We start from the raw sequence: 288,358 nt of genomic DNA on the forward strand, positions 1-288,358 counted from the left end.
CGTCCTGGAAAAGTGTATTATGAAGTTCTGAAGTCTATTTTGAAAAATTGCGCAGCAGAAAATCTATTTTAAACAAACTATGCAGCGATAAGTCTATTTTAAAAAACTGCGTATATTTAAAGCGGTTTCTAAGGTTTTTCAACTTTGTACGAAAATTAGAGTTCCCTACTTATAAATAGGGCTTCTTAGAGCATTCCTAGGCATCATTCAAAACATCCAAAAGTAAAATTTAGGGTTTTTAAAGAGTTTTAAATTTTATTAGAGTTTTATAAGTTATTTTTTTTTAGATATTTTCTATTTGCATTTATTTATTTCTTCTTATTTTTTTTCTTTCTTATTTTAATTATATTTTTCTAAGTTCTTTCTAACCCAAGCTAGAAGGGAAGTACATGGGTTTAATAATTCTTTAAGATTATGATGATTGATTGTTTTAATGATGAAAAGAACGGTGTATGCATGTTATCTATTATTTAGGTTTTATTTTTTATCCTCTTGTGAGATCTATATGTTTCCATTATATGAGATCCACATTGATGGATAGACTTACCCTAGATCAATCAGATTTCCTAGATAAGAGAGGTTCTCAAACTGTTATATTTCTTTGATTTTCATTATCTCATTAATATTGAATTCTTAAAATCACTAATGCTTGAGAATATATATCAATGGTGCAAATTCATGATTTTCTAATATTTTATATCACTTATTAAAATATTTAAACTATTTTATTTTCCGATTAGGCTAACCATAGTGCTCAGATCCTAGTTGTGTTATCCAAGTCATCATGATTTTGGAACATTAACCTATGTGTGGAACTTTGAAGCTTAGATGTTTTTTTATTCAGTTGAATTACATCCATTCAAAATTCCAAAATCAAATCATCAGTTTAGTTTTTATTACTTAATTTGTTTTGCATTTGATTTTTTTTCTTTCTCGCAATTCATCTCCCTGTGGGATCGATCCTGTATTCACAGGATATTACTTACGAACCTCTACACTTGGAGGCAAGCAACCATACCACACGTTCCTGGAATATACATGGGTTCATTTTGGGAGCGGATTATGTGCGGCCTTGACCATGGGACCCACTTGATTTATGTATTTTATATCCACACCGTATGTCCATCTATTTTTTCAGGTCATTTTAGGGCATGCGCCCAAAAATGAAGCAGATCCAAATCCCAGGTGGACCTCACTATAGAAAATAGTGGTGATTGAACACCCACCATTAAAAACTTCCTAGGGCCCACCTTAATGCCCACCAAAATGTTTATTTTCCATCCAATACGTTGATAAGGTCACACAGACCTGGATGAAGGGAAAAACATATATCTCAGCTTGATCCAAAACTTTAGCCGTCCATGAGAAGTTTTTAACTGTCAATCGCTACTTTTTCATGTGATGTGGTCCACATGAGATTTAGATCTGCTTCACTTTCTGGCACATGCCTAGAAATGTGCTACTAAAACGGATGGGTGGCGTGGATATACAATAAATACATCAAGACGAGCCCCACTGTCGGGGTGAACAGTGTTGGGTGAGGCTGGGCCACACCTAATCGGCTCCGTTCATTTTGCCGATATCAGGATCCGGTGAATCCCTGCCGACTAGGCCCAGGTAATGAGATATTCGGATGATTTCAATCCTTCGTATTCTAGTTATTACATTAAATAATCTATTATCCATTTATTAATTTTCAGCAATCATCCCAACCGTTGACTTTTGGAGTTGAACTCGTCCACCTGAAATTTTGATTTTCATTATTTTGAACTCATCATCAGATAGTGATGATCAAAATCATCCGTTTAGATTAAATTTCTTATGATGGCCCACGGAGCATAGATATACAACATGGGGCGGCTTGGATCATCTGATCACTCAGTGTGTGGCGCCAATGGGCAGCAGCACAGTTGGATCCTACGTGGCAAAACAATCTCTACCGTACATGCAAATCCAACCAGAAGATAAATCACGGTGGACCCCACAGAGTTTACTCAGTACGCTTGAGTTACTCAATACGCAATCCGCTTCCCCGTAAGTGGAAATCGGATTGCGTCTTTGTTGGGCCCACCATGAATGTATCTGGTTTATCCACACTCGTCCATCCATTTTTCCATCTTATTTTAGGGGTTGAGACCAAAGTCTAAGCATACCCAAAGATCAAGCCGACCATACCATAGGAAACAGTTAGAATAATGACTTCCACCATTGAAACCTTTCTAGGGTCCACAATGATGTTTATTTCTCATCCAACCTGTTCATAAGATTACACAGATATGGATGAAGGGAAAACACAAATACAAGCTTGATCCTAAACTTCCGTGGCCCCCAAGAAATTTTCAATGATAGATGTTTAATTCACACTTTTTCCTATGGTGTGGTCCACTTGAGGTTTGGATATACTTCATTTTTAGAATCAAATCCTAAAATTATCTGTTAAAATGTATGGACGGAGTGGATAAAATACATAAATTACGGTGGACCCCACAGAGTTTACTCAGTACGCTTACTTCCCAGTAAGTGATGTAACCGCAGTTTGCACAAAGCTGTTTCGCTGGTGACCCAACACCAGCAAGTTGGCTGATGTCAAATCTTTGTGAGCTACGGTCTATGTGTTTTATCCAGGCCGTCCATCCATTTTGCTAGGTTACGGTAGAGCATGAGGTAAAAAAATAACCTGATTCAAAGCTCAAGTAAACCACACCACAAGAAATAGTGAGAGTTGAAGGCTTACCATTGAAATTTTCTTGGAGGCTATGGAAGTTTTGGATCAAGCCCCGTTCTTTGGTCATGCCTTAAAAAATTAGCTGGCAAAATGAATGGACGGTGCGGATAAAACACATACACTGTGGTGAGGCCCACAGAGCTTTGACACATACACCAGCCAAACTGCCTTCAAATCTGTATAGGCAGCACAAATGTCAACAAAAACGGGCCATTCAAATCGTGGCCGTAACTTGGATGGGGAATAAACATATAAAAAAACACACATTGATGGGATATATATCCCAAGTCTTTGTGAAATAGGAAGATAGTCAACGTTCCAAATTTAACAAGGAATCTTTAATTAATCATGGTTTAGGTTTAATTACAGTTTAGGTTTTTGTTTTTTTTTTAAAACCTATTTATAATGGTCTTCTATTTGGAAGGTTGAATTTGAGTTACACAGATGCTACCTAAATAAATAGGGTGTGGTAACCGCCCAGGAAAGTTAGAATTGAGGATGGGAAACCGAGTGGGTGAGGCATTGGTATAATATGATTTGATTAGACCATGTGCTGCTGTTATAGCCAGGCAAGACGGGTGGTGACATGGCGTTAGTTTATTAGCTAGTCAGATTCTTGTCATTTTATTAGCTAGCCAGAAGCTTCTTAGAGAAAGACTCTCTAGCTTTCAAAAGATCAACGGGTTGAGATACACTCAACTATAAGCCAATGAAATGGCAACATATTACAACCTAGCCCAACTTGGCGTGATCTGCAAAGATATATGGCGCCATTTCATTGACTAGTAGATGCTTATCAGAGAATGAGAGAGGCACACAAACTTCCAAAAGATTGTTTGGTCAAGTACTTATCTAACCAATCTAGCAGGCCAATGAAATGAAAACACATACAACTCTGCCGAACTCCCACTCTAACCACACAAAGCATGTCTGAAAAGGAATGTAGCAGATTAGGTAGTACCCTGCATATACCATATTAGCATAGGCATGATGTCATGGTGTAAATATTCAACTCAATAACTTTCAAATATGTTTTGAATGGCTCTATCTGGCTTATTACCCGGTCAAATCCCACCACGCCATGCATCACAGCATAAGCTGTGTGGTAGTATTCAATTTGTGTAGGCCTGAAAGTGGATCAGTTGGTACGTGGACCAGGTATGACCGGTGATCCAGTCAGGTGGGTGTGGCGTCGACCGTGAAGCTCACCTGGATGTATGTTTAGGACTCACAGGGAAGTATGTGTTCTATAACCACGCCGTCCATCAGTTTTTCGGGTTCGTTTTAAAACATAGTCCCAAAATCAAAGTAAATGCAAATCTGAAGTGGACTACATGATGGGGATTGAATTCCCACGGTTACAAACTTTTTTAGAGTTATAGTAGTTTTGGATCAAGCTGTTATTTGTAGTTTCCCTTCATCTAGATAAGTAATGGATGACAAATAACTATTACGGGGGACGTTAGGAAGTTTTTAATGGAGGAGCTCAATAACCACTTCTCCTATAGTGTGGTCCACTTAAGAATTACATTTAATTTTTGGACCCTGTCCTGAAATGAGATGGTAAAATTGATGAGCCCATATATACAACTCACATATGGAAGGCCACGCAGTGAGGGCCTGACCGACCTGACTGGATCCGGGGGTCAAACCGAATCGGACACGAATTGCCTGGGGAAGGCTTTTACAAGTTCCCGGGAAGTTAGGTGGGGCCACTGTGATGTTTGAGAAATCCACTCCGTTCATTCATTTTTCCAGCTTATTTTAGCCTATGAGACAAAAAATGGGCCATCATGATGTTTGAGAAATCCACCCCATCCAACCAATTTTTCCAGCCATGAGATAAGAAGTGAGGTTGATCCAAAACCGGAGGACGACACGCAAGAGAGAACAGTGGGGAAATGTCTACCATTGACACCTGTCTGGGTCTGGCCCACCTTGATGATGGTATGCCATCTAAACTATTTATAAGGTAACTTCTACGGAACTTAGCCTGATACAACACTTCTGCAGCCTTGCAAATGTTTCCACGGTGATCATTAAAGCCCTACTTTTTCCTCTGGTATGGCCCACTAAAGTTTGGACCTATCTCATTTCTGTCCAATTTCCTAAAATATGCATCTATCTCATTTTTGTTCAATGTACTAACATAGGCGGGCAAAACAGATGGACGAAGTTTATTTATCACAAACATCACGGAAGCAGCCCAGAAAGCTTCTTACCCTAACCGTATGGGCTTACATTGTTTATTTGATGTATATCCACGCCGTTTATCTATTTTTTCATCTTATTTTAGTACGAGGTCCCAAGCCTTAAAGAAGATTCAAATCTCAGTTGAACCGTGCCATTAGAAATAGTTACAAATGACCATTAAAAACTTTTTGTGGGCAACAAAAAGTTGATCAATCTGATATTTGTATTTTTTTTCTCTTTCATGTATGTTTTCTTTACATTATCAACAGGTTAGATGGCAAATAAACATTGCTAAAACCTTACGATAAGCTCTTTTGGAAATTTTAACGGTGATGCACTCAAATATCATTATTTTTTGTGGTGTGGTTCACATGAGATCTTTATCTACTTAAATTTTGGCATCACGCACTAAAATGGGCTGGAGAAAGGGATGGACGGCGTGGATATACAAAAAATCATAAAAGTGGGCCCCCCATTAGGGGTGTTACACGGTAACAGCTGATCCGCTCCCTTAGAACCGGAATAACCGTAATACGGTATTCATCTATCCAAAGGACACGTGGCAGGGGGACGTCTCGATCGTGTCCACCCATATATTCCCACCAGACGGATGGTTTGGATAGATCAATCATTATTTATATCCATCCCTTTCGCTACAGTTTATGTTACTGTATCTTTGACTATTGATCCTTTGTTTTCTACCGTCCATTTAATGGCCACAGATCAGATGCATAAGATTGTCTAATACGTTTGATTTTTTAGACATAAAACCATCCACCTGGGCCCTGCATATAGACAGACACGATTTACACGTTATTCTGCCACGTGGACTGTACGGAGATAGCTCTACCCTTTTCTGTTCCTATATCATTTACCGGTACGCTACCCACGATATTTTCTCCACGCGTCGTAGACGTGTCTCCATATTAACCGTCAATGTCGGCAGCAAGCAATCGCGCCCTTCTTTTCTCTTCAGTTGCTGTCAAGATTCCGAGTTGATTTTGCCTCTGTTATTCAGGATCTAGCAGTATCGCTGCTTATTGGGGCCCACATACTAAGTGGTCCAATGATCAGAACCGTTCAGAGACTTACAAAAAACAGATGGTTGTGACCATTAACATCTTTAGATGAATTCAGAACAATGAAGGGAAGATTTTCAGCGATCAATTCAACTTAAAAATCAAACGTTAGGATCATCGTTGAAGTTTTATTATCAAATTATAGCTTTCTTATGATAATAAATATGATATGGACCGTTAAAATCATAGTAACCTCTACGAATGTAGGCCCCAGTAGGCGGCGACAAATGGTGGATTCTTAATCGCGACGGAGACAAAAAAGAACACCCCAGATCCGTACTACCTCTCGAGCGAGCCGAATCTCCTTTCCAACGAAGTTAAGGATTTATACTCGGGTTTTAAGATCCATCAAGTGGACCACTTTTCCGGTGATCTAGACCATTGGTCTCTTAAATCCCATCGTAAATGGATAAATTTCTTTAGCATATTTGATACGATAGTTCTAAAGTTTTGATCAATGGTGTACATAAACGGTCTGAATTTAATAGTTTGATCTTCCAATCGCCAGTAATTTCGTTGCATGGTCAATTGATATCATGATTCAACATATCAATGGTCTAGATTAATAATCCATCGGGTCCACTTGTCAGAACTGAAAAGTAAAAAACCCGAGTATATTGCGGACGGCCTCGATCCGAGGACCCTATAATTCCTCTCTCTCCCTGGCCGGCGCTTCCAAGAAAAGAAGCAGAGGCTCTTGGAACGAGACTTTTCTGTAAATAAAACAACATTTGAGGGCTTTTCTTGCAGGCCCTTCAAAAGTCTGGTATGGGTTTCTGACTTTCTTTTTATAAAAACGGGATGGTGATGGTTTTCTATTTCGCCTTAAGAGTTTGAATTCCAAGATTTTTTCTTGTTTTTGAAGAAATCGTAATCAAAGATTCCGGATTCAGAATCTTGCTCAATTGCGTATTTTTTCGTTCGAGGAATTGGCATCCACATATTGCAATTTCAAGGAGATTGAAATTCAGAGATTTGGGCGTCGTTCTCAATCAAATCCTTTCGGTATCGATTTTGCTGTTTTATTGGAATTTCTGAGGTGGGTTTTTGGTTTGAAGATGGTGGCCGTTGAGATCGATAGTTTTTTGGATGCCGAATCTCGGATTCCGAAAGAAGCGAAGCGGATTCTGCACTCTCTGGCTTCGGAATGGAGCGATGTCGCCGATGCAAAGGCGCTTGAGGTGGTTCCGTTGAAGGGTGCGATGACGAATGAGGTGTACCAGATCAATTGGAAGACGGAGAGGGGCCTTCTCCCCCGGAAGGTGCTGGTGCGGATCTATGGTGAGGGTGTGGACGTCTTCTTCGATAGGGAGGATGAGATTGGGACGTTTGAGTGCATGTCGAAGCACGGGCAGGGCCCCCGTCTCCTGGGCCGATTCCCAAATGGGCGGGTTGAGGAGTTCATTCATGCAAGGGTATGTGTGGTTTTTCGATGAAATTCGTTAGATTCATGGCATTGGTTAGCAGTTTATTATTATTATTATTATTATTATTTGTTTAAAATTAAGGACGCTGTTCATGCGTGCTCACCGCATGGTGGGACCTTTCACTGGTCTAGAATTTTCATCTGAGGGGCCCCACTCGACAGTCCTAACCATCTGCTTGTCCAACTGCCAATGGACGGTTAAAAAGACAATATAGCCAACTATTCTTATGCAATAGGGAGAAGTCAACTGATGGGATGGCTGGGATTGTTTGATGGTGGAAATTTTCATACCATCACCGATCCATGGTGGTGGGGCCCTACCGGATGAACACTCTACAAGTGTGCATGCCAAACAGAAAACACTGGTGGAATTTGGCGAAGCATTGTATGTTACCTGCTTCAAATCTTCATGGTTAAGTAAGTTGGGTTGGGTAATGTTCTTGAAGTCGTTTGGTGGGATAATAGAAGCCATTGGATTTTTTTAGCACTGATGTTTCTTAAACTTTTGGTTGTGTTTGTTGTTTTGGATTTTCACTACATTAGATTCTTATCTGATTTTGTATGGGAAATAATTTCAATACCAAACCAAACGGCCTTTTCGAATACTGAACAAGCAAACACAAGAAGAACAAGATGTTTGAAAATGGAACAAATAAAACACATTCCAAAATATAAAAGAAGAGAAAAAGAATAAACTTGATAATGAGATTTTTGGGAAAATCTAAGAAACTACATCAATGAAGGGGTAAAAAAAAGGGGAAAACCCAGGCAATCCTCCAAACATTACAAATCCATGAACAGCACATGCCAAGATGTTTTAAGGAAGTTAAAGCGTTATGGCAATTACTGTTGGTTGCGGTTCTGTGGGTCATTTGGGGAGAAAGGAATGGGCGTTGGTTTCTCAATAGAAGCAAGTCGAAGGACGTCGTGATTAGGAGAATCTCCTTTTTAGTTATGGATTGGGCCTCCAATTTTTCGGAGGCGAGATCCACCCCCCTTTTCACTTGTTTTTGCTAATTGTGGGTGCGTTGTATTCTTTTGCTGCCTAGTTTCCTTAAAACATCTTGGCATGAACAGCACATGCCAAGATGTTTTAAGGAAGTTAAAGCATTATGGCAATTACTGTTGGTTGCAGTTCTGTGGGTCATTTGGGGGGAAAGGAATGGGCGTTGGTTTCTCAATAGAAGCAAGTCGAAGGACGTCGTGATTAGGAGAATCTCCTTTTTAGTTATGGATTGGGCCTCCAATTTTTCGGAGGCGAGATCCACCCCCCTTTTCACCTGTTTTTGCTAATTGTGGGCGTGTTGTATTCTTTTGCTACCTAGTTTTCTTGATAACGGTTTTTTAATAAAAATTGTTGTTATCTCTCTCTCTCAGAAAAAAAAAAAAAAAGAAGAGAGAAGAAGATGTTCTAAGGAAGTTGTTTTCAGAATGTTTATTAGGTTTTGGGACCTATTCCACCTTTGGCTTTATTATTCTTTTCTTGGAATTTCTACTGATTCTTGGATGTATCTTGAGGAATCTTTGGCACTTCACTGGTTGCTTCAGTCATTGACAACCATAGTTCTAGAACTCGATGAGTTGACTTGAAAGTTTTGTGCATTGACTCAACAGTTGAGTTACAAGTCAAGTCACTTTGCAGGGGCTGTTTAACATATCAAATGGGGAAATTTTTATTTTTTTACAATTGTGAAGATTGGTAGTTTCATGTTTATTAGTTTTGTAATGTAGTGTTTAGTGAATCCTTCAAAAAAGGAAAAAAAGTGTTTAGTGATGCATTTCTTTTTCCAGTTATCCTACATTCATTCCCTAATTTATGAACTAAGTGTGTATGTAATATTTTAACAAGTCGTTGTTGGATTATCAAACTGTGTTTACGGTTCTTGTCCGGCTGATTTTCGTTATCTTAGGCCCTGTTTGATTGCCACTTAAAATGAGTTTATCTCGTTTAGTTAATGGTGGATATCTAGAGATTGGTAAGGATTAAAAAATAATTTCATAATCCATAATTTATATTAACTATGATCTTTGATGTATAATTAATGTTAACTAAAATGGAATGAAATCACTTTTTCAGTGGAAACCAAACATGGTCTCAGCCATGTGCAAGATGTTAGGGGGTGCCCAGAGGTCAAGGCTCTCTCTCTCTCTCTCTCTCTCTCTCTCTCTCTCAGAAGAGGAGTGAAGAAGGGAAAAAGGGAGGAAAGGAGTTGGGGCTGCTCTGGCAATGCATGATTGAGACCATGTTCACTGGCTAGGCATTGTTGCTGTCAGATCTGGGGAGTGAAGAGGCTTATCCTCCTGATTGCACGGTTGATTTGAGGGGTTATTGGTACTCCTTGTTTAGGCTCCCCATTTCTTCCTATCATCTTTTTTTTTTTTTTGGTTAAATGACCCTTACCATGCATATCATGCACCAACATAAAAACATAGGACGACCAAAGAATGCTGAAACTAGACTGATTCATACTCCCTCATGCTTTTGCTCAGAATTTTACATACGCCATCTTAACCATTCAGGATTCACTTCACGTCAAGAAATACAAGAAAGCATACTAGTTTTGATTTTATTATGTTGTATCAAACTGATAAACATGTTCCCTATCTTGTTCTGGTGGATTGAAATTCCAGACGCTTTCAGCACCTGACCTGCGGGATTCAGATATATCTTCTCTTATTGCTGCAAAATTGAGGGAATTCCATGATTTGGACATGCCTGGTCCAGGAACGGTGCAGCTCTGGGACAGATTAAGGTACTACTTTTTTTTTTTTTAAAGCTACAGACCAGATTACCTGTTGATTGTTGTGCATACACAAAGCTGAATATTTCCTCGCCGCTTTCAGAAATTGGCTCAGTGCAGCCAAACGCTTGTGCCTTCCTGAGGAAGCTAAAGAGTTCCGCTTGGATACCATAGAGGAAGAGATAGCTATTCTGGAGAATAAGTTGTCGGGGGATAGTCAGAAGATTGGGTTCTGCCACAATGATCTTCAGTGTGGGAATATAATGATCGATGAAGAGACCAGATCAGTGACTATAATAGTGAGTCCATGTCTCCTTTGCATTTAATTATATAGGGATCATACATTTTCCACTAATCCAGACCCTACCCAATTGTTATGTTCATGTAGAAAAGATGTAGAACTGATGCTTTTCTTTCTAACTATTTGAGTGCTATCACATCCTTCTTTGTTCCTTTTACAACATGCAATAGTGTTTCTATTTTTCCTTGCCCACAAAAAAGGCAGGTCATCATTTGCAACAATGAGGACCCTTAGCCTTTTTATGGTCAAAGTAATGATAGGATTTTTTTTCTTATGAATTTTTATGCGTGTGTATAATAACCCGAGTTAATTTTGACCGTCCAATTTTAACCATTGATCAACATACCAAACTATTCCAATATGATCGTAATCGACATGATCAATCTATCCAATCTCAACCGCTGATTTGAAAATATTCAAATCCAACCGTCCACTAACTAATAAATCCAACCATACATCTAACCATCCATCCAATGATACACCCTTTTAACCATCCATATGCTTAGAACGTCCGTATATCCATACATCCTACCCCAAACTGACTGTATATCTTTTGCTTCTTGGAAGCATCGCCTTGTGCTTGAGACATATTCGATGCAACCCTAGCATTATTCTTCGCTTCTCTCTTCTGGTTGCAACTTTTTTAGAATTCTTCGTTGTCTTGCTCTATCATTAGAGCTCATTTTACTACATCGGCATACAATTTGAGCTTAAGTAGAGTCAACTTGTTACGAATTGACTCTCAGACCCCGCTCAAACTTCTTAGCTTTGTGAGCTTCATTCTGAGTCATATATGGGGCAAAACGAGATAGTTCAACAAATTTGGACTCATGCTGGCCTAAGGTCATCTCCCCTTGCTCTAAGTTCATGAATTCCTCTGCTTTGTAATCCTGTACGCACTCAGGAAAGTATTTCTCATCGAACTTCTCACAAAACATATCCCACGTCCACGTGGTCTCTTCTTCAATTGTTCTAGCAACCATCTCCCACCAGTGGTCGGCCTCTCCATCTAACATGAAAATTGCAAGTGTGATCTTCTGCTCGTCATCACATCCTAAAACAACGAATATCTTCTCTATTTGATTCTTCCATTTTTCTACCTCCATAGGGTTTGACAAACCCTTGAAAGCAGGCGATTTCAATATCTTAAATTTCTCTACTAAGCTCCCAACGCCATCCTACACAACTGGCACGGCTCCTCCATTATCGCGACTAAGTGTTGTCAAAGAATGGCAACCATGTCATCTAAAGCACGGAAGACCCCATCAAGTGACTAGCCACTTTTGGTGGACCTCGGTGTGGCTGCCACGAGACTAGCTCTACCTCTACCTCCACGCCCATGCCTAGACATGTTCTATAATTAAATCAAATGATAGACTTCAGATCTCACATAAGGGTGGATCACTTAAAGAAAATACTACAAGTTAAGTTTATATCACAATTACTCTCGCAAAGGAATATCCAACCCTGATTTCATACTCAAAGGCATGACTTATATTTTGTATGTTTACATTTCATACTCTACACATTTATTGAAAAAATGATTCTCATTCATAAGATATAACCAAAAAAAAAAAAAAAACTAAACAAATATATGTTTATTCAAAGAAAATTAAAATAAACATAATTCACATAAACATTAACACACAATTCACATTAACAGGTTTTAACCATCCAAAAATTAAATAAATAAACATTTATTTAAAGAAGAATAAAATATTCAAATCATCACCAAATTCATATCTCAATACATGACATCACCATATTATCTCATTACCACTTAATGTTCATTACAACTTATTTCGAAAGTGTTAAAAAAAAAGGAAAAGAAAATAATAATGAAAGCACTTGTCTTTAAGTGCCTCTATGAGATCATGTTCCTGAAATATTAAAATTCTAACAGGGTAAGTTGCGAAGCCCAGCGAATAATCTCAATACAGGTTTCAAAATGTAATATTACATAATCTGAGTAAAATGTACTTATTAAAAAAACACAATACATGTTTATGTAAAGTAAATAAATGAAGATGTTAATAAATAAGATTTTTCAATGTAAATTTTAAAAAATATATGAATGAATAGAATTAAAGTATGCCATAATTCACAATACTAAGTGCAATTTATTCATTTTAACACCAGAGCCAATTTATACCAATTGGCCAACACCCGTGCTAATACAATACCTAGTCTGACAATGAGAACCTTTTGCATGATAAGTTCACTCATTCGAAGGGCATTTGACCTGGCAATGAGACTATTTTTCTTGAAACACTCACCCATCCAAATGGTACTTGATGAGGGACCCGTGGTACATCAGATGGTTAGATTACTATCCTACCAAACCTGACAACAGAAACCATTTTCAATCCTAAGATGATCACCCTCCCAAAGGTTATGGTAGAGATTCTAAGATGTACCAATTGGGATTTTGGGACTTTCAACCCAAGGGTCTTGATAGCTGTACCTAAGGTATTCAAAATCATTACGCATTACGTAACAGTTATAACCGTTATGCGTTATAGGGTTAAAACGGCCGTAACGGTCTCGTAATGGGCCTATAACAATTTTTTCAAAGAATAAAAAAAGAATTTTTTCCAAAAATAAAAAAATGACCGTAACAGCCGTTACGACCCGTGTCATAACGGTAACGGTGGTGGCTGTTATGACCACTATTACTGTTTTGGAACACCTTGGCCCTACTTATTTATGCTTTAGGGATTTTCAACCCAGAAGACTTGATTGCCCCACTTCTTTTGTAGTGTTCAAAAAACTATTTCAATGATGCATGATAAAATAATTTTAAGAATCTTCAATGGTTAACATTCTTCGATCGAATTTATAATACATAATACGTTATGTAAATAAATTTTCTAATTGACGTAAATTTTTCACACATAATTAAAGTTCTATGCAGAATATGCAACATAATGTATGATTAAAAAATTTGAAAAATTATATATCAACTTAAAATTTTAGTAATAATTATTTTTTCTTTAAAAAAAATCGAAATTATAATTTTTCTTAAAATCATATTAAAAAATAAATTTTGTTTTATATTAATACTTACAATAATCCAACTTTAAAGTCAAATTAATGTATGTGAATTAAAATAAAAATAACTAAGTTAATAAAAATTTAAATGACATAGTTAAAAGCATGGTAAATAAATACAACAAATAATTTTTTTTATAAATAATTAATTAACAACTGGAAATGAGTAAAAAAAAAAAAATCAGAGATAACTCACCTTAACTCACCTTAATAATAATAATAAATGTTTTTAGCGGAAACCTAATGAAACTAATTACAAAATTAAATAAACAAAAGAAAAAAAATATTTTTTTTAAAAATCAAGTGAGAGAAAATTCATTTTTTTCCTCTCTCTTCTTTTTTCTTTCTTCATTTTCTCTAACTTTTCTTTCACTTTCTCTTTTGCTCTCTTTCTCACGCGAGCAACAGAAAAGCTATGCAGATTTTTTTCTTCTCTCTCTCTCTCTCTCTCTCCACCTTACGTCAAAGCAACCTTTGTTGGGTTTTTTTTTTTTTCCTTTTACACCTACTTACATTACATCACTATCTCCCTTCTCACGTCACCAGTGAAAAACACTCTCCCTTCACTTAATAGTTTTTTTTTTTTTTTCACACGCATTAGATGCAACGTGCAATGTCTCACTTCAATACCATCATTCAATGAGGCGTTGCATATTGCATTTAATGCATGTGTGAAAAAAAAAACTATAAGTAAGAAGTGAAGGGAGGGAGGTTCTTCACCGTTGATATGAGAATGGAGGTAGTGTTGTAATGTGAGTAGGTGTTAAAGAAAACATTATATATATATATATATATATATATATATATATATGCTGCTTTGATTTGAGGTGATGAGAGAGATTAAAAAAAAAAAAAAAAATCTTCTTATCTCTTTTATTGCTTACATGAGAAAGAGAGGAAAAGAAAAAGTGAAAGTAAAGTAAGAGAGAAAAAGAAAAAGAAAATAAAAAAACAAAGAGAAAGGAAGAAAAGAAAAAAAAGAGTTTTTCTCTTACTTGATTTTAAGGAAAATAATTCTTTTGTTGATTTATTTATTTGTCTATTTAATTTTGTAATTAGTTTCATTAGGTTTCATTTAAAAATATTTATTATTATTATTATTAAGGTGAGTTATCCCTGATTTTTTTATTTGCTTATTTTTAGTTGTTTACTAATTATTTGTTGTATTTATTTACCATGCTTTTAATTATATTATTTAAATTTTTATTGCTTTAGATTTTTTAAAGGAAAAAATATTTATACTAAAATTTCAAGTTGATATATTATTTTTCAAAATTTTGACTCTATATATTATGTTGCATATTTATTTCTGTGTATAACATTGATCATGTGCAGAGAGTTTACATTGATTAGAAAATTTATTTACATCATATATTATGGATTCGACCGAAGAATGATGACCATTGAAGATTCTTAGAATTATTTTATCATGCATCATTGAAATAGTTTTTACAACATTAGAAAATAAGTGGGGTGATCAAGTCCTTTGGGTTGAAAATCTCTAAAACATAAATAGGTAGGGCGATCAAGACCCTTGGGTTGAAAGTCCTATAATTCCAATTAGTACCTCTTGGGATCTCTAGCATACCCTTTGGGCAGGTGAGCATATCAAGATTGCAAAAGGTTCGTGCTGCCTGGTTTGATAGGGTAGTAGTCTGACCACTTAATGCACACATGGATCTCTCATCAAGTGTTCTTTGGATGGGTGAGTGTTTCAAGAAAAGGTTCCACTTGCCAAGCCAAGTGCCCTTTGGATGAGTGAGCTTGTCACGCAAAAGGTTCACATTGCCAAGCTAGATGTTGCATTGGTGTGGGTGTTGGCTAACCGGTGTCAACTGACCTTGGTGTTGAAAAGAATAAACTGCACTTATTATTGTGGATTATGACATATGTTAATTGCATTTATTCATATATATTTTTTAAAAAAATTTACATTGAAAAATCTTGTTTATTAACATATTCATCTATTTACTTTACATAAACAGGTATTGTATTTTTATTTTTTTAATAAAAAAAGACACGTTTTACTCAAATTATGTAATGTTATATTTTAAAACCTATGTTGAGATTACTCACTGATCTTCGCAGCTCACCCTATTGGGATTTTAACATTTTAAGAATAGGATCTCATGAATGTTCTTAAATACAATTGTTTTTATTTTTTCTTTAGCGCTTTTGGAATAAGTTGTAATGAACATTAAGTGGTGGTATGAGAATATGGTGATGACATGTGTTGAGATATGAATTTGGTGATGATCTGGGTATTTTATTATTCTTTAAATAAATGTTTATTTATTTAATTTTTGGATGGTTAAATCCTATGAATGTAAATCATGTATTAATGTTTATGTGGATTATGTTTATTTTAATCGTCTTTGAATAAACGTAAATTTGTTTAGTTTTTGGATTGTTATATCTTATGAATGGTAGTATGATAATATGGTGATGGCATGTGTTGAGATATGAATTTGGTGATGATTTGGATATTTTATACTTCTTTAAATAAATGTGCATTTAATTTTTGGATGGTTAAATCCTATGAATGTAAATCATGTATTGATATTTATGTGGATTATGTTTATTTTAATTTTCTTTGAATAAATGTAGATTTGTTTAGTTTTTGGATTGTTATATCTTATGAATGAGAATCATTTTGTTAATATATATGTGGATTAAAATGTAAATATACAAAATATAGGTCATACCTTCGAGTGCGGAATTGGGGTCGGACATACCCAAGTGTCGGATTTCGGGGCATGACAGTGTGTGTGGAAAATGTTCCTATAAGGTTGAGCTTGCAGGCCCCACTTTGATATGTATATGGCACCTAAACCATCCATTTGGTGACCCCTGCCTAAACATGGGATGTCCTAAAATTCAGCCATAACCGAGACTTAGGTGGCCATACCATCTTGGAAAAGTGCTAAATATGCCTAAAGCATATAAAATCACTTGGTGGGCCCACATGACTTTTGGAATGACCTGAAGTTTGGTGGAAGCCCTCATCCAGGTGGGGTAACTATCAGTGGGTGGGTTGGATGTCTGAACCACATCTTGGTGGGCGCCAAAAATAATGGGTGGGTGTCCACTCTCAATTTTTCCTTTGGTGTGGCCGAGCTAAATCTTGGATCAGGCTGGATTTCAGCCTCTAAGCGTAACAGGAGGGAACACATCCAATGGATGGGGTGGATGTACGACACACATCATGGCGGGGCCAACATAGCTCGACCTTACTGTAACTTCTGGTAAGGGCCAACCTTATAGGAACATTTTCCTGTGTGTGTGTGCGCGTGCCTAATGTTTTCTTTGCGTCTATGGTTAGAGAGGCAAATGAGATGGTGGATAGATTAGTGAAGGAGGGTGTATCGAGGTTGGACTTTTGTAATGGGGATTCCGCATAGGCAACATTCCCATTTGCACCTGATCATGTTTCTATTGCCACTCATTTGGTTGCTTATTTGGTTTGTGCATACCAATGTTGGAATTGCAATGTCATGAAGCCATTCTTGTTGGTTTGCTTATCCAAGTGATCTGTCAAAAAGTGGCACCTCCAGTAAGCAGCTAATGAGGCATAACACTAGATATACTGGCGTTGATAAAATCATGCTGTAAAAGCCCAAAACTTGCATATCTTTATGCTTTTGTGGCTCTCTTTTTTTTCCCTCTTAATTGCAGTGGTTTGTAATAGATACGGATCACTCGTAAGCATGTTTTGGCTTCCATAGGCCAAGAATGCAATCTGCTGCATTTTTATCTCTACATAGTCTCTGCTGGTAAGCAGGTAATTACGGCTTTTTCGATGCTTTCATTGTGTAAATGGAGCAACTTGAGGAGCATCTATAAGTGTAATATGCCTGCATGCAACTTCTCTGGCATTTCAAAGACTACTTTGTTCACACGGAGACAAAAGCAAATTATTATGAAGCATTCTAATGCATAGGCGGTGCTGATTTCTCATAATCTTTCCCTCTTTCACAGGACTACGAGTATGCAAGTTACAATCCTGTTGCATACGATATAGCAAATCACTTCTGTGAGATGGCTGCCGATTATCATACTGAAACACCGCATATCTTGGACTACGATAAGTACCCAGGTGGGTGATCGTGGATTTCAAATGTTCTCATGTTTTGATGATTCTTTGTTTTTACTCATCTGCGATAGAAATTACTTATGCTAAGTTCAAATCTATACTGGATGATGAGGTTTTCTTTCTTGGCCTTGCTATGGTACAGATTTTGAAGAACGCAGAAGATTTGTATATCAATATCTGAGTTCATCAGGTTAGTCATTTGTTCGCCTGGCATGACATAAGATACACCAAATATGTCTCAGATGTTGCTGCAGGACCAGCTGGATATGATTCGTGTGTGGGGCCTAAGGTGCTGGATTGTTCCGTGGTATTTCTCCCCACAAAATGCAAATAATGGAATTTCTTCGAAGCAAAGAAAGTCCATTATTTACATTAAGGGTGGCACATGGGGGGTTTGGGTCAAGTTGAGGGTCAACCTGAGCTTGACCCTACCTTAAGAGGACCCAACCCGATCTGAATTCCAACCGAGCATCCCAACTCGAACCCAACATGAATTCGTCTATGCTCAACCTGACCCAAACCAACCTGGCTTACATGATTATTCCCAACCTGACCTAACCTGACCAGGATATGCTCAATCCAAACCCAACCCAATTACAAATCAGGTTGGAGTTTTCCAACCCTAACCCAACCTCAGGACCCTGACAACCTGACACGAGCTCAGGTTGGGTCACTCAGGTTTGGGTTGACCTGAACCCAAGCTGCAGCTCTAATTTGCATTGTGTGGGATGCCAGCTGGTGCTGTGGGCCCAACAGAGCTTGCAAGAATATCTTCTTTGCAAATCCTGTCCAAACTGGCTGTCAGTGTATGTTAAACGTTTCAAAACTTATCAATGGAAAGGTGGGCTGGTAATTCATCACGCAGTTTTTAATAGAGGGTGAATTTGAATGGTATGGTCAGATGCCATGAAAGCAAAGATAGGAAGATTGGCTAACTTTAATTAGATGCGTGTGCTTCCTGTTGGAATGCATGTGTGCCTATACTTGGATGCATGCTTGACATGCGTGGGGTTTTAAATCTGTAGTGTTATCCTAGAAACCAGAAACTGTCTCAGAAATATAGAATGTTTATAAGTTTAGCAAATGTGGTTCTCATTTGAATAAACATCCTTTGAAAAAAATAAAGTGTCAGATATGAATCTAAAGCTGTGATTTTAATCTAATATTAGTTATTGCAACACGTGTGGAACACAAACAAAATTAAGTCAAAGTGAGGGAATGCAATTCCACCCATCCCTGCTGACACCTTGCTGACGAAAAGCATTGAAGTACAAGTCCATCCAAAAGTGTTGTGGCAGATCTTTTACATATGCAAATTCGACAATCATGATCTATTTCTATGGAGGACTCCTAGTTTTACAACGGGTTTTTGTACTTGCTTTTCCAGGTATGAGTTCCCATCGGGACATGTAGCAGATGTTTATAAATCTTGGATGACTCCAGCAACCCTACCATTTGTAGTCCAACTGTCCAAGGCCCAAAAACGAGACTGGCGGATAAAACCAAAGCGTTCAATTCGAGGGAAGAAATGAACACTTCTCATTTTTGGGCCCTGTTCCAGAAAGCAGTTGAGATTATTTGATCTGCGTATTTTGGGTCATTACCCATATGGCCATATATTGTATGACCCTCCAGCAGTCCAGCTGAGTGGTTCAGATCACATACATGTCTGCTACATTTCCCCATGGGAAATCATGTGCAGGGAATCCTGTGCAATAGCATTCCTTATTTGATGGTATAAGTTTGCAGAAAGGCCTTAGTACATCCGTAGGTGAAATATTGCAGATGATACGGGTTCGATATAGTCATTTTGGATTCTGGAGTTTGAGTAGTAATGGGATACTAAGAGTTGCACTAATAACATGACAAATCAAACCTGATCTAGTTGTGCCAAATGTTGATATTGCTGCTGTAATTCCAATGCTGCCATTACTGCTTTTTTCCCTCCTGGATGCTGACAAAGATTTTATTGGAATATAGATAGCTGGAATACTGAAGGCAAGCTAATATGCTAGTGATCCTCTCATCAGTACCTTGAAAAATGGGCCACAGCTAAAAACCAAAAAGAATAACCCTCCCAAAAGGACTAAATGAGACCAATAATGTATAAGATATCACTTCGCCCACTAAAAATTCCCCTCAGAATCTGGGGCTGTGAATGGGTACCTGGACCAGTCGATACCCAATGGACCTGACTGATTTTAATGGCTCCAGGTGCATTTTTTGTACCTGATAAGAAACTGGGTCGGGATCAGGTCTCACCTGTCTAATCATGTTCAGGTCAGATCCACCACTTGGATCTGGTTAAAATTGGGTCGGATCAGGTCAGGTTGGGTCCACTAAGCCTTATCCCAACTAAGTGACCCTTGTTTAACTGAGAATATGATCCTTGATAGTGGAATGGTGGAACATGATTTGTTTAACCGACGCCAATTGGTTGGGGAAGGCATAAATGATGATGAAGATATAGTTTAAATGTATATATTGATTATTCTAGCTACTAAATGAGGTTTCCTAAGCCACTTGCATGTAAGAGAGCCCTTTTACACCCCACGCATGTTTCAAAGCGGCACATGCGTGTGCACTCTAATCCATTCATTGGGTGGGCCCGACCATGCAAATGCTTTCATTTTGACTTGGAATTGACTCGACTCAACTGAAACCTAGGCACAGACCCAATGGGTACCCAAACCTGATTGGGTTCAGGTCAACCTGACCCTTTAAATGCCTCATCGGAATCCCTCCCACTCCATTCCTTCAAATTTTCCTCCTGACTGCAGCCCTGAAACTTGGTTCTAGCAAGCACTGTTCACACCCCAAGTATAGGGTTTCGATGTAGTAATAATCTCGGTAAGACCAAGGTCGAATCCACAAGGACTGAACCTTGTACATAATCTGAAAGTAATCAGAGCTAGAACTAGAAGAAGATGTAATGTAAATCAAGGAATTTTAAGAGAAATAATGGTGAAATATTAGACTAAAACTTGCAAAATTCAAGGTGGGAAAGTAGGGATTCCAAGGATTCACTTGTAGAGATCAGAGAGATCTATGCTTGATTAACAAACACAACTGGATTCAGAGTCTCATCTTCATCTAGTTGGGGGATATAACATTAAAAATCAAATCTGAACTTCCTTTGATCTAGCTTTCAAGAGATGAGAGGTATGAGAATTAGAATTGATTCCATCACAAAACCATGCCCATAAGACAAAGCAAACAATAAAATTTAACCAATCCATAACCAATCTGAAAGAGTTATGAATGTTAGGAAGGATTCGATCATCCAACCATGCCCATGAGACGATGGTGAATAACAGGGCTTCCTAACTTCATAATCACAATAATGAAAAGGACATGCTTACAGCTATCGCAGATCTATTGTAATATAAGTCACAATAAACCATTAAAAACTAAAAACATTCCTTATAATCAAACTAGAATCAAGATCAGTTCAGTTTAAACATGGATCAAAAGGCATAAAGAAAAATCTCCCATTACACTACAAGCTTCACCTCTTAGCCCTAACTAAGAGGTTTAGCCTGTCATAGACGTGATGAGGCTAGCATCAAAGAAGAAAAACAAAGAATAAAGAAGGAAGAAGGAAGAAAACTTCCCAGCCTGCGCCTGCTCTCTCTCTCTCTCTCTCTCTCTCTCTCTCTCTCTCCTTCACGTTCAAGATGAATCCATCCCCTCACGTTCTTCTCCTTTTATAGAGCTTTGAGGAGTCGGTGTGGAAGGTCGGTCGGGCGTTTACACAGCACCTTGCTTGCAAAGTCGCGAAAACGCAAATTGAGTTGCGTTTAGGCGGAATTTTCGGACAGTGGACTGTCCAAGAATTGATTTTTCCTCCATGGTAGGGGTAAAGACCCCCTTTCCGAGCTGTTGAATGGTCAGATCAAAGATCCGATCATCATCTGGGCCGTACAACACCCCGCAACGTCCAGGAAAACTGGACGTGCATATGGTGCGAAAGAACCTGCGTTGAGATGCTCGGTGGGCCCCACAGTGATGTTTTCGGATTTTATCCACCCCGTTCATTGGATTCCTGGCAAAATTTCAATCGGAAAGGAGTGGTTTTGGTCGAGTTTTGGTGCAGTCCACTGTATCAAATCAAGTCGTTGTTCATCTTGCGTTTTTCGGCGATCCACGTGTGTACGTGTGCATGGGGTCAAAAGCTCAACATAGCTGGAGTCGTGGCCACCCCCTGGAGTGAGTGGATGGTCACGATCGTCCATCGGGATGATGGGTGGGGCCCACTGAGATCATCCGTTCGGCCGGCGTCCGTCTGCTGGCCGTTTTTGAAATTTTTTTAAAAAAGAATCGGTCAGCGTGCGCTAACCAATCTTATGCTTTTTTGGTGCATGGCTGGTGCGTGTGCACTGTGCACATGCGCACCTATAAGTGGGGTCCATTGTGATGCTTATGAGAAATATGCTCTATCCATCCTCTCTCTCATCCGATTTAAGGGGTTGAGACCAAAATTGAAGCATATCCAGATATCAGGTGGGTCCCAGATCAATATTTTAGGGGCTGATCTGCCCGTTAGGCCACTTCCACAGGGATCCAAGGGCTGAAATTCGACGTGTACGGTTAATTTAGGGTCCTCAGGCCAGATATAAAGTTTCGGTGGGAACCATATGATCTTGCATTCAGGATGACTTTTAGGCCTCTTGGACTTCAATTGCTTGGTTTTCTCAGATCTTTGGCGTGTAAACTCTTCGATCTCGGTCTCCTGGGATCCGTCCCTTGTCTTGCTGATTTTTTAGCGTTAAATCCATGCTTTTAGTACCATTTTTCAGTCCAGGCTCCTAAATTCACTTTGCAACACAAAAACGATTGACATAGGACGTTAAACAGTATCATGTTCGTAAAATTAGGTAATAACTGGGGTCTAATATGCAATATTTGACCCTCAACAAGCACCCTATCTGATATCATAGGGGAGATGCGCTTCGTAATTTTACCACACACCATTAGTGTGTCTATCCTCAAGCTCTATCATTTCACTTCCCTGAATCTATCATTCTTTGTTTCCAAAACCAATTTTTTACCTTTATTATTACTTTTTTAGCCAATTATCATTTCACTTCTCCAAAGCAACAGTTCTTTATTTCTGAAACTCTGATTTTGTACCTTTATTATTACTCTTTCCTAGGCAATGAAGCGAGCGACCTCAAAGTTGAGCAGCTAGTCCATGACATCGAGAAGTATACTTCTGCAAGCCATCTGCTTTGGGGCCTATGGGGAATAATTTCGGTACCCAACTTCAGCTTTCACGACTTACTGCAATACTTTCTTTTTTGTTTTTAGCCTTCCTCTTTCTTTCTTACTTTCTTTATTTCTTTGAGAAATGCTCTTGGAGCACTTTTTAAGTTATAGTACTCCAGTTGCATTGCGACACTTAGCCAGTCCAATCAATTGATTAGACTGTTCATTAGGCCCACGTTTCATGGGCCACTGTGCAAATGTTACACCAATCTGACAAGTACTAGCCATTTGATCAATGTTCTTTAATATGGAAGTCCAGATTGTTTGCACAAATATAGGTCCAGTCAGCAATTTGATCCATCTGTTTGTTGAGGACCATCATGGATTGCTCAAAATTCTAAAGAATCACTTCTGTTATGCAATCACATCATCCCATCCATGGCTTGGAAAAAGGATGGTTATATAAAATAAGGCCAAATCAAGGATGGATTGGATCATCTGAGCAGTGTGATTTCCGCATGGTGGTCCGTGAAATATGTTATGGATTTACAGTTCAGGCCAATAGTTAGGAGTGTCCAAATTAACTGATGTAACTGGAAGAATGGTAACTTATGGTGCTCTGTGAGCACTGGAGCATCTCTCTGTTTTTGATATCTTAGTAGCAACTGTCTGATTTCATCCCTCTTATCTTCTGCAGGAGCATGTAAATGACATTGACTTTGATTATATTGAGTATGCGAGGCAAAGGTTTCAGCAGTACCAGCTGAGGAAGCATGCCGTACTGAGTTCTGGGGACCCATTATCCGGAAATGGTTCTGCAACGCCTTCCTGGTAGCATCACTTTTGTAAATTGTATTCTGTCTCCATGTATTGTAAATATATACCATAATGATTGTTGGTCAACTATATTCTTACTTACAATGGTATCTGACTGCTCTAGAATAATTGTGGCTGTAAATGGTTTTTTTTCCTAGCCAATGCCCATGTCAGTGAATCTACTCAGACTTCAAGCATTTCATTAGCAGAAATGAATGTCATTTTGAAAACGAATAGTGCTTAGAACTGAACCATGATCTTAATGACTATTGGGGCAGACGGTGATTATGCTACCGTGTTTTGGAACTCGGCCTTCCCCAATTCCATCCACCACTTCCTTTTGGAAGGAGGAAGAAATTTTAGCACCACAGATATTACATGCTCTCTGAAGGGTCATTTGGATGCCCGTATATTGGTCAAGTTGTAAATGATTCATAGGTAAATCGTTTATACTCTGTGTTTGGATAACCTTTTTTACCTTAAAGCATTTACAGGCAAAAAGTTCGGATTTTATTTACAAGCTTTCCATTTACAGCCTAATAGCTATAGATGGAAAGAGTGATTCTCCGTTCGGAGGACTTAAATAATTTACAGGCTATTCAAATGCAGACAATTATTTATTATTTTTTCTTTTTTACACACAGACTCGCTGCCCCACACATACCCACTCACTACACAATAGGTACTGGAACCCATGGCCTCGTGTTGAAACTCTTGTGAGTCTACCACCAAGGCATGAGTAAGGACCACAGTGGAATTTCAACTCTTGTGAGTCTACCACCAAGGCATGAGTAAGGACCACAGTGGAATTTCACCATAATGTGAGTCTACCATTCAGCCATGGATACTCAAATACAGACAATCATTTTTCAGTAAATTATTTATAACTTAAAGCCAAACAAGATAGGTTGTAAATAATTTATAAGCATCCAAATGACCCTCAAAAGGGGCCTGTTTTGTTAGAAATTTGTTCTCTTTTTTTTCTTTTTTCTTTTTTCTTTTTTCCTTTTTTTTTTTCATATATTTGCATCATAAAAAGTAATTGTGAAAATTAACTATGATGGTTACATTTTTTTCTTGAAAAAGTTAAGCTAGATAATACATGGGCATATTTGGACGGTTTGAATTGACATGTAACACAGACAGTGGATGCTCCATGGGCCATACACGTAATGGCATCATGTACATCTATTCAGACCGCTTGTTGGATAGAAAGTATCCCAGAACCATACTACCGAAAATTCTAGCCATGTGATTGCTAACCATCCAAGATACATTGCCAATTAACAATAGCACCGTTATGGTCCAAATTCAACGGCCAAAAATAGATGATCAAGATTGTCTGAACAGTGTCACCCAGGCGATTTCGCGTCAGGAGAATGGAACACTGCTAATTCCAATAGCGAGTGGGTTGTAGAGTACCTTTTGTAATGCACCATTCCTATGATAATTTACTACCATTTCAAAAATCTCAGTGACTCTTCAGCCATGCACATGGCATGGCAGTAAGAAAATTCAGAGCGTCCAAATTACTCAAGCTAATCATAAACGGGAAATTGCCCAAAATTTACAATGAGAAGATGATGTTAGCCATCTTATTTTGTCCTTGGACCATGAACCCATCACCATTTTTCTTCCGACCATCCATTTGATAGACAAAAATTGGATGGTTAGACTGCTAGAGCAGTGTGATTTTAGAGAGATGCAGGGACAAAAATGTGGTGAACTACCATAGATGTCCATGTTGCTATCAGAAGAGAAAAGACTAGAATACTTTGGCAGGGTTTGATGGTTGATAGCGCATATTAACTAAAGTAAAATCCATTCGAAATCCTGAGATAAGACTTTAATAGAGTAAGAACTGAAACTAATACTAATTTATTCTCTAAATTGAGAATCGGTGGACTTACCATCAATCAATGGTTGTAAAGAAAAATATTAAATGGTTGCTTTTACTTGTGGTTTTCTTCTTTGTGGACATCCAAGGATCTCTCCGTATCTTTAAATTCTAAACAAGATTATTATTATTATTATTATTATTGGCAACAGCTGAAAAACAAAGAAAGCAACCTTACACGCCGGTTCGAAAACATCAAACAATTGCTTACTAATACGAAGTATTGGACAGTTTAACCAGTAGCATTCTAGTGGGGCCCACAAATGATATATCTGTTTTATCCCAGCCATCTATCCGTTTTGAAAGATCATTTTAGGGCATGATCCCAAAAAGGAAGCAGATCAAAGGCTCGAGTGGAGCACACTATAGGAAGCAGTAGTGACAATTACCCCCACCGTTGAAACCTCCTTAGAGCCCACCATGATGTTTATTTGCCATCCAATGTATTTAGAAGGTCACATAGGTCTGGATGAAGGGAAGGTATGAATCCAAAACTTATGTGGCCCACTGTTTCCTGTGGTGTTTGATCTGCCTTAATTTGGGCTCATCACCTAAAGTGATTTATCAAAATACATAAAACTGCGTGGATAAAACACATACATCATGGGTAGGCCCTACAGTGCTCCTGATAGCACCGTAGGAGTAGGTCTCTAACTAGGTCCTGGTGGGGATCCACGCCCTTCGTTTGAACCAGTGTGTGCCACGGGCACAACTTATGCATGCCTGTGTGTCAACCGTCCAGCCCTAGAGAGTATCAAATAAGGACGTGGATTGCACACTGACTAGGGCTAAAAGTTGGGCGGGTTGAACCTGACCTATCGGACATTGGGTTGGGCTTGGGCAGGATGTATTGAGTCCGATCTCGGATTTGGGCTATACAAACACCAACCTGATAAAACTTGCGAGCTTGGTTTGAGGTCTTGGGTTGCCCGGCCCAACCTAAACCTGATCAGTATATAAGCTACTTATAAATTATAATTGAGTGTGGATCTTATGAGTTGAAGATAGGAAATTCCGGTGCTATTAAGTCTCATTGGTCCACATCATTTCCAATGACTCAAACTAACAAGATATGTTGGATTTCTCTCTCCTAAATAGATTGTGTGCTAAACAACATGACTTTTAAATGAGTAGTTGTCCTATATTTTAGCTTGTTTGTTGAGAATAAATGAAGTTTTTTTCCATAAATAACCATATATATAATTAATAAAATTATAGATATAAAAAATAAGATGTATATTGAAATATAATAAACTAATGCAATTATTAAAATATTAGCATGTATTCACCCAATCAACCCAACAGAACTTGCTTGGGTTGGGCTTGGGTTGAGAATTCCCAACCTGAGGTTGGGTTGGGTTGAATTAGGGTTGAGGTACAAGAACCTTGAGTTGGGTTAGGGTTGAGCACCAACCCGACCCAACGTGCCCGACTTTCAGCCCTAAAATTGACCATATGTAGACCGGCTACCAGCCGATGCTCTATGGATCCCACCATGATTTATGTGTTTTATCCAATGGGTTGATAAGGTCACAGATAACTGGATGAAGGAAAAAAAAATCGTCTGATCCAAAACTTTTGTGGCCCTCACGAAGTTTTTCACGGTGGGCGTTCAATCACCATTGTTTCCTGTGGTGTGGTCCACCTGAGATCTGGACCTGCCTAATTTTTGGGCTCGTTCCCTAAAATGAGCTGGAAAAATGGATGAACCGTGTGGATAAAACATATATATATATATATGATAGTGGGCCATAGAGCATCCACCAGTAGCGAGCGGTTGGTATGCAATCGGCCCATCTAGGGAAATTTGCCCGACAATATCACGAGAGAATCTTCAAATTTGAAACTCTGGCGAGAAATTGAGCTGAACGAGATGCGTCGCTGTGCCTGCAGAAAAGGGTGCACCACGTGACGGAGAATGTTAATCAGATCCACCCATTCCATCAGACGCGCCCCTATATTTTCACTGTAGATCCTAAAAACTAATCCAGTCCAAGGCTAAGGAAGGTAACGTTTCCGTTGCATTAAAATCATCCATACATGGAATCCATGTCCGGGCAAAGATTTGGATGGTTTGGATCATCCATTACAACGTTTTATAGGACCCACAAGGGTGTGCTTGCACACACAGTTGTGTGCATCTCAAAAGTACCATACTCCTACAAGGAGAAACGGCCCAGCCCGAAACAGTTCAAAAACCGGGCCTAGAGCAAGCCCAGGCCGGCCCGTTGACAGCCGCTGAGTCGCTCACTGAAGATTAACCGTAGCTGCCTGTGTATTATCCACGCCGTCCATGTGTATTATTAATAACGTCATTCGTACTCAGATGAAGTGAAAACAAAAATATTATCCTGATTTAAAACTTGCGTGGTGTGTACGTTCAATCCTCATTATTTCGGCCCACTTGAGTATTGGATCCGGATCATTTTTGTCCACATATCTTAAAATGATCTCAAAAAACGGACGGACGGGGTGGATTTCTCACAAACATCACGTTGGGCCCACCTAGGTTTCCAGCGGAGTAACTTCCTGCGAACGGCTTTCGCAGTAAATCAGCGTTCCCTGTAATCCATAGCACGGAGGAGTTGGAAGATACGACACCGGTCTGTATTGTCTTCTTCATCGAGCTTTCAAGGTTTATTAATGGCGGAGCATACAGGTATGTACGACTTTTCCTTTTTCATGGCCGATCGGTGATGGATTGTTTCCGGTTGCATTCTATCTCTTCCGTTACATTGTCTCAGCTGCACGAATGCCCTGATGAAGCATCCACAAGTAATTGAATATGCGTCAGAGCGTTTGGAATGCGTAGCTCCATGTATATACTTCTCCATGGAATCATGCTCATACTCCGTTTCCATGTTCTTGAACATTACCTACACTCCACATGCACGGTTTTTCTGAGGTATTAGCCATGCAGATTTGTAAGGAAACTCATTTGAACATTACAGCCTCTCCTGTTTGGCTTTAAGCTGTAAATGATTGTCTGTGTTTGGATAGCCTGTAAATTGTGTAAGTCTATAAATGAAGAGCCTGTAAATGAAATCCGAACTTTTTGCCTGTAAATGAGTTGGGGATAAATGATTTACAGGCAAAAAAGGCCATCCAAATGCAGAGTGTAAATTATTTACAACTTGGTCTATTTACAGGCATCCAAATGATCCCTTAGAAACCTAATGGCGTTTTCCCATGATCCTACCTGTATCTATTCCACATGGGAAGGAACACATCTCTTGGCAGTGTTTGAGTGGTCCATTACCATGGCCAACGTTAAGGTCATTTTTTTATGAAATTGGGCCAACTGAGATGTTTGAGTCGCAATCTGGCCGTAGATGCAGGACGGAAAGAAGACAATTGATGAAATAAATCACCCAACACCGCAGATTGGGCTGTTGTTGGTTGGGTGCTGAGGTTGAAAAAGTTGTTGTTGGATTCGATCGGTGATATGGCCACTGCCGACTGCTGATTGGCACTAGCCCCCGCTGCAGATGGCCCTCTTATTGATAGGTTTCAAAACCCCACTTTGCATGAACGTCCCCACCATCGCCGTAATGGGACTTTCATGGCAGTGGTGGTGTAGAATTGATAGGGAGAGAGATGTCAGTTGTTGGTTTGGAGTGGGGGAATTGCGAAGTACAAGGGTTCTTGGGGTACTAAATTGGCCCTACATTTGGCACTTTTGTACCTCTTGTCTTTTCCGGGCCAAATGGTGGCGCCCAGATTATACCATGACACCCCACACATAGGATCCCTTGGATGGTGATGATCATCAATCGCTGTTGTCTAATAGTGATGAAATCTTATGGGCATAACAAAAATAAATATAAAAACAAGATATACCCACGTGCAAATGAATCAGCCCCTTCTTTCGTAGGGCAGTTGAGTGCGGTCAATCCACATTGGACTAGCCTCAGACTCAACACTGGAACCAACCTAGCTTTGATGTGGTCAGAAATTGTACATGTGTCCTTCCATGATGCACAAGTCAAGCAGGCCCATGACTGCGTCATCTTAAGCCCAATGATATTGGGTGAGATAAATCCCTTGGCATGTGTATGAATGGGCTTCATTAGCAACGATTCTTTAGTTTGTCTTGGTGAGTCCATCCTAGGCCCATCTCAACAAGAGATCTGAATAATTATTCTGCTGCATAATCTGAAGGGTCCATGATCAAAGAATCTTATTTACACGAGTTCATGTGAAAGGATTTAGATTCATGTGTTCAGGCACAGATCTTAGTCGTGTCGCACTCAACAAAGTTCCCACATTCCATGTGGTGATATGAATTTTTCTTGTCTGGCTTTATTCTCTCCTCATTGGACACTTGCTTCCTCGTCTGGGCTTCCCACGTTCATTCTTTCTGAGTTGTATCCATGAGTATCAAACATGTGTCACTAGGGCTGTCAATGGATACCTGGCTCTGCGGGTACCAGATGGACCTTACCCAATTTTAATGGGTCCAAGTCCCTTTTTATTTGTACCAGTTAGCAGATTTGGTCAGATTCGGGTCTCACCTTCTTGGACCTGGTTAAAAACTGTGTCTAGTCGAGTTAGGGTCGGGTCGATCAGTTAAAATTACGTTGGGTGAAGTCAGGTCAGTGTAGTTTTCATAATACTGTATATTCAATATATAATGATTATCTAGCATGAATTGAGGTTTTCTAAACCACATGCATGTAAGAGAGCCTATTTATACACCATGCATGTCTCAAAGTGGCACACTTGTGTGCAATCTAATCCATCCATTGGGTGGGCCTGACCATGTAAAGGCTCCCCGACCATGTAAATACTCTTACTTGTACCAAAACCAACTCAAAGCCCAGATCCAAAGACCCAATTGGTACCTTCCCAATGGGTTTCCGAACCTGAGAAGATCTAGGTCCTGGTCTTAAAGAACAAGACAAGGACCTGAGAGGACCTGGCAAGACCCATACCGAGATGGACTTGGTACAATAGGACACAACCTCTTTACAGCCCTAGTGTCATGGCATAATTTCTAAAACTCATATAGATATTTTCCTCTTTTTGATGCCCTAACATCCTTGTTGTGAAGGTGCATGTTTCTTGTCATATGCGAGTGATCATCGTCATCATAGCCTTGTCTAAGCTATCTAGAGTCCGCTTATTTTCATGATTGTTGGCAACAGTTGCATGCTTAGCTTCCCTCTTGAGATCAAACCTCCTCCGTTATCTAGGCTTAAGAATCTGGGCAATTGTCAGTTTGGTCATACACATACATATGCATATCTACACTATTTGGATGGGTGGAAATAAAAAAGTAACGGAGGAAATGAAATTGATCTCTTAGATGTGATGGTTTCCCTCATATGTAAAAGATAGGAGGATTGAGGAAAATCAAATTCTTTTTCCTCAGATTTTGTAAATGAAGGGCCATTTCCTTTTCCAGTCTTGGACCTAGAGAAAAGAAAACCTTTCCTTTGCCACAATTTTTCTCGGATGCGACATTTTTCTTTCCTCATCTACTTTTTGGCATCCAAACAAGGATACTTCATGTAGCTTTCCTGTTTTACTATTGTTATTTCTTCCTTGAATTTGAACAGGCTAAAATTGCATACTTGTGGTAACAAGGATGATTTTCTTATCAGCTTTTGATCTCAAAGGAGAATTTATAGGTTTGAGGAAATAGAAGGAAAAGATCAGGAGTTGGAAAGGTCTTATTCTCAAGCGGCTCAGTTCTGTTGGAAATGGCAAACAGCAAATTCGAGTATGTGAAGTCTTTTGAAGTCGAAGACAAGCTTATGCCTTCCACTTGGATTGTCATTAGAATCAATGGCTGCCATTTTCATAGGTAATTATATTTAACAAAGTCATTTATGATTGCGTCAATTATATATGGTAGTATTGTACTTGACTCATATTGTCATATAACTTTGCATATAATGCCAGCGTACTTCAAAATTTGGGATCGCATCTGATATTATGAGATGCGGGAAAAGGTCCTCACGTTACCTTACCTCAATGACTATATTTGACACCATGTTATTTTTATTTCATCAGTTGAAAGGGGATTTTATTGAAGGACAAAATAAAGTAGAATTTTTTACCAGTTGGTGATGATACATTCCCAAATCACAAATTATAGTGGTTGCAACTACAAATTTTAAGAATTTATCAGCCTTTTTTTTTGTAACACAATGATGTGAATTCCAACCTAGAAAGAGGTGGGGGCACTCGGTGAACTTCTTGGAGCCTTGTGTAGAGTGATGAACAAGATATTCCGTAATGGTAATGGTGGCCATAACGGCCACCACCGTTGCCTTTACGATATGGATCACAATGGTTGTTGCGGCCCCTGAAACGGCTGTTACGGTCTCTTTTTTATTGAAAGGAAAACCCCCCAAAAACCTATACCTGTCCCGTAACGTTGAAAAATAAAAAATAAAAATCCAAGAAACTTGTATTTACACCATAACAGACCATTACGGGGGTGTTACGGCTATTATAGGGGGCATAACGGGCTGTTAATGATAGTTACTAGTCTTCTTTTTTTCTTTTTTTTTCCCATAACGGCCATTACGACTGTTACGACCCCATAACGGGTATTGGTTTCTACCGTTACCTTTACGTAACAGCCTTTACGGTCCCGTAACGGCCTTTACGGCACACCATGGTGATGAACAATGAGGAATATCCCATCCGATTGAATTTGTGGACGCCTTAATCCAACTTGTTGATCTAGGAATTTTGGCTGTGCACCTCCGTTATTATCCTTATTGGTCTTGTGAAAGTCAGAATGATGTGAGAGACGCACCAAACCAATCCGGCCCTTGAGTATCGACTATGTCAGGGGATGGTTTGCAGCTACTATTGAAATTCAACTTCAACCAACCTCTAGAATGAGCTTCGTACACTTCTGGAGGTTGCATAGTTGGTCTCTATGTTCGTCAGTAACTAGTGTCATGGACTTATCTGTCTCATGGGGCTAAGTTATGTACTTGGCTATTTTGGGCTTATCTCATACAATAGAGGCAATGTAACAAGTATGCAGAGAGTAGAGGCATATAGAATAGGCTAGAAGTTTATAGAGAATTCTAGAGTTTGTAGGGTGAGGTAGAGTTGTGTAGAAATCTTTGAAAGTTTCTACAATTTTCTAGTGCAGTCTAGGAGAGAGAGTTGTGTATGGTGTTCTCGAAAGTTTCCAAATTATTCTTAGGTTAAGGTCTGGGCCATCCAAGAGAGAAGCTGTAGCTTTGGCACTCTAGTATAATGCAAAGCATTCTTCTATACTTTTGTCTCTCTTGCCTCTTAGTGAGTTTTGGTGCATAGCACTTGGGGAAGGGTTGACTTGTACAATGGGACTCTGAGATGACTGCCGGTCGTTCTACACTTAGGGGAAGCACATGGGTCATGAAAGAGGGCAGTTAATGGGCTGTGCCTAGGTAGGTTTGAGGCTGGATTCTGAACTGGTAAAGCTGGGCCTATTTAATTTATTATTATTAATTTTTTTTGGTTTCTTGATCTGGGCCCATCCCTGTGATAACCCTAGCAGTAGCCCATCTAATTGCATCTACACTTGGTTGATAGTTACAACAATGATGTCTGAACTAATTGAGTATCATATATAAACTAATTGAGTATCATACATGAGCTAATCGAGTATAAAGTTCTAGGGTGGTGGTATCAAATATCAAGTATTCAATTAATCAATTATCAGCTTTGTCATTCAACTAAGAAAGCATCAAAGATCATTCTGTCACAACTTTAACATTTGCATACCAATATATGAGAATCCTTACAGCTTAGGAATCACTAATTATTGTTATTGTTTTTCATGATAGAATGATCATTATAATTTGGGAAACAATAATCATTACAACTTTTTTGTGTCAACCTTCAAACAAGTTCCAAAAATTACGGAACCCCTTGGTTCTCAGCCTCAAACAACAGAAAATGTATGAGAGAGTAAAATATGTAACTGATTAAAAAACACTTTCACATGTTGAAACGTTTGGAGTCAGACCTCATTTTGCCATGCATTTCGGTAAACCATCAAGAAAACTGGTATGACCTGGATCATTATGGAATGACAATCATTATTTACATGGGACATTTTTCAAATACAGAGGTATTTCAAAACAGAATATAACACTATCTTTTGTTTGAAAAAGAAAAGGCCATTGTTTAAAGACCTATTTGATTTATTGTTTTAAATAAATATTATAAGTTATTCAAATTTTACATCTCTAAGCTTCATGAGCCGCACTTTTCCCTGTTTTCTGCCTTTTTTTTTCCTTTTTTTTTTTCTCATTGACACAATGACCATCATGACTATAATATGAACACCCCTTGGCTGTTATTTGATCATAATGCCCTATTTTGAACCTGTGAGAGTAACTGATACCTTAGCAATATCTTGCATCAGTAATTTAGACTATTTGTGTCACAAAAAGACTCTTTATATGAAGCCTCTTCAGTGTAAAATCTCTTCTTCTTCTTCTTCTTTTGCCTGGATTGTGCTGTGAGATATTAATTCCATAAAAATGAATTCCCACCAGTCTTGGCTAGCATGTTACCTTGCTGCATGCCCCCTATTTTCTGCGCCCAAAGCTGGTTACATTTATTGTTATGTCAGGTTTTCTGATGTCCACGAGTTTGACAAGCCCAATGATGAGCAAGCATTGAATCTAATGAATTCGTGTGCAGTTTCTGTGCTGGAGGAGTTCCCAGACATAGTTTTCTCATATGGTGTCAGCGATGAGTACAGGTACTAATTCTGCTTCATAGATGAGTTATGATGAACTCGAGCATTTGCATGACATTGCATGTGATATCCTTGCTGCTGGTATGTCTTAGTGCATTTGTTGAAATGGTATGAGCTTAAGGGTATGTTTGGATGCATTCACGTCCCTAGGTGTGGGTGTGACTCCTGTCCAAAATCTTGGAGAAATAAGAACTAGACTTGTTCTGTTCTAACTGTTGATTGGGGAAAATAAAGGAGCTCTTGCGTTGGGAGGCATGCAAGCTAATGCCTTTATGCCGCCCCAGATATCTATAGATGGATGCTCACACATTTCATGTGGAGACAATTCACCCAATGCTTGGGGCTACATCCAATTAATTGCATTTGGACATGTTCACTCTCCAGTCATCCTTCTGGATCAGCCATTCGGTCCAGCCCACTCAATAGGGTACCTTGCAAAAAACGTGTCAAACAGATGTCCTAACCATCTGAAAACATTGGCCTTTCTATGTATAACCATCATTAAGACAAATGGACGTTCAACATCCTCTAACCAAAGTGACTCTTGGGGCCCATTTGGATACCACCAAATAAGTTACTTGTTCCACTTACAGCAGTAGATAAGTAAGTTTGGTTTATGATCAACTATAAGTAGTTTATTTTTATTATTTAAAGTTACTTAATCACTTCAGTTTAATAAGTATAAATCATGATAAGCTACTCAAGGCATAAGTAGCTTATCTTAAGTAACTTACGATTCAAACGCCCCCTTGGTGACCATCGGCAAATCGACCAAATGGATGGTTCTAACTGATGATTGGACCTATTTTGTTAGAAATGATCTTGATCCTTTGTTCATGCTAATGATCATATAGGGACATTTGATCAATTGGATAATTTCATGGTAGCATATGAAGAGCAGGCTGGAATGGTCCGATGGTCTAGGTCGAGGATTGGACTGTCCAAGTGTCCAAATACAAGTAGTTGCATTTGATATTTCTTCTATTCTACAATTTGGATTTATTGGTTCTTCACCTTTAAACAACTCTTATTTGTCCGTTTTCAAATTTTCAGTTTTGTCATGAAGAAGATGACTCAATTCTACAAAAGACGTGCCAGGTTTCTCTTGCATCCTTAATCTTTTAGCTTGTATAATTTGTACAGAGCCGGATCCAGTCAAAAAATTATATGTTGTCCAAGGTTATGACATGGATTGGGTACTACCCCCGCGTCTCTAACTAGGAACAGACGGGGGCTCTGTGGGGCCACTGTGATTTACGGGTTTTATACACACCATTGATCCATTTTTCCATATAATGTGTGCAAGCCCAAAAAATGAGGCAGTTTCAACACTCGAGTGGACCACACAGTGGGGACAAAACACCAAATGTCGAAAACTTTTTACGGGCCACAAAAGTTTTGGATCAAGCTGATATTTGTGTTTTCCCTTCATCCAGGTCTATGTGACCTTATGAACAGGTTGGATGGCAATTAACCATCACAGTGGGCCCTAGGAAGGTTTCAATGGTGGGTGTCATTACCATGCTTCTCCTGTGGTGTGGTCCGCTTGAGGCTTGGAACTGCCTCATTTTTGGGCTTGTACCCTAAAATGTTATGGCAAAATGGATGGACGGTGTGGATAAAACCAGCACATTGCGGTGGTCCCTCAGAGCCCCTGTCCATTCCTAGCTAGGGATAGGTAGGGGTTGTACCCAATCTGCATCTCATATAAAATGGTCATCAAAAGCCATACTTATTGCAGTTAGCCTTCCCAACTATCTAACCCGCTTGACTCATTGCTGAATTGCTCCTAATTTTAATCAAATTGCAGCAAAATACTGTCGCTTACTGTGTCGTTATTCTCTTCAGCATATGTCATGAAGTGGAAAGAGTTCTTCCCACAAAAAGAATTGAAATATCCACCTTATTTTGATGGTCGAGTAGTATGCTATCCATCCACTGAAATTCTCCGAGATTATCTAGCATGGAGGCAAGTAGATTGTGAGTATAGCTATCATTTAGCTAATAAAACCAGGTGTTCATAACCTTTGTCTGGCGAGCAGGTTATGGACTTAAAACATATTTGTTTCAATCCCAACGACTTCTATTGAGTGGAGAAAAGATTGACTGTCAGAACCTGAGCTTCAGTACTTGCATGTTTTGCGAAATGGTGGTAATTCCACACATGTGAGCACATGGTTAGGGGATCCAGAGTGTTGATTTGATGGCCCCCACTCTGGTGGGCTATTTGACTAAAATCATTTAGCTAATCAAACCTATACTCTTTGGTCCTTTTTCAGATGTGGGCAGTTTTTGTACGTTGTTCTTAACCATCTCTGTGTGGGCCATAAATTGAAGGGTTAAGAATTTGGTATCTTCCAGTGTAGGAGATTTTTGAGGCATCCCCATCCATGGTGGATCCCATAAGTAGGGTTGGCTATGGGCTTAAATTAAACCCTGAATTTTACGTACGGTCCACATTATTGTTGGATCTTATGAACTTTGGGGTGCTTACTTTCATTGTTTAATGATATTTCAATCCATAAATTAATTAGTGCACGTGGCATGAGCTTACTCAAATTAAACGGTGAATCGTACATGTGGCCCAAATTATGGTTGGATTTGCGAAACTTTGAGGTGCCCACTTTGAAGGTGGGTCAACCCTATTGGACGGGTTATATAGTATGCATAATGCACACACCAAGGTAGCATACTTCTTGTGGCGGATCAACCTTATTGGATGGTTTGGAAGGCATACACAATGCACACACCGAGGTGGGCCTACTTTTCATGGTGAGTTGATGTTGTAGGGTAGGTTGGGCGGAATGCACAGTTAATGCATACAACAATTGAAAACCAGCCTCTTTTTCCTTGCATAGATTTAAATAAAAAGTACTTGTTATAATTAATTACTATAAATTAATTTCAATATTAAGAATATAATATTAAAATATAATTGCATTCAGGCTAGCTGTGGCCATGGGCAGCGTTACACCCACACCCATTTACCCATACCCAGCACTTGTCGGGCTGGGCTCGGGTACCTGTCAGGAATGCCCGGCCCGTTGCCACCCCTACCCGTGAGATCAATGTTCTAGATTATGACCCACGTGTAGATGGAATTGGGCTTTTGCAAATGATATGGTTGTTGCAGGCTTGAAACTCAGAACCTAATAAATTCGCTGGTAAACAACTTGCAATGAAAATATAATTATCATCCATGGCCTGGATAACTGCAGACTATATGCCATTTATTTTCTTCATTTTGCAGGTCACATCAACAATCAATACAACACTTGTTTCTGGATGCTGGTTAAGTCTGGTAAAAGCAAAAAGGAAGCACAAGATCTTTTAAAGGTATAAATATTATCTGTTGTTGATCTATAGTTGGCTGGTTCTGGTATGCAGAGTGTTGATGTCATCTATATTGAAGCAGTGATTGCATGTCTTCCGCCTCCATTATTTGCATCGACTGGCTTTTTTATTTCCACTTTCTTTGATTTTGTTCTGTTATTTTCTTGTCATTTGATCATCATAATTTCCTTATGGGATTTTATAGAGCATTATCATAAGGTTGCAAGAAAATGTCTGACATTGTGTTCTCTTTCGAGATAGGCTAATTCTGAGGTAGATAGTTTGGCTGTGCGAGCTCTTGGTTTGTCTTTAAGTCTTCCGGGTTTTCGTGTTCGGATGTCAGTTTGTAGCAGCCTCTCTCTGCACTCCTTTTTTGGGTCTAGTTTCCTCTGTTTTTGGAGCCAGCTGCCTCTTGCTGCAACCTTTCTGCTTTTCGATAAGATTTTGTTATCCTAAAAAAAAAGTTCTCTCACATGTTGTCTTATGCTTCCTATTTTAAAAGTGTGCCACATTGGCAGGGTCCAAGCCACTCGTCAGATGGTCCAATCATTGTGTTGGCCATCCATGTATGATGAATAATGGACCATTGGACTCTTTTATTTGCATACTAAGTTTTTGTAGTTAGACTTCATGCTTAGCAGGCTTGTCTGGCACTACACGTTCTTGACCTTAACCATTCACAAATTCCCCTTTGTAGGTTTCACAATTACTTTGGCTAACAAGCATCATGGGGCATGTCTGTCTTTGCGTATGATTGGTGTTTGGTAAACATGCTATTTGTTATTTTGTGCAGCCCACCACTCAAGCATACCCTTGTCATTTTCTTTCTATCCGATGGTAGTATATTTGTACCATCATGCTCAGCAGGATTGTCTAACAGTGCATGCTCTACACCCTAATTGTTTGCAGATTTCCATTTCTAAGTCGTCTGCACATAATAGAGGGGCTAACGTGCAGTATGGGCATCTGTGTTGGCATGTAAGTGGTGTTTGGTAAACATGGATCACTGGGCTCTTCTCCAGTCTGTGCAGCCAACCATTTGAGCATGACCCTCCTTGTGTGTGGACCCATGCTCCATGGTATGCCTAGCAATTGCCCCTCCATGGCCCTACCTTGCTTGCTTGCCATTCATTATGTGTAATAGTTGCACTCAGTGTTAGCATTAAGTGGGAGATGGGACCATGTTGTCATGCAAGTGCTGTCAATTTGAGCCTTTGTCATGGGCCTAATGTCCTGTTTATCACAGCCCGGGTAAAAAGAGGAAGGTTGATGTCTGATGGGCAGCTGGTCGTTAAACTTCAATTAGCTACCTTTCAAAAGCCAACCAAAGAACCTGAAGAATCTGAAGAATCGTGTCGCAACTCCGCTTTACCTTCCGATGCCAATAAGGTACGGCATCGCTCTACGCTAGAAGGGATTTCTAACCCAGGGACGACCTATAATCACTGGATTAGAGTGGGACGAAGATCGCGGGCTAAAACTACGAGGACCAACAAATATGATTCCTATCCCACCCTCGTTGTCAAAGGGTATCTAGCCGGCTGGTATCCTTTGAACCTTGAAAAAGTGTTCGGGAGGGCAGGTGCGGTCATGGATGTGATCATGCCGAGAAACAAGAAGGCAAGTGAGTATCGGGGTTCTGCTTTAATCAGGATGAGCTCTGAACTCGAGCTGTCTCGTGCAGTTGAGATGCTACATGGGCAGAGTTTTGGAGGGGAAAAACTGCTCGTGCAACGAGCTAGATTCGGATCGGAATGCAACTCCCAGAGGCCCTCCTTCAAAACTAGTATAGATATCAGCGGCAAACCCTCCCCTACCCGTCAACCCCCTTCTTACAAGGATGCGCTTTTAAAACCTTCTTCTTCTGTTAAGCTTCCTACCCTCTCTGCTCCCTCGCAAGACCTGTTTCACTCCACGCAATCGTTGAATCTACCCTCTGAATCTAATCCTCCCAACCTAAACCCAAACCCTCCTCATGCTATTCGCATCAAACCTAATGTCATTTGGCGAGCAAAGGAAGCCTTAGGGGAGACAGTAGTCATTTTGACTAATGACAATGCCACCATTGACTATCTCATCGACTGGATTGATGGGTGCACCAACCTCCGCGCTGGCTCTTTCAGTCTTCGGCCAATTGGTTACAACGAAGTATGGGTGAAAGGCGACCCAGGAGTAAAGCTTGACCCTCTATTGATGGCAGGTGCTATTCACAGGGATGATCTGGTCAGGGGAGTCATCCCCTGGAATGAATTCTCCGCTTTCGGCTTCGACAAGATGTGGATCCTTGTTTGGGGGATCTCGCTCGAACTCTGGAACGACCATTTCTTCCTTCAAGTCGCATCTTGGTTGGGATCTCTATTAGAAACTGATCTGAAATCCTCTCGGGGTGTGGAGATGGGAGTGCTTAGAATTCGAATTAGTCGAAAGAAAGGTATGCCTCTTCCCCCGTCTATCATGATCCTCGTTGAAGACATAACCCTAGAGCTTCCCATCCAAAGAGAAGGGCCCAACTGCCCCTCCCTGCGTTGGGGGGACCTCTGGCGGAGCAGGGCATCTTCACATCCTCAGGTAATCTCCTCTGGTCGCCGCTGTGGGGAAGATGATGTTCGATTTCAGTGCTCCCGCGGACCACCGGTTCATTTCTCAGGGGTAGGTGCACGTCCTACAATGGCTCTTGCTCTTCATCCACGTGGCGGGCGATCTCCTTCCTTTCCGTCTCGAGCCGCGTCCCCGCCTAACGCTTCCTTACCTCGAGCTGCGTCCCCGCCTAACGCTCCCTTGCCTCGAGCCGCTCTCCCCACCTGCATGTCAGATCCATCGATACGTGGCGGTCATTCTGAGACTCGAACAGGACCCTCTGAAAGCCAGTCTGTCTTGTTTCTACGTGGCACGCGACCTGTAGTCCCCTTATCCGCTTTCCCTGTCTGCTCGCTTGTCTCATATCCACGTGTCGCATCAAGATCTCCCCATATTGAAGCCGATCGTTCGCACTCGCTTCCTCGTGCCTGCTCCGATCCTCCTCTTGTGAAATGGGTGTCCTCATCCACGCCTCCACGTGGCGCTTTACTCAGGTTCCTTTCCAAACCTCCCTCCCAACCGGACCCTGCCTCGGTTGGAGATAGTTTCGATCTCAACCTGACACCTGTCTCACCCTCCACCCTTCCTGCACCTCTGCCCTGCCCTACAGACCTTCCTTTTCATTCGGCTCTATTCTCTGAGGAGGAGGTATTCAGCTACTGCGACCCTGGGCTTTCCTCTACAGACGACAGAAGATCTCATCTTCAACTTATCCCGTTCGAAGCCCCTTCAGATCTGTCGATAGTGGAAGATGGTATGTCCTCGCTCTCCCCGTCTTCCTTTCGGTCTTCTAAATCAGAGTGCATCTCTCTTCCCTTCAGTAATGCCGATTTCAACCTCCTCTCTTTGTTCCAGGATCACACAGGTGCAGACATCATTCTTGCGGAACCTCTCCAAACGAGAACAGCTCCTACTGAAGAGGGATCAAAAGATGAAGAGCAGAGGGCTCTTCTGAGCAAAAAGATTCAGAGAAAGAGGTGGATTAGAGATGCCATGGGTCACATTGGAAGACTGCTGAGTCTTTCTTTTGGTGACTGCCCAGAGAATTATCTCGCACTATTCCAATGTGTGGAGAATAGGGGTCGCCCGTTAGACCCCTTCAGATCCTCTCAGAAAAGAGCTTCAAAGAGCAGAAGAAAAAAAGATCTGGGGCAGCACAGTTTCAGCTCTGAAATCGTTCCAATGAGATCGGACAAATCAAACCTTAAGGGAGCATGGGGCAGTGAAGTTGTCCCATGAAGATCATCTCATGGAACGTTCGGGGGTTGGGGTCTAAACAAAAAAGGGTCCTCATCAAGTCCATCTGCAGCAAAAGCAACCCTCAGATTATTTGTCTTCAGGAAACCAAGGTGCAAGTGATAGTTGATCGGCTAATGAAGTCTATCTGGAAGGCCACAGATGTTTCCTGGGTGCTTAAAGAAGCTTCGGGATCTTTAGGTGGTATGGTTATAGCCTGGAGAAGTTCGCTTTGGTCCCTTCAATCCAAATCTGAGGGACTTTACTCTCTCTGTTACTATCAGGAACATCGGTTCGGGTACAATCTTCCTAATCTACTCCGTCTACGGGCCCACCATCAACACCCTGAGGAGTGAGTTCTGGAAAGAACTTTCTTCAGTGTGTCACAGCTTTAATGGTCCAATATGCTTTGCCGGGGATTTCAACACAATCAGATTTTCGTCTGAGAAATCCTTGGGGAACTCTTCTTCGTCCCAGATGGCGGCTTTCTCTGATTGGATCGACAGTAATAATCTAATTGATCTTCCCCTCCTTGGTTCCCGTTTCACTTGGACTAATGGGCGGTTGGATCCAATCTTATGCAGGTTGGACCGTTTTATTATTTCTCCTGAATGGCTAAACCTCGAGCCATCGTCCTCCCAATCAATCCTCCCCAGGATTACTTCTTATCACTGGCCTCTGATCTTATCGGCTGAGGAGGTGGACTGGTGTCCAAAGCCATTTCGCTTTAATATTGCTTGCCTCCATGTGGTAGGTTTTAAATCTTTGGTCGCTGAATGGTGGAAAGAAGCTCAAACCCAGGGTTATGCTGGCCACAGATTGAGCTGCAAACTAAAGTATCTGAAAGTCAAACTCAAGCAATGGTCTAAGAATGAAAATCTGCGATCGGAACAGGAATTGGAATCGATCCTCACGGAAATTCAGAAGATCGAGTCTCAAGCTGAAAGTAGTCTTATGTCTACTTGAACTCTGGCGAGCTGAATTCAGTTAATTCAGGATCTCTCAGGAAAAATTTATCAGAAGGAAATTTCGTGGAAACAAAAAGCTCGCGCGAAATGGATTAAGGAAGGAGATATGAATACTAGCTACTTACACAATATGGCTACAATTCAAGCTAATTCCAACCGAATCAGCTGTATGTCTATAGATGGCGCCTGGACTGACGACAAAGAAACGATCAGCACTGCTGCGGTTTCTTTCTTTCAAGAGCTCCTTACAAAAGACAACTGGTCCAGACCGCGCTTGGACAATCTCCCTCTCAATCGCATCAGTGAAGAAGATGGTAACTTTCTCGAGTCTCCTTTCTCTTTGGAGGAGATCCATTCTGTTGTCATGGATCTGAGGGGGGGGGGGGGGCGGTTGTAAATCTCCAAGTCCAGACAATTTTCCCATCATCTTTTTCCAGGAGTTCTGGGAACTCCTCCAAGAAGATGTGTTAGCCTTTCTTAATGAATCCTTCCTTAGAGGAAGATTGTCTAAAATCATCGGAGCCACCTTCATCTCTCTGATTCCAAAATTTCCGGGAGCCTCTCAGTTTAAGGATTTCAGACCCATCAGCCTTATTGGTAGTCTCTACAAAATTCTGGCAAAGGTGCTCGCCAACAGATTGAAGAAAGTTATTGGGTCGATCATAAGCCCTAATCAGTGCGCGTTCATCCCTGGAAGACAAATTACTGATGCAGCTCTCATTGCCAATGAATGTCTTCACTCCAGCCATCAGTCAGAGAAGAAGTATATCCTCTGCAACTTGGATATGGAGAAGGCGTACAACCACGTCGAGTGGGAATTTCTCTTATACTTGATGAAGCGAATGGGCTTCGGTGGTCGCTGGTGTCTATGGATTGAGGAGTGCATATCTTCTGCTCATTTCTTTATTCTCTTAGACGGTTCCCCGAAAGGATTCTTCCACAGTTCTCGGGGTCTCAGACAGGGAGACCCCCTCTCCCCCTTCCTATTCCTCATTATCGCTGAAGCCTTATCTGCCATGCTTCTCCAAGCTCAATCTGTTGGCATGTTCACGGGAATCAGGATAAAAGATGTCAGCGAACCGATTACCCATGTTCAATTCGCAGATGATATTCTAATTTTTTCTGAAGCTTCTCCCGACTTCGTCACCAACCTGCGTACGGTTATCAGATGCTTTGAAGTCGTGGCAGGGTTGAAGGTGAATTTATTCAAATCCAAGTTATTTGGGGTGAACATGGATGCGCGGGAGAACGCTGAGCTAGCTGAGCTCTTAGGATGTGTTTCAGGTTCTTTACCAACCTCATTCCTTGGTCTCCCCTTATGTGTTGGGAAGCCCAATAAGAAGCAATGGGAAAAAGTCTTACATAGATTCCGTCACCTCTTAGCTGGTTGGAAACGACGTTTCCTTTCAATCGGTGGGAGAATCACGCTTATAAATGTTGCCTTATCAAATCTCCCCACCTATTACATGTCCCTTTTTCGCTGTCCCGCTACGATCCTCAAGTCCATAGATGCCCTCAGATGCAACTTCCTTTGGAGTGGCAAAGAAGATAGAAACAAATTCAGTCTGATGGACTGGAGAAAAGTCTGTAGAAACATTAAAGAGGGAGGTGCTGGCATTAAAGACCTTAATCTGATGAACCGAGCTCTATTAGGTAAGTGGATCTGGAGATTAGGCTATGAGAAGGATAGTCTTTGGAATACCATCATTAAAGGCAAGTACGGGAAATCCATAGGCGGGTGGTGGACGAACGACAGCTCCCTTTATAGGGCCTCAGTGATATGAAAAGGAATCAGTCGTATGAATGATGAGGTCATCCATATGATTGGTTTTGAGGTGGGCAAGGGAGACAGTATTCGGTTCTGGAAAGACATATGGATCGGAGACATTCCGTTGAAGGATAAATATCCTTCAATTTTCCGGATTGCGAGCAACAACAATACTTTCATTGCCGATAACTATTCTTTTGTAGCGGACAAGGTTGTTTGGAACATCCCCTGTAGGAGGAATCTTGAGGATTGGGAACTTGATCACTTTGTGGAATTGCTGCTGTTCATCCAAAACGCGTCTCCAAATCCAGCCTGCAAGGACAACATTATTTGGAAAGCTGATGAGTCTTCTGTCTTCACGGTCAGGTCTTTCTTCAAGATTCTCTCCTCCAACAATGATTCTAACCCCTGCCATCACTCCCATTTTATTTGGAAATACACAGTCCCTCCCAAGCTTCAGGTTTTTGGTTGGCTGGCCGGGAACAATAGAATTCTCACACTGGATAATCTCAGAAAAAAAGGAATGACTCTCCCTAATATCTGTTTATGTTGTATGTCTGCTGAAGAATCGGTAAACCACTTATTTATTCACTGCTCTCTCGCCTTCTCAGTCTGGTTTGCCATTCTTACCTGCTTCAACATCAGTTGGTGTTTCCCAAAGGATGTAGATTTGCTCCTGAAAGCTTGGCATGGGGTTAGCATAGGCAAGCTCAAAACTAGGATATGGTGGACGGCTATTTTGGCGGTGTGGTGGGCGATTTGGATAGAAAGAAACACCCCCCATTTAGTCTCTGCGTACGTTAAATGCTTCATAGTGGAATGGGCGTCCCTTAGGGAAGGGAACAATGTAGATCTTTCTTTTCTGTTGTCTTAGGGCCTGCCCCCAGGAGTGCCTTCTCTTGTTTTTCTTTCCTGTTTTTCTTTAATATAAGTCATCTTTCAAAAAAAAAAAAAAAAGCCAACTAAAATTGCTGGGAGAAGGCTGAAAAGTTGATAACATGTGATCCCCATAGCCCACTTTGATGAGTGGACCATCATATTTTTTCAGCCGGGGTAGCCTAATGACCTGCTTGGATCTTGCAAATGTTGGACAAGTTTGCATGTCTGCTTGGATATGCATGGAGAGGCATGCAGAATTAGTAAAACTCAGCTTCATGTATCTTCCTTTTAAGGCGAATTTTACAATTGGAACCTTAGGAGGATTATGGCTAACTACAAGTGTCAAACTTTACGAGTGCGTGGTTGATTTTATTGCCCCATTGCCATTCATTTTAGAGTGCCATTATGCAGTTCATTGCCTAAAAGTTCTATGCAGGCTGATGATCAGAACTGTTGATCTTGTGGCCCACCATGTGGATGGGCTATAGGCAAAAAACTACAATGACCGGGCAGCTCCGATCGTCCAGTTGTGGTTTTACTGGCTGAACGTGGACCACTGCTGTAACCATTCCTTTGGCAGGCAACTTATTGGATGGCTACGACAATCTAATCCCCTTCCCTTTTGGTATATGGCCTATCCATGTTTGGCCCACCAGAACAACAGTCTTGATCATCAGACACTTTTTCCATGTTTGCTGTGAGGGAGCTGCATAAATTCTACGTTGCAACTTCCATAATAGCTTATCTCTTCATTTTAACCCTCCTGCCACCAACAATACCTGGGATCCACAGAAAAGTTCTCATTGAACTTTTCTTCTTTATAGCTACTTCATTTCCTTGTCACTTATCATATCTTCAGTTTCTTTATACAACCATTCAAATAACGAGTGTTGATATTGTCAAGCCAAGGGACTGACTTATATTTCTATAACTCTGCAGGGTACTCAAACGCAAGAGAAAAATGAACTGCTGTTCCAACAGTTTGGTATCAATTACAATACACTACCAGCCATGTTCCGGAAAGGGTCTTGTGTTTTCAGGGATAAGGTTTGTTGCTATGCCATTGTGTGAAAAGTAAACTCACACTATTGGTCTAACCTTTTTTTTGTTTAACAAACAAACGCGCACACACACGCACACACACACAATGGTTGGCCCAAGAATGTCTATTTTTTGTGTGGGTTTTTAATTTGTACAATTATCCAAACTCTTCGCCCATAGTTCAGTAAAATCTCCCAGATTGAGATTTCATCACCTTCAATTGTTGTCCGGCAAATGGGCAGTTAAGAATGGCAATATAGAAACAAAAGTTCGACCAAGGTGCCAAAGATTTGATGAATTCGATCTTCCAATCTGGAGATATTCAGTGCATTGGACATCTGTGGTGGGACCCACAAATATCTTACGGTTTGGAATCTGGATAATTGAACCATGTGATACCATGAACAAACTGATAATCCAACTATCCAAGTGGTACTTCAGATATTCTTGGTCAATCACTATAAAATACCTAAGAATTCTGTAATCTGGTTTCATGCCTTCTGGATTCTGATAGACACTACTTACCAGTGTTATGAGAAAATTTAACAGCTGACATTATAGATGGCATTTGCTGATGATGCTTGATTGTTGTAGTTCTTTCTTGCTTTGAAATTTTATTGATTGTTGTAGTTCTTTCTTGCTTTGAAATTTTACCTGTCATTAATGAATTCTGGGCACTTGCCCAGACACTGCATGCATACGTTTTTACTCGAGTCCACAAAACGTCCAGCTATGTCTGGAGCCACTTTCATTAGAGAAAAGAGTAGCTATTTGGTACCTCGCAGATTATGAGTATTCGTACGCATGCATAAAGCCACCACAGCATATATGTTCCTCATCCAAGTCAACCAGATTGTGGGGCCTATTGCCAATCAGTTAGAACTCAAATATTATACCAACCAAATGATTCTAGCTGCCTGAGTGGAAGCCATCAAATGGACAGCTAAAATGAATATATATATATATATATATATATTTAGGGGTTCTAAATTCACAAATAAAGTGGCTGTAGATAGGAGGTTAAGAGTACCCATTTGATCTGGTTTTGGGTCTGTGCCCTATCTGCAGTGAGGCCATGATTTGCACGGAATGGATTTATGCACATGTGCCATTTGTACAGTGGATATCTGCAAGCGTGTGAATGGTTAACTCTGCCAAAGTATCAATATTTTTCTATTGGAGAAATTTCTCTATGCTTTAGTACTAAGAATTCAAGATAATCCTCATGGAGTTGCTGGACTTTTAAAAGTCAACTAAGTGAGACGACACAGTTAATTTTTATTTACTTTTGAAACAGAGCTAAGGTAACTTCAAACTCGAAAAAAGTATCTCTCTCTCTCTCTCTCTCTCTCTCTCTCTCTCTCTCTCTCTATATATATATATATATATATATATATATATATATATATATCAATGGAGTTCTTTTGATTCTGATTGAGTATGAAAGAAGCTTGAAAAACTCAACAGACAAAGTTTATCCACCTGCAAGAATGTCAATGTTGAGAAGATGACCACCAAATGGGGATATAGATCAGATTATTTGTACACTTGAAAAATTCGATCAAGCACTCGAAAATACTAGTGGGTTCTCTAAAATCTCAAAAAAATCATAGATCAGATTATTTTGTACACTTGAAAAATTCAATCAAGCACTTGAAAATGCTACTGAGTTCTCTAAAATCTCCAAAAATCAGATTACACAACTGGTTTAGATTTTACAAAACTCAGTTGAACCCTTCGTTGAGTTTTCAGTCTGACCTGGACTCAAGCTTCATCAACTTTAAACATCCTTTTAGTTTTTAAATTGATATTCTTCCAAATATAAATGGGGCTTATATATTCACTTGCATATGCTGTCATGTTCAAGGTTCATGCTTGCCCAACCAAAATGGGTTTCGGCACCAGGCTTTCCAGGGATGCCAGATCCCACCTTAATGTGGAAGCTTACCTGGAAACTTTTAAACGGCCAGGTAAAGGGGCCCCACTGAAAGATGGAGGGAGAAAAACTTGATGGGGCCGCTTTGCCTGTTTTACCTTCTTCCATGAAGTTTGTGTTTGTCACACAATCTCATATATTTATTTTTCAGGTAGAAGATATGGTGAAGTTGACTGACGATGATGATCCTGTCAAAAGATATCGGAAGAAGGTGATCGTGGACCATTGTGATATAATTGGGCCAAGCTTTTGGAATGAGCATCCAGACATCCTTGGTGAATAGCTTGTATCACCGAGCTGACAAAGTACTCCGATATCTAACAGCGAGCTTTGCTAAGCCCACACGCACGTAGAAGACATCATGTACACACACACACATCTGCAAGCATGTCACATTAATACAAGCTCCGATCGGTTCACTGGAGGGTTGCCAAACGTAGATGTTCTTGCCCAAGAATCAGGTTGTTCCATTCTTCTGGTAGCCCACAGTTTTATGAAACTAATTTACTGCTGAAGAAAAGAACTTGATGAGATTTTTTTTTTAAACCTTCCAACTGCTCCTAAAACCATGGCCCACCTAATAAATGGATCAGATTTATTTTTTGCAAAAGAACAACTACATGGTCGGACCCACATGGACAGTTTAGATATTAGACTATAGGCCATGCTGGCACATGGGTGGCTTGACACTTAATGTAGCTCTGTAACAGCCTACTTTGTTTAACTTAAAAAAGCAGCGTGCACTTGATGGATCTTTTCTATTTATAGAATTCTGTATGTTTAGTTAATGGGAAAGTGAGAAATTCACATCTTGAATGGATTTGTTGGATGTGACAAACAGTCGCAAGAAATTAAGCTTTGAGAGGTTTATCTGAATCAGAAGACCAGACCCCGGCTGATTGCTGCCAAGGCTGTGAAATGCCTCTTCTGAGCTGTACACGAACCGAGTTAGCTCGGTTAGCTCACTCGACTCGACTCAAAAAAGCTTGATTCGACTCAGTTCAAAACTGAGTTCAAGCCAAGTCGAGCTGATTTTTTTAGCTCGAAAAAATTTCGAGCCGAGTTTGAACCTGCCCGAGCTCGACTCGACTCGGATCGAACCCCAACTCGAATCAAACTCGGATCAAACCAGTTTGGTGACTCGGTTATTTTGATATTGATGTTGCTCAACAAGTGTTTGATGAAATGACTCAACGAAGTGTTGGCTGGTGGCGAGGAAGGTATGAATATGAAGCAAATACCCTTGCATCTTGATTTTTATGTTGCCTGCTTAGTGTTTGATGAAATACCTGTAAACTGATGCTGCTGCTTTACATTCCGTGAGAAATCGAAGGTGTACTCCATGTGTTTGAGAAAATGCCGTAGAGGTTCGATCTTGGCTTGAACTCGGCTCGAACTGGCCTAAGCTGCTGACTGAACCAAGCCGAGTTTGAGCTGGGGTCAGCTAGTAGCCGAGCTGAGTCGAGCTGTGCCATGATCAACTCGGTTTGACTCTGTACACTTTAGGATAGGTAAGATAAGGTTGGAGAATATGGAGAAGCGCCCTTTTGGACGCACCCTCTCAAGGGGTGTTTGAGGCCTAAATGCTGTTTTGATCCAAAATAGCATTTGATGCTGTGCGTGTGTACGCACTTTGCAGACCACCCTCTCATCTCCCATTCAAGGAAACAGGCTATAAAAGATGGTTCGAAATGTTTGAGCATGCTTGTATGTACTGCATCTCCCTTTCCTATATGTACTCTCTCTCTCTCTCTCTCTCTCTCTCTCTCTCTCTCTCTCTCGCTCTCTGCGTGAGCATGCCTCTTTCACTAAGAGGTGAGAGAGAACAAATGGGACATAATGTGGGGTTTCATTAAGAGGTGAGAGAGGAGATGGGACATAATGTGGGGTCTGTCCACTTGCATTTGACTTGGTCTGTGTCAGCAGCATTGCCATCTTCGTTGTCAGTTCAGGGAGGTGAATTAGCTTCCCTTCCCATAATAACCCATGACAAATTTTTATACAGATAATTAGATGCATCACCACCACCATTATCATCCTTAAGAGTTTTCTTTTAAGTGATAAATAGCCAAAAGTTTTATTAATCAGCTGATCAGATATCAACCTCCCTCTTTTACCTCATGCAGTGTAATCAAGCCCCCAATGAGCTTGGGGTCATGAAATACACTTTTGAAAGGTTAAGGTGCCGTTTGATAAGCTGAAAAAATAAAGTCTGAAACTTAATTCAAGTGTTGAAAACTTAAAATGCTGAATTTAAGTACTTGCAAGTATTGAAAATTCAGTTTGATAATTTGACTAAAAAAAAGTTATGATATCTGAAAACAAGATTTTTTTTTTCACAATAACTTGTGAGAAAAATAATTTATAAATGTTTGAAAATTGATCATTTATCATATTTGCCCTTGTTATCTCAATTTCTATCTTTTGTAGAATATGAAATAAAATATGTTATGATATTGCAACCAAATTTGGCATAACTATGCTCCATCCGCATACATCTCTCAAACATGACCCCTAGAATAATCAGAACCCCTCAATTGATGGACCACGTGCTATAACCCTTAGAATAACCAGAACCCTTCCATTGCATTTTCAGTTCATCCCAGTAGGAATGACCTTCCGAGTGATATAGATGGCATATAAACGTCATGGTGCACCCCAGGAAGGTTTCAATGGTAGGCATTTCCCTACCCACTATTTTGTGTCGTGCGGCCTACTCAAGTTTTGGATCTACCTTATTTTTTGTCCCATGATCTAACCTGATATGGAAAAATAGATGGACGAGGTGCATTTCACACAAATACTACATTCGGCCCTATCTAGATTCAGTCCAGAAAGTTCCTGGGAAAGGCTTCCCCAGGCAACCTGTACCTGTATACAACTGCTAAAACTGGATGCGACTTGGCTGCAACCCAGAACCACTGATGTGGGCCCACCTCGGTGTATGCATCTCACACCCATGTCTCTCCTTTCGTAGCGTGGATTAGGGAGAAATTTATGACTGTGGACCCCACCTTTTATCCAACGGTTTTTTGAAGCAATACAAACTTAGAATACGCAGTTGGACCTCCTCGTACGGAGTCGGAATTTCACGACGAAAATACCCCTCCTCCTGACGGAAACGGATTCGGTACTCCCCCTGCCACAAGCTAATGGCGGACGGTCGGCGTTCTGTGAGCCCCACCATGATGTATGCTTTTCATCCATGCCGTCCATACATTTTTCCACATCATTTTATGGTATGAGACCAAAAATGAGGTACATCCAAATCTCAAGTGTACCACGTTACAGGAAACAGTGTTGAATGAGCGTCAACCACTAGAAACCAGTAGAGGGCCATAAAAATTTAGGATGAACTTGATTTTTGTTTTTTCCCTTCATCTATTCTTGTATGAACTAATCAACAGATTAGATGTCAATTAAACAGTTCATTGGGCCTTAGGAGAAATTTAATTGTCAATATCCAATCAATATTATCTTCTTGTTATGTGGTCCACGTGAAATTTATATCCCTCTCATTTTTTGGACGGAGGACTAAAATGAACTGAAAAAATGGATGAACGGAATGGATGAAACACATACATCATGGTGGGGCTCACAGACCACCGACCACAGCCATTGGGTGGTGGCAGGGTGAGTAGCCAATCTGTTTCCTTTCCTTTAAACCCCTGTTGCTTTCACTCCCTTCTCAAAATAACAGTTTTTCACTCCTTTTCAACGATAAACCGACGCATAGAGGTTATTCTTCTCATTTTCCTCGTCGAATCTTAGTGAATCATGTAGATATCATCATTCTACATTTGCCATTTTCTTTCTTGGCTGGGGTTACGTGAAATCTCATGAAGTGGCTGCATTTGCAATCCTTGAGAAGGTTGAAAATATTCCCTCACTCCAAAGCACCTCTAATTGAATATAGAGGGAAAATATAGGAAAGAAAAGGTGGTCTTACTTGTAAGGGAAGGACGCAACCACATACAGTGTACCGACGGGACATTGATGCGGCAACAGCAGATTCGATTCCTTGCAACATTGTATAGTATCCCAGACTGCCCCAAGGATACATATAGAAATCATCTAGCGAGTCCACCAGGTGAATATAATCCAAGTTGCACATGGTTTTCGGTTCGGTTCCCCTAAGAAAGCACTCTACAACTAGAAGTAGGGCAACCTTCACGACGTCCTCATGTTTATTGGTGTCAACTAATCTCTCAAACACATCCATCAGGTGCTTCTTTAAGATTGGATATTCTTTGAAGTATTTATCTCTTAGTGTACTCGTAGTGCAACGATTCTTTGGTACAGTAAGATCTCCAATCTTAAGACCAGTAATGAGGGCGAAGTCCATCTCCGAAAACTGCAATCGCCTCCCCCTGATCTCAAATACTAAATCACCTTTGTATTTTAATAAAAGAACGTGAAATATAGCCCCTATAAATCTAAAGGATGTAACATGCAATAGAAACGAGAAGGGGGATTGCCTAAACAGATTTAGGCGACTATTGTGTTTTTCCACTCCACCCTTCACCTTCTCAAACCACCATGTCAGTGTACACCTAGATGTTGGGTTGGAGATTACGGCAGAATATTCGTCACCTACAGAAATGAATTGAAAAATATATCAAACATACAATTCACAAGATAAACATAGTGTACAAACTTGGAATCATTTCTGAAAACAATGTAGCATTTCATTAATTTGAACAAGTTTCATATGAAATATAAATATAAAATGAGCAAGGAAATACCAAAAATTGGACAGAGACAAACAATCAACATAAGCTATACATTGATCGGAGCTAACAAGAAATTGAAAATTGAACAGGGCAAGCTGGACATTTTACCAAGTTCAACGTTTTGGCCAGTTTAGTCACTTTTTTATAGTGGTAGTGTCAACAACAAGATGTTATTTGCAACTACCTTTATAGTTGGTTCATTGGTCATATTTTCTTCAAGAGAGTTGTTCATCTTCAAAGAAGCAAAGCCGAAATCATTATGCCCACTGCTTTTCATCGCAAAATGTATACACCAAAGCCCCATATGTGGAAGGGAACCTAGACATCGAGGGTGGACACCTAGACATTCAACGGACAAACCCGAAATTGAACGGCAAACTAGAAGATGAGCTGGGAGACTAGAAGATCATGGGAAACTAGAAGATCAATGGGCAAACCAAGATGAGCGGGGAGACTAAAGATCACGGGAAACTAGAAGATCACGGGCACACTAGAAGATCAATGGGAGACTAGAAGATCACGGGCAAACTAGAAGATCAATGAGCAAACTTAACAAATAATTTGAGCCGAAAAATCTAAACATATCCAATGTTCAAATGGACCACACCACATGATATTTTGAGTTGAACTTCTAATGTTGATCATTTCTTAGGGGCCACGAAGTTTTGGTTCAAGCTTACAGATTGTGTTTCTGTTAATCCATATATGTATGATCTTGTGGTAGAAATCATTATGCCAACTTCTTTCCCACGGTATGATCCACTTGAACTTTTGATATGCTTCAATTTGGGGGCTAGACTCAAAATAAATGAAAAATCGGATGACTGTGTGGATATATTACATACATTCATTGTGGGCCCAATCGAGTTTACATAGTACAATGGGAACGTACTACTAACTCAAGACGCAATCCGATTACGCTTGCTACGCCCCATGATGGTGTTTTATTTGTAATACATCATGTTCATCGGATTATGTAATTCCCATCCGTTTTCATCGCAATATGTATACACCAAAGCCCCATCTGTGGAAGGGAACCTAGACAGTGAGGGTGGACACCTAGACATTCAACGGGACAAACCTGAAATTGAGGCAAACTAGAAGATGAGCGGGAGAGACTAGAAGATCAGAACTAGAAGATCAGCGGGGGCAAACTAGAAGATCAATGGGGAAACTAGAAGATCAATGGGGAAACTAGAAGATCAGGGGAGATTAGAAGATCGGGCACACTAGAAGATCAATGGGGGAGACTACAGGATCACGGGCAAACTAGAAGATCACGGGGCAAACTCAACAAATAATTTCAGAGCTTGCGCCGAAAAATCTAAACATATCCAATGTTCAAATGGACCACACCACATGATATTTTGAGTTGAACTTCTAATGTTGATCATTTCTTAGGGGCCACAGAAGTTTTGGTTCAAGCTTACAATTGTGTTTTCTGTTAATCCATATATGTATGATCTTGTGGTAGAAATCATTATGCCCACTATTTCCCACGGTATGATCCACTTGATCTTTTGATATGCTTCAATTTGGGGGCTAGACATTACAAAATAAATGAAGAATCGGATGGACTGTGTGGATATATTACATACATTCATTGTGGGCCCAATTGAGTTTACAGAGTACAATGGGAACGTACTACTAACTCAGTACGCAATCCGATTACGCTTGCTACGCCCCATGATGGTGTTTTATTTGTAATACATCATGTTCATCGGATTATGTAATTCCCATCCGTTTTCATCGCAATATGTATACACCAAAGCCCCATATGTGGAAGGGAACCTAGACATTCAGCGGGACAAACCTGAAATTGAACGGGGCAAACTAGAAGATCGGCGGGGGAGACTAGAAGATCAGCGGGGCAAACTAGAAGATCAGCGGGGGAGACTAGAAGATCAGCGGGGCAAACTAGAAGATCAGCGGGGCAAACTTAACAAATAATTTCGTAGCTTGCGCCGAAAAATCTAAACATATCCAATGTTCAAATGGACCACACCACATGAAATTTTGAGTTGAACTTCTAATGTTGATCATTTCTTAGGGGCCACAGCCAGGCCGTTCAAGCTTACAGTTGTGTTTTCTGTTAATCCATATATGTATGATCTTGTGGTAGAAATCATTATGCCCACTGTTTCCCACGGTATGATCCACTTGAACTTTTGATATGCTTCAATTTGGGGGCTAGACCCCTCAAAATAAATGAAAAATCGGATGGACTGTGTGGATATATTACATACATTCATTGTGGGCCCAACTGAGTTTACATAGTACAATGGGAACGTACTACTAACTCAGTACGCAATCCGATTACGCTTGCTACGCCCCATGATGGTGTTTTATTTGTAATACATCATGTTCATCGGATTATGTAATTCCCATCCGTTTTCATCGCAATATGTATACACCAAAGCCCCATATGTGGAAGGGAACCTAGACATTGAGGGTGGACACCTAGACATTCAGCGGGACAAACCTGAAATTGGCGGGGGAGACTAGAAGATCAGGGGGGCAAAAAGATCAATGGGGCAAACTAGAAGATCAGGGGGAGACTAGAAGATCAATGGGAAACTAGAAGATCAATGGGCAAACTAGAAGATCAATGGGAGACTAGAAGATCACGGTGGAAACTAAGATCACGGGGGCACACTAGAAGATCACGGGAGACTACAGGATCACGGGCAAACTAGAAGATCACGGGCAAACTCAACAAATAATTTCGTAGCTTACGCCGAAAAATCTAAATATATCCAATGTTCAAATGGACCACACCACATGATATTTTGAGTTGAACTTCTAATGTTGATCATTTCTTAGGGGCCACGAAGTTTTGGTTCAAGCTTACAATTGTGTTTTCTGTTAATCCATATATGTATGATCTTGTGGTAGAAATCATTATGCCCACTATTTCCCATGGTATCACTTGATCTTTTGATATGCTTCAATTTGGGGGCTAGACATTACAAAATAAATGAAGAATCGGATGGACTGTGTGGATATATTACATGCATTCATTGTGGGCCCAACTGAGTTTACATAGTACAATGGGAACGTACTACTAACTCAGTACGCAATCCGATTACGCTTGCTACGCCCCATGATGGTGTTTTATTTGTAATACATCATGTTCATCGGATTATGTAATTCCCATCCGTTTTCATCGCAATATGTATACACCAAAGCCCCATATGTGGAAGGGAACCTAGACATTCAGCGGGACAAACCTGAAATTGAACGGGGCAAACTAGAAGATCGGCGGGGGAGACTAGAAGATCAGCGGGGCAAACTAGAAGATCAGCGGGGGAGACTAGAAGATCAGCGGGGCAAACTAGAAGATCAGCGGGGCAAACTTAACAAATAATTTCGTAGCTTGCGCCGAAAAATCTAAACATATCCAATGTTCAAATGGACCACACCACATGAAATTTTGAGTTGAACTTCTAATGTTGATCATTTCTTAGGGGCCACAGCCAGGCCGTTCAAGCTTACAGTTGTGTTTTCTGTTAATCCATATATGTATGATCTTGTGGTAGAAATCATTATGCCCACTGTTTCCCACGGTATGATCCACTTGAACTTTTGATATGCTTCAATTTGGGGGCTAGACCCCTCAAAATAAATGAAGAATCGGATGGACTGTGTGGATATATTACATACATTCATTGTGGGCCCAACTGAGTTTACATAGTACAATGGGAACGTACTACTAACTCAGTACGCAATCCGATTACGCTTGCTACGCCCCATGATGGTGTTTTATTTGTAATACATCATGTTCATCGGATTATGTAATTCCCATCCGTTTTCATCGCAATATGTATACACCAGGTTCCCATATGTGGAAGGGAACCTAGACATTCAGCGGGACAAACCTGAAATTGAACGGGGCAAACTAGAAGATCGGCGGGGGAGACTAGAAGATCAGCGGGGCAAACTAGAAGATCAGCGGGGGAGACTAGAAGATCAGCGGGGCAAACTTAACAAATAATTTCGTAGCTTGCGCCGAAAAATCTAAACATATCCAATGTTCAAATGGACCACACCACATGAAGTTGATCATTTCTTAGGGGCCACAGCCAGGCCGTTCAAGCTTACAGTTGTGTTTTCTGTTAATCCATATATGTATGATCTTGTGAATAGGTTTGATAACAGACAAACATCATTGTTGGGCCGGCTATGGTTTCGGTGGTAGAAATCATTATGCCCACTGTTTCCCATGGTATGATCCACTTGATTTTTTGATATGCTTCGATTTGGGGGCTAGACCCCTCAAAATAAAGGAACACACGGAGGGACGGTGTGGATATATTACATACATTCATTGTGGGCCCAACTGAGTTTACATAGTACAATGGGAACGTACTACTAACTCAGTACGCAATCCGATTACGCTTGCTACGCCCCATGATGGTATTTTATTTGTAATACATCATGTTCATCGGATTATGTAATTCCCATCCGTTTTCATCGCAATATGTATACACCAAAGCCCCATATGTGGAAGGGAACCTGAACATTGAGGATGAACACCTAGACATTCAGCGGGACAAACCTGAACTTGAACGGGGCAAACTAGAAGATCAACGGGGGAGACTAGAAGATCAGCGGGGCAAACTAGAAGATCAGCGGGCAAACTAGAAGTTCAACGGGGCAAACTCAACAAATAATTTCGTAGCTTGAGCCGAAAAATTTAAAAATTAACGGGCAAACATGAAAATCGAGTGGGGCAAACTTAACAAATAATTTCGTGGTTGAGCTGAAAATTTTAAACATATCCAATGTTGAAATTGAATGTTGAAATTGACCACACCACATGAAATTTTGAATTGAACTTCTAATGGTGATCGTTTCTTAGGGGCCACAGAAGTTTTGGATCAAGCTTATAATTGTGTTTTCTATTAATCCATATATGTATGATCTTATGAATAGTTTTGATAACAAACAAACATCACCGTTGGGCCGACTATGGTTTCGGCGGTGGAAATCATTATGCACACTGTTTCCCGTGGTATGATGCATTTGATCTTGTGATCTGCTTCAATATGGGGCTCAACCCCTGAAAATTTTCCGTTAACGGATGGATAGCATGACTAGTAAATTCAATGTGAGCCCGACTGAGTTTAAAATATAAAAGGGAAACGGATTGACTAGCCCCGGAGCTGGTGGTCGGTGCTTTGTGGGCCCCTCCATGATGTATGTGTTTCATCCATACTGTTCATCCATTTTTAAATATCATTTTAGGTTTTTGTCCCAAAATGAGAGGGATATAAATCTCAGGTGGACCACACCACAGGAAAACAATAGTAATTGGATATCCATCATTCAAATCCTTGAGGCCTAATGTACTGTTTATTTGACATCCAATCTGTTGATTAGGTCATAAAGACCAAGATTAAGAGAAAAAACAAATATAAACTTGATATAATACTTTTATGGCCCCCAAAAATTTTTAATGGTCGAAGTTCATTCAAAAGTTTTTCCCTTAATGTGGTCTACTTGAGACTGGGATATACCTAATTTTTTTGATTGCTATAAATTGATCTAGAAAAATAGATGGACGAAATGGATGAAAAATATACCTCATGATGGGGCCCACAGAGCACCGACCACCACCTTAGGGCTTGGTGTTAAGGGGAGTAGCCCATTCATTTCCATATAAAAGGTGGGGTCCTTACTCTTGCTTGGGTGGTAACCTCTCAGTAGTTTCAACTCCCGGTCAGGAGTTCGAGTGCCATAAGTGGTGAAATTCCACCGGCGTGAGTGTGCGCGGTGTGTGTGTAGCGTGAGTGTGTGCGATGTGTGTCTGGTCCGTGTGTAATAATAATAAAATAATATATATATATATATACCGTCCATTGTTCTTCACTGGACCCACCATTTCAAGAAGAAAAGATGAAATGCCGATAAGGGGCCGACAAAAGGGTGTTTTGGGGTCTTTCTACGGAAATGCGGTGGGGAAATGGGGGTGACAAGAACGGCAGGAAAGTGGCAGCAGAAAGGAGAGGAAAAGCAAAGAGAGGAAATGGAGAGGAAGAGCCGTTTCCATCGGGAGGAGGGGTATTTTCGTCCTGAAATTCCGACTCCACGAGGAGGTCCAACTGCGTATTCTAAGTTTGTATTGCTTCAAAAAACCGCTGGATAAAAGGTGGGGTCCACAGTCGTAAATTTCTCGACCCGAAATGGCAAACAGAGCAAAGCTCTTCCCGCCCACGCTGTTTGAAAACAGCTACCACTGTTAAAAACTTTTCCATGGGGCTACAAAAGTTTTGGAGCACAGTGATACAAATCTCAGGACATCCCACTGTTTTGCAAACTCATTTTAGGGTATGATGTAAAAAATGGGCGTGGATTGGGTACTACCCTGACCAGGACCTAAGTCCTGTCATGGGCTTTGTGAGGCGCACTGAGGTATATATACTTAATCCTTAATGTCCATCCATTTTTGACAAATCATTTTAAGGCGCAAGCTGAAAAATGAGGTAGATTGAAGGCTCAAATGAACCACACAACAGGAAGCAGAAGGGATTGAATTCCTATGGTTGAAAACCCTAGAGGTCAATAGGAAAAAAAAAGAAGAAGTCAACTTGGCCTGACTCAGTGCTGACTCGACCTGACTCGGTCCCTGTGACGGGCTTGGAGGAGTTTTTTTTTTTTCACACACACACTTGAGCGGTTCTCTTTATTGATTATTAGTTTTACTCATTTATTTTCTTTAATTTTATCTATTTGATAAGTTATTATAGAATCCCTAAAGAAATTAATAAAATCATGCCAAGTAAAGACCATACAGGTGTATGCAGTGGAAAATGGTGTCTAATCCCTTTCTTTTCCATCAGATACCCTTACTTAGCATCCCCGATGCTAAAACGGATTGGAGGAAATACATACATCATGGTGGGGCCCATAGCACCATCATTAGGGCTGGTGGGGAGTAGCCAATCTGCTTTCATTTCTAAATTACTCATTGGGCCCCACATTGAATTTACTATTCATTTATCCATCAGTAAACAGAAAATTTAAAGGGGTTGAGCCCCATATTGAAACAGATCAAAAGATCAAATGCATCATACCAATGGAAACTAGCTGCATAATGATTTCCAATCTTAAACCATACTCTCTAGTTGATGTTTTTTGTTATCAAACCTATTCATAAGATTATACTTATATGGATTAATAGAATATTCATTTATATGCTTGATCAAAATCTTTTGTGTCCCCTAAGAAACGATCTAAATTAGAAGTTCAATTCTAAATTTCATGTGGTGTTGTCTATTTCATCATTCCATTTCAACATTGATATGTTTAAAATTTTCAGCTCCATCCACGAAATTATTTGTTAAGTTTCCATCCAATCGAATTGAAGGTTCGCTCGATTAAACATGTGCATTTTGATTTTCATTTTATCAGCTAATTTTTCAATTTGCCCTGCTCATCTCCCCTGCTGATCTTGTAGTCTCCCCCTACCGATCTTCTAGTTTGCCCCCGATTTCATTTACATCCTTCTAGTTTCCCTTGATTCTAAGTTCTAGTATCCCCCGCCGATCTTCTAGTTTGCCCTGCTCAATTTCATGTTTGTCCCACTCAATGTCTGTCCTCCCTCAATGTCTAGGTTCCCTTCCACATATGGGGCTTTGGTGTATACATATTGCGATGAAAACGGATAGGAATTACATAATCCGATGAACATGATGTATTACAAATAAAACACCATCATGGGGCGTAGCAAGCGTAATCGGATTGCGTATTGAGTTAGTAGTACGTTCCCATTGTACTATGTAATCTCAGTTGGGCCCATAATGAATGTATGTAATATATCCACACCGTCCATCCGATTTTTCATTTATTTTGAGGGGTCTAGCTCCCAAATTGAAGCATATCAAAAGTTCAAGTGGATCTACCACCGAAACCATAGTCGGCCCAACAGTGATGTTTGTTTGTTATCAAACCTATTCACAAGATCATACATATATGGATTAATAGAAAACACAATCGTAAGCTTAAAACGTCCGTGGCCCCTAAGAAATGATTCAACTTCATGTGGTGTGGTCCATTTGAACATTGGATATGTTTAGATTTTTCGGCTAAAGTCTTAAATTATTTCTAGTTGATCTTCTAGTTGCCGATCTTCTATTTGCCCCGCCGATCTTCTAGTCTCCCCGATCTTCTAGTTTGCCCCCGCTGATTTTCTAAGTTTGCCTCGCTCATATGACAGTTTGCCCCGCTGCTTTTCAATTTACCCCGCTCATATTTCGTTTGCCTCGGGTGGTAGACTCTTAGGAGTTTCAACAGGTCCAGCGCTCGAGTATCCATAGGTGATGAAATTCATATTGTGATTCCTTTTTCAAAATTGCTTCTTAACCTAAGACATCATTTCATATTGTGATTCCTTTTTACACATCAAACACCCGTTAACCGATGGCGCTTTCGAATGATATCAATTGTAAAAGTCTTGTTCAATGTACTAGACCACAAAAAAGCCTCGCAAGAGAAATAACAAAGGATCAACCAATGCATAGTTATCCTAAAGGGCATGTTTGGATTTGTTGTAAAAGGGGCATTTGATGCATAAACACCCTTTTGAGCAACCCCCCTTCAGAGCCACCAAGGCATTGATAGCTTTATTCACTTTTCTTGCATATCTGATCTAAACAACTGATGGCATTTTTCCTTCACATACATGGACGGTGCTATGAAGGGTAACATGGATGAGTTGCCACAATGACAATTTCACATCAAAATCTAGCCCATCAAAATGTTAGGGTGCTTTGCCTAGGAAAGGTGGCTACGAATTGTGAGCAAACCTTTTGTTGGGGGGATTTTCAGATATTGCTAGCATACATATTAGCAGAGAACATTAAAAACAAACCATAGATTCAAGAATTCCCAGCAAATATCACCCGAAACATAACTACATCCATACATTCTTCCCCTATATACCTAACCAGTAGAAAAAACATAAGGTACCCAACTACAAACTATTAAACTATTAGGTGGAAATTTCCCATTTCTTACAACCCACAAAACACAAAACACATAACCACAACCATGGCTTCACCCGAGACCTAATGGTCCTGTGAAGATGTCGGATGTGGCTTTGCTCCATCCTTTTGGACGCAGCATAACACTTCCTTCAAGGTGCGTAAGATCTTCTTGTTCCATTGCTCTTGTTCGGTCACTTTGGCCTTCATTTCAGTCCTGAAATCAGTTAATTCAGACCGAACCGATGTCAACTCCTCTTCCACCCGATTGAAGCGCTCATGTATAAGCGGGGGGGCCACAAAATCTTCGTCGATGTCTTCATCATCGTCTTCCTCTTCTGCGTCTTCGTCTTCCTCCTCCTCTCCTTCTCCTTCTTCATATCGTTCTCCTCTTTCAACCTCTTGTTCCCTGTTCAATTTCATCCTTTTAATAGAATTAGCGTCAATAAAATTCTGCGGCTCAAGCCTCGCATTGCAGTTGAAACTAAACCCACAGTCCTTCGCCATCTTACAAACCAACCGTCCAAAGGGTAAGGACAGATTGGAATTTGTGGCCGCCATCAATATATGCCGCATTACAATAGATGGGTAGCAAACTTTTTTGCGGGTACCTACTAAGTACAGAACCTCCAACATATACTGTGTTAGTTGTGTATGATCTATCTAGGATACACATTGTACGTGAAAACAAGGTGGAGGAACCTGTAAACTGGAAGCATCTTTGTTACCTTCAAACAATTATCATCCTGTATCCAAGGCTTATTTTCACCACAAACATGAACAGTCCTCTCCTCCTTGTACCTGGACCTCTTCGAATCCTTATATGGAACAACCACTGTCCCACGTGGCACCCCAGAAATCCTCTCAATGTCAGTAATACTAAAAGTTCTCAAGGAATTACCGATTAACACGTCGAAGGTCATTGACTGTAGACTTGGATTTTTAATTGAAGTGTAGAAATGTCGCACAGTATCGGCATCGGCATTGTTGTAGGGTGTGAAGATGGGATTCCACCCAAGTGAGGCAAGCCACTTGCGCTCTTGGGTATCGGCGAACAAGTCCTTATGCACGTACCGCTCAAAGCATATCTTGCGTTTGGCGAATCTTTCAAAATCCACTGCTTGTTCTACCCCGCGAGACGTTGACGGACCCACCCGAGACATGGATGGACCCTTTTGAGGTCCCGAGGTAACTCTCTTCTCCCGAGTAGCTGCGACCGTGTCCTCCCTTCGCTTGGAGCGACGATTGTATTGTTCTTCTTCTGTTTCCTGTGCACCACGCTTCTTAGCCATAAGGCTCACCATTAATGGGAACAGTAGCCATGAAGAAACGAGAAGAAGGAAAGCCCCCATTGGAAATTATCAATGGGTTTTGTTTGGAATTTTGTAGATTTCGGTGGAATAAGATAGAAAAATGAAGAAAATGAAGGAAATGAAAGTGGGTTATGGGATTTGTATGGGAGTAAAGAAGGGAGCAAAGAAGGATTTGAGAAATAAGAAGGATTGTGGAAGAAGATTTCAGAGAATGGAATGAAGATGATGATGGGTTTAGGCTTGTGGAAGAAGGGAACGTGACTAGAAGATGAGAAGGTGTGTGGAAGAAGAGGAAGTGGGTTTTAGGCAATGGGTTTAGGAGATATAACTTACATTAGGCATTTTAATGGTCGAAACCGTCGACCGGGTAGAAGTACAAAATAGCGAGATGGGGTCGACCGGGTAACCATACATACAGCAAGATGGGGTCGACCGGGTCGACCCGGTCAACCGGATAAAAGTGTATTAGAGTGAAATGGGGTCGACTGGGTAACTATACATACAGCAATACCTGGTCGAGTAAAGGGCATATTCCAAAAAAAAAATGAAATAGATCCAAAACCAAGTTTCTTCTTCTTTTTTCCTTTATTTTAGGGCCTGGCTGATAATCCTTTATTCATTTTTCTTTTTTGTCAACCTCACTCAGCAAAACCAAGATTCAACTCAAATATAACATATGTATAGTATTTTTACGGATATTTGGAAAGAGAAAACCCGATTAAATGCTTCAACCCGGGGTTTGGGTCAAGGGTCGTCAGAACCTATCCAACACACGAAGTTTATAAGGATAGTTGGAAAGAGAAAATCCAATTAACCTATGATTTAGGTCAAGGGTCGGATCTCACCTCTTAGTTGATTCCCCGATTGTATTGTCTTCCGGTTCTCTGTGTTAGTTGTGTCAGGACACATGCATGCGGCCATAGCTACGAAAATTGGAAGAGAGCTCGAATTTGTTACCTTTTATCAGCCACACTTCGCATCCACTACGGTAGGACCGAGGTCTCCAGCGAATACACCCACACACACTTCGTCCATGTTGCTGGAATTGTTGTAGGAGTGAGTGAAAGAGAGGGGTTAAAGGGTTTTATACCCTGGTTTTAGGTCAGTTGGCCCCGGCTTTCGCTAATTCACCCAAATGGCCTTGTTGGACTTTATTCCGGTCACCATTTCTCAATCAAGGGTCAGATTTGACTGCCCCGCTGCAAAGACATATCTTCAATATTCAAAGCGTAAATTTTGGTGAAATCTGAAGGCCGAAATGCCCCAGTTGACTGTCCCAATTGGCAGGGCCATTTGTTTAAAAAACACAAGATTTTATTTCAGGATATAGCGATATGCACTTTACAAGTGCGCACTGGTCGATGCGATTCGTTCATTTACGGGTGCGGTCCGGATCTATCGTCCGTGATGTACCACAAGCCCAGTGAGCCCAAAGACCTCCCATTTAGTCAGATTTTTTTGCCCTTCAGGCCCGTACAGACAGTCGCCAAGTACAATTTGCACCGACACCAGGGATAGCAATCCAATGGGTCTCAAGACACTCCATGCCAACACCATCATTACCTCGAAATCCATGCCATCCACCGTAATACCATTGATCCCTTCCCACCAGCCCAGCCTAAAATCGGGAAACTATAAGGGCCCGTTTGGCTATTGGAAGGGATGGGATGGTATTGGAAGGGATTGGAAGTTAAATCCCGGATTGGCCGGGCATACAGAGACGGTGATCTAACCCCAATCCCATAGATCTTAAGACAACCACTGACAACATCATCATTACCTTTAAATCCCATCCAATCCACGCTAATCCGCTCAAATTTGCCCACGTGTTTGGTTCGAGGGATTGGAAGGGATGGGAAGGCTTAATCTTGGGATTGGCCTGGCGTGCCAAACAGACGGGATATGGCAATTTAGGGATATAGCAATCCCATGGATCTCAAGACAATCCACTGCCAACACCATCATTACCTCGAAATCCATGCCATCCACCTTAATACCATTCAATCCCTTCCAAACCACCCGGCCAAACGGCCCAAAATCGAGGGGAAACTATAAGGGCCCGTTTGGCACGTGGATTGGAAGGGACTGGATGGTATTGGAAGGGATTGGAAGTTAAATCCCGGATTGGCCGGGCGCGCACAGTGATCTGACCCCAATCCCATAGATCTTAAGACAACCCACCGACAACATCATCATTACCTTTAAATCCCATCCAATCCACGCTAATCCGCTCAAATTTGCCTGACGTGTTTGGTTCGAGGGATTGGAAGGATGGGAAGGCTTAATCTTGGGATTGGCCAGGCGTGCAAACAGACTCAATATAGCAATCCCAGGATATAGCAATCCGATGGATCTTAAGACAATCCACTGACAACACCATCATTACCTAGAAATCCATGCCATCCACCTTAATACCATTCAATCCCTTCCAATCCACTCGGCCAAACGGGCCCTAACATCTTTGCTTCTGGAGAAATTGACTATTGCATGCCACTTTTTACCCGGGATTGGCCGGGCGTGCCAAACAGACTGGATGTAGCAATCCAGTCTAATAGCAATCCCATGGATCTCAAGACAATCCACTGCCAACACCATCATTACCTCGAAATCCATGCCATCCACCGTAATACCATTCAATCCCTTCCAAACCACCCGGCCAAACGGGCCCTAAAATCAGCGGGGCAAACTAGAATATCAGCGGGGGACACTACAAAAACAGCGGGGCCAACTACAAAATCAGCGGGGAAACTGTAGAATCAGCGGGGCAAACTACAAAATCAGCGGGCCAAACAGAAAAATCAGCGGGGCAAACATGAAAATGAGCGGGGGAAACATGAAAATCAGCGGGGCAAACTACTAAATCAGCGAGGCAAGCATGAAAATGAGCGGGGCAAGCATGAAAATGAGCGGGTCAAGCATGAAGATGAGCCGGCCAATCTCAAGCACTGAGTCACAGCAACAGCATACTTGATCGATAAGCATAGCGAGGCAAACGAAAAATATAGTGGGACAAAGTATAAAGTTCATTTCATCATCCACCAAAATTACAAAGTATGCTATACATCATAACTTACAATTCCGACGAATATGCCAAATTTTTTTAAAGTATGCTATCCACCAAAATTACAAAGTATGCTATACATCAAAACTTACAAAGTATGCTATACATCATAACTTACAATGTACATTCAACGATGTATATAGTACAATGTATACAACATATTTCGAAAATTCATCCCATGCCCTAAACAAATATCATCTACAAACTAGAGACAAGCAATCATATGCTATTGACTTCCTCCAAACGGCGGTGAATTTTTGCATGTCTATTCCCGCCAAGGTGAGACCGCTACACAAAATGTCGATGTATTTCATTACGAATATACCACAGTCATAACCATTGTCCTGCTTCGGCGCATATTCATCGACTCTGACGGTCCACTTCTTCCCTTCAAGCGCAGTGCTGTCTCCAGTAGCATGGAAGAGGATGGGGAGTGCATCAGTCATCATCTTCATCTTTTGCTTGTACTTCGGCAATAAACGGGTGCACAAGCTATCCACAATAACAATTTCTCTTGCTCTAGGATAGATGACTAGCAGAAACCAATGTGAATTATCGTGATTTATGGGCGCATAGACCTGTTCGTGATTCACAGGATAATATATTAGTCAAACATGATAGAAGACATAACAGTAAGAGATGATGTTCTGCGACAAGTGCATTACCCGTTCATAACACCAAATTGCTTTGGCGTATGGTCTATCTCGCTGTTTGGCAACTGCGTAGGCCGTACCCATCTGACCTATTAGCTCGGCCCGCTCTGACGCTGATATGGAGGCCTGGTATGCAGTCAAAATAGGCAAACACCCCTCAAGGCTTTGCTGTTACAAACATGATGAACGTTCACGTCATGTAAGAAAATCAAATTTTCAAACAGATTATGGATTAGCGCAATAAACAGTTACCGTAAAATACGTAGGACAGAATTTGCAATCTTGAGGATATGCTATTGTAAGGTCGTTATGCCTTCTCTCAAGGAACTCGATGTATGTGTCGATAGCCTAATCAATAGGATAGTACGATTTAGTCATAGATAAATATAACACATAATTATATGTCAAGATTGCATAATATAGAATAAATTAGTAATACTTACCTCGCTATCAACCCACGCATCCTTCAGCCATATCGTACCGAACCATTTTCCCGCTGCCCTGGCTTTGTTTGCTTCATACCAGTCCTCTACCTCTTTAACCTCATGTGCGGATAGTATCCTGAAAGGATCCATCTGTAGAGGAAATGGTATCGGAGATGTTGCAAAAGCTGTTACTTGCTCGGGTTTGGGAACCGCCGCAGGGGTTGTTTCGAATGCAGATAGGGACAAGTATGGAGAAATCTTGTAATATGACGGCTTCGGTATCCTTTTGGTTCTCCTTTCATAAACAGGATGAGAAGTGGATGCATTCAATACATTACCTTTGACATTACTATATGACTGCACATCTAGGTCCCCATGTCCATGCTCTTTATCTTCAATATCATTTACTTCCCCTCTCTTCCTCAACTCCTCACCCTCCTCCGTCACAAAACATTCCCTCCGTGTACGACTACATTCTTTTTCCTTAATAAACTCCTCCCTCTCATTCACTAACTTTTCCTTGTCCTCAAAAAATAAATCATTCTCCCTCTTCAATTGTTCTTTCTCATTCAGCAACCTCTCCCTCTCGGCAAACATTGCTTCTTTCCTTCTCATCTCTTCCCTCTCTTTTCTCAATTCTTCCCTCTCCTTCTTCAATTCCTCTCTCTCCTTCTTCAACTCTTCCCTCTCAATTCGAAATTCCTCCATAAAAACAACATTCTTCATAATACCCCCTTTCGGTCCCTCTCCCTCCACGCCTTTCTTATCGTTATCATCTGACTCATCCTCCTCATGATCAGTCTCATTACCCTCATCATCATTATCTTCCTGGGTCTCGGTAAGCTACAAGATGTATAGATGGATATGTAAGAGTAAGGATAAATTTACAATGACAGAAATTTATAGTTCATTTTTCATGACATCTCACCTGGAAACTGTCACGCACCGAGCGTACGGCATCCGTTTCCCATTCTCGTAGAGTTGGTTCTAATTTCGTAGCTACTAATGTCTGGAAAAGAACAAAGAGTAATGGTAAATAATTAAGCGTATACGTCAACTCAAGCAAAGTAAATACTGCTGATATATAAACTTACTGCTTTACTCTCGAAAATAGCATTTATTCTGTTGTACCTCCAACATTTCCAGCCTCGGTATTGAATGAACCGTGGAATTTGATGGGGAACATATGAAATAATACACTCTTGTAGGGCCGGATATGTCTCTACTGCCCATACCTGTTAGAATGAAATCAATATATGGTTAAAAATCTATAATTGAATATAGAGGGAAAATATAGGAAAGAAAAGGTGGTCTTACTTGTAAGGGAAGGACGCAACCACATACAGTGTACCGACGGGACATTGATGCGGCAACAGCAGATTCGATTCCTTGCAACATTGTATAGTATCCCAGACTGCCCCAGGGATACATATAGAAATCATCTAGCGAGTCCACCAGGTGAATATAATCCAAGTTGCACATGGTTTTCGGTTCGGTTCCCCTAAGAAAGCACTCTACAACTAGAAGTAGGGCAACCTTCACGACGTCCTCATGTTTATTGGTGTCAACTAATCTCTCAAACACATCCATCAGGTGCTTCTTTAAGATTGGATATTCTTTGAAGTATTTATCTCTTAGTGTACTCGTAGTGCAACGATTCTTTGGTACAGTAAGATCTCCAATCTTAAGACCAGTAATGAGGGCGAAGTCCATCTCCGAAAACTGCAATCGCCTCCCCCTGATCTCAAATACTGAATCACCTTTGTATTTTAATAAAAGAACGTGAAATATAGCCCCTATAAATCTAAAGGATGTAACATGCAATAGAAACGAGAAGGGGGATTGCCTAAACAGATTTAGGCGACTATTGTGTTTTTCCACTCCACCATTCACCTTGTTAAACCACCATGTCAGTGTACACCTAGATGTTGGGTTGGAGATTACGGCAGAATATTCGTCACCTACAGAAATGAATTGAAAAATATATCAAACATACAATTCACAAGATAAACATAGTGTACAAACTTGGAATCATTTCTGAAAACAATGTAGCATTTCATTAATTTGAACAAGTTTCATATGAAATATAAATATAAAATGAGCAAGGAAATACCAAAAATTGGACAGAGACAAACAATCAACATAAGCTATACATTGATCGGAGCTAACAAGAAATTGAAAATTGAACAGGGCAAGCTGGACATTTTACCAAGTTCAACGTTTTGGCCAGTTTAGTCACTTTTTTATAGTGGTAGTGTCAACAACAAGATGTTATTTGCAACTACCTTTATAGTTGGTTCATTGGTCATATTTTCTTCAAGAGAGTTGTTCATCTTCAAAGAAGCAAAGCCGAAATCATTATGCCCACTGCTTTTCATCGCAAAATGTATACACCAAAGCCCCATATGTGGAAGGGAACCTAGACATCGAGGGTGGACACCTAGACATTCAACGGACAAACCCGAAATTGAACGGCAAACTAGAAGATGAGCTGGGAGACTAGAAGATCATGGGAAACTAGAAGATCAATGGGCAAACCAAGATGAGCGGGGAGACTAAAGATCACGGGAAACTAGAAGATCACGGGCACACTAGAAGATCAATGGGAGACTAGAAGATCACGGGCAAACTAGAAGATCAATGAGCAAACTTAACAAATAATTTGAGCCGAAAAATCTAAACATATCCAATGTTCAAATGGACCACACCACATGATATTTTGAGTTGAACTTCTAATGTTGATCATTTCTTAGGGGCCACGAAGTTTTGGTTCAAGCTTACAGATTGTGTTTCTGTTAATCCATATATGTATGATCTTGTGGTAGAAATCATTATGCCAACTTCTTTCCCACGGTATGATCCACTTGAACTTTTGATATGCTTCAATTTGGGGGCTAGACTCAAAATAAATGAAAAATCGGATGACTGTGTGGATATATTACATACATTCATTGTGGGCCCAATCGAGTTTACATAGTACAATGGGAACGTACTACTAAATCAAAACGCAATCAGATTACCCTTGCTACGCCCCATGATGGTGTTTTATTTGTAATACATCATGTTCATCGGATTATGTAATTCCCATCCGTTTTCATCGCAATATGTATACACCAGGTTTCCATATGTGGAAGGGAACCTAGACATAGTGAGGGTGGACACCTAGACATTCAACGGGACAAACCTGAAATTGAGGCAAACTAGAAGATGAGCGGGAGAGACTAGAAGATCAGAACTAGAAGATCAGCGGGGGCAAACTAGAAGATCAATGGGGAAACTAGAAGATCAATGGGGAAACTAGAAGATCAGGGGAGATTAGAAGATCGGGCACACTAGAAGATCAATGGGGGAGACTACAGGATCACGGGCAAACTAGAAGATCACGGGGCAAACTCAACAAATAATTTCGTAGCTTGCGCCGAAAAATCTAAACATATCCAATGTTCAAATGGACCACACCACATGAAATTTTGAGTTGAACTTCTAATGTTGATCATTTCTTAGGGGCCACAGAAGTTTTGGTTCAAGCTTACAATTGTGTTTCTGTTAATCCATATATGTATGATCTTGTGGTAGAAATCATTATGCCCACTATTTCCCACGGTATGATCCACTTGATCTTTTGATATGCTTCAATTTGGGGGCTAGACATTACAAAATAAATGAAGAATCGGATGGACTGTGTGGATATATTACATGCATTCATTGTGGGCCTAACTGAGTTTACATAGTACAATGGGAACGTACTACTAACTCAGTACGCAATCCGATTACGCTTGCTACGCCCCATGATGGTGTTTTATTTGTAATACATCATGTTCATCGGATTATGTAATTCCCATCCGTTTTCATCGCAATATGTATACACCAAAGCCCCATATGTGGAAGGGAACCTAGACATTCAGCGGGACAAACCTGAAATTGAACGGGGCAAACTAGAAGATCAGCGGGGGACTAGAAGATCAGCGGGGCAAACTAGAAGATTAGCGGGGGAGACTAGAAGATCAACGGGGCAAACTAGAAGATCAGCGGGGCAAACTTAACAAATAATTTCGTAGCTTGCGCCGAAAAATCTAAACATATCCAATGTTCAAATGGACCACACCACATGAAATTTTGAGTTGAACTTCTAATGTTGATCATTTCTTAGGGGCCACAGCCAGGCCGTTCAAGCTTACAGTTGTGTTTTCTGTTAATCCATATATGTATGATCTTGTGGTAGAAATCATTATGCCCACTGTTTCCCACGGTATGATCCACTTGAACTTTTGATATGCTTCAATTTGGGGGCTAGACCCCTCAAAATAAATGAAAAATCGGATGGACTGTGTGGATATATTACATACATTCATTGTGGGCCCAACTGAGTTTACATAGTACAATGGGAACGTACTACTAACTCAGTACGCAATCCGATTACGCTTGCTACGCCCCATGATGGTGTTTTATTTGTAATACATCATGTTCATCGGATTATGTAATTCCCATCCGTTTTCATCGCAATATGTATACACCAAAGCCCCATATGTGGAAGGGAACCTAGATATTGAGGGTGGACACCTAGACATTCAGCGGGACAAACCTGAAATTGGCGGGGGAGACTAGAAGATCAGGGGGGCAAAAAGATCAATGGGGCAAACTAGAAGATCAGGGGGAGACTAGAAGATCAATGGGAAACTAGAAGATCAATGGGCAAACTAGAAGATCAATGGGAGACTAGAAGATCACGGTGGAAACTAAGATCACGGGGGCACACTAGAAGATCACGGGAGACTACAGGATCACGGGCAAACTAGAAGATCACGGGCAAACTCAACAAATAATTTCGTAGCTTACGCCGAAAAATCTAAATATATCCAATGTTCAAATGGACCACACCACATGATATTTTGAGTTGAACTTCTAATGTTGATCATTTCTTAGGGGCCACGAAGTTTTGGTTCAAGCTTACAATTGTGTTTTCTGTTAATCCATATATGTATGATCTTGTGGTAGAAATCATTATGCCCACTATTTCCCATGGTATCACTTGATCTTTTGATATGCTTCAATTTGGGGGCTAGACATTACAAAATAAATGAAGAATCGGATGGACTGTGTGGATATATTACATGCATTCATTGTGGGCCCAACTGAGTTTACATAGTACAATGGGAACGTACTACTAACTCAGTACGCAATCCGATTACGCTTGCTACACCCCATGATGGTGTTTTATTTGTAATACATCATGTTCATCGGATTATGTAATTTCCATCCGTTTTCATCACAATATGTATACACCAAAGCCCCATATGTGGAAGGGAACCTAGACATTCAGCGGGACAAACCTGAAATTGAACGGGGCAAACTAGAAGATCGGCGGGGGAGACTAGAAGATCAGCGGGGCAAACTAGAAGATCAGCGGGGGTGACTAGAAGATCAGCGGGGCAAACTAGAAGATCAGCGGGGCACACTTAACAAATAATTTTGTATCTTACGCCGAAAAATCTAAACATATCCAATGTTCAAATGGACCACACCACATGAAATTTTGAGTTGAACTTCTAATGTTGATCATTTCTTAGGGGCCACAGCCAGGCCGTTCAAGCTTACAGTTGTGTTTTCTGTTAATCCATATATGTATGATCTTGTGGTAGAAATCATTATGCCCACTGTTTCCCACGGTATGATCCACTTGAACTTTTGATATGCTTCAATTTGGGGGCTAGACCCCTCAAAATAAATGAAGAATCGGATGGACTGTGTGGATATATTACATACATTCATTGTGGGCCCAACTGAGTTTACATAGTACAATGGGAACGTACTACTAACTCAGTACGCAATCCGATTACGCTTGCTACGCCCCATGATGGTGTTTTATTTGTAATACATCATGTTCATCGGATTATGTAATTCCCATCCGTTTTCATCGCAATATGTATACACCAAAGCCCCATATGTGGAAGGGAACCTAGACATTCAGCGGGACAAACTTAAGATCAGCGGGGTATACTAGAAGATCAGTGGGGCAAACTAGAAGATCAGCGGGGGAGACTAGAAGATCAGCGGGGCAAACTAGAAGATCAGCGGGGCAAACTTAACAAATAATTTCATAGCTTGCGCCAAAAAATCTAAACATATCCAATGTTCAAATGGACCACACCACATGAAGTTGATCATTTCTTAGGGGCCACAACCGGTTCAAGCTTACAATTGTGTTTTCTGTTAATCCATATATGTATGATCTTGTGAATAGGTTTGATAACAAACAAACATCACCGTTGGGCCGGCTATGGTTTTGGGGGTAGAAATCATTATGCCCACTGTTTCCCATGGTATGATCCACTTGATCTTTTGATATGCTTCGATTTGGGGGCTAGACCTCAAAATAAATGAAAAAACGGAAGGACGGTGTGGATATATTACATACATTCATTATGGGCCCAACTGAGTTTACATAGTACAATGGGAACGGACTACTAACTCAATACGCAATCCGATTACGCTGGCTACGCCCTCTGATGGTGTTTCATTTGTAATACATCATGTTCATCGGATTATGTAATTCCCATCCGTTTTCATCGCAATATGTATACACCAAAGCCCCATATGTGGAAGGGAACCTGAACATTGAGGATGAACACCTAGACATTCAGCGGGACAAACCTGAACTTGAACGGGGCAAACTAGAAGATCAACGGGGGAGACTAGAAGATCAGCGGGGCAAACTAGAAGATCAGCGGGCAAACTAGAAGTTCAACGGGGCAAACTCAACAAATAATTTCGTAGCTTGAGCCGAAAAATTTAAAAATTAACGGGCAAACATGAAAATCGAGTGGGGCAAACTTAACAAATAATTTCGTGGTTGAGCTGAAAATTTTAAACATATCCAATGTTGAAATGGAATGTTGAAATTGACCACACCACATGAAATTTTGAATTGAACTTCTAATGGTGATCGTTTCTTAGGGGCCACAGAAGTTTTGGATCAAGCTTATAATTGTGTTTTCTATTAATCCATATATGTATGATCTTATGAATAGGTTTGTTAACAAACAAACATCACTGTTGGGCCGACTATGGTTTCGGCGGTGGAAATCATTATGCCCACTGTTTCCCGTGGTATGATGCATTTGATCTTTTGATCTGCTTCAATATGGGGCTCAACCCCTTAAAATTTTCCGTTAACGGATGGATAGCATGAATAGTAAATTCAATGTGGGCCCAACTGAGTTTAAAATATAAAAGGGAAACGGATTGACTAGCCCCGGAGCTGGTGGTCGGTGCTTTGTGGGCCCCTCCATGATGTATGTGTTTCATCCATACTGTTCATCCATTTTTAAATATCATTTTAGGTTTTTGTCCCAAAATGAGAGGGATATAAATCTCAGGTGGACCACACCACAAGAAAACAATAGTGATTGGAAATCCATCATTTAAGTCCTCCCACGGCCCATTGTACTGTTAGTTTGGCATCCAATATATTGATTAGGTCATACAGACCTAGATGAAGGGAATTAAAAACAAAGATCAACTTGGTCCAATACTTTTATGGCCCCTAAAAAGTTTTTAATGGTCGAAGTTCATTCAACACTGTTTCCTGTAAATGTGGTCCACTTGAGACTGGGATGTACCTCATTTTTTGCACATTACTATAAATTGATCTATAAAAATAGATGGAAGGAGTGGATGAAACACATACATCACGATGGGGCCCACAGAGCACCAGTCACCAGCCAGGGGTAGGGGGAGTAGCCAATCCGTTTCCATATAAAAGGTGGGGTCCTTACTCTTGCTTGGGTGGTAACCTCTTAGTAGTTTCAACTCCCGGTCAGGAGTTCGAGTGCCATAAGTGGTGAAATTCCACCGGCGTGAGTGTGCGCGGTGTGTGTGTAGCGTGAGTGTGTGCGATGTGTGTCTGGTCCGTGTGTAATAATAATAAAATAATATATATATATATATACCGTCCATTGTTCTTCACTGGACCCACCATTTCAAGAAGAAAAGATGAAATGCCGATAAGGGGCCGACAAAAGGGTGTTTTGGGGTCTTTCTACGGAAATGCGGTGGGGAAATGGGGGTGACAAGAACGGCAGGAAAGTGGCAGCAGAAAGGAGAGGAAAAGCAAAGAGAGGAAATGGAGAGGAAGAGCCGTTTCCATCGGGAGGAGGGGTATTTTCGTCCTGAAATTCCGACTCCACGAGGAGGTCCAACTGCGTATTCTAAGTTTGTATTGCTTCAAAAAACCGCTGGATAAAAGGTGGGGTCCACAGTCGTAAATTTCTCGACCCGAAATGGCAAACAGAGTAAAGCTCTTCCCACCCACACTGTTTGAAAATAGCTACCACTGTTAAAAACTTTTCCATGGGGCTACAAAAGTTTTGGAGCACAGTGATACAAATCTCAGGACATCCCACTGTTTTGCAAACTCATTTTAGGGTATGATGTAAAAAAATGGGCGTGGATTGGGTACTACCCTGACCAGGACCTAAGTCCTGTCATGGGCTTTGTGAGGCGCACTGAGGTATATATACTTAATCCTTAATGTCCATCCATTTTTGACAAATCATTTTAAGGCGCAAGCTGAAAATGAGGTAGATTGAAGGCTCAAATGAACCACACAACAGGAAGCAGAAGGGATTGAATTCCTATGGTTGAAAACCCTAGAGGTCAATAGGAAAAAAAAAAAAGAAGTCAACTTGGCCTGACTCAGTGCTGACTCGACCTGACTCGGTCCCTGTGACGGGCTTGGAGGAGTTTTTTTTTTTTCACACACACAATGGTTTTGTGAAACATGGATGGATGTAGTAGTGTGAAAATTCTCCCGAATGTTCTAAAATTTCTAAAATCCTGTAAAGTGGAGACCCCACAATGTGTAGGCAAAAAATGGTGCCTAATCCCTTTCTTTTCCATCAGATACCCTTACTTAGCATCCCCGATGCTAAAAACCATTATGTGGTTTAGGCTAAAATTTATTAGGCTAGTGGCAAGTCCAAGTCAACTGCAATAGGATATGTGAGTTAATACCGCCTCGGTCCCTGTGACGGGCTTGGAGGAGTTTTTTTTTTTTCACACACACACTTGCACCACAAGGGGGTGTTTGAACCCGTGACCTCATGTTGAAACTCCAGAAAACGAGTGTCATATTACTTTATTTCTAGAGTTAATAATTTTATATGTGGAACTACTGAACTCAATCACTTGTTGCTGTTAATCTCCAGCTTTATATTGAAATCTACCCCATAAAGATATTGATGTAGAGCTGGTCGTGGGTACTTTCATGTCAAAGATGGATCAGAAAAGGCCCAATCAAAAGCAGAAGTCATCAAGACCGTCAGAACCTTAAAATAGGCATATCTTGCAAACCGGAATGTGTTACTCGACGTACCATATATGATTTTGGGGTAAGACAAGCTACGTTAGCCAACCAACCCGGCTATGCCGGGTTGCCCACACCAAATTTACGAGATTCCATCGTATCGACGATCGAATTCCATATTTATTTTTGTTTTTACTATTTTTAATAAGTTTTAGTTTGATTATAACTCTTCATCCGTTGGGCTTCAGGAGTTGTATCCAACACGAAAAGTGTTTAGAAAAATTATGAAAATAACGTGGTTAAGCCACATAGGACACTTACTATGAAAAGTAAATTTAGTATTTATAGTAAATTATAAATTTTATGGAGTTTTAGTTATAGTTTAATTCTTAAACTTCTTCCTAGTTTTGGTATCTTTATTTAAAGTGTTGTATACTCGTTTATTTCATCTATCAATAGTCAACAAATTTATTTTAACTTTGTAAATTTATTTCTAGTTTCTATTTTTACTCGCGGATTCGAGAAGTCTCTATGAGGAGTCTAGAGAAGCTTTGTGGATTCAAAGTAGTCACCCTCTGATGAAGACGGTGATAGACCTCATCACATTCATCCCTGCCTCAGGTACTCAAATTGAATCAGTGATCAATCGTAAATTCTAAACCTCTTTTGGCCCATAGCAACTTCAAATTGTATACATTATTACATTTGAGTCAGTATCCCAACCCTACTAAAGCAACTGACAGACACACAGACACACCAGAGAGAATGAGAGCCGAGGAAGTGGGTCCTCCCGCTCAAGCAAAAGTGTTCAACAGATAAGATTCGGAGTCCAACAAGTCCGGATACCAATCAATATGGTGAAAAGACAAGTCATTTGACGCCACCCAAGAGCAGCCCAGATCATTATCATCTAAGCCTTATCTCTGCTAACTGGCGTGGGCTACCTAAGAGTGGTACATATGGCCATTAGTCCCAATAACCATTGAGTTGTTGAGTCCTAACATGGATAGATGATGCCTGAAAAATCCCAGCTACCCATGTTAGACCATTTTCAGTTGAATGGATGTTGACCCTTGTTTCATCTCTCTCAGATTAACCATATATCTAGACGCCACCAATGGAAATGTTAAGAAATTTCTATTATGGATTACCGATCCATGGACCCACTTATGGGAATCGAAAACGTGTACATGATTGAAAGATGGGTTGAGAAATTTTTATTACGACCCTTTGCAACATGAAGCACCAGTGGTCTAGTGGTAGAATAGTACCCTGCCACGGTACAGACCCGGGTTCGATTCCCGGCTGGTGCATTTTTTTATTTTTTGGGCCCTATTTCGGCCGTGTCAGAGGTGGGCTCGATTGAAGATGACCTAGACCGAAAAATCAAACGGGTCCATCTATCTGGTAGATCAGACATCATCGACCGTTGGCATAAACGTCTCTCTAAAAACTGGTTACTTTTGTGATCGGACTGAGTTAGGGCTGACCTAACTCGAGTTTCTAAATAGACCTGACCCGAATTCAACCCGACTCGTTAACAAGTCCAGCATGCCTGACCCATTCCGAGTCCAGGTCTGGCCTGGACTAACTGGGACCGAGTCGACCTAATCATAGGTATCGAGTCGGGTCAAGTGCAGCGGGTATCCGCAGGCTGAAATCATAGCTAAGAACTTAGTTGCACGTGCCAGAATTGCTTTCTCTCCATCAGCTACACGGCATCTCATATTTGAAACATCAAATCTAGAATTTTTTTTTTTATATGTATGAGTCCGGTTTCAGATCAAGCCAAGTCAGTACCAAGTCAAATTTCAGGTCGATTTGAGTTGAATTACTGGATGACTCGACCTCAAACTCGACTCAATTTGAGTTTGGATTGGACAAAGTCTACTTAGTACAGATCCACTCACTCACTCGGTTCAAGTCGAGCCGGGTCTAAACGAGTCATATTAGTCTCGTATTCCAAGTCAAGTCGTCTTGCTTCCAGCTCTACTGCCAGTCATCACTCTTGCTTTGTGTTGTGGCCCAAAAATCAAGCTAAGACCAACCCACCTTGGGCCAGGCTTGGACCTACCAACTTGGCCAGTGGGCCCATATGGGCCCTACATGCATGGGCCAATCGATATCTGGGTCTGGCTTGGGCTCAAGTCATTTTAACCCAACCCAGCCCTGACACAATTTTATAAGTTATACTACAGATATGCTATTCTAATCCTGCAACCCATCTATCTTGAATGTAAACTCTAGGTTTCATCAACCTAAAATGTCTATTTCTTTGTGCATATGTGGCCCATTTGACCAACGGAAATGGATAGATTAGAACACTCAAATGGTAAATAGAAATTTTTAGGCTGTCGAAATTGGGTGGGGCCCAGGCCCAACCACTTGCTTGCGTCTGCTGTTCTAGGCCCATTTCTGGCTTGGGCGGGATCATGCTGGGTCTTAAATGTTGGGTGGGCCTGAGCCCATAGCCACCCGTAAATCAATCTGATCCACTTATTAGGTAGGCCGATCTCCTTTGTACGTGCACAGTTGGCAAAATTTTCAAATATTCCGATACTTCCATGCATGCATGGCCCACCTGGTGAGCTGTAGATACAAATCCCTGATGCTTGGGTTGGATGTCCAACACGTACTAAGATGTCCACCATGCACTAGTTAGGATGCCCCTAGCTGAAGATGACTTGGCCTGAAAATAACATAGGCTGGGCTCTTCATCAGGCAGGCCACGCTTCCTTGGAACACCGATTCTGCCCTTTAATGGGTATGGCCCATGCAATGGACGTGGAGAGAGGAACGGTCTGTAGCAAAAGGAAGGGGAGTTATATGATGTTCGGGCACGTATGACACTTGATACGCAGGCACTTTGGAATTGTACACATTGCATACATGAACTCAAATTATGATGGAAAAACGGAAATTAAAATATTGAAAATTTATTTGTGTATTTTACTTGAGTATAGTTCTGAATTTATTAGGAGGAATGGCCTTAAAAAAGAAAAATTACAGCGAAATTAAATCTATCATAAATTAATTATATCCTACTCAAATCTCAACACAAAAGGAAAATAAATATATCAAGATCATATCATTATTAATACTTCTTCTCAAGTTGGCACCTGAAGATCTATAATGTCCAACTTGACGCACAAGATGAAATTAGTCGCAACCAAGAGCTTTGATAAAGACGTCTGCAAGTTGGTGACTGGTAGACACATAAGATAAGAAGTGCAAATAACCCCAAAAGTAATCTTTTCATGTACGAGATGACAATCAATCTTGACGTGTTTAGTCCGCTCATGAAAAACTGAATTGGTGACTATATGAGGAGCAGCTTGATTGTCACAATGGAGGCACATGGGCTGGGATGTTGAACATCTAGATCTTAGAGGAGTGCTTTGAGCCAAGTGAGTTCACAAGTAGCATTGGCCATAGTGTAGTACTCAACTTCAACAAATGACCTTGAGACAGTGGTATGTTTTTTATTTTCCAAGATATTAAACTACTCCCAAGCATCTTATAGTAAGTCTTGGGGCAACTGACCCAATCGGAATCATAATAAGCTGATGGTTGGAAGGAGTTGAGGGCAAAAAGACACCCTTGCCAGGAAAAGTCTTGAGATATTAGAGCACTTGAATAGTTGCATCATAATGGGGCTGGCATGGAGTATGCATGAATTGGCTGCATAAACAATGTCAGCTCAAGTAATGGTTAAGTATATTAGGCGTCTAACACGAAGCCGATATATGGGAAAAACCGATATATGGAGGGATCTGGAAGAAGAGTGTCAAGTTCATCGGTCAAACATAAATTCTATTCCATAAGGGAAGTAGCAGGCCGAGCTCCAAGATATCCACTATCTTTAAAAATAATAAGAGCATATTTGTGTTGACTGAGAACAATTCCTTTTTAGAAACGAGCCACATCAATCCTAAGAAGTACTTTAGTGAGCTAAGTTCTTTAATATAAAACTTGGTTTGAAAAAATGTATTTAAAGCGATCATGGCAGTTGGATCATTTCCTTTTAGGATAATATTAATAAAATAAACGAAGTATGCCATAAAGATAGTGTTGTTTGAATGCGTGAAAAGAGAATCTAATAATGATTAACAGTAGCCAACTTCTTTGAGTGCATATGAGAATTTTTCAAACAAATTTCGTGATGCTCGGCAGAGACCATAATGGAATTTGTTAAGGTGACAAACATGTTGCTCCCCATGTTTCACAAAGCTGAAAGAATCGTCATGTATACTTTTTCATGAAGGTCACTATGAAGGAAAGTATTGTTGACGTGAGTGGGTAATGACGAATAACATTTACAAGCAAGAGACAATGTACCATAATCACTTTAGCAACATGTGCAAATGTTCATAAAATTCGAGACTCTCAATCTGATTGTATCTTTTTGCCACCAAATGTGCTTTGCAATGTTCAATGGTTTTGTTAGCACAATATTTGATTTTGCGCACTTAAGGTCTAGGTCTGATTTTGCTCTAATGCCTTAATTTATAATTTTATTACTTTATACCACTAAGGAACTTCAATAGCTTGAGAAAAGAATGTCAACTCATCATGAGAAGAAATAGAGGAAAGTAGGGTAAAATAGTTAACAAAGAAATGACTATATGAAAAAATAAATAAATAAATAAAATGGACATGGGATAGAGATTGAAACTGCGTGGATTATCTAACAAGATACCATGACTTGCGAAAGCTTGTGAAGCTTAGAATTATAGTTAAATCCTGGGGGGTATACAATGTGAAATAGGTTCCAGATCATAGACTACAAATATACAACTAATTATGCAAATAGTCTATAATGAGAGAAAGCAATATCAATTGTGTGTGCGCTAAATTAAACTCCTAGCATACGATCTAATCATGCATTCATATGTAATAGACAAATCTAATCACAAATATCAATAATCACAAACACAATGATATATAGTGGTTTGGCTTAATCTTACTCCACTCTCGACTGACGCACTCAAACTCGAGTGTACCGGATTTCACTATTTCAATTGATTTTTCATAGGTTCACCAAAAACCTTTACAATGATTTTCAATAGGTTTATCACAAACCTACACGTAAGCACCTGTGTCGGTGGTCATGCTAGGAACGTGTCTGTGACAGGTTCTACATCACTCCAATGGAGACTTACAAAGGTTTTCTATAGGCTAACCAATAACCTATACGGTTATGCATAAGGAATTTCGTATACTCCCACCGAAGGCAGTCCTACACAAGGACCTACACATACACACTCGTGTTGGTGACGGTATTATACAAGAACATACACGTACGCACCTGTGTTGTTGGCTCTCTTGGAGAATTCAAGGGTTTTTTATAAGCTACCAATAACCTTTGATTAACCCTACACAAGAACTAATCTATGTACACTCCCGTTAGAGATGATCTTATACAAGAACCTATTCGAGTTTGGGTTACAAACTCTATGGACTGTCAAACTAAACTCTTACTAGTTTGAATGAGCTCCATTGATATTGCACTCTTGAGATGCTCGATCAATTTTAATACGGCTTCTCTTTTGTTCCCTGGATCTTTAATGCGGATTTTCTCAGCTTATACAATCAGCTCCTTGCTTTAATCTTCTTGTTGAGAGTACCAAAAAATAGGAGAGAAGTGGTGGGAATGAATATCCTAGAACTATGGTTTACTTGGTTCCAAGAGGGAATTCTTCTAATTGGGAATTATAAGCTCTTAGACAAAGGATTTACCTATAAGATTTAGAGTCTAAGCACTAGAGAATCCAAGAGATCACGCTCATCATCAATTAGAACTTAGAATGCTCATACTATGTGATGGATCACAATAAGGATGACATGATCTCAATAGATTAAAGTTTAGGAGAAAGGATAGAGAGTGGGAAATCACTTAGGATCGAGTACCACCAAAAACCCATGAAAAACAATGAGGTCCGAATGCGCATTTTATAAAAACAAGCTTGCAACAGATTTAAAACAGGCAGAAAACTGCTAGTTCGATTCGATCGAGTGAACCTTCGATTCAATCTAACAATTCCTGATTTAACTATTTTTCTTGCTAGATAGTTTTAACTACTTTCAATCTAACTTCAATTCAATCGACGGTCCATCGATTCGAGTTAATTCGACTGTAGTATTTTTGATTTGAACTAAAGTCTTTCGATTTGACTATAGTATTTTCGATTCGATCTACTATCCTAGAGGTAGGTTGTTTTAGAACTAAAGGGGTCTAGGGCTAATATCACTAAGGCACCTCAATTTACCTGCCTTAAGGCCTTAATGCTGCAAGTCTTCAAGTCTTCGGTTTCTCAATGTCTTTCAATGCGGGCTCAATCGACTTAAGACACACTAGCATACGTTATTGACAAACTGAGGTATTAACAGAGAGTACTTACAGAGGGCTATGAGAAAGTGAAGTAGAAGAGGATGGGTGGGACAAACAGTCATTGGGGCGAGTAAGCCGAGTCATGGTACGTTGGGAGTGATGGGGAACATGTTGCAGTGATTAGTGTAAGGTTGAGGTTCAAGAGTACTACTGAGAGGAATGGGTGAATAATCATCTTGACTTCACTTAGCAATATGCATAGGAATTACGGGAGATGATGTATCTAGTGCAGGATTTGTGTTTTAAATGGGGAATATAGATTCAACAAAGGTAACATATCGAGAAGTGAAAATACATTTATGCTCTATGTTTTAAACTTAATATCTACATTGACCGAAAAGATAACTAACAAAGATGCATTTAAAAGCATGAGGGACAAATTTATGTCGATGACTATGAATGATATGAGCATAACACAAACAACAAAAAGTGTGAAGATGGTGCTAGGATCGTAGATGATTAAACAAAATTTTATATAGGGTTTTACCATTCAAAATAGATGGGGTATGCCATTGATGAGATAATTAGGAGTCAATATATATTCTCTCTAACAAAGATAATGGTAAATTGGCCTGAAAGCATAAGGAGCAAGCGAAATCGAGAAGGTGTCGATATTTGCCCTCAATTACCCCATTCTTTTGTGGTGTCTCGACACAAGTGCACTGATGAAGGATGCCATGCTCGTGAAGAAAAGTTTGAATGGATTTTGAAAGGAATTCCGCCCCATTATCAGTGCAAGTTTGGCAAACTTGGCATTTGAATTAAGTTTGAACCGTTGCACATAAATTTTTAAAAAAAGAATATGTTTCAATAAATCGCATAAGACAAACCTAAGTGCAATGCATATAGTCATCGACAATAGTGAATAAAATAATGTGCACCGGTGTTGGATGGCATGGGATAACCACCCCAAATATCAAAGGTGAACCAAATCAAAAGGACTCATGGTTCAAGTGCAACTTAATGGGAATGGACGATGAGTTTGATTTGTCCTTTGACAACATCACAAGAAAGAGTCATACTTGAAGTAGACATTTGAGATAGACATAATGCAGTTGGATGACCAAGACGCCCCTGTTTGTGTGTGTGGAAGTTGCCAACGAAAGAGGGGAAACACCCAAAACTAGTGCCTGTTCTCTTTGGCAGAACACCAATTATAATACTCCACCCTATGGATTTTACATGCCCTATATCATCAAAAGTCTATTGCCTTGCCTATTCCATAAATAGATTTATGTGTTTCCACCTCACAATGGCATTCAATCTAGACCTTTATAAAACCCAATACAAGGCTCCACATTGGATATCAAAATATTTGGCTAATAGATTTTCTTCAAGCTTTACAAAAACAAATAAATTGTGATACAATTCAACAGTCAAAATTCATTTAAAAATCTTTTCAAAATATAAGATCATACTGACTAGCTATTTAAAGCTTAATGGAACATTATTGAGGCAAGATCTAGCCACTAAACTCAATCCCAAGCAACAAGCAGATTCCATTTTTAAGTACATCAGGCTTCACCTAAATTTTAACACGAGTACCCAATATCACTTGTATGTCAGCCGATAATCTAGTATCAAAAGTATAACAAAGCACCGTATTGAAATCCCTTCACGAGTTCAGGTCTAAGGACAAGTTTAACCTGGTGCATGATCAAGTTCATTCAATACAAGCATGGATACTCTTGTTTAATAGATTTAATACCATCCATCCAATACAAATATTCAATCAAGTCTAGAGCTAGATCCTGATGAACAAATGAACATCCATACCACCATGTATGAAGGGCAACAACAACTACATGCTTGATAGTGGAGATAAATCTATCTCAGCTCGTCATCGGTGCATATCACACAGGTCTATAAACTGATCACGGCTTGCCTAACCCCGCTGAGATGGTCATTGAGAATTTCGAGTACTCAAGAATATGAAATATCAGTTCTCCACTAGCTCGTCTGGGCCATCATGTCAATTGCATTATTTTCCAGGCAAAAAAGAATTAAAAAAAAAAAAAAAAATCCTTATAACCCATTAATTTGTCCAAGTTTCCATTTACAATCAACAATAAGGCATATAATAAATTTGGTTACTAATAACCCTTTTCATTCACCAAAAGAGGTCCCTAATAACCAAGTTCTAATCATCAAAACAATCAAATAGGTCAAATTGGCTTATAAGGGCACACACAACTCCAAGATTTGGAACTCAAAAGATCATAAAAAACAAGTATACAACAAGTTTCCTTTGTATAGTGTTCTAAATAATGCATTGTCTTGTCTGCCAGAAGTGATGCAATTATATCCAATAACTTCATCTAGTTCACGAATCATACAATACATACATGAAAACAGAGTTCCCCAAACAAATTTGGGAGAAAATGGATTTTTGTCGATTTTCTGCAAAATTGTTCAAATTTCCATTAGGGGAATGTATAGCATGTATGGACAATACGGAGGAATTTAATGAAGGTTTTTTTTTTTTTTTTTTTTTTGTTGGGAGAGGGCAAAATGTCAGTGTACAAATATATCACAATATATCGGCAATGTTGCAATATTTTGTGCAAAATAGGGGAATTTAATAACTCCCCATATATATATATATATATATATATATATTCATATTAGACAAATTTCGATATTAATGACATTGGCTGGCCGATATCATCAATATTTAAATCACTGAATCTGTGTTTATGAAGGGGGGCTGCACAGAGAGCGGAGACTGTCATAAATGGAATCAATGACAGCATGGGAGCCTGATGTTCCTGCAAACGGCAAGTGTTTGGATGCTTCGGCTCGATCGAAATAAAATGCACCCGACGCCAATTCTTCCTTGGGCTGTAAAGCCAACCAAACAACTGTATCTGCTCCCTCCTCACTTGTTCTAAGCTTTCCTGATAAGCTGAGAAATGTTCACAAAGAGAAATCAAACAGTTAAGGATACTTTTTAGATGTTCGCAGTTCACAAGACAAGATGCACTAGTGCCAAATCATGGTTGAGATAAGAATAGGAAGGCATGGAGAGGAAAGCGTGAAATGCAGATTTCGTTTTCTCTGCCGCCTCGAACACCAAGCAGATTAAGTGGTACTCGGGAAGCCCTGCCAACCACAATTTGGTGCTGCACCTAAACTGCCAAATATTCCGATATTTCAGATAAACAACATTGAGGGTAAGATCATTACTTTTTGTCAAGATTGGGCAAACTTTTAGCCACTCCCGGGGTTTCAGCCCAGCCTGGATGCATTGAATAGAATCCGATCCCTTTGTCACCATACATTTCTGCCCATTTTTCAGTTAATGCCACCTGAAAAATAATAATAATAATAATAAATAAAGGTGCATTCATTAAACATTTTGATCAGTTTGCCGTACATGCAAGTAAAAAAAAAAGTGTAACTATGTCAGTCTTGGCTATATGAGACTGAAAAAAGAAAGTATCACATTTATTGAAGCCTTTAATTAAGGGAAAGTTTGAATCCACCCAGCTGGATCCCCGGACCTCACTAGGGTGCTATGGCCCGTCTGTTGTACATTCATCCAAATATGCATGCCAATCTGGGCCACAGTCACATGGCATGGTATTTTGACTCAGCAACTAGCACCGACTAGTTTGGTCCTGAGCAGATAATATCCTCAATATTATCTGTATGACCGTATCTCCAGCTCGGTGATACCGATTACACTGGTTGCACCACCGAGAACACTGGTAGTATCATAAATTCCAGGTATCAGCGATATATTGCTAAGTATCGCAGACATATCGATATCACTAATATATTCGACTGTGTAAATTCCAGGTGTCGCTTGTATCGTCAATGTGTCGATATCATCAATGTATTGCCAATATTTTTGACTCTGTAAATTCCAGGTGTGACCTCTATTGCTAGTGTATCAGTGATACTTCGATAATATCGCCAATGTATTGATATAGCCAAAAATCTGTTTATTAAAAAAGTTTTCATTTCAATTTTTTTATGGGCACATGGTTGTATAATGAAATGCATGTTTGTATGTGTGTATATGTATGCATGCATGGATGGATAGATAGATGGATATATAATCAATTCCTCCTGCATGCAGAAGAATGGAGAGATTCCAAAAAACTGTAAACTCAAGAATCTGGAGAATATTTTTTTGTATTTCTTCAACCCAAAGGTGGGTTTAAATAACCACTCTACAAGACTATACAAGAAAGCTTATTTAGAGCTTCTCTATACATAGTACATTTCAACTAATAACCCATACACAATCTCATATACACAATATTCTTACACACCCCCTCAAACTGATGTGGGATAATGAACCAACATCAGTTTGCCACGAAGAAACCTATGACGGGATGAGGTCATAGTTTTGGTGAATAAATTAGCAAGTTGTAGCTCTGATGTCACATGAGGAAGAGAAATGATTCCAACTGTATATTTTTCTCTCACAAAGTGGCAGTCAACTTCAATGTGTTTAGTGCGCTCGTGAAATACTGAATTGGAAGCCAACTGAATCACACTGAGATTGTCAACATATAATGGAGTCAGCAAAGACAAATGAATCCCAAGATCTGTCAACAATCCCCGGAACTAAGTAATTTCACTACGTGCCTCTGCCATTGCACGGTATTCGGCTTCTGTGTTGGATCTAGATACCGTGGTTTGCTTCTTACACCTCCAGCTAACCAATGATTGCCCCAAGAAAACACAATAGCCAGTGGTGGACCGTCGTGAAATGGGACAACCCGCCCAATCTGCATCAAATTAAGCAAATAATTGTAGATCATGCGATGATGGAAAGAGAAGTGCCTAATTGAGGGTACCTCGAAGGTATTAAATAATGCGATGAACTGTCGTCATATGCAATGTGCAAGATGTCTCGACAAACTAGCTAACAACATGAACTATATATGAGATATCAAGACGAGACATAGTGAGATAGACTAATCTCCCCACCAGCTGCCTATAGGATGTAACATCTGAGAGGTTTCCATCATCTTTCTAATACTTAACATTTAATTCCAGAGGAGTCTCATGGGTCTTGTTATCTGTAAGGTTTGCTACATGAACAAATCACAGGTATACTTCCGTTGACTCATGAGATAACCTTAAGTATTATGAGAGATTTCAAGACCCAAAAAATATATTAACGGCCTCATATCCTTCATATGAAATGAGTGAAGTAAGGATTTGAGATCGGCAATTCCTTGAGCATCACTTCCTGTGATGAGAATATCATCAACATGAATCAATAAAGCAACAAGACCTGAATCAGACTTGAGAATAAACAGTGATGAATCATATTGGCTTTAAGAATAGCCTGTTGTGGTTAACACACCATGGAAATTTTCAAACCATGCTCTTGGTGCTTGTTTGAGTCCATATAAAGCTTTAGATAGCTTGCAAACTAAGCGTGAATCCTTGGACTTATAATCGGGAGGTTGCTTCAAGTAAACTTCTTCTTTAAGATTCCCATGGATGAAAGCATTCTTGATATCGAGTTGACTAAGTTGCCAACCTTTAGAAGAACTTATAGCGATCAAGGAACGGACTGTTTTCATTTTTCCCACTGGAGCAAATGTCTCATCATAATCAACTCCATACTTTTGTTTATAGCCCTGGGCCACTAGTCGAGCTTTGTATCGATCTAAGCTCCCATCAGATTTTAATTTTACAATATATACTCATTTGTTGCCGATCACTTGCTTCCCCTGAAGTAACGGAACCAATGTCCAAGTAGCATTCTCCTCGAGTGCCTGAATCTCATCATCCATAGCCTTTACCCAACACGGTTGTGTATATGCCTGAGAATAAGAAGTAGGTACAACCAAAGAATCTAATCCAGACAACAAAAAGATTTAATCGACAGGGAGGAACAGACGGACGACTGGAACAACGTAATTGGATCGTAGTGGAAAGTGGGACAGTTACCTGCGCTGTAGGAGAAGAGGACACCTTATTAGAAGCAGGAGCAGCTGAGGGAGAGGACCTAAGAGTGATAGGCTTCACATGGCGTTGGTAGACCTGCAAAGGAGGAGTGGGAGAAGGAGGCAGAGAATGATTTTCTTCAAATGAAGACATGTGAGAAATGGAAGATGGAACAACGGTAATTGAAGGAGATGCATGGACAAATTTATAGTATAGTAAATTTTTAAAAAATGTGACATGTCTAGACACACGAACACGATGAGCACATGGATCATAACAACGATACCCTTTCTGATGCTCCCCATATTCAAGAAATACGCATTTAACTGCCCTGGGACTGAGTTTATCCCGTTCTTGTTCTGGAAGATGAACAAAAGCAATGCATCCAAACACTCTTAACCGACTATAATCTGGATCTTTATCATGAAGGAAGAACGTGGGAGTTTTCCGGTTGGCCAATACACTGGAAGGTATCGATTAATCAGATACATAGCTGTTAATTTTGCTTCAGCCCAAAGAAATTTTGGAACATGTGCATATTCCATCATGGTGGTTGCTACCTCAATAATGTGCCGATTCTTTCGTTCTACTACTCCATTCTACTCCGGTGTGTGAGGACACGTTCGCTGATGTATAGTACCATTTGAACTTAGAAAAGTCTCAAACTCGGAAGACATATATTCTCCCCCAGAGTCAGACTGTAGAATTTTAATTTTCTTTGCAAATTGGGTCTCCACATATGAGGAAAATTGTCTGTAACATGAGAATGCTTCAGACTTGTGCTTCATGAAATAAATCCAAGTGTGCCTTGAAAAGTCATCCACAAAGATGATGTAATACAACAAACCACCAGGAGCCATGATGGGAGATGGACCCAAACATCAATATGAACGAGATCAAACAGATTCTGAGTACGAGAGTTACTCAATAAAAATGACAATGCAGTAGATTTACACACTTTGCAACTAATACAGTTCATATCAATGGAAATAAGACTAATATTGATTTCATCATTTAAAAGACTAGATCTAAATAAGAAAAGCATATTTTTAGAATTTGGATGCCCTAAACGACTATGCCAAAGTTTCCAGCATTTTATTAGCAAAAGAAATATCATGAGAAGATGGAAGAAAGAAACAACGTGATGAGACAACTCCGGGATCGAACTCCAAGTAAATAACCTTCCTCTCTTATGGCCCTTCCCAATCAGCTTCCCTGTTTCCAGATCCTGCATGAAACAACCAGACTGAGAAAACAAAACCAAACAACTATTTTCTACTAGTTGAGCAACTGAAATCAAGTTAGCAGATAATTTAGGAACATAAAACACTTTGCGAAGGAAGAAATTGCGAGATGATGAAGGGGAGACTTTCAAGGACCCGATATGAGAGATAGGTAATTGGTTCCTATCCACAGTGTAGATAGAACCCATTCCTCTATAAGGGACACAATCAGTTAGACAAGAAGGGTCCTCAGTCATATGATTAGATGCCCCTGAGTCAATATACCAAGGATTTATAGGATCAATATTACCTATCGAACCTAAAGAACCTATCGCTTAAAGGATTTGCTGAATTTGTTCTAGGGAAAGTAGATTAAGCTGTACTAATAGGGCCATAGATGATGAGTCAGGCTTCTCAGCAGAGGGAGCCAGAAATGCACGTCCACGTCGTTGGTAGTGAGGAGATAGGGGAGGGCGAGTTGGGCAATTGGCTATATTGTCCTTCTTGTTTGCAGTAGCGACAAAACAGAGTACTTGGTTCAGAGGGTTTCAGATTTGCTTTGTTGGGACAATGAATAGCCACATGACCAAATTCATTACATTCAAAACATTTAACTTTCAACATGTTTTGTAACTTTCTTGAATAATTGTGAGTAATGAAGGCAGCATCAAGAACAACCTCTCTCATGGAAGCAAGGGTTTTCAAACGTGTCTCTTTTGCCATCAAATCAGATAAAGCTGCTTTAAGAGATGGAAGTTGAGGTCATCGTCACTTGGAGGAAGGTGAATTGGTGGAAAGACATGAAGCTGGCTGGCATGAGGTTCAGCATCAGAAGAAAACCTCTATTGCGGCCCCGGCCAGAAATTGGGTCCGTTTTCCCACCTTATTTGTGAAAGCTTTTCCGTCCGGATGGTACCCTCTTAATGTTGAAAGGGTATTTGGTAGGGCTGGCGCAGTCATGGATGTGGTCATGCCCAGAGATCGGAAGACCGGTGCTTATAGAGGATTTGCGTTAGTCCGTTTGTCTTCCGAGGCAGAACTTGCAAGAGCAGTGACAATGTTGCATGGAGTTCGATTTGCAGGGAATCCGCTGTTAGTGCAAAGAGCTAGATTTGGGCCTCCCACTGCTTGCACCAAGAAGCCTCGCCCTCCCCCTCCCCCCTTGATCTACCGGCCTAAATCTGTTTCACATCCTCTTCCTAATCTTTTACCTCCACCACCCCCCGCCCCTCAGCGCCCTTCTCCCCAATCTGGGACCGCCTCTTTCAAGGTCCTTCTTCAGTCCCCTCAGACTTGTCCTCCCCGATCCTCTTCCTCACCCGTCCACCCCACAACCTCATTACCCAACCTCGCGGTCACTTCTCCTGTCTCCTCTAAGATAGGTGTTCCCATTATTATTGATAAATCTCATTTCCAGAGGGCTAAAGATGATCTCAAAGACTCGGTGGTGATTATTTGCAAAGAAGGTGCCTCGATATCTCGGTTAAGGGACTGGTTAGCAGAGACTACGGGATTACACCCAGGGAATTACAAGCTTAAACCATTGGGATATAATGAGCTTTGGCTCAAGGTATGTCTTGGGATCAGTTTAGAAATGGGCGATTATGGCCGCTCACCTGCACTTTGGAGGTCCAGTGGCCACAATTATGAGATGGGAAGAATTCTCGATATTCGGCATGGAATGTGTTTGGTTCCAAGTATGGGGAATTCCATTAGAATTATGGTTTGACGAGTTCTTCATCGCAGTGGCCGATTATCTGGGTTCATATGTTGAACTGGATGCAAAGACGAAGCTCGGAGAGGAAGTTGGTGTGATTAGAATCAGAGTCAAAAGAAAGAAAGGTTCGGCCTTTGTCGGTGAAGGTGATAGTGGAGGATCGCTGCCTCGACTTCCTGGTGATCAAGGAAGCCTTCGATGATCCCCATCCCTTGTTGGGGCGATCTTTGGATGATAAGGGGGCCAGCTCCAGATCCGATTGCGGCTTCGGAAGCCATGGCGGGTGATGAAGGAGCACGAGTTTCGTGCGTCGCAGGAGCACCGTCACAGAGGCCTACCAATCTCCCTTCCACCAGCAAACGATATAACCATCCCTCAGCCATCAGGGTGACACGTGGAGCCGATCAGTCCTTTCAGCCGCCTTCCCCATCACCTACTCCCCCTCGTCTGTCGTGCCCTCTGACGACGGTCTCGGAGATGTCGATGCGTGGCACGCTTGTTGAGATACAGGGGTCTAAGGAAAGGATATCAACCGATTATCCAGAAGAAACTTCGGAGCAACAGCCTTTTGTCCAGTTTCGGCCATCTTTTACCCAGAAAAGTCTGACTCCCGTGTCAGGAGCAATTATGGATGCCTCTGTTTCTCCCTCGTCGACACGCGATGTGGGATGCGTGGAGCATGGGGAGAACGCTGTGGCTACTTCCTCGCCATGCAAGGTGTATCGCGGGGAACACATGGAGCGCGCAGATGGCTACTTACGCTCAAACCCTGGACAGGTGGCAGAGGCCCAGGCCATTCCTTTTCTCTCGCGTTTTACGTCCAGCGGGTCCTATTCGGGTCTGGACCCGCTCCAACATGATTCCCCGTCAGCTGTTCATCCTCCTTTTCATTCATCACCTTCTCTCCCTTTACCCTTTACCTCCTCTAGCCTCCACACCCCTTTGCCTTCTTCCAATCCGAGTCTATTTTTCGGCTCTGATATCCACTCCAATAGGCGAGCCCTGTCCAACTGCAGCCTTTTCTGAATCCCAAGCTATGTCCTCCCTCCCTGATTCTCCTGCCACTTCCTTCCCCTAATCTCGTGACTGGGCGGATCTGGGCCCCATTGCCCTATTACACGATCCTAATCCTGACGAAGTAATTGCCGCAGAACCTATTCAGATGTGTACCGAGTATCCACTTCAGCAGCAGCTTCCTGATGAATGGGATTCCAACGCCATCATTAGGAAGGACGAATTATTCGATTCGCTCCGGAGTAAGAAATGGATTAGGGACGCAGTTGGCCGCGTAGGTAGGTCCCTCGGATTATGTTTCGGAGATAGATATGAGGATTATACTACCCTGTTTCACTGTATTCAAAACAGGGGCAGACCTCTGGCAACCCCCAGAACTCCTTCCAAACAAGCTCACAGATCCAACGGCAACAGAGAGTTCAAAGCCTTCTACCTAGCCCGGGACTGCTCGCTGCCTCCTCATCCAGGCACAGCCGTATCGGAAGCCGGGGAAGCTCAGTTCCCCAATGAGAATCATCTCCTAGAATGTGAGAGGGTTGGGTTCCAGCCAAAAAGGGCACCTCATTAAGGAATCCATTAGCAGGAAAGATTCGGATGTTATATGCTTTTAGGAAACGAAAGTCCCTACGTTCAAGGATAATCTCTTGGCCACTTTGTGGCGCGCTAACGATGCTAGGTGGATCGCTTTGGACGCTTTGGGTTCTTCGGGTGGCATCCTCATCGCTTGGAAATCTTCCAAATGGGATGTCCTGTCAGTTGCCAAAGGAGTTTTCTCGGCCTCCATTGTCATTCAAGAGAAGTCCTCTAACTTCATCGGTCTCATCACCAGTTTATGGTCCTAACGATGATTCTCTCAGGCCATCCTTTTGGGACGAACTGACTTCCTTTAGTCAATTCTTTCTAGGTCCCACCTGCTATGGAGGCGACTTCAATGTCATCCGTTTCCCAGATGAACACTCTCAGCTAAGGAGAACTTTGCTTGCTATGCTCTAATTCTTCGATTGGATTCAAGCGCAAGAGCTCATCGATCTCCCTTTGTTTGGCGCCACATATATGTGGTCCAATTGTCGCAGGTCTCCTATTAAATCAAAATTAGACCGATTCCTTGTTTCCTTGGATTGGGTGAAAAGTGCCCTTTAGCGCATCAAAGAGGCTTACCAAAACCAATTTCTAATCATTGCCCAATTATTCTAGAAGTGGAAGAAGAGGATCAGGGACCTCGTCCATTTAGATTTGAGTTGGCATGGCTACAAGTGGAAGGTTTTTCGGAGAAAAGTAAAGAATTGTGGGTTGGTTCTTTGCTGGCCATAAGTTGCTTTGCAAACTCACGCTTCTCAAGGAGAAGCTAAAGGAATGGCGCAGGGAGGAAGTTCAGAAGAGAGAGGCAGATATCGAAGCTCTCCTATCCGAGCTTCAGAGAATTAATTTCGAGTCCAAAGAAGCTCCGATGTCGAAAGAGGTCTTGGTTAGGCATATCTCCATCATTCAGGACCTCTCTAATAAAGCTCTGGAAGAAGAAGCGTCTTGGAGGATTAAATCCAGAGTCAAATGGATTGCAGAAGGGGATAAAAACACTAAGTTCTTTCATCAAATGGCCAATATGCATTCTCGGGCTAAAGTGATCCTCAACATTTCTGATCAGGGCAACATTATTGAAGATCGAAAGGAGATTCAAGATCTGGCTATGTCCCATTTTCAAGAGCTCCTTTCTTCCGATAACTGGGTGCGACCAACCTTAGATAACATTTCTTTCCATAAGTTGCAAACGGACGAGGTTAATAGCTTGGAAGCTCAATTCACGGAGGAAGAGGTTAAAGCAGCGGTTAATGCCATGGGAGGGGACAAGTCTCCTGGCCCAGATGGCTTCCCGATCAGCTTCCACGCCTGACATTCTGGGATGTAGTTCGTCAGGATGTTCTTCAATTCCTTTAGGAATTCACTCAAGAGGCAGATTGTCGAAAGGGCTGGGAGCCACTTTCATTTCTCTTATCCCTAAAGTGGCGGGTGCCTCCTCATTTGCCCAATTCAGGCCGATCAATCTCATAGGGAGCCCCTATAAAATTTTGGCGAAGATTCTATCTGTTCGTTTGTCTAAAGTCATCAGAAATCTCATTTCCAGCAATCAGAATGCCTTCATCAGAGGAAGACAGATCACGGATGGTGCTCTTATTGCCAATGAAGTTCTGCACACCTGCCATAAGTCGAAGCATAAAGCGGTCTTCTGTAAACTGGATGTCGCCAAGGCCTACGATCATGTGGACTGGGACTTCCTCTCCTATATACTAGGTCGGATGGGCTTTGGGGCCAAGTGGAGACGCTGGATCGCTACCTGCATCGGATCAGCTCACTTCTCTATCATTTAAACGGATCGCCTTTTGGTTTTTTTAAAAGTTCCAGAGGTTTGCGACAGGGGGATCCTCTCTCCCCTTTCCTATTTCTTATTGTGGGGGAGGCTCTATCCCAAATGATAAAGAAAGGTCAGGATCAAGGTCTCCTACATGGCATTACAATGCCGGGAATATCAGACCCCCTAACTCATATACAGTTCGCAAATGATACTCTTATATTCTCTGAAGCCTCGGAGGAGAAAATCGAGCACCTCCTCATTGCTCTACGCTACTTTGAAGCGGTTTCGGGTCTAAGGATCAATCTGAACAAATCGAAGCTTCTGGGAGTTAATGTCCCGCAGAAGTCTCTCCAAAATTTTGCTTCCTTGCTCGGTTGCCACATCGACTCATTCCCAACTTATTTTGTTGGTCTGCCCCTATCAGTGGGAGCCCCACCAAAGAGCATGTGGGAAAGGGTCACCAGTAAATTTCAAAAGTACCTGGTTTCCTGGAAATGCCGATATTTGTCTTTGGGTGGTCGGTTGACTCTGATCAAAGCAGCTCTCTCTAGTCTTCCCCTCTATTTCATGTCGTTGTTTAGATGCTCCTCAAGACTATGGAAAAAACTCGAAGGGAGTTCATGTGGTTTGGTAAAGAAAATCAGAGTAAGTTTCATCTGCTTGAATGGTCTCAAGTGTGCAAAGTTTTCGAGGAGGTGAGAATGTGAAGATTCTGAAGCTAATGAATTCCGCTTTGTTGGGTAAATGGGCTTGGCGATTTGCGTCGAAAAAGGATGCCCTATGGACTTTGATAGTTAAAAGCAAGTACGGTGCTTCTCATGGGAATTGGTGGCCTAAAGATAGTTCGTATTACAAGGCTTCCCACATCTGGAAAGGAATCCTTAAGGCCAAAAATCCTGTCATTGCTAACAGTAGATATGTTTTGGGCAACGGTTCAGCTATTTGCATATTTAGGGATCAAATAATAGTAAGAAAAGCCTCTCAAATCCTCTTTTCCGCAAATCTACTGGCTTTCTCCTGACAGAGACATCCTCATTAACAGATGTGGCTACTTTATCTCCGCCCAATTTGTTTGGGACATAACTTGCATCAGAAACCTTTATGAAGGTGAGGTGGAGGAATGCATAGCGTTGCACGATTACATCTGCAATTATAAGATCATCTCTTCTCAGTCAGACAGTATCGCGTGGCTGCTTGAGAAGTCCGAGGCGTTCTCAATCAGATCCCTTTATGCCGCTCTTTACTCTGCGGACAGGTCTCCCTGCGACGCGACCCCTTTTGTTTGGAAATATCACAATCCTCCTAAGTTCAGATGTTTTGGGTGGTTAGCGGCTCGGAATAGAATTCTAACTATTGATAATCTGGCCAAGAGAGGCATGCAGATAGTCAACATTTGCCTGTGTTGCATGTGTAAGGCGGAATCTGTGGACCACTTGCTAGTCCACTGCTCCTTTATTTCTTCCATCTTCTCTCATTTCTGCGAGCTCTTCTCCCTCTCCTGGTGTGTTCCGGAGTCCGCCGTGAAGATGTTGATGGCGTGGAACGGGGTCAAGCTTGGAAAAAACAAATTGCAGCTCTGGCGTATGACCATTCTGGCAATTTGGTGGGCAGTTTGGAATGAAAGAAATGAAAAATGCTTTAATGGCAGATCGTCTACTGCTATAGCGGTGGGGGCTAGGGCTAAAAAGATGGTTTTAGAATGGGTTGTAAATGTTAAGGATTTGAATAGTGTGATTTTACTTTTCGAGGTTGCACGTCGCTAGTACTGAGGAGATAGGGGAGTCCGAGTTGGGCAATTGGCTATATCATGTCCGTCTTGTTTGCAGTAGCGACAAAACAGAGTACTTGGTTCAGAGGGTTTCTGATTTGCTTTCTTGTTGGGACAACAAATAGCCACATGACCAAATCTATTATACTCAAAACATTTAACTTTCGACATGTCGCGTGACTTTTCGAAAAAATTGCGAGTAATGAAGGCAGCATCAGGAACAACCTCTCTCATGGAAGTAAGGGTTTTCAAACATGTTTCTTCTGCCATTAAATTAGATAGAGCGACCTCAAGAGATGGAAGTTGAGGTCGGTTCATCAGAGCGGCTCAGGTTGGTTCAAACTATGGACGGAATTTATACAGAAATTGCATCAATTTACTAGTATCGCGAAGTATCTTTATTATCTTGAATGCTGCAGGGAGAATAACTGGATCCATAAGGTGAATCTCATGCCAAAAGGAGGAAACTTAGAATAGAAATCTTATATACTCAGAACTCCTTATTCTAATTTTGACAGCTCATACTCTACTTGATAACAACAAGTATGATTTGATTGTTGATAACACATTTTCAAGTAAGCTCATATTTCAGATGCAGTCTCGAATGACGTAAGGTTAATTGCAATGTTGCTCTCAACACTGTTAAGGATCCATGTGACCACCTTTGAATTATTTATAGTCCAAGATAGGAGTTCCTTTCCATCTTTTGGTTTGCCTGTAGAACCATCTACATAGCCATAGAAGCTCTTTCCTGCTAAAAAAATGCTTGAATTAAAACTGCTACAGGGAAAAAATTTTCTCATCCAACCTAACATGGATAGTTTCGATCTTATCGGAGGAATTCATAGATGCCATAAGAAAGAAAAACTACGAAGAAGAAATGTAGCACTGATTTCTGGGTGAGCAGGACTGGATCTGACGAGCAGAGGTAGAGCCACTGTCGTTGATGGAGAATAATCAACTTGATGGGTTGCTGGAATCTCGATGGGGGCCGCCGGAATCTCGATGGGGGCCGTCGGAATCGATGAGGGCCGATGGAATCTCAATGGAGGCTGCTAGAATCGATTGGGCCTGTGGAATTGATGAGGGCTGATGGAATCTCGATGGGGGTTGCCGAAATCGATGATGGGCTACCGGAATCAATGGAGGAGCGCCGGTCGTGTGGTAGATTCAGAAACCTCGCTTTGATACCATGTAAATTCAACCGATCGTGCGGCAGATTCGGAAACCTCGCTCTGATACCATGTAAACTCAAGAATCTGGAGTGTTTTTTTTTTTGTATTTCTTCAACCCAAAGGTGGGTTTAAATAACCACTCTACAAGACTATACAAGGAAGCTTATTTAGAGCTTCTCTATACATAGTATATTACAACTAATAACCACAATCTCATATACACAATATTCTCACAAGAGATGCCAGTGGGTCCTCGTCGAAGTCTGAGGAGAGGGGGCTAGTTGGGTCCGTACTAGAAGAATAAGTGGTTTTGTGCGTTAGGAGACACTAGGGATTTCTTGGCTGAGCTCTTAGTAAAGATCTCATTATTACCTTCTTTAATCGATACGAAATCATCACCGATGAATATGATCAAATTTGTGATGTTAATGATCGTGAATGAACTAGCATGGATTCCATCTATATCAGGTTTGTCTCTAGGAATTGTGATAGTAAGGTTGTAGACTTGAACCTCTTGATACCTGAATAAATTGATGTAAAAGGACTTATTGTTCAGCAGATAGTTCGTTCCCTAAAAATTACCCCTTTTTTTTTTTTTTTTATGAATAGGGAGGAGGATGTGAAAAGGAAAAGGGGGAAAAAAAAAAGAAAATTCAAATGAAAAATAAAAATAAAAATAATTTGCAGCGCAGTCCTAAATACACAATCTTTGCTAGTGCTTTGGTTTTCGTTGGTATCATGGCACACGTAGGAGAAGGAGATTAGATTTGAAGCATATAACACCGGACCTATTCAATAAAATCCAAGAGCCCCCACGGGAAGAACCACCCCGGCCCAAGATAATGGCCTTGGATAGGAACAATTGGTGAAGAAAGACTGGTAAAGCACGGAGAGAAAGACAAGCATGTATGCTCCTATGCTTATCTCAACAAGGCCAACGCAGATGGCTTGGACAAGGTTATGATGATGATGCAGCCTTTTCCTTAAGGGCCCGTTTGGTTTTCCAATTTCACATGAAATGCAAGGTAAATGAGCCATCATTATCATTTCCGGTGTTTGTTTAAAGAGGAATTATGGCCCATAAATCAAGAGTCAAATACACTTGTAAAAGTAGGTAAGTAAATTGTAATCATTACATTTTCCACATTATAAAACTACCATTTTTACTGTAATTTCTGTCATTTTTTAAACAATGCCATAAAATCATTGCATTCAAATGTAAGTGATGTCACCACACAATTACAAGAGTAAATAATCATTACCCATTTACATCCATTTAAAGTTGTAATTGGAAAACCAAACAGCCCTAAAACTCCCACATTATTAGATGTGGTGCTTTTTCAAAAGCTTAGAAATCCATTATAGTTGTGCCTATTTCTAGACAAGAACTTAATTTCTCTCCGCAAGACTGATAGGCTGATAGGTTGAGCTTTGCTAACACAATCATGTGCAATAAAGCTTATGTTCGTACTACACATGTTAAAGTTGGCATATAGGTGCGAGATCCAACCCATCCATCAAGTTTTTCCTTAACATTTTACATGTTTTCCCAAAAATAAATATGGTCCACTCAACACATGGGATGAGATTTTTGAAATAGGTGGATAGGTTAGAAAACTTCAGCCAAAATTTTGACGGTCATGCATTTGTTTTGCAGACTTGGCCAACCTGACCAGTGTACCAATTTGAATCTTGGGCTAGGGCATGATCAATTTAGTGATTCCCTTTAGACGGATGGTTGGATTTCATACCTACGTGCCAAGGTGGAGAGGACCCAGGAGAGATGGGCTTCACACGGCGTTGGGCTTAGCAAAGCTTCTGATAAGTTATTAGCAGTATAGGAACATGCCAGGCATTGCAAAGGAAAAGAGAAACAATGTCTTAGTCCTAAAATATACTGCGGAGATTCTCATTCTCTCTTGAAAAGGGTTGAAAAAGAAAGCCAAACTAACTAATTTTGGAGCCGAAAAAATTACCAAAGTAGACGCTGTCTTTTAGGGTAATTATTTTTCTCGCTGGCAGGAAAGTTTGTCGATGGAAGAGGATTTTTAGGGTACGGACGGATGAAAATACCCCTCGGGCCCCTTGGGTTCAGGTAAGAAGCAGGTGAAAAAGGAGGGTTAATTTCGTCCGAAATAGGTTGTCCATACAAACAGGGGTCTACTTTGGTTATCTATGTTTGTGGTCTGTCGAGGCTGGTAAGGTAGGTAAAAGGTGGTGTCTATAGTAAAAAATTACCCTTTGGAGCCAAACTCCTAAAAGTAAATTGCAGACTGGGAGTTGCTATAAACAAGAATCAAATAAGAAAATCAGATTGGCAATATTCTAGAGCCAGTCCCCTTGGAATGCATCTCATTGGGTGACTTCTTATAAAGAAGGATCTGAATTTCTATAAGCCTAAAAAGCCTTCTAATTCATGGAACAATACCTGAGAATGTTCTCACTTCTCCTATATGAGTAAGAACTTGGACACATACATGGAAGTTGGAACTCATGGGCCACATTGAGGTCCATCCACCTTGCTATTAAATATGTGAAAAGATATGTAGCTACGATCTCTCTAGAGATGATATTTCTGATCACCATATCTGAAACTACCACCAAGCAAAGGCTTGATACTCACAATCCCTGATCTTCTTAACCATTTGTAACTATAAGTTCATGATAAAAGAGACAGAGGAGGCAAGAGAAGAGAACGGTGGGGGGATCGAACTACAATGAAAAAGAGGAGAGGTGGAAGAAGATCCTAGCTTGATCGATTACGCTCCGATACCATGTTAGTTTGTGATAAAGAGAAAGAGAAGAGGGAGGAGGATTAGGTCCGCCATATGATCATACAGCCTATATTAATCAGCTTTAACAGTAACCAAATAGAATATTCAATTTTCTCATGGATGATCTTGTGAATAGTTACATGTCAGGTATCATGAGCAGTGTCCTTTTATATACAGTTCTACATTACCTGAGAATCCACATTCTGGGGTCCTTAAGCAGCTACTCGTAATTTCATCTATGACACTGGTTTTTTTCTTCTTTTTTTATATGCTGGTTAAGAAGATGATTCTACCCAGTTCCAAATTTTCTCCAAGAATGTAAAGCAATAGCCTATAATACAACGACATGCATCTCCACTAAGGCTGTCAATGGATACCCGGATCCATGGATGCACAAAGTATCTGATCTGATTAAATCAAATCCGCATCCATAGTTTGGCCTGATTAATAATTGGCATCAAATTTGGGTCCAACAATTTGTATCTGATTAGAGATCAGGTTGGGTCAGGAACCTAAGTCGTGTACTCATCGAGTATACGAAAATATGAATTCTTTTTTAGTTTTATCATTATTTAATTATACTAGTATTTAAAAACCTCCGAAGAGCATATTTCCAGTATGGACTGAACTTCAGATCCCCGTTTCCAGAGCTCCATTCTGAATGCTAATTCATGCTCAAAATGGGAAATGATGAGATTCCCAAGTCAGATCAAATACAGATCCCTTACCTGATATATGGCCTGTATCCAAAACCTACAAAACTGGGACCTGATTTCCTTAGTAAGTTGCAGACATGACTATAGTAGCATCCATGCTGAACCCAACCTATTGACAGCCCTACTCTCCACATTTTCCTCTCAATCTGATAGTGTTTGCTGCAATTTCCAAGACACATGCATGGCTTGTCATTGTATGAGCATTGACTTGTCATTGTATGAGCATGTTGTCAATATTACCTCCTTTCCCTTGATTTCTTCAAGATTTCGGAGAACCACTATATATTTTTTGGCCGTGTGCCCAACAAGTATTTTGGACTTTCTAAGAACAACTTAGGGTTCATTTAGTAATAGAATTCAAAATATATCTTGTAGAAAGACTTGTGGAGGTAGTAAGAAAAGACTTGTTGACCAATGATCTAACTGAAGGCTTGGCCCTTGACAGAGTGGAATGGCAGAACAGGATTCATGTAGCCAACCCCAATTAATTGAGATAAGGCTTAGATTATGAGGAGGAACATCTGCTGCCAAGGTGCCATTACATTTTTTTTTTCCTTTTGTTTCTGTTGTCTTTTAGTGTTTAAAAGCCAAAATTTGCAAGAAAAAATCCACAATCTGTAGAAGTTAGGTATGCTTGCTGAAAGACAAGAAATAAAGAAACTAAATGCGACAATTGCACCTTTCAGTAGATGTGCTCCCAACATGAAATCGTTTGTATCCTACTGTAAAACATATCCTTAATGTTGAAATTGTGCTGTATATCCTAACGTAAACAATTCTCAATCCTACTGAAAAGCATTTAAAACAGGCTGCATTTCCTCCCGTAAACATTTCTTCGGCTGCTTCAGTTCATGGCCAGAAATTAGAAATGCTTGAAATCATTCCTAAGGAAATATATACAAGTAGCACAGCATGAATCTCTTAATGAACCCTCTCTAAAATGTTTTGTACACACTGTCAGATTTACTAACCTGAACTCTTTTGTTACGAGCATATTGCAATGTCCCATCGAAGTTGTTTTCACTAAACTGCAACAAGATATCAATAGATAAGAAACTCTTATATTTATACTCTGACATTCACAAATGAATCCAATATCTTCCACTTAACCAAGTTAGTCATGGAAAATAAAATTTTCTTCCAAAAACAAAAAAGGCCCTGTTTGGTAGACGCCTTAAAATGAGCTCATCTCATTTTTCTAACGGTGATTATGTAATAGAGATCTTGAAATCTAATACATAATCTGTTCATGTTAAAATTAATTATGAATTTGAGATCAAGATTTCTAATACTGTAAACTAAAATGAGGTGAACTCCTTTTCAGGCATCTACCAAACAGGGCCTTAGAATGTTCTTATCTGAAACATTTGCATATCAACAGGACATGTGCAGATGACCTCCAAAGCTCTATAAACTGATGTGGATTGTGGATATATAGTCAGGTCGAAACCATTCTGCTAGACAAGCATTAATCCTCTTCATCAAAATTTAAACATAATTTAATAAAAAGCACTTAACCTGCAAATCTTTAGTCAAGGGGGTCGTATACATTCCACCTGAAGAAACTGTGATAACTCGCGCATCTGGTGCTGCTTTATCCAACAATGGCAACAACAATTCTGTCATAGCAAAGGTTCCCACAACATTGACAGCAAAGTTCAATTCCAATCTGGTAAGAGGAAAGGGAATTAGTTTTGTTGCAAATTCAAATATTCAAAATGCATAAGCATTGGTTTCAGATAGGGCTGTCAATGGGCCGGGCCAAACATTGCCTTAGGCCCGGATTTTGAATTATCTCTTCAAAATTTTGCACTTGCTAGGCCCAGATCCCGACCATTAACAGACCAAGTTTCAGAATATCATATCATGGAAGGAAAGAGAGAACAAGGCAGCGAATGCACCCCTCAGAAGTCGTCACGCGGTTGTGCTCGAGCAATCCAGCATTGTTAACCTATTCCAATCAAATATAGTGAATATTAGATTTCTAATAAGTTGTCTAAGAAGCTGTTCCATTGCCAGCACCTCACTTTCAAGAATATGTTTGCTAACTCAACAATAGCTTGGCTGGAAATAATGGAAATTTAATGCAAAAAGGAATAAGTGCTAGAGCACAGTGACATGCAATTCCCATATAGAAACCTGAAAATATCAAAATACTTTAGTAGGATTCATGTAGCCAACCCCAATAAGCTGGGATAAGGTGTAGATGATGGTGGTGGTGAGAAGTTTTGTGATTTTTTAGAGGCATCAAGGAGTGTCATGGTTAAGGACACTGAAACCTTAAGACTCCAACCTTTGAGTTGCATGTCAAGAACACATTGCACCATAATTGTCTTCCATTAACCATATGATTTTCCATTCATTGCTTTAATAGATTATAGTTTCCTTGGCCTGTTTGGGTGATCTTAGTAAAAGACTTGCTAAAATTCATAAAACATTCCGAGGAAACTAGGAAAGGAATACGGTTGCTTTGTTCATTTCAGCAGTTCCATGAAATTATTAGATGAAAAACTGCATGAGGATAATTCTGATTAATTCCACTGGAACAGAAACCAAGACTTGAATATCAAGACTCGACCCATACCTCAGATGGGAGCTTTGGTTTAGTTTGACTTCTTATTTAGACAGCCACAGCTTGGTTTGGTTTGACTCACAACTTCATCATGACTCAGCCTTGCTATGAACGTGCTGAATTGGTTAGTATTCATGTATCATGTCCCCCACTATGGTACAACTATATGCTACTAAATCAGCTAATCAGAATTTACTGTAATAGAATTTATACAATTATATTTGCATTTTTTTCAGAGATTATAATATTAGAATGCGATTTATCATCAGATATTAACATCAGAATGTGACTATAATTTGTAAAGGGGAACCACCCTATACCAAGCAAAGGATGGTTTATATCAGACCCACTGATGGTGTGATTCAATTTAGAGGTGTGGCCTGCCCGGTGTTCAAAGCAGCTTTTGAAAGCTTATTTGACTCTACCCTTCACCTGAACATTTTGTTTTAATTTAAAGCTAATGGAGTAATCATTGGTGCACAAAATTTTAATTCAATGCGTCCTACCACAAAATAAAGGGCTACAAAAGATCATAAGCCAAGCAGTATAGGCTATCTGTAACCCAACAGCATAATTACTGAACTTATTTTTAGCATACAACTGGATGCAATAAGCATGATTTGGATGAAGGGTTGTTAAATATCAAAATTGACTAACCTCCTTGATAAATATCATGCCAAGAGAGTAAGAAAAACACATCCACTTATGCACAATATCAAGGGGAAACTGTACCAAGATGTGTAGTGGTTGATCCTTCGAAGAAAATCTTGATGTGAATGACTTGATGTCACTGACTGAGGAAAGATCACATACCTGCAAGGAGCGTGTAACAAGCCATTGTAATTTGTAATTTGAAAAACAACAAGTCAACCTAACTCCAAAATCTGTTCACTGGTTATCAAGTTGGTGATTAACTCGAGGAACACTCGAATCTAGTTAAGAATGTATCCAAAAAGAACGAGAAGAGTTCTTTAAAAGCTCCAAGAAATGAAAGAAAGAAGCGTGCTTGAACAGTGTACCTCCAAATACACATTTTGGTTACCAGTCGTTGACTGAATTCTAGAGAGAGCAGCTTCTCCCCTCTCTTTATTACGGCAAACCATGTAGACCGTTGCACCACTGAAAAAATAAAATCTGAATGATAGTATATTTGATTGAGAAATGCACTTCTTGAGATAGAATTTGTTGAACTAGTACTGAACCCATTGAGTATTCTTAAAGTGGAAGGGAAATCAACACCGTGAAGCAAGACCCTCAGCAGTCGCGTAGCCGATGCCGGAATTGGCTCCAGTAACTATGCAATTTTTTCCTTCCACTCGTCTTTGCATATCTTCTGTTTTGAATCTCTTTGAATGCTCCCTATAAAAATAAATTAAATAATAATAATAACAATGATAAATAAATAAATAAAATACATGAGTGTTCCATGTATACAAGGTTACCAAGGCCCCATTGGGTAGACACTTAAAAATGAGTTCATCTCATTTTAGTTAATTGTAGTTCTGTATTAGAGATCATATCTTCTTCTTCTTTTTTTCTTTTCTTTTTTGTAAGGATTAATAATAATCTTGATAACTAACAATCACTCTTAGATATGTGTGTGCCTTGAGAACCCAGTGCTACATATATTGATGGACCCTGTTTATTCATGACCACCTAGTTGAATGGAAAATATTTTGTGCGTTTAACTTATGCATTAAATGTGTTTAGAGAGTTACAAGAGTTCCCTTTGTAATCTCTTGTGGGTCCATGGGAAAGAAGGAACTAGACACAATAGGAAACACTGACAAGAAGAGAAATGTATCATGGTAAGCTTAACAACATGGTATATGTGATCATTCCTCAAAAAGAGAGTAGAAAAGTCTTACTGGAAACCAGATTTTGTGAAATGCATTAAGCCATAGACGCCGAAAGCCACAGTCCTCCAAGCCTGTCAATGGATTTTTTTTATTATAAAGTGCTGATGATGATGATAAAAGCTCATGTGGACATATGGCCCACTGATGCTCTTAGCACACCCTGGTGCTTTTAGACCGGTGGACAATCAAATCACTGATCCGGACCATCCACGAACCACTTTCCATGAGCCACCATGTAAATTCACACCAATCAGAGTAGTGTAATCTTCCAAACATTGTATTCTCTTGTTATAACTGTCAGTTTGCCAAGCCAGAGGCGGGACAGTTATGGACATCTGATCAAATGCTTCCTTCTCTAAACTGGACTCTATCAGCTCAACTATTCATATTGATTACTGGACTTTCTTTCATCTAAACAATTCATTCGTGTATGGCATTGATCGGATAGAAAAGTTCCTCTTATCAGCGCCATTTTTTCACTGTAGCCAACCAAAACTGTATCAAACCTAATGGACGGTCCAGATCAATGATTCGACCATCCAAGCCATTAAAAGCATTAGGGTGCACGAAGAGCATCAGTACACCCTGGAACCACTAAAGACGTCTGGAAAATGGGAATTTGGGAGGGAAAAAAAAAAAAAAAAAAGGAAAAAAGAAAAACTTTCTAAACTCCAGAGAATCCGGAAGCGATTTTGTGGTAGGAAGTAGAAATCAAACGGAAATATAAAATGAAATTGAAACAAATACCTTCTGAATAAACATGGCTATAACACTAATGCCAATGCTGGTAACGAAAAGAAGAATTTGAATTTGCAGTGCTCCTGTTTTCTTCTTTTTCTTTTTTCGCCTCAGGGCAGTGCTATCGTACGCTCACAGCCTACCGCGGGACGGAGGAGACTTTACCCAGCACCCGCTCAGTGCAGACTGCAATTTCTTGCCTCGAAAGCAAATGCCGCGAGAGTATGAGAGATGATACAGTAGATCCGGAAGCACCGAAATATGGTAGAGCCATCTTTGTACGGAAAGGGTGATTTATCATTCGGAAACGTCTATCCAGTTAATCGTGCTGTGGATGAAAAATGGTCTTACATATATTTGAATGGGGTAATTTCAGTCGTCTGATTGGTGGCCTTCAAAGCGACGGTAGAAAACAAAAATAATTAATGGTTCGATGTTCATTGGGGAAATTGAAGAAATGGAATTTCTGAAATTGGTTTGGTTTTTATATGTAAGCCGTCCATGATAGGCCCCTGTAGATGGATGGACTAGATTGACAGCAGAGAGATAAAATAGAAAGGTAGCGTGCATTAGGTTGATTGTGATTGTGGAGACTGTCAAAAAAGAAAAAAGAGCAACGGTTAACGTCCAACCGGAAGTATTTTTTTATTTTTTCGGGGGGCACCTGCATCATCCAAGACGGTGCGGCCCTGACCGTGGGTCCTACCTTGATGAATGTATTCTGTATCCACTCCGTCCATCTGTTTTTTCAGATCATTTTAAGAAATTATGCCAAAAATGAAGCAGATCCAATTATCAGGTGGACCGTACCAGTGGAAACAGTGGTGTTTGAACAACCTACCATTAAAAGCTTCTCGGGGGACACCTTAATGTTTCCATAGTATTTATTTTCCATCTAATCTGTTGATAAGGCCACGTAAGCCTGGATGAAGGAAAAAAACAAATATCATCTTGATCCAGTACATTCTTGGCCTATTAATGGTCAATCACCACTGTTTCCTAAGGTATGGTCCACATGATAATTAGATCTGATTTATTTTTGTCTTAGTACCCTAAAATGAACTGGAAAAACAGGTGGACGGTGTGGATACATAATAAATTCATCAAGGTGGGTCCCACAGTAAGGGCCGCACCGTCTTGGCCGGGGTCTCACCTAATCGACTTCCTATTTTGGGCCAGAGCATCCACGTCAGGCACATCGCGGTCTGAGCGGGCGACTCACGCTCTACTTTGTGCGGCCATGGTTCGTACCCGTGTTGATCAACATAATTATTTATTAGTTGATATTGACATTTTTAATGTTTAATGTTTAATTTTATATAGATGGACATTATCATTTGCGTATACAGATTAGCTGTTAAACTGAGACGCGGCCAATATTCATCCATTAAAAGTCTAGACTATTTCTCACATCCTCATCATTAACTTATAGATGCATAAGATCTCACGTAATTTGATACGATCGGCTTAATACCTAGTCAGATCATATAACGCCGCGTATAGTAGCAGAGATAGAGTCGAATGAGAATTCCTTTTTTCTACCCTTGCTTGCAGGGCTGTCATCGGCTAGGCTTGAGGTTGGTGTCTGCCTGGATTTTGAACTATTTCGAGTTGGGCCATCAGGCTAGGCTATTCAAAATTCTGATTTCTGCGGGCCTGAGCCTGGCCCAGCGACACCCCTACTCACCTACATGAATTTTAGTATAAGCTAGGTTGAGTGGATTAGGGTGTGTATTTTTTGCCTATAATTTTTTGTTGTTATTGATAGAGAAATCCGTGGTTATTTCAAAAGTAATAGAGTCAAGGAAACCCTTTTGTCTCCTTTTTTTATATTCTTTATTATAGAATTATTTTTCACATTGTTTTTAAAATGCCACAATAAATAGATTGATTAGCTCCCTTTTTATTAAGAAAGGTTTAGATGTTTCTCATCTTTTATTCACTCATGATTTAATCATTTTCATGAGTGTGGATCCCTTAATTATGATAAATCTTAAGTCCCATTAGAAATTTCTCTTGCAACTCAGGTCTCGAGATCAATATGTCTAAAAGTGTAATCATTTTCTCCACTTCTAGTTGTGAAAAAAGAGCTTATGTATCTTCACATTGGAATCAAAGAGGGCAACCTTCTATTGAAATGTTGCATCTTTAACCTGCAAGACTCTATTGTACCATATTTGTGGCTATTACGAGTCAATAAGAGAGTGACATGTGGCATTGCATGAGAAACATGAAGTGAATAAAAGAATTTTAAAGATTTAGAGCACTTTTTACGGGATTGCAATTGGTGTAAATCTAATTGTACATGTTAGTGGATGGTCGACTAACAAGAAACACGGTCAACTTGTTTATTGTTTGTGGGTGAGACCGGAGATTGGATCTCGGTTCATTGCGTTGTTGGCGTGCTGCGCAACAGAAAATAGAAGAATCTAAAAAGCCTTTTGGATTGTTGTAATTGTTGCAGTAATGGAATAATAAATCAAGAACAAATATCTATAAATAGTATAAGAAAATACAAAAAAAATAATAACTTAATCAATCAACAACAAGCCAAACTACAAACTTTATCAATTTATCTTTTATCTCAGCTTATCTTAGGAGTAACGGTAATTCTTAGCCATAATCTTTAGTTGTAATCCAGGCATACACTCATACGCTGGATTTGTTCTTATCCGATATCAAGCAGTTATTTCAAGAAACGCATTCTTGTAGTTGCTCCTAGTAACTGATTGTGAGTTTTTCATTTTTATTTTATTTGCACGGGTGTTTTGAAAGTTCTTTCTTGTGGAAGGCACAAAGTAACCCATCTTCGAAGGAAGAACCCTACCATCTGATTATAGATTGAGCATTATAAACATTTGCAAAGTGGTTGAGTAAGCAACCAATTTTCTCATAATCTGGTTATATACGTTCATATTAGACGTATCTACTTCTTTTGGCGTTTGGAGTCAAAGTTGATCAGTTTGGATCGAGCCGCTGTATTGATTCTGGCACACCTGCACAACCAAAAACAAACCAAGCGACCAGCAGACTCTACCTCTATGAATGTGAGTCCCTAATTGACAAGGTTAATAAGAAACTCGGGGGTTGGAGTATAAGCATGCTTTCATTCACCAGGAGGTTGTAATTTGTCTTATCTAATCTTCGCTTATTTTAGGCTAAGGCTTTTCTTCTTCCCTAGGGTTGCATTGCTCTTAATGAAAAGAGGATAAGATCTTTGCTTTGGGGAGTTGCTAAGATTCATTCAATTAATTGGGATTAGGTTTGTAACCCAAAGATTGTGAGTTGGCTGGATATATCCCTTTATACATCTCTAACTAAGCTTGTCTTATCAAATAATTTTGGAAAATTCTATATGAAGAAGATAGCTTATGGAAATTTTGGGTCCATATTAAATATATCCGTTCTAAATCCATTTGGGTCCTAAAAATTTACTCTAATGCATGCTAGGTTTGGAGGAGTATTCTTGGTATTAGGCCCATACTCATAAATCATATTAAGAAATAGGGATATTTATAATCTTGGTCATGGGAGAAACCTTAGGGTCAATGAGTTTATTCTAAATGGATCATGGTCCCTTTTTGCCATAATCTTTAGGGAACTTATGCAATTTTTATTTATTATTATTTTATTTTATTTTTTATGAAATTTGTAATACTGCCACCTTTGACATGGAAGTTGAAAAATTTTAGACCTTGGATCCTTGTGGGCGGCCTTTGTGTAATTTCATTATAAAAACCTGCAGGATAAGTTTTCAGGGAGTTCCTTGATGTGATCTAGTGTGGTTCAATCATTGAGTAGATGATTTTCATTGGAAGACTTAAAATCTGGAACTACTTGTACATTTCGTATCGCATAAGTAAGATACAAGATATATTGTGAGATATATAGGTTGATATCATTGATACTTAGAACACTGATAGGGACTATCATATGATTGGCTTGGATAGTGCATACATGTTCCACACAAGTGCTCGTAGAGTACTGGAGCAATTTCATTTGAAGATGAGGGATTCAAGCATTTACATATACCAATGTGATGCATTGCACCCAACTCAATATTTATGGGTCCATTTTGTAGTAGCTCAAGCCCAAATGTACAAGCCCATTTAAAGAGCGAAAAACAACCCATCCAAGTCAAAGAGGCTATGAATTCAAATATATTTTGATTCCTAAAGAAGCTATTTTAGAGTTATGAGCTATCTTGGAAGTTAATTAAACTTCAGGAATTGCGCTCTTCTAGCAGCTTGCTACCTAGTTACTTTCTAAATTTAATTCTTGCCTAGTTATTTAAAGGAGCATTTAGTTCTTACTTAGTTACTTGTAGAAGTATTTAATTCAATCATTGCCAAGGCTTTTTCAATGAGAACCATTGTTTGTTTACTCAAGGATATATTTTGTTCTTGGAAGAAGATCAGTTTTGGAATTCAAACTACCCCTCATGCTTGGGATGGCTAGGTTTTGACCCTATTTTCTCTCTCAATTTTCTTGAATGTAATTGATAGTTATAGATATCTTCTTTGATTTTGTTACAAACCATAATTAAGCAGGTTAATAACTTGCTTATTCATCATCTTTTCTCCATCAAAATAACATCTCTTTCCGCTGCGATTCACACGATGGTTGCCCATGAAGAGGCGTGTGTCATGGTCCGTGTGGACGAGGACAAAGTGCTAAGAACAACCCTGAAATTGTAAAAATCTGAGGGCCCGTTTGGCTGGGTGGATTGGAAGGGATTGAATGGTACTAGGGTGGATGGCATGGATTTCTAAGTAATGATATTGTTGTCAGTGGATTGTCTTGAGATCCATGGGATTGATATATTCTGGATTGCTATATCCAATCTGTTTGGTCCCGGCATTAAACCTACTAAGCAGGTTAATAACTTGCTTATTCGTCATCTTTTCTCCATCAAAATAACATCTCTTTCTGCTGCGATTCACACGGTGGCTGCCCATGAAGAGGCGTGTGTCATGGTCCATGTGGACGAGGACATCGTGCTAAGAACAACCCTGAAATTGTAAAAATCTGATTGAGGATTGAACAACTAAAATTATGCACCGTGGAGCTGAAAATAATGATACCAATGATGAAAGACCAATTGAAGTCCGTGGTGAAGAAGAATACTTATCCTTCTACAATTGAAGTCCGTGATGAAAAATCCTTCTACAATAGTAGATGTGTAATCCCAAGGTATGCTCTAGTTTAACAAATAAAGCTGATCCTTGATTCAAGTAAGCCATGTCAAAGGAAATACTTAGAAAGAAACATCCACTCTTATTTTTATTGGCCCACTATGATAATTGTAAGAAATCTAAGTCTAACATGTCATTTAAATGAAGATTTCAATAGGAAAAAATCCGATTTTAATTGACTGTGTAAATTTTCAGTCATTAATATGAACTGTCCATCACATGCCAATCTTTGGCTTCAGCCTCTCTAAGAAACTACTTTGACCTACGATCTTATTATGGATGGTAAATGGATAGCTATGTTGATTACATTAGGAAAGGTATGCTCATTGATCTAATACGGTTGGTGACGTGGCACCCTTTGATCGCCATGAATCATAAAATTCACTTGGATAGATTGACCCTCACCAGCCCATCAATGTCGATGAAAATGGACGGTCACTATGGTTATAATAAAAAAAGGTCCCATCATTGATTTGGACCGTCCATGGCAATGGGCCACCTTCGGTTGCCAATCACTTCTAAAACTCACTTTGATCTGACGGTCCTTACCATCCAATTTATGAATGGTGATTATTTATTAAAATAGAAAGGTCTATAAGTGGTCTGGCCATCCATCACTCAGAGATATCCTTTGATTGCCGATTCTTCTGAAAAATACGAGATCGGAGGATCCTAACCATGCTATGAATAAGCTAGCAAATGGACAGTCAATATTTATTACATCAGTAAGTGAATCATATGCCACGTGGGCAGATACTCACTGACAGTGCATGGATGGCCATAGTCTGCCAGAGTATCGAAGTTCTTGCCGAAGTCAAAATGACCAAAATAACCTTACTGTGTCTCCCAGCAAAAATCGTTGGAAAGAAGCAGAGCTCTCTCAGTGGGGGCAACCAAACGTCAATGGAGAGCAGCAGCAGCAGACCTCGAGCTGTTTTCATGGCATTCGGTACTAAAGGAGACGTCTTCCCAATTGCTGTAAAACGTTCTTCTCTTTCTTCCATTCTACCCCTCTCACTCTCATTCGTTTATTTCTTTTTAATTTCTTCTTCTCTCTCTGTGTATATATGCTCAGCTTCTCTTTCTTTTCTTTCTGTCGGCGACCTGGAATTCGAATCCCAGTTCAACTAAAACACTGTGTCTATATCACAGTTATAGCACACCACCCCTTGCACGATTTTGCATGTATCACAACTGAGTGGGGTCCACTGGTATTCCCGATCACACTATCCAACCCTTAGGACCATTCATACCATTGATCAATAAAGCCCACCTTATAGAATTCTTACATACAGGGCCTGTTTGGGTGCCTGAAATTGCCAGTAGATGGTTTACTGGTAAATGGATTACAGGGCCTGTTTGGATGCCTGAAATTGCCTGTAGATGGTTTACTGGTAAATGGATTACTGGGCCTGTTTGGATGCCTGTAAATGGTTTACACGTAAATGGATTACAGGGTCTCTTTGGATGCTTGTATATGGTTTACGGGTAAGTGGATTACAGGGGCCTGTTTGGATGCCTGTAAATGGTTTACAAGTAAATGGATTACAGGACCTGTTTGGATGCCTGAAATGCCTGTAAATGGTTTACAGGCATGATCTGCAATTGAAATTAGTGGTCGTTTGGATGGTGGTAAATGGTTTACGTTGTAAATGATTTACTAGTAAATCACTTAAACGCTGTATTGATTTACAGCCTGTCTGTTTGGCTTTAAGTTGTAATAAATCATTTACAGTGTTTGCATAGCCTGTAAGGGGTCGTTTGGATGCCTGTAAAGTCCTTAAGTTGTAAAGGGATTACAGGGGCTGTTTGGATGCATGTAGTTGCCCGTAAAGGCTTTACAGGTTTGTAAACATACAACTTTTAGCTGTAATCTGAAACCTGGCAAAAAAGGCATTATACATGTAAACCAATTACAGGTAAAGTCTTTACAGCTGAAAAGGCATTATACATGTTAGAACACAATGGTTAATATACACTCATGATATGTGGGGCCCACTGTAATGTGTATGGTACATCCAATCTATCCATCATGTACTTCTCTTGATGCTCTCTCGTGGCCTTAAAAAAACAGCTCATCCATTATCAAAGGACCACATAAGGGAAAGATGGGATGTCCATCATTAAAAACTTCTAGATTGCATTTGGGCCCACTATGATGGGTTGAAGACATCCAATCCGTTTAGTGTGTGCATGCTTTAATACCCTCTCATGGCCCCAAAAAAATCAAGTCTTTCTTATGTGATTTTTGCAGATTTTGGAAGGTTCACCGCCCAACCTCTTCGGTATGAATACCTACTTTATTCATTGTAAACACTTTATAGGCTAGCCAAACACACAATCTGTTTACTTGTGAACAGATTACCACTTAAAAGCCAAATGGAATAAGATGTAAACTGATTACACCTGAAACTCTTTTCATGTGTAATGTGTTTACAACTAAAAAAATTACAGGCATCCAAACAACTCCTAAATGGTAAATGAAATCTGCTTTATAGGCTTTCATTCAAAAAAATAGAGCCATCGCCATTTCCTCATTTACTAGTGAATGCAAACTCACCTTTATGCAGGTAAATGAGAAGGGGGCTTTGCTAATAAATCATTTACAAGAAAATTAGAGCATCCAAACACAAGTAAATGATTTGCTAGTAAATCATTTACTATTTTCCCCATTTACCACCATTCAAACAACCCCTAGGGCAAAGGCTAGTTTTTCAAATCCTTCTATAAAGGGAGCATTGCAGCTCCCCTCTCCACCCTCTCCCCCTCCCCCAACGATTCTCTCTCTCTCTCTCTCTCTCTCTCTCTCTCTCTCTCTCTCTCTTTCTCTCTCTCTCTCTCCAGTTGCTGCTGTCTCCACCATCATCTCCACCCAACACAACCTCTTCTCTCTCCCTGTAAAAGCCCCTTCACAACTCCTTCGAAATCAAAGGTAAGCCCCTTGACAGTTGTAATTTTTCCCAAATCCCATGGTGGAATTCGAATGTTGTTCCTCTCTTGGCACAAACCATGTAACAACAACCATTATCACCAGCAAGTGGTGCTGCACCATTTTTCACTAGATGGACCAAACCTGTTTGTTCAGTCAGATCGTTGGTCGTGCATTGATTCCAATGGTATGGTCCATTTGACGAGTTGGTCTAGACGGTTTTATGTGCCTATTGATGTAGGCAATGGGGCCTGCCATGCTTTCCGACACCATAGGTTGTGCTGGTCAGATACAATGTAGAATCAGTGAGGCCCACCTGAGGAGTCAAGAAGCCTTATCCGAGCTTTACATTAGGTGGTTCACATTGTCTAGATCGTCTGGTCTAAAATGCCCATGCAGTTTGACCCTGCCACATGGATGGTGGAAGGGTGGCCCCCATGATACGATCAGGAATTGGAGTGGAAAGGGACTGGAATGTTCCATTCATTAGGTTGGCTAAACTGTTGAAAATAATTTACATGCTATGGTTCGATGCAATGTATGAGTGTGGCTGCATAATGAATGGTTAAGAATCCTCTTAAAAGAGGGGTCCACTAAATGAAGACAACCCCAACTTATGCATCATGTACACAAGTGAAGATAATAGTGGTGTGCTGTATGCTTGTATCTTGCATAATCATATTGTGAACGAAAATCTAGGCGTTGCCCCTGAGTTGGGAATAATAATTGAAGACAATGAGGAGGAGGAAGATGAAGGTGGATGAAGATGTCTGTAGTCATGTAGAAAATGAAGATGGCGATGACATCTTAGATGAAGGTTCGAAGAAGGGCGAGGTGAAAGTGGTGTTGAGAGCGAAGCGACAAAAGCCAGGAGGGAAGGACTGAGATGGACCAAGTTTAGATTAAGTATCACAATAGTAAAGTGGGACAACTGGGAACTTGAACAATGTGCCGATAGATTGCATTTCAATATCTTTTTTCATTATGAGTGGAATATTGACTATGTTGTACTAAATGATTTTTTTTTTGAATATCAATGCATTGTTGTTTAGGAATGTCGTAATATTTGAATCAAATCTTGTCTTCCTTACAAGTGATTCTTTCTTATGCTTTATCTTGCTCCGATATGTTAAGCTTTAGGAATGTCGCAACAATCGAGAGCAAGCAGCAAGTGGAAAACATTTATCACTTGGACTCCATTTATGGACAAATACACGGCTGACATCTTGATTGAGCAAGTAATTTCAGGGGTCAAAAGCAATCATGATTTGAGGGCTATTGCAATGAATGCGGTAGCAAAGGGAGTGGGAGAGAGGTTCCACGTCTCTGTGGATGTGAACAATTGCAGAAATCGTCTACAAACTTTTTGCAAACATTTCCAACTGGTGAAGGAAGCATTGAATAAAAGTGGATTCGGTTGGGATGAGGAACGGAAATACGTAATTGTAGAAGAAGTTTGGAAAGAATTTATCAAGGTCAGTTAAAAAAAATCTCATATTCTTCACGTTCTTTTGTATTTCTAATGTAAAAATTATCGTGAAGAGAATTTGATATCTGAGCTTTTTCTTTCCACAGTTACACCCTAATGCTAGCAAAATTTTAAAAAAAGCCATTTCTACTCTACCATGATATGGAGATTATATGTGGAGAGGACAATGCTACGGGAACTATGTTAAACAATGATGTTGAATTTACATATGAGGCCCCACCACATCACCCAATGGATGATATTTCAATATCCTGATCGCCCTTTGGAGAATTGGGATTATATGCACCATTGGATGCTGACTTCTCAGAGGAGACATATCCACAGGCTGAACAAGTTAGGGGAAGTGCTCATCCAAATGTTCTTTACATCAGCTCCAAGACAAGTGAAGAGGAAGAAACTCACTCTCCATGTGGGTTTGATGCAAAGAGTGGACCGGACCGCCTTTGTGACGTAATCGACAGATATTGCAAAAGGGAAATGGAATTGCTGAGAAATGTGTGGAAGGAGTTAAAAAATCTCAGAAACATCAATGATGATCTGATGTGGAAGGCCTCCAACTACCTTGCAAGGTGACCAAATTTATCTAGGCTTTTTTTTAGTATTGAGCCTGAGCTTAGACATATATGGTTGGAAAAGACCATTCCATTATAAATGTTTTTGAAACATGAATTTTTAGAGTTGTTTTGTATTTGAATTATTGAAGACATATGTTTAAACCTTTTAGTTTTCATTAGTTTTATGGTTATTAATGGTTAACTGTTTATATTCAGTAACTTCTTCTCACAAAAGGGCAGTTGAATTAGTGAGCCTGCTTTTATGGCCTAAAAAATGCTTGGTTTGGCAGAAGGTTAGGCCCCACGCTTTATTGAGATAGACGCAACCCAATGATCCATCTTAAATGAAGTTCTCATGTGTCACTTGAAGATTTAGATGGATTTACCTCTCTAAGCTTTGTCGGTTGTGAAGACCCAATTCTAGGTTGTAAAAAATTTACCGGTCATCCAAACGCAGACAACTATTTTTCTGCAAACAGATTACAGCTTAAAGTCAAATAGGATAGGCTATAAACACTTTATACCTGTAATACCTTTACAACTTATAAATTTTACAGGCATCCAAACGGCATTTTTTTTTTCAAGAAAATGACATTTTCCCTTGATTGGGGAGTTCACTTTTTGGTGGAAGGCATTTTCCAAGAATGTGTTTTTGTAGAAAAAGTTGAGTATGAAGCCATGTAAGTAACCACTAGTCATCCTACCAAGCTAAGACAAAGTATTAAGGATATCAAAACGGATTCTACAGCACCCACTGTTTGTGTTAAGAGTCAAAGTGCGGTCCATCTTCCTTAGGCCCTGTTTAGTAGACGCCCAAAGATGAATTCATTTCATTTTAATTAACAGTAATACATAATGTATTTATGTTAATAGTAATTGTGTTTTAGAGGAGATCAAGATCTCTAATACATAATGTGTTCAGACCTCTGATATTGTATTGAGATATCTAATACGTAATGTATTAGAGATTAAGAACTCTAATACATAATTACTGTGCGGGCCGTTTGGATGCCCGTAAAATGTTTACGTTGTAAAGGGTTTATAGAAACACTTTACATATAGGTGTTTGGATGGCAAAATTTGCCTGTTAAGTGTTTAACATGTGAAGTCTTTACACCTAAAAAGACATTAAACACAACAAAGCAAAACGGTTGATGGACATGCATGCTCTGTGGGGCCCACTGTGATGTGTACAGTACACCCAATCTGTCCAACATGTGTGTTTCCTGCAGTTCTAAAAAATAGGTTGATTGATCATTAGGTTAGCTACATGATAGTGAACAGCTGTGATGGGATGCCTACCATTAAAAACCTTCTAAATTGTGTGGGGCCCACTGTGATGGAAGCAGGACATCCAATCCGTCCGCATATGCATCCCTTGATCCTCTCCTAGGGCCCCAAAAAACTCAAGCCCCTTTTATGTGATTTGAACATTTTGGCGGGATTTAACACCTTAAGCTCTATGTGGCATGAATACTCACTTTATGCATTGTAAACATTTTATATGTTAGCCAAATACATAAAACATTTTATCACTTAAAAGCCAAACAAGATAGCATATAAACAGTTTACACCTAAAACTCTTTTCAAATGTAAAGTGTTTACAACTTAAAATTTTACAGGCATCCATATAACCCCTTAACCAAAATGAGATGAACTCATTTGTAGGCATCTACCAAAAAGGGCCGTAGCATTCTGTCTTCATGCTAGCAGAATAGAACTGTGGCAATGATGATGAGATTGACTACTGCTTTGTTCAAGAAAAATGTTCTTGCTCAAAAGATCAAGCCTTAATCGTATAGCATTATGGGTGAGAATTGCTAATGAAAAGTTTATTTGGTGAGCAGTCAAGATGCCCACATTCCAACCAAATCCCTTTTCAAAGGACGTAGGCTTTTCCATATTCACAGCTCTAATTGCAAAATATCCAATATTTCAACTCGAAGGGAAGTTTTTGCAATGTAAATATCCAGAATATCAGCTAGGAGAAATATGATCCTAGGCCTGATGACATGCAAAGGAACCTCATGCCCTCAGTTTGCATTTGAGGTCAACAGTTCAATGATCCAGACCGTTGATCTAATGGGTCCACCATGAATTGTCAGTGTCCCAAAATATCCCCAGATTGGAAGAGCAATCTTTTGCCTTTTCTCGTTCCATGTGACAATTGCTCTTTGTTTATCAATCGTCTATTTGTGGGCCACTGGTGAAGGGCCAGGGTTCTCTCATGAGGGAGCTCTCTGGGCCATGGTCCATCCCAATGGTGCATGGTGCGCATCAAACCAACCATGTTCAGCAAACTCTGAGCCCCACCTGTACAACCAAAGGCCTAGGGATGCTATACAAATCATTGTCAGGGATCATATAATTCCTAGTTAGCTTGAGGGAATCTCCATTTTGAAATAAGTTCTTCATCGTATTTTGTTATTGACTTGTCCACTTAGGGTATGTTATTAATAGGCAAGGATGGCATAATATGGAAGCATGTGATGACGATTGTGCAAATTGAGTTCATTGAAGGGCTGGTTTTTTAGGGTTTTGAAACTGTTTTATGAATTTTAAAAAAATCAGGACTTTTTCTTTAAATAGGAGTGTGCTATAGCCTATAGCAGTACTAAAGTAACACTATAGAACCAGCTGTGGTAGCACTGTAGTAGCTATAATATTTTTGATTTTTATTTTTTTACTGATAATCGTGGGCTGAATTTTAATAGAGTTTAGTTATTGAGATTAAATCTCGGCTAGGGCACACATTTGCAAGGAAAAGCGTAATAATGACAGTTAATTCCCTGAACTACTTTCTATAATACAGTCAGTGGAAAACACTATATCCATGGATACCATGGAAATCAATTTCATTTCCAACCAAATATTGCTGCCCCCCTCCAAAGGTTGAGTTTTCTTAATGTAAAAACAGTACTCTCTCCTCCAAAAGTTGAATTGTGTTCATGTAAACAACATTTTGTTGTGTGTGTAAAAAACATATCATCAGCATTCTTGTAATGCATGGCAATTTGTATATCAGTTTATCCCCTTGACACTCATAATTGTTCTTCTTCCATTGATTTCAGCTGCATGTTAATTTTAATAATTCTTATGCATAATGTCTCTGAGGTTCATGATACAAATTGTACTTGTTTACCACCACCTCGCTTTATCATAACATTCTTCCTTTTGGTGCTCATGGAAACAGTGTTCATTGTTTTACCAGTGACTTGGATTGTCATTTTCAGGCTATAGCTGCAGCTCTTGCATGCGACCAAAAACAATACCATGTGGCGCTAATAACTCATTCTGCCCATAAGGTTTGCATGAAAAACCTCTTCAGACCTTTGATCGGTCCTCTGGCTTAATTCTAAGTTGGCCATTGTATCCTTTCCATCTTTCTCATATGTTGGTAATGTTGCAGAGTTTAAGAGTACATCTGGCAGCAAGAAACATTTCCTGTTTTCTGATTTCAACACCACCCGTGCTTTCTAACCATCAAGATCAGGATAATTCAGGTTAGAATAGCTACTACGAATCTTGGCAAGCTCATTGACTTTAAGTTGTATTGCATTCATTGGCTGGTTTCGTTTTGTTTGAAACAATTAATGAGTCGAGTAGCCTATGCTTAGTCATGATACTGATCATGCTCTTCATCTTATCAGATTCTACAAAGCTTTCTTTCTCGCTGCAGAAAAAGGCTACTGAGAGAGAACATAGAGAAGAATGCTTATCTGCAATGGAAAAGGCCTTTGGAGATGGCCCGTGCATGGAGGGTGATTTTGTAGTGATCAATTTCTTTGCATTGGTATTGGTCAAAAAAGAAACACTTGCATTCCAAATTCCTAACATCGTAATTAACAATCATCTCTTACATGCATTATTATTTAGCTGGATGGCACAAACAATTTTCTTTTCTTGGTAATCCAGGAAGGGTGGAGTCTTGCAGAACTGTTTAGGGTTCGCTGTGTGGTTGCTGCTCCATATGTTGTTCCCTATAGGTAGTTGAAGATTTTTTTTTTCCTTTTGGTTCAACTTCTTACATTTATGGTTCAATGGATCCACGGATCTTTTCTTGAAACTTACTTGCCATCTTTTTGGGTCCAACATCCTGGCATGCCCTCACGTGTACTGTTGTGATTGGGTAATGAACTATCCATATTAAACACTCCTGCATTTCGACATTCTCACAGACTTCTAATTGGTTTCCATCTGAACATCGGAAAGCCTTGCAGTTGCATAACCTGAGGAATGGTAAGAAAACTTTTCAAGTGTGATCTCAAATGCAAAGGATGGAAGATGCCTTTTTTTTTTCCCCTTTCATTTTCCTGATTTTGTTTTGGCAAGTCCACTAGTGAAACTGGCAGAGTCATGGACTCTTAGCAGTCTTTCCTTGCTTGCTTTACAACAAGAGGCGGAACATCAAAGCCTCTATTCTATTCTTTTAGAATATGTAATGCACATTTTTTCACAAAGTGCTGAAATACTACATGAGGATTGATCCCCTTGCCCGAGCATCATTAATAACTCCAAACCTGCAAGACCCATTTTCTTCGAGTTGCCAGTCTGCTGCTATAACATTACATATTTGGCAATCCCGAAAGGTCAAAGGTGAAGGAGGCTACTCGTAATGGGGTGGTGCTCCCATTCTGATTTAGCCCAGGGAAATCCCTCTTAAAGATGACATTTGTTCGTACCCTTTTCCATTTGGATGCATCAAAAGATTGCATGGTCCATAGAATGGATATTCAAGAATGTGATAATCAAAGGCCATGTAATGGGCCAAGGATTGGCCCCACCCAATCACGTGAGTGATGGAGGGCCATCACCTATTTTCTCAAAAAGAGGCCTGCAACAGTGACATGCTGGAGTTCAATGCTACTGCAAATGTCACAATACATGCTACAATACAATACTTTTAGTTAGGGTCTATTTAGGGCAAAGAAAGGAAAAAATAGTATTTATGCAATGATGATTTCTATGACAACTGTTGAAACATGGAATCCTATTTTGAGTTCTCGTTTGGATAGCAAGTGGAAATCTCATATTCCTCTCACAATATTCACCTAGTTTCTTGCGTCAAGAATTCAAAATACGGAGAAGTGTAATGATTGTTTGATGGAATCCACCCTTTTCTTCACTATGCAAACAACACAAATTGTCACATAAAAGGAAAGCCCTTTTCCATTGTTTGGCATGGAATCCATTGTTCCAAACATGGCCTTATTATTATTATTATTATTATTTTAAATTTTATTTTAATGATGTGAAATAGGCCACTGAGGTTCGAATAAATGGAACGCTTAGAACTACATCTAGTGTTATCTTGGGGAGCTTTAAATACTCTTCACAGGCCTTGTAATGACTTGTTTTTATAACCTTATTGCTGGAGTTTGAAGGTTTGGCAGAATTTTCATCTCTATAACGGGTTTGATTAATGTACTGATGATTTTCCTTCTCCATTCTCGATTCCATTTTGTTCAGTTTTGTTTTGCTTGGGATCCCCAATGAATTAGAGGCTGATTTGAAGTTTTGATCTATGAGCCCCTGCACTGATTTGGTGCCCTCTTTTGTTTTTGTAAAATTATCATTCTAGTAGTGATATGCTAACCCAAGAGGATGTGGGTCTATTGCCTCTGCCGTTGAAGCAGGCATTTCAAGCAATCTGAGTACTAACTGATAGAATGGTTCACTCGTGCAAACGGTTGGAGACCTCTTTTATTGTAAAGGAGAACTTAATTGTGGAATTGTGGAAGGATAGAGGTGATCGGAACTATAGGTCAATGCTATGTTGGTGATTGTGGGTAATCTCAACAATGTTGCGATCCAACAACGGGTGGCCGTGTTGTATGAAAAGAATAAAGAATCATTAGTTTACAAGTCTTTATTGGTCTCTCAGGTTATGAACAATGAAGAATTCTTGCTTGATGAAGGTAAGAATCTGATTTTTGAAGAAACATGAAAACAAATCAAGAGTGAAGGTATCTTCTTTCTTGCATAAAAGTCTTTCCTCATCAAATGGCATGATGGTTTTTGAAGATTTATCAAAGCAGAAGTTGATCCTAGAATTTTCACAAATAAAGGTAAATGGAAGGTGATATTTATTGCAGCTGGGGATGATTAACAAATTTTTTTTTTTCCCTAGCTGTGCAAGGTAGGCATGATTGACATTTTTCCTCTAGGATCAGTGGGAGTAAGAAGCAGATCCTAGAATTTTCACAAATAAAGGTAAATGGAAGGTGATATTTATTGCAGCTGGGGATGATTAACAATTTTTTTCCTCTAGCTGTGCAAGGTAGGCATGCTTGACATTTTTCCTGTAGGATCAGGGGGAGTGAGTGTACATAGGTTCAGGGGGAGTGTGTGTGCATGAATACGAGAGAGAGAGAGGATGTTATACTTTTCTCTAATCTTCTTCTTCTTCTTCTTTCTCATTATCACCATGAAATGTAATAAAAGATTAGGGTGTGAGAGATTAGTCTAATCTTTACACAACCCTCATGACTCTCTCCCCAAATACCCTTTCTTCTCCTCCACGTCCTCCCACCTTGTGATTGATTATAGGATATAATTGCAACTTATCTAATCTCATGTGATCCTGTAGGGGATAACAAAATTCTGAAAATAATTCTCTCTCTCTCTCTCTCTCTCTCTCTCTCTCTCTCTCTTTGTATTAGTGGCACCAATGAATTCAACATTTTCAACATGTTGGAAATTGTATTCAAGAAAGCCATTCATTGTCTGCATTACTATTATCCATTTTCTTTTCTTAACATCTTGAACACATTGCATTATTGATGTGTTAAATACATTTGCAGTGCACCTTCTTCATTTGAACGCCGATTCAGACGAGAGCTTCCGCTCTTGTACAATTGTCTTCAAGAGGCTCCTATGAACATGGTAAGCCATGTTATTATTTGTTTTTGTTTATGGAAATCCTAAAAGTGTTGTTAATACATATGGCATTTCTATTATTTAATTACATGCATCCTCATATGTTAAGAAAAAAATTTGATATCTACATAATCTTCTAAGACAATATTTTTAACGTTTGCTTACCAAGAAATTTTGTTGTAATCATAGATATATTTTGGAAATTATTACATGAGGTAATTTCCATTGTAAGCTCAATGGTAGGCACGTCGATAAAAAATGAAAAAAGAAAAGAAAAACTCAATGGTAGGCACTCTTCGCTTAAAAGAAAAGAAAAGCTCAATGGTAGGCACTGTGTCGCTTCGACATTGAGGTCCCTAGTTTGAGTCCAACTGACCTCATCATCATCATCATAGTAGCCTTGCCCCAACTATCCAGATTCAAGCCTGGGCTTACCTACCAAAGAAAAAGGGAGCAAAGTAACTATCATCATTTAAATATTCTAGTGGCAGGATCTAGTGATTTGGAGCCTTTGGGTTGCAGTTACATTGTACTCAATAGCTGATGCTACTAGTATGGTGATTGGTTTATTACCTAGAACCTATTTTGTCATAATCGTTATTGTATCATAAATCATAAATGGGTCTGAATCGTATCGTATCGTAAATCGTAAGGTTTTTTTTTTTCAGATTTTCAAAAAAAAAAAAAAAAAGAGTCATAAAAATATAAAAATTATATATAAACAATTCAAAAAAAAAAAAAAAACACATCCATCATCCATTTTGTCATGAATATGCAAAAAACAAAAAACAATTTTATCTAAAATTGTGATAAACTCTATACTAAATGTCTCGTTAATTCATTGTTAATGTGTTATATCATCATGTCATAATCAAGTTCAAAAATAACCCTTTTCCCATCCCATTTACATGTAAGTTTTCTATATGATTCAAAAAACAATATTTTCCCCATCCCCATTTACATGTATAATGTATTCTCTATTCGCTTGTTTCCATAGGTGAAAAAGGAAATAAAAAGTCCAAACGGATCTATTCTTCGTCGGCTGCGCCATCCTCCTCATCACTAAGGAGGTCAATATTATCAACATCATCTTCATCTTCAGAATTTGATGTTGAAATAAACTCCTCTTCCTCCTATTCTACCACTTATTGCTTTTCCCTTCACTTTACTTCGAATATCAAGTTTTCTAAGACCTACAAATAGTTTTTGTAAAATGCATTATAATATAAGATTATTAATTAATAATTATGAGACTACAAGACTAAACAATAAGAATACAAGTCATACGACATGCAATATATATACATACACACACACACACACGCGCGCGCGCGCGCACACACACACACACACCCCACACACTCACGCCTTAGTGGGATTTCACCACTTATGGATACTCGAACCCTTGACCGTGTGTTGAAACTCCTAAGAGTCTACCACCGGAGTAAGAGTAAGGATCCATCAAATTCCATATATGAGAAGCATATAAGATCAAGCCCTTGGTCCTCTCTCCTTGCCTAACGGACTTTGAACTAGAGATTATATTTTACGAAGACAAGTGCATTCAATCTCTATTGCTCGAGTCTATTCCTCTTCTTTGAATGTATCTGCAAGCCAATGAACGTAATAACATAAGGCTATTGGTCACTATATGGTGAATTCATATGTTGATTAATGAATTTAATAATGTCTCACTTGCTCAAAAGTCCTCTAGTTGCGCCCACAACCAGTAGGCAGTAGCACTACATGTCAAATCTAAAATACAAATAGCTAGCTTTTGCAATTATGGACATTTGTCTTTGTAACTCTCCCACCATAAACCTAAAACACAATCATATATAATTATATAACTCATAGGCGTACCATCAAACTCAAAGAAGCAAAATATTGTAAGTAAAATTACCTGGTTTCTTTGTCATTGTAGTTAATTTTGCCATCTCTCTTTCAAATAAACCATAGGCCTTTTGAACTTATCCATCTGCTCATTGATGATGACTCTTTTCCTTGATCCGGGACCATTCTTTTAATGCAGTCATACAGGCTGGTTTTAGTATCTAAATCTGGATGAAAATTGTTAACATACTGAAATCTATGATTTAAGAAATAAGCCGCCGCATGTAAGGGCCAATGCAATTGAAGATTCCATCATTGGTCTATGATTTCTTATATGGCTGAATATCGCTTCTTCACCTCTTTTTGCTATAGCCTCTTTCATTCGATCCATCGCTTCATAAATATATTCCACAGCCGGCCTCTCATTTGAATCAACTAGCCATGGCAATTTGACTAATGGGAGAGTGGTTTTCAAGCAAAACTTTGATATATGGCTAAAAATCTACATCGGCCAAAACTGTCCTGAACATGCTTCGCCTTTGCGGTCTTCGAGAAGCTGCTACCTTCTCATTCTTTTGAGGTAAACGTCGACCTCAAGTCAATTTTTTTTTCATGAATGCTTTTCAAAGTCAAGTAACTTTTCATGAATGCTTTTCAAAGTCAAGTAACTTTTCATGAATGCTTTTCAAAGTCAAGTAACATGTAACAAACCGTGTTACGATCAGTCGAGTCAACTCCTTTGTATGCTTCTTCATTAAATTCAAGACCCAACAATGTTTGTAAATATCAACTGTTATCGCCATTACTTCCATCACAGTCTCCAAATGAATTTGCAACTTTCCAGGGTCTGTAAGCATTAAGTCTATACAATGAGCTGCACATGGAGACCAAAACAATGTCTTTTTATTTTTTTCTATTAACATCTGATCCGCCTTCACATAGGCGGATGCGCTATCCGTAACTACTTGTACAATGTTCTCTTCTTGCCCACTTCATTAATAATTGACTCGAGTAAGCCCAACTAATTATCCGCATTTTTTGAAATATCAGACGTATTAACAAATCTCAAAAATACAGTATCGCTTGGACTATTAACAATTTTTTTAATATAATCGACTGATTCACTAAATTGGTCCACCCATTTGACATAATCGTGCATCTAGTCTTCCCCCATTCCTTCTTCTAAATACCAATAGATTTCTCTATCGACTCAACCTCTATCTTCAAAAATTTATTCCTTCGTGATATGATGGAAGCTTCAATTCCGGCCCAAATGCAACAACTGCTTCTATCATAGGTGCGAATAATGGGCTCTTTATAAGATTAAACCGTAGAACATTCGCATATAGGAAACGGGAAATAAATAGGCACACACCGTCTCTATCTCCCCTTTTCCAGACTTTTTTTGGAGTGGCTTGTTATTTTTCTTTTGGCCCACTCTTTCTTTTCCTAAAATCATTCATTGTTCTTTTAATGCATGTGACGAAAAAGATATGTCAATTTCTTTCTCTAGGTTTCCTATAGACCACAAGCTTCAAAATCCTACAAGCTCTCTCAAAAGAAACAAAACAAGTGATATTCTAATGCATGTGGGACCTAAATAGGTTTTAAAAACAAAAGAACTAATAAAATTTCATGAAATAAAAAGAAGAGAAAATATGATTCTTATCATCGTAAAATACGGTTTTCTGAAGAGGAAGAAGGAAAAGGGGAAAAAAAAGGAACAATTGTTATCGAATTGAACGATTCATGATATAATCATACGATTCATTCTAAATTGTGTTTTGGCAGTACGATCTAAATTGTACGAGTGTACGATACAATCCAAAACGTACGATTTGGATCATAAATCTTAGGATTTTAACAACATTGCTTAGAACCACACGGATAGTTTGATGCCACTTTCGAATTAGTGTGCTACTTCTGTTGCTAGGGATACTGTGTTTTCAGCTTCCCATGGCTTACCTTTTATGGGAATCACTGCGATGCTGTGTGAGAAGAGGGCATAAGTGTATCTCTCATCATAGACTTGTTGGATGTGGCATGTGTACTCTTCACATTGGAAGTTTGTCGTTGTGGTGTTTGTGGATTATTTATTAATGCTTCTCTCAAGCATACAAGGTGCATGTAATGCCGTCAGATGTTGGGGACTTTATGCGACTTTAAGACTCAAGGCCTAGGAGTCCCTTCGCAATTCAAGATATGTTGCAAGTACTAGGTTTCAATGTCCTAGATGTCACAATCACTTAGCATAACACTTTCAGACATCGAGGGTAGGAGTACCTTGCACGCTTCAACATATTTCATAGGACGAGGTTTCATAGTCCTACAATATGTGATGGATTTTTAGAGCTACTTCAGAGTTCTGGGCCTTAGAACTATCTTGGAAGATTTCTAGGTTCCGTGACTTGTTTGCACCCTAAACATTGATAATGATGGTTGGTTGGGACGTAGGCAAGGTATTCCGTATCGGTAATGGTGGCTGTAAGATCACCATCGTTACTAATACGGGTATTGGTCGATACGGGGGCGTAATGACCATTATGACGATTGATTTTTTATTTATTTATTTTATTTGCTTGAAAAATTCTGAAAAAATATCTAGAAAATCCAAAATAATGTAAATATTCCAAATATGTATTATTATTATTATTATTATTTGTTTTGAACATGTCTATGGTAGTGTAACGATCCACTCTTTGGTGAGAGTGTTGTATTTGGCTGTCTGGTGAATTTATGAACATTGTTGTGTGTCTCTAATGTTTACACATCACAATCAAGCATTATAACTAGAACTCGGAAAAAAGGTGTAAATACTGCATTTGTAGATATTTGTTTTTTTTTAAAATTTTTTTTTAATTTTTTTTTTAATTTTTATAATGGCCCTTGGAGCTTCTATTAGCTCAAATTGCTTCAATCTATTGTTTTAATCCCAACAACTGTAGGAGTGGTCGAAATCTACCGTAAAATGATCTTGGAAAGTTTTTGGAATGAGAAAAGTGAAAAAATGAGGAGAAAAATAAATTTAAATAGAAAAAGTGGTTGTTTTTCGACAGTTATGGCCCCCCTAATGGCCAATAGGTCCAAAGAAACCAATTGCCCCATTTTACCCCTATATCGCGTAACGGTCACGGCTGTTATTGATACGTATCGACCTTTATGACCGTATCGGAACGGATACGAAACACCTTAGATATAGGTGAGAGATCTATAATTTATGATACAAATCGAGAAGCAGTGATGTAAAACAGACATTGATTTACATGCTTTCTCGTGATCTATTTGTAGTCGCATGATCCTTCCAACTAGGTGCCGCTCCTGCTTCCAATCACACTTCGGACTTGTGCCCCCACTCCTGCCTCCTAGCTGTTTATACCTGCTAACATTTTGAAACAAACACTTCTTTGCTCCCACATTTGCATTTGTTGTTGCTTTGCTTCATACTGTGCTTCTATATGTGCAACTATGCCCATAGAGTAGATGACTGGGGAGTTTCATTATGTGCCCTAAGTGCTCGATTGCCAAATGTTGAAAGATGTTTATTCTAGCAATAGGTTGTCCCATGACATCTTTGTCCTATGAATCTAGTTGTGGCATGTTTGTACTAGAATGAAATCACTTCCACCAAATGTTCTATTGAATATAATGGATTCCGCATCGCACATGATTTTAGGCCTTTTTTTACGTAACCTCTTAACATAAATGCTTTGATTTCGTTTTCTTAGGATACCACAATGAGTAGTGTTGTATGGATTCCTTGTCTTTGTTTTGCACTTGGGGGGCATGATGTTTGGTTGTTATTCATTTAAAAAAGAAAAAGTCTTGGTTATTATAAAGATGCTCATGGAAAGAATTCCTAACCTTCCTTGTATGCAAATAGGCTTGCTGGAAAGATGTGATCCATTGGATGTGGCCACTTTTCACAGAAGATTGGGGATCCTGGAGAAGCGATTATTTGAATCTAAGCCCTTGGCCTTTCACGGTTGGTGGCTACAAAAGAATGAGTAACTGGATTTTACTTGCCTCTTGTCAAAATTTTGTTTTCTTATTCATTTTGTAAAATTTAGATTAGTAATAATTTTTTTTGTTTGGTGGAAGCAAATAAAACTTTGTTTTATAAATTGGAGTTTATTGTTTGTATTGTGAGTTAAAGCTGTTACTATTGTATTGGAAACAGGATCCAGTAACAGGACTTCCCATGTGTCATGATTGGCCTCAATCACCACTGCTTCTGTAAGATTCAAATTCACCTAGTATTGGAAGGCTTTGCTATTGAAAATTGCATCTGGTATTAAGAAATAAAATAGCAGGGTAATTTTCCCTGGCATGTTCACGGTTAGCACCGTGTTCTCAGTTCTCACTGATTTGTTGGAGGCTAGTTTTGAGTATTCCATGCAGCAAGATTGCTATCATGTTTGCAAAATAAATGTGGTGATTTCAATTTTGTTGCACACATTTGCACTATCAAGGATATGCAACTAATATTTCACTAGTTAATTTGTACCATCTAGTTGCCTACATAGAGAGCACAAGTTATACTACACTGAGTGCCTACTCGTGTTGATTGAAGGGGACACCCTCCGAACTGTGCTAAGATGGGTCTCTTCCTCCCATGGTTTCCAATGGAGATTGGCTAATTTGTTTGGGAGATTGAGGAATTCTGCGGGTCTGTTCAATTTACCTTTCCTCACATTCTGATTTCTGAGGGAATGGAATCTTGTAAGCCAATTTTCTTCATAGTAAGGGGTGGATAGGCATTAATTACAGAGTTCCTTTCTCATAAGATTGGTGAATGCTTGGTCTTTCCAGATTGACTAGCTGATTGGCTATGTCATGGGTGGGGATGGGTGGATGGTAGAAATTTGCAGTTACTTGTAGTTTTTAAACATCCAATCCATGGCATGCACTTCTTCTGGAATCTAGACAATTTCTCTAAACTTTTCGTTCACAGCTTTCTGCCAGCAATTTACTCTCTACTTTCTTTACTGTCTGAAAATTTGTGATGGATCAATTATGAACTTCCTGTTGGTGCAATTTATCGTTCTATGGCTCACCCAGTAAGTAGCTCAGGAATTGAACTATCTGAATCCTTTGCCAAAGTGCACCAATCAATGGTTTGTAGAGTCGATGCCGTGTAACTTGGACACATATACAGGAATCGGGGTCAGTCACAAATATGGGGTGTTGGACATCAGGCTTTTAAAATGTCAGATTTTGTCAGCATGTCTACAAATATAAAAAAATGTTGAATATTAGGAATAACTCTAAATATCTGGGACAAGGATACACGATGATGATTATATTTTAATAGTAAATTGTAATTATCTAAATGTATAATAATCCCAAATATAGATGAGTAAGAGGTCTCACATGCAACTTGTTGGATGGTGAAGCAGTAACAATGTCACGTCCCTAAATCTAGTGTTGGTAATCCATGATTACTATACACCAAATTTTGGTTGATAGCCTCCGTAGAACTCCGATTTTGGGACTTCCAACTATCACATACTATGTCTCATAAGCGGGGCTCCACAAGGAGGATTTCTGGAAGTAAAGACGACAAACACGTATCATTTCTCAAAATTTTATCATATTCAACATACGTTACTGTGTACAACTGAGCACATCAAAGCAAAACCAAAACATAAACTATGTCATATTTACTATACCTGCTGTACATGTTCAGGGTATTACAAAAAAATATATACACTGATATGTACAAAACAAAAAAGGACAACTGGAGTCTGTAGCCTCTGCTCCTGCAGCTCCCTACTCTCACCTATAAAAAAAATAGAAAGGAAAGCTTGAGCTACTAAGCCCAGTGAGTGCGTGTGTGCAGTGAAAATGCATGTTTCATGTCATGCTTATATAATGCATAGGCCTGTTGGACCGATAACAATAAAATAAAGATACAATGCATTATGCCACTTTTTATGTTCCAAATCATTTTTATATACAAAGGTGGGACTTCTACCCACTTGTAACATACATACTCTTTTAACGTTTCCACAACTTTCCACATTTCCCAATTAGATCACCAAGGTCCGAAATAGAGGTGAGACTCGCATATGATTGCTACCCACTTGTATAGACTTTTTTTTTCCACCGTGGTCAACTACAGAGGTGGGACTACATAGTTCACGGGCCGAACTAGTCTAACCCACCTAACCCACTTGTGTTGAACCTCACTATCTGCCTAACAGCGAGAAGTCATAAGTCGCCTGGCAAAACGATAGCGGACAATTTACGAGCTCGTCACATACAACCTATCTTTGCTTGCCCATAAGCAGGTCAGGTCAAACCTCTTAACCAATTGATACGCGTCGGTGGGAGTCGCTGCTTACTTTGGTATTTCGGCATTCCAGCGCTCTGTTCTTCTACCCGGTCTAGGCATTGGTTACTCCCAATAGAACCAATCGGGGTTTAGGGACTTTCACCCACGGACCCTCTAATCATGTCCTGTTGAATTACACATTTTCGGTGTGGTGTCCAACTCAAGTCATAACAAAGTATGTTTCATCGCATTTACAATCATCGTATGCATGAGTCTACACACAATCACAATATATCATGTTTTTGAAGACGAGCATAGGATGACCTTCCTCATGTGGTCTCCTCATAAATTTTAAGTTTCTCATAGGGGTCTCATGTAATGTATCCTGTATCTAGACGGTTCACATACTAATTATAGACAGATCGTCTGTCGCAACACAACCCTCACCATACCATAATATGAATCATTCACTCTCAATCATACAATGATACAACAACTATAAACCATGCATATGGTATGCACATGATTTAGCCAATCTAAATCCAATCTAGGATTCATTCCGCTATAAGACTTCATGCCACAAGCATGTTTTTTTCTTAAGAATTAACTACATCAAAAGGATGAAAGATAATTCTTGCAAACGTTTTATTAGACAGGTAGCGGGCGGACTTTGTAAGGGACAGAGAGAAACCGATGGAAATACGTATGAATTTAAACAAAACTAAATTATCTCTATCATCTAATCTTCCATTAATAAACTAACCAACTAACTAAGAAAATCCAGCAATAACCTTAAGAAAATCCAGCAATAACCTAACAAATTTAAATCAGAAAATCTAGTCTTCTATGGGGCTTTGAAGGAAAATCCAGCAATAAGTTAACCAACTACATCAGAAAATCCAGCAATAATCTAACCCTAAATCAGAAAATCTAGTCTTTTATAGGGCTTTCAAGGAAAATCCAGCAATAACCTAACCCTAAATCAGAAAATCCAGCAATAACCTAACCCTAAATCAGAACATCTAGTCTTTTATAGGGCTTTCAAGGAAAATCTAACACACATATATGCGTGCTCCTAATCTATGCACTCACCTGTAACTATCAGAGGATTGGCTCTCAAACTCAGCCTCGATTTCCTTTTCTTCTTTCTCTTCTCAACTTCAAACTCAACAAGAAAGAGAGTGCTGGAAATGGGTTGTTAAAAGAGGGTTTTTTATGTTTATGGACTTGAAACTGGTTTTAAAATTAGTTTTTGTCTAAAAAGAAGGTTTGGGAGGTGTTTTGTGATGTTTTTGAGAAGTGTAAGTTTACGGTAACAATATAACAATGTTATCTAAGTAAGTTGAACTAAAGTATTCCAAGGATTTTAAAAACATCGAGGTCATTTGAGTTATTTTATCAAAATATACATATGCATATCTATTCATAACTTACAATCCGGGTGTCCTATTGACATGCCGTTTTCGCCAGTAACTCCGTAACTCGACTACGGTCACAACGGTTAGGCTCTCGGACCTAACGGATTTTGAAAACTCGATGATGGGGCTCCGCCAGATAAAATAAGGACATAATTGTCATTTCTCAGATTGTTTAATTTTAAGTCCGTATGTTAAAATTCGGACATCGGGTTGAAATACGGCTTGCGGCTCGATAACAAAACAACATTATCATCAAGTCAAAACATTCTCGGGGCCAATGGACCTACAACCAACGGCTGTCCAGTGTACGAACCAGATTTCGGGGCCTCGGGTCTTACAAAGAACAACAGCAGCAGCAGCAACAACAGTATTAATGGTAATTCTAATAATAAAACATCCTTTTTAATCCTATAATAAACATGTAGAGTATGAGATTGTCTAACACACACCAGCCACCATATCTTTCCCTTCTTCCTCCCCTTTGTTGTTCCTTTTCTTTCTTCAATTTCTTTTGAACTTGGTACCATAGAAGAGCCCAAGTGACATCTCAAACAGGAAATATAAATCATAGCCACCGTCTCTGACAATTCAATTAATGTTAATAGTTGTTGAATGTAATGTCAACAAGGCTTGACATACTCAACACTATAGTGCCATGGTTGCCCTCATTTAGGACAAAACTAGGGGCTTGAAGATCCTTATGTATCAAAACCTTTCCAAGATTTTTTCCTGGTTTAAGATTCAGATCAGCTGAATTTCAGTCGGTCTATGTTTTTGGGATTAAATATCAATTACGGTTTCCTCTGGAGCTTGATTTTGCACTTTCTTCATCACCTGGTTGCTAACAGATGGATTGAAAATATTTAATCAATGAAAAAAGCGTGGATCTTGTTATTTGGTTGAGTTTTATAAGTTATTTGGTTTCTCCTTCCAATGGCCCCTGTGGCCCACCCAGCGTGTTTTGGAAATGTTCGTTTAGTAGGTGGACTCAATTGAATCCAGTTGAGAATGTGTGGTTTGGCATTATGACAATCATAACATGCTTTGTTTTGATGATTGAAGATTTGACCTGAATTGTGGATTCTCAATTGAGTTTTTGTTTCATTTTTAGTGGTTTTATTGGGTTGTTTAAGTGAGTTTTTTGTTTCATTTTTAATGGTTTTATTGGGCTGTTTGAGTGTTGTTTTCTTATGATAGGTGGTGAAGCTTCCTATAGTGTCTGAGACTTTACCAAGGAGCATAATAATCTGATGGGGAATCTGGTGAAAGATTAGTTGAAGAAGAGGAATAGTATTGGTGGATTATGGAGTAGGAGATGATCCTTATGGATTATGCTGGAGCTGGAGCACAGTGGTGAAGAAAGTGAGGAAGACATTATGTTGGCCACTTTAATAGAAACTCGATATGATGACATAGCCACGTGATGTAAATATTGTTAGTCTAGAAGGACAAGGATAGGTGATGCCATTTGTGTAATAGGATAGAAGGCTGAGGTCATTTGTGGAGAAAGGACAAATGAAATCAGTAGGTTGTTATGGAATGTCAGGAGGTTGAATCATCAAGATTCATGAAGTATTGAACTGGTGGTGACATTTTCTGTGGTATAGTTTTGCCATAGAAAGGTGATGCAGGACTAGAGGTGGGCATTTCTGACCCGATCCGGTGGATCCGACCCAATCAGACCCGTTCCGAACATAACTGACAACCTAGGTTGGGCCTGATCGAGTGTAGAAATCCAGATCCGATCGTTTTTTGGGGTCAGTTCCAGATAGAGGTCTATTCGGACAGATCCGATTCGAATACTCGAACCGATAGGATCCGCACTGAACTGACCAGACCCGACCCGGAGCGGGTAGTATAAATAATGCTTTTACTTTTTTTTACCCTAAAGCATTTACACCCTCCCCTCTTTTCTTACCCTACCGAGCGAACGAGTGCCACCCCTTCCCAATCTTCTTCCTCTCCAGTCTCCTCTTCTTCTTCAACGCCCGTTCTGCTGCCTGCCCGACGCCTGTTCTTCGCTAGTCTGGCCGTTTGTCCCTGTCCCGCCCGAACGAACGAGCGCTGCCTACCCGATCTTCTTCCTCTCCTCTTCTTCTTTAACGCAAGATCTGAACCCACTAGTTGCTGCCTGCCCGACGCCCATATTCCGCTCGTCCGGCTGTCCGTCCCTGTTTGCATTGAATCGGGTAAGTAATTTAGGTTTTTTTGATTTCTTTTACCCTAACCTAGTAACCCTCTTCTCTAAACCCAACCACAGTGGTCAGGTGGTGCGGCCTTGGCTCGACGGTGGTCCAGTAATGGTCGGGGTCCAGCCCTGGCTCGCTGCCCGCTGGTGGCCCGCTGGTCGGGTGGATTTCACTCGCTGCCCGCTGGTGGCCCGCTGGTCGGGTGGATTTCACTCGCTGCCCGCTGGTCGGGTGCACTGATAGACCAATCCTACTCATCCAAACCTCAATATGCTTGTTTATATATGTGTGCCTCAATATGGTGCACTGCTCCAAAGATAGTGTTATGAAGTTCTTTTATTCTCAGAAGTACATCTGGGTGTCTCTGGAAATGCAGGATAATTTTTTTTTTTTTTTGCATAAATCAATACTCATTTGTTTCAGGTCCTACCTGAAACAAAATCGATCTTGTTTTGGGTGGAGAGGACAGACAGACAGACAAACCGATTAATGTGGCCTGAAACCAGTTGGGAGCAGATAGCCATTGGTTCACTAGACTTTCTATTTTCACTTGTTCACCAGACTTTCTGTTTTCACTGCAATTTGGGGATGCACAAATGCTCCTAGACATGTAGGAAACTAGTCTCTAGTTTTATCCCTAACATTCTACAGATTATTTACTCTTGAAAATGATTTGCATAGTAGTGTAAATCCCCATTGCTAGAAGAAGTTTGCTGGTTGATTCCGACTTCCCGAGTTTAAATGCCAATTGGAAAGCAAAAGAAATCTATGTAGTACATGTTAATGTGGCAATGTTAGATGAATGATTTCAAACCTGAACATGTGGAGTAGTGTCTAATATTTTAAGCTGCTAAGGGTACAACTTGGGTGGGTTGGATTGGGGTGAGGGTCAACCCAAGCCCAACCCTACCTCAAGAGAACCCAACCTGCAACCCAACCCAAATTCTAACCAAAGGTGCCTGACCCAAACCAGCTATCCAGACCATACAATGGGCCTACTAAATGGATTGTTAAAATTAAAATAGTCAGCGATCCAAATTCAACTTAGCTCACCAACCAGACCTAGACTTGAAATCTAAGACAAGTATTAGGGTTAGGATAGGTTTAGCCAATGATGAAAAGGGCCACTCTTATTTAAGGATGATGATTCTAAAAAGAATGAGTGATTTAAAGACACTTTTAAGCCATCTCTCATTCATTAAATATGAGTAGTTTGATGACGTTGATTGAATGTAACTTATGTAAGTCATATTTCAATATAAAAAAAAAACTATTTATATAATGCGGCAACTATCCAAGGGGCCCATATTGTAAGGATGGTGTTGGGACCTTTTCATCTTAATTAGGACCATGGATCAAGGCAAGGCTAGTGTTGGGACTGTTAGGACTAAGGATCAGGGCTTAGGTAGGGTGGGACCTAGCCCTAGCCCACCCCTAGCTTGGGCCATTGTGACCCTTATCATGGCACTCCCACTTGGTTTGCTGGCCTAAAATTTGGATGGGTCATGTACAAAGTGAACCCTACATGAAGCTTAATTTACTCTTATGTTACACACATATGCCTTTTGTTTTCATATAGAGTTGCATAACTTGCATGTCTAAAGGTGCTTGTAGGGCTAGCAAAGTAATATATTCTCACCTTTAGTCTCTTCTTCTATTAATAATATCTTTTGCTGCTTTAGTCTCTTCTTCTATTAATTCGTGGCATTGTCGTCTTGGCCACCCTTCTAATAATCGCTTGCATCAATTAGATATTCAAATTCCTAAATTAGACATCCAAATCCCAACAATTGTATAATTAACTAATTGTATTACATTGCTTCTTCGCTTTTCTCATTATTGTGCATTGTATATAGTTAGCTTAATATGTATTACATTTTTTCTTCTTAAATTATTATTGTGACTTATTAGTTTATAGTTGTGACTTGTGATTGTGATTTGTAAGTTAGGTAATTAGTTACCCGTTCGAGGATTTTTATGTGGCCATACATAGATATGGTGTGTTTTTGGTGGCATAGAAATTGCTCAAATTGTCCCATTTTCGGACAGTTCAAGGTTAGATGGATAATATGCTTTCATATAATCTATTTAAATGTTCATGCCTGATCCACGGTTCATCTCCTCGTTTCTCTTTGGATATGTTTCTTTTATTTCGTATCCAATGCCAAATATCTTTATATTGCTTTAGATATTTGGTATCGGAATGTAACGTAGGATCAACTTATCTAGAGAGGTATGGGGAGATGCTGCCGAATTTTCGGCGTGGATGTTTAAATGGGAATATGAAAGTATTACAATCTATCCAACCTTGGATGGGTAACTAATTTAGGATTTAATTGTGATTTGTAAGTTAGATAATTAGTTACCCGTTTGAGGATTTCTATGTGGCCATACATAGATATGGTGTGTTTTTGGTGGCACAGAAATCGCTCAAATTGTCCCATTTTTGGACAGTTCAAGGTTAGATGGATAGTATGCTTGCATATAATCTATTTAAATGTTCATGCCTGATTTGTGGTCCATCTCCTCGTTTCTCTCTGGATATGTTTCTTCCGTTTCGTATCCAATGCCAAATATCTTTACATTGCTTTAGATATTTGACATCGGAATGTAATGTAAGATCGACTTATCTGGAGAGGCATGGGAAGATGCTGCTGGATTTTCGACATGGATGTTTAAATGGGAATATGAAAGTATTACAATCTATCCAACCTTGGATGGGTAACTAATTTAGGATTTAGTATAACTCTATTAGCATTAGATTGCTAATGCTAATATGATTTAGTATATTTCAATTATCAGATGGAAAGTGAGGGTCTTTCCAATACCGTCCCCGGCCTCGGGTGGTCGGTCAATTATATCACCGATGATCCTTGAAGATGAATGATTATGTCTTGAACATGAAGAGGTGCCCGTCGATGTTGTTGATACTAGTATCACACAGTCACATGTTGCGAGAAAAACGAAAAAGAGGTCGGTAGTGTGGGAAGATTTTTGAAGAAGTAACTCTGAAGAATAGCCAAGTGAAGATACAATGCAAGCACTGCAAGAGTCAATACACTAAGCAAGCAGATGGTTCGACCACAACGTTGAAGAAAAATATTTCAAAGTGTTATAAAAAAGTGAGAAGTGCAGCAAGGGAACAAACACTTTCATTTTCACAATCTGCAGTGGGTCCGTCAGTGTCCATATACAAGTATGACAAAGAGTTGGTGAATGAGTTGACGACTAAGTTAATTATTTCAAATGAAAGACTATTTCGGATGGTAGAGAATCCTGCTTTTGTTGGATTAGCCAGCGGCCTTAACCTCAGATACGAGGTCTCTTGTACAATAATTAGGAGGGTGTGTATGAAGAGATGTATGAAGGTGAGAAGGTCAAGTTGAAAAGGGAGTTGGAAATGATTTCCCGAATTAGCTTGACATCAGATTTGTGGACGGCATCCAATCAACAAAAGGGGTATATGTCCCTAACTGCTCACTACGTTGATGCCGAATGGAGACTTTGCAAGAGAATAATAAACTTTCGTTATCTTGCCCCTTCTCATAGTGGTTTGATGATTTCAGACTGCATATACAGATGTCTTATGGAGTGGGGAATTGAGAAGAAGATCTCGACAATTACTCTAGACAATGCCTCTGCAAATGATAGCGTGATAATGAATTTGCACAACCAGTTTAAGGCAACCGGTGACCTGTATTTTGGTGGAAAGATATTTCATGTTAGGTGTTGTGCCCACATTCTAAACTTGATTGTACAAGAATGCCTTAAAACAATTGATCCTACGATCGAAAACATAAGAGAGAGTGCGAAGTACATACAGGGGTCACCTTCACGATTACATGCATGGAATGAGATCGTGAAGCGGTTGAATTTGTCAACTCAGAGAACGATGAAGTTGGGCGTCACGACATGTTGGAATTCAACTTTTGAAATGTTGGATTCAGCGATAAATTTGAGACCTGCATTCTCTTACTATGCGGAGCATGATAGTGCGTTATGTTTGGTTGCCTTCTGAAGATGACTGGTCAAGAGCTGAATCAGTCCGCAAGTTCCTTTCTGTGTTTTACAATAGCACGAAGAAATTTTCGGGTTGCAAGTATCCAATAGCAAATATATTTCTACCTGAACTTTGGAAGATAAAAGACGCCTTGCGCAAAAGTAGTAGTGGACAAGACTTTTTATACTTCATGACCATGGGTATGCATGTAAAGTTTGATATGTATTAGTCTGAGTGTAGTCTGGTAATGGGTGTTGCGGTCGTTCTTGATCCTCGATACAAGATAATTATGGTTGGCTTCATATGTAATAAGTTGTATGGTGTGATGGGTGTTGCTGAGGCCGAAAAGATTTTTGGTGCAGTCAGTGAATTGTACAATATATATGTGTGTGCCGCAAAAGAACAATCTCCTCATGTGGTTTCTAGTTTTGCTGTTGATGAATCGCAAGAAGACACAGCAGATGATTTCATGTCTTACTATGCACAACTGAAAGGGACTCAAATACAGACGCCTAGATCAGAACTTGAAGACTATCTGTTGAGGGTCAAATATTACATATCAGACCCCATTTATTGCCTAGATTTACTAATATGGTATTGTTTAACGGCCCAATTTAACTGTGTTTACGCTGCAAGGTGTGTTTAGGAGCTCGGATGGAAACAGGGTGCTAAAAGCATGGAATTAACACTCAGAATTCACCAAGGCAAGGGACGGACTCCATGGGACCAAAATCAACGGATTTACACGCCAGGGATTCGAGAAGATCAAGCCGTTCATGTTAAAGAGGCCTGAAAGTAGTCAAGAATGCAAGATCATAGGGTTCCTACCATCAGATTGACACGAAACTTCTTACATGGCCTGAGGACCATAAATTAACCGTACCTGTAAAATTTCAACCGTGGAATATCTCTGGAAGTGGGCCAACGGATGGATCAGCCCCGCAATTCATTGATTGGGGCCCACATGCTATCTGGATATGCCTCAACTTCGGATTCAACGCATTATATGAGGAGACAAGATGGATGGATGGATCTGATTTCCTAGAACCATCATAGTGGAACCCACCTGAGTTGGGTGTGCATAGTGCACAAGTGCACTACCCGTGTACGGCAACGAGCTTCCTTCTTACAAACGGAAACTCCGTTTTCATTCCAGCGTGCGTAATAGGCACTTACGTTGTGATCTTTGTGGGCCAACACCGTGCATCAAAGGTCCGATCTGGACCGTCCATGAGACTCACAAGGTCCCTCTCAGCCACGCCTAAGTGACAGAATTGAATAATACAATGAAGATTGGTTTTTCAACCGTTCAAAAGCGGAATGGACGGTAGAGCAGAAAATCAGGTGGACCGCATCAAAAGCAATCCAAAAGCAGTCACTTCCTACTGAAATTTCGAGTATATTCTAATGGACGGCATGGATTTCCCATTAGAATTTGTTCATGGGGCCCCCTGACACCATCGACTCAAAACAAAAATTTCCGTTTCTTCTGGCGTGAAACAGAGCATCGTTTGATCTGTAGTGGGCCTCCATTATGGTCCAAATGCTCAATCCGAGCCGTCCATCATGCAGAGGGGCTCGATTTAGCCAAACCCATGTTGACTTTATGCACTCATGCACGCACACGTGTTGGTTTCAATGGTCACAAATGGACTGTCCTACAACTATTGCAGCTGATTTCGTCCGTGGGTCACGCCGAATTTGATCCAAAACCGTCCCTTCCCAACCAAAATTTCATGAAGAATATTATGGATGGCGTGGATTTCTCAAAACACCGAAGGAGGTGGGCCTCACAGAAGTTTCTGCAAGCAGCAATACGCAGGAACGTGCGCATGCTCTGCTTTGCGGACGTCCGAGAAGTCTGGGGCAGTACGCATCAAATTCCCTCATCAGAAACATTGATCGGGACCGACCATTGCATCCAGAGAAGAATTTTGACTGAAACCTCCTATTCCCTTGCAACCATCTATACAGATAGGATTGCCATGGTTAGATCTTTTGTCAGAAATTGATCCACGCGGTGGCCCACCAAAAGCTCAGATCCATTTCAAATTTTGAATATTGGCCTAAATTGATCCTACTAAGACAATGATCGATGCAGATTCGCTGAAAGATCGCTATGTGTGGGTCCCATAGATATCAGCAAAGATCTTCCGCAGGAGCCTTCGCACCGACGCATCCCCACTGACCGACCCTGGCAGCTATAAAGAGACAAGAAAGAAGAGAGAGAAGGAGGTTTTTTGGAGGTGGGATAGGGAGATCAGTGGGCAGCCGTGGAGGCGACGCGTGGAGCATGGGCCGGTTAAATGAGTTTTTCTTCTTTCCTTTTATTTAGTTATTTTATTAAGAGATTTTAGCCTAATCATGTGGTTAGGCTAAACCTCTTAGCTAGGGCTAAGAGGTGAAACTTGTAGCGTGGTTAGGATGTTTGCTTTGCTTTGATTCCTATTTATTGAATTCTCCTGGATTCTAGCTTGATTATTAAGAAATACTTTTAGTTTTTAATGGTTTATTGTGACTCAAATTACAGTAGATCTGCAATAGCTTTGGGTATATTCTTTTCATTGTGAGATTGTGAACTTAGGAGGCCCTGTTGTCCACCATTGTCTCCTGGGCATGGTTGGGTGATGAAACCCTTCTTAACTTTTACAATTCTCTTAATATTGGCTGTGAGATTGGTAAATCGCTGTTGTTTGCCATCGTCTCCTGGGCATGGTTAGGTGACGGGATCACTTCCAAATCTTCACCGATCTTATCTATTGATAATTAGATTCACGAGAAATTCAGAGATCTGACACATCTCTTCTTACCAGTTGTGTTTTTGAATTAATGCAAGGTAGCTTCCCTTATCTCTACAAGTGGACCCTCTGAATCCCTAGTTTCCTATCTCTGATTTCTTTTAAGTTTTAGATAATTATTTCATTATTATTCATCAAATTACACTCGATTTAGATTTCATCTCATTCTAGTTCTAGTTTTATTTAGTTTCAGATTACGTACAGGTGTCAGTCCCTTGGGATTTGACCTCGGTCTCACCGAGTTTATTACTACATCACAACCCTATACTTGGGGAGTGAACACTATCTCAAGTAGGATCTTCTAGTTCTAAAATCCAAAGGCGATGATTTTAATATTTTGGAGTGGAGGACAAGATCTGGTAATTTACAGTACCATGTGCTCTCGTTAATGGCACGCGACGTATTATCAATTCCAATTTCAACAGTGGCTTCAGAATCTGCTTTTAGTATGGGGAGTAGGGTCGTAAGCAAGTATAGAAGCTCACTTACACCTGAATCGGTTGAAGCGCTCATTTGTACTCAGGATTGGCTGCGTCCGATGTGGGGGAAAGAGAACTCTATTGATGAGGAGTTTGATGAAGAGGAGAGTGACAAGATTGATGAGACGGCACTTGCAGTTGCAATATGATTTTGATGCCTTCTATTTCTGTTATATCATGTTATTTGTAATTTTGTGGGTGCATGAATATTTTACTTTTTTCATAAGTACTATTTAATTAGATAATGTTGTTTAAATCTCTTATTATATTGTTGGGTAATTTTGTTCATTCATAAAAAAATAAACAGATATACGCTAGATATGTCATCGAAAGATGATGCATCGGCGGATATTTGGGATTATGGAGTCCAAGTCTACTCACAGGATGGAAAGATAAAGTTGGAATGTGAGTTATGTGGAAAACAGTTTGTCAACAAAACAAATCGGCTCAAATTACATTTGGCTTATCTAGGTGGAGACGCTGCACCATGTAGCAAAGCTCCTCAGGAAGTCCGAGATTTATTTAAAGCCATTCTCAACTCAAATACGAAGACTTCCTACACCCCTCACCCTGTAACTACAACCAATACAACTAACCAAAGAATATATGGAAGTAGGCCTATTATAAATGAAGAAGGGTTAAGTAGAGGAAGTGCCTCTGGCTTTGGTTCCAGGCCTTCCACAATTAGTAGAGAAGAAGAACAAGAGAGAATTTTAAGGGAACAAGAAGAACGAGATTATAAAGAGGCCATCAAAGAAAGCTTGCAAATGGCATCCAGATCAAGAAATACCAGACAACAACATCCACCTCCGAGACAACATGATGTTGAAGCAGGCACAAGTAAACCATCAAAGTTTCTTAAAAGTCTTGTAGCATTTTATAGGCGGTTGGGAATCCCGTACAAATCGGATCATAAAAAGCGTCTGAAAAAACTTCTTACATCTGTGAATGAGGACGATGGGAAGGGATCCCCACCATCCAATTTAGCAGAGGTGAACGACTGTTTATTGGACACATCCAGTTCGGAGTCAGCCTGCAGTTGAATCAATAAAAAGAGAACCGAAGGATGAATCTGGCGACGAAGGTGGAGGTGGAGGAGGGAGTTACTATTATGGACAAGGTTCATCTAGTTACATGCCACAAAGGCCTTAATCATATAGAGGGTATTGAATGTATGAAAGTTTTACCTAATCTATATGTCAGTGACTCAGTATGTGCATGTTAGGTTTATTTACTTTTGATTTTGGACATGGTTTATTTTCTTTTTTCATTTTATGTCAGAATGTGTATGTTAGATTTTCAGAATGTGTAACTGGTGATACTCCTGTGCTGTCAGAGCACTATTAGCTACAATGCTTCTACTTGCATGGGTCCACTAAGACTTTCTAACCAATCAATCTGAACTGTTTAGATGATCTAATCCTTATTTTCTATAAGCCATCCTTTTTTAAAGCCATGGATGGGATGGTTGCTATTGTCTAAAAAAATGATTTTCTTTCTTAAATATAAGTAACTCAATATATTCCTTACCAAATACATAGATCAAATTGTTGCCTCCAACTATTTTGCGTAAATGATCTTGAACGTCCATGTTTAAGGCCACTGAACATATGATTACTATTTATAAAATCAGTGAGATGTTTTCATGGTAGCCCAGATGAATAGCATAGATCAATGGCTTGGATTGTCTAAATGTCTCAATGCAACTAGTATAAATTTCTAGGAAGTGGAAGTGAGATGCGCGTTGCACAAGCCTGATGCAGTTCAAGAGTGAGTGGCACTAAGATTCCTGCAACTTACAGACCACTTAGGTTTGGGTGTGCAAGAACCATTAGGGGAAAAATGGCAACAGATTTATATCACTAAAACATGACCTCAGATTGGATATGCACATCCAGGATGTAAATTTTTCAAAAAATAAAATAAAAAAAGAACCGATCCAAACTTTGCCCAATCCGATCTGACTCGGTTTTCATGACTGAGTCGGACTCGGATCGGCTCGGGACAGCAGGGGTTCAGGTTGGTCTGAGTCAGATGACCTGCACTCGGTCTTGGATCGGTCCGAGTTCGAGTTGGCCCATGTAGAATCTGGACCGAGTCGAGCTGGATACAATCCGATCCAACTCGGCCCGATGCCCAGCTCTATGCAGGACCGATCATGAACTAAGTAACATGTGAGATCAAATAGCCAAATTAAGATATTTAACAAAAGAACACAAACATCGCTATAATCATCACAAATATCATGAAAATCAAAAGAAAACCATGCATAATCCTAGCCTAAGCTACCAACATCGTAACTCAAGATCATTAAATAAAAAGAAACTAGGATTTAATGGATGTAGGAACATCCAATTAGCATAGGATATAGTCTATTTCAAAATAGGAAACCTAATAAAACCTAGGGTGAAAATTAGGGTTAGGGTAATTTGGGAAAGTAGGAAAATTGAGAATTTTAGGTTTAGGGTTAAGGTTTCGGGGATGGAAGAAAAGAGTTTTGGTAATGATGGTGGGAAACCAAAAGGGGCAGGTGGGATTCACGGCCACACGTGAGGCATGGGAGGATGGGTTTAGGTCGGTTAGGGTTTGCATTGTGAATGGGTATGAGAAAGTTGGGTTTGGGAGAACACAAAGATTTGAGATGAGAGAATAAAGAATCTAAAGGAAATATGTAGATGGGGAAGGCAAAAGAAGACGGTGTGGGGATAGATAGAGACCTCGCACCTCCGTTGATGAAGATTAGCCTCGCACCAATCTTCCTTCCAAATTGTATGGAAGTATCTTCAAATTGCATAAAGATGGGAGAAGAAAGCAAGAGCTTCTTATTTATTTATTTATTTATTTTAAATCACGAAATTCAATGAGGGAGAGGTCACATGCCCGCATCTTTTTATAGATCCAAGAAGTTTTAAAAATTACAAAAAATCCCCGTCTTGTGAACTTGAAAGAAAATAACCCTAGTTTAAATAAAATCAACTAAAACACTCATAATGTGTCCAAATATAAAATAGTAAACAACTAAATCCTAAAATATGATAAAATCTAAAACTCATGTGGACGATCAACGATCAATGGCCCGATCATGTGATCCATGCAATCCAATGGCCCGATCGCCGCATCCCTCTGATCTAACAGTTTGGATCACTCCAGAAAGCAGTCATGTGCATCTTTCCGGTGTGGGATCTTCCAGATGCTCGCACATGCACATGAGGTCTTTAACATGATCATGGGTACTCGCTTAGCCACAGGGAAATCAGTGTGGCCCGCTTCCTCCTCTGATACGTGTGTAAGGGTGTACGTGATGTGATGTCCTCATCAAAAGGTCTTTTTAGGAGCATTTAGGGGCTGATGAGATAGGTAGGGACTGCATGTGGACTGTTGTTTGCTTATTCTTCAACCATTTTGGCTGTTATTTATTTATTTATTTTAAATGTTTTATGGTATGTGCTAGACACACTGCGTAGTGTTGCTTGGTGTTTGCAGCGTGTTCAAACATATTTGTGGTGGTCTTGTTTGAGATAGTTGAAGTAGCTTCAAGTTCAAATGGAGGGTCAGTCTTAGGTACAAGTGATCTATCAGGGTCATCATTGGTATTGAAAAGAGTTGGTGTACATGGAATGGATGATAATCTAGGTGGCAAATTACTTCCATTTAGTTCATTTAGTTCAATGGTGAGAATTATTTCAGATGGTCCAAGTCAGCCTGCCCACACGTTTATTGGTGGATGCAAAAAATTGGGGTATATAGATGGGACAATTAAGAGCCTGTAGCAGATGACCATTTAGTATCCCATTTTCTCATGTAACTTAGGAAGTGGAATAGGTCATGCAGGAGTGAATGTTTGAATAGGAGAACGTTTCTCCCGAAATGCACAAAAATAGCCCAAAAACAGATATTTAAAGGCATGTCTTTGTACGGAAACCATCTGGGATGTGAAGAAATACAACAAGCAAGAGTTGAAAATCGGGCAACCGATTTTGTGGAGATAATTGATGCATCGGGTGATCCGAAGCCCCGTGGCACCTTCTTTCCCTTATTTGACTTCCCTTTGTGCAATGCATGATTCCATCTGGGGATCTTCCATGGTATTAGAGCACCGGGCGATCACTTTTGCAATATCTACAGATTATCCAATTGGAGGCTCCCACAAATTAGTTCAGCATCTTGGATTTTTTTTTTTTTTTTTTTTTTTTAAACCGTTGGTAGGGTGCAAGTTTTTCCAAAAAAAAGGGGGTGATGCCTAATCAAATTAAGCCTAAAAATATTGCCTCATCCTGCTGTCTAGTAGTCAACTCATAGTTAACTCAGTCATTTTGACTCAGTAAGACTTTGAGCAGTTGAGACTCGACCCAAAAACCCAACACAGTAGACTCAACTCGGCAATTTTTAAGCTTAACTTGGTCAAGACTCGTTAAGAATTATTGACTCAACTTGGTGATTTGTTCAACTCAGGTGACTCAAGATGAATCACACTGACTCATTCTAACAGTTGAGTTGACTCACTGCGACCTGTTGAGTTGACTCACTGAGTGAAATAACACAAATATATATTCAAGTCGACTCACTAACTCAGACGATTATTGAATTGAGTTGGTGAGTCGGGAGGGGGGTTCGGGGGAGGGTGAAGAAAGAAAGTCCTGATTCAATCGGAGTAAATAAAAAAAGGAAGGTGAAATAAAAAAGCCTTCTGAACCCATCAGAATCAATCAGATAAAATAGAAACAATCGATTGACAAACAAAAAGTGGGGAGGGGTTTTAATTGAGTCCTGATTCGATCGTTTTTTTTTTTTTTTTAATTTTTTAAAAGAGAGATGTCGCTGATCATTTTGATAGCCCCCTGAAAGTTTTGACACACACCAACTATCCGATTTGATTGGCTACACCCACTCTCCAATTCAATCGGCCACACCTGTTAAAAAAAACACCAGAACTGATCGGCCTCAACCTTAAAAAAAGGAAGGGAAGTCAATGCTCTGTTTAAAGATATCCACTATCATCGATCTTCTGTCAATCACATCTCCACCATTGTCCATCGATCGCTGTAGGATGAAAATGTAGCTAGTTATTTTGACCATACATAGATGCTCAAAACAATGGGAACATGTTTGGTAAAAATGAAAAGTATCTCAAGGGTCTTGAATAACGGACAAAGATTTGGAGGACTGGGTGGACAAATAACCCTCAATTATCAGACTATAACCATGGGTGATGGGCAAACTAACCTCACGTTGTAGGATGAAAAGGCATTAGTCGATCATTGAGATGCAACCACAGGTGATAGGCAAAGTAATCTCCCACGGTATGATGAAAAAGAATTAATGAATTATATTCTCATCAGAAAAATACGAAATGGAGCTAATAGCTCCTGCGTGCATGCGTGCGAATATGAACGATGATAGGTTGATTGAAATAAAGTTATGCTTATATGTGATGGATAATGGAAAACGATCCTTGTGCCGTAGGACAAATGAAGTAACTCATGATAACCGGGGATGATGGAAAAAAGGATTCTCATATTGTAGGATAAAAGAAACAGGATATTATAAAAAAATTGAGGAGAATTATCCTTTGTGAATAATCAAAATGACAAAATGTTGTGACTTTCTGGGTAAATTAACCGACAGATTGATGAATGAGAGTATAAATATAGAAAAGTATCGGTCATAGTGGCCAAGTGAGAGATGTTGGCACACGTGTGTGCGCTCATAGGTGTGGCCACATGGGCCTGTTATTTCTCCACGTTTCATTGTAATATCCCATTTCTCCTAGAGCTTAAGGAAATTGAATAGGTCGTGCGGGAGTGAGCATTTGAATAGGGGAAGGTTTCGCCCAAAATGCACAAAAAAAGGCCCAAAAATGGATATTTAAAAGCATGACTGTGTATGGAAACCATTTGGGATGTGAAGAAATACAACAAGCAAATTAAAATCAGGCAACCATTTTTGTGGAGATAATCGATACATCGGGTGATCCGGAGCCTCATGGCACCTTCTTTCCCTTATTTGACTTGCCTCTGCACAATGCATGATTCCATCTGGGGATCTTCAGATACTATATATTGGATGCTTCACTCCATGAAGCCTACAATGAGCCCAAAAAACATTCACGTATTATGAATCCACCAAAGAGATTGGGATTCTCTTGCTGCTTCCTATTCCAAGAAAAAGAAAGTGGCCTGAGTTTTTCAGTTGAGAGGAAAAACTGAAAACCGTCATCAGGTGGAGAAGTATTTGGCTGATTATTGTACTGCCCTTAGGGGTAAGTTGGAGTTGAGTCACCATAGGCTGGTATGGTCTTACTGTGTTAAGGAGTGTTAGGTTGAGATTGAGGAGCAATGGATATCTGATTCTTGTCAGTGCTTAATCCTGTGTTTGAGACTTTTCATACTCAGATCCTTAGTAGGGAGCTCCTTCCTTCTCTTGGGACTGTCTTCTTGTTACTACAACAGGAATAAAGTAGACAGAAAGTTATGTTGCATGGTGAATCTGGTACTCCATATGGCTATAAAACATGCATGCACATCACACATATACTAAATCTCTCTACACCATCTGGCGAAGGCTGACTACATCAATGGGTTGGATCAGTGATACATAGTTTCCACTTGTACGAAATGACTAAGTGAACGTACTGTACAAGCTCTTAGCATGAGCTTTTTATAATACCTTGTTTTCCTAGTCTGTGCATCTATTTTTTTTTTTCTCAAGCACCTTATTTTTGTTTGACAGGTATGGATTTAGCAAAGAAATTGTAGAATGCCCAGGTATGCTTGTTTTTGCCTTCCAGTACTGTTGATTGTGAATGATCAAAAGCTGTCTCATTTATAAAAAGACTGATTAAATAGTTTCAATACAAAGACTGTATAACTTAAGAACGCAAACACAAAATTAATATATTATTTAAACTTCTAGTCTATTAAAACTATAGTTGTATGAAGCATGGAGTGGTAGGAGTCGGGTGTGAGAATGAGGAAGCATTTATTTCAGAACATTAGCATGTTTATATGTCTAGGAAGTGGGAAAGGGAGTGTGGGTTCATAGAAAGAGTGGCACCTAGGTAGAGGGTTCCTGCTAGTTAGATTACAAACACATGTTTCTTTGTAGATTTCTGGCTATTGCACAACCTCCAGTTAACATTTAGAGTAACTAGTAACATGATTTATTTTTACATGTTTATGATATGAAACCGTACAATTTGAGATCATTGTACCTATGGTTTGACTCATGATGTTCTTGCAGTCAATGTTTTAAATATCGATGATATCAGCCGATATATCCCATGATATATCTTGTATCCCACCTGTGCGATATGAAATGCATAGGTAGTGCCGATATATCCCACATGTTCGATCCAATGAGCATTTTCAATTTCCGATATCTTTTTTGTTGAAATTATGTTAAATCAGTGTCAAATGGTTATAAATCCATTGGTTCTTCATGTTTTGCATGAAAAATCATGGAGTTGGAGCTTTGATTTCGATATCTATTGGTTCTTCATGTTCTCCATGTTTTTTTCGAAAATTTCTTCAACTAGCTGTCAATTGAGACTAATTTCGATGTATTTAGGAGTATTTGATGAAATGATCATCACATACACTCTAATTTCGAAATTTGAATGTAGGTGGTCCGATTTAGGGAAAATTGGGAAAAATTCAAAATTTCCCCAATTTCTCCCAAACTGCTTGCAATGTTGCACTCCAAACATGAAATCAAGCATGTATGAGGGCTGATCTACTAATTTGTTAAGTCCTTGTCAATTTTTGAAAAATAAAAATCATTTTTAATTAAAAATTATAAAAAATTTATTATTTTTCGAAATTTCCCTTCAACCAGCTGTCAGTTGAGACTAATTTTGAAGTATTTAGGAGTGTTTGATGAAATGATCATTGCTTATACTCTAAATGTTATGCATTGAATTTGAATATAGTTGCATTAGTTCAGTCAAACAACGCATAGCTAAGCTTAGGACCCTATACAAATGAAACCTATTTATTATGTGCACTTATTTTTTGAGATGTTATGATTTAAAAGTATGCATTAAGATCTTTCTTAACAATCGCTTAAGTTCCTTTGAAAAATTTAACCATTTTCCCAATGTTTCCTAAAAAGTGCGATAAATTACTCAATACAAACAATATATCCCGTGTGATAACCGATATGTATTTGTATCCCAAGGATGCGATACGTAATGCAATACTGATATTTTGAACACTACTTGTATTGACTCTTATCTCCACCATATGTACTCACCTGTTGAGCTTGACTTGAATCTGCCAATCTTTTGACTTCATTAATTATTTCTTTTATTGCTCAAATGATTTATTTTGGCACAACTTGGTTTTCTGTCCCTAGTTGAGCTTATCTTTTCAAACTATTATGACTTTTTGTTTAAATTATGATTTTTTTTTTTAATGATTATAATTTTATTAAAAAGCCGTAGCCAAAAAAAGGAAACAAAGCTAAAAATTACAACTCAACCCAATTTTGAGGAAACTGATTGACTGATTTGGACGCATTCACCCACTCCTTGATTAGGGATTTTGCATTAAGAAAGGTCACTTGCACCTGTGCTTATTCCTTAAGCAGCGATCGTTCCTTTCTAACCATACACATCATAACCTACTAGCAACGACATGTGCCAAATGAATTTCCCTACCTTTCCTCTTCCCCCACCATGCCACGCCAAGAAGAAGCTCTCGATAGAACTTGGAATCACCCAAGCTACACCAAATAAACTGAAGAGACCCTCCCAATCTTACCCTCAAAGGGCAATGAAGGAAAAAATGTTCCACTGATTCTGCATTTTGATAACACATAACACACATTCGGGAGGACCATCTTCCTTTTTTGGAGATTGTCGATTGTAAGAACCTTCTTACAACCTGCTAGCCAAGCAAACACCATAACCTTCGGAGGAGCACCATAGTGCCATAAATGCATTGTTGGACATGCCTCAACTCCTTAGTTGCCACCACTCAAGACCTTATAGAATGACTTGACCAAGAATCTACTAGATTTATCATGTAACCATTTCAGAGAATCCTTTTCTGAGGAATCCGGACGAACTATGGACAACATTAGAAGCAAAGAAGAAAGCTCAAGAAAATCATCATCATCTAGATCCCTCCTGCACTGCGGAGCACAAACAACATGCTCCGCTTGAAATGAGAAGCATTTATTGACGAATATTCCTCTGTCCGGCGTAATAGTCACTAAACATGGAAATATCCAGTAGTTTTTTATTCCCCACCCAAATGTCCTCCCAAAACCTTATATTCTTCTCATTTCTCAAATAAAACCCTACCCCTTCCCATTCTTTTCCTGCCAATGAAGCCACTGATCTCCATAGATTTGAAACCCTATATAACGAAGACGATCTCTTCCACCTCCCTATAGAAACTATCCCATATTTCCTTTCTAACACCTCCCTCCACAATGAACCACCTCATTCCCAAATCTCCATACCCATTTACCTAATAAAGCCGAATTCATAACCTCTGAACTCCGAAGACCCGCTCCCCCTTGATCCCACGGCTTGCAAACCTCCTCCCACTTCATAAGATGAAATTTTTGTTTGTCTTCCTCCCCATGCCATAAGAAGTCTCTCCTCAACTTTTCTAATATATCGAACACTGATTTCGGACATTTAAATAGCGACATGAAATATACCGGAAGATTAGACATTGTCACCTTTATGAGATTTAACTTACCGCCCAAGGATAACAATCTTTGTTTCCATTGAGATAGCTTGTTTTGGAATCTTTCCACCACTTTGTCCCATAATTGTTTTGGAGGCCTACCAATAACTAACGGAAGACCTAAATAGAAAGTGGGAAAGGATCCTTTCCTCTTTCCTACATCCAAACATTCCGGCAAGGGCTTTGACTTCCTCCTTGGAAACCCCCACCCCCAGTAATTTTCTTTTATTTATATTCGTCTTCAAACCTGAAACTGCTTCGAAACTTGAGTAAAATCGGCTTCACAAAAAAACAGCGTGTCGTCTGCAAACTGGAGGTGCATGACCTGAAAATCAGATTTATCAACCCCAAATCCTTTACAAATTTGCCTCTGCTCCTTTTTGAATCATTCTACCTAGAGCCTCCATGACCACGATGAACAAATAAGGAGAGATTGGATCCCCTTGCCTTAAACCTCTAGAAGCGGAAAAGAATCCGTTCGGCGAACCATTAACCAAGACCGAGAATTTGGCTGAAGAAACACACTCTCAAATCCACAGCCTCCACTTCTGACCACACCCTATCCTTTGAAGAACATAATCCAAGAAGTCCAAATTCACATGGTTTGAAGCTTTTCCGATGTCTAACTTGCAAACTACCCTGTTCAACCCCCTTCTGTTATATGCATTGATACATTCATGAGCCACCAATGCCAAATCTACTATCTGCCCACCTTCCACAAATGCACCTTGTGAGAGAGATATAGCTTCTGCAATGACCACCTTAAATCTTGTAGCCAAGACCTTTGCCAAAATTTTATGTGGACATCCTAAGAGACTAATAGGCCTAAAGTCCCATAGAGGTTCCGTTCCTTTTTTTGGGATCAACGAAATGAATGTGCCTCCAAGCTTGGGAGCAATTTTACCGTTGCAAGAAAAATCATTTGCAAATTCAATCACATCCTATCTTGATTGACCCCCAAAATTTCAGAAATAGGCTTCTCCAATGAATTGCACTATTTTTGAAGCCAATATGGGTACTAAATGTGTATTCAAATAAATTTGGAAATTTGTCCCAATATTCTAATCTGCCCATTCTTAAATTCTCAAAAAAGAAAAAAAGAAGAAGAAGAAGCAATGTTCGGACTTTCCACTCTCAAATTTTTTTTTTTTTTCTTCTATTCAGTTTCTTCATCATTTTATTCTTGTTATTTGATTTCTCTCTCAATCGGTCTTTTTATTTTTTGTTTTGATCTTTCTGGAAATCAAGTTGGAAAAGCCTTGTTTGTTGATACAATATTTCACATAGCTGGTTGTGATTTAAATGTTGGTGTCCCGAGAATCTACCCATGGTGTATTAAGATTGATGATTCATGTCCATACTTGTTGTTGGCAAAGTCAGTGAGTGGATAAGAAAAGAATACAGATATGGGAGCAATCTACTCCTTCATTGGTAAGAGAATTGAAAATCTCATTTGCTTCATGCAAAATACATGCAAAGGTTACTATGCGACTCCTGGCAAGAAGTAAACCTTCATGATGCCCTGCAAATAGTGTTCCAAATTTCGGCAACATTATTGATAATATTGGTGATATTACCGGTATTGCCATGTTAACGATACCAAAATTGCTGCCATTTTAAACATTTTCAAATATCACCAATTTTTTGATAATATCCGTGATATTTGGTGGTATTATTGATACCTACGATATCGACACTAACATTCATAACATCCCTGCAACCAGCGATAATGTCCCCAATATGAGGGAAAAATCTGTAAATAGGAGATACAAAATTGGGGAAAAGCCACACACGCACGCACGAATTATTGATGAAGGTATCAAAGTGGTCATCTTGGGAAAGTTCTTTGTCAGCAATCTTAACTAATTCCTTGTTTTCACTCATATTACTACTAAAATTGCACTTCATATATTCTGTTTGAGTCTGGCTAATTTTAAATCCTTCAGATTCGAAAGCATCCCTCTATAAATCTAGCTTTGTGTCTATGCCCTCCCTCATCTTGTCAATCAAACTTATGTCATTTGTAAACGACTCCAAGGGATCTCTTCCTACAAATGTCTCATTAACTCATCCATAACTAATGCGAAATGTTAAGGGCTCAATGCTGATCCCTGGTGTAAGCCTACGGTAATTGGGAACTCACTTGCCTCTGCACCAGTGGCCCTCATATTTGTTACCGCTCCCTCATACATTTCCTTAACAATGTCAATATATCCTGTCAAGATTCCTTTCTTTCCCAACACCGACTAGATTAACTTCTTTTCTTCCTTCCCCTAGCAGGCTCCTTGCTCTTGGTTTGAAAATTTTAGTGGGGCCTTGATTCGTATTGGTTTCGCCCGTATCCATTTTGATCATTCTATGTTTGTAAAGTAGCATGTGAGGGGCACTATTTTTAAGAGCATGTATGTGGATGATATTATTGGTACATGTGATGATGTCAATGGCATATCAGAGCTGAAATTATATTCGAGCAAGGTGTTTGATATCAAAGATTTGGGATCATTAAAATACTTTCTTGGAATTGAAGTCTCTCGGTTTAAGAGGGGCATCGTTTCATCTTAATAGAAATATGCTTTTGATTTGTTGACTTCAATTAGGAATTTTGGTGTCAAACCTAGATTCTCCATCTGAAGTTAATAAAAAGCTCACGGTTGATGATGGAAAGCTTTGACAATTATTCAACCAGATTTGTCTCATGCAAGTTGGTTAGTCAGTTCATGCATGCTCCTCGTTCTAGTCATCTTCAACTTGTTTGTCGCATCTTGTAGTACATCGAATTGTCCCTCTTGGGTTGTCATCATAGTCTTGATATTGATGCTGTCTTCATTGTGTATTGATGTTGTATTTGATATCATGAGTTCTCTGCGTCCTTGCACCTTGTTTGTGCAGCTCACAAATTAGTTGAACTGAAATTTTTTACTTTTATTTGTTAGATTACATGGTAGAGTAAAGAGTGGAAAAAGAAATGAGAAGAGAGAGGTGTGGGAGAGAAAAAGATGTAGAGCTCTCTCTCTCTCTCTCTCTCTCTCTCTCTCTCATGAGCATCTAATAGATAAAACCAGACTACCAAAATAACATCCACGCGCATTTCAGATGCAGTTAATCTTCACCCTTACAGTTGTTTTCCCTACTAACACGAGTACGATAACAGGTTATTGGCCATCAAATGTTCACGTCTGTGGCTTTTGGTTTCTGCCTTTGGAGTGGCAGTTTTCATGTTATGAATGCAGCAGAATTTCAGGTGTCTATGCTTCAAGAAGTTTGAATGCAAAGGGTGAACTGTGCACCTTTCATGCTGATCTGCAATGTTTTCTCGAGACTTCTAATTCATGTCCACCAATATTCATAGGGCTAAGTTCTATTGGAAGGTAAGTTATCACTTTTACTTATGGTTATTTTACCATCATTTATTTAACACTTACGAGTTGCTCTTATACACGTTGAAGTCAAGATATTGGAAGATGGCATGAAGTATCTATAGGGCCATTGGTATATGTACTGGCATGATTTATCTACATCCCCTTGTTTATTTATTTGTATTTTCTTAAATCTATTGCTTCAGTGGAGGATTTTTGCATGTCCTAGAAATATTGGATCCTGCCAAGTGGACAGGCAGAGAAGGTGCCTAACACCTTCCTTCTTCATAAAGAGGTCCTTACTCAGATCCTTGGAAAGCCAGACTAAGTGGAGTTATTCAATCAAGTTTCTAGTCCCAAACTTTCGGGATATTTGGTTCTATGGTTTCCAGCTTACCATAAATCTGAGATTCTTTTGGCTAGTGACGATTCCTTTCTTCTGCTGGAATTTCTCCGGCAGATCCTGCCGGTCTATTCCACACTCAAATATTATGAAATTTGTTGCTCATGCATGCATATTCAAGCAAAGCTCACATGCGTAGGATGTGTCCCAAAAAACAGGAAGCGGTATGACTAGACATTCTTTGTTGCATGGAAATGAGCAGCAGCATGTAATTCTGAACTCCCTTTTAAGCTCCATACACTTAAGATGCTGAAACCTTCAACCTAGGTGGCGCTTCTGCTTCGAACTTGCACATGCCTGCTCCCATTTCCTAGGAGTTTATTCTTGCTAATGTTTTGAAATAGATGCTTTTCTGCTTATGCACCTGAATCCACTGCTGTTGACCCTCAGGCTTTCTGCATCTAAGCCACGGACCGGAGAAACGCTTCACATAATTTTGTACTCACATAACATAGTCATACTTTTTGCATTTAATAGTTTTCTTCTTTAGAAACCTTAACTCTTGATCCTGGCCAGTTGATGATTAATTTGGTATTTCCTGTTTAAGATTTTGGTTCCTTTGGAGGAGTCTTATCAAGAACTGTGCTATACTTGAGCCTAGGAAATATTGTCGTCCTAACCTTTTAGTTACTCTGTTTTATTAATTTCTTTGTTATTAATTTATTTTGTTCTGCATGGACATCTTATCGCCCTCTATAATGTGCTAGGGGAATTACTGCTGTTGTAATTTCTATTTCATCTTCATTCTTTGTTACTTGGTCAATGATGCTTACTCTTTGCAGCATGGGTTTTCTGAGGAATACTCAAGCATTTCTACTCGTACTCAAAGCTGTCTTGGAGAGCACAAATTACAGATTCATTCTTTTCTCATCTGGTTATGAACCTTTAGATGCTTCCATCCGAATCATAGCTGGGGACTCATCAGGTTCAAATCAAAGGGAACAATTCAACTGTAGCGAATCTGGAATTCTCCTCTTCAAAGGCCGTCTTTTCTGCTTTTCTGGGTGGGGTTCTTGATTCATTCTATTGTACTATTGGTTTTTCTGATCCATCTGGTCTTTAATGAAACATTTGATTTATGGACTGATGTGTCTTTTTCTGTCGCTTGTTAAATTAGTACCATTCCATACAGCTGGCTCTTTCCCAGGTGTGCAGTTGCAATTCATCATGGTGGCAGGTGGGCGGCTTTTGTTTGCAATTTTCTAAACATATTACTCTCTTTTGCTAAAAAATCAAGCATCACTGTACTAACCTAACATGTTCTATCCTGTATAATCATGATGTGTAAACAGTGGATCCACTGCTGCAGCAGTACATGCCGGAACCCCACAGGTTGTTGCTTGGCATAAGCTTTGAATGCTTTATACTCTGTTATCTTTTTCTTCATAAGTTTGTGGGAATTTAATTCTAATGTTCAATGCAATGACCATGTTGCTTGGAGTCTTGGACATCCTAGTCCCATGTCTGTATCAGACTCCTGGCTGACATGGACAAATACATGGCATGCATATGTGCCTTATAGTTACCAGAAAACCTCTTCCTCTTGCAAATGCCTACATTTCTCCCTTCACATTTCCCACATACATTTCATGCATCTGTATAAATACCACAACAAATGTTGTGAAATGAGACATTTCTTGCATCTGTTTCTTGCACCATTTCATGGATCTATTCCCAAGCTGCAACTATTAAATGTGCATTAGTCATTTTATGTCTTCTTGTGCATGTGCCTTTTACAGCTTATATTCAATCACCAGATGATATATGGACCTACCTGAACATCTAATGACCTACCTCTGCATGGATGTAGATAAGAAATTATACATGCACAGGCCCTTACAGATCTGAGTATATGCGCATGGATATGTGCCAACACTTGTATGGGTTCATATATATATATATATATATATATATGAGCATATGACTGAGGGTATTATTAAGGAAAACAAAAAGGGAAACAAGGGATAGAGATGATTCTCAGAGATACGAAGGCAACCGAAAGACCTTAGAGGAAGCTGGTTAAACGAAATGCATGCATAAACATTTTCAGAGATATGCACGTTCTGTTTATAAACATGATTCTGCTGTGTGCATAAGTACTCATGCAAGATGAGGTAGATACATTTGTAGATGGTTCCTATGTTCATTGTTGCATGAATGGGATCCAAATTCATGAATGTGTGGTACAAAAATGTTTGCTCATGCATGTGAATACTAGCAGTGGATGAGACGAACAGATATCGATCCAGAGTTCCACGTAGATACCGTAAGATGCGCAATACTGCAGTATATGAAGAGTTCGAGGAACAGAAATAAATTGGCTAACAACTTGGACCGCATAGGCAATGTCAGGATAAGTCATTGTTAAGTAAATCAGACTCCCAACCAAATGGCGGTATAAGGTGAGATCTGCAAGGAGTTCACCATCGTCACGACCATATTGAACGTTAAGTTTCAAGGGAGTCTGAACTGTCTTCTTATCCGTTAAGGAGGCCAAGGCGAGAAGATCCTTGGTATATTTGTGCTAGCTAATCAGGATTCCATAGATAGAACGCGAAAATTCAAGTCCAAGAAAATATGTCAGATGTCCCAGGTCCTTCATCTTGAAGGATGACTTCAAAACTTCCTTAATGCCAAGATGTCAGTATCATCGCTACCAGTCAGAAGTAGGTCATCAACATATATGATAATAATGACGATTCCATGCTCAGTGGCAAGAATAAGGATGGATCATAACCACTTTGAGTAAAGCCAGATCTTAAAACATTATATATATATATATATATATATATATATATATATATATATATATATATATATATATATATATATATTTGAGCATATGACTGAGGGTATTATTAAGGAAAACAAAAAGGGAAACAAGGGATAGAGATGATTCTCAGAGATACTAAGGCAACCGAAAGACCTGAGAGGAAGCTGGTTAAACGAAATGCATGCATAAACATTTTTAGAGATATGCACGTTCTGTTTATAAACATGATTCTGCTGTGTGCATAAATACTCATGCAAGATGATGTAGATACATTTGTAGATGGTTCCTAAGTTCATTGTTGCATGAATGGGATCCAAATTCATGAATGTGTGGTACAAAAATGTTTGCTCATGCATGTGAATACTAGCATTTACACAATTCTATGCTAAACTGCTAATCTGTTTGTATGCACTACCAAGGCATCCTGTCACTTGTCTGTGCATGCATGCATGTGTGCATGTGTGTGTATGGATGGATCAATTAATTGATTTATGCAAGTTTATGCATATTCATATAATAACATTTTTGAACTGATCTAAGCATTTAATGGCAGATAATATGCCCCTTTATGCTGGATCAGTTCTATTGGGCAGAGAGAATGTTCTGGCTCGGAGTTGCACCAGAAGCAATCCAGAGAAGACATTTGCTTCCAGATAATGAAGATGATACAAGCATTACTGAAGCTGCAAATGCCTTAGCAAATGCCATTTCAGCAGCTTTATCCCCCAAAATAAAAGCACGTGCATCTGAAATTGCAGAGAGAATTTCTTCCGAGGTACTTTTAGGAAATTTGCATATATGATATAATTTTCCCCATCTAAGATTTCTCCTGCAATTTGATATCTTTTGTTAAATTTAGATTTTGAGTTTGGTTGAGTTGTTTTTGGAAAGGGATAACATGTTTCTTCTTGAAATCACCAATGGAGTGGAAGCACTAGAAACTAGTACATTCTTGGTTTTGCTTACAATGGCTGTTATACTCCTTGATATCCTCGTTAGCTCTCAACAACATTATGGCAAACACCCATGAAGTAGGGATATCTCTTTGTGGGTACTGTCTCTGTCTCCTTTCCTAGCTATTTTTCATCAACATCTTGATGTGGAATGGGTTTGCAAATGACATAGTTTTGATTGATGAGATGAGGGATGGGGTAAATGCAAAGCTAGAACTATGGAGGGATGCTTTAAAATCTAAAGGTATTAAAATTAGTCAAACAATAACATAGTATATGGATGGAATTTTAGTAACAATAGGGGTGAAAATGAAGAATTAGTTAAGTTTGCTAACCAAGAGGTAACCCCAAATGACCATTTTTGGCATTTTTGATCAATAATTCAGGAGAGCGGAGAGATTGAGAAGGATGTTGCTCATAGAATTAGAGCTGGGTGGATGAAATGGAGATGTGCCTCTGGAGTTTTATGTGATTGCTGCAATACCAGTGAAACTGAAGGGGAATCTTATAGGATAGTTATAAGACCAGCCATGCTTTATGGGACAGAATGTTGGGCAGTCAAGGACTCTAGGATCCTAAGAGTCCCAGATGAACAATTTCCTTTTCTATTTCGGCTAATGAAACTCCTTTTTTGTATTTTTATTTTTAAAAAATTTTAATACTTAGAAGTGAAAGGCCCAAGAACCTTTTTTTATTCCACAGTTGATATCTTGAGTCTTGAATCATTGTTAGTGAAACTCATCCTTGGCATGCTATATGAGTGGAATTGATAAAGCAAACTCATATCAATATTTCCCAGTGTAAGCAAAAGTGGGGACAAATCAATTTTTCTTACTTTGCAGATGTAATATTAGATAAATCATCTTCGTGCACGATGTTTTCCCCATTATTCAATGAATATGCAACCATGCTACTCATTCTCTGTGGGACCCATTTCCTGGTCTTGAGGGACAACATTAAATTTCTCTAAGGCAATTCCTCCCTTTATGCTAGTGCCTAATGATGCCCATCCAGAATGAACAGTGTATGATTGTGTATACACCGAATTATGGTGTGTACTCTAAAACAGCTGATCATTCTTCATATCAAAATCATTTCTCCATTACAAGGATACTTTTCTCATCTGTCCCGAGATGCAACTTTCTGTTCGGTTGTGGAATAACTTTATATTATGGATTATTTAGAATGGCATTCGTATTCTGCATTTCCATTACCTGCAATTTTCTAAGACTTCTACAATTTTCAGGATGGAGTTAGAGAAGCTCTCAAGGTCCTAAAGGAACACATTATCTATCCAAAGAAACCTGAAGGCTGAATTTCCTCTGCTGAACATGAAGTACATTTGGTGCAGACCTCTTGGGCTACATGTCTGCAAACCTTCTGATGAAGGTCTTCGTTTGAGAAATCTACCTGAACTTCAGTTTTTGTAGATGTTTTCCCATTATAGTATCCTTATCCATTAATATATTTTTATACGTCAACACTGCAGTGATAGTTCACCACCATTTTTTAAATGTTGATGACTCATCCACTGTACATGCAGCATACATTGTATCAAACCAGAATGTTCAGATCTTAGTGGCCATAATTGATGGTGAATGGTACAAAATTCATAATGATTGGATGATCCTACTATACAAATAACGGTTATTAATAAAATGATCAGTGGTCCAAACTCCAAATTCAACTTGCAAAATCAGATGGTCCAACTATCTGGGTATGCTCCACCGTCAATGACAACCAAGATGCGTACTGTCGGGGTTGCTGTAAAGATATTCACAAAAACTGTCGAAGAGTCACCAAAACTTCGAAAAACATGGTGTGGAACTATCATCTGCAGTGTGGTCCACCTTTAGGTACATGGCATGCAAATATTTATTTACGTTCATAAAATGCCTATTGGCTTTCTTGAGTTAAAATCCATATATGCTTGAGGATTTGGATTTAAGAGATGGTGATGATCCTCATGGTTACAATGCTAAGACACATTTTTTTTTTCTTCAAATGCCCAAAAACATTTGAAAGCTCCATTTCCATTGACTCCCCCAGCAGTGCGGTGAAAACCAGCCATATCCAAAATTTGCAATATCTTGAACAACCAAAAAAAATAAAATAAAAATCATGAGTATGACTGAGGAAATGCCCTTCACAATGACTTCTAGTGACATATTCTTCAATCCTGTTTGTGCAGTGAAACAGAATGATTGTTTGAAGCTTTATCATGCTTGGACATATTTATGAACTTCTGAGCACCGAAGGAGTTGTTTGGTGCAAGGAGCCTGTTGGAACCTATTGTCCATGATATCTCTGTCCTTCATGTCAGGTAGTGTTGTAATGAGTTACTTTTACAAGGCTATTTTGGTCCTTTCATTTTTATTCTCATATTAAACTAATATAGGAGCACTTCATTGACCATAAGTGATCAATAATCCGAAAAGGGCTTCATCCACCAACTCTTTTTCCTCTGCCAGCACAAGCCATCCGAAAGCCGCTACTTAGGGGGCACAGGATACTCGCTCCGTAATGCCACACATATGCCATGTACCCTCGTGAACTGAACCATCTCTATCATTCCGCCTAAGGGTATCGTAGAACAACCGAATCAAGAAGCAGCCTGACTTATCCTTTGTCCACACCATTCTATCCCCTTCCTTAATCGGCACTTTAGTATGATGGCAATCAAGGAGTCTCACAGACTCTTCGATTTTTTCGTCTTGCAAATTCCTTTGACATGGGGGATTCCACACCACCTGAGATCCGATAAAATCATAACACTCAGCTACCATGATTTCCTTGGCCGATGCTAAGTGTGCCACTCTCGGGAAGACTGTTTGGATAGGAGTCTCCTCAACCCACACATCCTTCCAAAACCTTATCCTTTCCCCGCTTCCTAGCACAAAAGCAATACCTTCATTGAACTTGGACTTATTTGAAGCTATTCCTTTTCAAATCTACAATGCTTTATAGAGAGGAGTCTTTGACTCCGTATTCGCCAACCTGACAATGATACTTTCTCGCAATAACCTCACGCTACAGGGCATTTTCTTCGGTCCCAAAGTGCCGTAGCCACTTTCCCAAAAGAGCCAAGTTCATCACTTCTAAAATTCCCTTAATGATGCCTACTTCTTGTTCACTCAGAAACCCTTAATGATACCTACTTCTTGATTCTTCACAAGCATTCTGCTTAAAGCTTCCTATATCACCGCGAACAAGAAAGGAGATAAAGGATTGCCTTGGCGAATCCCAATAGATAGTTTAAAAAATACCTTTAGGGGATTCATTCACAAGAACCGAAAATCTAGCCGATTGGATGCATTTGCCCATCCAATTAATCCATATCTGTCCATAACCCATATGACTCGGTAAGTACTCAAAAATTCCCAATTGATGCTTTTTGATGTCCAAATTACATACCAAACCTTTAGCACCTTCCTTGTACCTTGAGTCAATACATTATTGGAAATAATAGAAGCCAATACTGCCCTAAATCTGCTCGCAAAAGTCTTAACGATAATCTTATAAGGACTCCCAACTAAACTAATCGTTCTTAAATCCTTTTAAGCATTCCGCCCCCAGTTACCTTGGGAATAATCGCAATGGAGGAGGTCCCCAATGAGTATGACAAGCAGCTCCTCTAAAAAAAAAAACTCCACCATAAAGTCCATCATCCTTGACTACTTGATATCAAATCTCTAAAAACTGCAAAATCCTATCCAATTTATCGTAATCGATTAGTTAACATGTTGGTTAACCGTATTCTGAACTGGAGAACGCCAAACTCTGGGCAGGCTGCCAGGTTTTGCCTACGCTACCGTTTCCCAAGATTGAACCTTTTTCGAAGTTAAGGAGTTCCAAAGCATGAGGGAATGGGGTTTCATTTCCGGGACTGGCTTAAAGGATCTCTCAAATGTGAAATGAACTCCCATTAAGATCTTGGTTCTTGCTGAAGCATTTGGCTACATAGCTCACACTCCCATCCATACTATGAGGTTTCAGTACCTGTAGGATTGTTTGCATATTTGTTGCTTGGAGATGATTCCTAGCAAAGTTCCCAAATATTCTCAAGATCCTAAAGTATAATTGATCAAGTCCATGCATTTTTGGAGTCTTTTGCATTGTTGAGAATGCTAGAACAGTTTTGTCACAATTTGTTTGAATTTATCTCAGGGAAAAGAGAGTTCTTCTTTTTCTTCTCCATGCATTATTGAAGGCTTGGTGGTGTTGGGAACACTAACAATAGTCTTGTTACAATTTATTTGAATATATATTGGGGAAAAGTGAAAGTTCTTCTCCATGCATTGTAGAAGTCAATAGTGCTATCACGATTTGTTTGAATTTATCTCCTGGAAAAGAGAGTTTGGAAACGTCATTGCTGGGAGCCTGGGATCCCAACTTCCTCTCATTTTTACTCCTACTCATGTTCTGGTAGGTAAACAGGATAGCTGATGGATGCCTTGTGCTTGTTAAAGGAAGATGATCTATTACCGCTAAGTCATCGTTTCCGTATCTTCTGTTTTACACATTCCAAATTTCTCCAGTAACCTGCTATCTGTCAGTAATGTCACAAGGTCTCTTAAGTGCATTGTGATGTTTTTGCTTCTCCTAGCGTGTTCTTTTGGATTAGATATTTTAGGATATTTGGGTAGTGGTTGTGAAAATGGAAAGCTGCGTCTATGATACTCCTCAATTTGCTTACTTATCTGAGTGACACATCTAACTTGTTGATTGTAATCAACCTATGTAATAGACAATTAGATAATGCTTGATTGTAATCAACATATGCAATAGTCTATTGCATTGCGCTTGTGGGATTTTTGTACTCTCGTTGCCGGTCCCAACCCGGATAATGGAGGAGGGTTGTGTGCAGCTGGTGTTGAACTCATGCATCGTCGGGCCCATCTAGTCTGTCGTTTTTTATGTTCAGCATTGAGTTATCCAGTGGCATCTTCCATAGGACTCTTCTGCAAAATCCCCTTGTGACCAAATCATGTGTTGTTGATGGTCATTCGTTCGCAGGATGACTCAATTCTCAGTTGTTATCTGGTGGGCCGAAAAAAAAAAAACCAAGTGTTGGCAATGGGCTCAGTTTATCTGGGCCTTGAATGGCTTGTTTCCAATAGGCATTTCAATCTTAGGCCTGTCTATGAATCAGGCCTTAGCCTGACCTTAGCACCCTAAACTGGTCCATTCCTGGTCTATGTACCCGACGTGCATGTGGTTTTGCTCGTGACAGCAGTATAGACCCAACAGATTGACCGGCAAAGCATTTCTGCGGTGTGTGTGTGTGTTTTTTTTTTTTTTAAATTAAAAAAAAATCATAAACGCTTACTGTCAGGCAACCAAGAAGAAGACAAAAAAGAACGGTTTTGGATAGCAAAAGAAGATGATCATTTCGAAGTCATTGGGTCCCGACGGGCTGTTGGGCTTGTAATACCAGCACCCCACAGGCTGGGCATCGGTCTTAGGTTTAGCCCATGGTCTGGCCTGGTCTGATTTTCAGGCCCAACAGATAAGTAGGCCATACCTGGCAGCACTATGAATTGAAGACTAAATTTCAGGCTAAAAAATCCATTGACTGAGAAAGATAAATTTTCCTAGTTGGAGAAATTTAAGCATGTATTGTGATTGTGAAAAAGCATGAATAAATATTAAATACAATAGAAAGTGAAATATTGATGAAATCCTCAAGGCCTGTTTAGGCAGTGGATCCCAAAAATTAGAATTAATCCTAATCTCGATTTATTCCAGTCCTATGGACCCCAAACAGATTAGGTGGCGCTTTTCTCCGAATTGTAATCATACATGTTTTAGAAAAGAAAAAAAAGAGAAGCCTAATCACACGAAAATTGCAATTAAGTAGAAGAAACGGTGTTTTAGCTATAGTGACAAGTCTCGTTCTTGGCAATTTCCAGACCAGGAATTTCTTGGGAGTTTTTCCGATTTTGACGTTTTTCTTATGATAATATTGGGAAAATCTCTTTGAGAATAAAATATTTTAAAATGTTTATTATAAGTTAATAATTAAAATATTGAACATAAAAGTATTATTGAAATCATAATAATTTCACAATAAAATCGCAAAAAGTTAAAAATTGCCAAGATTTTGAAAATCTCACAAGATCACCTCCACAATATTGTTTAATTAAAATTCTATGATCATATTGTTACATTTTCAAAATCTTGGTGATATTTGTCACAATGGGTTTAATGCGGGGAATCTGACATGGAGATTAGGCTTATACCAATTTCACAGGCACCCAAACAGACCCAAAAATGTCTATATATACATTGATACCAACTGTGATTTTTTACATTTGCTTTATCACTCTCTTGTGAAAGTGTACAAAGAGGAAAGAGGCCTATGCATGACAAACAGAGACTGGTCACCTACAAACAGTTGTACCGTGCAGCCCATCCATAGATGCCTAAAGAATTTATTTTATTTTATTTATTTTAGCCCATACCAAATGCTTATAAGAATGGGTTGTAGGTGATCAGGACTCTAATACAATAAAGAAGATATGAGTATGACATGGAATTTCAACCAAATATCCCAACCACAACCATGTGTAGGAAATCTAATCAGTGCTGTTCGCAAAAATAGGATACTTATGCTGTAATTTTTGTTACATTCACCAATGTTGCATGTGAGATCTTGCTTGTTATAGTGGAGTGGCTCGAAGAGCACGCTGGACTAGTCATCAAGTAGGGACAGGGTTGCATAAAAAAACATTGTCTAGAAACTCAAAAAAAACTCGACCGGACTAGGCCGAGTCAACCCAACCAAACAGATTTCATCAAGAACTGAGAAGAACTTGATAGAGTTACAACTCGGTGGGGACTAAAAAGCGACTTGATAAAACTCTCAGAAAGCTTAATGAAACTAGATAAGACAGTTCAGAAGTACACAACCACCTAAGCCTTTTTGGAATGCAAGATTAAATGGTGTTAATTTTTATTAGGTGGAATTAATATTATTATTATGCAATGATTATATGCATTAATTTTTATTAGGTGGAATTAGTATCATTATTATGCAATGATTATATGTCTAGAAATACCATGGCTTGTGGGGCTCACATGTGGCAAACGCTAATGTCTAACTCCCAATCATTTTCTATAAATGAAAAATTATATTAAGAAACAATGAGAGTACACATAGAAAATTGAGAGATTAATATTATCTATTTAACTTGTTCCTTAAACGATCTAAGCCGTAAATCGTAATATGAGGCCCCATATATAGTAGAATCATAGGGGTGATTAGACATAGACCGGTAGACTTGAACCATTCATCCTCAGCTTTGTGGAGGTCCCATATCGTGCAAACTCTCATATCTTGAGGGCCTACTCTTTTGCATAGACCTTCAATCTTAACTGTCCAATTTACTGTTTGTGATAAAATTCTTCCTTTGACAACAACACTATTATGTGAAACATGTGTTTGGGGATCAACAAGCCAATATGCATATGAGACTCGACTGTCATATGTAAAGGGAGGAGATGGATGGACGGCATGAATAAAATACATACATTAATGTGGGCCCCACATATGTAGTGGATTCCTAAATCCACCAGAAATCCCACCTTATCTCCTATTGAGACTAGATGATATGATACTTGGATTAATTCAATCCTTTCCATCGTATTCAGACACTGGACAAAAATCACATTGAACCAAATGCAATTTCATACCACCTAATACCACATTCCAAACAGGCTGACCAGATAACTTCCAACCTATTAACTGCATGCGACATCCAATCATTCTGATAGGTTGACCACATCACAAGGATGATCTACTGCAAAAATCGGTCCATCTATGCATTAGGTGAACCAACAACATAAAAAACAATGTTTAGTCATTTATCAATTAGCAAAATACAAGTGTGCTACCACACTCGATGAGTATATGTGGCTGGTGTTTTTCACAAGGTTATCTTCTTAATGGGGCTAACCTATTGGATGGTTAGATTTCATAGACAAGTAAAAGGTTAGAAGTAAACCACAGGGTGGACTGTGATGTAGTATAACCGGTTGGACTTGAGACCTTCTCATATTTATATTTTATTATAAGATCTCTGGAAAAAAAAAGAAAAATAGAAAAAGAAAAGAAAACTCAGGTCAAATAACTCTACTCGACTTGACACCGTGAGTGGAATTTTAGTTCTAAGTTTTGAAACTATTCATGAAATATGGAAAGCACGCATGTAGTCCATATCATATCCATACTAGATGCTGATTTTGGGCCATTGGACATAACATACACCAATGGGGGCCAACCTGATGAACAGTCCAGATCTCACATACATGCCACATTGAAATGTGTAGCAAGAATAGGATTTGGGTCAAGTATTGAAGATAAGAAAAGCTAGATGAGGTGTTTCAAACAAAGTTATGATGGTGGGTCCCATTCAATGGAAAGCCTTGAATGGAATTGAAGGAAGAGAGTTTGATTGGAGACCGTAACATGGACATTGAAAGTGATGGTGACTATAAACAAATCTGTTTAGAAGAAAAAGAAAAAGAAAGGACTTAGAGGAAATGAAAGAAGAAAGATGAGGTGATCCACCTTTCTTTATGCTTTTTAATTGATATGGGATATGTTAGGTTGCACATCTTCCATGCAATATACCAAAGCCGGCCCCCACCTACGGCCTACTTTTGATTTTATATGTGGTTGGTTGGACCTACTCTATTGTTGGATATATATATATATATATATATATATATATATATATATATATATATATATATATATATATATATATATATATATATATATATATATATGAGGCATGCTCACCTACGCACATATGCCCGTGCACACCTTTGCACATGTGTCATGGGTGTTGAATCCGAATGGTCCATAAGATGTGGAATCCCATGAAATCTCATGGGGCCAATTTTCACACTGATCTAAAACTTCGGTGAGCTATAGAAAAGAGAGATGCAAATCAAGGGAGGAAGCTGTTTTCTTTTTCCATGGCCCACCAAATTTTGGAACCAAGTATAAGTTGGGCTTTAGGAGTTTAATAGGGTGTTGTATCAAGTGGACTGTTCAAATCAGATTTGGGACTCACACCACGGATGATGAGTCCTCAAAAAGTTCACACGGCTTCCGTGCAAACTACCTTGCTAACTTTTTTGAAAACTCATGTACGTGATGTGACTCCAAAATCTAAATGGTCCATGTGAAGCAGCACCTCATAAAAACCCCCAAACTCAATTTTTACTTTGATCCAAAACTTTGGTAGGCCATGACTCCCTTGATTTGTATTTCTCTTTGATATGGCTCACCAGAATTTTAGATCAAGGTAAAAATTTGTTCTGTAGGTTTCATGGGATTCCACATCACATGGACTGTTTAGATTAGATGCCCATAACACATGTGCAAAGGCGCGCACGTACATGTTCACAGGTGATATATATATATATATATATATATAGAGAGAGAGAGAGAGAGAGAGAGAGAGAGAGAGTTATTCGGTGGGAGAGCTTAAACCAACAGGCAAAACAAGAAAGTGAAAGTCATTAACAATAACTCTCTCTCTCTCTCTCTCTTTCTCATATTGGTATTTCTTATATTTGCTCAAATATATCCAATGCATTATAGTATAATACATAGGGGCCATGGCATGGAATCTAAGGGTTGGAGTGTGGAACCCAGCTTAAGTTTTAATGTGAAATCCAATGGTTGGAGTAGATTGCATATAACCATCATGGCTGGCATCATAAACATCAAGGGTGGATGTCTCTTCCAATTGTTTCCCTTGGTATGACCCACCTGAATCACATGTCAGCTTTATTTTTTTTTGCTTTAGGTTAACATGGGATTACACATCTAACGGTCAGAGTAGATCTCACATGCATGTCATGGTAGCGCCGTGAAAAATCAAGGCCTGCATCCCCTAAAATTCATTAAAAAAATAATGATTTCTCAAGTCCAATAGCAGATAACTTCCAACATTTCATATACATAAGTTTGACTTCAAACTGTCTAATAGGTTGGTCACATCATAAGTATCACCTTGAGGATAACTTTGCAACAAATATTCATTGAGTCGACCATGTGATTTGTGTTTTGCTATTTACCAATGTTTGGATACTTTTTATATGGTGGGGTCCACTCAATGTGTAGATAGGATTAATCATTGCACTAGGTGATCTTTATGGTGGGGCCAATTTATTCGAAGGGTTGGATATTGCATGTACTTAATATTTTGTAAGTTATTGTATAAGCAGAACATCTCTTCCAACTGGTTATACATAACAACTCATCTTTTTCCAATATGCTACTCCAAAAGGTGGGGGATGGATGCTATCTTTGAATTTTCTTTTTGGCCCACTGAGATGATTCACTCCGACCATTAAATGTGTAATCCCATATCATACCCAGAGACAAAATCAGGCTAACCTTTGGTTCATGTGAGCCCACCAATGGAACCAGCTGGGGGAGAGGCATCAACTATTATTTTTTACAATGCCTATTGTGATGATTATATGAAATCCACTCCAACTATTAGATTCAGGCCCATCTGTGATTCAGGTGGGCCACACTAAGGCAAACAGTTTGGAGGGCTAGCTTTACCTTGTACATTGTTCTCAATCCTGTGGTCCACCTGAATCACATATGGAGCTTATTTTTTAGCCCTAGGCCTAACATGAGGTGACATCCTTGATGGCTGGAGTGGATTTCACATTACCACCACGGTGGGCCCATTTGAACCGCTAACCTGTTTTGAAAGTGACCTAAAATAATAATATTAAAATTAATTAATTCCTAATTTCTAAGCTCCTCTAATTTGTCAGTATACAGGAAGAGAGAGGATGCTCTTTCCTAGGGAATGGCACCTCAGACTTTCCTTTTTTTTTTTTTTTTTTTTTTAACACACCCAACTCACATGGCCACTCCAACATAAGACTTTTGGGTTGAAACAGAGCATTTACCACTGAGACATGTATAGATGGTCCAGCAAGACTTTCCTTGCCTAATTGTCTTTTACTAAAATTGGATGAAGCAACAGTTGGAGAAAGCAATTTTCAAGAAATAAAAGGGCTGCAAGTTTGCAATCTAATTTGATTACATCATCACATTAATGCAGCAGTGCTAACATCCTAAATGATGATATCACCAATCACAATGTGGATCAAGATTCGTAATATACTGTGTGAACATTAAAGATATGGATGGACTTGCCTCACATGTGCCAACATGGAACATGCGTGAGGCCTGGATATTTTAGTCGTCGCTTTCTACTTTGGACAGCATGCATGTGGCAGAGTCTGTTCCGAATTGAATAGTTTGATAGACATTGTTTTCTTGGTGCCAATTAGCTACATGAATTGGATGCTGTTTAATGAATCAGTTGTATAGGTAATAGGATGCGACCATCCTCTGGCTGGATCAAACCGTTAAGTAGGGCTGATCTTTAGCCGGCCAAAACTATTCATTTGGTCATGGGTTGAGTTATAAAATCTCTTCCCTTATATAATCTTAACATCTGATGAGTGTGGACCATTAAAAAAGGATAAAAGATCTTGTGAATGCCTATGTAGCAAGCAGCCACTCTCCCTTTCTTCTTTCTATTGTAGAAATTAGGTTTGGCATTGACTCGAATGTGATATATTTGATTGGAGTCACTATTAGCTAAAAGTTTAAAATTTATAGCGAGTTAGAAATTGTAGAATCGCTTTTAGATTTGCGAAATCACATGATATCCTAACTCAAGTGACTGATGCGGTTTATTATGCAACCCTAGATTTCGAGTAAAGTTCCTGCTAACAGAAAAGAAAGGGGCTATGAACCCTTTTTTGCATGGACCATTTGCAGTCTTTTCTTTATATATCTATATATAAATATAAAAACTTTCGGGAGATTTGATAAGATTTCAGCGTTACTATATTTGGAACTCGTATGGGCCATGTAAATAGGTAAGACAGAAACTTTCTAGCCTTATTTCGTAGAGTAAAATGGATCTGGTAAACAAAAGCGCGAGTAAGATAAATGAAATCCTAGCCTTAGAGACTCCGAGTATATAAAATAAAATGAAAATGCAATCATAACCTTACTTTATAGAATCATAGGCCCCGGGTAGGCAAATAAAATAAAGAAATGCAAGAAGTAGTAAAAATAAAATAAAAATGATTATTAGTTACCCCGATTTCAGTCCTACTCTTGGCTTCAGTACTTTTTTTCGTAAGTTATTTGGTCCCTTGGATCAAGCGGCACTTCGGCGTTGTCAGGAATCTTTAAGGAATACTAAACCTTGGACTGACCCTACACACTTTGGGCATTCTCAAACCCACACTACACTCTCTAGAATGCCTCCCCTTTGCCCCCTTATCTCTCTCTACCTCCATGGGGCTGTGTTGAGCCCCTTACATAGATCATAACATCAACCCCTACATGCCTATGTTTTTATTTTAATAACCTCATTTTAACTGCATGTCCCGAGGCTGTCGGGTGATGTAAGTTGTTGCCAAATAAGATTCTTGAATCATCGGCCCTTAAAGGGCCTCTAGTCCATTTTCTCATTTTCTACATGACAATGGTCATATATAGTGAGTTTCCGAAGTTCTAAAAATTTAGATGAGTGACTGAGATCTGCACTTTGTTGGATTTGATGACCATCGATCGAGTTCGATTTGTTGGGGCTGTCTCATTTTTCTACATCGCTAAACTTAAATGGTGGCATAAAAAACATTGTTAGAAAACGATGGTTATGGCCATCACTAAAGAACGACGACCCATAGCTGTCAGTAGAACCGAAAGAAGGTCCCATTTAGTAATGGCTTGTGGCCGCCGCAAATTTTAACATTAACGACAGCCCAACGTCGCAAATTTTCACATTCTAGAAAATAGCGACTGCCTATGGTCGACATTAATGTGCATGCATGGAACTAAAATGGCTGTAATTCATTGGTCCATCAACCTGATATGCTTCCAACAAGAATTTAGTATATTAAAATATACTCACTACAAGAATTGTAGGAGTAACCTCCAATCCTTTCTTTTGTATTTTCAAAAGCATCTCATTTTAATAGTCCAATATGTAAACAACCTACACATCACTAAATCCATGTACATTTTCTAAAACTAACATGCACATGACTAAATCTTATTTTCTTAAAAATCAAATCATTTAAGAAGGGCCAAATAGGAAATGGCAAAATTATTCTTTAACTAAAGGCAAAAACATTGTTTAAAAATCATGCCATGTGTTTGACCTCTGTTGCATGTTGAGTATAAAATATTGTATATTTCCTCTTTCTTGTGCATTGATTTTATATGCATAAGTGTGCTTAATTGATCTAATTACGTGTGTTTTGCAATGTGAGGTAATTTGGAGCTAAGATTATAAGGGCAAATAAAGTGAATATTTAATGTTTGAAGAATGACCAAGTGAATGATTGGGTCTATAGAGGTCAATGTTGAACAATTTAAGTGCCAAAGATTAAAAAAAATCAAGTGCCAAGACGAGAGAAAAGACTGACAAAATCACAAAGTGCATTAACAGAAATAGCAAACTGTTCTGTCCCACATGAGGTTGGCTAGGTTAAACCAAAGTGCACAGAACAGTCTAACAAAAAAATATGATTTTTAGATGTAATTCGATTTAACATTCGGTTCGACCGAAGTTAGGCTCAATGCCACCAAAGGTAGGTTCGGTCCAACCTGAGGGCGACAAAGACTTCAGAAGCAATTTCGTGAAATTTTTCTACAATTAAGGGACAAATTCGGTGCAACCGAAGTGATGGTTGGTGCGACTGAAGGATACAACCGGTGTGACCGAAGTGTAATAAAGTATAAACTTTTGAAGTCAGTGTAAATCTAGTTTATTTAAAGGGATGTTCTAAGCTTTTCCAAGTACGATTTAGGGTTTTGAAGAGAGAATAAGAGTTGCAGAGCATCCACAGAGCTGTTCTTCTTCGCTAATCTTTTGGTTCTAAGTTCATTTTTCATGTTTTTGTTTGAGTTTAGTTCAATCATGACTATAGTTGGCTAAATCTCTTAGCTAGGTCTAAGAGGTGAAGCTTGTAGTGGTTTTTAATGTTCTCGTTTACTTTGATTGAAGTTATTTGGTTTGAATGTTGAATAATTTAGATATTGGTTTGAATGAAGCTTTAAGTTTTAGTTTACTTTGATCCTTTGTCGACTTTGGGCACTTTGCATGCTTAGGAAGGCTAAAATTGATTGCTTATCTATTTTGCGAGGGATTGATCTGTAAAATCTATTGATCTATTGTTAACTAAGGGCATGATAGATACTTTGAACTGAATCAATTTTTTAAATCTATCTTGGTTTGTGAATGGTGAATTAACTACTCTATTATTCGGTTGGATATATATGATATGACTTTGATTCAAGTTGAGTAATCTAATTGAACCAAGTGAATTAGACATTTAGAATGGATATAAGTGGATCCATGACGCTTTAGTATTTTGCTTTATTGATCTTCTTTGTAAATTAATTAAGTTGAATTATACTTATTCTAATTAAATTCAGATTCTATAGTTAGTTTTAGTTCTAGTTCTGGTTATAAAGTGTTTTACAGAACGCACAAATATAACTCTTGGTGGATTTGATCTTGGTCTCACTGAGTTAAAACTATATCGTAGCCCTGCGCTTGGGATTGCCATACTTTTTGATAGATTGTTGCAATAGATTCGTCCAATGAATAGGATAAATCTTAAATGAAATGTTGAGCTCACAGAGTTTCATGGGTCTACTCATCCTTTGTGGAAAAAAAAAGAAAAAACTTTCAAAGGTTTTTCTTAAGCCCCAAAGAAGAATAACCAAAACAAAGTGCAGATCCCATGTACTATTCTCTCAATGGTGGCCCTTTTCCTCAGCCTTTTTTTAAAACTTCGCCTTTACATGAAAAAAGCAAACAAAAAAAGTGGATGCTTGTTTATGGAATAGAAATTGATTTTTGCTTCACCGAGGAAAAACAATTATAGAAATGTGATTTTCAAAATGATTTTGTTTAAGCAGATGACTTTTTTCATAAAGCATGGCTATTGCGCAACAACTTTGAATACAAACAAATCTATAATTTAGGACATGAAATGAAAAGTGCAGATAGAGATGGGCCATAAGAGGTAGCTTCATGGTGGTTGTAACCTTAAAGGCCATGTTCACCTGACTAAAGGTATAGTAGATCCTCAAAATCATATTTCTTACGATATGGACACTGCAAAGAATGGTTATTGCTCATAAGTATAATCATGTTAAAATGCTTGCCTAACATTATCATAAATCAATTTTCTTGCACAATTGGTATTGTTTGCTATAAATTTGAAAAAAGAAAATATAAAAGAAAAGGACAAAATAAAATCTCTAGAGTTCAACACCCTACTAGATTTGGATTTCAAGTCTTAGGAAAAGCATCCCTTATTTTAACCCTAACTTGAGAGTATTCAACTCAGATGTTCCAAAAAAATTTCCCAGTAGAAACTCAATTTCAAGCTAACTTAAATTATTATTATTATTATTTTCAATATATAACTGAGAGCAATGATCAAAATCCTAAATTTTAAAGCAAAACGAATAAAAAACAAAAACAAAAGGAAGTTGTGGCTCATTCCCCAAATCTTAATTATTATTTTTTTTTTCAAAATCTTAATTAGTTGCTTCTATCTAAAGAGCTGATATACTTTGAAATCAATTTTCAGCTCCTGTTTATTAGGATTTCATATACATACTGAAATTTGAGATTGTCGGGAAAGCTGTGGAAGCAAACTCTAAATTTGGATCAAATAGTGTCTATGAAGCTATCGTAAGACTCAGGAATAAAATTCAACGTAATTAGGGCTTGATCTTCCTCGCTTGTCTTTACTTCCACGTTCGTTAATTTTCAAAGGATACGATTGAATGCACTGATGTGTTCATTAAAATCGCTATCTTCATATTATAAAATTGCTTCTTTAGGTACAGACGATTTGATAATGATTTCGTCATATACAAGCTATCTAATTTCTTTCAAAGTCATGTAATGGTCTTTTGATTCAGGACATTGTAAAGGATTTCGTCCGCCAAACATAGTTGGACCGATGTTTTTGCTCTTTCATCTAACTCTTCCCACTCTTCGTTGTTCATAGACGTTAGACGCTTTTCAATACCAATAAGTGCATGTTGCAACCCTTGCTGAATTAGGAGACATCTCATCTTCACCTTCTATAGTTCGAAGTTATTTTTCGTGGTGAACTTTTTCATTTCATACTTCACGTTTGATCCCTTAATCGTTATGATGTTAATCCAAACTTAAATCCCAATGTTTGCTTTGATGCCACTTGTTGGGAATTCGTGGATGTAAACCCCAAATTCGGATCACATGAGATTAAACAAACATAAACAAAGCAATCACAAGGCATACATGATTTTTATGTCGAAAAACCATTGCAAGCAAAAACCATGGCACAAAGCAATATTGAATTTACTATGATAAATAATGTACAAGAGTTAGAATCAAAATAGGGAATAAAAATCGTAATTCCATAAAACTGCGCAAGTCGGTTGATGGAATCCTTGATCGGATCAAGTGTCATCGACAAGACCCTTCAATGGGATCGAAGTCATCCTTGATTGGATAGATTTGGAACCAAAAATGTCCAGTGAGCAAATGCTAAAATTTTAGTATTTTTCAATCGGATCGATCGGGTCTTCGATTAGATCAAACTACCCTGTTTCTGACTGATTTAAGACATCTATCAACATTATTTCCATTCGCTCTAGTTATTATGGGTATATAGTAGTAACATCTATTGCACAACTAGTATAAGTGCAGTTGGATGATTACGAGGACGTAGAAGTCGACCAATAACAACTAATTAGATCTTAATTTTAGTAGTAAGGTGATTTGTGAGTTTTTAATAAGATTTTTTTTCAGAGATTATTAACATTTAAAATAATTAGTAAGTACTAAGTATTTTTACCCTTACACTATTACAACTTACACATACAATGATAGTGATACTTCTTGAACACTTAATAGTCCAATAATTAATATATAATCATATTAAGCTATTAACAATATATGATATATATCAACAGTTTACACACACACACACACACACACACACACACACACACACACATAGAGAGAGAGCTGTACACGAGTCGAATTGAGTCGAGCTTGACACAACTCGACTCGGCTCGGCCAGTAGCTAACCCCAGCTCAACTCGGCTTGGCTTGATCCTCGAGCTTGATTGGTTAGCTCGGCTTGGTTCGGTCAGCAGCTTGGACCAGTTTGAGCCTGTGAGAGATTTTCTCAAACATAGAGTGCACTTTCAATTTCTCACAGTATGCAAAACAACAACAGCAGTTTACAGGTATTTCATCAAACACTTTGTAGGAAGCATCACAATCAACACGAGGGTAGTTTTATCATGTAAAGGTTTTTTTTTTTTTTTTGTAGTGATATGTTTTGTATCCATACCTTCCTCACCACCAACCGATCCCACATAGAATGTATGTACCCGAAAGAACACTTCGTTAAGTCATTTCATCAAACACTTGGTGAGCAACGTCCATATCAAAATAACGAGTCACCGAACTGATTCAATTCGAGTCGATTTGAGTTGAGTTTCGATTCGCGCTCGGACAAGCTCAAACTCGACTTGAAATTTTTTCTGAGTTCCAAAAATAAGCTCAACTCGGCTCAAACTTAGTTTCGAACATAGTCGAATCGAGCAAGTTAACCGAGATAACTTGATTCGTGTACAACTCTCTCTCTCTCTCTCTCTCTCTCTCTCTCTCTATATATATATATATATATATATGGAAATGGTACTATGAGGTCGTCCTCATGGGAACTTCCCATTAGGTCAAGCTGTGTGGGCCCCACCATGATGTGTGTCTAACATCAACACCGTGCATTTGATGGGTCCCCTTTAGGTTATGGGATATCCTAAAAATCAGCCGTATACGAAACTCAGGTAGGTCATACCATCTAAAACCACGTGAAGATATAGCTAAAACATATAAAGTACTTGGTGGGGCCCACTTGAGTTTTGGATGCAGAAGAAACTTGGTCTAACCCTCATCCAAGTGGGACACATACAATGGATGGGCTGGATTTGTGAACCACATCTATGTGAGCCCAATAATGTTTATGAATGTTTTAATGGGAGGGTATGTATGTGGTGTGGTGACTTAATTTTTAAGCCTGTGGCCCACCTTGGAATGGTTCAGCGACTGATGGGGTAAACGAACCCCCCCCCCCCACACACACACACAGGGGTGTATGTGAACCGAGCTAGCTCAGTTGACTCGTTCGACTCAACTTGAAAAAGCTCGACTCAACTTGATTTGAAGCTGATTTCGGACCAAGCCGAGCTGATTTTTTATGCTCGAAAATGAAATCGAGCCAAGTTCAAGCTTGACCCAACTTGGCTCGACTCGGATTGAACTCGGCTTGACTCGACTCGATGTGGGGTATATATGCCCTTTAAAATCAGAAACCCTACCTACCCTAACTCATTCTTCCTAGCTCCAGCCGCTCGTTCGTTCCCTTTCAAAAAAAAAAAAAAAATCCCTTCTCTAAAAAAACCCTAACCAGCCAGCTCATCCCCCCCCCCTCTCTCTCTCTCTCTCTCCTGCCTGCAACTGCTCCGCCATGTCTGCACAATCTGCCACAACAATCTAGAGAAGTCAGGTGCATGAAAAAACCCTAATCTGTCAATCTTCACTCATTCAATTTCTGCATCTATCTTCCAGAAAGAAGAACGATCTAACCTCCCTATTTTTTCTGTGGCTTTTCTGATCAGGTGGATCTTCTCGACTTCATAGATTGGACTGGAGTTGAATGCCTCAATCAGAACACTGGCCATTCCCTTTCCAATGCCCTCAAACAGGTACTTGAGCTCGATATAATCTAGGGTTTTTCCTTCGTTCTTTCTATCTCCCTCTCTCCTCTGGTTTGATTCGATCGGAATTGTCTGCCAATTCGCACCTTGAACACGGCTCGAATGCATGAGCTCGAACTCGAACTTGGCTCGAAAGCTCGAAAATGGCTTGAACTGGTCCGATTGTTGACCAAGTCGAGCCGAGCTGGACATGCTAGCTCGGTCTCCGAGTCAAGCCGAGTTCGAGCTGGGTCTACCTGGTGATCGAGCCGAGCCGAGCTGGGCTCAACTCGACTCGGTTCGGTTCGATGTACACCCCTACATACACACATATATAAATAATCAATATCACAACTCACATTAAGTTAACCCATTAGGAAAACATTAACCCATTAGGAAAACATTCTTATTAAAGAATGGTCTTCTACACCATTGAATACATGGTTAAAAAAAAAAAAGATTCATGTATATCTTATTTTTTCTAATTTTTTAATATTTTTTTACTTTAAATTTGTTTATACGAGTGATACAATCGTTTATCCGCTGGCCAATATTGGAATCAATACCATTATTCAAGATCGAGATAGCTTAGTCGTTAAAATAGACAACTAGTTGGACGTACTGCTAAGTATGTGTGAGCATTTCTCCAAATAAAATAAAGAATAAAAAATAAAAAGGAGAAATTAGTATTGTCCCAAGTTAGTACATTTACAGGCCCACCTATTTATTGGAATGATCCTGGTGCGTTGTTTGTACGTTTAAGGGGCCGAGTATTTATTTAAAATGAGTTTGGTCCTTAGTACATTTAAGGGCCCACCAATTATCTTGTGTGCACCATTTTTCTTAGTATTTTCGGCAGAATAACCTATGAAACTTCAGTAGAACATTGGATGGTACGCAGGCATTTAAAAAATACTTAGAAATTGCATTCGTGACATGCAATTAATTCCAATTAAACTGTCCAAGTTATGGGCATCAGTTTTGATGTACCACCCACTAAAAATTACACTAATTTGATAATCTGGAAATCAAATTGGTGGACATTTATTACAGTTAAAAATGAAATATATCCAACGGTCCCAGCCGAATCAGAGGTTAGGATTATTCCATTTATTAGGATTTATCAGACAGTTAAGCGTGAATTAGCCATAGTTCAACAATTAGGTAGGTTTACTTTGGAACAATGTATGGCAAATATACAATTTACAATTGCCAGCATATCAAGCGTCACAAGCTACCAGAGTACCACAGGCAATGGAAGCCAGTTTTTCTGCATTTAATGGCCACCGCATGTTAGTTGCGTGGAGTGTTTTTTATTGAAAAACAGAAGAAGTACACTTTCTCAGCAGTCGCCGCTCACACATGCCAATGCAGCATGCACGTACAAGATCTAAGCTGCTCATCAGAGGGATCCCACCTTATCATTGACTTTCGTTTAAAATCATGGCTATCCGCTGATAAAATGGGCCCCAAATCTACAAAAGAAATTCATGGTTGAGTGATATTGATAAACTGTTTTTAAGGTGCACTTGCAGCCCACCTGATGATCAGATCATCATAGTAAATGTGAAACCGAAACGGAATCTAGATGGTGGGCCTGCCTGATGAAAGCTCTAGATCTTGTACAAAGTACACATACTTGTTGAGCATTTGTCTCCTTTCTGTGTTTCAAACATTGATTGGACGTTGATTGCTGCTACAAATTTTTATCTTTTTGGTACAAGTGGCTGCACCGGTTTCCTCTGTCTTGTTGACTTGTAATTAATAAGGAAATATCAATTCCTCATGACTGCGACAGGCTGCCAAAGGGTGCCCCTGCAGCTAGCTGACCACGTGGATCAGAATGTGCATGAGATCCACACCGTCCATCTGGTGGGTCCCAGCCGAATCAGAGGTTAGGATTATTCAATTTATTAGGATTTATCAGACAGTTAAGCGTGAATTAGCCATAGTTCAACAATTAGGTAGGTTTACTTTGGAACAATGTATGGCAAATATACAATTTACAATTGCCAGCATATCAAGCGTCACAAGCTACCAGAGTACCACAGGCAATGGAAGCCAGTTTTTCTGCATTTAATGGCCACCGCATGTTAGTTGCGTGGAGTGTTTTTTATTGAAAAATAGAAGAAGTACACTTTCTCAGCAGTCGCCGCTCACACATGCCAATGCAGCGTGCACGTACAAGATCTAAGCTGCTCATCAGAGGGATCCCACCTTATCATTGACTTTCGTTTAAAATCATGGCTATCCGCTGATAAAATGGGCCCCAAATCTACAAAAGAAATTCATGGTTGAGTGATATTGATAAACTGTTTTTAAGGTGCACTTGCAGCCCACCTGATGATCAGATCATCATAGTAAATGTGAAACCGAAACGGAATCTAGATGGTGGGCCTGCCTGATGAAAGCTCTAGATCTTGTACAAAGTACACATACTTGTTGAGCATTTGTCTCCTTTCTGTGTTTCAAACATTGATTGGACGTTGATTGCTGCTACAAATTTTTATCTTTTTGGTACAAGTGGCTGCACCGGTTTCCTCTGTCTTGTTGACTTGTAATTAATAAGGAAATATCAATTCCTCATGACTGCGACAGGCTGCCAAAGGGTGCCCCTGCAGCTAGCTGACCACGTGGATCAGAATGTGCATGAGATCCACACCGTCCATCTGGTGGGCCGCCACCATTTTCACCACGGATACAAATATTATTACAAAACAAGACTTAATTGAGCCACAGCACAGGAAACGTGGAGCGGATCAAGTGTTACAAGGTAAGGCATTCTTCGGTGTTACCGTTAACGTGGGGCTCACCTAGATGATGTGCTGTATATCCACACCGTCCATCCGTTTTTCCAACCTATTTTAGTACGTGGTCCCAAAAATTAAACAAATGTAAATTTTAAATTGCATAGCCTGGATAAGGCTGATGGTATTTATGGACTTACCAGCATGTTTCCGCATTACTCTGATATTGTATACTTAACACTGAAAGTGCTATGTTGATAAACCCTTAGGGCCCGTTTGGCCGGGCGGATTGGAAGGGGTTGGATGGTATTCAAATGGATTCGAAGTTAAATCTCGGGATTGGCGGGGCATGCCAAACGTACTACGTGATCCGGGATATAGCAATCCCATGGATCTTAAGACAATCCACTGACAACACCATCATTACCTTTAAATTCCATCCAATCCACCTTAACCCGTTCAAATTTGCCTGGGACATATTTGGTTCAAGGGATTGGAAGGGATGGGAAGGTTTAATCACAGAATTGGTCGGGCGTGCCAAACAGATTGGATATAGCAACACAGGAACAGTGGTGATTGAACACTCATTAGTAGACACTTAAATTGAAGCATATGTAAAGCTCAAGTAGACCACACCTTAACTCCCTCATCCATAGCTCAAGTGGTAGAGTAAGTGAAAGACACCTCGTTTCGACACTGAGGTCTTGGTGTCGATTCCCTGGCGGGGGTTAGGGGTGCACATTTAACTATTGGATTTGTGTAACCGAATTGAAACTGATGGATCGGTTCGGTTTGGTTTGGTTCTAGGATGCAACGGTTCGGTTTCGGTTCCAAAATTTTCAAAACTGTTGATTACGGATCGGTTCCGGTTTAGGGCCGTGGAGAACCGATTCGAACCGTTGAACCGAACTGTAGATCTGAATCGTTGAACCGGACCGTAGAAACTGGTTTCTAACAACACCAAGATACCTGCATTTATTTATTTATTTTTTTTTCAGTATTTTGAGTAGTAGTAATAAAAACTTAACAAGGTAGGTAAAAATGAAAAATAAAAACTCCCTTGAAAACTCTTAAGAAGCTTTGCCATCATCTGCGGCTGCTTCAAATGTCTCTCCAGGTATAAGCTCTGGCACATCATCATCGTCATCTGCCTTTGTGGGGATGGCACCTGGTGCTTGCTTTTGGAACTGCTCTGCAAGCTTCCTCAGATTATCCAAGTTGTCAGGCCCTAATTGAATGATGATCCCAGGTAGTAGATCCTGAAGCTTTTTCGTCTAAGGAGAACCTCTAACCACCCGTGTATTGGCAGCGATTGAGGCTTGCACTTTTGGGTTCTGAAATTGAATCACAACATCATCCTTGAAGATATTGACTTCCTCAATGGCTAGGATTGCATTCACCCCTATTCTCTTCAGGGTGCTCTGAAGCCTTTTATCATCTGTTGTTGTGGTCTTGTGAACAGCCTTCTTCTTTCTTTGCATGCTCCTCTTTCCACCAGTGTGAATGGCACCGGCCATTTTCATGAGCTTTTCCCGATTAATCTTCGTAGGGGGGTTTTTTGTGGATAGAAGATGCCGCAACAACGTAAGAGCTCGCTTAGGCTCTGAGATTTTATCTTATTGAATTTTCAGAAAATAAATGAGAAATTAGCTGATCTCGTTCTTTCCGATCTCTGATTCTTCTGAACGCCCCATTTTCAAAACTCTAGATAAAAGGTAGCCCAGAACCGTGGAACTGGTCCGGAACCGAACCGTTTTTTACAGTCCGATTCCAGTTCGGTTCTAGGGTGCTAACGATCCAGTTTCGGTTCCAAAAACTATAGAACCGTTAGGAACGGTTCGGTTCCGGTTTCACCCCAGAACCGGACCAAACCGACCCGTGTGCACCCCTAGTGGGGGTGGCTAACATTGATGTGTGTACTGACCTTGTTGTGTACTAACAAGCTGACAGAAGAAGAACAAGGAAAAAAGAAAAAGAAAAAAGTAGACCACGCCATAAGAAATAGTAGAAATAATGATGTCCATCCTTAAAAGCTTCTTAGGGCCCAGTGCCCTCATGAAGTTTTCAATGGCAAGCATTCACTTCACATTGCTTCATGTGGTGTGGCCCACTTGAGCTTGGGAGATGCTTCAATTTTCGGCTCATCCCTAAAATGAAATGGAAAAATTGGAAGAACAACCTTAACAAGAAACATACATCCATGGTAGCCCTCAAGAGTTTACTTAGCATGCATTTGGCTTCCCCATTTATCGAAGTGTGAGTTAGACGGGTGGATTGGATAGCATATACACACTAGATGGACCTCACATACATAATGTAGACAATTTAATCGATGAGACCTCCCAGCTGGTTCTCTTAGAGTGGCCCTGGTTTTTTAACATCTACTCTATTCATCTACTTTATCATATCATTTTAATTAGAACCAGACCCAAACATGAAGAAGATCCAAATCTCAAGTGGACCATACCATGGGAAACCATGGTGATTGAGCATTAAAAGTTTATGATGAATAGCATAAGTTTTGGATCAAGCTAATATTTGATTTTCCCTATGCCCCAAGTTTGAATGGCCTTATCAACATGTTAGATGGCGAATAACTATTACAGAGACATTACGATGGGCCATATCGATATTTTTAATGGCGAAGCTCCTAATCACAGGTGTTTTCTATAGTATGCTCCACCTAAAGTTTTGGTCTTCTTTATTTTTGAGTTTGCCATAAAATGATCTCGACAAAATGGATGGACAATGTAAATATAGAATACGTACATAAGGAGGCCCTTATTATAAGGGCTGCAGGACTTGGGTGAGGGCGGGGTGCATCTAATCTGCTCCAGCGTGGACAGGGGTGGATCCCATCGACATGTAGCCCTCTATCCATGTCAGCAACTAGTCACGCCACCACATGACTAGGTGAAGTGATGCAAGCTAGTCTTTTCATTAACACTGGCGAAGAGCAGTTTTAGTAGCAAAAAGGAGTTAATTAATTTGGATGATAGCTTTTAAGGATGGCACTTTCCTAATCCATGTGAAGATATTTTCCAGCTCTTCAAAACAAAGTTCTCCTCGTCAGATGCCCGCACTATGAACATAGTTAGCAAAGCTTTTAAATAAAAAAGGAAAAGAAGAAGAAGAAGAGAAGGAAATGCTCATGTTTAATTCTGTTTAATTTGATCTCAATCGTTGAAATTGCGGGCAAAGATATAGTAAAAAGTATGGACATGCAAAATATTTAGAGAATGGAACCTTTATTTATTTATTTATTTGAGCCTGGCCTCTTTCTGCGAACCTACTTTTTACTATTTTCCATTTATTAACGGCTGTGATATTGGCTCTCTGGACCAGGCATTGCACCATGGTCCTTCCTAATGTCTACATAAATGTAACATGCATGGACCCATCTATCCAGCCGAATATAGATTTGGTGCATAGTTTAAAAACTTAAAAAACATGACTTGAATGGCCTGAATTGACTGGATTATATTAGATTTTACCAGGATTCGGGAAAGCTCGATTTGATCACCATCATGTCAAAACTCAATAAAAGCTTGACTCGACTAGGCACGACTCGGGTCAACTCCGCTCAACTTAGTTTCAGTCAAGTTTTTGTGTTTTCAAATTAATTTACGACTCAGGGTACCTTTGTTATTTCGTGGTTGGTGGGGCTCAAGTGATTTGGTGTTTGGGTTGGTGCGGAAAACTGCAATTTATAACAATATACCAATGTTTTTCTTCTTTTGGATCCTTAAGTAACAATTACATTGACAATACTCAAGGGGATTATCATTTAACAATGGCGGCTTTCGAGGCGGCATAACGGGAGAATCGACAAGTCATATTAAAAGGGTTGCAGGCTGCTCTCAATCACATGATGAATGCCTTAGGACAACTTCATGTTCATGGCGATAATCTGCATCCCACAGGCATTGGAATTCACAATTACACTGATCGTGGGGCGATGCTTGAGAGGAATCACAAGATTATGCTTGAGGATATGGGATTCAATGACGAGGAGATTTGACGCAGGACAACCCTACCCCAGCCGAGGCGGCTATCGTGTAGATCAAACAGATCGAGAATTTAGGATGAAAGGTGATCTTCCCAGTTTCTACGATCAACTCCACATCGAGGAATTCCTCAATTGACTTCTTGAAGTCGAGCGTTTCTTCGACTACATGAAAATTCCTAAAGAGAAGAATGTTAAATTGGTGGATTATAAGTTAAAGGGCAGATCTTCGGCTTGGAGGGAGCGACTTCAGCTCGAGTTGACGAGATAAATAAAGGCACTAATCCACATGTGGCAGATGCATCCGGGATTCCTCCTCAGTGACTACAATTAGGTATTGTTCCAACAATACGAAAGTTGTCAGCAGGGTAGTTGAATAGTGAATGATTATACAGAGAAGTTCTACTGTTTGGTAACGTAGAATGATTTAGTCGAGACTAAATCGCAACAAGTCACCTTATTCAACGGCGGTTTGCATGTTGCGATTTAGGATTGGGTTTAGATGCAACGACGATCAAGATGGCCACCCGAAAGGAAGCATAGCTTAAGCGATCTAACACAATGCCTACTTTCTTATTAAGGTAGCCACTGCAAGTCCTTCACAAGGAGCACCATAGGCCAAGGGGAAAGAACCTGTAGGGGGTGCTCTCAACCTCCTACACCAGTGAACCAAGAGTCGAAAAGCAGGCAAGTGAGACGCAAATGGGCGCTGTCACTGTTACTAGTCCAAGTAAGATGTCGAACCCCTATGGTTAGCTAAAGCCAGACCATTATTATCAATGTGGCCAACTTGGACACCTGTTAACACTTATCTTCAGCAATAAGTGGCTAACTTCATCATTCATGATGGAAGCATGAAAACGCATAAGACCCAGATGTTGACAGAGTGGACCATGCTGTGGGTGATGAACTGGATGAAACAGATTGGGTTCCATAAGATCACGGTGAGTCCCCAATAGTGGGACGACTATTCTGTTCACTAAAGAAGGAGGTACACACGTAACGACATAATATCTTTCGAACAAGGTGTATGGTGAATTGAAAAGTTTGTGATGTGATCATAGACGATGAGAGCAGCGAGAACATCACCCTCAAGGTTATAGTGGAGAAGTTGCAACTAAAAACAGAAAGATATCCCTCTACGTATGCAATTGGTTGGATTAAGAAGGTTAATGAGACAAAAGTAACTGAATAATGCAATATATCTCTTTCAATTGGTAAACATTATACAGACCAAGTAGTTTGTGACGTAGTTGACATAAGGCCTATCATATATTACTCAGTCAGCCGTAGCAATCAGATTGTGACTCCACTCATAGAGGAACAGATAATGTATATATTTTTGTTAAGGATGACCGAAAAACTATATTCGCCCCCATGGACCCAGGTGGGCAATCCAAAGCTTCTAAAGAGGAGAGGTGTTCTCTCTCCTAACCATATGAGAATTTGTGGAGGAATTCAAGGAGATGGGATAAGTCTATGCATTAATTATAAAGGGCGAAGGGGTAAAGTCCATGATTATTCTCGAGAAACTGAAACTATTGTTACAAGAATTTAAGGCAAGTTAGCCTTATGAACTTTTCGACAGGTTGCCTCCCATGCGAGATATTCAACACTATATTGACCTTGTCCCATGGGCTAAGTTACTCAATCTCCCTCATTATCTGATGAGTTTGGAAGAGTGTGATATTTTGCAGGGACAAGTGGGGGAATTGATCTATAAAGCTCTAGTGCGAGAGAACATGAGCCCATGTGTTGTGTTAACTCTATTGACGCCTAAGAAAGATGGGAGTTGGAGCATGTGTGTCGATAGCCAAGCCATAAATAAAATCACTATGAAGTACAAATTTCCTATACCTTAGCTAAATGATACGTTGTACATGTTAGAGGGCGTGAAAATATTTTCCAAACTGGATTTGAGGAGTGGCTACCATCAGATCCATATTTGGTCGGGCGATGAGTGGAAGACAACATGTAAGATTAAGGAGGGTTTGTATGAATGTCGGTCATGCCCTTTGGGCTCTCGAATGCACCTAATACGTTTATGAGGGTGATGAATTTGATTCTAAAACCATTCATTGGTTGATTCATGGTAATTTATTTTGATGACATCTTCATAACTATCAGGACGAAGTAAACCATATGGAACATCTCAAAGAGGTGTTTTTAAGTGCTCGTCGAGAATAAGTTGTACCTCAATTTGAAGAAGTGCAACTTTTTGATGGAGAGCGTATTGTTTTTGGGCTTTGTTATGATGTCCATGGGCATCTATGTGGACGGAGAGAATGTGAGAGCCATTAGAGAATGGCCGGTTCTGACAAACATTCATGAAGTGTGAACTTTTCAAGAGTTGGCGACGTCCTATTGTCAGTTCGTGAAGAACTTCAGTACCATCATGACACCAATCATAAACTGCATGAAGAAAGGATCTTTTCAATCGACTGACAAGGCCGACAAAATCTTTACTATAATTAAGCAGATGTTGTCCACCACTCTGTTCCTCATACTCCTAGCTTTGATAAATTATTTGAAGTTGAGTACGGTGCTTCATATATTGGCATTAGGGGTGTGTTGTCTTAAGAGAGCAGACCAGTAGCCTTCTACAACAAGAAACTTAGCGATGCCTATAAGAAATGGTTGACGTATGAGCTAGAATTGTATGTAATGGTTCAGGCCTTGTGGCATTGGAGACATTATTTTATTTAATGGGAGTTTGCACTTTATACGGACCATCGGACCTCAAGTTTATTAATAGTCAAGCTAATGTTAACCTTGTGCATGCTAAGTGGATTTCTTCCTTGAAGGAATATAAGGCTGGATAGCAGAACAAGGTAGATAATGCACTTAGCCAGCGTGCATCCTTGTTGGTCATCATGAGCAACGAGTTTGATAGGTTTGAGTACCTTAAAGACCAATATGCCAAAGATGACGACTTCAAGGATGTGTGGGTTAGATGCCAGGGGGGTTAGTCCAGTGACGTCTATATTCAAGATGGTTTTCTTTTGAAAGGAAATAAATTGTGTATTCCATGGAGTTGGTTGCGAGACCGTGTCATCCAAGAGCTACATGGAGAGGTGGCATCAGCGGTCACTTAGGGCGATATAAGACAATAGCTCTCTTGGAGGAATATTCTTATTGGCCACAACTAAAATAATATGTGGGAAAAGTGGTGTAGCGGTGCCATATGTATCAAGTGCAAGGTCTCCTAAGGACCTATCATGGAATAGACTCAGTGTTTGTCGTGGTTGATAGATTATTCAAGATGACTCATTTCATACCGTGTAAGAAGACTCTCGACTCGACACTACACATGTTGCAAATTGTTCTTCCAAGAGGTTGTTCGACTACATGGAATCCCAAAATCTATCCCCTCATATTGTGATATTAAGTTCCTTCGTAACTTTTGGAGAATTTTGTGGAGACAATTTGATACCAAGCTACAATTCAGCAGTGCATATCATCCATAGACAGATGGGCAAACTAAGGTAGTGAATCATACACTTGAGAACCTGATACGATGCATATCGGGTGATAAGCCCAAACAATGGAATTTGCATTAGCTTAAGCAAAATTTGCGTTCAACAATATGCACCATTCCACCGGTAAGGTTCCATTTAAAGTGGTGTATGTACAACTGGCTAAACATACTCTTGATTTGGTTTCATTGCCCAAGCTACCAGGCATGAGCGCTGCTGCGGAACATATGGTGGACTGAATCATAAGTGTACATGCTGATGTTCAAGCCCAGAAGCCCAGTCAAAAGCATTCAATGACAGGTACAAGGAAAGGGATGACACACATCGGTTTCTGAAGGTGTTCAATGTGGGTAACAACGTAATGGTTCAACTGCGCAAGGAGAGATTTCCAACCGGGACGTACAACAAGCAGAAGAATAAGAAAATTGGACTGGTACCTATACTTCGCAAGATCACTTAAGTCATTGATCTTCCTGAGTACATGGGGATCTCAAGCACATTCAACATGGCGGACCTGTACAAGTATCATGAACCGGAATCAAAGTATAACTTGAGGATGAATTATTTTTTCAAGTGGAGGGGATCTGATGTAGGACATGAAGCAAGCACGTGCCTATCATAAATGGACTAGAAGAAGTCCAAAAAGGAAATTAACCAAATTTAGCATAGTTCAATCGATCAAGGTCGATTGAGCAAACCAATCGAGTCAATCAATCGATTGATGATCGATTGATGGAAATTAAAATTTAAATGAAAAGCTTGTTGGACACTTTTTTTTTATCAGTTCAATCGATCGACAGGTTCGGTTGATCGATCGAAACAAATTCAATTTTAGAGATTTTAGTCTCTAGACGTTTTTGTGCCCTTCCAATCGATTGACCAATCAATCGGCGAAATGTGGAAATTTGCACTTTATTTTTAGTTTTAGTTTTTTTTTTTTTTTTTAGGTCTTCTAATTGCGTCTTATGATTTGTTTAGAGTTATTTAAGGATGCAAATTCATTTATTTTAGAGAGCTATTAATAAAATTCTCTAAATTTATCTTAATTCTCTCGTGGATTCTAGAAATTTCCCATGGATTCAAAGTGTTATCATTCGATGGAGACGCTGATCGAGGTCATCACAGCCACCCCTGCCTCATATATCCATGTTGTCCTTTCATTTTCCAGCTCATTTTAGGACAACTCGAAAACTAAAGACGGTCCAAATCTTAGGTGGACCAAACCATACGAAACTGTAGTGATTGACCATTAAAAACTTCTTCTGGGTCACCACAGTTTTGAATGAAGCCCATGTTTGTATTTTCCCTTCATCTAGATCGGTTTGCCTTATAAACCGGTTGGATGGCAAATATGGAAAATAAACATTATGGCGGGCCCTAGGAAGTTTTTAATGGTAGACATTCAATCACAACTGTTTTATGGTGTGGTCCACTTGAGATTTCAATCAGCTTCATTTTCGAGCCCACAAACTAAAATAGGCTGGAAAAATGGATGGACAACGTGGATATACAACACATACATTAAAGTGGGCCCCACAGTCGCCACCTGACCAAACTCGATCGGGTCCCGACCTCGAGTGGCCAGCATGGAACAAAATTAACCGGACGTCAAGGTAATAGGAGAAAAATGGAGACAGGTGATGCATACTGCCATCTAGGGATTTCTAATCCCATAGGGAAATACTAATCTGTCATCAGTCCAATGGGTGGGGTCCTACAATGTGGATGCCCTGGCCCACGAATCAGCCCGATCCATCCATCAAGTGGGCCACAGAATGTTGAACAAATGTATATATAGGTAAAGAAGTCTTGAACAACTTTTAAGTGGTGTATTTGTTTCAATATTGTGGCTCACCTGAGTACTGTATCAGGCAGTTTTTTAAGCCAGGGCATCTATGTGGATGAACCCACCTGATGGATGGCTGGGATCTCACACGCGTCCCACCAAGGTAATTGAGTTGTCATATAGATGGGTGGTTGGGCCATGCACATAGATCCAAGACTCGTCAAAGTCGCACCTGGCTCGTCCAAGTAAACTCAGACTCGGCGGGAGCCATACAGGTTGGGACCACAAGCGGGTGATTTGGTGGGACCATGGCTGGGAGTGGCAATAGACAGGGTTTGGGCTGGACCAGACCAGGTTCAGGTCAGGTCTGACGCTAGAGACCAACAGCAGGAGCCTGATCCAACCCACTCAAAAAATGACAAAATTCTTATTCCCCGCTTAAATGTTCCTAATATCTATTGATCAAGTGGGCCATTCATGCAAGAGCAAGGATCCAAGTCACATATTTGTAACATATAACTAAAGTTGAGTTCGAATTCGAGCTCGGCCAGGAGACTACCCAGCTCAGAACTCAGCTAGGCTCGCTCTTCGAGCCTGACTAGCCATCTCGTCTTGGCTTGATCAGCAACTCAGGCCAGCTCAAGCAGATCTTGAGCTTGATTTTTTAAGTTGAGTTCGAATTCGAGCCTATGAGCTGAGTTTGAGTTTGGGTTTTATAATTTTTAATATATATAATATATATTATAATATAAATAATATATAATTTATTTTAATATATAAATATATACAAAATATTTATACTAAGTGAATCAAATCCAAGTTGAATTGATACGAACTGAGTCGAGTTCCGAGTTGAGTTTGGTATAGCTTGGACTCCGCTCAAAATTTTTTTGAGCTAAAAAATTCAGCTCAACTCGGCTCGAACCCAGTTTCAAGCTGAGTTGAATCGAGCTTTTTTGAGTCAAGCCAAACAAGTTAGACATGCTAACTTGGTTTATGTACAGTTCTAAATATAACACATCATGTATAGTTGCATCATGGTAGGAAAGGTTAAAATGACTTTTGCCCAACCCCATTCAAAAATTGATCAGACATTGCATGGAGAGATCCAGCTCGGGCCCACAGCACAAGCTAATAGGTCCAAGCCAGGGCATGCTATCCGATTCGTTGCCAACCGTAGCTTGCACGAGTCAGGAGGGAATCCGACAGTATGGGCAAGTTGAGGCGGGTCAACTCACCCGAGCTGTAACATTTATTTTGGATTGTGGGCCAGCCGCATTAACTAGATGGTCGGTCCAAATTCAATGATGGCATATAAACATTATGGTCAGCTCCAGGAAGGTTTCAATGGTGGACGTTTCTCTTCCTACTGTTTCATTGGTGTGGCCCACTTGACTTTTATATCTGCCTGATTTTCATCACCATGTTCCATTCCTGCAATAGCTCTTTTGATCCCTCTATTTATACTAGAGATTTCTCTCCCAGTCCTTTAGTCTCTGCTAACCAACCACCCGCCATAGCCACTTAGTCGCACCGCTCGCACACGTGCGAAGTGCAAGTGCGCCACTAGCGCCTCTACTGCCCACTGCCTCACATGCCCACGCCCTTGCAGAGCCCATGCCCGTGCCGAGACCGAGACCAGAGCGAGCCGTGCCGTGCAGACCCGAGCCCAAGCCCGAGCGCGGGTGTTCCAGTGCGTACACGCAAGATCCATAGTCCACGGACTAGGTAGGTAAATATTATAATACTCCACATCCTTCATATAAATCATAGGTTTTTCTCTTCTCTTTTCCATGTGGGCCTATTCCCAAAAACCCGCAGAAAAGTGTTTTTTCAAAACTACTTTTTTATATTATATATTATTTTATTATTAAAATATTTTTTATTAAAATCAATATTTTTTGCAACAATTCCCCACTTGATTTTATAAAATTATTTTCTCGGTTAAACAATACTGCCAGAATAATCAGCTTATATGCATCAAACAAGTTAGACATGCTAACTTGGTTTATGTACAGTTCTAAATATAACACATCATGTATAGTTGCATCATGGTAGGAAAGGTTAAAATGACTTTTGCCCAACCCCATTCAAAAATTGATCAGACATTGCATGGAGAGATCCAGCTCGGGCCCACAGCACAAGCTAATAGGTCCAAGCCAGGGCATGCTATCCGATTCGTTGCCAACCGTAGCTTGCACGAGTCAGGAGGGAATCCGACAGTATGGGCAAGTTGAGGCGGGTCAACTCACCCGAGCTGTAACATCAGGCATAAGTGTGCAACATCTCAGCCACTCATCAGGTGATATTTACTTTCCAGATGCCCTGTCGAAAAAATAGGTAGCTAAAATTATCAGTCCTCTTAATCATGCACTAAACTGTTGAACGGTTTATAGAAACTGATTAATGGTCCAAAATTGATGTACATTTCTGACTCACCTGATGATAATATCAGCCACATATTTCAGATACGGTACAAAACAGTTGTAACCGCGTGAAGAACGGTTCCAATTTCTTGCACGTGGGCTTCATCTTCAATCTGAGTTGAAGTGGGCATGCAAAGTTCACTAGAGATAGTGCAGTTAGTAGTTGGTACCGGAATCATCTCCTGCAACTGTTTTAGGCAGCTGAGTAAAACACCCAAGCTCTGTGGAGCCCACTAAGTTTTATATGTAAATCCACTCCTTCCAACGGGTGGAAAAAATTATTTAAACCACATAAACAAAATATCAGCACCAAAAAAGGCTCTGATGGGTCACACCAATGAGAAAAATATACAATTTCTACTAAAATCTCTAAGTTCACACTGTATGGCCCGCCTGATACTTGGATAAGGCCAATTTTTGTATTTTAAGTTCATCCTTGTTATTTAGATCTGATCAACGGGTTTGATGAAAGATACATGGTATGGTGACCCACAAACAAACCCATGATCAGCATCCATTACCAATTATTCCATGTGGTGTGGCCCATTTGAGTTGTGAGTTCCTCTAAATTTTTTCCCCCAAATTTTAGAATTCGGAATAGAACTTAATAGACGGAGTGGATTTCACATTATAAAATATAGTAGGCCTCACAATCGGCTTCCACTAATTGCACTTGGAATTCTATAATCCACCTCCACAGCTGTGGCCCGACAAGATCTGTGGGTTACTTTCCCAAGTGATTCTTGGAATACAAGCGAATCACTCAGCACAAGAGGATGAGAACAGGTGGAAATGGGCCCACTACCTTAATTGGTACTGATCAATTGGTGGGCCGACACTTTCTGAGCATACAATGAGTTTATTTATCATTGCATCTTCTTTTTAAGCTGTGAAGTTAGCCACGCATCCTTCATATGATACATAGAAGAGGTGAGATCAAGGACAAAATAAAATAAAAAGTACTTTTGAGGATTTAGTAATATCGTGGCCATCCCTTGCTATGAATGGACAAGGGCATTTCAGGAGCCTCTGTGAAGTATGGATTTATCCAAACCGTCCATCCATTTTTAATCTCATTTTAGAGTACAATACCAAAATTGAGGTAGATCCCAGGCTCAAGTGGACCACTGTGAAAATTAAACTAGGGTTGAAAGTTGGGCAAGTTGGGTTAGGCGAGTGCTCAACCCTAACCCAACCCAAGGTTCCTATGCCTCAACCCTAACCCAATCCAACCTCAGGTTGGAAATTCTCAACCCAACCCCAACCCAAGCAGGTTCGGTCGAGTTGGTTTGGTGGATACATATTAATATTTTTGTTATTACATTAGTTTATATATTTCAATACATTAATTATATATGTAATTATTTATTGTAAAGAATTTCATTTTTTTTTTTCTAAATAAACAAGCTAAAATATAGGGCAACTACTTTAAAATCGTCGCAATCCATTTAGGAGAGAAATTCAGCACATCTTGTTAGCTTGAGTCATCAGAAATGGTGCAAACCAATGAGACCGACGACATCGGAAATTTTCATTCCTTCAACATAGACGATCCGCACTCAATTATAATTTATACTTATATATTGAACGGGTTTGAACTGGGTTGGGCAACCCGAGACCTTAACTCTAGCTTGACCCAAGTTTTATCGAGTTGTGTTTGTATAGCCTAAGCCCAAGGCTAGACCCAATACATCTTGCCCTAGCCCAACCCAATGTCGGGTTGGTCGGGTTGATCACTCCACTTGTACGTACATGCTACTTAGAGAAATTTTTAACTCATTTGAGATCATATGATGCGTCATTTTTCAGTTCCGGTGTTTTGGCCCTTTTGGCCTTTAAAATTCTAATCATATGGCTTTTTATTTTATTTTATTTTTTATTTATAAATTTTATTTTATTTACACACGCACACACACCCCACACACTCATGCTAGTGGAATTTCACCACCTATGGATACTCAACCCTTGACCGGGTGTTGAAACTCCTGAGAGGCTACCACCCCGGCAAGATTAAGGATCCAATGGTAAGACAAATAAAATCACATACAGTCGTCACCAGGGTAGGAAATGAGCCCCATTTTAGCAACTAGAGCCAACACTTCCGTTGTGGGCAGTTTCTTCTGGTCAACGTCACCGGCATTCCTTACTCCTCTATCTAAATTGGGAATTATGAAAACGTCATTATAACCGTTCATCTTTCTTCTTCTTTTTCTTATTTATTTATTTATTTATTTTTTGGTTCTTCCTATAAAAAGCAAAGTATGTGAATTTTTAAGTTCTTGTTTTCTTCAAGTCAACAATAAATGGATACATTTAAAGCGGCAACTTGATAGCTCCATAAACACAGACGCGGATTGCCTGCTGGCAGATTAGACTGTGCTCCGTGACCCCACCATGATATATATGTTTTATCTATGCTGTCATTTTGCCAGCTTATTTTATGGCATGAGCCAAAAATTGAAGCAGATCAAAATATCAGGTGGACCACATCACACGAAACAGGTTGGATGGCAAATAAACATAACAGTGTCCCTATGAAATGTTTCAACCATGATACAATTGTCACCTTTGATCTCCGAAGTAGTCCATTGAGCTTTGGATCTGTTTTATTTATGGGCTTATAAATATCCCACCTAAAATGAGATTAAAATTATTTTTCAACTCCACTTAAGCTTAAATAAAAAAAATATTTATATGGTTCGACAGTATAGTTGAACATGGGATAACTTGGGCGAGCTTTGGAAGCAATTGATGAGTTAAATTGAAAAATTAAAGAGCCCACCAACCCCCTTACATTCCAAATCATGAGGGTCTTCAGAATGCTCAAACATATATTATTTTAATAAATCCACTGGCGGCTATAGTAGAAGGCCCTGATATGCCAAAAAGGATAGCTTAGGAAGACTCTACACGCAACCCGAAAATGATCAATGAGATAGATTGGCGAAGTTGCAACCTATTCGGCTCGATCTCAATTACTCGTCTAAAGGTATTTATATCAATTAAGACATTTTCTCAACTCGAACGATACTCATAGTTTACGAAAATATAACTGAAAAGATCTCAGAATCGCTCGATCCAATCTGTTAGTGCTGAAGCGGGCGGGTGGCAAGATCAAGACAAACATCATAATGTAACTTTGAAAGAACCCAAGAGTACCGAATGCATGAAGTGTTGATGTGAAAAAGAACACTAAAAAATGCGACCCTTAAAGAGCCGGCTGCAGTAAGCATATATTCGAAAAAGACTTGTTAAATGCTCATATCCTTGCTACCAGCTTATGCCTATAAAGAAAATCTATGGGCCAAATAATGGCCCTTCATTTAAGGACCATAACCACGAGTCATTCCAGAAGGGACAGAGAGTTGAGGGGGGAGAAGCTGCCGGAGTGACCCTGGCCGGTAGAAGACGGCATCGAATCAAGCCAAAGGTGGCACGCGGTCGTCAATCTAAGGCTATATATGTCAAGATTTGGATATTACTTATTTTTTTTAAGCAAATACTCGAATAATCTTGCCAAATTGATGAACGATGTGGATATAATAAATACATCATTTTAGAGCCCATGTAACTTATTTCTCTTTTGAACTGTTTGTACATCCCCGAGCTCGAGGAGCATGAGCGTATATACCACATGTACACACATCAGCTAGATTGGTGTTAATTGTTGTACACCGGCTAACCCACTTTCCGTCCATGGTTAAAATGAGAAGCAGATTGTGTACTGGCCCTGCTTGTTTAATGCGTGGACAAATTAAATGCTTAATGCCCGCGCCCATTAAATTCTTAATGAGTCCAGACATATGCTTTGTTGGACCCACCATGATGTATGCGTTTTATCCACGTTGTCCAACCATTTTTTTCATATAATTTTAGAATGCGAATTTAAAAATTGGGCATGTCCAATGCTCAAGTGAACCACCACAGGAAGTAGAATGAATAATAAAACTCACTATGAAAACTTTACCCTGGCCACCATAATGTTTATTTGTCATCCAACTTGATCATCAGGTTATATATACATGTAAGAAGGGAAAATATAAATACTAGATTGATCCAAAACTTTTATCACTTATAAAAAGTTTTTAATCGTGGGAGGTCAATTCCCAATGTGTGATTCACTTGATACGCAATACAACTTTTAAAGGAGTGGTCCTATATTTTAGCTTGTTTGTTTAGAAAAGGTGAACTTCTCTACTATGGATAACTACATATATAATTAATAAAATTATAAGTACAAAAAATAAGATATGTATTAAAAATATAATAGACTAATGTAATAATAAAAATATTAGCATATATCTACCCGATCAACCCCGCCAAGCCCCCTTGGGTTGGGGTTGGGTTATGATTAAGGTATACTAACCTTGAGTTGGGCTAGGGTTGAACCCAACCCAACCCGTTGGACTTTCAGCCCTAGCAGGACCCAATATGAACCCTTACGTTTCAATGTCTACTGCTGAAGTTTTCCATTTATGGTGACTTGCACACGAAATGTAGTTATTGAGAGTGGATTAGATGAGGCCCCGGCCTCACCCAAGACTGGTGCGGCCCTTGCCATGGGGTTGCCGTGGGCCACGTCGTCCATTAGGTTTTTCAAATTATTTTAGGCAAAAATGAAGCAGATCCAATTATAGATAGGCCGTACCCCAAAAAAACAGTGTTGATTGCCTATTAATGGAACACAAAAGTTTTGGATCAAGCTGTATTTGATTTATTTATTTTTTTCCATTAATCCAGGCTTATATGACCTTATCAATAGATTGGATGGTAAATAAACACTATAGAAACATTAAGGCGTGTCCTAAGAAGTTTTTAATGGTAGGATAGTCAATCACCACTGTTTCTTATGGTATGGCCCACCAAATAATTAGATCTGTTTCATTTTTTGGATAATGCCCTAAAATAATCTGAATAACTGATGGACGGCGTGGATACATGATACATACATCAATGTGGGCCCCACGGTGAGGGCCGCACACCGTCTTGGGTGAGGCCGGGTCTCACCTGATCCGCTCTCGTGGTTATTACTGATATACAATATAATATAATAGCGATATCCGTCAATCCAAACACGCATTAATAATGCAACTACTCACACATGCTAGCTACATGTGTACACGTTGCGAGCACGAGTGGCGATCAGGAACGTCCACAACGTATAGTAGTCAGTTCAGTCGTCTTCAAAACTAACAGTTAATCTCAGGTTGTATCTCGTCCCTACGATTTTCTTCTTATAGCCAATCTATGCTGTTTCCCACCAGATCAACACTCCTGATCAAAGCATCTCAAGCCGTCCATATGGAGCTATACAAATGAATGGTTAAGACAAAAAGTACAGAAACGGTCCAAGTTAGACAAAAGCGGGACCAATTATCAATGGCTTATAATCTTTCAATCTAAGGGGCAACGAGAATCTTTCAATCTACGAGCCGTTTGGAGCATACCCCATCCACGATCGGGACCATCAGACGAACGGTTTGGATCAACGTACTATGAGCCCCTCGTGTATGTTTCCCAACAAGTGTACCGCTGCTCCCTATACGCTGATGATCAAGTGAAACTGTAAACATAGATTATCCATTCCTCTCTAAATCCTCTACGATGACAAATCACTCTCTTTAGGGACTGATCTGATCTGATCATCTGGACCATCTATACATCTGAGGCCAGTAGAACAACAAATGCTGACGATCATATGTCGCGACTTTCGTAAAACAGCTGGTCCACTGATGCGTGAACTTGCTTCTGTTGTGCATACAACTCCAGCTTCAACCGGCGACACAGGGTCCAGCTTGTGTCGTCACTCACTGCGGTCCACATGACATGTAGTCCTAAGATCAGTACCTTCCATTTTTTGGACAATAGGAATCAACGATTACCATTATAAAATTATGCTGAGTGAATCAATATTACCATCACAATCTATAGATGAGTTTGAAACAATAAAAAGGAATTTTTCAATGGCTACCATTCAAATCCAAAAATAAAATACTAAAGTCAACAATGAAGCTTTAAAATAGGATGATAGATTGAGTGTGCTATTTACAATAATATGGACGGTTCAAATATTCGTTTGATGTCAGTATATGGACCACAGTGAGTAGCGACTAACGCTGGATTTTTAGTTGCGACAGATGTAGAACTAACCCTACTCTCTCCCTGGCACGTGGATAAGGGTGCACTCTACTCCAGTGCCTCGCGAGCCACAGAATTTTTACGCCTCTATATCGAGCAATTGTACACGTGGAGTTTGTGTATTATGATCGCAACCATGTATTAATGTGGTCATTGCTGTTGATTGGCCACTAACAAAAAAATTCGTTGATCATGCTATGCTAACCGTCTAATAAATGAAATTTTCTTTATTGAATGTGAGCTGTCTCTGATTCTTGTATTTTATTGTACTGTTGTGCACCACCTACGAGGGGATGATCATCCAAACAGTGTGATTTTTGGATATGGCCTATTTAATATTGAACCTACTGAATGAACGGTTCGATCATCCCTGTCCACCCCTTTATGGCAATGACGTGGAGTTGCCTCTGCCTCTGGAAGCACTGCATGTGTGGTAGAAGAGGCGCGATTGACGGGGGCGGCTTCGGTAGATACCCGGATCCACCAAGGTGGGTGGTATTCCTGACTGTGGGGCCCACCGTAATGTTTGTTCCTTAGATCCACTCTGTCCATCAGTATTGAAAATTCATTTGAGTGCATGATAAAATGAATGAGATCAAAATATCAGGTGGACCGTACTACACGAAACAGTAGTAATTGACGATTAAAAACTTCTTGTGGATCACAAAAGTTTTGGATCAAGATTATATTTGTGTGGTCTCTTCATCCATGTCTTTGTGGCCTTATCAACAGGTTGGATGGAAAATGCACATTTTGGTGGACGCCAATGAAGTTTTTAATGGTGGAGATTCAATCACGGATGTTTCCTGTACTATGATCCACCTGAGATTTGGATCTGCTTCATTTCTTGGACCATGTCCTAAAATAAGTTTTCAATACGTATGGACAGCGTGGATGTAATGCAAAAATATCATGGTAGGCCCCACTACCCGCCTCCGTGGATCCGGGATCCACCGAAGCTGTGCCTGCGATTGACGGAAACGGATTGGCTACTCCGCCTGCCACCAGCCAATGGTCGGTGCTCCGTGAGCCCCAAAATGAGATCCATGCCATCCATCTATTTTTCTAGATCATTTTATGGTACGAAAAAAAAAAATAGGTATATCCCAATATCAAGTGAACCACATTACAGGAAACGTGGTTGAATGAACGTCGACCATTAAAAACTTTTTGGAGGCCATAAAAGTTTTGGATCAAGCTTATCTTTGTCTTTTCCCTTCATCTGGGTGTGAATGACCTAATCAACAGATTTAATGTCAAATAAACAGTACAATGGGCCTTAGGAGGATTTTAATGGTGGATATCCAATCACTATTGTTTTCCTATGGTGTGGTCAACCTGATATTTATATCCCTCTCATTTTTTGGATCAAGTCATAAAATGATCTTTAAAAATGGATGAAACACATACATCATGGTGGATTTCACAGAGCACCAACCATCAGCCACAGGTAGGGGTGAACATGAACCGAGCTAGCTTGATTAGCTCGCTCCATTTGACTCGAAAAAGTTCTATTCGACTTGGTTCAAAGCTAAGTTCGAGCCGAGTCAAGCTGATTTTTTGAGCTCAAAAATGAGTTCGAGCTGAGTTCGAGCAGGCCCCAGCTCGACTTGACTCAGATTAAATCCAGCTCGAATCGAACTCGGATCAAACTAGTTCGATGACTCGGTTACTTTGCCATTGATGTTGCTCACCAACTGTTTGATAAAATGACTCAACGAAATGTGGCTGGTGTCAAGGAAGGTTTGGCTGGTGGTAAGGTGGCAAGGAAGGTTTGGTTGGCTGGTGGCAAGGAAGGTTTGGCTGGTTCCTTCTCAGAAAAACACTTTCCATCTTCCATGTGTTATCATATGGTGCAGGAACCAATGCAGAGAGGATGAGATAATGCCTCTATTTTGGAACTGAAACCAACGAAATTCAACTGAATCAAACTCTCTCTATTTTTAGAGGTGGGCTTGTTTGATCCTTCCTCTCTTTTTTTCAGCTTCTTTTCAATTTCCAAGTATATTTCTCTCTCTCTCTCTCTCTCTCTCTCTCTCTCTCTCTCTCTCTCTCTCTTTCTCTCTCATCTGATCATCGCATTTCATGTTCTCAATTTCTCTTCTTGGGTATTTAATTTCTGAGGATTTATCTAAGATCAAGCATTTTTTTTTTCCAATTCTGCCATGTTGGTTTCTTGCATAGTATCTGAAAACATAATCTAATTGTGTTCTATGCGAACTCGGCTCGATTTTCAAGTTGCAGTTAAGGTGTTTGTGGAAATGCCTCAATTGCGAACTCGGGTCGATCTTGGCTCGAACTCGGCCCGAGTTGGCCCGAGCTGTTGACCGAACCGAGCCGAGCTGACCAGTTAGGCTCGAGGACCAAGTCGAGCCGAGTTCTAGCTGAGGTCAGCCACTATTCGAGCCGAGTTGAGCTGAGGCCAGCTCAACTCAGTTCAACTCGATGTACACCCCTAACCACAGGGTTGATGGTAGGGGAGTAGCCAATCCGTTTCCGCGATTGACACTCTAATAGAGTATGACAAACATAGTATGATGATGACGCGCGGTGAACGCAGCCACATTACATGTCATGTGGATGTAGCCAAATCCAAACTGTCAAAATAGTGCTCCCCACTGATGGATAGTGTTTCCACTGGATTTTGGCTAGCAGATACGATTAACTCTTGCCTCTGATTATTGGCCTACAAATAACAGGGAAGAGATGGATAGCAGCGGGTGCTTTGGCTAGTTGTGTACTGTTCGTGGGTTAGTTGGTGATAATATATATAGTTCTCGAGCAGTTTTAAAACTGTTGTGTATTAATGGGATAAACCGGATAGTCAATATTACGATAAAAAACTGCCTTCCAATATGTGGTGGAGCCTGCATCCGTCGGCAAGATCTTCCATCAAAATTGGTGTGAGTCCTCTTTTGGGTTTGAGGTGTAATTCTCTCCAAGTTACTCATACCACCTCTAGTGATAGTTGACCTAGTCAACTTGGGGCTTAAATTCTTTCCCTTATGCGTCCCTTACATGCGTTGTAAGCATTCCTAATAAGGCGAGTCCTCTCCCAACGAGCTTTATCCTCGGACAGCTCAGCGCAAGGGCTCATCTCTGTATAAGAGGAACTGCCCGTCTTATCTCCGAGCATTGTGCTCTGACTACTCATCTTAACAACTAGTCGATGGCCCTTTTCCCTGGACCTTTGTTTACCCCAGCTCGGGGTCTACTTCAGCTCGGAGGCACATCACTTGTAGTTAGATGGTCGTTCTTTCCATGTGAGGGAGTGGTTTGGTTTCCCTATAACAGTTGCCCCTCACTTCCGAGCGCGGCATGTACAAGCCCGGAAGTGAGATCTTAAACTCGTCTGGAAGCACAGGAATTCAAATTCAAATTTTGAATAGCTTGATTTTTTTTTGAATTTTGACCTCAACCCTAATTTGTTGCTAAATGGCAGCGATGGGAACTGAAAGGTTGGCGGCAAGCACCAAAGTTGAAAATGTGTCATTAATGGTTACAAAAAATGAAGAGACATGCATTTATAGAAAATCATTGCCACAGATTCCGAGCAAATTAGAGTGTGACAGTTGTCAACCAAGTAGTCGTGCTTTGCTCAGACAAACCCCATGTCGCCATGGCCACATAGAGAGACGCGTTACTCGAGGCATTGCCTCGAAACCCCGTGTTGACATGTGGCATTGTACAAGGATGAGTGCAGTAGGTGTGGAGTCTATAAATACGCAAAGTCTGCCTCCATTTCTACTCATTTGCTCAGTGAGGTGTCTGAGCTCTGCCAAGTTGTTGTCATTCTCTCTCCCATAATCTTTTTACCCTTGGAGTTTCCGTGCTAGAGCATCCCCCGGTACATTCTTCCTCAATTTTCTTCCATTCTTTCTAATACTTTTTCTCATTTTTCTTTGTCCTCCTTAATGTCTTCTGAGGAGCATTTCGGGGCGGCCACCGTGTTCAACCATGTCTCAGAGGAGGTAGAGAGTAGCAGATCTGACTCCAATTCCTACTGTCTGTGGAGTCTGGACCACTAGGGCCCGTCCCTTCACCTGAGGGGGAACCACATGCTAAGGAGTCGGCCTCTATCTCCAATGTCCTAGTCCTCACTTATGACACATTTGTGTCGTAGTTGACTATGGATGATATGTCCTCCCTTAGGTCAATTTATAACATCCCTAGCTCGGTGAGCCTTCACCTTCTTAGAGCTGGAGAAGTCCTGAGATGACCTCCTAAGGGAAGGTAACAATATACCCTGCCTATTTCGTGTGTGGCTTCTCTCCTCTAGCCAGAGAGGTACTTTGTCGTCTCAAAGTCACTCTGAGGCAGCTAAAACCCGATGTCTGGTGGGCTATCTTTGGTTGCTATGTCCTTTAATAGCTGGTCGGGAATTCTGAGCTCACTCACGGTGGACGAGCTCCTCCACTTGTACCAAACCAAGAGCACTCCCGGCTCTCATGGCTTGTATTATTTTTCCTCTTGGTCGGGCAAGGGCTAAGACGCTATCTCGAATGGAAGGACTGGTCATTTTTTTACGTCCAGAGGATGAGAGGCTTCGGTAGCTGAGCTGGAGGGCTTATCTTCTTAGGTCTTGACTTCCTACACCCTGCCAAGTTGGAACACATACCTAGCTCCTGAACTTACATCTTCTTTTTTTTTTTTGTGCTGACGTTGTGTTATTTTTCCTATCGCTTTTCACAGGTCACATCTCGACCGTTCGGATATCTTCTGTGACAAGTCGGGATTGCCCGATCGCATCTTGCTGAGCAATAAGATTACAGGAGGTTGGTTACCAACAAGCTTTTGCACAAGTTTGGCCTTTCTCTGAGCGGTAAGTCCTTCAGCTCAGTAGCTTTATCAGTGGTCGGTAACTCTTCTAATCACATCTCCACTTACCCTGACTTCTTCTTTTTTCTTTGACAGAGATGCCTAGTCATCCTCGGCCGAGTAAGAGGAAGATTCTAGTTGGGGCCAAGATGGATAGACTGAGAGCTATTGCAAAGAACTCCACCCTGCTCATCATCTTGAATGGTCTTAAAACAAGCATCTATGGCATCCCCTTGGTTTTAAAATGAAATTTTCTGTAGTTGTTCACCATCATCTAATGGCTTGTTTGGGTGCAACTTGAAAAATAAGTTCAATATCAATTACATATTAGAGATCATTGTTTAGGGCGCGTTTGGTTGCATGAAAAATCATTAGATTTCATGATGTTAGAGTTTTGAGCTTGATCAGACTAAGTTGGGAGATTGATTCTGTTCATCAGCTTATTCCATTTGGGCTGCATTAGGAGTTTTGGACATGTTTGGTTGTAGCACTGATATTTGGTGGAAAGTCCAAAGGGATTAAAATAATGCAATTTTGTTAAACTTCTCTCTTGTTTCTTTTTTCTTTTTTTTAAAAAAAAAAGCATATATCCAATCCAAATATTTGGAATTTGGATGATATATTTGATTTTGATTTCTTCCTTTTCTATTGTGTAGACTTACCTTCTCAAATAGGTTGGTTCGTTCAAAGCTTTGGAGAAAATGGGTATTTCTAGTTTTGGATGTATGCATTGATTAATACACATCCATAACTAAATATACCAATTTCTCTAAAGCCCCAAGGAACCAACTTATTTGAGAAGGGAAAGTCTTACACAATAGAAAAGGAAGAAATCAAAATCAAATATATCATCCAAATTCTTCATTTCTCTTATTAATTTTTTAATTAATGAGAATCGCCGACGGTTTTTAGCTGCCGCAAACACCGACGGTTTTAGCTGTCGAAAATGTCGTTAGTTTTTAGCCGCCGAACATGCCGACGGTTTTTAGCCATCGTTCTTACCATCGGAAAGGCTGACAATTTTAGCTGTTGATAACACCAATGGTTTTAATCTATCTACGAGCAACGCTGACGCACCCTTTACCGACGGACCTTGCAATGGCGAAGCCGTCAGGGAAGGTCATTGCCGATGGTTTTTAGCCGTCGGCATTGCCCTTTTTTGGTAGTGTGTCACTAAGGTTGCCTCTGGGCAAGCTACTAACAAAGAAGGTGTCTTTGAGATCACCCTCGAGCAACCCTCACCATTGTAGGGAATCAATTCTAGTCACAAATTTTGTAGCATCTGTAGTTTTTTGTACCTTGTAAACATTTTTTATAATGAAAAAGTGTTTCTTTAAATCTTATCTTTCTACGCTTTATCTGATATGATATGTTTGTGTGTTCTTCTATACTTGTTCTCCCCCCCCCCCCCCCCGAGCTTGACCTACTCGAGCTCGAAAATGAGATTTTTAGGTGAGATCCTAACCCTCTTCTCGTCACCCTTACCTTAACGAACAAGGCTCATTACTTGGTGAAGGGTGGTGGATCTTGAACTCTGTAGTCTCCTTAGGATGTTTCTTTGACTATTCTCAAGTTCTTAGGTCAGTATGGAAGGTTCCTTCATGGGCTATCTTCCTCAAATCATTACCCGATTAGTACAATTGTTCAGGTGGAGGGTACCTTCTTTGGCCTTTCCCTCTTCTCAGCTTTCTGGTTAGCCACTAAGTCCTTAACAGTTGGAAGGGTACCTCCTTAGCCCTTACCCTTTCCTTGGCTCTCTATTTACTACGCTTGTCACTTAGAGATGGTAGAACGGTTGTCGACATAGAAAAAGATACTTTTGATTTATGAAAAAAATTTATTTACAAGTAGCCAAAACATGAGGTATTTTATCAAAACTAGAATGCCTTAAGCGTTTGTAGAGCTTGGACCGAATAGTCTTTATTGGTAATAGATGTTTAGGTGCTTTGTATTATAAGGATAAGGCAGAGCTTATCCTGCCATGTCTTCTAATCGGTAAGTCACTGGTCGGACTATACTAGTGACTTTGTATGGTCCTTCCCAGTTCGGTCCCAGGTTCCCAAGTTAAACTCTTTTGTGATTAGGGAGACTTCTTGAAGCATTAGGTCTCCTACTCTTTAGCTTCACTGCTTCACTCTTGAGTTGTAGTATTGAGTAGCTGTTGAGGGTCAAATATTGCATATTGGACCCCATTTATATCTTGGTTTTATGAACATGATACTGCTTAATGTCCTATTTTACTCATGTTTGTGTTGCAAGGTGAATTTGAAAGTTTAGATTGGAAAAGGTGTTAAAAGCATGGATTTGACGCTCAAAGATCACTAAGACAGAATGGATCTTAGGAGACAAAGATTGAAGATTTCAAGGTCCCAAGATTCAAGAAAACCAAGTGGAGAATGAACGAAGCCGAAAGAACAAGTGCAAAATACACATTGACTAGACATCGAGGACACATTTGATGACATCGAACACAGATCGATGACATCGAATTTATGAAGGAAAATCGAGTTAGTTGCTGGATAAATTGAAGACGTTTTTCAATGACTCGAAGATTTGCTCGATGACATCGAAGGCCTGCTCGATGAGATCGAATTTTCTATGAAATTTCAGCAAAATTCATCGGACATATTGGGCACCATTTTCGATTACTCAAAGCACTCCTTGATGACATCGAAGATCTGCTCGATGACAGCGAAGGTCTCTTCAATGACATCGAATTTATTAAAGAAATTGGAATAACTCTCTAAGCTATTTTGGACACATTATCGATTCCTTGAACATTGTTCGATGACATTGAAGTCCTCTTCGATGATATCGAAGGTAGGTTCGATGACATAAAAGGAGCTGAAATTTGAATCGAAGTCTAAAACTTTGGAATTTGTAGAGACTACATTGTCTAATGAGAATTTTTCAGAATTTCACCTAATTGCAGTCTTTGATTCATCGTGGTGTATTAACTTTGAAAAATTTTCTTCCATAAGTCAATAATATCCACTTTGGATACCTAGGGGGATTAAAAGAAGATTTTATGCTGAAGTTCATAAATTTATGATCATTCTCCAACGTATCCAAGCCTACTGCAAAATGGGCTTTTGGATGATCTTTTTGAGAAGCCTGTTGAAAAATTTATTGAGATACTAGACAGAGGAGGAAAACATTCATTAAGAATGAGTAGTTTTTCTTTGCTTTTCTAATTTAGGAATATGAATTTATTACTTTCTTAGGATTAGTTTGATTTATATTAGTTTAGTTTAGTTGTTGATACATCTTTTGATAAGAAGTTTACATTTGCTTATTTGTTTGTCGCCTTCCAGGTACTTTTCATCAGCTCCTCTTTATTTTCGTTGCTCTCAATAGTACTGCTCTTATTACATATGTTTAGATTGGGAGCAGGGTTTCCTTTGAAAAATCTTCAGATTTGTACAGAAATTGTGTTTTTGAGCTTAAAATTTTTAAAATTTTCTGTGAAGTTAAGTATTTTGAAATAATCCAAAGACTGGAATGATAAGATGCTAATGTTAAGGATTTTTTAAACTGAAATTTTAGTTATTTGATAGATTTCAAAGTCAATTATGAAGTTATTATTGTTTCATTAGAAGTTTTTAAACATTGATTGAGTCATGATTTCACATATCACATCTAACTTACATATTAAATTTTAGTTAATATTGAATTGTTAACTTGATGATTATCGAGAATGATAAGAACCATACCCAGAGAATTTGTCCATCATGTTCAATGAGAAGAATTGAAAGTGCACAAAACTTTTTCAACAAGAAATTGTGATTTTTATAATTTATTCGGCTCAACCTTCGATCCGAACGAAGCCAACTTCAGTCCTACCTAAGACAGCTTAGGTGGGACTTAAGTTAGACTGATTCTGTACATTATTTTCAGATGAAATTCGGTGTGACCGAAGCTTAACAAAAGTACGAAAATGAAAGTCGGTTGCAAGTTGATGCAAACTTTTACTATTTAAATGAGTTTTCTTAGTTGTTTTAGATACAAATTAGAGCTTCGGAAAGAGACCAAGGGGTGACAGTTCTACAAAGTCGTTCTTCCTCTTCGACTTCTCAATTTTAGTTTGTCTTTCTTTTATTTTTCTTCTAGGTTATTGGCCATGTTAAGCTAATCTCTTAGCTAAGGCTAATGGATGAAGTTTGTAGTTCATTACATTATTTAGTTTATTTGATTCACAAAACAGTGGTTGGAATTATGATATTAGATTGAATAGATTTGAATTTTACTTTAAAGTTTTTGTATCGTTTCACTTTTGATCCATTGTTGACTCTGGGCACATTAGATGCTTGGAAGTGCAATTACAATGCTTGATTAGGGAAGAAATCAATCTATAAAATTTCTTGATCTATTGTAGACTCCGGACACAATGGATGCTTGAATTCCTTGTAATTGATGTCCGAGTGCTTCATAAGAAAATTGTTCACTTGAATTCATATTCTAATATTATTTATGATTGATTTAACTGGTCTATCTTTCGATTAAATAGGATAGTTCTTCGATTCCAATTGAGTTATAATCATTGAATCAGTAAAACAGATATTGTGATTACTATAAGTAGATTACTAGATCCTTAGTCATTTTTCTTATTGTTTAAAACCAGTTTTATCTCATTGGATCAAAAACTCAGACAAACCATTAGACTTAGATTATTTCTAGGTCATGTTCCTCATTCCTTGTGGATTCGACTTCGGTCTCACCGAGTTATTACTACATCGCAGCCCTACACTTGAAGTTGTCACAAGGCTATTAGTTTATTGGGCACATGACCCACTGATGATAATACAAACAATCAGATTATCAATTGCATCATTATAATTACTTTAACACGACGATCTACGTTGTCCAAACATTGTCCATGTAAATCAACAGTTAAAAATTGTTGGTTAATGATTTGAATATGATCTTGTGTTTGTGGCCCATCCGAGACTTAGAATTTTAGCATTTTCGGGCAAAGTATATATTTCAATGGGCTTATTACAACCATTGTATCAAACATTATATACATACACTAATTAGATATATTAAAGTTGATTTAGTAATTAAATTCAAACCCCTATAAATATACTATATATATCTATTTTTACATTATATATATATATATATATATATATATATATATATATAAATATACTATATATATCTATTTTTACATTATAGAAGATTTTGAATCTAGGGTGCCAAACGCAACATGGATTTCAAATCTAAGGGGTTCTAAATTCACACTCCCAAACATGCCTTAGAATTACAAGAACTTTAGGAGGCATTTGCAGTATGGAATTAAATGGGATTAAGTAGGATGAAATTGAAAATACCATCATTTAAATCCCATGGCACATTTGTTTTCTTCAACAATTGCTAGGTTTATAAGCTTTGAAAAATGAGTAATGTATTAAGAAGGGTGATGAAGAATTTATTTGAAACATGGGATTTATAGCAGAGGCTTTTTAAATCCATTTGAAATTTGGAATATACCATGCCATCCCTCCGGTGTAGTGTGCAGATCCAACCGATGAGTACATGTCAGCAAGTTTTGTGGGTCCCACCATGATATATGGACTATATCCAGACTATTCATCCATTTTTCAAGATCATTTTAGGACATGAGCCTAAAAATTAGGTAGATTAAAAGCCCACATGGACCACACCATAGAAAGCAACGTAGATTGAACACCTACCATTGTAAACTTCTGGGAGACCACACAAGTTTTGAATCAAGCTTGCATTTGAGTTTTCCCTTCAAACAAGTCTACATGATTATATGAACAGGTTCAATGGGTAAAAATACATCACGGTGGGCCCTAAAAAGGTTTTAATTATCTATATTATTACCTCTACTGCTTTTCGGTGTGGTCCATGTAAGCTTTGGATCTTCCTCTTTTTTGGACCCATGCCATAAAATAATCACGTAAAATGAATGGATAGTGTGGATATAACACATACATCATAATAGGTCCACATAACTTGTTGACGTCCATACAATAAAAAAGTTTATGATATTTTCAAACAGCGTCGTCCGTGGACAATGTGGATTTTGATGATTCCACTGATGAATCCAAATGTAATTTCAAATAAATCCTAAAATTTATCTTTTTCAATATTTACATTCCAAACTTGACATACACTGTCTAATAAACCAAGGGATATATTTATAGACAAACTCCGGGACCATGTCATAATCGGGGAAACCCAATTCCATCCCACTTAAATTTTATTTAATTCAACGCGCAAAACACGAACCTGAGAACTGGCGTACGATAGAATGAGCTCCTATTTTATCTGGTCCGGATTGAACTACATTCAGGTCAATTGTAAAGGCCACGTCGTTCACCACTGTCTGAAAGTAAAGCAAATATGAGATATCAGATCTATTGATCAAGTCCATTCTCAACATCATTAGGTGGGCCACACATGTACAAGAGATAGAGGGACAGTTAGAAAAGTATATGACAGTCCATATTTAATTAAGGGCGTGTTTGGGCAGTGGGAGTAGAAGGGATTAGGTGGGATGGAATTGCATCTGGTCCTGTGTCAATTCCACTCTATGTTTGGGAAGAATGGAATAGCTGTAGATGAATTGCATTGGATCCCATGCCAATTTCACTCAATGTCAGTAAGTTGGGTAGATCCCACCATGATGTGTGGGCTATATCCACACCGTCCACTCATTTTTCGAGATTATTTTAGAGCGTGGGCAAAAAAATCAGGTAAATCTAAAGCTCAAGTGGACCCCACCATAGAAAGCAACGGGGATTGAATACTTACCGTTGAAAACTTCTTTGGGGCCTCATTTTTAAGCCCATATCATAAAATGAGGTTACAAAACAAATGGATGGTTTACATATAACACATGTGTGTTATTCTTAGTAATTTCAAATGATGGTGGGTGTATCCATTCAATGTACCAACGTATTACCAACAAACCATGAAATTAATCTTATCCCATGGCAAAAGGGGACAATCCCTGCCATGGGTAATACTTATGTTTTTTGAATCCCAATCCCACTTAATCCCTTCTAATCCCACCGCCCAAACACGGGCCTGTTTGTTTTTCAAAGAAATGGGAAACACTTGGGAAATAGTAATTATTACAATTTCACTGCGTTTGAAAATTCATGGAAATTTGTGCCTGTGAAATTGGTTCAAAAGATGTAATTTTAATTTTTGAACTGCAAGGTAATGCGAATGATATATCCATTCCGTTAGTCTATTTTATTACAATATTTTCGAGCATGAGACAAAAAATGAAGCGGATCCAACAATCAAGTGGCCCACGCCAAAAGAAACAGTGGCCCTACAAAGTTTTTAACGGTAAGTATTTGATTCCCTTTTTTGTATAACGTGATCCAATTGAGTATTGGATATGCCTCAATTTTTTACTCATGCTATGAATTCAACTGGAATAATGGATGAACGGTGTAGATAAGCGAAATGCATCACAATGGGACCCACAGATATTTTGTAATATTCTTGGTTTTCGTGTCAAAAAGTAAGTAATCATATCAGGTAAGTTGTAAATGCAGGGGAGAGTAATTATTACTTTTTTACGCTGCATTTACCGTTTCACCCGAAAATCAAACAGGCCCACTCACCGGAAATCTCTCCACTTGAGGGCTTATTTGTCATTATGTAAAATGGCATGATTGTAATTTCCATGGACTGCGTCACTACGAAACCGCATGCATGCATGCATGCCTCATCTTCTCGAAGAGAGGAGCTTTTTGAGGCGCGAAGCAAGATATCTTTTCTTCTATTTATTTCAACGTCTCTCACCAAGCTACTATACCCGCATTAACTGATTTAACCCCTCTTAACTTTCTCAACTCTCAAGTCTCCCTCTCTCCTTTTCTTAATATTCCCACTTCCCAACGGTTCCCAACTCTCATTAATTACTTACTTCCTCTGTCTCTCTCTCCATTACACTCTCCCCTGACCCGAGGATTTGCAACCATACTCAGGTTTTCCCATTATGCAAGTGGACCCCATGGTTCACTTATCCACACAACTGGTATTGTGTGAAAAGGTGCTGCAGGCTGCATTTGAGCCACCCCAATCCCTACGTTAATATCAACATGAATCATAAAATCTATCTTTGGGTGTTTCTTCCTAGCTCGAAATGGACAATTAACATGAATTTTCAAAGTTAAAAATAATCAACCTCATTCAAACTAATAAAAATATTAGTCTCAAACTTCAATTATAGTTTTTATTGTTCATTTTATTGAAAAATAAAAGTACACAACCGATAGAATTCTGAAAGCCCCACGAAAAAGAAATAGGCCTCACTATATTTGCCTAAATAGTACAAAAATATACAGTTACATTGGAAAACTAATAAAAAATAGCCAATTAAAGCTCATATAGCAGACCAAGGACAGGGTCTTCAGACATCTAAAATCAATGGTGGTCCATTTTGATAGCACCAATAAAAATTGACGGTCCAAGTGCTGCCTACTTACATCAACAACTCGAACCCTCTAAAAATTTTAGACCAACGTCCATACAAAATTCCTATCAAATTTGGACTGCATGCAAAATTAGAAACTTCCATCCCAACTTTAAACTCCTATTTCATGATTATATTGGGTTAGAATTTCTGACCCATGGTCCCAAAACACCAAACGGTCCAAATGATCAAAAAATGGGCCCCACCCATACAAAACCAAGTAACCCAAATAAATGAAAATCATACTCGGGTCAAGGTTCATACACTACACTGGTCCACCTTGTAATTAGTCCACGAAGTAGGTCGATTAATGATGGAGCCAAACCTGTCAAGCATCAATACCCATTTGAAATTCCTTAATATAAAATCCCCTCCTCCACAAACCCTCTTCTCCAACCCTCAGGCTCTCCCTCCTTCCTTCCCCCGCCAAAAAGACTATTCTGCCCTTCCCTCCCCCTTAATCTTTACCACAGCCATGATGAAACGCCTCTCTCAAATCAAACTCCTCCAAGCCTCCGTCGCCTTCCTCCTAACCCTAACCCTAATCCTTCACTCCCTCCTCTCTCAAACAACCCTCGACCTCCTCTCCCGCCTCCTCTCCCAAAACCGCATCCTCGTACTATCCTGCGCCTGGTGCTTATCCATCACCCTACTATGCTACCTCTCCACCCGTCCTCGCCCTGTATACCTCCTAGACTACGCCCTATTCAAGCCCGACTACGACCGAAAATGCAGCTACGAGGTCTGCGAGTACTTCGTTCGTCGCAGCAATCGTTTCTCCACCGTCAGCGAAGAGTTCATGCGCGGGATTTACCTCAAGTCCGGCCTCGGCGACGAGACCTACGCTCCACCCTTCATATTCCAACACGACTACGAGGCGAAGCTAAAGTCAGCCGTCCAGGAAGCTGAAGAAGGCATGTTCTCAGCCGTTGATTCCGTCCTAAGCAAGACCCAAGTAGACCCACTTGCCATCGACATCGTCATCGTAACCTGCGGCATGTTCAGTCCTTGCCCTTCTCTCTCTTCTCTCATCGTCAACCGATACAATCTCCGTCCCGATGTTAAGACCTTCAACCTCTCCGGCATGGGCTGCAGCTCAGGCGTCGCTTCCATTGATCTCGCAGCCAAGCTGCTGAGCCGTAACCGAAAGATCGGCTACGCGCTCGTCGTCGTCACTGAAAGCATCAGCTTAAACTGGTACTTCGGCGACAACCGTTCCATGCTCGTCACCAACTGTATCTTCCGCGTCGGTTGCGCCGCCTCTCTCATCACCAACGACCCAGGGTGCCGCGGCTCGGCTAAGATGGAGCTCACCCTCTCTCTCCGCACCCACCACGGCGCTGACGATGCTTCCTACAAAGCCGCATTCCAGGAAGAAGACGCCAACGGCAACGTCGGCGTTGCACTGACCAAAGACCTCATCCGCGTCGCCGGCGAGGGCCTTCGCGACCACATCCGCACGCTCGCGCCACGTGTGCTCCCGGTCTGGGAGCTCTTAATGTACGCATACTCAGTCGTAACGTGCGCACTCTCACGTGGGGATGGGAAGCCGATCGTGCCAGACTTCACGACGGCATTCGAGCACTTGTGCATTCACACGGGCGGGAAAGCTGTAATTCAACAGGTTGGGAGGCTGATGAGGCTCGGAGATGAAGTTACCGAGCCAGCTAGAATGTGTTTGCACAGGTTCGGGAATACGTCGGGTAGTCTTGTATTCTACGAGCTGGCGTATTTCGAAGCTAAAGGGCGTATAAAGAGAGGAGATAGGGTTTGGATGCTGGCTTTCGGGACGGGTTTTAAGGTTTGTAGTTTGGTTTGGAAGTCGCTTCAGGATTCGTACCTAGATGATGATAATCCATGGAGTGATTGTATCCATAGATATCCGGTGAATGCGTGGTAGGGATTGCATGAGATTGGGGTGGTGGTAGGATGGTAATAGAATGAAAGATGGTGGGTGATTATTGGAATTGGACAGTGAGGGTGCTGAAGAAGGAGAAATAAGCATGAAGATATGTTTTTGGTGGTGGTGATGGTTTTTCTTCTTCTTCTACTTTTCTTTTTATTTTATTTTGTTTTTGTTTTATTTTCTTTCTTATTATTAATTCGGGGTTTTTTTTTTGGGATGGAAGGGTTGTGATTACTATTTACTGTTTGTTACAGTTATAATTGCTGCAAATGTGTTTTCATGGTGGGTAAAAATCTGATAATAATACAAAGGTTGGTGAAGGCATGGGTACATGACGTCTCTCCTTGGATGTTCATCAGGAAGGTCCGGACCAAAAGATAATGCCTCACATCATAAAGAGCCGTTGGTGAATATATCATGTCAAATTACCACTTATCTAGTAGCTCTAGCTGCCAGAGGATGGTGTATCAATGTACAATGAGAAACTTTTAAAACCCCAGCAATGACTTTTAATATTGAAACCTACCAAATATCAGCTTGATCCAAAACTTCTTTAGCACAACAAGTTTTCAATGGCGCAGTTTCTCCTGATTTCTGTGGTGTGGTTTACTTAATATATGTACCTGCCTCATTTTTTGCTGATCTTGCAAAATGGACGATGGGAATATAACAAATACATCATGGTGAGTCCCATGGAACTTGATGACATCAACACTGCACCCAGCAATCCGCTTCCTTCCCTGGCAATGGTGGGCCGACCGTGATGTATGAATTTTATATCCGTGTCTATCTAGTTTTTTTTTAGCTCATTTTAATATATATGAGACCAAAAACCAAGCAGATCGTAAGTTTAAATCGACCACTACACAAGAAACAGTGGGGATATATAATGACACCCACCCTTGAAACCTTATGATGGCGACGGTCATTTAATTTTTATATACCATCCAACCTGTTGATAAAGGAGAATACAAATATCACCTTGATCCAAAACTTACGGGACCCAGGAAGATTTTAGTGGTGGGGGTCCAATCACCACCTTTTCCTACAATGTCGTCTACTTTGATGTGGTTTACCTAGCTCTCCATCTGCCTTATTTTTTAGTTCATGCTTAAAAATGAGCTCCAAAAACTGGGTGGAAGATTAAAGAATAAAACACATACATCAAGGTGGGCCCTATTGATGTTGTTAGGTAACCATCTAGTCCGCTTCTGCTGGAGGGACCCACATTAACTGTTCTGAGTCTTTTGAAGGTCGGACGATGGGACCTATCTATCTGCTGGGAGTTAACATCGATGTGACAATGCGAAAAAATGCACTGTGCAGATCGTCCTTGCTCTCAGGTTTTCAGGTGGAGCATAGCTTGGTGAATGTTATGTGGCCCCAACCATCAGCGGTCGCATTCATCCGATCACATGAGAGGGCCCCATCGAGGATGGGCGCTGGATGAGCACTAGCAGCAGTGCTAATAATTTCACTCTCTCTAGTGATAGGATCGTCGGGTCTCATTTAACTGTTAATCCGGGCTGTAGCTTCAGCACCAACCATGTTGACCGTCCATTTAGTGCAGATAGTTGTCAAAACGTTCGTCTTTGTTTCAATCGTCGATGGAAACTATCCTTGGTATTTAATGATTATGACTACCTAATTAACAGGGGGGTATTACTTAATGGCTGTGGCCAACCATGGAGCTGTTCCATTAATTGGATTGTTCCTATTAATTAGGACGCGGATTGCGTACTGACAGTGTTACATACAGTTCTCTGTGGACTACGCATGATATACATGTGTTTTATCCGAGCCTTCTATCTATTTTTTCAAATATTTATAGAGCATGAACCAAATTTGGAGAAGATCCAAATATAGTAATAAGCCGCACCAGAAGAAAACGGTGGCGATTGAATGCTCACCCTTAAAACCCTCATAAGGCTCACTGTAATGTTTATCTGGCATACCTGTTGATTAGGTCAAGCACAACTGGATGAAGAGAAAACACAGATATCAGTCTAATTCAAAATTTTGGTGGCCTCTAAGAAGTTTTGAATGGTGAGTGTTCAATCACGACTCTTTCCCATGGTGTGGTCCATATGAGATTTGGATCTGCCTAATTTTTGGTGTCATGTTATGAAATAGTGGGGCCCAGAGAGCATTGTCAGTAGCCACCATGCCTAGTGACGCTGTCGGTAGGGAATCCGCGTCCGGATAATTAAAGTAGTCCTCTAACAGTCCATAGCTTCTAGTATTTAAATGAGGTGGACCATGTAAGTTAATCTTAACCTACATCGCCATGCGTGGGAACCATGTAAGTCAATTAAAGTAGTCCTTACAACCATTCATTTATTTTGGATTGTCTGACCAGCGGCTCTGATATCTAGCACGGGTGCCATGTTACACGTGCGAAGGGAATGCGCTTCCAAAATGAACTCATGCGAGTGTAAGTAGGCATTAATTGTACGGGCCTACTTTATAGAAAGCACGCCTAGTTAATGTGCGGTGCTATTTTGTTGGTGGCACATTCATGGAAAAGCTGATCAGATATATTGAATGGTGACAGCCGTATTATACCATTTGTATTTATGATCAGTTATCTACGCTAAAAATGCTTTTCCTTTTCATGGCCCAATAGCTAACTGGCACGTAAGATGTAAGTGTGTGGAAAATATGAATTAGGGTTCCGAGATACAATAATGCGAATCACGTCACCTTAAATGGTAACCGTTACCTTGCAAATGGATGGTGAAGCTAACATATTACTTTAAAGAAACCGTGGGGAATGGCACGTGCTAATAAAGAGAGTGGGGTTGCGAATATATATATATATATATATATATATATATATAAAAGCTATACGCAAAGTAAAAAAGAGAAAAAATAAAACTTACTCATATATAAGCTTTTTAAACTAAGCTTTTTAAACTATGCATGCTTATGTTAGACAGACCATTCTAACTAATGTGGCCCACTCAAGTTTTAAATCTACCTTATTTTTTTAGAAACTTCTAACATGACTCGCACAATAAGTATGCAAAATGAAATAAAGTCACACAATTGTTATTGTGGCCCACACAAAGGCTTTACTGCATAGCCTTTTTAAAACTATGCTTTGGTGTGGGCTACACACACTTGGCACTTGGAAAATCATTCTTATATTTCTGAGTAACGTGTCCCACTCAAGTTTTAAATCTTCCTCATGTTTCACCTACCCCTAACATGACTGGCACAACAAATGTTAGAGTGGAAGTCACGCAATTGTCATTATGACCCACACGAGGCTTTATTTGACCGGCTCTTTAAACTGGGAGTGGATTGGATACTGAATGCTTCGGTAGCCAAAACGCTACTGAAGTGATGCGGCAAAAAGCCATTGTTGGATGCCAAGCGGCTGTTTCCTTTCAATAAATGCTCTTCCAACGGAGATCCGTTAGCGGATGTTATTACGTTTACGCCGTGAACGCACTCAGCAACGCACGGACGTAGATTTCCTACCAAAAGACATTCCAAGAAGTTCTTCCGCCGGGAACCAGGTGGGGCCCACCATGATGTTTGTGAGAAATCCCACCTGTAGTCTGTTTTTTGAGTTCAAGTCAGACTTGAAGCCAAAAATGAACAGTTTCTAGAGCTCAAGTGGGCCAAAAAGGTGATAATTGAACGTTCACAGTTGAAATATTCGTGGGCCACAGAAGTTTTGAGTCATGCTAATATTTTTTATTTCAGTTCATCCCAATAGGAATGAAGTTATTAACGGTATGGATGGATTATAAACATCACTGTCGAACCCAGGTAGATTTTAACAGTAGGAATTTCCCTAATCACATTTTCCTTTAGTACGGCCCACTTGAGCTTTGGATACGGTTCATTTTTGACATCATCACTTTAATTGAAATAAAAAAATATGGATGGAAGGGGAGGATTTCTCACAAATATCACAGTGGGCCTGGGTTCCCAGCGCAGGAAGAAATCCGCATCTAGAAAAAAAAAAAAAAAAGCAATGTGGATTTTAACGGTACGTGGCCAATGGAAGCGGATTGCGTAAGTAAACTCTATGGGGTCCACCATGATTTATATATTTCATCCAGTCTGTCCATCCATTTTATAAGATAATTTTAGGGCCTTAGCTCAAAACCTTAGCATATGAAAAGCTAAAATCGACCACACCAAAGGAAACAGTGTGAATTGAATTTATATCGTTGAAAAATTCTTGGGAGCCACAGAAGTTTTGGATCAAGATTATATTTGTTTTTTACCTTCATTCATGGTTTTTGATCCTTTGAACAGTTTGGATGAAAAATAAACATCACTGTGGGGTTGGAAAGGTTTCAACGGTGGAAATCATTATTTCCACTGTTTCCCGTGGTATAGTCCACTTGAGATTTTTACAAGCTTCAATTTTGGGCTCAATGCCTAAAATTAGATAGAAAGACAGATGGAAGGTGCGGATAAATCGTATAAATTTACAGTGGACCCAATTGAATTTTCTCAAAATGACCATCCGATTTCATGGCCGAGTGGTGCACGGCGAAAAGGGAGAAAGATCCGTTAACGGATCCAACGGAGTAGCATTTATACCAAGGGAACATGCTGTTGGTGTCTAACCAATGGCATTTTGCCACATCACTTCAGTAGCGTTTTGGCTACTGAAGCGTTCAATATCCAATCCGCTCCCTTTTAAACTATCCTTTTTTGGGAGTGGATTGGATACACTTCAGTAGCCAAGATGCTACTGAAGTGACGTGGTGAAATATATTTGGTTGAATGCTAATAGCATGATTCCTTATAGTTAATGCTCTTTTCCTTGGAGTTCCGTTTGACGTCTCTCTCTGTTTGCCCGTGCACGCACTCGACCACGTAATGGTAAACTTTATTTTCAAGTCTTTTTTGTTAAATTATTTTTTTCTTTCTTTGCTCCCCTGCTGAAGCGCCGTCACCACTTTTCACAGGCGCCACCATAATGTATGTATTGTATCCACACCGTCCATCCATTTCGTAATATCATTTTAGGGCATGATCCAAAGAATGAGAAAGATCCAAATTTCAAGTGCACCACACTGTAGAAAGCAATGGAGATTGAACGCCTACCATTAAAACCTCTCTGGGCCACAGAAGCTTTCGATCAAGTTAATATTTATGCCTTACCTTATTCCATGTCCTTTTCAACTTATAAAAAGGTTGGATCTCAGATAAACATCATGGTCGGCTCCAGGAAGGTTTCAACGGTGACCGTCACCTCTCACTGTTTTCTATGGTGGGGTCCACTTAAACTTTGGATCTGCCTAATTTTTTTATTTACTCTCTAAAATGATCTCTCCAAATGGATGAATGGTGTGGATACAACACATACACCATGGTGGGCCCAAAGAACTTGGTGACATAACATCCGTCTGGTTCAGAAGCCAACCAGCTTCCTTTATCAATCCGTTTCCAACTGCGGCCAAAGCCATCCGCATGAACTTCCTTCCACACCACGCTAGGTGGGGCACACAATGATATTTGTGAGAAATCCACTCTGTCCATCATTTTTTTCATACCATCTGATAATGTAGGCTCAAAAATGAGGCAGATCTAAAACTCGTGTGGTCTGTACAGCTTGGAAACAGTAAGTGGGGGAATTCTGTGGTTGAAAATTTCCTGGGTCTACCATGATGTATATATGTCATCCATCTGGTTCATGAGGTCATTCCTACTGGGATGAACTAAAATTATAAAAACATTAACATAATCCAAAGCTTTTGTGGTCACTTGAATATTTCAATGGCAGAAGCCTAATCCTCACCTTTTCCTATCGTGTGGCCCACTAGAAGTTTGGATCAATATCATTGCTAGGTTTATGTCATAACATAATCTAGAAAAACTGATGGCCGGAATAGATTTATCAAAAACATTATGGTGGGTGCCACCTAGACATGTTACTATTTTTAATACTCATGTGACCGCATTTTTGTAATTTGTAGAGGAGGGGACTTTTAATTCTTTAAAGTAAATAGAGTTGGGGCGCCGGTTGGCTACTGAACCAGACGGTAACTATTCTTGCTATTCTTTGGGCCCACCATGATGTATGTGTTGTATCCACACCATCCATCCATTTGGAGAGATCATTTTAGGGAGTGAGCAAAAGAATTTGGCAGATCCAAAGTTCAAGTGGACCCCACCATAGAAAATAGTAGGAGGTGACTGCTACCGTGGAAAACTTCCCGGGGCCAACCATGATGTTTATTTGAGATCCAACCCTTGTATAAGCTAGAAAAGACATGGAATAAGGTAAAGCATAAACATTAGCTTGATCGAAAGCCTTTGTGGCCTAAAGAGGTTTTAATGGTAGGCATTTAATTTCTATTGTTTTCTATGGTGGGGTGCACTTGAAATTTGGATCTTTCTCACTCTTTGCATTATACCTTAAAATGATATCACGAAATGGATGGACAGTGTGGATACAATACATACATCATGGTGGCACCCATGGAAAGTGGTGATGTCATTTCATTACGGGAGCCAAGAAAAGAAATGAGTTGAAAATAACGTTTACCCCTTATTTGGTTGAGTGCGTCCACCGGCAAACGGAGAGAGCCATCTAACGGAATTCCAAAGAAAAGAGCATTAATTGTGAGGGAACACGCTCATGGCATTCCACCAACTGAATTTCACCACGTCACTTCAGTAGCGTTTTGGCTACTGAAGCGTTCAGTATCCAATCCGCTCCCAAGCTTTTTTGTGGCCATTTGGCCATGCAAAGACTCATTGCATGGGCTCTTAAAACTATGCTTTGATGCGGGCTACAAACACGGGAAAGGAACGGTGAAATAAGGCTACTGGCATGAAAGAGTAAAATGACACAAGTGCCCTCCACTGAAGTGCCAATTTCTTCCCATTTCCATTTACAACAAAAAGTTTATACCTTCCCCACACTAATTGCAAGGGCAAAATGGGCCTAATATTACATACATTTCATATTAGAGATGATCACATACAATCAGTTATATGTTAACCTATATTACCTTTCTTTAAGTGGAAAATATATAAGATTTTTCAAAGGCAAAATTGAAGAGAGAAGTTTCTAAGGCAAGAAGTTTATAAGGCAAAGATAAAAGAAAGGCAGCCAATAATAAATTATAGCTTGATCAGTCCTCTTGAAAATACTATGTATTTCCAAGAAAAATTGCATGCAACCGCATTTACCCTACAACCTTTTCTATACCTTTGCATTTTCGTTTCAAATTTGGCCCTTAATATTATAAAATGCTTACAAAAACGAGCCATATCTTAAGTTATAACTGGCTGTATGCATTTAATTCTTTTTATAAGGGGGAATCTGAGAACCAAAATTCCAAAGGCATAAAAAATGAGTTGCAGCATAGAGCTGGTTGTAGGTGATCAATCATCCAACTTTCTCCAAACAACAGTGAAATCATCCAACATCAAATATTTGGGACATGAGCCAAGTAGCTAGTGGGTGGTGCTATGTGGGCTCCACTATGATCTATGTGATGTATCCACACCGTCCATCCATATTTACACATCATTTTAATAATGTAACCCATAAATGAGGCTAATCAAATTCTCAGGTGGACCACACCATGGGAAGATAGTAGTGATTGAACATCTGCTATTAAAAACCTCCTAGGGCCCACTATAATGTTTATTTGACATCCAACTAGTATATTAGGTCATACAAACTTAGATGAAGGAAAAAAACAAATATCAACTTGATCCAAAACTTTTATAGCCCAAGAAGTTATTAATGGTGAGAATTCAATCAACATTGTGTGGCCCACTAGAAATTTTGATCTACCTCGATTTTGTGTTCATACAATAAAATTATCTGGAAAAATGGATGGACAACATGGATGAGACACATGCATCATGTTCGAGTCGAATGAGCACTGACCACTATTGGCTAGTGGTAGGGGATTAGCCAATCTATTTCCCCAATCCCTTCACGGTTGTTTCTTTCACTGTGTTTTTTAGCTATTTTGTAGCAGTAGGAGATTTCTTTAGCTTCTGGATGTTTGCCTTCTTATGCGCTTCAACCTACTTTTCAACATGAATTGGACAGACAAGAGAAGCCTAGCCAATCAGAGCTAACTGTGTCAGCTGTTGCAAGCCCAATGACACTAGACCTTGGTTTTTCGAGTGTGTTTCCTTATAGTATCCTATGTCTATATGCTAATGTTATGTAACAATTTAATATGGTAGGGTGCATACGTAACTTGTTTTGAAAATTTTAAATGGACAGAAAACTTTTTTGTTGGTATTATGCTTTTATGAATGGATTAAAATGAATGATTGTATTTGATTGAATGAATGAATGATTATGCACAGGTTTATGAATGGATTAAATTGAATGATGTATCCTCAGTTGTTGAGAACTAAGGTTAAAAGTTGAATTTAGCCTCAGTTTTATTTATAACAATAAGGGATTTATTTGGCTTTTAAGATTTTTATTTTAAAACGGAATAGCTATGGCTCTAGTCCGTAGCCATAGATGCCTTAGTTACAGATCTTACCTTAATTGGCTATGAATTCACTTCATAGCCTTATATTCTTTTGGCTACGCATGAATTTATTTCGAGAAATGGGTACAATACTACAGATGAAAACTGTAGCTGTCTTTCGTAGCCTTTCTTATTTTTGTTCCGATGGAAATAGACATTTTGCCACAAAAATAGCTACGAATTATATCCGTAGCAATATTGTCTAGCTACCACTTCAATCAGCAGCTATTTCTACGAATATAACCGTAGCTATATTTGTTTCGGTTTTATCTGTAGCCTTTGACACTTTTTCTGATTGTGCCTGTAGTATGCTGGGGTGCATTGATAGTCGCCATGTGGGGCCATATTCCTATGATCCAAACTGTTGATCCGATAAAACAGCTTATGGGAGACATTTAGAAAAACTACTAGAATGGAAGATTCTAACCTTTCAATTACTGGCGCCACCGGCTACAAATCACAGTCTCAGGGCTCGGATGAATCTGATGCAACTCTCCTAGTCAACTCGGGCTTGGTCAGATCCAATCTGGTTCAATACCCTGAGTCACCCCCAACTTAGGGGAGTCATGCTGATTAAGCCCCGACTCATGTGAGTCGTGACTTGACCGAGGGCTTAACGAGTTGGGTTTGAATCACCGAGTCATTTAACCATGCTACAGATGGACGCGGTTTGGCTGGTGACCCCAATGTCAGCCAGCTAGCAGGTGTCAAAGCTCTGTGGACCCACCATGATCTATTTGTTTTATCCACTCCGTCCATCCATTTTTCAAGTTCTTGTTAGAGCATGAGGATAAAAAATTGAGGCACATAAGAAGCTCAGCTGGAACACACCACAGAAACAGTGGGAACTGAACACTTACCGTTGAAAACTTCTTGGAGGCCCACTGCAATGTTTATTTTCATCCAACCTATCCATAAAGTCATGAAGGTAAAGCACAAATATCAGCTTGACTCAAAACACCAACAAGTTTTCAACTATATTCATTCAATCCCTACTGTTTTTGGTGGTGTGGTCTACCTCAGCTTTGAATCTGACTCATTTTCATATCTTGTACCTAAAATGAGCTGGAAAATTGATGAACGATGTGGATAGATCACATACATCATAGTGGGGCCCACAGAGCTTTGACACCAGCTAGCTAGCTGGTGTTGGGGTCACCACGTCCGCTACAAATAGCAGCTTTATCTGTTAAACTGTCATCCTTAGAGGGGATAAAATGAAAGCTGTAGGACACGGCAGGGCCCAAAACTCTCTGCTACTTTTCTTTCTCATTTAAACCCGGTTTTTATATTTCGTTGCACGGAGCAACCAGAGATGCAGTTGCTTCCACAGTTGGTTAAAGCCCTGAGGCATCCAAAGGATAAGTGAATTTACTTGGGTCTCCTGCTTGTAGGCCTCTTTCCTACAACCTGTTGGACCACAATTTATGGTGCACTAGGTAGATAACTTACACCCTTCATATGGATTGGCCCCACCATGAGAATCGTCTAGCGTGAAAATCAGTCTTATTTACTGATCAGGTGTGCCACACCATAGAAAACAATTTCCAGCCATTGATAAATAAAATAAAATAAATAAATAAATAATAAAAACAAGTGTTGAACACTCGTTAAGTGGATGTTGCTGGTTTTTGCAAAGATGGTCCTTTTGATGTTGCCAACCTTCTAGACGGTTTAGATGTAGCACGCACATGAAAGGTTGGAAGTTGTCCGTTGGGTGGACAGCAAGGTATGGTTGAACCAATGGCTTTAAGGACTCCTCCTGTATTTATTTATTACCTTGGCATGAACGTAAATGTGTCACACGTGTACCTCAGTCAGAACCGTCAGAATTGTGGGAACAATGTGGATGGGGAATGTTACTAAAAATGAATTATCCCTGGTGCTTGAATAGGCAATCATCCATATCGAATGGACCAAAAATAGTAAAAATGTTCAGTAGTTGGAGGCTGTTCATCTGATCAATGTCCATTAAAAGTGCCCACCATCTGTGCTCTTATGGATTGAAGCACACAATGACTGAGTGTTGGGAAGGTAGAAAGTTAAAAAGTGCCAATGTTTCTCTTCTTTGCTTAACATTATAGTGTTGTAAAAACTTTGATTAAAAAATATTTTAATAAAAAATATAAATAAAAATATTATAAAAAAAATGTTTTGTATATATATATATATATATATATATATGGAAAAGGTACTATGCGCTCGACCTCACAATAAGCTCCCGTGAGGTCGAGCTGTGTGGCCCCGTGATGCGTGTCGACCATCAACACCATGCATTTGATGGGTCCCCTCTAAATTATGGGATATCCCAAAAATCAGCCATATATGGAACTCGTGGGCCATACCATCTAAAATCATGTGAAGACACCGTTAAAACATATAAAAGCACTTAGTGGGGCCCACCGAGTTTTGAATGCTGCTTGAAACTTGGTCCGAACCCTCATCCAAGTGGGAAAACATAATGGATGGGCTGGATTTGCAAACCACATCTCGGTGGACCTTAACAATGATTATGAATGTTTTAATGGTGCACGGACCCTCCCCACTTCTCGTATGTGGTGTGGCCCACACAAGTCACGCATTGACTTGATTTTTGAGACCTAGGCCCACGATGGAATGGTGCATCCGATTGATGGGGTAGATGTTCGAAACGCATCACGGTGGGGCCCACACAGCTCGACCTCATGGGATGGCATTATAGTGTTGTAAAAACTTTGATTAAAAAATATTTTAATAAAAAATATAAATAAAAATATTATAAAAAAAATGTTTTGTTTGAAAAATTGTGTTTTCAGAGTTTTGAGAATAGTTCCCTATTAGAAAGGAGATAAGAAAATTAATATTTGTATGTGAGGTGTTGAGTACATTATTATTTGATTAGTTGAGTGGTTGTAAAGGCGCTAGTGGCACACTTTGCGGGTACTTCGCACATACACATCGTATCGTAGATGGATCGCTTCTTCTTAACCTTATATGAGAACCGGTGCGAGACAAGTGATTTGAATGTAACCAGTATGACTTTTATAAAAGCTAGAAACTAGCCGTTGGAGTGATGCGTAATTGCTCACGTAACATTAATCTAATATGCACAATGGTCATACAACAGTCATATAACATTTAGCCGATTGGGTTGATACATCCGACAAATTGGTATAAGATAAGCTGAGACTTTTGCCTATGAATGTGGGTCATCTTCAAATTATCCAAACCGTTTATCCTATCATTCCTGCCTCGAATGGTGGAAAGTAAATAAATAACAATACTTTTACGGGCTGTTTGGCACCTCTGGATCGAGTGTATTTGAGATGCATTCCAAGTATTTTGCCACAAATACACTGTTTAGGAGAATGCATTCAGTGTAAACGAATTCACAGGTAATCAAAATCCCGTCTAAATCGAGAGGATTTAAATGGTGAGTTCAATTAGACAATGACAGTGAAGCTTGATTTTGTAGCCATATCTCCACACACGCAAACTGCCCTCCATTAGGCGTGTTTAATTTGGAGGCTTGGCATATACGTGTGTGGTTTAGCGGTGTCATCGTTGAATTAGGTCTCTTTTAATCTTGTGTTTATAAAAGAAGTTTTCATCTCTTGAATTTACACGGTTATTTTTCAATCTTTTTTGAAAAGAAAAAAAGAAAGAAAATTCTCTTTATTTTTTTGCCCTGAGTGTACAAAGAATATATGGTGATATTTTTTTGCATTGGGTTTAACATGACGTATGCATGATATTGAGATGATATATTGGGCCATTATATCCTAGGAATGATGTACTGCAAAGCATCTACATGGAGAAAATTCTATGGAAGGGCATGGACTATTTCAAAGACAGCGACCTAATCAATGCTTTGTCTAATAAAATGATGGCTTTTCATCAACTGGAATGATTGCATTCGCAATCATCTAAACAAGTATGACACTTTTAAATTTAAAAAATAATAATAATAAATAAATAAATAGTTCTTACTTGAATATTTTTCTTTATCATTATTTTCAATGATGGTCCGCAATAGATAGTCAAGAGAGCGCATGTATCTTATACCTACCCAAACTAAGCTTCATCCATTTTTTTTTATAAACCAAAGAGAGCATGTGGTTCCGGTTAAACTTGATTTGAATAATTGAACAGATTCGTACAATGTATTGGATATAGAGATTGATGAAACATAACACAATATTCATCCCTAGTTGGGATGCCATCACTGTAGAACTAATATTATAATCTTCCGCACCTTACACCTTTAGAAAAAACATCAAAATGAGAATAGAAGCTTTAGTCATGTGTAGGTTTAAGTACTCAGCCCTATTTATATAGTTTAAAGAGTTAAGGAGTTTGAAACCCATCAAAACTCCTTTACTTTTAGGCTTCACATGAATTTGTTGATTTTAGTCCAACTAGATACTGAGCATGTGACACAATTGTAGCACACCAACCCTGACACGATGTTAGATGAATCACACTATTTGACCCTTAGGAAGATTCATACCATTGATCAATCAGGCCCTTCTTATAGAGCAGTTCCTAGTTTTTTTTTTTTTTTTTTTTTTTTTTAAAAAAAAAAAAACAAAACAAAACAAAAAAAAACCCTTGTGTGCATAAGAAGCATCGATCATCACATGTAATCAGAACGGCTTAATATATTTCACATTTTCTTAGCATAAGCAATTGGATTCATTTTCCCTCATTATGTTATCTCTGGTTCTGAAGCTAGAGCATCATATCACTGGCCAATTTCAGTTGAATGTTTTCTGGGGGCTGAATTCGTTTTCTTAGCCATCCATTCTTACATGCAATGAATCTAAAGTCAGGATGATCCTGTGGTGGAGATCTTTGAGCCCCGGTCTTACTGGACTGAACCGATCAGACCAACATCCTGGAACCTGAATTGCTGAACCATGGCCCCACTTGTTCAGAATAAAAACATGATGATCTCATAATGACTTTGTTCACATACAGTGCTCTCTTTCATGTTCAAGGCATCACACGTGTAGAACATCCGAGGCATGCGAGAGGTGGGCCGGATAGTCCATTCATGAAGCAGACTAGACCGTCAAAATCAATGGGCATCTGATGATCTAACCCAATGTTCCGGCCGTTGCCTACCTAATTGATAGATTTACCGGATTCTTGCCCAAGTTGATCTTTAATGTGGGCCACACATTTTCTTCGGCTTATAAGTTCTACACGAGTGGCACGCTGGCTGGTGAACAGTTCTCTGACAAAATATTACAAGATTGTCACTCGTTTTACCGTACAAAAATATGTGTGCGTGAAATCTAGCAATTACTGCTAGAGCTCGGCATCAAGCCGAGTCGGACCGAGTTTGGGCTGACTCGGCTCGATCTGATTTTGAAATAGTCCTAACCCAAATTCAATCTGACTTGATACCAAGTCTAGCATGCCTGACTTGATCTGAGTCTGGTCTGGCTTGGACTGATCCAGACTGAGTCCGCTCTGGTCAAAAGTACTGAGTCAGGTTGGCACCGAGTCAGAATGAGAGATGAGGGAGAGAGAAACCGAGAGAGTGGAGAGAGAGAGAGAGAGAGGAGGGCGATGGTGGTGGGTGGTTGCCGAGCTTGGAAGAAGAGGAGAATGAGGGAGGGAGAGAGATTTTGGGATCGGGTCGGGGTAGGTGTGATGGGTAGGATTAGAGAGTTAGGTTTCAGATCGAGTCAGGTCAAACCGGATTAAGTTTCAAGTCTAGTCAGGTCAAGTTACTGGGTAACTCCAACTCGACTCTGTTTGAGTTTGGATTGGGCGAAGCCTACTCGGTTCAGACCGACTCACCCATTCGATTCAAGTCGAATCGAATCTGAACACGTCGGACGATTTGAGTTAGCCGGATCGAGTTATATGGTGCCCACCTCTAATTACTTCTCAATTACTAAATGATGGACAGCTGCTACAGCAATGAAGGGGAAAAACAAAGTCCTCTTCACTCACTGAGGAAAATTTTGATACTGTAGGAGAGTGCGATGGATGATAGGCAGGCACTAATTCGATTAAGTCAAACTAAACTAGTCCAATCATGGGTCCAGCTTGGTTTATCATAACTAAATGAAAACTACATCCATTTGGTTGCATTTTATTATTATTTTTTACGTTAGCTTGTTAGTACACCCTCACTGTGAGTTCACACTTCACTTTTAGCCACTCCCACAACGGATCTATTTGATTGCATAACTATTAATTAATGGACATTTATTGCACATTTATTGGAAATTTATTAGGATTATTCTACTAATCTCATTTTGGGCTGTTGACATATTTATAGTCGGCTCCAAAGTTTAAATGATTTAGTCTGAGTAGATATATGCCACGTGTACAATTTCTGAGTGCCTGTCTATCAATCATCATAGTCAGGAAGTGTATCAAATTAATCCTCTTACTCATTTTACCACACCATTGGATTTGAACGTCCAAAATTTACACCATTTTCTATGTTACAACCACCAAAAAGCTGGCGCTGCCATAGTGGGAGTGGGGCCCACGCTGGGCCCTAGCCACTGACTTCAGCAATAGTTACGGTACACATTATAATGTGCACACATTACAACATGGGACTTGATATGTTGACAGCTTTTTTCAGAAAAAGGAGTAAGTAGTCCACGTGGATATGGTCCTTGCACTGCAATTGGCAGATGGAGTGGACCACCCAACCTTGAAAGTGATGGTTGTAGTCTTACAAAAACAAATAAGAATTAAAAAGTGAGAAGTTGTAGGCCCTGATGGGGTCCGCCGGATGTTTGTACTGTGGGGAACATGGTTCATTAATCTAAATCATTGATTTGATGGGCCTCACTTTGGATGTCCTATTTGCCAAACATCTCCCAGCTGGAAGAATCAAGACCCTCCAGTAGGTGGCCTGAAAATGGACGGTTAAGAAAGAAAAATATCTCCATCGTTCCCATTAAACCTATAAAACACAAAATATCCTATTGATGATGCCTTCTAATCTTCCATAGACCATCCAAGGCCAGGTCCATTGTATCAATGGTTAGGATCATTGAGCTATACGCCCAGCTTGTATGAACTGAAAACCTGGACGTACCCTTCAAATGCTGGGCCCAGCATTTACACCTCGGGTGAATGAATGGTCCTGATCGAGCACAGTTTAGTAGAGGTATCATACAATGTTCCGGATAAAGCTTATGCACTTCTCTTGGGGTTTTCCGTTTGTTCAAATCCAAACTGTTGATATTAGGCATCAACATGGATGATGATGCATTAAAAGCCCCAGATTGAATGATCAATGGTTGGCATTTAATTTTCTCGGTTGAATGTGAACCGTTGGTATATTCTCTCTTAATCGTCTATTCTTTGATCACCATTGAAGGGTTAGGATTCCTCTGATGTAAAGTACTTTTGGTGCACGTCTCACCCAACATAGGGCCCATAATATCAACTGTTTGGATCACTGGATCATGGCCCAACTTGTCTCTGATGTGCAACGTACAAACACCTCACTTTACATTGAAGCCATGCAAATTTCTCCCTCTATTTTTTGAATTGTAATGTATTTTTACCGCGACCTGCTTTTGAAACCTCCTTTTTTACGAAGCGCCTACAAATGGCCTCCTCTTCGGGTCGGATATAACCCAAGACTCAGTACAGTCGTTGAGTCGTTGAGACCCCACTCATTATCTATTAAATATTTGAGAAAACATTAATGGGGCGTCTGGCATGGTGTGACGGACGATAACCGAGCTAATAGAAATTTCACACGTGGCATATGATTAATTCAAACCGAGCACGGCTTCGGGATGCACCGAGGTGGATGATGGTTGGGCCGACGGTGATGTAAATCTTGTTGTACAAAAAGAAAATATAGCACGCAGAAAGATCTTTTAAAATATTTAGAATATATTTTTTTTTATAAAATCACAGCTGGCTCTGAGTTGAGTAGTACGTGTCATTTCATGACTAGGTACGTCTAAAAAGATAAGAGAAAAAGCAGTAGTTGAGAGAAGAGGAATACTTGAAAGAATACAAAGTGATAAAAGAACCTAAAATACCTATGAGAAAACAAGCCAACGGACACAATTGTCGAAATAAAGAATAGAAACGGATGTAGAATACATACGTAGTAGAGAAGTATATAAATAAAATAATAAATCAATAAAACAAATCATCTTCTAACAACCAAACAAACCAATTACTTAATCTTACCTTATCATATAACTTTAGCTCTTACTATTAGTAATAATCTTTAATTGTAATATAAATTTATGCTCGTATGCTAAATTTCATTTCCACATCAACAATTCTTCATTAAGAAAGATTCTTTGCGTCTCATACTATGGTCAATTATAAGTAATCTTTTTTTGTGTGATTATTTCTGATTGCGTCGTATACCAAAAATACTTTCACAAGAAAGGCAAGTACCCCAACCTCCAACAATTACTTAATTGTCTTATAATGGCTGAGTAGGTAATTACATCCGACGCATCTACATATTTTGGCACTCAGGGTCAAAGTTGTTCAGTTTGAATCTGTTGCAAAAAATATTGATTTTAATCAAATATATTTCAAATACTAAAATAATATATAATATATAAAAGTTGTTTTGAAAAACACTTTTCTGTAGGTTTTTGGGAATAGTCCCACATGGAAAAGAAAAAAGAAAAAACTGTGGTTTATATGAAGGATGTGGAGTATTATAATATTTACCTACCTAGTCCGTGGACTATGGATATGCACTGGAACACCCACGCGCGCGCTCACGCTCGGGCACGAGCTCGGTCTCGGACTCGGTCTCGGTCTCGGTCTTGGTCACGGTCTCGGTGCGAGGGCGTGGACATGTGAGGCAGTGTGGCTGTAGAGGCGCTAGTGGCGAGTGAGACGTGTGCGAGTCGTAGTGCGACTAAGTGGCTACGACGGGTGGTTGGTTAGCAGAGAGACTAAAGGACTGGGAGAGAAATCTCTCAGTATAAATAAAGGGACTGAAAAGATCTGTTGCAGCAAAAACTGTAACAGCTGAGCCATTAGTGTAAGGTCCAGCTGTAACTGCTGCATGGCTAGCCCAACAACTAGAAAACGGCTAGCTGTTGTCTCACAACAGTCAGCATGCAGCAGCTTAATGGCTCATGCACAACAGTCAGAAAACGGTCATAAAACGGCTAGTTTTTCAACAGCCAGAAATGACTTAATGGAATTTAAGTCTCTGGACCATAACCCCCTAGCCACCATAGCCTATAAAAGGAGGACCTGGATGGGTTTCCAAACCATCTTAACTCATTCTAGCAAACCCATATGAACTAAGACAACCAGTCTCTCTCCACTCATATATTCTAGTGTTTCTAGCAACGTAGAAAGGCTTAAACCTTAGCTTGAAGAACAGACCAGTGGTGTGGTCTACAACGGTTCAATTGAACCAGTGGCTGAAGATTTGAACTGACCTGTGCAGAAGTCGATACTACTTTTTCTCTTCTTTTCTTCTTCTCTTGGGATTTTTTCCTTTATACTGTAATACTGTCAGAAAGTGTGTAATTGAGTTTCATTTAGTGGGCCTTCGTGTTTGCTGAACGCAGACCCACACCAGGCTCGTCGTATCCTATAAGTTGTTTGCCTGTAACCTATCAGCATACTCAATTCACTTGAGTAGGGGCAAATAACGCTTTAAGGACAACGTTTCAGACGTGCTTCAGCCTATCCTGATTTCTGATTATTTTGTAATTTTTGGTTTCCACATTATATAGAAATACATTAATCTGTATAATTTCTAACAATCTTAAAGCGTTATTTTACTGATGGAAGCCGACAGTGTTTCATCCATCAAGTTGATGAATCAGGACTTGATACGTCTTGATCGGTTCGATGAAACCAATTTTACAAGATGGCAAGACAAGCTGAAATTTCTCCTGACGGCGCTGAAGATCTATTACATATTAGATCCAAATTTGCAAGCACTACCTGAAGCATCTGACAAAGACACACCTGAACAAGTAGCTGCCCGCACCAAAAGAGTCGAAGACGAACTCTTTTGTCAAGAACACATTCTGAACGCTCTCTCCGACCGTCTGTACGATCTGTACCAACAGACATCATCAGCAAAGGAGATCTGGGCCGCTCTGGATTCAAATACAAGGCTGAAGAAGAAGGTACCAACAACTTTCTCATCGCTAGGTATTTTGACTTCAGCATGGTAGATAATAAACCATTGTTGCCCCAAATTCAAGAACTGCAGCTAATAGTAAACAAAATCAAAACGATAAAAATCGATCTTCCTGAATCATTCCAAGTCAGGGCTATAATCGCCAAATTGCCACCGATATGGAAAGACTATAGAAAGAAGTTGCTGCATAAAACCAAGGACTACACACTGGAACAAATCCAGAAAACCTCAGAATTGGGGAAGAATCCCGTAACCGCGATAGAAAAAATGATAATGAGAATACCTCTTCCAAGGTACATGCTGTAGAAAACACTAATAACAAACATTCAGAGAAGGACGATTCCCTGAAACCTAATAAAAGAAAATTCAAGAAGAACACCCAAAAGAAGAACGAAAAGTTCAAGGGCCCATGCCATGTCTGTAAAAAAATTGGGCACTATGCTCAAGTATGCCACTATCGCAAATCTAAAAAAGAGGCAAGGTAGAAGAAGGCGATATCGTGGCTATGATCACTGAGGTGAATACCATCTAAGGCAAAGTTCCAGGTTGGTGGTATGATACTGCCGCTACAGTACATGTGTGCTACGATAAATCAGCTTTCATGAGGAATTGACCGATGGTCAAGAAGTCCAAATGGGTAATGAAGTCCGATCGAAGGTCGTCGGCAAAGGAACTGTCGAACTGATATTCACCTCTGGAAAGAAAGTGATTCTAACTAATGTACTGCACGTCCCAGACATGAGGCGAAACTTAGTTTCTGGGGATCTTCTAGGAAAATCAGGCATACGGGTGGTGTATGAGTCAGGTAAACTGATTCTGTCCAAAAATAGAAATTTTGTCGGAAAGGGATATGCTTATAATGAAATGATTAAGTTTTCTCTGAATGAAAGTAGCACTTCTGCATATATGGTTGAATCCGCTGGACTGTGGCATGATAGACTAGCCCATATAGGGTATAGTACCTTGAAGTTCATGGCTAAGAATGGTTTAATCTCATACACAGATAATGAAACCAAAAAATGTGAAGTGTGCATGAGATCCAAAATGACAAAGAAATCTTTTCCAAGTGTTGAAAAATCGTCTCAAGTATTGGATCTTGTGCACAGTGATATCTGTGAGTTAAACAGCATTCTTACTCGTTGAGGTAAACGGTACTTCATAACCTTTATAGATGATTGCTCTAGGTATGTGTATGTGTACCTATTAAAGAGCAAAGATGAAGCATTAAATATGTTTAAAATAAATAAAGCAGATGTAGAGAATCAACTGAATAAGAAAATAAAAATTCTCCGTAGCGATAGAGGAGGAGAATACTTTTTCAATGAATTCGATAACTTCTGTGAAGAACATGGACTGATACATCAATGTACAGCGCCATACACACCTCAACAAAATGAAATAGCTGAAAGGAAGAATAGAACATTAGTAAAAATGGTCAACTCAATGCTGATAAAAGCAAAGTTACCACTAACTCAATGGGGAGAGGCACTGCTTACATCATGCCATATAATAAACAGAATTCCATCTAAAAAATATAAAATATCTCCATATGAAACATGGAGAGGTAGAAAACCTAACCTAGGATATTTAAAAGTGTGGGGGTGCCTTGCATATTATAGAATGATTACTTGCCTCCAAGTGCAGAGGTTCGTAAGTAGTATCCCGTGAATACAGGGTCGATCCCACACGGAGATGAATTGTGAGAAGAAAAAAATAATCAAATGCAAAACAAACTAAGTAATAAAAATTAATCTGATGATTTGATTTTGAAATTTTTGAATGGATGTAATTCAACTGAATAAAATAACACCCAAGCTTCAAAGTTCCACACATAGGTTAATGTTCCAAAATCATGATGACTTGGATAACACAACTAGGATCAGAACACTATGGTCAGCCTAATCGAAAAATAAAATATTTTAAATATTTTAATAAATGATATAAAAGATTAGAAAATAATGGATTTGCACCATTGACATATATTCTCAAGCGCCAGTGATTTTAAGTATTCAATATCTATAGGATAATGACTATCAAAGAAATATAACAGGTTAAAAACATCTCCTATCTAGGAAATCTGATTAATCTAGGGTAAGCCTATTCATCAATGTGGATCTCATATGATGGAAACATATGGATCTCACAAGAGGATAAAAAAATAAAACCTAAATAATAGATAACATGCATACACCATTCTTCTCATCATTAAAACAATCAATCATCATAATCTTAAAAAATTATTAAACCCATGTGCTTCCTTTCTAGCTTCGGCTAGAAGGAACTTAAAAAAACATAATTAAATTGAAGAAATAAAAAGCAACAAGAAAGAAAGAAAAAAAAAATGCAAATAGAAAAGATCTAAAATAAAAAAATAATTTATAAAGCTTTAATAAAACTAAAAACTCTTTAAAAACTCTAAATATTGTTCTTGAATGCTTCTAATGATGTTTAAGAATGCCCTAGGAGGCCCTATTTACAAGTAGGGAACTCCAATTTTCGTATAAAGTTGAAAGATCCTAGAAACTGTCTAAAATATACATATTTTCTTAAAATAGACTTCTCGCTGTAGAGTTCATTTAAAACAGACTTCCTGCTGAGTAGTTTTCCAAAATAGACTTCAGAACTTTAGAATATACTTTTCAGGACGATTTCGGGATTCTTAACTTCAAATCTTGGATTCTTTTCATTCCTCACTTGATTTTCTTGGATATTTGGCATGTGAATTCTTCAATCTTGATTTCCTAAGATCCATCCCTTGCCTTGGTGATTTTTGAGCATCAAATTCTTACTTTTTAGCACTCTTTTTCAATCCAAGTTCTTAAATTCACCTTGCAACACATACATGAGTAAAATAGAATATTAAGATGATTTATATTTATAAAACTAAGATATAAATGGAAAAAATTATGCAATATTTGAGTCTTAACATGCACCCCAACCAGTATTTTGCTAGTCCCGAGCAAAATAAGCGAAGAAAAATAAAAATAAAAATTAATTTTTTTAAAAAAAATTAAAATGAAAAAAATTCTAACTACACCACTTTCACAGGTAATCTCGATTGCATTTAGCATATGCAACAAGCCTTTAAACCCCTAGGTTTCCCCTAGTGGACGAGTTATAGTCTTGTGAGGGTTTCCAGAAATGTTACCCACAAATATTGAAAATAAGAAAAATATGTCAACACTAAAAAATTTATACAATTATGTCTCCATTCATCATATGAATTTCAAAACAAAACAATACTTAACCTAAGTCTGAAGTTAATTAGAATCTCAATTTTCTAATCCATTACATCATTGAGTTCAGAGACCTAATCAAAATTTAGAATAGTTATGATCCAATATCCTTAGGTGCTCCGTGACACTAGTCTAACTTTGAAAAATATGCATGTTCCTTATCCTAACTCCTTTCAATCATCCCAAGAATATGAAATCTCTGGTTATCTCATTTTCTTCATGTCATTTCTTCTTTTATCATTATATCCTCATTATTATAGACCACCCTTAGATGAATATTCCCATCGGGTTTACTTCATAACTTAAGGTATCGTACTTGTAATGGTAACAATAATGGATACTTAGGTATCCTTACTCCGGATTACTGACATGATTGTTATGGTCATTGCATTCATGCTCTATAATAAAAATTTCTTTTTTCCATCACTCTTTTTCTTTCCTTTAATATTCTCTCTTTTAAACATATATCAATGGTACTAGTTCATTCAACCTTGTTTGAATCAAAAGTTGTTATTCTAGTTCACATATCATATTCCTCACTTAGTTAGATAGGGTGTATTGTAAATTCAGTATATCAAATTACAACTCACTTTAAACTAGTGATTAGATAATTGAACTCAAGTTTATAATTTTCAGTTGTAAGAATTCTGACTACTATCATCCTAGACTAAGTATTAACTTTGCCTTTGGAATTCGCATAATATCATATTTACATTCTTGTATATAAACATATTATTTTGAAAATATTGAAATTTTTTTTTCCCACAAACTTTAAAAAAAAACAAAGAAAAAAAACTTAAACTTAACTGATAAAAATAATAAAAATAATAATAAAATAAACTGAAACCTAAATATAAAAAAAAAAAAAAAAACATTCACATGGATGACTATCCACGCCCCCAACCTAAAATCTACATTCCCCAATGTAATAATAATGTAATGCAGAGAACAATAAAAATAAAAGAAAATGTGGATAGTACCTGCCATGAAAAACTCACCTGTTATGTGACACTAAAAAAAATTTGAATATAATACAAATCCTACACAAATGCTCCGTCAGATTAGGAGCATCAATCTGAAAATTCTAGCTCATGAAGAGGGACAGACTCCTCTCCCAAATGAAAGTTTTTCACATAAGGCTTCAATCTCTGACCATTAACCTTGTACACATTGCCATTACGTGGATTCTCAATTTCAACAGCCCCATGAGTATAAACATTCTTTATAATGAAGAGTCCTGTCCATCTTGATCTTAACTTTTCCGAAAAGAACTAGAGACGGGAATTGTACAATAGGACCTTTTGCTGAGGTTCAAAATTCTTCCTCAAGATATTTTTGTCATGAAAAGCTTTGATCCTCTCTTTGTAGATTTTAGAATTTTCATAGAAGTCTCTCCTCAACTCCTTTAATTCATTTAACTCTAATTTTCTTTGTTCACTTGCTTGATCTATATCAAAGTTTAATTTCTTTATTGCCAAGTAAGCTCTATGTTCCAATTCTACAGGCAAGTGGCAAGCCTTTTCATACACCAATCTGTATGGAGACATTCCAATCGGGGTCTTATAAGCAGTCCTATTGATGATGCCTTCTAATCTTCCATGGACCATCCAAGGCTAGGTCCATTGTATCAATGGTTAGGATCATTGAGCTATGCGCCCAGCTTGTATGAACTGAAAACCCGGACATACTCTTCAAATGCTGGGCCCAGCATTTATACCTCGGGTGAATGAATGGTGCTGATCGAGCACAGTTTACTAGAGGAATCATACAATGTTCCGGATAAAGCTTATGCACTTCTGTTGGGGTTTTCCGTTTGCTCAAATCCAAACCGTTGATATAAGGCATCAACATGGATGATGATGCATTAAAAGCCCCGGATTGAATGATCAATGCTTGGCATTTTATTTTCTTGGTTGAATGTGAACCGTTAGTATATTCTCTCTTAATCGTCTATTCTTTGATCACCATTGAAGGGGTAGGATTCCTCTAATGTAAATTACTTTTGGTGCACGTCTCACCCAACATTGGGTCCATAATATCCACTGTTTGGATCACTGGATCATGGCCCAACTTGTCTTTGATGTGCAACGTACAAACACCTCACTTTACATTGAAGCCATGCAAATTTCTCCCTGTTTTTTTTTTAATTGTACTGTATTTTTACAGCGACCTGCTTTTGAAACCTCCTGTTTCTACAAGGCGCCTACAAACGGCCTCCTATTCGGGTCGGATATACCCAAGACTCAGTACCGTCGTTGAGACCCCACTCATTATCTATTAAATACTTGAGAAAGCATTAAGGGGGCGTCTGGCATGGTGTGACGGACGACAACGGAGCTAATAGAAATTTCACACGTGGCATATGATTAATTCAAACTGAGCACGGCTTCGGGATCCACCGAGGTGGGTGTTTTCCATGATTGTTGGCCCCATGGTGACGTATATCTTGTTGTACAAAAAGAAAATATGATACACAAAAAGATCTTTTAAGATATTTGAAGTATTTTTTTTTATAAAATCACAGCTGGCTGCGAGTGGATTAGTACATGTCATTTCATGACTAGGTACGGCTGAAAAGTTAAGAGATAAAAAGCAGTCGAGGAAAGAGAAACACTTTAGGAGAATACAAAGTGATAAAAGAATCTAAAAGATTTATATGTAAACGATTCAACTGACATGACGGCTGAAATAAAGAGTAGGAATGGATGTAGAATACATACATAGTAGAGTAGTTAATAACTAAAATAATAAATCAATAAAACAAATCATCTTCTAACAACCAAACAAACCAATTACTTAACCTTACCTTGTCGTATAACTTTAGCACTTACTATTAGTAATAATCTTTAGCTGTAATATAAATTTATGCTCATACACTAAATTTCATTTCCACATTAACATTTCTTTATCAAGAAAGATTCTTTGCCGCCTCGTATTATGGTCAAGTATAAGTATTTTTTTTGTGTGTGATTATTTCTGATTGCGTGGTATACCAAAAATACTTTCACAAGAAAGGCAAAATACCCCAACCTCCAACAATTACTTAATTGTCTTGTAATGGCTGAGTAGGTAATTAATCTTCTCATGGCTCTGTCATGTATGATTACATTTGACGCATTTACATATCTTGGCACTCTTGGTCAAAGTTGTTCAGTTTGAATCAAGCTGTACAATTGGTTTTAGCACACTCTGCATACACCACACATGACTAAAATGTTTTAAGCTATGATTTCAAAAATGAAATAGATTTAAATCTCAAATGATCAATAATACATTAAACAATGTTAGTCGGCCATTAAAAACTTCTTTTGGGCCACATAAGTTTTGGATCAAGCTGATATTTGTGTGGCTTCATCCAGATCTTTGGGACCTTATCAACAAGTTGGATGGCAAATAAATATCCTAGTGGCCCCTGTGACTTTTTAATGTGGAGATTCAATCGCTACTGTTTCCTATATTATGGTCCACCTAAGATTTGGATCTTCTCCTTCATATGCGACAATGCCCTTAAATGAGATTTCAAAATGGAGGGATGCTGTGAATTAAAGGCACGTAGATCATAGTGGGCCCAAAATAAGGAGGCATCCACCGACCCCATGGATCCGTGGATCCACTAAACCGCGCCCATTCGGACTATCTAAGTTGGAAGCGGCTTGGCTGGTGTGCCACACACCACCAACCTTGCTGGTGTGGGTACCTGTCGTGTGAAGACGAGCGCTGACGACTCCCGAGTTGTACGAACGGTTCAAAGGAGATCAAAGTTAGATGCACCCACAATGATGTATTTATCATATCTACACCGTTCATCCATTTGGAGAGAGAATTTTAGATCTTGATCCCAAAAATGAGTAATTTCTAAGGTTCAAGTGGACCACACCACAAATAGCAGTGGAACGGCATTAAATGATCTAAAATGAGTAATCTGTTCATAAGGTCACACACTTGGATGAAGAGAAAAAAAGGTTTTCAATGATCTAAAATTTCTGTGACCCAAAAGGTTTTAATGGTAGGCCTTCAATCCCCTGCTGCTTTTTTACCCTGGTCCACTTGATTTTTGGATCTGTCTTACTTTTCAGCTCAAACCTTAAGACAAGCTCACCAAATAGATGAACGGTTTGGATATAACTCATACCTCATCATGAGACCCACAGAACTTGGTGACATCAAAACATCAGCCACATCGGTAGTGTGTGGTACACCAGCCAATCCTCTTCCATTTAAATAATGGGTCCGGATTAATATGCATCATGAATGGACTCGCATTCATTAGTAACCGTCCAGTACTCAACTCAGTACTAGTCGGTGCCAAAAAAATCAGTGTAAGCTCCACCATGATGTATATGTTTTATCCATGCGTCCATTTATTTTTTTTCATATTAATTTAAGGCAAGAGCCCAAAAATGAGGCAGATCCAAATCTCAGGTGGACCACACTATAGGAAACAAAGGTGATGGAGCCAAAAGTTTTGAATTAAGCTGATATTTATATTTTTCCCTTCATCCAAAAGTTCTGGTTCAAGTAGATATTTTTTTTGTTGCCTTCATCTTTGCCTGTATGACCTAATTAACAGACTGGATGTCAAATAAACAGTACAGTGGGCCTTAGGATGATTTTAATGGTGGATATCTAACATGTCTTTGTTTTCCTGTGGTGTGGTCCAACCGAGATTTATATCCCTCTCAATTTTTGTGTCAGGCCCTGAAATGATCATTAAAAATGGATGAAACACATACATATGGTGGGTCCCACATATCACCCACCACCAGACACGATGCTGGTGGCTGGGGTAGTTGTCAATCATTTCCAGTGCGAATGGGGTTATAACCGTCCTAGTATATCAATCCCATACAATCCCATGCCTGCCCAAACGCACTCAGCCATTTTTGAAATCCCATCTCGTCTACCTGTCAAAACATTGGACGCGGATTAGCTATTGACAGGTTGAGTAGGGAGACTCGCTACTGAAGTGACGTCACCAAGTTCCATGGGCCACACCATGATGTATCTTTTGTATCTACACCATCCATCCATTTTGAGAGATCATATTAGGGCATGATCCAAAAATTGAATCAGATCCAAATCTCGAGAGGACCCCACCATAAAAAACAGTGGGGAGAGTGACGCCCACCGTTAAAAAGTTCTAAGGGCCACGAAAGTTTTCGATCAAGCTAATATTTGTGTTTTCCCTTCTTTCATGTCTGCTTTAACACATGAACAAGTGGGATCTCAAATAAACATCATGGTGGACCTTCGGAAGGTTTGAACGGTGGGTGTTACTCTCATCACTATTTTCTGTGGTGGGGTCCACCCCAGCCTTGGATCTGCCTCGTTCTTTGGACCATGACCTAAAATGATCTCCAAATGTATGGACGGTGTGGATACAACACATACATCATGGTGAGGCCCACAAAAGTTGGTGACGTCACTTCAGTAGCCAGTCTCGCTACTCAACATGTCAGTATCCAATCCGCGTCCACAAACATTGCAGTAGCTGGCCGATGGATATAGCAATCCAATGAGATTGCATGTAATCTATTGACAAACTCATTTATGACATTGAAAGCTGTGCAATCCACCCTAATACAACTCACTCCCACCTTATCTGCCTGTCGAAACACGCCTTTATGTTTTCCTTCGTCCGGGTCCGTGTGACCTTATGAACATTTTGGATGGCAAATGAACATTACAGCAAGCCTTAGGAGGCTTTTAAGAGTGAGCATTCAATCACCAATATTTCTTGTGGTGTGGTCAGATGAGATTTGGATCTGCCTCGTTTTGAGGCTATGCCCTAAAATGAGCCCGCAAAATGGACCGACAGCATGGATAATACAAATTACATCATGGTAAGAATCACAGAGCTTTTCCAGCACCAACCAGTACGGAGCTGGGCAATGGAGGGGTCACTCCAAATCTGATTTTAGGACTTTGATTTAGGTGTAATTTGACTCATATATGTCACATGTACAGTTTCTTAGCGCCTGTGTTTCAAGAGTCATACATTACCTGAGTATCAAACAATAGTTGCCGTAAGTGTACTTACATGAGATGAATGTAGGCCTTTGTGGCACGTGCCAACGTAACACACCTGCGCAAGTCTGGCATTCATTCATTACCTGAGGCTGGTATATTCATCCATTACCCCATGTGTGCATTGGTTTTTTTTTTCTTTTTCCTTTTTTTTTTTTTTTACTTGAATAAGTGTGGTCCACCTGATGAGTGTACAGTGCATGCTAATGGCGCACCTTCACAATGAATGGACCGAATCTCGAAAATGCATACCATGTTGGCATATGTGCCGCGGGCGCCCTTTCTCATGCCAGGGTGAGTAGGCTTGATGAGACCAAGAAGTGGTCCACAGCTAGCTTTTGGGGCAATAGGACCTTTGATACAAGCACATAACCACCATACTTGAAGCCTACATGTGCAGGATTTTAAGAGAAATTTCGCACCGTAAAATTCACTTTTAAACCATTAGTTATTTTAAACTTTTAAAACTTTACTTTCCACTTCTAAATGAGTGCCGTATGAACTGACTATTTTTAGACTACCCTTGTTTTTTTTGTGTTATATTCCTTTCGTGCTATTATACCTAAAAACCTAAAAACCCATCTTCAATTTCTCAAGTTCTGTTCATTACTTTAAACAGGTCGTATTGATTAATTTGAAATTTTCTGAGTTTTATCCATAAAGATTTTCTGTAATCTTTCAAAGGGTTTTAAATTATGTTACACTTCAATACATTGTTTTTTATTTTCCTTCCTGAAGTTAGGTTTCATGGGTACGGCGGCTGTGGGAGGTAAGGATGGAGAGTAAATGTATTTTTTTCACCGTTTACTAAAATTCACTGTGTATATGTGCATATTCAGCCAGTACTTGGTCCAATTCACCTAGTAATTCATTGAGTTCTCATTCAATGAGGTCGACCTCATGGGAAGTGTGTGGGCCCCACCGTAATGTGTGTCGAACTTCAACCCCATCAGTCAGATGCACCATTCTATGGTGGGCCATGGGCTTAAAAATCAAGTCAATATTTGATTTGGGTGGGCCACACCATATACAACAGTTGAGACTGGTCACCCTCCCATTAAAACATTCATAATCATTTATTGGACCCACTGAGATATGGTTCACAAATCCAGCCAATGGTGTGTCCCACTTGGATGAAGGATCAGACCAAGTTTCATCCCCATCATGTCTTCACATGGTTTTAGATGGTATGGCCCACTCGAGTTCTGTATACAGCTGAATTTGGGATATCCCATAACCTAAAGGGAACCCATGAAATGCACGGTGTTGATGTTCAACACACATCACAGTGGGTCCCACACAGCTCTCATGGAAAGTTCCCATGAGGTCGACCTCATAGTACCATTTCCGTGTGTGTGTGAATAAATGAAGGATAAAATGAGATGAATGAAAAAGAAAAAAAAAAAGGAATTAAGAATGAATCAAATGAACGAGAAAAATAATAATAATTTATTTTGAGTAAAATTAATGGATAAATGAGAAATAAATAAAATGAAAAAAAAAATTATTAATTATGAATAAAATGAATGGATGAATAAAGAATGAGCAATGAATGGAAGAAAAAAAAATGAATGAAAAAAATGAAAATATATATATAATGAATGAATGAAATGAATAAAGAGAGTTAAAAAGAGTAAGAGATTTTATTTTATTTTTTTTTAAAGGGTAAAAAAATTTGTAAAAAAATAAATTCCGACAGCACCACTGTCGGAATCTGCCAGACAGTGGCGGCTCCACCACCGAATTCTACCCGGTGGCGACAACTCCAACGTTGGAGTGGCGGAGAGCGGCGGCACCACCTCCGGAATGGCTGAGAACGACGACTCTACCAACGGAATTATTTAGTAATTTACAATTTTTATATGCTGACTTCAAAAATGCATATCTCCTTCAATATAACTCTTATTGGGATGATTAAAAAGCAAAATAAAATCTTGATGAGTCTAGTTTTATATAAAAAATAATAATAATTAAAAATTAAAAGAAAAATTAAAGTATAGTTAATTTTAGAAAGTTTTGAAAACTGTACAAAAATCGTTAGTTTCAAACAGCTGTTACTTATGGAATTTTATTAATTTTTCTACAATACCAAATGGAGTGAAATTTACTAAAATGAGACTAAACTTAATGATAAATTACGATCAAAATTTTACAAATAATTTAGCAACTAAAAGTACAAAAAACTTTACAAGCAATAAAGACATTTATGAAGCATATAGAAAATTATTGGTTTTGGACAGCTAGTAATTCTGAAATTTTTATAATTTTTCTGGAACTTCAAATAAAATGAAATGTTATGAAATAAAATTAAACTTAATGATGAATTACTATAAAAATTATCAAAAATAATTTAGTATCTAAAATTATAAAAAACATTATAAGCAATAGAGATGTCTTAGAATGATACAGAAAATCGTTAGTTTCAAACGACTTGTGCTTCTAAAATTTTTATAATTTTTTTGAAACTTTTTTTTTAAAAAAAAAATGTAAGAGAAAATTTAATATGATGATGAATTAATAGAAATTTATAAAAATAATTTAGTAACTAAAAGTGACAAAGATGTATGTTTGGACAACCATACAATGATTGGATGCGCCAATTAGCCTTGAGGGCCCTATCTCCAATCGACGATCACTGATAATCAATTCGTGCCACGGCTATAGGAATATATGCGGATAAATGTCCTTGGCCCACACCCCAAGTTTTGTCATAAACCAGCGGCCCAAAAGTTACAACTTCACGAAAGAGTAAAAGGTCGCGGATATACAAATATGGCCAACACTTGTTGCTGATCAGTTTTCGCCTGTACGTGTGCGGGAGTGCCAGAATTGGAATTATGGCTCAATTCAAACTGAACACCTATGACCCCAAGTGCCAAGATAGGCAGTCACATAGTGTAAGATCAAGATTTGATGAGATCGACTGCCTATTCAGCCACTCACTCAATCTGTAAACAGGATCAAGCGATATTCAGAGAGTAAGATTCACAATTCACAAACAAATCACAATTCAACATTAATTTAATTCACAATTCACAAACAAATCACCATTCACAATTAATTTAATTCATAATTCACTAACAAATCACCATTCACCATTAATTTAATACAAGATATCATTCACAACATAATACAATATATCATAAAATTTCCCTCTTCCTCCCATGCATAAGACAAATCTCCTTTATGGTCAACACTCAAACAATCACACACTAATGAATTCCTACATTTTTAGAGCGTATTGTTGCAATTGTTTTCCTGCCAAAAGTTGACCGTGGCACAATATGTCAATATATTTCATTACAAATATGTCACAATCATAACCATTCGTCTGCTCGAGTAGAAAAATCTCTTCTTTAACAGTCCAATTATGACTGTCAAGTGCAGACGTATCTCCTGTGGCATGGAAGATTATTCAGAGTCCCTCGGTCATGATCTTGACCTATTTCTTATATTTATTGAGTGCCTTAGCCAATAAACTATCGAGAATAATAAATTCTCTTTTTGGCAGGTGGATGACCATCAAAATCTAATGTTTATTCTCATGGTTCATGGGTATATTTACATGTCCATGTTTTTTGTTTTTTTTTTTTTGGAGTATATATCATTCAAAATATGATGGAAAAAGGTATACCCAGCATGGATAAGGTGAAAATTCATCAAGTATAGTGTGAAAATTCACAAATAGTTCATTAGTTCACGGGTACACATACATGTCCATGAAAATTCACAAATAGTTCAATAGTTCAAATTGATTGAGTACAATATGAAAATTCATCAAGTATAGTTGAAATTGACCAAGTACCTGGTGAAATTTCACCAAGTTTGTTGAAATTAACAGAGAACTTAGGCAAATTGACCGAGAACTGGGTGAAAATTGACTGAGAACTCAGTGAAATTGACAGAGAACTCGGACAAATTGACTTAGAACTCGCTAAAATTGACCGAGAACTCAAGCAAATTCACTAAGAATGGTGAATTTGACCAAGTACAAAGTGTTTTTGAATGAGTACTATGTGAATTAATAGGTGAAGTTCACCGTGTTCTCGGTCAATTTTCAATGAGTTCTCAGTCAATCTTACCGAGTTCTCGATCAATTCGCCCGAGTTCTCGATCAATATTTAGTGAGTTCTCAGTCAATTTTACAGAATTCTCGATGAATTCAGTGAATTCTTGGTCAATTTCATCGAGTTCTCGGTCAATTTTACCGAGTTCTCCAGGACTATTGGGACATTCTCCAGGACTGTTGGGATACCCAATCCAATTTTTCCAAGACTGTTGGGATATTCTCCAGGAAGATGTGATGGCCTTCATCAATGAATTTTATGTCAGAGGGAGATTATCAAACAACATGGGGGCAACCTTCATTACCCTCATCCCCAAGTTCACGGGAGCTTCAGCACTCAACGAATTCAGACCAATCAACCTTATTGGAAGCCCATACAAAATCCTAGCTAAGGTTCTCGCTTCTCGATTACAGAATGTTATCGGGTCGATCATCGCTCCAAATCAATGTGCTTTCATACCAGGTAGACAGATAATCGACAGAGCCCTAATAGCTAACGAATGCCTCCGCTCCAGCAATCGATCTAAGAAAAAACACATATTTTGCAACCTTGACATAGAAAAGGCGTACGATCATGTTGATTGTGATTTCCTCCTTTACATGTTGAAGCGAATGGGCTTCAGGGAGACTTGGAGGAAATGGATATGGGAATGCATCAGTTCGGCCCAATTTTCAATCCTCCTAAACGGATCTCCAAAAGGCTTCTTTAAAAGCTCCCGTGGTCTTAGGCAAGGAGACCCTCTGTCCCCTTTCCTCTTCTTGATCATCGGTGAGGCTCTGTCTAGTATGCTTCATAAAGGCCAAGCGGAAGGCATCCTTCGGGGATTGCAAGTGCAAGGGATGCAAAACCCGATTTCGCACGTGCAGTTCGTGGATGACATTCTTATCTTCTCTGAAGCAGATACAAAAATGGTGAACAACCTGTGAACCGCAATAAGATGTTTCGAAGCGGTCACTGGCTTAAAGGTAAATATGCACAAATCCAAAATTTACGGGGTCAATATGGACAGCAACGAAGTTAATGAGGTTGTGAAGCTGATGGGATGCTCCCTGGCATCTTTCTCGACAACATTTCTAGGTCTTCCCCTTTGCATCGGCCGCCCCAAGAAGCACTAATGGGATAAGGTCATCCACAGATTTCAACTCCATCTGGCTGCTTGGAAATGTCGATACATGTCGATTGGAGGGCGGCTTACGCTAATCAAGGCAACCCTTTCTAACCTGCCTACATACTTCATGTCCCTGTTTCAATGCCCTACTGAGGTGCAAAAATCCATCAACTCGCTCAGGCGCAATTTCCTTTGGCGCGGCATGGAAGATAGGAAAACCTTTAATCTCATGGATTGGAAACAGGTATGCACTCACATTAAAGATGGCGAAGCTGGAATTAAGGATTTAAAAACGATGAATCGTGCCCTTTTGGGGAAATGGCTTTGGAGGCTTGGCAAAGAAAAAGACAGTTTGTGGAACAAAATTATTAAATGCAAGTATGAGTGTTCGGAAGGTGGCTGGTGGACAAAAAAATCCACCTTATATAGGGCTTCAGCTATCTGGAAAGGCATTATGCATGTGCAGAAGGAAGTCCTTTAAAGGATAGGATTTGAAATAGGCAAGGGTGAGAACATTTATTTTTGGACTGATATCTGGTTAGGGGACACTCCTTTGAAAGATAAGTTTCCCATTATTTTCCAGTTAGCTGCGAAGAAAGACAGCTTCATTGCTGAAAATTACTATATAGAAGCAGGCAGAGTAGTGTGGAACATTCAATGCCGAAGGAACTTGGAGGATTGGGAAATCGATGATTATGTCAGGTTGCTTGAATTCATTCAACAGGCCCACCCAAATCAGACGAACTGCGACAACCTGCTTTGGAAGGCTGATCCCTCTGCAATCTTTTCTATCAGATCGTTATATAATCAGCTTCTTCTTAAGCTCGACAACTCTATCTCTCATGGCCTTCACTTCGTTTGGAAGTACCTGGTTTCCACGAAGTTACAGGTCTTTGGGTGGCTAGTAGGGCACAGGAAAATCCTAACTATGGATAACCTTAGGAAAAAAGGAATGACCCTAACCAACGTGTGCATGTGTTGTTTAAAGGCGGAACAAACAGTAGAGCATTTGCTCATCCACTGCCCGTTTGTCTCCATCATTTGGTTAGATCTCCGTTCTTGCTTCAATATTAATTGGTGTTTTCCCAAAGACGTTGACCTCTCCCTGAAAGCTTAGCACAGCATCAGGTTAGGCTTCTCAAAAACTCGGTTATGGCGGATGGCGATTCTCGCTACGTGGTAGTCTGTGTGGACAGAAAGAAATAACCGATGCATCTGAAACGAATCTAAACCGTCTCATGTTGTGGGCTCTAACATCAAATATCATATTGTTGAATGGGCCTCCCATTCTGATGTTCTTAAAGATGTTGATTTACTCTTTTTGGGGTCTAGTTAATCTCTACTCCCTCAGCAGATTTTAACTCTCTTATAGTTCCCTTTTCTTTTTTAATACAATCAGTTATCTTTCAAAAAAAAAAAAAAAAATTCCCGAGTTCTCGATGAATTTCAATTAGTTCTTGGTCAATTTCACCGAGTTCTCAATCAATTTACCCGAGTTATCAATCCATTTCAACAAGTTCTCAGTCAATTTTCAACGAGTTCTATGTCAAATTCACCGAGTTCCTAGTCAAAAAATTCTCGATCAATTTAAGCAAGTTCTTGGTTAATTTTCACCGAGTATTAGGTGAAATTGACTAACTAGTTAGTGAATTACTATATGAAATTGACCGAGAACTCAGTGGAATTGACTGAGAACTCAGTGAAATTGACCAAGAAGTTGTGCAAGTGCAAAGTTTTAGGGTTTAGGGTTTAAAGAGGAGTGCAAATTGATTGAGTACTTGTAATTATAAGGTGTAGGTTTGGAGGAATTTCTTCAATTATACCTACAGCATGTGGCTTCTTGGATGGAGGTATCATTTTCTTCCTTTTCTATCTCTCAAATCTCTCTTCGACATTAACGGGTTTGAAGTGGAGAATAACAAAAAAAAATGAGGAAAATGAAGCAAGGGTTTGTGGTATAGCAAGAAAAAGTTTAGAAATATTAGAGGAGACAATTTCAGGAAGAAATAGGAAGAGAGAAGAAGATTTCATGAAGATAGGTTTCTTATAACAAGGGTGTTCTCGTCCAAAACAAGCTATAGGTTTTAGAATTGGAAAGCAAAGTTACAGATATGTTAAAAAGCTGGTGGATTGAAGGTAAAATTTACGGTGTGACATTTCTCAAAATATAATCCATCCAAATATTGGCCCACTTAGATAGGACACACCATAATCATACTAGATGGAGAATTATAACTTCGACTTAGTGTATATTTGTTCGTTAATTTGGACCACTGAAAGAAAAAATAATAATAATAAAAATAAATAAATAAATCCATTTCAGTGGTCCATTTAATGTCTAACATCCGGACAATTAACATTTGGTATGAATTTTTGGTTATGGTAGAGAGCATAGAGATAAGATATCATAAAGTTTAAATGGAAGCATAGAGATAGCAGTAACAAATTCAAAATGCATAACTTTCAAGTCACACAAGCAGGCGCCGTAACTGCATTTCTAAGGCTGTTAGCCCATTTGAAGTACCAAAAAGGCTAGTAAAAGTGAGTGGCCACAGTGGAGTTGAAATTCACCCGGCAAGCAAATCCAAAATGCAGTCTTTGTTGTCACTTTTACTTTGGGTATGAGCAAAATCACTTGTTCATTTGGATAAGAGCACAGTCACTTCCATTGAATCGGTAAACGTTTCCTTCCACAAATTCTTCCCCAATGCAAGTCCTCCAAGCCATCACTTGAATGTGGCTTACAAAACAATGCTGCTGGAACAAACTCTCTCAGGGGGCAGATGGCAGAGGTACCCCGTGAAGGGAATGATCAATTCTGGCGAACTCAAAAAATGGCGGCTACGATTTGATTTTGCATCAAATAGACAATCCAGACTGTTCATGGACTCAAATGGCAGCAATCGTGAGCAGATGGTCAGCCAGTTTTCAATGGCGCAGTTTCTCTCAAACCAAAAGTTGGAGCCCTCAGGCAGACATGGCTTTGAACACATTGGCCCATTTATAGGGAGGAGGATTTAGAAATAAACAAATGTGGTATAACTTTCACAAGGAAAGTCAAGGAAAATTGGGTCTTGCTAAGTGTAGTAAACCAAAGATCCGATTCTCGTTTGCATTTAGTTTCAAAACTTTTTTTCACTTCGAATGATCCACATGGGTGCTAGAACATACACCCAGGTAATATGCTCCTTCACAGCCATTTTCAAACCCCTGCTCCCCCATAAAGACTAGGAACATGAATGAAAGCTTCCCCAACTTTTTTTCCCCTGCTGTCCAGCACTGACATGCTCTTTCCTCTCATCAAACGCACTCCCTTTCGATTACTTCCGAGTTCAATTTTCTTGATAGAAGGTGCATCTTAGAGGGCGTTTGGATCATAAGTTACGTAAGATAAGCTAGTTATGCCTTAGCTCATCTTGATTTCTACTTATTAAATTGAAGCCATTAAGTAAACTTTAAATAAAAAAGCTACTTATAATTTACTCACGTATCCCGTTGCAAGTTGAAAAAGTGACTTATTTGGCAGTACCCATTCGGATGGGGTCCCTATTTGAAACACCATCTTATGTGCACAGTTAGTTTAAAGAGAGAAAATAATAACAGAGACTTTGACAGTATGTTTATTTGAATCCTCAGGTGGAAAAGAATAAAAACTTTGGTCAAAGAAACAGAACACTATCCAATAATGAAAAATTAGAGGTTTATGTTCACAGTTAGTTTATTTGAATCCTCAAGGGGAAAAGGGAAAAAAAATTGGGTGAAAAGAAACATAACACCGTCCGATAATGAAAAATGGGAGGTTTACTGTTGCTCCAATTAAAAATAAAAATAATAGACAGGCATATCTTTACATAAGTGTGTTTTTTTTTTTTTCCCTTTTGCAGAAAGGTGGGAGCGCACCTGCAACTATGTTGATTTTGAAAATGGCTGAAAAAGCATTCGGGTGAGAGCCAGAAAATCAAAAAAATTTAAAAAAAAAAATTTTTTTTTAAAGAAGAAGAAGAAGAAGAAGAAGAAGAAACCGGCCCTCACCTATCGCATAATTCCAAGACTTCAACAGCCGCTGACCATACAGCAAAATGCCACCACAGGTGGCCTCCAGGTGGACTTGAAACCATACCCACCTGCAACAACGCACCAAATCTGCCAATGACTGACTTTCTGTTGCATCTCCAGTGCCCACATCCAGACTAGCCCAGATCCAATTTCAGGAACCATTACGTCCTCTCTTTTTCCCAGACCCAGAACAAAAGCAAAATCACCACAGCATCAATTACTCCCACAGCACCCAACCATCATCCAGCAGCTCAATTACAAGCAATCCACACAGAAGCAAAATCACCCAACAACATTAAACCAGCTGCCCAGATACCTCAGCCAACGACCATGCTATACGGCTGACAAGCCCAATCAACACGCCCCCAGAATTTGCATCACACAGTCAACAAAAAGACATCAGCACACCCAACACAGCAAATATCCATATTCCACAAAAATGGCAACCATATCACAGGACCGCAATGGCACAACCTGCGAGAACATATCAGCAGCTTCCACCCATCACAGCAATACCACAAACAGAGCAACGAGCACAAAGCTGTGCAAGCAAGGCCAGCCAAACTGAAAAAAACTTATACCTGCATATCACCACAGACCCAGCAATTCCAGCACATAATCCGCATCCGTTCTTGATGGCTAGTTCTCAGATTGTGCACCATCTCAGTGCAGCAGAAGAATCCCACCAGCATCTGACCAGCGAACCACTGCCACAAAACCAGAAGCTTGACACCGCCAGTAGCTCCCTAGCATACCGCAGCCACAATGAAGCAGCCCTTGAACACACCACAAGCAACCACTGCTATGACAGTGCAGGACACATAAAGCAGGGCTGCAGAATCCCCAGGATCAGCCACAAACATCCCTCATCCAGCCAGTGCACACAGGCTAAAAACAAAGAAAACTCAAGCTGCTGAGCAGAGGAAAGAGGAGTGGAATCAGCCCCACCTCATACTACACCTGCTGCAAAACCTGGGGATCCTGATGCAGGAGCTCCAAGAGGGGGTTAAGTTCTGCTACTACAGCAAAGCCCCACTGCCAATAGAACTACCAGCTGCCCCATCATCAGCCCCTCCCATAGCTGGCCAAATAAGCTACCCAAGCCCACCTAAGTGCATGAGGCCTGACACCAAAAGCAGAGCCCACAGAAGACATGATGAAGGGGAATGAGAAGCCAACACCAACCAAAGCTATCCCAAGGAGCCTAAGCACTCTCTGGGCAGTTGCGCTCATAAGTAACTGTGCTTATTGTATATAAACAAGGTCAAATCACGAAACTGCACTTAGGGCAGATAAAATCAAACTGGATGATTAATAATGTGCATAGGTTAAATAGTGAGCTAATACCATACTCCTCTCAACCAAGGAATTCCATACCACCACCATTAGCTTTATGATACAAGTTGTAATGGTTGTTATGACTCCCGTAACAGCCGTTACGGTCTCTTTTTTGTATTGAAAGAAAAAAAAAACCAAAAAACCAAAAAACCTATATATTGCCCCGTAATATTGAAAAAATAAATAAATAAACCTGTATTTGCTCTGTAACAGACCATTATAGGATTGTTACGGCCTTTACAGGGAGCTTAACAGGCCATCAACAGTGGTTATAAGTCTTTTTTTTTTTTTTACATAATGGCTGTTACGACCCTGTAAAGGTTAACGGTTGCCACCGTTACCTTTATGTAACAGCCTTTACAGCACACCATGCACTCAACCCACATAAACCATTCCTACCTTCCACTCCATTCTATCAAATGGTTGCCCGGAGGGACCAATTTGTGCTTAAATGATTATGTGTTTTTTTTAGCAATTAAAGTATGATATTGCACCCAAAAAAAAAAAAAACTCATTGAATTCAGTTCACCAAAAAATATGAGTTGTCTCATATATGAAGGCGATTCTTGACCCTCAACTAAAAGAAGGGTGTTTGGAGAAAGGGGTTGGAGAATCAACACACAAGTATAAAAATGGTAACCTTGTTGGCATGTTGGAGGTTCACAGTAGAAAAAGGGCATCATGCTCTGATGTGGGCCCCATCAACAAAGCTAACAATATGGCATGGGTACCTTTTCTGTCCCAAGTGCATGTGGGATTATTATTCCCCTGCCAACTGATCTACCCTTTGGCATCGTTGCAATTCTTAGGGATCAATATATATATATATATATATATATATATATATATATATATATATATATATATATATATATCCTATTTTTATTCAAGTTCTGTAGACCATCCCAATTCCAAAAGATCACCCAACAAACAAAAGAAAAAAAAAACATCTATTTTTTATTTATGTCCTTTTTATCAGACAGCATTAAAAGAAAAAGACTATATAAAATAGCCATTGACACATAATAACTTGGACATGCCAAACGTAGAACATAGATTATCAATTAAAAGAACAGAACAGTCACTTAAATAAAAATCACCAGGAAAGGTAAAGAATCTTGAAAACTAAAACAGACAATAGGACACCAACATAGCAACAAATACACCATTTGCAAGGCAGACTGCATGGTGCATGAACTAGAGACCCCCAACCCCATATTATCACCTAATGAGGCTCCGCAGGAAAGCCAGATGCAACTAGAGCCCCAGAAAATGCTATAGAGTTCCACCAGCTCCACCCACATAGTCTAACAACACACCATCTGCATCTTGACTAATGGAGAGATGAGTTGCTGACAACCATAGTTCCAAGACTCACTGGATCAACTCAAAACTTGGCAGAGTCAACAAGGAAGGGCAGGAAACTCGATCCTAGGTCTAGGGCAACTCATCAGGTCGACTCAACCACTCAGTCAACTCAACACCGACACGACTTGCAGTGACTCAAAAAGGAGTAATCTGCTGAGTCACAGTGAATGCTAACAGAATGTCAATGAGAGGGATGGGATTGAATCCACAGCCTCGACTACAAGAAAGATGAACTTAACCAGCACACCAATGAGTGGTTTTGTGACAGAACTTGAATTTTATGTTACTTGACTATGTTAAATATCTACTCCTATTCCTATCCCTATTTTTTTAATTTATAATTATTGAATATAACGTCAAGTGAGGGTGAGTCCTCAAGTCCAATCTGAATCAGCTGAAAATTGAGTCAACCTGGGTCAGGTCCTCGAGTCAACCAACCCAGCTGATCATTGAGAGTTTTTGGGTTTTCAAACTATGCCAACAAAAAGTGACTCTCTCATTAACCCATCTCTAGCTACAAGGCTGGCATCCTCATTCACCTCTCAATACATGAGTGCATCAGGCAAAAGTGGAGTCACCAATTTTTCGAAGTTAGAGGAATCCCTCAAGTTTTAACCATCTCCACTTAGTGAAGTTCCAGCAAGGAAACCTTCTGACCAGGGAATATGATCAGTAAGCATCCACTTCCACTGCAACCTCAACATCAAAAGAAGCATCATCCAACCCACATTTATTACCAGCTTCATCGTGCCTACAAATCTATGGATTTGTTTCTCCAAGTGAATATGGTAGTCAATTCAACAGCTAAATAAGTTGCTAATCTCAGGACATCAAGATATAATCTGCAAGAATCTATTAACCTTGTTTACAAAGTTGGGACCTGGTTTTTCATTTTTATTGAATATATGTTCATTGTCATTAGCCAACCCCAATTAGTTGGGATGAGGCTTAGATGATGATACTATGTTCATTATCATTATCAGCATAAACATTAAAATCAACAAAAGAAGCAATAATGCAACCAAAATAATAATAATAAGTGAAGCTATCCAAAACATTCATAAGCATTACTCACTACAAAAAAATTGGAATACATAGTAGTTACTGCATGACATATGATTATTTATTCACATGGACAACAGCACTGGCCATCTAGCAAGATTATCACAATACGCATGCATTTGTGCATGCATGTGTATTCCCAGGCATCACTGTCGTTATTGCCTTATCTAACTATTTGGGTCATCATCATAGCCTTCTCCAAACTATTGGCATCAGCTAAATTCTCATGATTACGTGACAAAACGACAGGCTGCCTGCCTGACATCAGCCCTCGTACCCAGGCTGGCAGCCGGCTAGTACACCGCACCAAGTAGAGTTCAGTGCACCATTGTCTTCAATATTTCTAAAACATGGCTATCAATATCACCTTCTTATTTCTATTTTTCTTTTCTTTTCTTTTTTTGTTTTGAAGGGTGCCATCAATATCACCTTCATGATTACACAAAAAATACATATATGTAGACTAATTAACAGAAGATCACAATTAATGGGCTTACATGAACTAAATTACATCTTTACTAACATAATATTTTATCAATATACATATGCAAACCATAGGGTCTTCTGAAAATCATTACGAAGCACTACTACAAGATGCTCTATTTTTCCATGGAAAAGTGTTCGCTCAAGGGATGTTCCAGAGGATGTTGATCATAAATGAGAAGATTGTTTACGGAGAAACTAGTACAAGCCAATAACAGCCTGTTAGTAAAGCCAAGCCCAGACAGAAATTCTGGTAGATTTCTAAACTCAAACCCTGCCCACAGAGTATAAGCTAAACCCCAGACCTCCAAACATGAGCTGAGCTGCCAAGAATTGACATCCCTACCAGAAACAGAAGACTTAACATGGGAACTCAAGGTACACACTTTTTTTTATGCATTTTCACTCAAATATAATGAGAATTACAAAGGAGGTGTGATTGACTTAAACAATGACCCAATTAGGACATTGCATAGAACATATACAGGAATTGCAGTCACCGTAGTTGCAGAAAGTGTGAGAGAGAGAATTCAGGTACAATGCAGAAAAAAAATAGTCCATTTCAAAATGTTAAGTGTAGCCCCAGGAAATGGAAACAAGAGGTGGAGCAGGAGCATGAAAGCACATTGGGTAGTTATGGTTAACTTTAGCTCTGTCGATCAAGACAGTATCCAAAGCCACATGGCTCCAGCACAACTGGTTCGTGATGAAACTTCCACCTCATGATATGTAGACTCCAGTGAATCTACCAAAAATGAGTTAAAAGTCTTGTTCTCCTGTGACATCAACAGTTTCAATACCCACACACTGCTTCGCTGCGTATACAGATAAAACTCACCATCAACTAAGCCCTATCCTAACTAATTGGGATCATCTTACACATACAATTAAAATTAGTAGAATAACAAGTATGCGATCAATTTGATGGTCCAGAATACAGTATTAATAATTTCGAAAAGATTTTGGGGGAAATATGGACCTCCACTGAAGGTAGCGGCCTTGGCATGGCTAGTGGAGAGGAACAAGGTGCTAAGAGTCGACAACTTATGCAAGAGAGGGATGATTCTTCCAAATGTATGTCTACTGTATTATAAAGCGGAAGAATCTGTGAATCACTTTTTCTCATTCACTGCGAATTCGCGACAAAGTTCTGGGCCGAGTTCATTGGTAAGCTTGAGTTCAACTGGGTAATTCCAGGCTACATCAAAGCATTTTCGCATCTTGGCATGGCGGAGGAAAAGGGGAGCTAGGAAAGCGAGTATGGCGTCTGTCTCCCTGCTGGAATTTAGGTCTTATGGTTGGAAAGAAACAGTTGATGCTTTCGAAACTAGAAAAAGTCTTCTTTTGAGGTTTGCAAAATGGAAGGAGCTGGTTACGGCATGGGTGTTCGATGCAAGGATTATTGTGGCTGATCACTTTTCCAATATCTGGAGATAGTTGTAATCATAGTGCATTTGTTTTTGCTTTTGCTTTTGGTTGGTTGTATTCTTTAGGCTTTTGCCTTTTATCCATTAAAAGATAATAATAAAAATTGGAGGAATCTGAGGACTTCAGCTTGTATGCCACACATAAAACTAGATGAGTGAACAAAAAGTTGCAAAATAACTTCTTTTTTTTTTAAATGAAGTTAAACAAATATACTTTCAGGGTTCAAAGTATGCCGAGTTGTATTTGTTGAATAGTGCTCAAAACAATAGGTACAAGTTTCAAGTCCGATCACTTGAAAAGGCTTTTATCATATTGTTCTCACAAAAAACAGACAAGCTTATCCAAGTCATTGATATGGTACAATGAAAACATCTTTTTCAATACTAATTTAACACTGCTGTTAACAGTGTAGATCAGGTATCATCGGCTGAGACATAAAAAGCATGATGAACAGCAGATACATCTCCCTGTATATTGTAGCATTGACAGAAAGATCTTAAACAAACCACGAGCAAACCCTAGACATCATGAAATTGACTTGGCCACGGGAAAAAAGATATATTCCATGCTAAAATTCAGCACCAAATTAAATCTTAAAACAAGTCCCTAGAAAGAGGACGAAGACGAGGGAAACAAATCTAGCAGCAATGAACCCCAAACAGACAATGTCAATTCCTGGCAGGAAATGGCTTATGTTATCTAGAAAATGACCAGTAGGATGGATGATCAATCAACAAGCTTCATTTCTCCTCTCTTTTTTCTTTCTTCTTCTTCTTTCTTGAAAGGTAAGAAGGCTCATTCCTCAGACTCCCACAACAATAAACCTCTTTTCAGGCACTTATTGGTGTCCTATGGTACTTAATTGATGCATAGACTAGACCTAGTTAAGAAGCATAAGTGCACTTCAAACAACTTTTCAACTTAAATCAACAATTGAACACATACAAGGTCCGATTGGATCCACTTTTCAACAAGTAACCAACTTCTGATCCAATTCAGGAAAGCAAAAGATAGTATCATTGTGCTCTTTAGTTGATATTGCAATATGCCCTTTAGTTCATCTAAAAGAACTCAACTGACTCCTAACCAGTAATGTCACTTTTTTTTCAAACAACTTGCTTTGTTTAAAAAGGAGACAATACAAAGGCCGCAAACTCCAGGTGACCCTCTCGTAACTCCAAAAGCTATCGGCCTTCATGAAGCAATTAAAAACAAAAAAAAAACAAAAAAAGCAAAAGACAAGTGAATACAATGAAGAACACCAGAGACATCACAGATAACTAGACCTGCATAACCAACGTAAGAGACGTGCCAACTAGTCTTGGCTATCCAGGTCCCTAGTCCCTACCCAATCCAGCACAAGCTCACTGCTCAAAAGAGCACCCCCCCTGGAACTCAGTCTCAATAAAGCCCAATTAACAATCAAAAACAACATTCTTCTTTTTTTAAGATCTCTTCCACAGAGACTTTGCCCTCAAAGATTTTTCTATTTTATCTCCTTCCACATGGCACGCAAGACCCCCAAGAAACACCATCTTCCAGACAACACCCCATAAGGCAACCATTCCCAAACTTTCCTATCGCCGGACGTGTTATCGATATGGGCAACGATCGATCTGCGTAATAGATCCATGAAGAGAGTTAATTCATTGTTAGTCAGAATCCTTTGCAACCCATTGATCCAAACCAGAGCACCCCAAACCATCTCAGCCCCATAACAATCATGGAACCCTCTCTTCCTTCACAAGTGCCATTGAAAACAACTGTAGCTACTAAAGGGCCCATTTGGATGTAGCAAAAGTTGTACCACACAAGTTACAAGGACAACTAGCCTGTCAGAGCTTTATCCATAGTTTTCAAGAGCCATACAGGCATGGATAGCTAGAGACATGAAGATAATCTATCCAAAAAGTGAGGATATTCTACCCTTTGAAAGGTGGGATAACATCTCTTAGATAGCACTTCATTAAGGTACACGCATGTGCCGGAAGGTTGAATGTGGTACTTTCCTTACATGCAAATGTGCACATAGACCATGTGCAAATCCATCACATGCGCTTCCGTCAAGCTTCCAACACCCCAAACATGCCATGTACCACATTCAACCTTCAAGCACCCTGCCATGCCACATGTGCCAACAGGATAATGTGCAAATGCACCACCTATACCAACTTCCATCGTCAAGTGCTATCATCAATCAACATGCAGCCCACATGTACCAATGCATGCATGACTGCATGTGTTAAATGAGCCTTCCCTGCTCTACAGGGTTTGGCAAACATGCAGGAATATGTCCAATAGGCTATCGAAGACGACCTATATGTGATAGAACTTATGTTGCATCCAAATGGAACCTACATTAACAGGCAAATGACTATGGAGATCAAAAAAGAAACAACTGTAAAAGGCTAGCTTAGCAGTCTTAGCTACCATCAAAGTTCCTATCAGACATAACTATTTGAACACATCTGTCCAACCAGGGGTGGTCTGAATAGGCTTGTATGGAGAGTATTTTCTTAAACTGACCATTGTTTGTCAAATACCATGTCTATACAAGTCAAGCACCTTGTCTATACAAGCACGTGGCTCTTGTACACATTAGGCAAATTGGCAAATGAGGGCATTGTGGCGCACTTGTAGATTAATCGCAGTACATGAGTTACTTGATACACGGTGGCACATGTTAGTTGCTTGAACATGCACAGCAGTGCAAGTAGCATGTCTGCTCATGGGTACTGCCACATGTAGCAAATGTGGAACACTTGAAGATTTAATGTGACAGGTTGGATGCTTGAGACGGGAATTTCCCACTTCTAACACCTTTGCGTATGTGGCTCATGTGGAACATGTACCATGCATGTGTACAAAAGATAGGTGCTCGTGTATTTTTATGGAAATTGGGTTAACTGTGTCCAAATTGTCATGTACACACTACACACTAACAGTTAGTTTTTTGTACGCCCTTGGCATTAACTTTATTGCAATTGGTGTCACTGTCCGTATAATGGTTGGTGCCCAAAGAAGGACAGCATAAATGATGGTTGTATTTCAGAAAGAGCTAATCAAGAGATTTAAAAATAAAAAATAAAAAATCCAAAGACGAGGACCAGAAGCCACTTCTAGCTATTAGAACAGCAGCACAAATGATGATTGTTTCAACAAAACAGCTAATCAAGAGAAAAGAAAATCCACAAATAAGAAACACTTAAACAAACAAACATGTATCAATTAAGATCTTAAGGGCCCGTTTGGTTATGAAAAACCTCTATTCAAATAAATTGATTCAAACAACACACGTCTATGGTTTGTCAACTATCATTATTTGAATAGTGGCACCAACTTCAATAAAAACAAAGACAAGGTAATGCAGGGGCATTTTCACACAGGGCTCGAGTGGGGTGGCCTGTGGAATGCAGGGGCACACTCGAGGTGGGCAACCCGTGTGAGGCGGGTGGCTTGTGTGAGGCAGGTGGCTCGTGTGAAGTGGAACCCATATGAAGTGGGGCCCACAAGGAGGGTTCAGCCGAGGTTCTAACCCATGGGATGTGGGGCTTGGGCTACGAGATAAAAGGATTGATTCGCCAAACTCTATCAATTCGAGCTTTTAGAGCAAGTGGTTAGTTTGTCCTGCATCACAAGATTATCCTAAAAACTAGTCATGGATGTGCACAAGGCAAATTGGATAGAAAGTTCATTCAGCCCATCTTTCATAAGTACTTGAATGATCTATGTTTTGTACACATGCATAGCACATGTGCCACATTTCATATGAGCCACATGTGCGAATGTGTCAAGAGTCAAACAACCAACCTTCAAGCACCCTACATGTGCCACATCCAACCTTCAAGCACCCCACGCATGCACATACGCTACATGTGCCATCATGCATCTTCAAGTGATCCACATGTGTCAAATGTGCCAATATTAATCTATGAGCATGCTTGCCAAATGTGTAAATGAGCCATAATGCTTGTCCAAATAACGTGTTTGACAAATACCAACCGGTACAACATAATGGCATATCCATGTAAGCCTCTATTTAGACAAGCATTAGTTGGATAAATGTATTCAAAGTAGCCTATCTGAACGAACTTTGATGGTAACCAAACAGGCCATGATAAAATTACACCTAAACCACTAGTCTGAAAACCAACTCCTAAAATAAAAAGACAGAAAAGGGTCATGGCTTGAAGTGCCAATCAATTATTAGCACCCACCCACCCCTACATGCCACATGTGCCAATACCCACACATGCACATAAGTCAAATGTTCGAATATCAATCTAGAGTATATCTCTGGGAATGTGTCAATTCATTCACACACACTAAGCAATTGTACAGGTGCATACATGTAGCTCAAAATTAAACCATCTGATGCTTAATTGTAGGTCCCACATTAGTAGAGTTACAAAACAAAAGTACATGAAATGGTTGCCTATCCATGACATCTAATGGGCTACACAGATGAAAAGGTCACAAATGTCAATTAATCAGAGGCGGAGATCATCAACTAACATGGGTTTGAGGTAATGGCCTAGCCACAGTGGTCTTATGATGTGTCGACGGCTCAACTGAATTGAACATGTGCTACGTGCGCTGTTTTAGAGCATGCACATGAACCATCGATCCATTACTCTGCTAGAGTATTTGACCTCCCCATTTATAAACCCCCTTCCTTTGGGTTAACAAGAAGAGGAGTGGTCATACTGATCTCAATGGTCCACCAAGTTAACCATTCATTGAGTGCCTATCATGTCATGCATATACAGCATCCAAGCAGAAGAAAAGGTAGGGCTCACCTAGAAGATCCTTAGGCACGAAAATCGAGGTGATCCATTACTCGACTATGCCATCCCATAGAAAGCAAAAGTAAAGAACGGACTGCTAATGGATAGACTGAATTTATGCATCTAACCCACTTGATGAATAGATCGACTGATTTTCGTGTCCAAAGATCATACAGGTTGGTCTGACCTTTTCACCAGCTTGGATTCCCCCAGCTTGGATTCCCCCATCCATCAATCCATCCATCCATCCATCTGCATAGGAGCAGACATATTGATGAGAACTAATGGTACACACTAAAAACCTCCGTTGTGCACATGGCAAGCTTCTAGGATTGCGAAACAATTCATAAAGTGGAAGCATAAGCATGACAGGCCATAAACCAAAAATCAAGACCATCCAACTATTTTACCCAATCATTGGGTTTGCCTTAATAGAGAAATCATGTTAAATCTTGATTTTCGAATGACCATACAAACAAGCAATTTAGACAAGTAAAAAAAGTAATAAATAAAATAAAAATAAGATTTAAATCATGTTAAATCTTGATTTTGAATGGCCATCCAAACAAGCAATTTAGATAGAGTATCAAAAGAAAGTAATGTTAAAATAAAAAATAAGATTTAGTTAACAATCCAAAAAATATAAAAATTAAATAAGATTTACATAACCAAGATTTAAAGGAAACTGGATTCGAGAAATCTGTTTTTCAAAAAAAAAAAAAAAAAATCATCCAACCTAGCCCCTTAAGATTTAATTAACAATCCCATCAATATAAAAACTATATAAGATTTACATAACCAAGATCTGAAAGAAACTGGATTTGAGAAATCAGATTTCAAAAAAAAAGAAAAAAGTGCATCCAACCTAGCCCTAAAGCTTTGTCAAGGAAGAATTAACTATCTCTTAATGTCCTAAGCCATTTCAAGAAAAAAGGGGACTAATGTATTTTCAAATTGGAGCTCATGGACAAAACCTCTACACTCATATGTGGCTTTCATAGAAAAGGCTAATTCATCTTATCTTCTTGCAGGAATCTTGTTGGGGTTCACAACACTAGCAAATATTAAATACATGGAGATCCATGGATCAGTGATGATTTTGCATGGGATTTTTTCCAGTGAAAAAATAATATTTTTCTATTTGTTCAGTTTCTGTTTTTATTTCTTTAAAGCATGACATGATGTAAAACATCAAATATGCTAGATTCTATTTTTTTTTCTAATTTTTGTTATTTTTATTAATTTATCTTGTTTCTTTTGAGTTCTTATAAATAAATAAAAAATAAAAAAATAAAAATAAATAGTATTATAAACAACATTGGGAGTTGATGTAACTCATCCAAGTCCTATTCATATTGATGATACAACCTCAACTCAGCATTTACCGAGTCAGACAATGAAACCAGTATTAGCCATGGCTTCCCTCCCATTTCAACCCTCAACAATAGGGTAACTCCTCCCTAGCCAACAACCACAATATTATAAAGCCTCATTATTTGCTATTTAATTTTGAAATTATTGCTGATTTTATCTTTGGAAATAATTCTGTTCTGCTATTTCCCGAACCCAAAATATAGCCACACGGCACACACCTCCATAGCCCTGGATCAAACCTCCAAGTATTTTTCAGACTTCTTCCAATTAGATCCTAGTTCTTCGATTGCTGCATCGGTTCCAGTATATAAATCCATCAGCAAAATCATCAGCATGATTGCAGCATTGAGGAACTTGTCAAAGCTGACAACAAGCGGAAAGTCTGAAGCCAGATTAGAACATCATCGGAAACTGCAAAATTCTAACTGTTCCTCGTAAGTTCATAACCAATGTACAAAGGAGCATGCTACCACCTCCGTCCATTGGCTAAAATGTGAAGATGATACTTGGCTTTTGGAAGCACTTGAAGAGAGATTCCAAAGGTTATCAAACATGTTCAAAGAGAGAGAGTTAGCAGCCACAAAACAAGCTCATCACTTTGAAACAACAAGTTACCTAGCAAAAAGAATTTAAAGTTGCCAGTCAAAATTTTTGATCTTGCCTATCAAAAACTTTTTCCCAAGTTACCCAGCAGAGACGAACCGGATCATCAAGTGTGTGAATGTTCATATTATCATAAGAAAAGCTTCTTTTTTGTTGGTAGCAACAAAAATTATGATTCACATATAAACCATTTTTCCTAGCATTTGGACTGGGTTTGCAGCAGAAACTTGAATATCTAGAAATTAAATTTGAAATTCAAATTGCATGATTCAAGAAAAAACAGGTAACACTTCTTTTTACGAGTAAAGTCGCGAATAAATAATCTTTTACAGGAAAAACAAAATATTTCAGTATTTAAAAATATGCAGCAAAAGTCAAAATAAAATGGAATGGCTGGCTTAAGATAAAACAGTGATCCCAAAGGATCTTGAATGATTTCTGCTTCTTGCAGCAATAGAGCACCATGAGTGTGATGGCGAAGAGACAGGAGTTATCCTTTCTGCAATTTAGAGTTTAGAGAGAGAGAGAGAAGGTGGGTGGACAAACAAACAGAAAAACAGGTTACATGAAAAACATTTATAAGACTTAATAAGTCACAGAGATCCCATGGGCAGCAGTGATCTGTTAGAAATGAACATATGGTGATTAGATTGGGGGGGCAGTAAATAATAAAGCCTGCCATATTCAAGCTTAACTCCAGTTTTCCGTCTATAATTTTGAAATTTTACCAGAGGAACCACCGACTACTGATAGAGGTAAATGCATGTACTACAACCTGCCAGGTAAGAACTGGAAAGGCACATCAGGCTAACAATGCTAATAAGGAAAAATCCAAAGCATCAAGACATTGGGACCAAAATACCTTAGTTACCAAAGTGAAAGCACCCATATCATCTCAATATACTTACACAGAAACAACTTCTGCTCTGGAGATGGGAGGGCCACACATCAAGTGGCTTCATGGTACCGTCTCCAGGTAAAGATTAGAAGGGGTCACAGCCAGAAAAATAAAATTTAAAAATTTTATAAAAAAAAAAAAAAAAAAAAACATAAAAGTCATCACTGGAAACATGAGGCAGGTCAGGACATGAAATAAAATGTAGTTACCCCACCCAATATGGAAGAACATAAAAGTCATCTCAAACAAAACATAACATAAAACTGTCAGTAATTAGGTCCTCCTCGAAGTTCTAGAAAAATTTAAGAGCAAAAGATATTAGCATCCGAGATGCATTGAAGGTGGCCATCCCATCCACATGGAGACAGAATACAGTCCCATGCTGAAAAGAGGAGAAGCTAGAAAGCACAGAGTAGCCGGATGCACAATTTCTCCATGCCAAATAAACCATCTTCTGGCCTGAAGTCTCTGCAATTATCATAACAGTACAGCAAGGTTAAAGTTATGAGTCCCAAACGTCCAACAAGTTGAAGTCATAGCAACAGGTAATAAATCAGGTTCACAAGAGCTCCAAGAAACCTGACGCCTGCCAAAAACATTCAATCATAACCAGAAACAAAGTCAAGAAAGGTAAAATAATGATTAATAGCAAAACACATTGTGGAGAAAGACAAATACAAATATCATGATTAAAAGAACCATGTAACATTATCCTCATCTTCACATAATCCTAGGCAGCTGAGAATGCCCTCCGCTAAATAGAACAAAATCTCAAATGCTGTGAGTGACACTTCCATCCTATGAATGACATTACCATATAGTAAAAAGAGAGCATTCAGTTGATGTATTTTATCCCAAACTTTACTTTCTAAGTACATCAGAAGAAAAATTCGGCGACACGTATGGCTATAAGACTGACTGATTTTTTATGAACATGTTTTCACAGTGAAAACTTGTGTAAAAGAAACATCACTTTATCCAAGTTTCTGTCATACCTATGACTATCATGCTTCTATTTTTCTTGAATATCCGCTAAGCTATAATACTCATTTAAGTGTTGTCAAGAAGAAGAAGAAGATAATATGACACTCATTTCAGAAAATCATTGGAATTTAACAGTACCTGCCATATAGTGAAATAAACCCGGAAGCAATGGAGAAGAATATGGGCTGCTTACCTTGCAAGCTGGAAAAAGAACGGCCAGCTGATCAAATCACTTCATTTCTGCCATGAACTTCTCGTACTCAGAGTCGGCAGCATAAGTTGGTGGCTCTGCAGATGAAACAGGCGGAGGGGCAGGCGGATTCGGTGCCCACGGCATGCTTCCCATGCTCTGTGAATGGTCTGCCACCGAATGATGTACAGGAGGAGGAACTGCACCATAATAAGATGGGTAACCTAAAGAAGATGGAGGATATGCAGGCGGAGCATTTGGTGCCACCGTGGCTACCGAATTTCCATAGATGTTGTTCTTTACAGATTGCGCAGATGGATTATTCTGAGATTGCATTCCAGGGGGGAAAGTCTGCAGAGCTTCACTAGAAGACATACTTTGAGATGGCATGCCAGTGGGCATAGTCGGAACTGCAGTTGGATATTGAACACCATAAGGTGGCATCGCTTGTCCTTGAACAGGGGCATACATGCTTGAACCAGGAGGCGGAGGGGTATAAGGAGCATATGGAGGAATAGGCGGTGGCCCCCAAGGAACTGGTGCTCCCATGTAGCTTCTGGGTGGTGGGGTTCCGAGAGGCCCACCAGGTGTAAATTGCTGAGGCGGTCCAGGATACGTAGGCATCGTTGGAGCTGGAGGAGCTGGAGGTATCGTAGGCTGTGGTGGCTTGCCAGCAACTCTTACAGCTATAACTCTACCCTCAAGGCGATACCCATTCATACTAGCAATAGCTTGATTGGCTTGAGACACGTCAGAATACTTCACAAAACCATAACCTTTACTTAATCCAGTCACCCGATCCTTAATGACCTTAGCCATAACAATCTCACCAAAGGGTGAAAACAGACGAATCAGTGCATCATCCTCAAGTGTGGGTGGCAGGTACCCTATATACAAATTTGTATCATCGTGTTCCTTAACCATCTTGGCACCATTAGCCAGCCCCAGTTGCGATGTGCCCCCAATACCTCCAGCACTGTTGTTACTGGCCCAAGGAGGATTGCTCCCTGAACCACCAGAACCAGGAAGCGCCAATGCTGAGTTCTGCCTAGTTAGCGAATCAGGTGCAGTCCCACCTAACTCGGCCAAGAAGTTCTGATACTCATCATCCATTTTCTTCCCTGTTCCCTTCATGGGGCAATCAATGGTGGGATGCCCTCCATCCCCACAAATTTTACAGAGAACATCACTCTTAAAAGTCGAGGTACGAGCTGGGCAAGCATACTGGCGGTGCCCTTGCTCACCACATAGCCTACAAAATTCATCGTCTCTAATTGTCCCATTCAAAGCAGCAAGTTCCTTAAGCTGCTGCCGCTTGTGCTCATTGAGCCCTTCATCAACGGGCATCAATAGCTTCTCCACCATCCCCGCAGCTGCGTTGAGTGCTTCCTGTGTCTCAGCTTCCACCAACACATGTAAATCCTCATTCTCAGATAGATCCGGCTTCAAGTCGCGCTTCTGCTGCAGTCTACCTTCTTTAACAGACCCTTTACCCCGAATCACAATCTTTGCACCGGTCTCCTTCTCCATTCGCTTCTGAGTGTTTCCCCTCGGCCCAATTATGAGCCCTATGAAATTGTAACCTGGGTATTCTTTCATGGGTATGTACAGCTTCTTCTGAAGCTTAGGAGGCCGGTAGTCTGCTGGGGGCTTGAATGCAGGGTTCCGCTTGATCAGCTGAGAGATGATTTCCTGCCTCTCGAATGTCAATCTCTCACGGGCACGGTACTCGCGGGTGTTTATACGGATGCCCATGTTATCATAAATGGGTTCAGGAGAAGGTGAGCGGGCGCCTTCAGGGCGGTCATCCAAGGGGAGTCCCGACTGTAACATACGACTGATTTCAAGAAGCCTAATGTTAAGGGCTTGAACTTCAGGATCGACATCCATACCTCCAGTAAATTCCTTCATGAAGTCAGGGAGCTGGATGATCGGCTTTGGTTCATCATCAGCCCAACGGGATTTCCGCTTCCGGCCACCGCTGCCTGCTGCGTCTCCATTTTGGGGGTCGGATTCAGACGGGGGATCCCACCTACTTCGGCGCTTGCGACGGCTGGTAGTCTCTTCTTCCCCGCCGGAGTAGTCCCTTTCAGTGCCGCTGTTGGTGGCGTTGACGCCATTTTCCAACAGCAGCGGCTTCTGATTGCCGAATTCAGGAGCCGTGTTAAGACCGGAAAAAGACTTCTCTTGGGTAACGATTTCAGAAGAAGACAGCGGGTTTTGGGCCGGGGCTTCTTGCCCTTCTGCAGAAGATGGCAGAATCCCAGGTTCACATGAAGAAGGTAGGGTTTCTGCCGAGGAATAAGCCGGATCTTGAGAAGGTAGGGTTTCGGAAGGAGGCGGCGGTGGCGGGTCTTGACCATTTGAATCGACGGCTTCAGCATAAGGACGTGGGTCCGGAGCAGAGAAGGACTGGATTTCTGGAGGAGGAGGAGGAGGAATTTCGTCGTACGATACTAGAGTTTCTGAAGGAGGCGGGGGGTTCTGATCGTACGGAGCTAGGGTTTGAGCAGAGAATAAGATACTTGGAGGAGGGAGATGAGAAGCTAGGATTTCAGAGGAAGGAAGAGGGTCATGGAGGGAGGACGAATCTAGGGTTTGGGAAGAGGAATCTAGGGTTTTGTGGGTTCCCGCGGGCGAAATTACAGGATACTCCATTAGGGCTTCTGGAGAGAGCGAGAGAGAGAGAGATAGAGTTTCTCCTTGGCGGGATTCTCTGGGACGGGATCCCTTGGGGACGCGGTTTACCTGATGACCCGAACAGCAGCCAGCTGGCTGAGGTCAAACCTCTGTGGGCCCCATCATGACGCATGTGTTTTATCCACGCCGCCCATCCATTTTTTTCACCTCATTTTAAGACTTCTACTCAAAAACAGAGGCCGATCGAAGGCTCAAGTGCACCACACCACTGGAAATACATAGTAGTGTTCATTAGTACCCGAATGAAGGAAAACACAACCAGCAGCTTCATCCGAAACTTCTGTGGTCCTTGAGAAGTTTTCAAGGGTAACCGTTCAGTCCTCGTTGTCCCCCGTTGTATGGTCCACTTTAGCTTTGGATCTACCTTGATTTTGGGGCGATGTTTGATACTAAAAATGGTATCAAAAATCCATTTGAAACGTAGGATTTGTAGCAAAGGCTTTTTCATGGATAGTGGGGATCCAACTCATGAGTAAGTTGATGTCAACAAGTCTTGTGAGTCAAACCATGATATATGGACTATATCCAAACCATCCATTCATTTTTCAAGATCATTTTACGGCATGAGCACAAAAATAGATAAATTGAAAGCTCACATGAACCACACCACATCAAGCATTGGAGATTGAATGCCTACCGTTGAAAGCTTCTTAGGGGCAATAGAAGTTTTCGATCAAGCTTATATTTGTGTTTTCCCTTCATCCAAGTGTATCTTATCTTATCAACAGGTTTGATGGCTAAAATTACATCACGATGGACCTTAAAAATGTTTCAACTGTCGCCGTCGCTATCTCTACGCTATCTCTACTACTTTCTAGTGTGGTGCTTTCTAGTGTGGCCCACGCAAGCTTTGGATCTCCTTCATTTTTTGGCTCATAACATAAAACAATCATGTAAAATGGATGGACAGTGTGCATAGTGTGCATATAACACATAAATCAAAGTAGGGTCCACATATCTTGTTGAAGTCAAAGTTTATGATATTTCCAAACAGTGTCTATCGTCGATGGTGGATTTTGATGATTCCATGTATTAATCCAAACATAATTTCAAATAAACAATAGGATTTAACTTTTCAATATTTACAATCCAAACCTAACATACAATATTTACAAACCATGGGATTTGCATAGAAACTCTTACACCATATCATCATTGTAAAAATTCAATTTCAACTCACTTAATCTCATCTAATTCCATGCGCCAAACACCCCCTAAAATGAGTTGGCAAAACTGATGTACATGAATAAATCATGTATATCATGGTATGCTTATAGAGATTTGACACCAGCTACTTCACTAGTATGTCATAGTAGGCTCATAGAGATTTGCCACCAACTAGTTGTCTAGTATTATGGTCCCTAGCCAAACCATGGCCGATCTATTGGGATTAGCGGGTTAAGGCCAAGGCAAGCCAAGCTCTGTCCAAATTTAGACTATAGCTTACAATGTTAAGTCCAAACTTAGCCTGGCCAATGATGGGTTGAGATAATCCAGCTTAATCTCAACTAGCATTTTTATACAAGGCCTGACTGGAGCCCAATCTAGTAAGATTAGGGTATGGAGTTTCCAGAGAGAGAGAGAGATGAGTATGTCGTGTGGAATGAGAAGATTATTTTGGGAACGATGTTCGAGAAGGAGAAGAATTCAGTACTGATAGTGTTCAAGTTCACCGTGAGTATAATGTTCATTATGTTAGTCTACGAGGCTCGTTTACGCACATCAATCCCAATGGCATGTCCATATTTAATCTGAGCAACACAGGTTTCCCTATTTAAATTTGCACAAGCAATCAAATCAAGTTGAGGCTGCATGAAGGAGAGGGATTTTGGATGGGTCGATGTTATTATGGATCCACCCAACAATAGGAGCAAAGAGATAGATGGAGTCATTGAGAGGAAACCATAATAGGCCAGCCATACGGTCTTTTCAGACATCTATGTCCAAGCTTGGCCTAGTTTTGAAGCCCGAGCCCGGCCCTCAAGCCTGATACTCCAATCCAAGCTCGGCCTGAACTGAGCCAAGCCCATAATCCCAACAGGCCAACCTGGCCCATTTACACCCCTAGTATAATCCCTAGATAAATCGATACTTCCACATTAGCTTGAAGGAGCACCAAATTACACTGATAGTATATTGTAGACACCCAACCCTAGGACGATAAGCTGATTGAAAGCTGGACCAAGCCAACTCCATTAAATCCTGACCTTAATCCGAAATCTGAATCCTAAAACCAATAAACACAACCAGTCCCAATCAACCCAGTCAACTAGACCCAGCTAAACCCTAACCCTTAAAAACCTAATCCCATGAAAAACTAGCCAGCTGGACGTTTTGGTTCAGTCATAACTCAAAATGACTGTTTCTGAGTATTGGTGAGAAACTAGTCGTCATTTGGCAGTTTTTGACCATTTTTCATGTGGGAAAACTAGATATGTGCTAGCCGTTTAGACCTAGTGGCTAGCTATTTATTACTGTTGGGCTAGCCACATGCAGTAGTTGTTGCATGGTTCAGTTTAATATTGCATGAGCAGTTACACCGGGCTTCTTAAACGACTAGTTCCAGTCCCTATACAAGGTAGATATATCTCTGTCAAACCTCTTACTCACAACTCCCTAGCCACCAAACCCATAGCCATTGTCGCGACCCATCTGCGACACGATGCGTATGTGCGAAGTGCAAAGTGCATCACTAACGTCTTTATAGCCACACTACCTTACATGCCCACGCCCTCACATCGAGGCCGTGACCGTGTGTGCGTGTGTCACACTGAAACACACAAGTCCCGATACTCCACATATTCACCAAATAAATAATAAGGTACTCAACACCCTACTTATAAACCTAAAATTTTCTTCTCTCCTTTCCGACATAGGACTATTCCCAAAACACTATATATATTCAAAACATTTTTCATAACATAATGTACACCGGTGGGACTTGTAAGACAATTCATGGAGTGGGACCCACCTGATGAATTAGCTGGCTGATTATTTGAGTTAGATCATGGGTGTGGTGAGGCCCATGAAGCTGACACAATGTATGGCTCGGACTTTCCTTGCAGATGCTAAATTAGCTCATGTGAGTACATGTAGAGATGGATGCGAGGTGCATGTAGTTGTAAAGGAACAAAGCACAGTTAAAAGATTGGGAGACTCAGATTGACTTGCTTGGTCTTGCTTCGAGTTAGAACTTGGCCCATTCGAACGATGAATTGTCTAGGTTGTTGGGAGAATGAAATCCCTTCTCTACCACGCACCACGACAATATCAAAAAAGAAAAAAGAAAATATGCAAACCACAACACATGTTTACGTGGATTCTTTCTATGCATCCATGGATTCACATCGATCTCCTATCCTCTAAGGCAAAAAAAAAAAAAACACACACACGCATATATATATATATATATATATATAGAGAGAGAGAGAGAGAGAGTCAAGAACTCGTGAAAACTTTTTGAAAACTGATCTCCCATTATATAAGTACAAAATCTAAACAGTCCACTTTGCTTCACTCTTTGTTACAACCCACTAAAGTTTTGAATCAAGCTAAAAGTTAACCCTAGATATTTCAAGGGGTGCCGGATCACATGGATTGTTTGGATTTTTTTACCCATGACACGTGTGCAAAAGTGCACACCGGTACTCACCTAAGAAGGTGCGTAGGTGAGCATGACTATATGTGTGTGTGTGTGTGTGTGTGTGTGTGTGTGTGTGTGTGTGTGTGTGTTATGCCCTATTTCTATCTATTCCTGGAAATTAGAAACGAAATGTGTCATTTTAGGATGTGCGGTCGAGCAGGCGAGATATCTTGAATTCGGGTGTGGCACACGGTTAAGTGGAGAGAAGAATTCAGATGCGACACGTGGTCGAGAGAAGCTAGGAAACGGAAAGCAGCTGAGAAGTTCAGTTGAGTGGGCGAAATAGAAAGATGTAACCGAGCAGTCCAAGATGCAGAAGGAGATTACTATAACCATCGTAGTAATGGAAGGACCTGGAAGAACAAGTTGCAATAGAACTCTATAAATAGCATATGAATCCAACAAATAGAGGAACCAATCCAACAATAACAACTAATCAATGCAATCAAATTTATCTTTTATCTCATCTTATCGTAGGAGTAGCAACAATTCTTAAATATAATCTTTAGTTGTAATCCAAATCTATACTCATACGCTGGATTTGTTCTCTATCTAATATCACATGGTTCTTTTGAGAGATGCATTCTTGCAGTTGCTCCCAGTAACTGATTGTAAGTTTTTTCTTTTGTTTAATTGCATTGGTATTTTAAAACTCTTTTCTTGTGGAAGGCACAAAGCAACCTATCTTCAAAGGAAGAACCCCACCCTCTGATTATCGCTTGATCATTAAGTAGTTGAGTAAGCGGCCGATCTTCTCATAATTTGATCATATACATTCATATTGAACATATTTGCTTATTTGGGGGCTTGGGATTGAAGTTGATCGATTTGGATCGAGCCGCTTTATCAATCCTAGCACGCCCGCACACACTACATGTGACAGAAAACAATCTGAGCATCCAACATTTTTAGCACGCCCGATGGGACCACAGACTACTTGGTTACCATAAAAATTCATTATGCGCTAGCTGTGCAACAATTTCGACAAACGTCTAACAATTTTAGCATGCCCGGTGGGACTACAAACTACTTGGTTTCCATAAAAATCCATTGTACACCAGTTGTGCAACAATTTCAGCGAGCGTTCAACATTTTTTGCATGCCCGATGGGACTATAAATTACTTGGTTGCCATAAAAATTCATTATGCACCAGCTATGTAACAATTTTGACACGTCCAGTGGGATTAAAAAAACCTATGAAGCCTCATCTCAAGTTAAAATTCTTGAGATTTTATTGGTCGAAATACTCGATATTCAAAGAGGAATTCAACATATCGCTAAATATTCACAAGTTTAGGCTAGAATTTTAAGCAGATGGATGGCCAATAACGCTAAAAACATTAATCAGATGTTGGCTCTCTTTGCCAAAAGAACACGTGACATTTCAATAACAAGTCAATGCTAGTTCTGTTGGAAATCTGACACTGGCACCACTGGTACAACTCTTGGCGCCAACCCCATAGTCGGCACTACATGTACCTCTTCTACAACTGAATACACCTCCTCTAGTGTATGAAGTGCAGAATCTTCCACTACCTGATGAGTTTAGAAGAACAGAATGAGAGGTTAGGAATGTTATTCTTGAATAAGGAAACCAGGGTATATCTAGGGGGAGCCTTTCCTCGAGAATCCACCTTATCATGGAAAACAGAACCAGGTAAGTCCCAAACCACCACCAATGGTTGAACCACACCATTTTGATCGTAATCGAGGCATGCAATTGGTTTAGGAAGTGACAGGCCAAGATCTTGGCTGTATTAGTACTCCAATTTACCATTAGCCTTATCCGAAATGAATTTACTGACAGTCTTCTTTGTCGTGGCTGAATTTGACGTTTTTGGATCAAGACGACCAAGTTTGACAGAAATAGCCAAATTTAATGTTTTTCGATTAAGACGATTGAGTTCAACTAGAATGGTCGAATTTGACGTTTTTTTATTAAGAAGGTTGAGTTTAACCAGAATGGCCGAATTTGACGTTTTTCGATTAAGATGGTTAAGTTTAATCAGAATGGCCGAATTTGATGTTTTTCGATCAAGATGGCCTAAATGGTCAAATTTGATGTTTTTCTATTAAGATGGTCAAATTCGACAAAATGGTCGAATTTGACATTTTTCGATCAAGCTGGCCGAGTTCGACCAAAATGGACGAATTTGACATTTTTTAATATCAAGATGGCCGAGTTTGACCAAGACGCCCGACGTTGATGTTTTTCAACTAAAAATGGTCGAATTTGATTAAAATGACCGATTTTAATGTTTTTTTTAGTCCAAGATGGCCGAGTTCGACCAAAATGATCGATTTTGATGTTTTTCGACCAAGATGGTCGAGTTCCAGTGTTTAATTAAGATGGCCAAGTTCGACCAAGATCGCCAAATTTAATGTTTTTTTCTTGGTCAAGCTAAATCAATGGGCAATCGATATGTGGAAAGATGGTCGATAGCATTAATTACATCGGACAACGCATTAACGTTGCTTTCACCTTTTTCCCAAAGACGAAGCGACGTGGGGGGACACTGTTATACCTTATTTCTGCCTGTTCCTAGATATCAGGAATGGAAACATGTCATTGTAGGACATGCGATCAAGGTATATAGAATCCAGGTGTGACACGTAGTCAATCAAAGAGAAGAACACAACTAAGAATCTAGATGCGACACACGGTTGAGGGATACTAGGAAATGGAATGCGGCCGAGAAGCTTGGTCGAGCGGACGAAATGGAAAGATGTAGTCGAGCAATCAAAGATGTGAAAGGCGACTGAGAGACACATAGCCTATTTGACAGAAGAGGAACAATCATAAAAGGAAAACATACCAAGAGAAGGATCAAGACGAGAAAATCTAAAAAGAGACTTTTTTACTACTGTAACCGTTGTAATAATGAAAGAAGAATATGGAATAACAAGATATAACAGAACTCCATAAATAGCAGAGGAATCCAACAGAGAGAAATAAACCATTCCAACAACAATAACCAATCAATCTAAACAAATTTATCTTTTATCTCAATCTTATCCTAAGAGTAGCAGTAATCAAGTAGTGGTAATTCTTAGCTATAATCTTTAGTTGTAATATGAATTTATACTCATACACTGGATTTATTCTCTATCCAATATTACGTAGTTCTTTCAAGAGACATTATTGTAATCACTCATAATGACTGATTGTGAGTTTTTCGTGTTGTTTAATTGCACTAGTATTCTAAAAGTCATTTCTTGTTGAAGGTATAAAGCAGCCCATTTTCAGAGGAACAACCACACCCTCTGATTATCATTTGATCATTATAAAATTCTATGAGTGGTTGAGCAAGTGATCGATATTTTCAGAATCTGATCATATACATTTATATTGGTCGTATCTTCTTATTTTGGCGCTTGGGGTTGAAGTTGATCAGTTTGGATCGAGTCGCTTTATTGATTCTGGCACGCCCACACACTACACATGACAAAAAACAAACCGTGTCCAACAATATATATGTATAATGAATTATGATTTACATAAAACACTGAAATTACGAAATTGCTCTCTGGGGGTGCTGGTCAGATGAACAATATATCTCTAATGATCAGGCTCCATGGAGCCTAAAATAGGTCATTCTTAGTAGTGAACAAGATCGATGAACAAAATATCCAGGTGATTCCTGGCATTGAACTAGATCGGTTCCCAATCCAGACGGGGGATACCCGTTCTCAAATTGAAAACACAACCACCATTCAAGGAAATTGTTCATACACAAAGAAAATCAGGTAATCAAAGGGTTTAAATATGCCAATTTAGGATTTGTTTTGTTTTGTTATTTTGTTTTTCCCTACATCCCCATCTAAGGTGGGGTTACTCGTAGAAACAGTTCAGGTAATTGAAAGATGACCACCAAAATCCAAAGGCTCTAGTATTGTTGGGATGTATTTTGCCCAACCTCATAATGACGAGAAAATGTGTTAGATTAAATTATTTTGATGCATTTTGGGGTGCGGGGTGCCCCTAAGGGCCCGTTTGGATGCTACCAAGTTCAGTTAATAAGTTACTTTTCTTAAATAATTTAATTTAGTTATTAAACTTAAATAAGTAATTTTTTTTAAAAATAACTTATTTATTTTATTAGTTATTTATTATTGCTTTTCAATTTTCAAAAGTAACTTATTTCCTTTGTTTCCATTGTGACACAACTTAGGAAATTATTTAAGGGAATAAGCTCTCTATGGCCATGAATCCCTTATAAGTACGTGAGATTGGAAAATTATCCAATGAATAGGCAGATGATCTAGTAGGCCCACATGATGATGGCCCATAGCAAGGTGGCCCCACATGATGGACGATCCACATCAAAGGTTTGCCCCTAATGATGAATGACCTACATCCAAGGCAAGCCCCGCATGATAGGCAACCCACCTTGAAGGTGGGGCCCACATGATGGGAACCCACATAAAAGGTGGGCTCCACATGATGAGCAATTAATAATGGTGGGCCCCACATGATGGATGATCCACATCAAAAGTCGGCCTAATGATGAGTGACCCATATCCAAGGCAGACCCCACATGATGGACGGTCCACATAAAAGGTAAGCTCCACATGATGGGCAATGGATATTGAAGATGCACCCCATATGATGGATGACTAACATCCACATGATGGATGACTAACATCAAAGTGGGCCCTACCTAATGAATTGTGCACATTAAAGGTCGGTCTCTAATGGTGAATGACCCACAACCAAGGCGGGCCTTGCATGATGGACAACCCACATCAAAGGTGGGGCCACACAATGAACAATCCACATCAAAAGTTGGCCCCATATGATGGACAATGGATGTGAGGGGAACCAAACGAACTTTCAGAATAATTATTTATGATGCTGGAAACAAAATATGCTTCTCCACTTTTTTAATGATAGCGTACTTATATGCTGATTAAGAATAAACCAAGATAAGCTACTTATGGCGTAAGTAGCTTATCTAAACTTAGGATCCAAACACCCCCTAAGAATAAATTTCAATGATAAGATGCACTTAGATACATTTAGGGTGTGTTTGGATTCACGTATAGTATTGTTTTGCACTGTAAAACTGTACGAACATGGTATTCCAGACACTGTAGCATGGTGCACGTCCAGATTGTCGTGCACAACCACACTATTTGGTTTTGAGTAAATTTGTATATGTATAAGTTGCAGAATTCCGTGTCAACGTTTGGGTCAAGAGGCATGGATGTGTGCAATGTTGAAGTACGACAAACCACTGTGTTGCATCGTACAAATGGTTATGTCCGTGGATAAATCGAACACTACATCAGACAGTTTGCGGAAATTACCGTCCACACGCTATGTGGGACCCAGCATTGTAGTGATACATGACCATATAACAATAGATCAAGTTGATCTTTCTAGTTTCGCAAAATCTGGGACTATAGGAAGCAGTGAACGGATAAGATGTTTCAATTCAATTGTATAATAAGCCTTAGGAGGCTTTTAACGGTGGATATCCAATCACTATAGTTTTCATGTGGCGTGGTCCACCTGCGAATGATATCCCTCTCAATTTTGTAGAACGGTCCAAATAATGATCTTTAAAATGGAAGAACAGGATGAATGAAATAGGATGATCCTGGTGGGGCCCACAGACTGTGGCGGGTTCATATTCTTCTTACATTTGGATTTATAGTTGACCTATGAGAAAACGGACATTCTGTAATTTAACAAAAGTAAATTTAACTTGCGTACGTCAAGTTCAATTTAGCCATACAAAATAGACAAAAGTAAGATTTAACATATTTGAAAGCCCACAACATAACTGTTGGAAGCAGGGAGAGACTTCTCCATGCAAAATATTTGGTTCTCTGATTTGTTAACCCTGCCCTATGAGATGAGATTTGAAACAATCCAGCTGACTACTACATATATAAGCAACACCCCTATCATCATATTCAATATAGCAGAAACATCAGCAGAAGAATTGTAATCTCTTTTCACATCCGGCATGATAGCATCGAAGACGTGCATTCCATCAACCTTTTCTTCAACTTTAGCCGAACCATGAGCACGTGGAGCTTCAAACTCGAATCTCTTAGAAGGTCCCTCATAACGGTAACTGTGCCTTGTGGCCTACGGTAATTATAAAAAACGAAAGAGAAAAATATAAATCCGTAGGCTGATATGATCTACAAAATGTTGGGACAAAAATTCCTAGGACAGTTCTTCTTTATCTGGAATTAAGAAGCCTATAACATACTTAAAAATTATCCCAGGCCGTAACAGCCTCATCGTAGGATTTGTACGATTGGTGTCTACATCCTCGGTATCGATTGACCTGCACATGTGCATCCTCCCACCTATTATACAGGCCTAGAACTCTTCCAACAAAGACGACATAATATTTCCTTATATGTTGCTAAAAAATTAAAAAACAGATTCAGACATACATAATATGAACTGACTGTAGCTTCGATAAAGAATCCAATACATCAAATATGTTAGCATGTATTACAAAATTGTATCGTAATTCAAAGAAGAAGAAATGAAAATTCTTTAGGACAAACATACATTAGAAGTCTCACCTCCAGATTTTCCAATCACCGTTAAATTGACATTCAATTCCATGAAATGATGGAATCTAATATTTCCCTATTGTTACAAGATTTATACGTACCCTGTTTACGAATATAAGGTTCATACAGGTTCAATGATCAAGAGATGTATTTTTTCACATTCATAAAACGCAACAGAAAAGCATTATATATCATCAGAGATCTGCACTTCAAAACAAACATAGCACCCATGATTTTTACACATTCAGAAAACAGAACAGAAAAGCATCATATATCATCAGAGATTTGCACTTCAAAACAAACATAGCACACTGGATCTGCACTTCTGCTGTACCTGCACTTAGTCAGTTCTTAGGAAACACTATTTTAGTTAGATAACAGACAGATCAGATTATCAAGCAAGATATATTAAAGATAAGGAGACCATCAGATAGAAAAGTTTGCGAAAGGACCATAGAGCAAAGTGTTGTGTACTCATCGAGTACCCAAAAAATTCATCCCCAATCCACTTCAAAATATACACAAACACAATAAAAAAAGAGTTTAGTTGTTTAAAATTCTAAGTGCAGCCAAGGCTGAATTGTTTTAGACGAGGGCATTGTGGTCGAGGAGCTTCTGGACCCACTCCCTCCTCTCATGCCCCATTTGGATGAAAACACCTGTACTGACAATATCTTCCTGCATCAACCGAGCAGCGCGGACCTAGTCCTCATGGCTGAGACCATCCACTTCCTCTAATATGCCCAATAACTTCTGTAGTCGGGTCATAGTTTTGCCATGTGCCATCGTAATGGTAAGGGTCCTGACAGCCTCAGCCATTTTGCCCATCTTATCACCAATGTGATCACTCGGCTTGCCCCTTCGTTGTCGGGGCATGCCAGTAGTGGTGCTTTGACTATTTCTAGACCCAAGCGAGGTCTCTATAGGCCCTTTATTGGCCCTCTTTGACCGCCGTTGTGATCCCTCATTAACACGATATGCCGCACCACCTTCGTGGTCATCCTCATCATCTGAAGATAGACGAACAGTTTCAGTTCCATTATCATCAGAATCATCATTAGAATCGACTTCATCCCTATGAAGACGTTTACTGGAAAGAGGAGATGAGTACGCGGTGCTGGCAAATGCGCCATGAGCACAATCATTTCCAAACATATATGCCAAACCATTGTATCTGTCGATGTGTTTTCTACGTACTCTCTCAGCGTATGGGTGAGACTGCAAAACCATATCAGTAAGTTAGCAAGGCTGAAACTATATCAACATGTTAGCAAGGCTGAAACTATACCAACACCTTTGCATAGAATAAAACCTCACAATAATGTATTAAAGGGGCATTGCGGTTGAGTAAAATACGAATGTTACTTACCATAATGTAGGCATCCCAAACATCATCCGTAGCGACAACCATTTTCAAGTCAGCATCCCAGCCAAATCCACTTGCATTCAGCATGTCCTTCACTACCCAATAAAATCTTTTTAATATGCGGAGACGGTTAAAAATATGTTTACTTTCTAACTTGACCCCACATCTATTAAATATTTTAGTGATGGTTACCTTATAGGCTTTTGGCTTAAAACCAATGTCACTTTTTCGACCCAGATTAATTTGCTCCACTAACGCATCTACCAGTACATTATCCATTCGATCGGTCCACTGAATGCGCGCTGACTTCTTACTATTCGTAGTCCTTCGTGCGGGCATTCGCACACACAGGTGATGGAGTTTTTTGTATTATTGTCGAACCTTTCTTAGCAGGGGTACTAAATATAATGCTCGGTAATGTCACAGTCTTCTTGGGTGAGCCTGTACATTTTGAGGGAGATGCAGTCTCATTCTTATCTCTCCCCACCTTGTACGAGCTCCGTAGGAAATTCATGTTACCTACGCAGCCGTAACAGTCAATGGAAATAGTATCTCATGATCCAACTTAAGACATAATTTACAGGTTAAGGCAGAACCATAAAGATTAAATTAGTGTGAACTGAAATATAATACAACATAAGTACTGGCATATGCTGAAATCCATGAAAAGTGTAAAAAAGTTAAATGAAACAAACATCCTAAGACCAAATTATTCAAGTTTACAAATATGTTGTTACACGAACAACACAAAACAGTAACTAAAAAAATAAATTAACGTCGCTGCCGCGTCTGAGGAAAGCTGTCATTCCACATCCTATTCGCAATCTCATCCCCCTTTTTACTCATTCCTCTATGCGCGGTCTGTCACTGTAGACCTTGCGCGCTCTTCATCGGCATCAGCGGCGTCAATAGGAGACATCGAAATTTTCTCAAAATTATCTCCACTATCCTCAACTGTTTCAGCAAATCCATCTTTACTAGAAACACAAATGAAATTGTGCACAACACAGTAAACTATAACAATTTTAACTTGTGTTTTAAATTTGAATTGTGGCGCTATACGCAATATAGGAAATCGGCCTTTTAAAAGACTGAAACACCGTTCAATTACATTTCGCAGCTGGGCATGACGATAATTGAATAGTTCTTTCTTATTTGTAGGCTTCCTTCCTGTACGAAATTCATTCAAATGATATCGAACATCTCGATAAGGTGCCATAAATCTTGAAGAATGGGCATATCCCGCATCGACAACATAATATTTTCCTACACAAAGTAATATATAAATATTAAGCACTAGCCAAATCACATGTTACATATTTAGATCAAACTGGCAAGAGTCATTCTTTACCATGAGGCACAAGGAAACAATCAGGGCGACGAGTTAATGCATTTTGCAAAACACGAGCATCGGAAGCAAAACAATCCCAACCTGCTGGCACATATACGAATTTCATATTAATTGTACAAGCTGCCATTACATTCTGGGACAGGAAACCTTTTTAATTTTAAAAGGTTGCACTTGCTTCTTTCGGCAACTAGGCCGGTACATGGGTGCCATCGAGTGCCCTAATGCAGTCCTAGAAGCAACATTCATCTGACTTTTAGGTTGATATTAAGTAAACAACAATTTAATTGTATCATAATTGAAAATTTTCAGATTGCAGTACCTGAAAATAGGGACTCCACATTGGATTATCAGATATCTATTTCGGGGTATGTAACCCGGAGAGCTTTACGTATTCCGGATAAAGGCTAATTATAATATCAAGAACTCTATTGAAGTGTCGACTTACGGTTTCTCCAGAACGTGAAAACTGATGACCAATGATACTGTTTCGCGTGTTGTGGCCAATAATATGCAAGAACATGACGACTTGTTTCTCTAAACTGCATCTCCTTGTATCAGACAGCAAATTCCTATCTCTTAACAAAGAACATAGCTCGAAGAACTTACCACGACACATTCTTAAATGTGCAAGACAGTCTACATCGCTCTTTTTTATGATTCCATTAATAAATCTATTTCTATGTACTTGACAATCTCGAGACAACGACTTCATACAATAACGACGATAATATTCAGTAGCTCCCATAACACATGCAGAGGCTGCAATTGCGGTTAATGCCGCTGCTATTTCAGTTTAATTACAATCACTATTGGACGATTCCTCCCAGCACCACTATGAGACCCCATGAGTGAAATGAGGTACTGACCTGTTACTTTTTCAAGTTACCTTACTTTTAGAGGTCTAGATAAAAACATAATTCGAAATGTACATCAATGTAATAACATAGTTTATATAAAACAAATTACAGGAATTATACACATAATTTCTTACTTATTAGATATCTATTTCATGGAAGAACATCAAAATCATTCTTAGTCAGACATAACACATGATAGAGTCGATGGTAATATATTCATAATAGGAGACAGTAATCGGGCAAGCAACGTAAGTAATACCAAATACAAAGGAAAAACAGATTAGTAATAGTTACCACAACTTTAGGATAAAGTGACCAGTAAACCACGCACCTGTTGACAGTCTTAAATTTAAAAGTACTGATAACTTTGAGGATCAGCACAATTGCGAGACTGGACTGCAGGAAATGGCTACAATTAGACTTGTTTAATGAGACATCATGGTTCAATATGTAAGAATGAACATGATCCTGGAGTATGTTTACAAAGATGGGATATTCATTTGAAAATTTATACAAAAATTACATGCGAAAATTATAAACTTCAGACAAAAGCTGATTATTTTAAGTAAACCGTAACATACAGTTATCCCAAACAATGCTTTCATATGTGCTGCATATTAAACTTTTAAAATGCAAACAAGGATGATCCTTTATAAATCTCTGTAAACTTGATATTAGAATATTACCTCCCATGTCCTTCAGCAGCTGGGATTCACAGGAAACACTAACAATATTTCAGAAGAAACGAGTAAGATGTTTCATTCACCAGCATTAAAAGTTTTTCTTATATAGCCATTCTCGATATGGTTATGACTGCAGAACTAGATCATAGCTCCCAGTCCCTTTGACATGCACAAGTCATGTCGTAGAGTCAGGAGGTGAATCCATCTCCCGATTTTTTTGCAGATACACAGTAATGTCACAGGAGTACAGCAGGATAGAAAATCATTTTCGGATGTATTGCGTGGCTTGCCCGCATCGTCAAGGGAGAGAAAAGCTGCATGCTACTCCCCTATGAGATGCAACTGCAAAAACTTGGGTGTATCGTGGAATATACAGCGATAAGGAGGAAGAAGATGGAAGGGATAAGATCCATCCCACAAATCAACGAATCATCTCTTCCCCATACACGCAATCACATTTTAAGATCCCTGTAAAGGTAAGTTTGCGCAATACCTGGATACGGTGGAATCAATGCCAAGATTACTATAATAGGCGGCAGGGGGAGTGGAATAAGGGCAACTTCACGGCGACTCGATGATCCAACCGACTATTGCATAGAGGACCACATAACCATTGCAGAGACCCAACATGCAATACCGCTTTCTCCACGACTCTGATCTCTTGGGTGTAGAATGATCTTCTCTAGCAACGAACCATGAGGACGAAGAGAAAGGGTGAGGGAGAGAGTATCTAGGAATGATGGTCCGCAAGAGAAAAAAGGGCTTTCATTTCTTTTTTCTGCAATGGCAGTGCAGTGCAATGACAACATTGCATTGCACGCCGCACTGTACACTGATAGGAGTTATGCGTGGAAGCCGTAAATTGGTTCGGCGATGTACTCGGGTCGCTTGTGGACATCCGTTTTGAATTCGAATTCAACCATTGGATAGCGTACTATTTAGGTCAAATTACCGTACAATACCATCTGAGCCCGAAATCCAAACACACCCTTAGGGTTTGTGCTACTAAAATTGAGCATGTGGTTTGTGGGTGATTGCGTCTATCGGAGGGGATTAGTCTTGCCTTAAAAGAGGCAGGGACACCCTGTCATCATAAATAATAATAATAATAATAATAATAATAAAAGCATCGATGCATTTTTCTCCCAACAGGTGTTGACAACATTGTCAATGCTGGTGAAGGATACCAATGGCTGCAGTAAACATAAGATTGTGGCCAACCCAATTCTCCAACCGGCCTTTAATTTCATTTGGGTGCATTTTGTATACCACAGAGTTTGATAAAACAGTTAAGATTTTCATGGTAATAACATGAAAATAGAGAAAAAAAGAAGGGGGAAAAGATATTTAACTGAATCTCTTAAATCACAAGCAAAAATGCAATAGACCCCAATTTCATTTTCTTTGGATTTCGTGAAAATATACATCAAAGAGAGTCTTGCTATGGAAAAGTTACATAGCAGTCCCCAAGATACACACATGTATAAGTGCATGACATGATATTTATCCAAGAAATTTATATATTACATCTGCATTTGACGAATGGATGCGAATTACCAAAAGTTTTGAAGCACACCTGAACATTGAAGCTTGATCAAAATCTCTTGTGATCACGGGTTTCACATAGATGGCAGTGAAATACCAATTCCAAGCTGAATCGCCACATATACTGTCTTGTTGGATTAGTTACTCTTCTTGCATGCAAATGCCCACCCTTTTGACATAAAGAGTATGACACGAACCGCCATGGATTTTGAATGAACGGACAGATATTGCTGTGTTTAACCAACAATACACAATCTGAAGGTAACTGGTGCAGTTCGCAGAGCTTTTCTAGCTGAAGGCAACTCAAGGATCTCATACCAAAACATGACTTCACGCTGAAAAGAAATTCAGGTTTTCTTGAGAGCAAGAATGAGATCCACATTACATATAAGAATACCAACATCTCATATAGATCCTTCGATCAGCAGATTCTTCCAACATGATCTCCAAGCATTTCAGCTCTCACAAGTATGAGATTCTCACAACAGCTCGCAGTTCCATTCGCAAAAATCAGTTCATGGTTTGTCAGGTCCTTGCACTTTGATCTTAAAATGCAAACTTGACCCTTCAGGAATTCCCAAAGGCGGCCCAGCACATGAGCGATTATCAACTGTGTAAAGCTCCCACTCTTTGATGCCACATTTTTCCAAAGCAGAAGCCAACCTCTGATCTCCTGAATGAGGCGGGTAATCCCCGTTTGGGCTAACAAGCACTGCCCCGGTATAAGACTGCCCAGCTGCCTGAGCTGCCCCACTGTAATGAAACAAACCCCAGCTGAGATCATCGCAAACATCTACAATTGTCCAAAACTCCTTTGACACCACACCATTGTCCAGGACGCTGAAGTTGAAGGTGCCCGGGATTTTGTCTCTCCGTACCCGATATCGCCGCCGCCTCCATACCATCTTCCCCTCAAGAGTCCTGACCCGAAAAACCGGCTCATACCAAAATGACCCTCTTGCCTTTCCTCTATAGAACAGCTGGTACTGGCAAGGGAACTGGTCATAAGCAGGGTTTTGGCCTGCAACGACCCGCCAACTCCATTCCAAACTATCCAACCAACCAACGAAGAGATCTTCCGCGATTTCATGGCTCAAATCCTCTCCTCTGAACATACGCATTGGAGGTACGTAAGGCTTTGCAGGAATCTTAGCATCCAAGGCAAGACAGTTATTCTTCTGCAGTACACAAAGAGAGAAGGCTTCTAAATTCGGACTCTCATAAGAGGCAATACAGCGGTAGCTACAGACCTGGTCTGTTGGAGCACAGCTGTTTAGACACTGCAGAGCTTTCCTACAGTTTGGATCCAATAGGCAGTTTAGGATCTCGGGCCCACAGTTTGTCACCATACAGTTGAGAGTAGAGAGTCCTTTTGATCTCAGATTTTTCAATATTGGGACGGGCTTTATATATGAATTGATGATCACCAGTATACAGAACCTTATATCATCGGAGTTGTGGCGTTCCCATGCCTCCGATACTGTTTTAACTACCTCTTTGGATTCATTTGTGTTCTTTCCTTGCACGACACGAACTATTTTGCTAAATATGTTTCCTTCTACTTCAGTATCAACAAATGCTCCTCCTAGTTTGCTTCTTAGAGATGGTGATGAATCAAAACAGAAAATGTTTGGGATGTTTCCACTGTTTCTCTGAACCCAATCGATTGATCCCTGATTTCTAACTGCAACAATCACCAAGAGATCTGCACGGGCCAGTTCTCTCCTGAGAGTTTCCACACTTGGATCATTGAACTGGAGGATCTTATCAGTAACTACAAGCATTTCATACCCCTCATCCACCCATTTCAATCTGCTTGCCTACAAGGTAAAAGAAGTGTTGGAGAGGATGAATAGATAAATTGCATTTCAAAGCTTAGTTGCAGAAGAGGGCAAGTGGGAGGGGATTCAGGTGAGGAGCATTGAAGCATATGTTATGAAATGTTCACAAGCGAAAAAGCCTAGGAAGTGGAATCATTAACAAAAAAAAAAAAAAAGCCTAATCAGGAGCACCAATCTAGAAGTGTGAGTTTGAAGCATGAGCACCCTTAGTTGCAGGATCCTTCTAACCAGGTGCCACCCAATCTTCAAATCGTGCTCTGGACTCACACTTCCTACATGTTTATACTTGCTTTCAATTTGAAACAGATGCTTTCCCCACTCCTGCACCCGAATCTATTGCCACTTCATTTCACGCTTCATGTAACTATAGGAGCAACACCTTCATAGAAGATTCATGCAACTGAGTTTCAAAGAGGAACTACAAGAATTCCTGTTTCTTGACATAAGTTGGTGCCTAATGAGTAGACAACTAAATACATGGGAGTTGCATCATATTCATGAATTGTAGGAGAAAAACTTTGATACTCTGGCAGAGTGGGATGGATAGATGATACACAGGCACCAACAGATTGTTTAGAAATCACATACGTGGCATACAAGTCAAATTAAACTGTCCGAATTATGGTTACCAGTGTATATGTATCATGAAAAAAAAAAAATTATGCTTATTTGATTATCTGACAACCAAGTTGGTGGACATTCATTGGACAGTTGAAAATGAAAAATATATAATAATCCTATTTGAACAAACAAGTTTTCAGGAGTGGGTGTCAGACATGTAGTTGGTAAATATATTAATGCTACGATGGAATGATGCATGCTCCTTACAATCCAGCCATCATGGTGGGCCCCATACCGCTTTGGGGCACACGGGCTCTGTCGTCACAGCCCTCCAAAAAAATGCTGACAAAAGACAGCGGCAGGAAGGGATTATCTGCATCGGGAGGTCGACGGAAGGGACAGAGACAGTGGAGCTCGCCAGAAATTCGACAAAAATTCCACCAGTCTAATAGTCAGATAATCAAATAAGGGTGTGTTTGTTGCACCAAATTAGACTTATCAACATGTGAAATTTGGTGCAACCAAACGCACCCTAAGCTTAAATTTTAGTTTATGAAACATCTGAACAGGTACCCAAAATTTGGACAGCTTCATATTAATTGGATGCAAATAGTAAGTAATTCTTAAGTGCCAGTGTATCATCTACCACACTCTGCCAGAGTGTCAAAGTTTTTTCTCTTTTACATACCGTGTGAAGCATAACCTGCTCCCATGGTGCGCATTGTAGAGGACTGACGCTTCCTTCTCCGACTAATCCAACGATTCTGACTTTGCTGGAAGAAGAAGAAGAAGAAGAAGGATTCGAACTCTCCTTCTGCTCGGCTTCTAAAACCGCCGATACTGAGAGTAAACCACGGTTTCCAAAACCCTTCTTCCTGGAAAGATGGAAAGAGCATGGACCAAAGGCGGTTTTACGAACGCGGTAAAGAGGGAAAAGGGCGGTTTTGGTGGGAAAGGGCGAGGGTATTTGGCGGTTTTGAAGGGAGGGAGTGGTTTTGAAAAGGGCGGTTTGGATAGCCATGGATCTGGAGATGGAGCGGGCTAGACGGGAGAGAGAGAGGTCGGATATATCGGCTTGTATGCTCCTCTGGTGGTGTGAACTGACTAGCGGTGGCAATGGCCGGGTTTGGGAAATCGGATAGCGT

At 39.5% G+C, this 288,358-nt stretch overlaps 7 protein-coding genes, 1 non-coding gene and 1 pseudogene across 23 annotated transcripts in view; 5 read left to right on the forward strand and 4 right to left on the reverse strand.

Moving 5' to 3' along the window:
• Positions 1–6,705: 6,705 nt before the first annotated feature.
• On the forward strand, positions 6,706–23,830 carry LOC131223438 (probable choline kinase 2). The gene is made up of 7 exons (XM_058218853.1): positions 6,706–7,412; positions 10,055–10,176; positions 10,268–10,463; positions 17,495–17,612; positions 17,752–17,799; positions 22,765–22,865; positions 23,515–23,830. Exons 1-7 carry the CDS (start codon positions 7,056–7,058, stop codon positions 23,650–23,652), a joined length of 1,080 nt encoding a protein of 359 aa, XP_058074836.1. The 5' UTR covers positions 6,706–7,055; the 3' UTR covers positions 23,653–23,830.
• Positions 23,831–27,982: 4,152 nt separating this feature from the next.
• On the forward strand, positions 27,983–48,806 carry LOC131223439 (tRNA(His) guanylyltransferase 2-like). Of its 8 annotated transcripts, none has more exons than XM_058218855.1 (8): positions 27,983–28,189; positions 31,092–31,339; positions 34,124–34,255; positions 35,306–35,350; positions 36,063–36,232; positions 37,503–37,588; positions 45,953–46,060; positions 48,142–48,806. In XM_058218855.1, the coding sequence occupies exons 2-8, from the start codon at positions 31,236–31,238 to the stop codon at positions 48,271–48,273; spliced, it is 777 nt and encodes a 258-aa protein (XP_058074838.1). In that variant the 5' UTR covers positions 27,983–28,189; positions 31,092–31,235; the 3' UTR covers positions 48,274–48,806. The 8 variants fall into 8 exon arrangements, with proteins under 8 accessions (XP_058074838.1, XP_058074844.1, XP_058074837.1 ...); XM_058218861.1 differs by having other exon boundaries at positions 34,195–34,255; XM_058218854.1 differs by having other exon boundaries at positions 31,137–31,339.
• Positions 48,807–77,705: 28,899 nt separating this feature from the next.
• Positions 77,706–77,776, forward strand: TRNAG-GCC (transfer RNA glycine (anticodon GCC)). The gene has a single exon. It is a non-coding gene; the product is annotated as a tRNA-Gly (tRNA).
• Positions 77,777–84,866: 7,090 nt separating this feature from the next.
• LOC131223441 (uncharacterized) lies at positions 84,867–106,888 on the reverse strand. 2 transcript variants are annotated; one of them, XM_058218862.1, is made up of 10 exons: positions 106,683–106,887; positions 105,945–106,006; positions 105,316–105,435; positions 105,096–105,195; positions 104,809–104,889; positions 103,406–103,455; positions 103,023–103,173; positions 102,476–102,532; positions 86,041–86,162; positions 84,867–85,759 (listed from the first exon to the last, which is right to left on the reverse strand). In XM_058218862.1, exons 1-10 carry the CDS (start codon positions 106,695–106,697, stop codon positions 85,549–85,551), a joined length of 969 nt encoding a protein of 322 aa, XP_058074845.1. In that variant the 5' UTR covers positions 106,698–106,887; the 3' UTR covers positions 84,867–85,548. The 2 variants fall into 2 exon arrangements, with proteins under 2 accessions (XP_058074845.1, XP_058074846.1); XM_058218863.1 differs by lacking the exon at positions 105,945–106,006 and having other exon boundaries at positions 106,683–106,888.
• Positions 106,889–112,701: 5,813 nt separating this feature from the next.
• On the forward strand, positions 112,702–164,262 carry LOC131223442 (sterol 3-beta-glucosyltransferase UGT80B1). 8 transcript variants are annotated; one of them, XM_058218864.1, is made up of 16 exons: positions 112,720–112,846; positions 115,932–116,272; positions 120,074–120,145; positions 120,250–120,343; positions 120,491–120,633; positions 120,756–120,826; positions 123,644–123,725; positions 129,433–129,534; positions 129,730–129,785; positions 149,440–149,474; positions 155,560–155,776; positions 156,950–157,171; positions 157,285–157,344; positions 157,460–157,499; positions 159,494–159,715; positions 161,140–161,841. In XM_058218864.1, the coding sequence occupies exons 2-16, from the start codon at positions 115,940–115,942 to the stop codon at positions 161,206–161,208; spliced, it is 1,818 nt and encodes a 605-aa protein (XP_058074847.1). In that variant the 5' UTR covers positions 112,720–112,846; positions 115,932–115,939; the 3' UTR covers positions 161,209–161,841. The 8 variants fall into 8 exon arrangements, 7 of the variants coding, with proteins under 7 accessions (XP_058074852.1, XP_058074847.1, XP_058074848.1 ...); XM_058218865.1 differs by having other exon boundaries at positions 112,721–112,846; positions 115,938–116,272; XM_058218867.1 differs by having other exon boundaries at positions 112,733–112,846; positions 116,046–116,272.
• An 18,220-nt stretch (positions 164,263–182,482) lies between these two features.
• LOC131224198 (nascent polypeptide-associated complex subunit beta-like) lies at positions 182,483–202,476 on the reverse strand (annotated as a pseudogene).
• Positions 202,477–212,902: 10,426 nt separating this feature from the next.
• Positions 212,903–214,830, forward strand: LOC131223444 (3-ketoacyl-CoA synthase 13-like). The gene has a single exon (XM_058218871.1). It carries the CDS (start codon positions 212,915–212,917, stop codon positions 214,502–214,504), a length of 1,590 nt encoding a protein of 529 aa, XP_058074854.1. The 5' UTR covers positions 212,903–212,914; the 3' UTR covers positions 214,505–214,830.
• Positions 214,831–265,082: 50,252 nt separating this feature from the next.
• Positions 265,083–268,823, reverse strand: LOC131223445 (splicing factor-like protein 1). The gene is made up of 2 exons (XM_058218872.1): positions 266,126–268,823; positions 265,083–265,534 (listed from the first exon to the last, which is right to left on the reverse strand). The coding sequence occupies exon 1, from the start codon at positions 268,778–268,780 to the stop codon at positions 266,162–266,164; it is 2,619 nt and encodes an 872-aa protein (XP_058074855.1). The 5' UTR covers positions 268,781–268,823; the 3' UTR covers positions 265,083–265,534; positions 266,126–266,161.
• A 15,927-nt stretch (positions 268,824–284,750) lies between these two features.
• LOC131223446 (violaxanthin de-epoxidase, chloroplastic) overlaps positions 284,751–288,358 on the reverse strand; it is a 3,655-nt gene continuing 47 nt past the window's right edge. The window contains exons 1-2 of the mRNA XM_058218873.1: positions 287,902–288,358; positions 284,751–286,631 (exon numbers count right to left, since the gene is read on the reverse strand). The exon at positions 287,902–288,358 is cut by the window's right edge and continues 47 nt beyond it. Coding sequence (XP_058074856.1) covers positions 285,327–286,631; positions 287,902–288,234 — 1,638 coding nt within the window. The 5' untranslated portion in view covers positions 288,235–288,358 and the 3' untranslated portion in view covers positions 284,751–285,326. The remainder of the gene's footprint in view (positions 286,632–287,901) is intronic.

This window comes from Magnolia sinica, chromosome 13, assembly GCF_029962835.1.
Source record: "Magnolia sinica isolate HGM2019 chromosome 13, MsV1, whole genome shotgun sequence".
NCBI lineage: Eukaryota > Viridiplantae > Streptophyta > Magnoliopsida > Magnoliales > Magnoliaceae > Magnolia > Magnolia sinica.

Bases quoted from the DNA above. Each gene is read 5' to 3' on its own strand.
- LOC131223444 (XM_058218871.1), top strand. From the start codon at position 212,915: ATGATGGAGCCAAACCTGTCAAGCATCAATACCCATTTGAAATTCCTT.
- LOC131223442 (XM_058218864.1), top strand. From the start codon at position 115,940: ATGTCGCAACAATCGAGAGCAAGCAGCAAGTGGAAAACATTTATCACT. The intron at 149,475-155,559 runs GTATGCTTGTTT...GTACGATAACAG, and splicing joins AGAAATTGTAGAATGCCCAG to GTTATTGGCCATCAAATGTT. The intron at 157,172-157,284 runs GTGGGGTTCTTG...TTGTTAAATTAG, and splicing joins CGTCTTTTCTGCTTTTCTGG to TACCATTCCATACAGCTGGC.
- LOC131223438 (XM_058218853.1), top strand. From the start codon at position 7,056: ATGGTGGCCGTTGAGATCGATAGTTTTTTGGATGCCGAATCTCGGATT. The intron at 7,413-10,054 runs GTATGTGTGGTT...TTGAAATTCCAG, and splicing joins AGGAGTTCATTCATGCAAGG to ACGCTTTCAGCACCTGACCT. The intron at 17,800-22,764 runs GTTAGTCATTTG...ACTCTTTCCTAG, and splicing joins TCAATATCTGAGTTCATCAG to GCAATGAAGCGAGCGACCTC.
- LOC131223439 (XM_058218855.1), top strand. From the start codon at position 31,236: ATGGCAAACAGCAAATTCGAGTATGTGAAGTCTTTTGAAGTCGAAGAC. The intron at 31,340-34,123 runs GTAATTATATTT...TTGTTATGTCAG, and splicing joins AATGGCTGCCATTTTCATAG to GTTTTCTGATGTCCACGAGT. The intron at 36,233-37,502 runs GTGAGTATAGCT...TTCATTTTGCAG, and splicing joins AGCATGGAGGCAAGTAGATT to GTCACATCAACAATCAATAC.
- LOC131223441 (XM_058218862.1), bottom strand. The intron at 105,436-105,944 runs GTAAGACTTTTC...TTATTTTTATAG, and splicing joins TTCACAAAATCTGGTTTCCA to GGAGCATTCAAAGAGATTCA. The intron at 85,760-86,040 runs GTAATGATCTTA...AACATTTCTCAG, and splicing joins TTGCCCAATCTTGACAAAAA to CTTATCAGGAAAGCTTAGAA.
- LOC131223445 (XM_058218872.1), bottom strand. From the start codon at position 268,780: ATGGAGTATCCTGTAATTTCGCCCGCGGGAACCCACAAAACCCTAGAT.